This window comes from Carcharhinus amblyrhynchos, chromosome 15, assembly GCF_965287045.1.
Source record: "Carcharhinus amblyrhynchos chromosome 15, sCarAmb.v2.hapA, whole genome shotgun sequence".
Lineage (NCBI taxonomy): Eukaryota > Metazoa > Chordata > Chondrichthyes > Carcharhiniformes > Carcharhinidae > Carcharhinus > Carcharhinus amblyrhynchos.
This window is the reverse complement of record NC_137338.1, coordinates 29478423-29766780: the sequence shown is the minus strand read 5'-3', so window position 1 is coordinate 29766780 and position 288358 is coordinate 29478423. Positions and strand designations below refer to the sequence as shown.

Here is a 288358-nt window from a genome sequence, read left to right as displayed (position 1 = left end):
TCTCCAACGCCTCCACATCCTTCTTGTAATGCGGGGACCAGAACTGCACACAGTACTCCAAGTGCAGCCGCACTAGAGTAGTGTACAGTTGCAACATTACACTGCGACTCCTAAATTCAATCCCCCTACCAATAAACGCCAAGACACCGTACGCCTTCTTGACAACCTTATCTACTTGATTCCCAACTTTCAGGGATCTATGTACACACACACCTAGATCCCTCTGTTCATCCACACTATTCAAAGTCCTCCCGTTAGCCCTATACTCGACACATCTGTTGCTCCTACCAAAGTGAATTACCTCACACTTCTCCGCATTAAATTCCATCCGCCACCTCTCGGCCCAGCTCTGCAACCTATCTAAGTCTCCCTGCAGACTATGACACCCTTCCTCACAATCTACCACACCTCCAACTTTGGTGTCATCAGCAAATTTACTAATCCACCCAACTATACCCTCATCCAGATCATTAATAAAAATTACAAACAACAGTGGCCCCAAAACAGATCCCTGAGGCACACCACTCGTAACTGCACTCCATGATGAATATTTACCATCCACCACCACCCTCTGTCTCCTATCTGATAGCCAATTCCTGATCCAACTTCCTAGATTACCCACAATCCCATACATCTGCATTTTCTGCAGAAGCCTACCATGGTGAACCTTATCGAACGCCTTACTAAAATCCATGTATACCACGTCAACTGCCTTACCCCCATCCACCTCTTTGGTCACCTTCTCAAAAAACTCAATAAGGTTAGTAAGGCACGACCTACCCGCTACAAAACCATGCTGACTATTTCTAATCAATTCATTACACTCCAAATAACTATAAATCCTATCCCTAATAATTTTTTCTAAAACCTTGCCCACAACAGAAGTAAGACTCACCGGTCTATAATTCCCGGCAAAGCCTCTGTTCCCCTTCTTAAACAATGGGACAACATTCGCTATCCTCCAATCCTCCGGGACTACACCAGAGACCAATGACGACCTGAAGATCTGAGCCAGAGGCTCTGCAATCACCTCTCTAGCCTCCCAGAGAATCCTAGGGTAGATCCCATCCGGACCAGGGGACTTATCTATTTTCAGCCCCTCAAGAATTTCCAGCACATCCTCTTTATCAACCGTAATACTGTCTATTTTACACCCCTGCAACCCAATGTCCTCCTCAGCTATATTCATGTCAGGTGACTTGTGGCAGCCATCTTAATTTTCTTTGTTCAGCAGAAAAAGACAAGTTTTAAAAATAAATAGTATAAAGATGTAGTTTTTAAACATGTAGATGGCCCAGTGATATTATTAATCCAGAAATTTAGCTAATGTTCAAGGGACCTGAGGTTGAATCCCACCATGGCAGCTAGTGGAATTTCAATTTGATTTCAAAAATCTGGAATTAAGAATCAACTAATGACCATTGTTGGAAAAACCCACCTGGTTCACTAATGTCTTTTAGGGAAGGAAATCTGCCATCCTTACCTGGTCTGGCCTGCATGTAACTCCAGAGCCTCAACATTCTGGTTGACTCTCAGCTGCCCACTGAACAAGGGCAACTAGGGACGGGCAATAAAAGCTGGCGAGCCAGCAATGCCCATGTCCCACAAATGCATTAAAAAAATTGTAGAGGTGGGTCTTTCTCCGTGTCATAGGAATCCAAATTGCTTTTAGTTTTACCACCACATGATATCTGAATTAATTTACTAACTGGACTGAACACAATTCCTCCCATAATTTGAAATCTCAATCAGATCACTTCTAAGTTTTTAGAAATAATAGCTCGAACTTGGTGCCACCTGTGTATCCAAGTGCCTTAAGGTTAGACCTCGTTACAGTTGCCTTATTCTGGACTTCCATGTGGACATAACAAGATATCTTATATACCCAAAGTCTTTTTGTTTAATATTTGATTACAACTGCAGAAGAACTTGATAACCTATTTATCCAACTGTGTGACCTCTTTAACTTTCTTAATCCATTATTATTACTGAGTATTCTCAGTCAGCCATCAAAGTATGAATATGCCTGAATTAGCCCTATCATAAATGTTTGATACTGCATTTTGGTGTGTTGTTGCAGCCCTTTAAGGGACATTTCCCTGCCAAATTGTGCATCCACTCAGACTTCCGTGGGCTTGTCCCAGCAGTTGGAGTTTTGGGCCTGTGGCATTTAAGACATTTTTTCTTGCTCTGTAATGCGTATAGTTGTTCTGTCAATAAATCTTTATTAGTTCACTGACCAGAGTTCAAGCAGAGATGAGCTGGCAAGGTGAACATAAGAACATAAGAACATAAGAGATAGGAGTAGGAGTAGGCCATCTAGCCCTTTGAGCCTGCCCCGCCATTCAATAAGATCATGGCTGATCTGTCGTGGCTCAGTTCCACATTCCCGCCCTCTCCCCATAACCCTTAATCCCCTCGCTTATCAAAAACCCATCAACCCGCGTCTTAAAAATATTTAGCGAGGCAGCCTCCACCACCTCAACGGGCAGAGAATTCCAGAGATTCACCACCCTTTGAGTGAAGAAGTTCCTCCTCAACTCCGTTCTAAACCACCCCCCCTTTATCTTGAGGCTGTGCCCCCTAGTCCTACTGTCCTTTCTGAGCGGGAAGAGTCTCTCCACCTCTAACCTATCCATCCCATTCATCATCTTATACGTCTCAATGAGATCTCCCCTCATTCTTCTAAACTCTAATGAGTACAAGCCTAGTTTATTCAGCCTCTCCTCATAGCTCAACCCCCTCAACTCCGGTATCAGCCTAGTGAACCTCCTCTGCACTCCCTCCAAGGCCAAAATATCCTTGCGTAAGTACAGCGACCAAAACTGCACACAGTACTCCAGCTGCGGCCTCACCAATGCCCAATACAGCTGCAGCAAGACCTCCCTACTTTTATATTCAATCCCCCTTGCTATGAAGGCCAGCATCCCATTCGCCTTCCTGACCACCTGCTGCACCTGCAGGCTGGGTTTTTGCGACTCATGCACAAGGACCCCGAGGTCCCTCTGCACCGTCGCCTGCTGCAGTTTTTCGCCACGTAAGTAATAGTCCTTCCTACCATTATTTCTACCAAAGTGGACCACCTCGCACTTGCCAACATTAAATTCCATTTGCCAGTTCCTGGCCCATTCGCCAGATCCTTCTGCAGACTCTCCACACCCTCCGCGCAATTTGCCGTTCCACCAATCTTGGTGCCATCAGCAAATTTCGACACCATACACTCGGTTCCCTCCTCCAGATCATCTATATAAATGGTAAATAGCTGAGGCCCCAGCACCGACTCCTGGGGCACTCCACTAGTCACCAACCGCCAATCCGAATAGCACCCATTAACCCCCACTCTCTGCCTCCTATTTGACAACCAATCTCCTATCCACGCTAACACCTACCTTCATGCCCCCTTACCTTCTGCAATAATCTCTTGTGAGGTACCTTGTCAAACGCCTTCTGAAAATCAAGAAAGACCACATCCACTGGCTCTCCTCTATCCACCACCCTAGACACATCCTCATAGAACTCCAATAAATTCGTCAGACACGACTTCCCCTTAACGAAACCGTGCTGCGTCTGCTCCATCAAGCAATTCCCCTCAAGATGCCTCGCTATTTCCTCCTTGATGACGGATTCTAACATTTTACCTACAACAGACGTTAAACTAACCGGCCTATAATTCCCTGCCTTTTGCCTGGCACCCTTCTTAAACAACGGCGTAACATTAGCCGCTTTCCAATCTTCCGGCACTTCCCCGGAATCCAGCGACGTTTGGAAAATAACCACCAAGGCATCCACTATCACCTCCGCCATTTCTTTCAGAACCCTCGGATGCATTCCATCCGGCCCTGGGGACTTGTCCACAATCAGTCCCTCCAGTCTGTCGAGCACCGCCTGTCTAGTAACAATAATGTCATTGAGACCCACCAGTCCTACCACCTTTCCATCGCTAACACCCGGCAAATTATTCAAGTCTTCCTCCGTGAAGACCGAAACAAAAAAGTTATTCAAGACCTCAGCCATTTCCCCATCCCCTACCACTAAGTCCCCCCTCTCATCCTCTAAGGGTCCAACGTTCACCCTAGCCAGCCTCTTCCTTTTTATATATTTATAAAAACTCTTGCTATCCTTTTTTATATTAAGCGCTAGCCCAGCTTCATAGTTTCTCCTACCCTTCTTTATCAACTTCTTTGTCAATCTTTGTTGACATTTAAACCTCTCCCAATCCTCTTCTCGCCCACAACTCTTAGCTACTCTAAACGCCTCCACTTTTAATTTAACACTTTCCTTCACCTCCTTCGTTATCCACGGCTTATTACCTCTCCTCCTACGGTCCTTTTTAACCATCGGAATAAATTTCTGCTGAGCACCAAGAAAGATCTCCTTAAAGATCCTCCACTGCTCCTCAGCAGACCTACCTTCCAACGCGCTCCCCCAGTCAACATTCGCCAATTCTTCTCTCATCCTACCGTACTCCCCTCTGTTCAAACAAAGGACGCGTGTCCGGGAACCCACTTTCTCCTCCTCCATCTGCACCAGAAACTCCACCATACAATGATCACTCTCCCCAAGAGGATCCTTCACCGCAAGGTCCCTAATTCTACCCGCCTCATTACATAACACCAGATCCAAGATAGCTCACTCCCTCGTTGGCTCCAACACACACTGTTCAAGGAAACTATCCCGGCAGCATTCCAAGAACTCCTCCTCGAGCCCACCGCGTCCAACATGGGTCGACCAATCAATATGTAGATTGAAATCTCCGGATACAAAACTGGCTTGGTCAAAGAAGACAGAGAGTAGCAATGGAAGGATACGTTTCTGAATGTACAGTGATGCAGCAGGACATAGGCAAAGAGAAGGGGAAAAGGAACGTAGTAGTGATTGGAGATAGTGGGGTGAAGAGTATTGACACTGTCCTTTGTCACAATGACAAAGTGCACAGAAGGGTGTGTTGTCTGCCTGGTGCTCGGGTACAGGATGTCGCAGCTGGGCTGCAGAGGAACCTGGAGTGGGAGGGTGAGAACCCGGTCGTTGTAGTACATGTGGGTGCCGGCGACGTAGGCAAAGTGCGGACTGAGGATCTGGGGAGGGAGTATGAAAAGCTGGGAATGGAATTAAAAAGTAGAACCGACAAGGTGGTCGTCTCTGGGCTACTGCCTGAACTGAGTGCAGACGGGCGTAGGATTGACAGGATAAAGGAAGTGAATGGGTGGCTCAGGGATTGGTGTGGGAGGAATGGGTTCGAATTTATGGGGCATTGGCACCAGTATTGGGGTAGGTGGGACTTGTTCGGGCGGGATGGGGTTGGTCTGAATCGTGCTGGGACCAGAGTGTTGGCGAATCGAGTAAAGAGGACTGTAGACAGGGCTTTAAACTAATTAGGGGGGGGGAGGGTGCGAGGGTAGGTGACGCTACGAGGTCTAAAGTTAAGGATAGGGTACAGGTAAGGGAAGAGGACGAGGGTGTCCCAATTGGTGGCGTTACGGCAAATAGGGTCCAGGTGAAGGCTGGGATGAAAGCGCTTTATCTGAATGCACGAAGCATTCGGAATAAAGTGGATGAGCTGGTGGCGCAGATCGACACAAATGGATACGATCTGGTGGCCATTACAGAGACGTGGCTGCAAGGTGACAGGGACTGGGAGATGAATGTACAGGGCTATCAAGTGTTTAGGAAGGATAGGCAGGAGGAAAGAGGGGGTGGCGTAGCTCTGCTGATTAAGGATAGCATCAGGGTGGTAGCAAGGGATGATATCGGAGCCAAAGAGCAGAACGTGGAATCGTTGTGGGTGGAGATTAGGAACAGCAAAGGGAGGAAGACGCTGGTGGGTGTCTCTATAGGCCCCCGAATAATGATCTGGAGGTGGGGCGGGCTGTTAACACGCAAATAAGTGCGGCGTGCAGGAATGGGACGGCAGTAGTTATGGGAGATTTCAATCTGCATATTGATTGGTCGACCCATGTTGGATGAGGTGGGCTCGAGGAGGAGTTCTTGGAATGCTGCCGGGATAATTTCCTTGAACAGTGTGTGTTGGAGCCGACGAGGGAGCGAGCTATCTTGGATCTGGTGCTATGTAATGAGGCGGGTAGAATTAGGGACCTTGCGGTGAAGGATCCTCTTGGAGAGAGTGATCATTGTATGGTGGAGTTTCTGGTGCAGATGGAGGAGGAGAAAGTGGGTTCCCGGACACGCGTCCTTTGTTTGAATAGAGGGGAGTATGGTAGGATGAGAGAAGAATTGGCAAATGTGGACTGGGGGAGTGCGTTGGAAGGTAGGTCTGCTGAGGAGCAGTGGAGGATCTTTAAGGAGATCTTTCTTGGTGCTCAGCAGAAATTTATTCCGATGGTTAAAAAGGACAGTAGGAAGAGAGGTAATAAGCCGTGGATAACGAAGGAGGTGAAGGAAAGTGTTAAATTAAAAGCGGAGGAATTTAGAGTAGCTAAGAGTAGTGGGCGAGAAGAGGATTGGGAAAGGTTTAAATGTCAACAAAGATTGACAAAGAAGTTGATAAAGGAGGGTAGGAGAAGCTATGAGGCTGGGCTAGCACTTAATATAAAAAAGGATAGCAAGAGTTTTTATAAATATATAAAAAGGAAGAGGTTGGCTAGGGTGAACGTTGGTCCTTTAGAGGATGAGAAAGGGGACCTAGTGGTAGGGGATGGGGATATGGCTAAGGTCTTGAATAACTTTTTTGTTTCTGTCTTCACGGAGGAGGACGTGAATAATTTGCCGGGTGTTAGCGATGGAAAGGTGGTAGGAATGGAGGGTCTTAATGACATTACTGTTACTAGAGAGGTGGTGCTCGACAGACTGGAGGGGCTGATTGTGGACAAGTCCCCAGGACCGGATGGAATGCATCCGAGGGTTCTGAAAGAAATGGCGGAGGTGATAGTGGATGCCTTGGTGGTTATTTTCCAGACGTCGCTGGATTCCGAGGAAGTGCCGGAAGATTGGAAAACGGCTAATGTTACGCCGTTGTTTAAGAAGGGTGCCAGGCAAAAGGCGGGGAATTATAGGCCGGTTAGTTTAACGTCTGTGGTAGGTAAAATGTTAGAATCCGTCATTAAGGAGGAAATTGCGAGGCATCTTGAAGGGAATTGCTTGATAGGGCGGACGCAACACGGTTTCATTAAAGGGAAGTCGTGTCTGACAAATTTACTGGAGTTCTATGAGGATGTGTCTAGGGCAGTGGATAGAGGAGAGCCGGTGGATGTGGTCTTTCTGGATTTTCAGAAGGCGTTTGACAAGGTACCTCACAAGAGGTTATTGCAGAAGGTCAGGGGACATGGAGTTGGGGGTAGGGTGTTAGCGTGGATAGAGGATTGGTTGTCAAATAGGAGGCAGAGAGTGGGGGTCAATGGGTGCTATTCGGATTGGCGGTTGGTGACTAGTGGGGTGCCCCAGGGGTCGGTGCTGGGGCCTCAGCTATTTACCATTTATATAGATGATCTGGAGGAGGGAACCGAGTGCAGGGTGTCGAAATTTGCTGATGACACCAAGATTGGGGGAAAGGCAAATTGTGCGGAGGGTGTGGAGAGTCTGCAGAAGGATCTAGATAGGCTGGGCGAATGGGCCAGGAAATGGCAAATGGAATTTAATGTTGGCAAGTGTGAGGTGGTCCACTTTGGTAGGAAGAATGGTAGGAAGGACTATTACTTACGTGGCGAAAAACTGCAGCAGGCGACGGTGCAGAGGGACCTCGGGGTCCTTGTGCATGAGTCGCAAAAACCCAGCTTGCAGGTGCAGCAGGTGGTCAGGAAGGCAAATGGGATGCTGGCCTTCATAGCGAGGGGGATTGAATATAAAAGTAGGGAGGTCTTGCTGCAGCTGTATAGGGCATTGGTGCAGCTGTATAGGGCATTGGTGAGGCCGCAGCTGGAGTACTGTGTGCAGTTTTGGGCGCCGCACCTGCGCAAGGATATTTTGGCCCTGGAGGGAGTGCAGAGGAGGTTTACTAGGCTGATACCGGAGTTGAGGGGATTGAGCTATGAGGAGAGGCTGAATAAACTGGGCTTGTACTCGTTAGAGTTTAGAAGAATGAGGGGAGATCTCATTGAGACGTATAAGATGATGAATGGGATGGATAGGATAGAGGTGGAGAGACTCTTCCCGCTCAAAAAAGACAGTAGGACTAGGGGGCACAGCCTCAAGATAAAGGGGAGGCGGTTTAGAACGGAGTTGAGGAGGAACTTCTTCACTCAAAGGGTGGTGAATCTCTGGAATTCTCTGCCCGTTGAAGTGGTGGAGGCTGCCTCGCTAAATATTTTTAAGAAGCGGGTTGATGGGTTCTTGATAAGAGAGGGGATTAAGGGTTATGGGGAGAGGGCGGGAAAGTGGAACTGAGCCACAACAGATCAGCCATGATCTTATTGAATGGCGGGGCAGGCGCGAAGGGCCAGATGGCCTACTCCTGCTCCTATTTCTTATGTTCTTATGTTCTTATGAATGGAGGGCTGTGACAAGTGGTGTTCCTCAGGGATCAGTGCTGGGACCTTCACTGTAATTATATAAATGATTTGGATGAAAATGTAACTGGATTGATTAATAAGTTTGCGGACGACAAAAAGGTTAATGGATTTGCGGATAGCAATGAGGACCATCAGAGGATATAAATCAGTTGGAGACTTGGACAGAGAAATGGCAGATAGAGTTTAATCCGGACAAATGTGAGGTAATGCATTTTGGAAGGTCTAATACAGATAGGAAATATACAGTAAATGGCAGAACCCTTAACAATACTGATAGGCAAAGGGATCTGGGTGTACAGATACACAGGTCACTGAAAGTGGCAATGCGGATCGAGAAGGTAGTCAACAAGGCGTATGGTACGCTCGCCTTCATCGGCTGGGATATTGAGTTTAAAAATTGGCAAGTCACGTTGCCGCTTTATAAAATGTTAGTGAGGCCACACTTGGAATGTGGTGTTCAATTCTGGTCACCACACTACAAGAAGGATGTGGAGGCTTTGGAGAGGGTACAGAAAAGATTTACCAGGATGTTGCCTGGTATGGAGGGCATTAACTATGCTGAGAGGTTGGAGAAACTTGGTTTGTTCTCACTGGAGTGACGGAGGTTGAGGGGAGACCTGATAGAAGTCTACAATATTATGAGGGGCATGGACAGAGTGGATAGTAAGAAGCTTTTTCCCAGGGTGGAAGAGTCAATTACTACGGGGCATAGGTTTAAGGTGTGAGGGGCAAGTTTTAAAAGAGATGTACGAGGCAGATTTTTTACACAGAGAGTGGTGGAACTTGTTGCCGGGGGAAGTAGTGGAAGCAGATATGGTAGTGACCTTTATGGGACCTCTTGACAAGTTCATGAATGAGATGGAAATAGAGGCATATGGTTCCCAGAAGTGTAGGAGGTTGGACAGTTAAGTTGGACAGCATGGTTGGTGCAGGCTTGGAGGACTGAAGGGCCTGTTCCTGTTCTGAAATTTTCTTTGTTCTTACCTCGCTACACTACATTCATGATGTGAGTAAATTGGAAGACATCTGTGGCCAGCTGCAATTCAAGAACACAGTGGCACAATGAGTAGCACTGCTGCCTCACAGCACTAGGGACCCAGGTTCGATTCCTGGATTGGGTCACCGTTTATGTGGAATTTGCAGGTTCTCTCCGCGTCTGTGTGGGTTTCCTCCGGGTGCTCCGGTTTCCTCCCACACTCCAAAGATGTATGGATTAGGTGGATTGGCCATGCTAAAATTGCCCTTTAGTGTCAGGAGAACTAACTAGGGTAAATACATGGGGTTATGGGGATAGAGCCTGGGTGGGATTGTGGTCGATCCATTCTCAATGGGCCAAATGGCCTTCTTCTACACTGTAGGATTCTATGAACTGTGATCTAAGAACTGTCTTCTGCTAGATTTAGGTCACAACAGAAAAACATGAAATAAGCATGCCTTTGATTGGAAAACCCAAAACATTTAATCCTATCATAAAGCACTGGGTCAATAAATTGAGCACCTTAAATTATTCTTTGGAGCCAATGGAATAGAGGTGGGGGGAGGGGGGCGGAGTTGGGGAGGAGGGGAGAAAGAGCAGACTATCAGATCATCAGTATGCAGACCCCAAATGTAAAACTTGATCTGGAGTTTAACTTCTCTGGAGGCCCAATACTAAACTTTTAGAGCAGTTGGTGGTGTTACCAAAAGAGCATTTTCATCCCAAACTGTCTGTGGTCATACAACCATATAAATTTAACTCAACTAGCAGAAACCTGGGACAATCTATCACAGAGTTTATGGCCAGATTGAGACAACTGGCTGAACAGGGCAATTTTGGAATCATGCTCCAAGATACGCTCAGAGACAGACTAGTCTGTGGGGTGAACAATTTGACTTTACAGAAAAAGCTGCTGGCTGAAACGGATGTTACATTGGTCAAAGACATGGAGACTGCACAGGTTACAGAGGGTGCTCGGCAGGGTACTTTGGAACTACAGGGCATGCAGCATTATGCGGTGAAAAGGCAGGGGGAAGGAATCTTTGTGACTTTTGTGCCAAAGGTGAGGGTGCAGAGGACTGTGCAAGCAGGACCAGTGAATAAGAAAGGGGACAAAGGAACAGAAGATGAGGTTAGTCGACAGGAGAATGGAAGAGTGTTACGGGTGTAGGGGAGATCACAATCAAGAAGTGTGCAGATTTGTGGTGTGTTTTGAATGCAATCAGAATTACCACATCTGCATTCATCGCAGAAAGAGGAAGAACTAATGGAAAGGTGAACAAAAAGAAAACAACTCAATCTGAAGTGCGTACTATAAAGAGCAACTTGCAAAGCGACTGTGAAAACAGGCCCATGGCATTACAGCTTATGTGTGTGTAAACCAGTCCCACCATAGTAAACTGTCAAATTGAATTAAATAAATCCACTAATTTCTTTTGGGCAGTAAGTTAAAAAATGGTTAAGATTATTCTACCAACCCAATCTACTACCCCATCTTATCTGATTTAAATGTAATGTTGTACCATTAACACTTAATCTCTTCTGAAGTTACCTGCAAGCCAACCTGTTGAAAAACATTCCCCATTACAGCATCATGGAGTATCGCTTCTCAGCCTTTTGGCTAAGATCAAGGGTAGTATCAACATGCTGTGTTTGGTTGAAATCATTAGGTTACATTTTAGCTTTATTTGAAGAAATTTTTAAAAGCGACATCTCGGCCTTTTGGCTAAGATGCAAATGAGATCAAGTCTTGGAGGAGGAGCTGTGCCTACTCCAATCAGCTTGGATCATGTAGATCAAGCCCAAGATAGGATGTGAGAGCCCTGTCTTGTCAGCTTGGATCGGGAATATCTCAACTTGTTGAGAGTCTGAATTGGGCTTGATTTGATTGAATTGGAATAAAAACAAAAAAAACTTCTAAGGGGAGGACAATAAGCGCAATATTGCTTGCACCTAATAACAGTGACAATAAAACTCAGTTTATTATGAAAGCTGTTCAATGCTTCCTCTGATTACTGTATCAATATCTCCATTGAAGTGATCCTGCATCTAACTAATTAATAAGCATGTTACAGATGTCCTATTAAGTATCACATGCAAGGGAAAAACTACAATAGAATGTGAAATAAGAATTGAAAATGTGTTTTTCCCTTTGTTTCATGTGCTGACAGACTTTCTGAGCAGGATTTTCCAGCCATGCTCACCCCAAGACCGGAAAATCCCGCCCAAGGTCAATGGACCTTTCCATGGTCTGCCCCTCACCCGCTCTAATTCCCATGGTGGATGGAACAGGAAAATTCGCCCCTCTGTGTTTTTTCAGTATTTTCTACTAAAACATCAGGATTGAAGAGTTCTATTGCCTAATATCCACATTTTTAAACAAAATGCATGTTGTTTTTAATACAAAATTTCATCTGTGACATGCATAATCACTCTTGATACTAAATGTCAGAATGTTGGGAGCCTGAGCCAATAAAAAGCAGAGTTGACAGATGGTGACATCAGTCAGGGTGTAATGCTAATTTGACTCCAGTGTTGCCGTTTTCAACCTCAATGCTCCAGCTAATGCCCTGCCAGTCTTGTGCACAATTCCTGTTTCAACAACGGGAATTATCTGTGCTTAATTAATTGTGGTTTATTGTACGCAGGTTGTGGGATTAAATGGAGCTTCCCTTGAGTATGTATAAAGAGATACCTATTGAAACTGAGATGTGGTTGATTTAGGAGATGTTTGCTTCTAATGTTTAATTCTGTAAATAAATGTAAGACTGTAAATAAATGTAAGACCATTTGAGTCAGAAATTAATTCAGAATATTTGTTGTATTATGAAAGAGAGGATTATGGACAACATAAAAGCTTTGGAAAGATAATCGATCAACAGTATTTATTGCCCACCCTTAATTTTCCTTCAGAAGTGGTTGTGACCCGATTTCTTAAACTGCTACAGTCCACATAGTGTAGGTACACCCACAGTGCTGTTAGGTAGGGAATTCAAGGACTTTGACCCAGCGATAGTAAGGGAATAGTGATATAGTCCCAAGTCAGGGTGATGTGGTATGTGACTTGGAGAGGAACTTTCAGGTGGTGGTGCTTCTGTACTTCTGCTGCTCTTTTCCTTCTAGGTGGTGGAGGTCACAAGTTTGGAAGATGCTGTCAAAGAAGCATTGGTAAATTCCTATGCTGCATCTTGTAGATGGCACACACTGCTGCCACTGTGCATTGATGTTGCAGGAAGCGACTGTTGAAAGTGGTGTGTTGGGTGCCAATCAAGCAGCCTGCATTGTTCTGGATAGTGTTTAGCTACATGAGTGATATGGGAGCTGCTGCATCCAGGAATGTGGAAAGTATTCCATCATATTACTGACTTGTGCCTTGTAGATGATAGACAGGCTTTGTTACTCTGCAAATTTCCCAGGCCCTGCTTTTGTAATCATGGTATTTTTATGGCTGGTCCAGTTTAGTTCCTGGTCAATGGTAACATTTCAGATGTTAATTATGGGGGATTCCACTCTGGTAATGCCATTGAATATCAAGGGCCGATGGTTGGATTCTGTTATTGGAGTTGATCATTGCCAGGCACTTGGGTGGCATGAATGTAACTATACCCTTTCTGCGTACGAAGCTTTGTCGATATCCATTCATTAGTCTGTGCTATGTCTTGTTTATGACAAACTGACTAACAGGAGCAAAAAAACCTCCAACTACCTTCAATGACTGAGGTAATTAGATAGTTGGAGAGAGTTTGGGCTTTATTCTGAGGTTAACCAGGTACCAGTGGCAACCAGCTTTGTCACCTAATTAGATTTGTAATGTTCTAGCAGATGGGATTGAATTTCATGGCACAGATCTTTAAGATTGAGGTGTTTTTGTTCTTAATTTTATCTAAAATATATGGGTTTAAAATTTTAATAATATTAATGGAGTCTTAATTTTTTTTGCTTCAGTTTGTTTTTGCTTTGTTTACCATCTTTTATTTGTGTAAAACAGTTCCACACTCATGCCTTATCCTGATATTTATTGTTATCAACTGGAAACACACATTTTCAAAACAACTTCAGACACTTGGTAGTAAATGAATACTTTATTATAACTGCAAAGAAAAAGGCAAATACACGATACAGATCCCTGTGAACCTGGTAGAGCCACCATGGTGACAAGCAAATTAGAGGAACTATGAAATGGAACAAAGAGACAACAAAGGAGTTGAGCAGTTGTCCAAAGAGAAGAGAGTTGGCATCTGATCAAAAAAATCAAAGTAAGGACAATATTAATGAGCCTGATGGTGGATCAAATACAGAACAATGCTTATCATAACAAATGACCTTTTGGATGTTTATGAAGGGAGTGAATAGAATTTCTTCTTTTGAAAAGTTTTCCTTTTACAATAGTAGATGCATATTACTGTTAAAATATAAATGTGGTTGCACTAAATAACACTTCTAATGTTGTGAAAAATACTCATCTTTTTATTAGTAAATAAAGCTTTTATAACTAAATTAATCACTTCTGAAGTCCAGCGACGGTCAGAAAATGTAGCTGTAATTCTGCATCAATAAAGTTTCAAAACAGTTCTGATTAAACAATGTTTTTTGCAGTCGTGATGAATTGTTTAAAGGAAAGATATAGGCCAGAATTCTCAACTCTCCTTCAAATAGTCCCAAAGAATCACTAACCTCATTCTTTACAGGCAGGCATGATCATCAGAAAGGTGGTACACATACCATCTTTTGATATTTTCTCAATGTGATCTCCTTCTGAATCCCAAAATTTCATGCTCAAGTAGTGGGTCATAGATAGAAACTAGAAGCAGGAGTAGGCCATTCAGCTCTTTTAGCCTGCTCTGCCATTCATTATGATCATGGCTGATCATCAAATTCAATATCCTGATGCCCCCAATCTCCAAACTTGAATCTCCAACCTTCTCACTCAAAAGAGTAGAGCAACCAACAGATTGTAACCAGGTGTTACACAGGTACATTTGGAATACTGCATCCAGTTCTGGTCACCACACTATCAGAAGGATGTGAAGGCTTTGGTGAGAGTGCAGAAAAGGTGTACCAGGATGTTGCCTGGTATGGAGGGTCTTAGCTATGAGGTGAGATTGAGTAAACTATGGTTGTTCTCCCTGGAAAGACAGAGGTTGAGGGGGTGACCCGATAGAACTTTATAAAATTATGAAAGGCATAGATAGGGTTGTTGTAAAAATCAGTCTGTTTTAATCCTTATACGATGGACAAATAACTTTGAGTAGGCGTCTTATTAGTACAAACAATACTTATTTAAACCCACACAATCAATAATCACCCACCCGACCATCAATAGGTTATCTTACAGAAAATGCTAGAATTCAAGTACAATACAAGACCTTGACTTAACTTTGTGTGACTGACAAATACCCAAACAGATACTGGCCTTTATCTGTGTGCTGGTCGTGGTAGTTGTCTGTGTAGTTTGGTCCTTTGGTCTGGTCTGGTATTCTAGCTGTAGTCTTTCTTTCTTCCTTCTCGGGTGTGGTGGCTCTCCTCTTGCTGGCGATGTTCACCATTGTTGTAGCTTGATCGTGGGGTTAGAGAGAGAGATTCCTGGTTGTGCAGCATCCTTTATACCCCGTTTGGTTTCACGCCCTTTTTTTGGCCATTGCCAATCAATCGATTAGGACTTGATCACCCTGATCGATAAGAGCCCAATCAGGTGCTACCACGCTGATCTCTGGGTGTGTCCCCAGCAGCCATGCCTGTATGTGTTGTAGGCACATAGGTCACATACCTTCCTCCTAAATAAGGATTCACGGTGCCTTTACATCTGGCACACAACCCAGTGTGACCAGAAAGTCTCTTTCATCCTGGAGATGGCCCATATCCTGTGTATTCACTCATCAGCGTTGCAGCCTGTTTGTTTGTCTTTAAACTGCAGCCTGTCAGTTTAGTTTCTTGCCCAGTTGTCCCAGAGTGCTTTACAAAACGCCATTTTAGATGGCCTGTTTGGCTAAAGGGTGAACAGTTGGAAGCTTTTTCCCAGGTCGGAAATGACAAACACAAGGGATCACAAGTTCAAGGTAAGTTGGGGGGGTGGGGGGAGGTGTAGGCAAGGTTCAATACAGATATGCGGGGGATGTATTTTACACAAAGGGTGGTGGGGGCCTGGAATGCACTACCAAGCAAGGTGGTTGAGGCAGACACGCTAGGATCATTTAAGACTTAGCTAGATAGCCACAGACTGGGAATAGAGGGATACAAATGGATGGTCTAGTTAGGAACACAATTGGTGCAGCCTTAGAGGGTCAAAGGGCCTATTCCTGTGTTGTATTGTTCTTTGTTGTTTGTTCTGATAATATCAGTGATTACACTCATGAATGTTTAACGTCAATGGCGGGGGGTGGGGGGGGTGGAATCCATTTTCTTTATAATTCAGTTTATTTCTTCTCTTTAATTTCAGTAAGTTTATTTAGTCTTCCTGTTGAATGGTAAAAGAAACTGCAATTTCAAGGGTTTAAGCATCGAGGATCTATATCTTACGACTGTGACAAGTTACAACAAAAATCTGGAAAGGAATATTGATAAGGTGCTGTTTGGCTCCAGGCAACACTTAAGGCTATGATGGTTAAATAATCCAATTGTCTCGACAGAATTGTGACTAAAAAAAGGACCATTATTTTTTCTGTGAACAAGGTAGCACTGCAGCCTCCATTAACTATGAAACAGTAACACAAAATGAACATAATTTTTTCTTATTATCATGAAGAGTAATCTTCTGAAAAATTGAAAATTTGGCCATGAGTAGGTGGGTGCCTTATTACCTCAGTTCCGCTTTTACAACAAAGATATAACAGAAACTGTTCAAACTGGTAGTTTCACACACTATGTAGAAATAACCTGAGGATGAATCAGTTAATAACTTCTGAGGTGAACCTAAATGCCATAACATCTTCATTCTAGAAGTATGAGATACAGCTAATCTATATCTCCCTTCAAGCTTTGAAGGAAGAGAATAAATGAAGTAAAAAGATCAAAAGTCATTGTTTCGTTGCTTGGTCCATTTGTCAACTTTTACTGACAAAAATGAACACAAACAGTTTGAACATGGGTGGGAGGTGAAAGAATGCCAGTTTTAATGGGGATGAGCTTGACCAGTTGAGGGATCAAAGTGCATTAGGTTCAAGTGAGGAAAAAGATTGAAAAAAGTTCCCATATAAACTGGGAGGTTTCAAACAAGAATTCTGGGATGAATTTCTGGGTGTGGAAGTCTATTTCGATGTATGAATGGACACACCAAAATTTTGTGAAGAAAATTTGATATATTTCTGGCCTTTTTGTGAGTCAAGAATGCCTACAATGCAAAACACACACTTGTCCCTGCTGAGCTTGGGTTCTCCATTTTAAATGAGGTAATGAAAATCAGATTTCCTCCCACGCACCATGTTTGTGTGGTGGTGCAGGGTTTTGGAAGTTACATGCTAGGTTTCAGAGTTTGAGCCCAATAAATACTAGTTGACCCTTGCGTTAACCAACATTGTGTAATTGGTCACATGCATCACAGTACTTTTGCAGTGAACAATGTTTCAAATGCCTGTTAGCCTCTGTGGTCATCTTTTAAGTGTGTGATTTAAATGAGATGAGAGCTCTCAGTGTTAAAAAAATTGTTTTTGACACTGATTGTCTGTCATTCTACTTTGAAACTGAAATAATCACCTTCTTATTTTTCCACCTCAGAGAGTGCTGTATTGTTTGGACAGCTGTGGTCATTATGAACACTTCGCAGAGTTTCAAGTGCCAATGGATTTCAGCAAGTGTTAAATTTATCCCAAAATGAACAACAATTTTAAAAGTAATAACAGGTTATGCTTTTGATGTGGTTTTTGGTTTTTACATGAGCTAATTGGATTACAGGTATTACAGGATTTATTTCACATAGCAGAATGCATTTTTTCTTAGAATCATAGATAGCGGGTAGAATTTTGAGCTGGCAAGGTCTTGTTTCCCAATTTTCCCACCCCTCACCAGTGATGTAATGGCAGGAACCTTATTTCAATACATTTTAATTAAAGGGCTTCCCAGCCACATGATTCCCCTCTCACTGAATATTCTTAGCTCGTCAACATGACATCATGGTGGCAAGGTTTGCAACAGCTACATAAGAACAAGAATCATTTGAGGGAAACATACTGGGGACGCCAACATAAGTATGGTCTCTAGGGAGAGGGATCCACCTTGGCAGTGCCCTGACAATGCCAACCCAGCAGTTCCAGTTTGGAAGTGCCAGGATTTGGAAATGCTGGGGTAGGCTCTTTGGGAATCACCATGGGGTATAGTTGTGTGGTGGTGGGAGATAGATGTGCCTCCCTTATATTTGTGTAGTGGGGATTCACCCCAGTGCTTGAGTCCACTGTGTCCATGGGGGGAGTTTATTTGCAGGGCACATCAAGGTGGCTTTTAAAGTTTGCACCTTGATTTCTGTGGAGTTAGCCTTTGGTTCTATCAGGCCCTGCCCACAGATTTTCTGCACACCGAGTGCCAGAGAATCTGGAGTGAAAACACAGCTTTGCATCTAGAGAAATACACACCAGATATATGTCTGACACTCCAACAAATTTTGGTAAAATTTCACCCGCTGTATTTGATGAAGGCTTTTATTAGATGGTGTGATATTTATTTTTTCCCAAGGAATGTAAAATATTTTCCACTGATATTGCAAGGAATGTGAGCACTGCACACGCAATTGATACTGGGGTTGTGATTGTTGAAGGAATCTTGGTGAGTTGCTATGGTTCATCTTGCAGATGATACATACCCCTGCCATCTGGTGTTGGAGGTGGAGGGAGTGGTGGTGTAAGGTTGGGGATGGAGTCCTGATCTAACAGGCTGCATTGTCTTGGATGGTATTGATCTTCTTGAATTTTGTTGGAGCTGCAGTCTTCCAGGCAATGAAAAGTATTCTAACACACTCCAAACTTGTGCCATGCAGATAGTGACAAGGCTTTGGAGAGTCAGGAGGTGAGTTATCACCACAGAATTCCCAACCCCTGACCCGGTCTTGTAGCCATATTATTTATATGGCTGGTTTAGCTGAGTTTTTGGTTAATGGTATCTCCCAGGATATTGTAGTGGTGATTCCATGATGGTAATGCTAATAAATTTCAATGGGAGGTGATTAGAATCATTAGAGTAACGAGAGTTAAGTAATTAGGAGAGCTTCAGGTTTTTAGGTGTCCACATCACCAACAACCTGTCCTGGTCCCCCCCCCATGCTGACGCTATAGTTAAGAAAGCCCACCAACACCTCTACTTTCTCAGAAGACTAAGGAAATTTAGCATGTCACCAATTTTTACAGGTGCGCCATAGAAAGCATTCTTTCTGATTGTTTCACAGCTTGGTATGGCTCCTGCTCTGCCCAAAACCACAAGAAACTACAAAAGGTCATGAATGTAGCCCAATCTATCACACAAACCAGCCCCCCATCCATTGACTCTGTCTCCCGCTGCCTCAATAAAGTAGCCAACATAATTTTAGATTCCACACACCCTGGACATTCACACTTCCACTTTCTTCCTTCGGAAAAAAGATACAAAAGTCTGAGGTCACGTACCAACTGACTCAAGAACAGCTTCTTCCCTGCTGCCATAAGACTTATGAATGGAACTACCTTGCATTAAGTTGCTCTTTTCCTACAGCCTAGCTATGACTGTAACATTACATTTTGTACTCTCTCCTTTCCTTCTCTATGAATGGTATGCTTTGTCTGTATAGCGCGCAAGAAACAATACTTTTCACTGTATTCAAATACAAGTGACAATAATAAATCAAATCAAATAGATTCTTTCTTGTGTCATTGCCTGGCACTTGAGTAAATCAAATATTACTTGCCAGCGATCATCCCAAGCATGAGTGTTGCCCAGGTCTTGTTGCATACAACCATGGGCTGTTTCAGCATCAGAGGAATTGCAAATGGTACTGAACACTGTACAATCATCAGCAAACATCCGAACTTCTGACTTACGTTGGAGGTTAGGTCATTGATGAAGCAGCTGAAGACGGTTAACCTGAAGAACTCCTACAGTGATGATGCAAAACTGAGATGATTGGCCTCTAACAGCAACAACCAATTTCATTTGTGTTTTGTGTTCCAACCAGTGGAGTTTCCCATGATTTCCATTGACTTAATTTTTTTCAGGGTCCTTGGTCCTATAATTGACCAAATGCTGCCCTGATCTCAAGGTAGTTACTTTCATCTCGCCTCTAGCATTCACCTCATTTGTCCAGACAAAAGCTATAATGAGAAAAGTGCCCTAGCAGAACCCAAACACAACTTCATGATCAGGTTGTTGCAGAATAACTGTCACTTTATAGCATTACCAGTGACACTTTCCATCACTTTACTGATGAATGAGAGTAGACGATGAGGCGATATTGGCCTGATTGGTTTTGTCCTGCTTTTTGTGGACAGGACAAACTGGGCAATTCCCCATGTTGTTGTGTAGATGCTAGTGTTGTAGCTGTACTGGAACAGCTTGGCAAAAGGCACAACTTGTTTGCCACTACAGCCAGACATTGCCAGGGTCCAAAGCCTTTGCTGTCACTCAGAGCCTAGAGCCATTTCTGGTATCGTATGGATTGATAAATTGGCTGAAGATTGGCATCTATGATGACGGCCAGCTCAGGGGAAGCCACTCAGCACTTCTGGCTGAAGATGGTTTCACATGTTTCAATCTTGTCCTTTGTAATGATGTGCTGTCCTATAATTGAGGATGAAGATCCTGCCAGAGGTCCATCTAAACTTATAACCATTGCTAAAGCTGAATTGGGAACTTCCATGGTTTTTGTAACTCAGTACTAAAGCATGAAATGCATTTAACCACTTAGCAATCAAATGTAAAATGACTTTTATCCCGAGGCTATCTTAAATTGATGGGAAGAGCAGCTACTGCCAATACCTGGTGTAGCACATTCTCATTTTGGTCTTATCCACCCAAGTCAGGATGGGGTGAAAAGACTCAGCCCATACTTGTTCCTATATGCAGCCACTTACCTTTAAGAAGTCTCACAACATCAAGTTAAAATCCAACAGGTTTATTTGGAATCACAAGCTTTCAGAGCGCTGCTCCTTCATCAGGAGGATCCATCTGATGAAGGAGCAGCATTCCAAAAGCTTGTGATTCAAGTAAACCTATAGGACTTCAATCTGCTGTGGTGAGACTTCTCACTGTACCCACCCCAGTCCAACGCTGGCATCTCTGCCTTTAAGAGTACACATTGCATTGACCTGCTGGCTGGATATCATGCATCCTGAAGAAGAATAGCAGCTAGAAATTGGTTAGACTTAATTTATAATTGCAAGGGTTGAATTTTGTGACCTATGTAAGCGCATTGAGATTGAGGTGGGCAATATATTAATTTTACGTAGCCACCTCATCTGAACGAAAGTAGCATTGGCTCATGTCAGTGCAATATTGTGATCAATTCTGGGGGAGATATGACCAGAAGAGGCTGGACAGGTTCCACGTAGGCAGTGTTGAGACCAATTTCTTTGTGGGGCAATTTGCTATCTGTACTGGGGAGGATTTAAACTAACTTTGATGGGGTGTGGCAACCAGGAGATAATGCTAGAGATGATTACCAAGGTGTGCAGAATATTAGGAGAGAAAGCTAGCAAAAGATTAGAAAATTGGAAGGCATTAGATGGATTCAGTACAAGAAGGAAAGTAATAAAGTCTATTTCACTCATGCATAAAACAAGGCACAGAAGGCTTTTAAAAAATCTTTCATGGGATGTGAACATTACAGGCAAGTCCAGAATTTGTTGCTCATCCCTAATTGTCACAGGTTTCTTTACATTCAATTGCCCTTACTGTATCCCCCATTATCAACATCCTGGAGAATTACCATTGACCAGAAACTGAACTGGACAAGTCATTTAAAAATACTGTGGCTACCAGAGCAGGTCAAAGGCGAGGAATTGTGTGGTGAGTAATTCACTTCCCAATCCCCAAAGCCTGGTACACCATCTACAAGGCACAAATCAGGAGTGTAATCTCAACACCACCCAGGACAAAGCAGCCCCTCCACAACATTGAATTTCTTCACCACTGACCACACGAATTTCAGCAGTTCAAAAATCAGATACATGGAAATATGGGAAGCTGTAACTTTTCCTCCAAACCACAAGCCATCTTTACTTTGAACTATATTGCCATTTCCTCACTGTCAATTAATCAAAACCATTGGAACTCCCATCCCCCCTTCCGATTCACACGATGGCTGTACCTACATAGAATGGAACAACACATGGAATGCAGTAGTTCAAGAAGTTAGCTTACCACCCCTTCCTCAAGGAAAAGTAGGGATGGACAATAAATGCAGGCCTAGCCAGTGATGCCCATATCTCATGAACAAGTATTTTCCAAAATTTGCTAAGCAGATAAATATTTTACCTACAATTTTACGAGTTTTAGCTGCCATTCTCTTGGGAGAGATTTTATACAATATTAAGTATATTCCTCTGTTCATTACTTTAGCTATCACTTCAAAAAATTCAATCAGCTTTATTAGGCATCACCTACCTTTTATACATCCAGGCTGGGTCTCCCTGGTTACCTGAAAATTTTCAAGGTTTCAGTTACCTTTAATTATAGTCTCCATCAATTTTCTGACAACAGATATTAGGCTATCACCTGATCCATATTTCCTTGACTTTCCTCATCCATCTTGCTTAGATAGTGAAGTTATATTATTTTGCAATTGGAAGAATGGTTCCTCAATTGAAAGAATATTGGCAGATTATAAGACTATAGGTAAAGCTTTTGCAACGGTCTCACCTATTTCTTTTAAAAGCCTGGGCCTGGAGATTAGCTTCTCTTTGATGTTCCCCCCCCCTCCCCCATTCATTAGTAGTTTCCTTGGAATATCTGGCACACTGAGCTCTTACTCAAATGTAAATACCAATCCAAATGTGCATCATTTCCTTTTTTTTAAAGGGGTGTAGGCCCTTCTTTTTCAGTTTTGAGAAAAAAGGTGTTGCAAGAGAATAAGATGTTCTTTATCTACAAAAAAGCAGGAGTGGATAAATTAGCTAAAGACTGGTAAGACACCAAGAGATCATAGCATGCTTTAGTGAGAGAGGAAAAGGAGGAGGTCAGCTCACATCAGTAAAAGTGATACTTAGGAAGAGGAAAGCTGAGGAAAAATGAGGGGAAAACAATGTTAGATAAGGTAAGTCAATGAAATAGAAAATAACCAAATCCAGTGTTTGTAAACAGAAGTCTGATCAGTGCATAGTGTAAAATCGTAATGATATAAGAGGGGAAGAGGGGAGGGGGTGCAACAGCATGGATTGTCCTAATCAGCCCAAGACTGAGTGCTGTTCAGAAAGAGGAGTTTATATCTGTCAATGTGATGTTATGAATCCTGGGAAGGCAGTGTGCGGTTTTGGTTTGGATCAAGAATCACCCATGTGTGGTATGACTGCCTGGAAGTGTGGAAAAGACCAGTTTATATCCATATATCTCCAGATGGCAATTTTCAGGTCTTACCATGAATACCTGTGAAATGTGTTAAAAGATCCATCCAGATCACCCAAGTAGAGAGTCATCTCTTGTTGCTTGAGCTTAAGGAAAATTTTCAATGCAAGAAGAGGCACTCAAAGTGGTTGAACAATTCAGACTAAGTCTGAAATCCATAATAGACTGGATGACCACTTAACAACAGCATCCAGCCAGAATGAAATAGCATTACAAACAAAGAGGCAATAAGATAAGATAAAGATCTATAATATCAAGCATCACCCATATCAATGTTGATGATCCTAAACTTATCATGCTCTGTTATGCTTGGTCCACAAGTTGAACAAAAGAGCCAAGAGCTTAGAGGTAGCTTAATTAATCAATGCAAAGTAGTAAGTAATTAGTGAAGGGTTAATAAATATGTTTCACCTTCAAGGTCAAAGTGTTAAGAAAACCATATTTTAGAATTATGCATTTGACTTGTAGAGAAATTAAACCAAATATTTAAGTTCTGTAGCTTTAATATATATAACTTCAAGTACCGTTGTTTAGACTCTGAATCAACCTTTGTAATCTTAGCTTTAACAGTTGCTTGTAACTGCCTGAAATTACACCAGTCTAGTTAAAACCACTACAAACTGGTAAGATGTCTGGATGCATGAGTTGTGGGCATCCTTGGCGAGGCCAGCAGTTGTTGCTTGTCCTTTAATTGCCCTTGAGCTGAATGGCTGGCTAGGCCATTTTGGAAGGCAGTTAAGAGTCAATCACACTGTCAATGAGTCTGGAGTCATATGTAGGTGAAACTAGGTAAGGTTGGAATTTGACGCAGACAAGTGTGAGTATTGCACTTTGGAAGGACAAACCAAAGTAGAACGTACAAGCTAAACGGTAGGACTCTGAAGAGTGCAGTTGAACAGAGGGATCTAGGAATACAGGTACAGAATTCCCTAAAAGTGAAGTCACAGGTGGATAGGGTCGTAAAGAGTGCTTTTGGTACATTGGCCTTTATAAATCAGAGTACCGAGTATAAAGGTTGGAGTGTTATGGTAAGGTTATATAAGGCATTGGTGAGGCCGAATTTAGAGTATTGTGTACAGTTTTGGCCACCTAGTTACAAGAAGGATGTAAATAAGGTTGAAAGAGTGCAGAGAAGGTTCACAAGGATGTTGCCGGGACTTGAGAAGCTGAGTTAAAGAGAGAGATTGAATAGATTAGGATTTTATTCCCTGGAGCGTAGAAGAATGAGGGAAGATTTGATAGAGATGTATAAAATTTTGATGGATATAGATAGAGTGACTGCAAGCAGGCTTTTTCCACTGAGGCTAGGGGAGAAAAAAAACAGAGGGCATGGGTTAAGGGTGAAAGGAGAAAAGTTTAAAGGGAATATTAGGGGGGCTTCTTCATGCAGAGAGGGGTGGGAGTGTGGAATGAGCTGCCGGATAAAGTGGTAAGTGCAGGGTCACTTTTAACATTTAAGAAAACCTTGGATGTGTTCACGGATGAGAGGGATGTGGAGGGATATAGTTCAAGTGCAGGTCAGTGGGACTAGGCAAAAAATGGTTTGGCACAGGCAAGAAGGACCAAAAGGCCTGTTTCTGAGCTGTAATTTTCTACGGTTCTATGGTTGGCAAATTTTCTTCCCAACAGGGCCTTAGCAAATCAGATAGGTTTTTTTATGGCAATTAATTATAGTTTTTTTTGTGACTGGCTTTCAAGTCCAGATGTATTAATTGAATTTCAATTTCACCAGCTGCCACCCAACAAGTAATTAGGAAAGTAAATATAATTTTAACATTTAGTGAGAGGAGAATTGAATACAGAAGATTATATTTCAGTTGTGCAGGACACTAGTGAGACAACATTTAGAGGATTGTGTGTAATATTGGTTAGCATATTTAAGTAGGTATGTAAGTGCACTGAAAGCAGTTCAGAAAAGGTTTACTGACCAATATTTGGAAAGGATGGTGTAATAGGTTAAGTAAGATTTTTAAACCATTAGACATTAAGGCACTGATAGAGCAATCAGCATTGAGTTAAATGACTTTTAAAGTAAGCTTATGAGCTAACAAGAAAGCAGTTTACACAGTTGAGATGCAGTAAGAGATTTAAATAAGTGATTATTATTGTGAAACACATATGCTGATATTTTGAATGTATTAATGTATTTTTTTAAAGTATATTGTTTACTTCAGCCAAGAGCAATTTGCTACGAAGTATTATGATAAAGAGCGTTGGGGCAAAGCCATATTCTAAGAGAACGTTATGGCCTTGAGAATATGCAAGATTTTCAGTAAGGTTTCAGAAGGAGAGAACATTTAGAACACTTAATCATATTTCATGAATAAGATTTATTCACTGTCCAGATAAGATGGGTGCATGCCCAGACGTGGAGTCATGTGTCAGTCTGGTTTGGCAGTGACTTTTAGGGGAACTCATGAGAACATTCATTTGAACTTTGATCTAGCATCTAAGGTTACTAGGCACCACAGGAAATGGGGTCAGCCAAGACAGAAGTTAGCTTAAGGATTCTATGGACTAATAAAATGCCATTATGCCAGAGGATAAGATACGATTGCTAAGAACATAAGAACATAAGAAATAGGAGCAGGAGTAGGCCATCTAGCCCCTCGAGCCTGCCCCGCCATTCAATAAGATCATGGCTGATCTGTCGTGTCTCAGTTCCACATTCCCGCCCTCTCCCCATAACCCTTAATCTCCTTGCCTATCAAAAACCTATCAATCCGCGTCTTAACTATATTTAGCGAGGCAGCCTCCACCGCTTCAACGGGCAGAGAATTCCAGAGATTCACCACCCTTTGAATGAAGAAGTTCCTCCTCAACTTCGTTCTAAACCGCCCCCCCTTTATCTTGAGGCTGTGCCCTCTAGTCCTACTGTCCTTTCTGAGCAGGAAGAGCCTCTCCACCTCTATCCTATCCATCCCATTCATCATCTTATATGTCTCAATGAGATCTCCCCTCATTCTTCTAAACTCTAATGAGTACAAGCCTAGTTTATTCAGCCCCTCCTCATAGTTCAACCCCCTCAACTCCGGTATCAGCCTAGTAAACCTCCTCTGCACTCCCTCCAAGGCCAAAATATCCTTGCGTAAGTGCGACCAAAACTGCACACAGTACTCCAGCTGTGGCCTCAACAGTGCCCTATACAGCTGCAGCAAGACCTCCCTACTTTTATATTCAATCCCCCTCGCTATGAAGGCCAGCATCCCATTCGCCTTCCTGACCACCTGCTGCACCTGCAGGCTGGGTTTTTGCGACTCATGCACAAGGACCCCGAGGTCCCTCTGCACCGTCGCCTGCTGCAGTTTTTCGCCACGTAAGTAATAGTCCTTCCTACCATTATTCCTACCAAAGTGGACAACCTCACATTTGCCAACATTAAATTCCATTTGCCAGTTCCTAGCCCATTCGCCCAGCCTATCTAGATCCTTCTGCAGACTCTCCACACCCTCTGCACAATTTGCCGTTCCACCAATCTTGGTGTCATCAGCAAATTTCGACACCATACACTCGGTTCCCTCCTCCAGATCATCTATATAAATGGTAAATAGCTGAGGCCCCAGCACCAACCTCTGGGGCACTCCACTAGTCACCAACCGCCAATCCAAATAGCACCCATTGACCCCCACTCTCTGCCTCCTATTTGACAGCCAAACCTCTATCCACGCTAACACCCTACCCCCAAATCCATGCCCCCTGACCTTCTGTAATAACCTCTTGTGAGGCACCTTATCAAACGCCTTCTGAAAATCAAGAAACAAGGTATAAGACAGGTATATGACAGGTATTATTGTTGATTTATGTATGCTGAAGATGATTGATTTAAAGCTAATGAAAGGCAAGAGTGATTGATAAGAAAAATCTGTAATTAATCTATTTTGAATTGTATACATCAGATTTCCATTGGAGAATTCCAGCTGCTCTATCTCAGGGCTGCCCTGATCCTTTGATGATCTCTCCTAGCGGCCACTAGTCTAAATAAAAGTTATGTCTTTAAACTGAGACACTGGCTTCATGAGTCTTGTATTGTCTGAAGTTTAGGCAGTACCTGTCACGTTGGAAACCCCACCAACAGATGAGTTGTCTTATGAAGAAACATTGGACAGACTAGATTTGTATCCATTGGAGTTTAGAAGGCAAGGTCCTGATGTCTCAGGATCTTGTACTTGCTTTAAACGTACAAGATCCTGAGACATCTAGACAGGGTAGATGTGGAGAGGATGTTTCCTGCTGTGGGAGAATCTAAAATTAGGGAGTCACTGTTTAAGAATAAAGGATCATCCATTTAAAACAGAGATGAGGCATTTTTTTTCTCTCAGAGGGTTGTGAGTCTCTGAAATCCTCTTCCTCAATTTGAATACTTTTAAAGCAAAAGTGGATAGATTCTTAGAAAGCAAGGTGATAGGTTATTACATAGAAACATAGAAAATAGGAGCAGATTTGAAGTACTATCAGGAGCAGGCTCAAGGGATTGAATTGCCTACTTCTGCTCTTTGTTCATGTTTCTAAGGTGTGATTTGAATTCATGTCCCCAGAGTATTAGCTTAGGCTTCTGAATTACTTGTCCAGTGACATTACCAGTTCTTCACTGTCTCCAGTTAACTGGTCAATTGGCCCAATTGTTCAAAGAATGTCAACACCATGATCTTTGTAGAGGAGAGAAAACAGATCGAAAAGAAGGGGCTATTTATATTCTACTCAAGATTAAAAAGCTTTAACAGGGTACAGACATTCAAAGAGTACAATAGTCTAAAAAATCAAATGGGATGTCTACAAGACAAATCCAGTCCAGGTTTTTGCGTGCTCTGTTGTCCATAGCTGAAACAGGGAAGTATAACCTGTTAAGCTGTGTTAATTACTACCTAGTTTACTAATTAAGCCATATTTTATGCTGAATAGATCTTTCCACTTGGCTACAATTTGACTGTCTTGCTGTTGACTTGTTTGAGAGATAAGCATCTGAGATCTTGGACTTCATAAATAGAGATATTGAGCACAACAGCAGGGAAATAAAACTGTACTTTGATAACGTTCTGGTTAGAAGGCCACAACTGGAGTATTGCATTCAATTCTGACCACTGTACTTCAGGAGAGATGTGAAAGTCTTTGAGAAGAAAATTTAGAATGGTTTCAGCATTCAAGGATTTTGGCTACAAAATTAGGTTGTAAAAGCTGGAATGATTCTCCTTAGAGTACAGAGATTAAGGAGAGTTTTGATGGAGGTGTACATAAGTTTAGATAAGGTAAAAAAGAAAACCTATTCCCATTAGCTGATGGTAAAAGGAATAGGGTACGCAGATTAAAGATTTTGAGCAAGCGGTGCTGAACATAAGAACATAAGAACATAAGAAATAGGAGCAGGAGTAGGCCATCTAGCCCTTCGAGCCTGCCCCGCCATTCAATAAGATCATGGCTGATCTGTTGTGGCTCAGTTCCACTTTCCCGCCCTCTCCCCATAACCCTTAATCCCCTCGCTTATCAAGAACCCATCAACCCGCTTCTTAAAAATATTTAGCGAGGCAGCCTCCACCACTTCAACGGGCAGAGAATTCCAGAGATTCACCACCCTTTGAGTGAAGAAGTTCCTCCTCAACTCCGTTCTAAACCGCCTCCCCTTTATCTTGAGGCTGTGCCCCCTAGTCCTACTGTCTTTTTTGATTGGATAAAGAATATTTTTATGCAGCAAGTGGTAATGATCTGGAACTCGCTGCCTAGGAAGATAGTTCTTGGCTGTCCTTCAGCTGAGAGTCATGAGTTTCTGCCATAGGTCTTCATGTGACAGAATAGGCTGACTGTCAACCCATGGACCTTTGGGCACATGGGATAGGATGCCATAGAAGTAGTGGGATCTGGAATGCACAAATTGTTTCCCTTTCTTTCCTTCTCTGCCGCTGCTCTGCCTCATCATCATAATGTTGTGATTCAAAGCATGATGCAGTTTAATGGACAAGTTGTTGCAAATTTTAACGACTGGTAGTAAGCTCCTTCCAATTATTTATGTCAATGCGGCTGTGCCTTTTTTTTAAAAACCACAGACTTTTGTACTTTGCAAGTTAGGGAAAGCCAAAGCAAAATGCCGTCAATTCCATCGTCTGGTTTTTTAAGTATTTTTATACAAGTGTATATTAATTGATATATATCTGACAGAGTCACCACCGGCCAGGCAACTCTGACATTTTCCAGAACAACCCAAGGAATTGGGTTGTTCTGGAAAACAACCCAATACAATAGCTAAAGTGTAACTATTAACTTTAATAGTTAAAGTGCCTGCCGCCCCATGAGACACTTGAGTACTCTTCAAAAGGTTATATATTTGGAAAAAATCCCCTTTTGTGAAGTAGCACTTTCCTGGGTATTTTCTAGGTGACACTGCTAGCCAAAAAATGTTCTGAAAAATGTGTTCCCCTTCAGATAGAGCTTCAGAATGTCTTAGAAGCGTTTTCTTTATCCTCCTCTGGAACTTTAACCATTGAGAGTTGAGAAAGCAGGAGCTACAAACTACAACAGCGTGTTTGACAAAAAAAGACCACTTCATGTCAATATAAGTCCTATTGTACAGAGCAGTTGTCATCATCAAACTCTTGCACTGCAGTGCGACACATAAGAGCACTACAGAAATTCCATTTGCAATGCCTCTGCTGCCTTCTCTGGATTCAGTGGGAGAACTGTTGAACAAATACAAGTCTCCTTCTTGAAGCCAGTTTCACAGGCATTTGGGCAAAACTGCAAAGTCAACTTTGAACACAGGTAATGGACGGTCAGTCCATGAATGATCTCAAAAGAAATTGGATGGGCATTTGAGATAAATAAACTTGAAGAGCTACAGAGGATAGAGAAGGGAGGGCACAAATTGGATTGCTCAATAAACAGCTGATTAGGACTTGATGGACCATATGACTTCCTTCTGTATTGTTATGGCTCAATTACTCATTTAGTCCATCATCTCAGTGCTAATTCAATGGGTTGTATAGACTTTCACAGGCTTAGATAGACTTACCCCTCCTCATTCACAGATGTTCAAAATCTGTTGAAGGCTACACATGCTTGGGCAATTTAAAGTTGTTTTTAAATGTTTATTTGTTAGTCACAAGTAGGCTCACATTAACACTGCAATGAAGTTACTGTGAAAATCTCCTATGCATTATTGTCAACATAAACAACTTGAGAGAGTGCGCAGCTGGGATAGATGAACTTATCTACTGCTGACAAGTTCTGGTCATGGACTGAACCCTTGGGCTCGAGATTGGGGTTTCCTTTTGCAGCTGGTGTATTACTTCAGATATTTTGCTGCAGATCATAATGATGGATCTTAAGGTTGAAGTTGTTGCATGAATTGAAGAACAGGTCCATGCTGCACTGTATGTTCACCTTTGAACTGACAGTGCACAGTACTCAGCAAACAGAAAATCCAACACTCAACACTTTGAGGGGAGTTTTCCCATCCCGCCCACCATGGGAATTGTAGCAGGTGGGTGGGTGGGGGGGGGGCGTTGGAAAGTGGGAGGGGGTAGAGGTGGGCATGATAAGGTCTGTTGACCTCGGGCAGGATTAGTTTTGAGGGGAGTGCGGCCGTAAAATCCCTTCCTATCTCTTTGGAGACCTTGATTTTTGCCAAGTTTGAGCAGCTTCCTCTCCAGCGTGATATCTGATTTTGATGCCAGGATCATCACCTTGGAAGGCACTGGAGAGCATGGTGGAGAAATACGGGCTGAATAGAGTTGGCGTTAGCGAGCAGTCCTATCTAAGTCCATTCATGACTGGGAATGGATCAGAGCACTCACCATCATCCAGGACACATGCAAGCACGCTGACCTGGAACTATTGAAACATTGTGATGGATTTTGTAGAGCAGTTAAATCTCTCTGTTCCAAAGGCCCTCACAGCTGACTGTGTCAAGAGCCTTGGATTAGATCAGCAAACATCACCCAAATGGATTGCATGACACTCACTGACACTCTTCCATTTTTTGTTGCAGGACAAAGTGGTCAGGCAGCAGGAACTGATCAGAGGGAGATAGACATGAAATCCCCATGGAAGAGATGGCATTAGCCATTATCAAGAAAATCATTTGGTGGGAAACTGTCAAAATTGATGGTTCACATCTAATCTGCTTCTCACATGCCACATCCACCTCAACAATTTACAAACTGCAGATGATACACACATGAGTCTTTTGCTTTCCCACTTCCCTGCACCATAACCTTGGCTTTCAGCCATCTTCCCTTTCTGATACCCGAGAGGTACAATCTCTCATGGCATTGGAGGAACAACAAGAAGAGACTGACTTGATTTCACATTTGCAATCACCAATTCAGTAATTGACACTGCACAAATCTTACAGGATAGATTGGAGATACGTTGAAGTGGTGGAGGCTACCTTGCTGAATATATTTAAGTCACGGGTAGATAGGTTTCTGATAGACAAGGGAATTAAGGGTTATGGGGAGAAAGCGGGAAATTGGAACTGATCCACTTCAGATCAGCCATGATCTTATTGAATGGCAGGGCAGGCTCAAAGGGCTAGATGGCCTACACCTGCTCCTATTTCTTATGTTCTTACATGTTAAGTGAGTTACTGGGCATCAGTGGACTACAGCCAGGGTAAGGGCAGGGTACCTCTCCAGAGGGAATAAATGAGAACTTTGACCTGATAGCCTAGAGAAGAATGCTTGTAAATGTGCAGAACAAAATTCTTGGTGCATTAGGAAGCCAGAAAAAAGGTCAATGGTCATTTGTCACAGAGAAGTGAGAAGTTAAGGGGAGGCAGTGGCATATTGGTATTGTCACTGGACTTGTAATCTAGAGACCCAGGGTAATGCTCTGGGGACCCATGTTCAAATCCCACCATGGCAGATGAAATTTGAATTCAATAAAAAAAATCTGGAATTAAAAGTGTAATAATGACCATGAAATGAATATCATAAAAAAATCGGATTCACTATGTCCTTTAGGGAAGGAAATCCCATAGAATCCCTACAGTGCAGAAGGAGGCCATTTGGCCTGTCGAGTCTACATTGACTCTCTGAAAGAGCATCTCTTCCAGGCTCAGCTCTCCTGTTCTATCCCTGTAACTCCATAATTTATGTTGGTGAATCAACCTAACTTACACATCTTTGGACAATAAGGGACAATTTAACATGGCTAATCCGCCTACCCTGCACATCTTTGGATGGTGGGAGGAAACTCACACAGACATGAAGAAAACATGCGAACATCTCAAAGACAGGTCACCCAGGGCTGGTATCGAACCTGGGTCCATGGCATATTCTCTATCAAATTCCTAACCAGGGCTCCAAGGAGCAAAACGTGGAATTGTTGTGGGTGGAGATAAGGAATAATAAGGGGAGAAAGTTATTGGTGGGTGTGGTCTATAGGCCCCCAAATAATAACTTTGAGGTGGGGCAGGCTATAAACAAGCAAATAATTGATGCGTGCAAAAATGGAACGGCAATAATCATGGGGGATTTTAACCTGCATATTGATTGGTTGACTCAAGTTGGACTTGAGGAAGAGTTCTTAGAATGCTGTCGGGATAGTTTCCTTGAACAGTATGTTACAGAACCTACGAGACAGTGAGTTATCTTAGATCTGGTACTGTGTAATAAGGCAGGTAGAATTAGGGATCTTCTTGTGAGGGATCCTCTTGGGACGAGTGATCACAATATGGTTGAATTTCTGATACAGATGGAGGGTGAGAAAGTAGGGTCCCAAACCAGTGTCCTCTGCTTGAACAGAGGGGAGTATGATAAGATGAGGACGGAATTGGCTAATGTAGACTGGGGGCACAGACTGGTTGGTAGGACAGCTGAGGAACAGTGAAGGATTTTTAAGGAGATCTTTCTCAGCACTCAGCAAAAATATATTCCGGTGATAAAGAAGGACTGTAAGAAAAGAGATAACCAGCCGTGGATATCAAAGGAAATAAAGAAGAGTATTAAATTAAAAACCGATGCATACAGAGCAGCTAAAAATAGTGGGGAATTAGAAGATTGGGAAAGATTTAAAAAACAACAAAGAATGACTGAGAAAGCGATAAAGAAAGGAAAGATAGAGTATGAAACTCAACTAGCTCTAAATATAAAAAAGATAGTAAAAGTTTTTACAAATATATAAAGAAGAAGAAAGTGGCTAGAATGAATGTTGGACCCTTGGAGGACAAGAGGGGGTATTTAATGGTGGGAAACGAGGAAATGGCTGAGACTTTAAATAAGTTTTTTGTGTCGGTCTTCACGGTGGAGGACACAAATAACTTACTGAATATTAAAGATAGAGGGTTGGTAGGAGATGAGGTCCTTAATACAATTACTGTTACTAAAGATGTAGTGCATGGTAGACTAATGGGACTGAAGGTAGATGAGTCCCCAAAACCAGATGGAATGCATCCCAGGGTACTGAAAGAAATGGCAGAAGTAATAGCAGATGTTAGTAGTTATTTGTCAAAATTTGCTGGACTCTGGGAAGTGCCGGCAGATTGGAAAACAGCTACTGTTACGCCGTTGTTTAAAAAAGGTAGCAGACAAAAGGCGGGTAACTACAGGCCGGTTAGCTCAACGTCCGTAGTTGAGAAAATGCTAGAATCCATCATTAAAGAAGAAATAGCAGGACACCTAGAAAAGAATGGTTCGATCAAGCAGACACAGCACGGATTCATGAAAGGGAAGTCGTATTTGACGAATTTACTGGATTTTTATGAAGATGTGACCAGTGCAGTAGACAGAGGGGAACCGGTGGATGTGGTGTTTTTAGATTTCCGGAAGGCGTTCGATAAGCTGCTGCACAAAAGGTTGCTGCAGAAGGTTAGGGTACACGGAGTTGGGGGTAAAGTGTTAGCGTGGATTGAGGATTGGCTATCTAACAGGAAGCAGAGAGTTGGAATCAATGGGTGCTTTTCTGGCTGGCAGTTGATGACTAGTGGCGTGCTGCAGGGATCAGTGCTGGGGCCTCAACTGTTTACCATTTACATAGACGATCTGGAGGAGGGGGCTGAGTGTAGGGTAACAAAATTTGCTGATGACACGAAGATGGGTGGAAAAGCAAATTGCGTTGGAGGGTGTGGAAAGTCTGCAGAGAGATCTGGATAGGCTGAGTGAGTGGGCAAGAACCTGGCAGATGGAGTATAATGTTAGCAAATGTGAGGTTATCCACTTTGGTAGAAATAATAGTAGGAGGGATTATTTAAATGCTGAAAAGTTGCAGCATGCTACTGTGCAGAGGGACCTGGGGGTCCTTGGGCACGAATTGCAAAAACTCAGTCTGCAGGTGCAGCAGGTGATCAAGAAGGCGAATGGAATTTTGGCCTTTATCGTGAGGGGGATAGAATATAAAAGCAGGGAGGTCTTGCTGCAACTGTACGAGGCATTGATGAGGCTGCAACTGGAGCACTATGTGCAGTTTTGGTCCCCTTATTTGCGAAAGGATATATTGGCCTTGGAGGGAGTGCAGAGAAGGTTCACCAGGTTGATACCGGAGATGAGGAGGTTAGCTTATGAAGAGAGATTGAGAAGGTTGGACCTGTACTCGTTAGAGTTTAGAAGGCTGAGGGGAGATCTCATAGAGACTTACAAGATAATGAAGGGGCTAGATAGGGTAGAGGTAGAGAGATTCTTTCTACTTAGAAAGGAAACCAGAACTAGAGGGCACAGCCTCAAAATAAAGGGGGGGGGGGTGCAGTTTAGAACAGAGTTGAGGAGAAACTTCTTCTCTCAGAGGGTGTAAATCTCTGGAATTCTCTGCCCATGTGTTGGAGACTACCTCGTTGAATATGTTTAAGTCACAGGTAGATAGATTTCTGATCGATAAGGGAATTAAGGGTTATGGGGAGCAGGCGGATAAGTGGAACTGATCCACTTCAGATCAGCCATGATCTTATTGAATGGTGGGACGGGCTCGAAGGGCTTGATGGCCTACTCTTGTTCCTATTTCTTATCTTCATGGCTCATACTATCTAATGTGGAAATGGTAATCAACTCCATTTACATACTTGTGAACCAAGTATGTAAATAGAGTTGATCATTTGGCCTAAGTTGAACTTCCCTGGCATCTGAGTGCTGCAGTGGAAACTCAAACTGCTATTATATGAGGTTAACTCACTGTCATACAAGCTTTGCCTAGAACCACCAGAGCTGTGGATTACAGTGAGCAAAGAGGCTTACAGGCTCCCTAAACAATCCAGCAATCTGTCCTTCAACAGATGGCTAGGATTATTGAAGCGTCATGCAGAAGGAGTGGCATTGGCTCCATGGAGTCTGAACCTGCTTGTCCTCTCTCAGGAAGACAGTCATCACCCTCCTGTCACTGCCATATCTGTCAGTGCCTTTGCTGTTGCCTATCAACTATCAGGAAAGTCTGCTGCCACTCATAGCTACTTGAGGATGTTCTCCACAGTTCCCTGCAATCCCCTCTAATTAAAATCTATAGTCTTCCACCAAATCATGCTGCAGCCAATGAGTTGGTAATGTGTAGAAGTGCTAGGCACTAAGGCACTAAGGGAATTGCAAAGATTTGTTGAATTTTGTGTGCAACATGACATGATTTCATTCATAAATTTAGTTTGTAGTGTTTATGTTGACTTTTATTTTTGCATTGTCGCCAAGCTGTGGTGGTCAGTAACAGAGGGAAGAGAATGGGGAATTTGGGTAGCAGTTATTGATATCACACTCCGATGAAGTTTTCAGGGACAGACTGGCAGAAAGAGCAGTCTAGTTCCTTCTGAAGTTTCTTCTCTTTTCCGTCCCTCTTATGCTCCTGCTCCTCAGCTTGTTGCCATATAACAAGGACATCATGTCCATATGATGATGAGATTGTGTAGTATGTTTACCTACACAAATTTTGATATCCACTCTGCTGATTATGACAGGGCTCCTCCAGGGCAGTCCAGGCAGCGGAAGTATCATTTCAGCATACCAATCGTCTGCTCTATCCTGTTTCAAGTAGCAACAAAACTTCCAGGGTATGCTTGCTGTGCATGTGTGCATGGGTTGTACACTAGAGACATTAGCCATATCACCAGCAGATAGCCCAATAATTACCCTTTGGTTTGCTCAAATGGTTCAAATGTAGAAGGCAGAGTGGACTGCTTCAAAATCAAGCATTGTGATGGCTGCCAGTATACTGGGCCTCTGGTCTCATACCTGCTGGATGTTGAGGGAATGGAAGGTCATTTGGTTCCACAATAGACAGAGCTGACATACAGCACTCACAAAGTGATCTGCATACAGTCACTGGCACCTCATATCATGAAGAGACTTAAAATTCTAGTGAAGTTGTCACATGTTCCATTTGCTTTTATAAGACAGAATGAGCTCTCTGAATAGCGAGCCCAGTGACTTCTGTTACATAACAATAGATGGTAAACTAAAAGATCTTGCAAATACTTCCAGCTCCAGCATGGAAAGAATCTAACGTATAAAAGTTCATTACCACCTTCACAGCCGCTTCTTTGCCCTAGCCTGAAGTTTAGTTTTGATTGCAGCAAACAATGTATTTCAGTGAGGACATTCTTACTTAGGATCAGATGTTTCACACAGTGTTCCTTGTTGAGGTTCGGATTGTTCTCTGAATGTGCCTGAGGAATATGACCACTAGCTGAAAGCCTTTCTCCCTCTCCTTCCCCTCCCTCTTTCAGAAGCTTGTCTTGATCTGTGTAGCTTCTGTTCATTCTCCCAGTCATGTTCTTGTCCAAGGTCAACTTGTTTGTGCAGAAGCCTTGAAGTCAGCAAAAGCTCCTTCTGTGTCTGCCACACCACTCCCTATAAATTTCTGCAAATCAAAACTATAGAAAGCACCAAATACTTTTAGAACTATAACAACATCCAGAAGAAATCAACCAGCAACTATCTTGTAAGTACTTGAAGATCCTTATAATATTCGTGGAGGGATGGTCCTTCTTGTTGCCAAATGATTGTTCAGCTGCACTAGGTTAAGAGAGGGTATTGAGTGGAGAGTTGATTGCCAAATTTTCACCATTGGCATCAAATCATTGTTGCATGCTGATTAACATCATGATCTGCCTGTCTGGATCCCTCCAGTGCATATCCAATGTGTGCATCCCTCACCAATATGACCTCTGGTACATTTTCCCTCTCAGTTGTACATGTGCTCTGTGAACACCATTTTGGAGTACCCACTTGATGGGGCAATAAAAAAACGTTCACCTTTTAAAACATATTCATAAGTAATTTTAAAGTGGAAGTAACTAATTTTCAGCCCTGACACTGAATTGGACACAGGACATATCGTCACCTTAATATACCTTTAAATAGGAAATGTGTGATTCACTTTCCTCTGCTTTGTTTCTGGACATAACAGCATTTCCCAGGGGAAGTGTTGTGGAAACAATCGCATCATGTTTCTGTCTCTATTGTGTCATGTTGAGCTATTATCATGTCTCCCCTATCAGACACATCTGTGACTATGCTTATAGTTGCCCAGGAAAAGCATAAATATGTCCATCTATTTTTCAACTGAGAAAGACAATCCACCATTGCTCTTCTCATAACCCTGATGAAAGTATTGCCACCCATCCTGAGACTCTGCGCTTGGACTATGCAATACGGTTCACTCCTATTAACATATAGTTTTTCCTTGTCAAGGGTAGGCATTTTTATTTTTCACATTTCTTCGCGTAGTTTTTTTTCCTTTGGTGAATTGTGGGGAAGTGTTGGAAGGATTAGCAGGCTTGTTGAACCACACATTGAACCCTGCTTTCATTGTCTACAAATCCTAAATTGGAACTTGAAGCCAGAGCTTTTAGTTCAGACACTCCCTAACGACTGAGACTTGCGCCCCCTACAGATAGACATGGGTTACTTCAACACAATTTACATCATTAATACATATTTTGCTTCATTTAAATATCTGTCTGGAGTGCATGAATCTCTACTTTTTCTCAACTCACCTGTCTCTTCAGGCTGTCCACTGAGATACACAAATGCTAATACAATGACATTATGTACTATTTTTCAACCCTTTGTGGTTCATTTTGATTTTAGTACATGCTGAACTTTTAGATAAGGACAGGACACTCTGTGCTACGGTAATATCCCAGATAGGTGCAGATTGTACTGTGAGTAAAGACACCTCGCTCATTCCTGTCTGACAATTATTAAAATTCTTCCCTCCCATTACTTGTTTTCATACGCTGAATTTATCATTTGAGAAATGGCAAAAAATTGCTTGGATTTGTGTTCTCAGTCCTTTGCAGCACTAAGTGAATTGATTTGGTAATGTAGATATGCCAATCTCAAGACAAGATCAAGCTAGCTGGGGCTCATCTTTTGAATAGCCTGCTCATATGCTGTGTCTCAGCTGACTTGTGAAAAATGGCCAGAACTAATTAGCAAAAGGCTACTGGTGCAGAGAAATTAAACTTTAACAAGACTCAATGCTTCTTAAAGAAGAGCAGTGAGAACAGGTAGATAAAAAAAAACAGAGCAAATGTATTTTTGTGAAACTTGGGCTGTCAGCTCATTAGCAAGTATCATAACAGCAGATGACAACATAGTTGACAACAGAAGAAAAAAACACAAATGATAGGGAAATAAACCTTTAACCATACTTATTAATGAGAATCTAACCTCATACCTCTGTTTGGCCTTCCCCTTGGCAGCAAGTGTAGCCTGTCTATCTGTTCCTGTGCTCATTCATGCTGATCCTTCTACAAGTTTATAGCTTTCATTATATCTCAGTAGGCCAATCATTATGCAACACACAGTAAAAGCTTGTCACATTCATATCTTCCCAAGGCCTCAAATGCGAGGCATCAAATGATGGTCATTTCAACATCAGGAAATTCATCAATATAATGGCACTAGATTCACGTGTCATCATGTTCAGTGAGAAAGTACATCAGTCACTTTTCTGACGCATATACCTGATTCTGCAACATTAGACAGAACTGAGCCACAATATAAATAAAAGAGGCAGTGATCTTGCCAACCGCTATATTGCAAGTTTTCTGAACATGTCTTTGCAGTAGATGGCAAAGTTCTCTGTCTTTTGATTTAAAACGAGCTGACTTAATTGTCCTTGGATATCAACAGGTAGCTGTGCCAAGAAGTGATGATTTGTCTGGAGCTAGCTGATCTTCTTCTAAAGCGTACTTTCACATTTACCAACTCTACCATAAAACAGAAGTGCTTTGAAAGTGGCCCATAAGTTCCATGCAAATGAGGTAGCCCTTCATAATGGATGTGCAACACAGCAAGGTTTGAATGAACATTGCAGCAAAAGATGCTGTTAAATTAGTCAGAGGGAGACCAGTGGAGAGCATAAAACAGCAACAGCAGCAGAAGAGCAAGATAAAGAGATGATAGAGGTGTTTATGGTTTCTGTTATTGATACTTTAAATGTCTGGTTGATTGACACTTTTATAGGGTTGTTGCAGTAACATTTTTGAAGATGGTTATAAATGGCTTTTTTAAAGCCTTTCCACACATGCCATTGTTAATACAGGGTTCAATGGTTCTGTACAGTGTACATTGGGTGAATGAGCATGAGAGTGCTTGAGTTGGCATGAACAGTGTGAGAAGCCATTGTGGAGTGGGTGGAGGACATAGGGTGGAAATTAAGGGCATAGGACTGCATTGGGAGTGGATGCAGCATGAATTGGCATAGGCAAGACATTTTGAAGTTATCTTTCAAAAGGTTCTCACATCCAGACTTTGGTTCATAACTTCATTTGAGGGGCCATGAACTACAAGTTCTTGTGAAGCTGGCCCAGTTGCTAGAATCCATTATCAAGGATTTCATAACTCAGCATTTGAAAATCAGACAAAGTCAGCATGGATTTATGAAAAGGAAATCATGCTTGACAAATTGACTGGATTTCTTTGAGGATGTAACTAGGAGAGTTGACCAGGGAATGTCAGTGGATTGGTTTATTAAGACTTTCAGAAGGCCTTTTCTGCTGTAAGAGATTATCTTCTGGGATAAGTTCAACACCCACTTTATTTCAATGGTCCATGGTCTAGTTGTTAAGTGGTATACAGGGGGAACAACATTACCTTGATAACATGTTAATCTCTGGTATCAATGAACAGGGAAACTAATGTAACTTGGAAGCCACATTGAAATGCCTTCAGGAGCTTGCTTTACACATCAGGGAAGATAAGTGCGATTTCTTTGAAACATTAATACAATATATAGGCCATGTGATTGATCACAAGATTTTTTACAAGGCACCTAAGAAGATGGAAGTTATTATGGCGGCTCCTTGACCAATGAATATAACACAGTTAAAGATAATTCCTAGGGTTAATTAAGTGCTATAGAAAAGTTGTTTAGAATACTCAAACCATCATGCATAATTTGTTGTTCACTAAACAAGCAATGAACACTAGAGTATGAAAAGCTTATAAGTCAAAGAAGCACTGAAGAAGTCAGAAGTATTGGTATGTTTCAACCTGAGGTTACCACTACAATTTGCCAGTGATGCATCGCCATATGGAGTTGAAGCGGTGGTGTCACACATGCAATCTTCAGGGAAGAAGGACAAAAACCTTTATGTCGTGTATGTTAACAAGCACGGAATCAAATTATGCTCAGCCAGAGAAGGAGGCACTGAGCATTATCTTTGGAATGTGGAAATTTCACCAATACTTTAGCGTTGTCACCTCACTTGTTGACAAACCACCATCTTTGACAGCTTTTTTTGGACTACATAAAGGTATTTCCTCACTTGCAGTGAGCAGACTGCAATGATGGTCTATCAGACTATCATCGTATTTCAGCAAGATCAAGTATTGTCAGTCAGATAGACAATGCATTGTCACGTTAGCCTTTGTCTGCTGATTAATTACCACCTAGTAGTGTTTCCAATATTTTCTATTTTTTCACAGATAGATAATGTCCCAGTAACTGCAGCTCAATCCAACAACAGACAGAAGGGTCGTGAATTCTTGATGAGACCTTATTTTTAAATGACCGCTTTAAAAACCCATTTCAATGCTGTGGAACTAGGTGGCTGAACATTATGCGTATTTTTTGAGTTGCTAAGTTGATTGCTATAAATTGGAAAAAAGCTTCTTAATGTGGTTAATATTTGGTAGCAAATATATATTTGGCACGTGATGAGAAAGGTATAGGAAATGGTGTTAAAAGGGAGGATAACAGGAATGCATCCCAAATTAAAATCCAATACCAAGCTGACAATACAGGATGGATGCCTGCTGTAATGAGGGCAATAATTCCTTCAAACCTGTAGCAAAGAGTATTGGACCAATTATATAAAGGACACTCAGGTATAGTTCAAATAAAAGAACTTTCGAGGAGCTACTTCTGGTGTCCTGGACTTGATGCCCAGATCAAGGAGAAACCAGGACTGTGCCAATCATGTGTATGGGTAATGAACACACCAGCGTCGTCTGCCTTACCATGGGAGAGGCCTAAAATGCCTTGGTATTGTCTACATATAGACCTTGCCACTCCATACCAAGGGCATATGTTCATGGTTGTTATGGCTGTACACCCAAGTGACCATGATTAAGTCAAAAACAGTGGAACAAACCATCAAAAAGTTTGATGAGATATTTGCCAGACTTGGGAAACTGGTAAAAATTGTAATTGATAATGGACCACAAACATTATCTTCAAAAACAGTGATATCCAACACATAAAATCAACACCACACCATCCTTCGACGAACTGTTTCACTGTAAAGTTCATCCAGACTTTGAAGCATGTATTGAAAGCCTCCAAGGATCATTTTATCGCCGTCTAAATAGTTTCTTGTTTGTCGCAGCACCACACATGCAACTACACAGTGGCACAGTAGTTAGCATTGCTGCCTTGCAGCGCCAGAGACCCAGGTTTGATTGCCAGCGTGGGTCACTGTCTGTGGGGGGTTTGCAAATTCTCCCTGCCTCTGTGTGGATTTCCTCCCACAGTTCAAAGATGTGCAGGGTAGGTGTATTGGCCATGTTAAATTCTCCCTCAGTTTACCGAACAGGTATCACAATGTGGTGACTAGGGAATTTTCACAGTAACTTCATTACAGTGTGAATGTAAGCCTATTTGTAACTAATAAATAAACTTTAACTTTACTCAGAGTTGCTCAGATTTATTACTACTGAGGAGGAAACTGAGAACTACCTTTAATAGGAGAAGACCTACATAATCGAATATCATCAGCAGTCACAAATCTTGAGAAGGTAATTCCAAAAGACACTTATTTTGACAAGGAGAGCAAGGTTTGGGGTGCAGCTACTCCACCAGTGAGAAGTGGGTTCCTGCAATGCCTATCTCCTATACAGTAAGACTGAAGATGGGTTGGTGTGGGAACAACACACGGATCAGTTGATAGCTACATGCATTAACATGCCAGCCTCACATGTCAGAAATATTTCAGGATGAACCACCATCCATACTACCAGATACTTTGGGTCAATCAGCAAAAACTGAGATTGCCAAAGAATCTTTTGCTGCTCCTAGTTTTTCTTTTGCAACAGGGACGATTATGGCTTCCAGGGTGGAGACATCCTCAGAAGATTTGAGAGTACCTCTAAGGTCAAGAACAGCTGAACACCTGAGGTATGCTGGCAACCAGTGCAGAATAGACCTCAAATCATCTTTCCAATTAACTATATTATTACTGTGTAATGACTTGTTGCCTGCCCTTGTACATATGTTTTCATGACTATGTAAAAGTATATTGGTTATTTATTATGGGACCTTAGAAGGGGGAGGGATGTTATTTATTTGGGTAGATGCTGTGTTGCCACTTTAAGAGTCTAGCACCATGTATAGCTTGTGATGCTATCAGCTGCTTTGTGGGCTTGTAGTCAGTCTAGCCCAGGCTTTAGTACAGTGAACAATTTCTCAATAAACCTGTCTTGTTGACTGCAACCAACCCATGTCCTGTAACCCCACTTTCTTTTATCCTCACAAGTGCAACATACACATTATCCATAGTATAAGCCCACTCATACTAATTTCTTCCTTCATAATCTTGACTGACTTATTACATTGAACTCTTCTCATCAACAGCCAATGATGCAGTGCCTCTCGTACTCCAGTAAGAAGTCTCACGCTAAAGTCCAACAGGTTTATTTGGTAGTAAACACCACTAGCTTTCAGAGTGCTGCTCCTTTGTCAGGTGAGTGGGAAGTTCTGATCACAAACAGGGCATATAAAGGCACAACACTCAGTTTACAGAATACTGATTAGAATGTGAGTCTTTACAGCTAATCAAGTCTTAAAGGTGCAGACAGTGTGAATGGAGATAGTATTAAGCATAGGTTAAAGAGATATATATTGTCTCCAGACAGGACAGTAAGTGAGATGTTACAAGCCCAGTCAAGTCATGGGGGTTACAAATAGTGTGACATGAACTCAAGATCCCAGTTGAGGCCGCCCTCGTGTGTGCGCGGAACTTGGCTATCAGTCTCTGCTCAGCAACTTTATACTGTGTGGTGTGAAGGCCGCCTTGGAGAACGTTTACCTTAAGATCAGAGGCCGAATGCCTGTGACCACTGAAGTGTTCACCAACAGGAAGAGAACAGGCCAGATACTGTACAGCCATTGCTGGATTGGATAAGCTGCCTATTGCCATTCTATTTCCATTGTATGTACACTAGCCTGTTCAGAACTGCTATTCTGTTAGAAAGCACAAGGGTCTGAATTTTGGTTAGGAACTAGCTCAGTGACACCCTGAAGAGGCCAATGTAAATCATTGAAAGCTGTGTCTTTATCTTCACGAAAGGAAAAAGGATGCTTTTTATAGCACTCTGATAGAGCAGGTATCCGTACTATTTATTGTCCAGAAACTGTATAGTTGATCTCCTAAAGCATGAAAAATGCAAAGTCAAGACTAAGGCAAATAGGTTCCTCAAAACTGATCCACAAACAATCACAATTTTCACTGTATTTGCAACAAAACTATGATGACAGAGCAAAAAGAGTTCCTAGGAAATTCCTATTCTAAGTTCAGATGAAATGAGATTAGAGAATGGGAAGTGATTAAGTATGCAGATTTAAACAGAGAGCAACTTGCATTTATATAGTGATTTTGGACACTAGGAACCCCCAAGTGCATTACAACCAATGTGAAACGCCTTGGTAGCTATGTGCTGTTGCAGTGCTTGCAACACAGCAGACAATACACACATAGCAAACTCTCACAAACAGCAATGTTATAATGACCATATTCTGTTTTTGTGATGCTGAGGGATAACTCTTTTTGAAAAATAGTGGAATAGAACCTTCTACATCTACCCAAGTAGGCAGATGGGGCCTTAGTTTAATGTCTCATCGACAAGATGGCATCTACAACAATGAAGTACTCAGTGAATACTGCACTTGAGTATCAGCCTTCTTTTTTTCTGCTCAAGTCCCAGCACGGGACTTCAACCAGAAACCTTGTGACTCAGAGCCACAGCTGACCATCAATAAAATGATTTCAATACAAACTGTGTCAGTGCCTTTTCCTACATCTGCATGAATCCATCTCTCTCTATTTGTCTCTGTTTCATGATGTAAGAATTTTATAGTGCAAGCAATCAGCATTCTGTCAACAAAAAAGATGACACAAATTAAACTCTTTTGTTGAAATCATTAAGACACTTTGCCTCTCTCTTGTTTTGTCTCTCACCCACCATCCACTATTTTTCATTCTTCATCTGAATCCATGCTCTCGTTATCTCTACTTAATACACTTTCTGAATTTGTATTACAGAATATCTATGAGTGATGTGCATCAGTAAATAGTTTTTCCTCCTCTCAAATATAAATACATCCACACACAAAACCACTTTTTGAAAAATAAATTTGGTCTCAATAAAGGGTTCCTAAATGTCCTGTTTTGAAGAGAAAGTGCGAGCAAGTAAAAACGTACATCAGTGCACCTAAATAAATGTTATTGATACATTCTTTAAGTACGCTGCACACGTTCATACTACACAATCCAAATTCAGCACAGTCATAGCTACTGAAAAAAACAGTATAGCCCACTTAATGTAGCAAAATACTAGAAAATGCTTCACAGAAGCAATTATCAAACATAATTTGGCACCAAGCCACAAAGTAATTATCAGAACACATGACCAAAAGATGGACATATTAGAGGAAGAGAGTTAGAGGATACAAAATAGAAAGCTAGCTGTGAGTGTACTGAGACAGTGGAGTTTAGAAGTAACAAGTTTGAGGGGTTCAGCAGCAGATGGAGTGAGATGGGTAGAGAGGGGTTATGTTGCAGATGTGTAAGCAGGGAATCTTGGTGATTGAGATTGAGGTCAGAAGGTCACACCGGACATCCTGGTTAGTCTCCTTCAGCCACAGGTAGTGGCCATGGAGAGAGATGGAGACATTGCCCAGGGAACAGGGTTGATAATTTTCCAATATCTAACTGAAAGAAATTTCTGTTCATTCAATATTGGATGTCAAATAAGGAGTACGTCAAGTGTTAGTCCAGATTTTTGGGAAAGACAGAAACTTCCACACAAAAATGTTACTGAATATATTAAAAAACACCAAGGATAACTTAAAAGTAAGTATTGTCAACTATGCAATGTATTACTTTGTTTAAACCACTAGTTTGAATACTGTGGTTGGAATTCTCCCATCTGGGAACTAAGTTCTGTGGCTGGGACAGGAACGTGGAATTTTTCCTGCTATGGAGGCAGAAGGGAAAGCACACCAAATCTTCAAGCCCCTATCTCATTAATTATGCAGATGGACGTTTAATGTAGTACTCCGCAGAGGGGAAGATGGTGTGTAGTCTGCCATTGTATCCAGGTACCTTATTGAAAAGGTGCCCAAGATCGCTGACCCATTATAGAAGGTGGACCACTGAAAATGAAGATGGATCTCCAAGAACATTGAGGCTAGTTGGTGGACCTCCTCTGTATCTGGAAGATAGATACTCCTCCCCAACCACTGCTGTAATGTTCCGGAATCCAAGGTTTCCAAGATGCTCCATCCTGAACTTTGAAGGCAGCCTCATGCATTGTTCAGGCAAGTCCCAAATTCTGCACGCCATATTGTTCCGAATATCTTTCACATCAGCGTGTTTTTCAGCTGGCACCGTGGAGAATTGGGCATGGTCAGATTTTCATCCGCCTCCATTAGTGAGATTCAACGCTCCAGTGGGTTTCCTCATTTGTCATGGCAGGCACCAACCAAAGATCCTGTTGCAAATTCACACTGGCATACAACTGATTCTTGAGCCTCCTACCGAATTCTCCTCCTTGCCTGCCGTTGAACCTATCACCAGAGGCTTGAGTCAATTGTGCCCTATATCTTTCAGTTACTGAGAAAAAACTGTTGACAAAAATTTCAGCAAGGATTGCAAGTGATGTTTGGAAACCCAGTGGCCAATGCAATAACAATTAAGTATTTTCTTGAATATTACTGAGACACATAGCCAAAGCCTTTCATCCTGCACTCATCAGGACCACTACCAGAATGGCAAATTTCAAATGAACACAACTTATACTGCAGGAGGATGCAGAATGGTTGGCAAGGAGATGGTGATTGGTTGAGGTGTTGGCTTGGAGAAAGCATAGGGAACTATACACTCACCATGCTTCCGGGTAATTCAAATAGAGACACAAGGTTTGAATACATTTCTTTTGTTTGCTGAGAACAGATCCCTCTATCACTTCTAGCAAGTGTAAATAAACCGCTTTACGAGTTTGACTGATTATCTTAGATTGGTTGTTAGTGTAACTATTATCACACTCGATTATTCACCCAGTACAGTATTTCACCACGTTCCTAATTTATAGATAATCAAAGGGCTTTGGGATTTAAGTGGTTTCTTTCCCAAGCTTAGGAAACATTACTGGAAAGAAAGAAAGTGGACAGGCAATGGTAGGCATTTAAGGAATTATAGGTTAGCTCTACTTGATGCAAGAGTGGAAAGGCAACTGTGGCCAAACCATGACTTACAAGCAAAATTAGAGATAGTATTAAATTCAAGGAAGAAACATACAAATTAACAAACAATACACCTGAAGATTGGGAACAGATGAAAATTCAGTGAAGGCAGACCAAGAGATTGATTAAGAAAGAGAAAGTCAAGTATGAAAGTAAGATGGGGGGTGGGGGTGGGAGGGCATAAAAACTGACTGTAAAAGTTGCTATAGGTACGTAAAGAGAAAACAATTCACAACAAACATAGGCCCCTTACAGTTAGAAATAGGGAAATTCGTAACTGGGAACAAAAAATGGCTACGGAAATAAATTTGTACTTTGTTTCAGTCTTGTTTTCACAAACAAAGACATGAATAATGTATCAGAAGTTCTGAGAAACACAAGCTTTAATGAGGAGCTGAATGAAATTAGTATTAATGATGGTTTTAGGTAAATTAATGGGATTGAAGGTGGATACATCTCTAGGGCTTGATCATCTAGAGTATTAAAGGAAGTGGACTAGAAATATTAGATCCATTTGCGAAAGTTTTTTGGACTCTGGAATGGTTCTTACAGATTGGAGGATAGCTAACGAAAGCCCACTATTCAAAAAGGGAGGTCGATAGAAAAGAGAACTATAGACCAGCGAGTCTAACGTCAGCAGGAAGAAAGTTGCTAGAGTCCAGTATCAAGGATTTCATAGCACAGTGTTTGAAAAGTAGTAGTGTAATCAGCGAAAGTCAGCATGGATTTACAAAAGGGAAATCATGCTTGACAAACCAACTGGAATTCTTTGAGGATGTAACTAGCAGAATTGACCAGGGAGAACTGATGGATATGATTTATTTAGACTTTCAGAAGGTTTTCGATAAGGTCTCACATAGCTTTAGTGTTATCCAGAATGATGACTCTATAGAATTCACTATCACAGAAAGTAGTTGAGGCCAAAACATTGTGTGATTTCAAGAGGAATTAGATATAGTTCTTGGGGCTAGAGGGATATTGGGGGGGGGTGGGGGGGTGAAATCTGGATATTGAAATTGATGATCAAAAATGGTACAGCAGGCTTGAAGGGCCAGCTGGCCTACTCCTGCTTCTATTTTCTACGTAAGTGGTGCTTTGTTTGCTGTAGCATTCCCAACATCAGCAATAATATTTATTGTACATCACTCAAGCCTGAATGATTTTGTGATCAAACTGGGACAACCTTAGCTTAGAAGCAGTTTTAGTTACCACCAGGTTTAGTAGGTGTACATAAATGGTTGTGTATTCTACCAAATTCAATATACAATACTTGCATCTTTTATAAAAAATGTTAGAGAACTACAAAATGCATTAAGGATAATGTTAACAATTATCCTACTCTGGACTATCAGACAAATTGAAGTTAATGATTGAGCAACCAGTTCGATGTCTCACCCAATTATAGAAAAGACAATTGAGTGAGGTGTAAAATGGAATCATATTATCTAGGACAAATTCTCCCCAACCTATTTGTTATTTTGACTGTAAAAGGAATCCACATTCCTTGTGTGGAGCTGAAAATGGTTCAGGGAATCAGTTATCTTTTGTTACAACAGGTAAATTTGTGTCACTGATCCTGCTTCAGATTCTGTAATCACAAATGTCAGGCATTGGTCATCCCCACTGAGAATTTTACCACCTTTCTTTGATATTTAAAAGATACCATTGCTGTATCCCCCACCATCACAATTGCAGATTTCACCATTGACCAGCCATATACTTTGTATCTAAAAGAGTAGCTATGGAAAATGAAACATTACACAAATCCCCAAAGCTTTCCCTTCATCTACAAGTCAGGAACGCAATGGAACAACTTCCATTTGCCTAAATGAGTGAATCTCCAAGTTCGAACATTCAGGAAAAAGCAGCCTGCTTGACTATCATTGCTCCCACAGAATGGCTATCGTGTGTGCCATCTATAAGATACAATGAAGTAACTTTCCAAAGCTTTGTTGACAACAGCTTGCATCCTGCAACCTCTACCAGGAGAAGGCACCATCACACACCACCCTCACATGGAAATATATTGCTCTTCTTTCATCATCGCTCATCAAAATCCTTGAACTCCCTATCACCTTGTAAACCACTGCAGTTCATAACCACCTTGTCAAGGACAATTAGGGATGAGCAATAAAATCTGGCCTTGCCACCAACAACCATATGTCAGCAATAAACTTGGGGTATATGTGAAGTGCTGTATCTTACATTCATATAAAGTCCATTACATAAGTTCTATAATTAACTGTGAACATAATTTGAGCCAGTTAAAAGTATGATTCCTAGAAACATGAAAAGCAGGAGTTGACCTTTCAAAGACTGCTCTGCCATTCATTTTGATTATGCCTGATTATCAAATTCAATATCCCGATTCCCACCTCCCCCCCGCCCCAACACACCTCCCTATACCCCTTTAGTCCCAAGAGCTATGTCTGATTTCTTCTCGAAATCAGACATTTTGGCCTCAACTCCATTCTGTGGTAGTGAACGCCACACGTTCACCGCCCTCTGGGTGAAGACAATTCTCCTCCACTGAGTTCTAAAAAGTTTACCCCCTACCAAGAATACCCAATAAAAACCTAGGGATTTGAAAGAATATTGTTGATTGGCAGATTCCAGAGGACTGTCACCAGTGGGAAATTGGAAGGGTGAACATTTAACAACATGAGATGGGGACAAAGCTTTGCAGGTTTTAACAGCAATGGTTTGTAGATTAACAGAAAGCCACAAATGTATTTTTTCTGCTGGCTCCAAGAAAAGTATCATTTTGCTCAAGCATACAAGTATTTCTTGCATCAATAAGGGTCTTTATTTTTTTTTTCCCCCATTATAAATGGCAGGCACCTGCTTCAAACACTACTTTAAGCTTTTTTTTGCAACTCAAGTTGGAGGTAACAGGGTTTCTAACACACAATTGATTCTTCATGTAAATTATAAACAAGCAATGCAACCAGATTTCTTCAGTAGCACCTCCAGACATCAATAGTTGCAAGGAATGCCATCTCAGTCACTCACCATTCTGAGTTGGGCAGACTGCCACTGCTTCATCACCAGTCAGAATCCTAGAACTCACCATGTAGTATAGACTACAATGGTTCAAGGTGACTAACCTTGCTTCACAAGGGCAAATGTTGGCAGCATTGCTTATTTATTCATTCGTGGAACATGTTGATCAGTACAGATTTTTTTTTATTGAATTCAATTTCCACCTTCTGCTGTGGCAGGATTCAAACCTGGGTCCCTAGAACATTAGTTTCTGGATTAATCATCTGCCAATAACACCACTAGGCCATCACCTCCCCATGTCTCAAAGACATTAAAGCTGGGCTTTTCAGCTTGGTTTGTGAAAGATGACTCCGTAGCTAAATCTGCAATTTGTGACAGTTAGGCTTAAGATTACTGTCACGGCAGGAGGGAGAAGAGGAAGAGTGGTTGGTTAGTTCAGTTGGCTGGAAACTGGTTTCTCATGCAGTGTGTCGCCAACAGCACGGGTTCAATTCCCATACCAGCTGAGATTATGCATGAAGGCCCCACCTTCTCAAACTTGACCCTCACCTGATGTGTGGTGCTCCTCAGGTTAAATCACTACTCAGCCTATGGTTACCTGGCACTATGGCAATTTTACTGTCACACTTGAGTTTTAGCTCCCTACAGTTGCAAAGGTTTTTTTGTTACTGGCCTTAAAATTTAGATAAGGCTCTGATAGAAAGCTTATGGTAACAGAAAACCGCTCTATAAATAATTGCATCTTACAACATCATTTTTTGTATAGCACCATTCCCATACATTTAAGGAGCAATCCTGCATCACATCAGTTTCATATCAAGCATATTGATTTATGCAACAAAAGTAAAGAAAGCAAAGATGTAGCAATGACCTAAAGAATTACAGTAAGTAGCATCTCCATCTTTTGTAATCTATATGCTATTTTGTTGATAGACTGGAATTAGAAAATGAAAGCTTATTAGGAACCAAAATTAATATGGTCTTCCAAACTTTAGATTCCAGCTGATGACCATGATATGGTTGATCTACCACAGGTAACCGATACTCCAAACAATTGTTCAGAATTCCTGCATTGGAATAACACTGGAAATTAGTCGTTAAATCTAAGTCAGAATTGGCCCTTCCTCAAAGTTTGAAGCCAATTGTCAAGTCTTCACATTTTTGAATTAGTCTGCAGACAATTACTAATTCATTTTAAACTCCTGCATTCCTCCCCACATGTTAACCAATGACTTCTACATGAAAGTCAGAAAGATTTGCATTCATCCTGCACTTTCCACAACCAGACATTCCAAATGTTTATAGCCAATGAAGTTTAAAGCATAGTCACTTTACAGTCTAATATAGGAATGTATTCAAGTTGCTCTACCAATTACTGCTTTCCATTAAGTTCACGCTGAATTGAAACACATGAGGACTGTCCATTTAATTGCCCAGTATCTTAAAAGAGCAAAATTGTAGTCTCACACTCATATACAAAATGATCTTGGACACATAAAAAGGAACAGGTTATTCAGCCCTCCAAGTTTATGCCAATTTCCTCCCTACTCATGTACCCATCCAGATGCCTCTTAAACATTTCAAGTGTGCCTGCTTCCACCACCTCCTCTGGCAGCACATTCCAGGCACCGATTACTCTTTGCGTGAAAAGCTTCCCCCGCACAACTCCCTTAAACTTTCCCCCTCTCACTTTGAGCCTGCGCCCCCTTTAATTGATACTTACACCCTTGGAAAAGCCTCTACCCACCCTGGCAATGTCTCTCCTCAGCCTCCATCTTTCCACTGAAAACAATCCTAGTTTATTCAACTTCTCCTCATAGCCAATACCCTCAAGACCAAACAACATCCTGGTGAACCTTCTTTGCACTCTCTCCAACACTTCTACATCCCTCTGATTGCGCGATAATCAGAACAGCATGCAATACTCAAATGCGGCCTTATCAAGGTTTTATATGGCTGCAACATGATTTCCCAACTTTTGTACTTAATGCTCCTGCAAATGAAGACAAGCGTGCCATATGCTTTCTTAATTACCTGGATTGCCATTCTTAGGGAACTGTGGACCTGCTCAGCTAGATCCGTGTTAATATTCTTAAGGGTTCCGCTATTTACAATTCACACCTAAATTTGATCCTCCAAAATGCATCACCTCACATTTGTCTGGATTAAATTCCATCTGCCATTTCTGTCCCAAGTCTCCAATTTATCCACATTCTATTGTATTCTCTGACAGTGCCCTGGCATTATCAGCAATTCCACCAATCTTCATATCATCCATGCATGCTTTAGCTTCCACTCATTACTTAGGTAATTTAATTCCAAACAGAACACCATGCCAGGATAATCTCAATTCAATGAGGATTATAAAAGATGCAAACGTTAATTGCATGTTCATATTCATTTAGATTTGTGGATCCAAGTGCTGCATAATTTTAAAAGGCCATATTGTAAGAATTACCACTAAAAATACCAAAACACATCAATTACTTACACATCTAATGTGTCAGCATCAAATCAAATCACAAAATCTTTAAGATTATACAAGATTTGTATGAAGATATAAACAGATCTTGGAATTTGCACGCAACATTTTTTCCAACTTCTGGCGACAATGAATGAATTTCTTTTTGTATCAGACACTCTTTGAGCGAATAAAGTTTTGACCAAGTATACTTGAGATCCAACCTTATACCTATCCTCACTGCACTGGTGATATTCTTTACTTTGTTCCACACCAGCACTCCTGTATGTACATGCCCACATTCACTTATCGCAAACTTCCATCAGATGTTTAACTATATTAAGCTACTTATTCCCTTAGACTTTGCACCCTCCATTAACCCAGTTTATCCCAAACTGTTGTCTGTATCTGAACTTGCCAAGTCCCATTCAACCACCACCCTTGCTTTCTGACATGTAATTCAAAATTTTCATCATGTTCAAATCTCTTCAGGGCTAAGCCCACTCCCAGGCTCTCCAACATTCGCCATTTCTACAACCCTCAATACTATTCCTCCAATGCTGGTTTCTTGTACATTCTATTACTTTCACCCTACTAGTGTCTGTCAAGCTGCCAGCTATGAGGGCCTCAAGCTATGCAGTTCCTTGCCCAAATCTCTCCACCCTCCTTAAAGTCTCTCTTTAAAACCTACCTCTTTGACCTCACCTAATAAATCCTGATGTGGCTCGGTGTCAAATATTCTGATGACCCTTTCTGCGAAATGCCTTGAAACCTTTCAGCATTTAACAGTACTCTATCAAATGCAGGTTATTGTAAATAGCTGTTTTTGCTTATCTTAAAATCAATGATCCACATCCAAATCAAAATTAAAAAAAAATCAGCCTATTTCTATAATCTAAAAAGCCACGAAGTCCACAATTAAGCCACGTATTTTATTGATTTTTTTAAATCCACCATTACAGAGATACAGCTATGAACAGTCTGTACAATCCTACACAGAACCTGTACTGAAATAGAAACTGAATGCCTCCAATACACGTAGTTAAATGTTAATACCATAATTCTACAAGTTCCAGTGACTTTTCAGCATGTTTTTGAAAACAATGTCAGTAACTATGGGACAGAAACGTTGACCGAATATGTATAACACTCCTGTTATGCAGCCATGGTGGTCAATCTTTGTAGGCAACTTCACCTATTCGCACTGCTGACAAGTCACACTATAAACCCCCAAAACTATCTTACCAAGCCCATTCACAGCAGTTTTACAGAAAAGAGAAATCCAAGAAACACTATCACAGATATAGCCAAGACAACATTGCCACAGATAAGAGGGAAATCAATGACTAAAGCAGGTTTTATTAGGCAAAGTTATCTATTAAAATTTCAAACAGTGGGCACGCAAGTTACCTGACATTTAGATTGTTTAACATACAAATGAGTCTAAAATAGTTTTAAAAAAGCCAAAATTGAAGATTTTTCCTTTAAATGTCCACGACAGTCATGTTAACTGTCTCCACCCGCTCCCATGGAATGTTACATTATATCTGGATTAAAAAGTGACCTTCAAACTCACTAATATATCTCAATAGTGTGTTTGTGGATTTCATGGTAAAATCCCTGTAACATCCAAGTACACAATTGTTTTATCTTTAATATAAAAAAATTAACATTTACAGACATGAACACCTTTAGATGTAAAATGGGTGGCGGGGGAAGGAAAGAACAGGTGTAGTTGTGCTGGGATTCCCTCCTATTTCAAAATGTGTTGCCTATTATTGAACTACTAAAACCTTGCATTTACAAAATAGTTGATAAAAATATTCCTCTGAATTGTACAAGAGGTACATCGACCAAAGATAAGGGACAAGACAGATGTTATTCTGCCTTGGCTTCGTTCTCTCCAGCAGCAGGTGCCTGTAAAATATGAATTTGCATTAATATCCAAAGTAAATAAAAATTCATATGATAATTTTGATTAATCTATTTACCTCATTGTTTTTCCGTTCACCATTTTCTGCAGGTACAGAATCATCAGTGGCTTCTTGATTAGCCTGTGGGGGATTTGCTTTTGCTGCTCTGGCCTTGGTTTTCTTCTGCAGAAGAAAAGCAGTTCTAGAGCATGTTTCAGAAAAAAGGCTTCAGAATTTAGAAAAATAACCAAAACTCACTTGAGCAGCCGGTTTCTTTTTTGGGTTTTCAATGGTTTGTTTCATACGTCTCTGAGAAGGGAGAAGATAACAGGTCAGCCACATTAAAAAAAAAACTTGAATAGAAAGTTAATTTGGTTTTACACCTTACCTTCCTCAACTGCATGTAACTTGATGGTAGAGGCTGTAAGAGAACAAAAAAAGTAAGTTAATAAAATAGAAATACATATCCCGGAAAAGTTGACATCTTGCACTTGTCTTTTTTTGTCTCTCTCACATACACATCAATATAAACATCACCACAACCAAGCTCAGCATTTTAAAAACTAAGAGGAGATGGAGAAGGCAAACGAATGTAAGAATCTTAATGATTTTGAACATTTACTTTCCTAATAACAAGGTATTAATGCAACTCACATACACAAGAAAAGCAGTATAACCACTTATCTGTAAAAAAAAACCAGCAAGTAATTTACATTTTCAATAGTGGTGTAGTACTATATAGAAGGGGCAATTACACATCACTTAAGCCAAAAGCAAAATTTCTAACTAGGTATATGATGTTTGTGAAGAGCTAAGGTGGTAGCTCTTTTAGTAATTCTAACGAGATATTTATATTGTGACGGTAATGAGATCTTAATGTTTCAAAACACAGCAAGCCTGTGTTTTGAAACAACTGCAAGCTGAGAAGGCACATCTATACTACCAAACATCTGGACTAAGACTTTGCCAGCAATATAATAAAAAAGGCATCTTACTTTGTCTATTACTGTATCAGAGGCCTGTTAAATAAAAGATAGGACAGTTAAAAAATAAATAATTTAACAGCTCAACAAACAACGTCACGGAGGGAAAAGAAGAGAAAGCCTTCAGGACAAGGATGGTACTGCTGAAATGTTTGCAAACAGTGCAGAGCCTGTAAGATGTAGGCAACAGGGGAGGGAGGGGGAGGATGCAGAGTGCAGTAAAGGACGTAATGCAAATCCTTCCCGCCTATTTGCAACCTGCTGGACGAACTTCAGAACTCCGTGTTGCATTCTCACCCCTCCAAATGGTTATAGAGAACATTCCAGATTCTGAATGGAGCTGCCAGTTTGCAGAGCGGAGCAGCGACAGACGAAAAGAATCAACATGGCTCTTTCCCACCAACCCCCCCCCACCTTTGTTTGCGGGAAAAGCCCGCCTTAAAAAAAGGTATGGGAGAAAGAAAACATTTCCAACATTTTTTGTGGGGCAGAAATTAACCCACTATTTGAATAATTTACTGAAAAATGATTACCCTTCCAAAGAATTCATGGAAGCCCAATTTTTCCAGCCTGTTTGTACCGAGGGATTGCTCCAGATTTTTTTAAAAACAATTCGTTTTACTTCGCCACAGCAGGATATTTTATACGTGTGTGTATGTATATATATAGACACACGCATATATAATGCGCTATTAAATCCCTTACCCCCAAAACAATGCAGAATTCTGAACACGCACAAGTCAAACATGCAATTTTTTTCTAAAATCCAAAATATAAACGAAGTTAAAACTACTCACCGCCTTCTTAGGCATGTTTGGAGAGTTTTTAAAAAATATATATTTATAACGAAAAATTAAAATTTGGGGAGGGGGGGAAAAATTAAAGCTAAAACGCGAACAGATTTCACTCCTGCAACATCAAGTTGTGCAAGCAGACAGCCAACCCCCCGAATCTGATACAACTACCTTGTTACAATACAACTATAGAACGTTAATACATCCAAACCAACTAGTTCCAACCAGATTCGCTCCTCCACTCAATGTCACCCAACCTGCTGGTACCTCCCGCGTCCCCATTGGCTGCCCTGCCTCATTAACATGCATTCAAACAACGACCAGCGATCCGATTGGTGCTGACACACTGTCAATCAGCCCACTTTCCGCCCCCTGCTTCCCTCCCCCATGTTTGGTTGAGGCGGGCGTGCAGAGAGGAGCTGTGCTGATTGGAGCTATCCTCTGTGTCTCATACTGGGAGGGAGGGAGCTGCTATTTTCAACAAAGGCACCGTGAAAACCTATCCGTCTCCTTTTTTTAAAAAAAATCTCCCATCAAGTGCATAACATTGCGTCCCACCTCCCCTCTACTCTATTTAATGCCGTCCTTGCTTCAAACTGACCCATTGACAAGCTGAAGTCCTTTTAAATTTTCATAGGGGAGGGGGAGACACTGAAAGGAATGCCTGGAGTTTAACTCCACTCTTGTGTGTTTTTTGGGGTGGAGTTAAATGACAGCAACATGGCGGAGAGCTATGCGTGGTTATTAGTGCTTGGCTCAGTTTTGCTATGCAGTCTGTTCAAGATGCTGCTGCCGACCCTGTCCTCGCTTGTAAGTATCCATTTGCAAGCCTGCATCAACAATAACGGTCAGAGTACTGCTCTAATTGCAATGTGTGATCGTTTCAAATTATAATGTCAACCCTTCCCCCTCTCCTTTTTGTGCAAATATTGCAGTGAAGAAAGATATTTAATTAGAAGCGGAAAACATACCCGAGTTTTGAAAATAACCTTTAATTTTAATTGCTTTCAGTTCCGGGCAAAATTAAAATGCACTCCAAGCAAAAGCCCTTACCAGCGATGAGTTCCTTTTGAATAACATTTGTTGATTTATATTGTACATAAACATGAAGCCGAAGTTATTTACAAAGAGTAAGATTTGTGGAGAAAGGTGTGTTGTAAACTCAAATGAATGGATCTTGTGACCGAGTAAGTCTAAAACGGGAATTACCTAGGATTGATGAGTTACTGCCAATCGCTTGAGAAATGTATACATTTAGGAAAGGCCATGTTTAATTTTTGGTAAGAAACTTTGATTGTATAACTCACTTTTATTGTGAATGTATCCTGTGGCTTTATTTTGTAACTTTAGGGAAGTCGAATAAAGCTGATCATAAAGACTGTAGAACAAAATTCATTATTTACATTAAATCCAGATGGTAAATGCCAAATATATCAAATACTGAGCCACTGCAAGAAAGTAAGACGTTGTCCACTGTAATGCCATAATTAAAATGTTTTGATAGTTTTGTTTTAATCAGTTATGTGGATTTAGAATGTTGATTAAATGAATGTGTGCAACATTGTCAGTTGAAAGCAGAGATTGCATCTGGGGTAAACTTAAGAAATATATTTCTTCAAACATCCAAAGTAAGAGGAATCTGGTAACTTTATGCCTATTTAAAATTGATATTACTGGAAAGTGCAAGTTGCTAAATTGAAGAGCAACTTGGCCAGATCTGTTTTGTTTTAAAGTGAAATAACAATTTTACTCAATTTGTAATTGACTTCAACTATTTTCACAATCAACATTATTCAAGTGGGTGGACAATCCAATAATTTTTTCCCACCCGGCCCACAAGAAAGTGTCGAAATGAAACAAGAGCTTGAAACTATAACTTGTCATAGTATTTTAGTAGATGAATAGGCAGTGTATGTAGGAATTGACAATAGTCTGACAGTAATCAGCATACAAAAGAGGGAAAATTGAGTAACATTTTTGGATGAATTTTTCATAATTTAAAATGAAACAGATCTTGAAGAAATAGTGTATCAAACATTGTATGTGGTTAAATTTATTTTCCACTGAGCATGTTGACACCTATAGTAATATTGTTTGTTCCTACGTGTAGCGCATGCCATTACTTGAATTTAATTGAGAAATGGTGTATGACGCAGCATAACAAAATTGCAGTCTACAAGTACCTGAAGATACAGAACACAAGATTTCTCATAATTTGGGAAAAGGATCATAATTTTCAGTCATCTGATGAATGTATCAACTTCATTCAGAAAACTTTGAGTCATCTTTGGCGACATTTCGAAATTAATAGTTGTGTGGCAGAAATATGCTTTCATCTAGGATGTTTTTTGAGAAAATAGATTGTACAAGAAAATACTTATTATTTTAACTGCAAAATGCGTGGATTCTGGGGCGGGAAGCAAATTTGTGATGGCGCAGTGGTTAGCATTGTTGCCTCACTGCCAGAAAACCAAGTTCAATTCCCGGCTTGGATGGCTGTGTGGCATTTGAACGTTCCCCCATTGTCTGCGTGGGCTTCCTCCGGGTGCTTTGGTTTTCTTCCGCAGTCTGAAAGATGTGTTGGTTAAGTGCATTGGCATGCTAAAGTCTCCCTCGGTGTACCCAAACAGGCACTGGAGTGTGGCGATTAGGGGATTTTCACAGCAGCCTCTTGGAAGGGTTAATGTAAGCCTACTTATGACACCAATAACTAAAAAAACTAGCAACGTTCAGTCCGCTCTGTTGGCATGTAGGAAGAGATAGGACAAGTACCACCATACATCTAGTGACATTGATGGGGAGCCATAACTTGCTGCCATATGTTGTAACATGTTGGAGTCTCCAGTGGCTTCAGTTGTGGACTCCACTAAGTATTTCTTTGAGGTGAACATTTTTTCAGATTTGTTTTCAGATTGCAGGGAGATAGTTGAAAAGTAGTGCTACTAATTTTTTTGTGAAAAATGTAAAATTGTTAAAGGAACTCATTCTCAAAGAAGATACTTCAAAGCAGTCTGTATGCAATAGGTTTTCTTCTTCAACCATTGCATCGAGGTGGTGGGGTTACTTGTGAGTCAGCTGTATCCCCTCTATCCCATGTACTGCCTTTACTGCAGCCATGAGACATGGCTTGATAGGGTAACAGGAATGTTGGTCAACTGGAGTGTTTTTTTAATAGAAGTGTAACAGTCTTTTGATTCTGTTGCAATATTGCTATACTGATGAAATATGCTATTGGAAGCCTATGGTTCTGGAATTAATTTGATATCTGGTAGTTATTTTCATAATGTGAAATGGGAAAATTTGGTTTGATGGTTTTAACTGGTTGGAGCAAACATTGACAAGTTCATCAGGTGGCTAAAATAACAGTTGTGCCAAAGCAACTGTAGGCGCTACTTAGGTAATGGGAGATGGCCAGTATTAAACTAAGCTGAGTGATTATCAGACCTCTTTCTGCATTTTATCAGAACTGATCAATGAGCACTTGGTCCTGTGTACTCAAAGTGCTCGCTGGGTTATATTTAAAACTGCATTTAGTTTGCCTGCACAGAGCAATAAATTAAAAGACAGCTGTTAGTCTAAACTCTGTGTTTGAATCTGCAATGAGAAAAGGCCATTGAAGCCATATGTGCCAGCCCCATACTTTGGCTGATTTCACGCTTGTCAAGCAACCTGTTGGTCTTCAGCTGTCTCCTGAGAGGCAAAAGCTAGAGATGTGTAGTTAATTCAAGAGTCATTTTTTAAAAAATTCCTGTTTCCAAGTCTCAACATCACACTGGTTTCCAAAATTACTTGCTTTTCTATATGTTGTCACTAGAAATCTGCCCGTTGTCTTTCTGAAAGACTATCCTGTTTATTATCTTCTCTGCTGAAATGGAATTATGGGGGGGGAAGATTGCTAGTGTTTTTGAATTTGATTTATTATTGTCACTGTGTATTAGTATAGAGTGAAAAATATTGTTTCTTGCACAGTATACAAAGCAGACTGTTCATAGAGAAAGAAACAAGAGTGCCGAATGTAGTGTTACAGTTATAGCTATGGTGTAGGAAAAGATCAAGTTAATGCAAGGTAGGTCCATTCAAAAGTCTGATGGCAGCAGGGAAGAAACTGTTCTTGTGTCAGTTGGTATGTGACCTCAGATCTTTGTATTTTTTCCCGACGGAAGAAGGTGGAAGAAAGAATGTCCGTGGTGAGTGGGGTCCTTAATTATGCCGGCTGCTTTGCCGAGGCAGTGGGAAGTGTAGACTGAGTCAATGGATGAGAGGCTGGTTTGCAAATGGATTGGTCTACATTCACAACCTTTTATAGTTTCTTGTGGTCTTGGGCAGAGCAGGAGCCATGCCAAGCTATGATAAACATGATGTGGAGATGCCGGAGTTGGACTAGGGTAAACACAGTGAGAAAGTCCAACAGGTCTATTTGGTAGTAAGCGCCATTAGCTTTTGAAGTGCTGCTCCTTCGTCAGGTGAGTGGGGAGAAAGACTCACATTCAAATCAGTATTCTGTAAACTGTGTGTGCCTCTATGTGCCCTGTTTGTGATCAGAACTCCCCACTCACCTGACAAAGGAGCAGTGCTCTGAAAGCTAATGGCATTTACTACCAAATAAATCTGTTGGACTTTAATCTGGTGTTGTAAGACTTCTTACTGTGAAGCTATGATAAAACCAGAAAGAATACTTTCGATGGTAGTTAAGATGTCAAGTTAGTTACCATGCTATTGATTCATAGAATGGTACTGCACGTAGCCATGAGTCAACATTGGCTCTTCCCACTCACCATCTCTTTCCCCACATATACCTAGAATATTTTTCTTCTTCCAAGTATTTATTTAATTCCCTCTTTGAAAGCTAGCTTTAAATCTATTTCCACTACTCTATCAAGCACTGCATTAAAAATCCTAATCAATCATTGCGTTAATAAAAAGTTTCTCATGTTGCCTTTTACTAATTGTCTTAAATTTGTCCGCTCTTGTCAGAAGAAAATTTATCTTAAAAAGAGTTCTGAAGGAGTCGGAGGTTTGCAGCATGGAAGCAAACCCTACGGCCCAACTTGTCTGCGCCGCCCAGTTTTATTATTAAGCTAGTCCCAATTGCCCGTACTTGGCCCATATCACTCTACATCAATCTTACCCCATGTAAATGTCTAAATGCTTTTTAAAATGAATGTAGGCCCCTTACAGTCAAATGGGAGAATTCATAAAGGGGAATAAAGAAATGGCTGAGGAATTAACCTTGTAATTTGCTTCAGTCTTTACAAAGAAAGATATGAATAATGTGCCAGAAGTGCTAAGCGAAACATGTTTTAGTGAGGAGCTGAAGGAAATCAGCATCAGCAAAGACGTGGTTTTGGGGACATTGATGGGATTGAAGGTGGATAAATCTCCAGGTCCTGATAATCTTCATTCCAGAGTACTTAAGGAAGTTGCCCTGGAAATAGTAGATTTATTGGTGCTTATTTTCCAAAATTCTTTGGACTCTGGAGTAATTCCTACAGATTGGAGGGTAGCTAATGTAAGCCCACTATTCAAAAATGGAGCCAGAGAGAAAATGTAACTATAAACCAGTGGGCCTACTGGGGAAGTTGCTAGAGTATTATCAAGGATTTCATAACTCGGTATTTGGAAGGCGATGCTTTAATCAGACAGTCAGCATAGATTTACAAAAGGAAAATCATGCTCGACGAATCTATTGGAATTTTTTTGGGGATGTAACTAGTAGAATTGTCCAAGCAAAATCAGTGGATGTGATTTATTTAAATTTTCAGAAGGCTTTCAACAAGGTCTCACATAACAATGTAAAGCATGTGGGATTACAGGGAGCGTCTTGAAATGGATAGAAAGCTGGTTAGCAAATAAGAAGCAAAGAGTTGGCATTAATGGGTCTTTTTCTGACTGGCAGTCAGTGACTAGTTGGGTTCTGCAGGAATCTGTGCTAGGACCCCAACTGTTCATATTATACATTAATGATTTGGAAGCAAAGTGCAGAGGAGGTTTACTAGGCTGATACCGGAGTTGAGGGGATTGAGCTATGAGGAGAGGCTGAATAAACTAGGCTTGTACTCGTTAGAGTTTAGAAGAATGAGGGGAGATCTCATTGAGACGTATAAGATGATGAATGGGATGGATAGGATAGAGGTGGAGAGACTCTTCCCGCTCAAAAAAGACAGTAGGACTAGGGGGCACAGCCTCAAGATAAAGGGGAGGCGGTTTAGAACGGAGTTGAGGAGGAACTTCTTCACTCAAAGGGTGGTGAATCTCTGGAATTCTCTGCCCGTTGAAGTGGTGGAGGCTGCCTCGCTAAATATTTTTAAGAAGCGGGTTGATGGGTTCTTGATAAGAGAGGGGATTAAGGGTTATGGGGAGAGGGCGGGAAAGTGGAACTGAGCCACAACAGATCAGCCATGATCTTATTGAATGGCGGGGCAGGCTCGAAGGGCTAGATGGCCTACTCCTGCTCCTATTTCTTATGTTCTTATGTTCTTATGTTCTTATTATCTCCAAATTTGCATATAAGACAAAGTTGGGTGGGAGGGTGAGCTGTGAGGAGGATGTAGAGATGCTTTGGCGTGATTTGGACAGGCCGTGTGTGTGGGCATATGCATGGCAGATAGGTATAATGTGGATAAATGTGAGATTATCCACTTTGGTAGCAATAATAGGAAGATAGATTTTTACTTGAATGCGTGTAAATTGAGAGAAGTGGATACTCAACGAGACCTTGGAGTCCTTGTGTATTAGTCGCTGAAAGTAAACGCGCGGGTACAGTAGGCAGTAAAAAAGGCAAATGGTGTGTTGGCCTTCATAGCGAGAAGATTTGAGGATATGTTTCGGGCATTGGTGAGGCCGCACCTTGAGTATTATGTGCAATTTTGGTGCTCTTACCTGAGGAAGGATATCCTTGCTATAGAGGGAGTGCAGTGAAGGTTTGCCAGGCTGATACCTGGGGTGGTACGTCCGTCATATGAGGTTAGGATTATATTCACTGGAGTTTAGAAGAGTGAGAGGGAATCTCTTAGCAACTTATAAAATTCTAACAGATTTAGACAGGTAGATTCAGAAAGAATGTTCCCAGTGGTGGGGGAGTTCGGAACTAGAGATCATAGTTTGAGGATATGGGGTAAATCTTCTAGAACTGAGGTGAGGAGAAGTTTCTTCACCCAGAGGGTGGTGAATGTATGGAATTCACTACCACAGAATATAGTTGGGACCAAAATTTGGTCTGATTTCAAGAAGAAATTAGGTATAGCTTTTGGGGCTAAAGCGATCAAGGGATATGGAGGGAAGGGAGGATCAGGATATTGAATTTGATGATCAGCCATGATCAAGATGAATGACAGAACAGGTTCAAAGAACTGAATGGCCTACTCCTGCTTTTATTTTCTGAGTAAAAGCCAGAATTGTACGTGCCTCTACTACTACCTCTGGCAGCTCCAGACACTCACCACCCTTTGTGGAAAAAATTGCCCCTCTGGATCCTTTTGCATCTCTCGCCTTAAACCTATGTCCTCTAGTTTTAGACTCTCCTAATTTTGGGAAAAGATGTTGACTACCTAGCTAATCTTTCCCTTTTTTATTTTATAGACTTCTCTACGATCACTCCTAAGCCTCTTATGCTCCAGAAGAAAAAAAGTCCCAGTCTATCCAGCCTCTCAACTCAAACCATCAAGTTCCTAAATCATCCTAGTAAATCGTTTCTGCACTCTTTCTAGTTTAATAATATCCTTTCTATAACAGAGTGACCAGAACTGTATACAGCATTCAAGTGTGGCCGTACCAATGTCATGTACAACTTCCAGCACGTTTGGTATTTTATTTCAGATTTCAGCATTTGCAGTATTTGCTTTAATTGCCATCTTAAGACTGAGCAGTCCAATTGATAGCCCCATTCATTGGTTTAAACAACCGCTAATTCCAATGGCAGCAGCTTATTTGCCTTCTATCTTGCACCCTCCATTAGCCTCAATTTACTCAAACTGTAAATAGTCTTGAGATCCATTGGAATTTATTTCCGCAATCTATCCAAATTCCTTTGCAGTGGTGTTCCCTCTTCCGACAAACAATCATTAATGAAACTTAGACCGCAGCACTCACTGTACTAGAACAACCTTTATGTAGTGACTTTATGTAGAAAATGTCCCATGGTTCTTTACATAAGTATAATCAGCCAAAATTCACTAAACATTAAAGGGAATTAGACCTTTGGCCAGAGAGCTTCAAGGTCGAGGTTTAGAAAAGGATTTTCAGAGTTGGGCACCTAGTTGGCTGAGGGTACATCCTTTAAATTGTGTGGCCATGGAAATTCAAGATGTACAGTGCATCAGAGCTTTTGGAGGGTCGTGGGACCGGTGCAGGTTACAAAGATGGAAATGATGAACCAATGAAGGGATTTAAACACAGTGATAATTTTAAGGCTTAGTGTTGGCGAACCCAGATTCAATGGGGCGAATTTTATCACCCCAACCTGTCACAGGAATCGGAGTTGATGATGGGCGGACCATGGAAAGGTCCGTTGACTTTGGGTGGAATTTTTTGGTTTTGGGGTAAGTGAGGCTGGAAACTCCTGCCCAATATATGTATCAGTGAGGCAATTGGTGACTAGATTTGGTGTGGGTTATGATGAAGGCAGCAGAGTTTTGGATGAATTGGCCATTAGAGGATGAGAGTACAGCCAGGACAGCATTGGCATGGTCATGCCTGGAGGTAACCAAGGCATGGGTGAGGACTTTTGCAGTAACTGAGGTAGAGAGAAGTTGTTAAGGAGGTGGTAGCAAACAATCTTTAAACTGTCTGTCAGGTTGTATCCTCCATTCAGTCACATCAGGTTGTAAATGGTCTCTGATTCCACCTGAATCAGTGATCTGGGAAACGGATCAGACTCAGTGGTTTGAATACAGATGTGATGGAAGCCAAAAGCTTTGCTTGCCTGCTGTTTAACTAGAGGAAATTGTGTCTCGTCTGGAGCTTAAAATATCACTTATAATGCCTCAGCCAACTAGTTTCATAAGATTCATGTTACCATTTCAATCCCTATACTTCATGTACTTTCTGTACTTCATGACATTTTATCAAAAGTCTCTGGAAAATCCAAATAATTTGGAGTTTGGTGAGTGAGAGAGTTTGGTGAAGAGGGAAGGAGGTGTTCATTTTATTTCCTACCTTTTCTCAACCTCCAATAGCTGGTTCTTACTATGCTACTTTGCTGTTGGTAAATTTATTCTATTTTAAAAACTGTTGATGACAATTAAAGTTACTTTATGTCAGGTCAGTTTGGTTAAGTGGAATGAACATTCTGCGCTATGTGGGAAGTCATGAATGCAGCATGTGTCCTCAATGAATACATCTATAGGAACTGTGGTCAATTGCAGAAGGTTGAACTCTGGATGTCAGAGCTTGGATTCACTATTGTGAAAATGCAAGACACAGAAGTATGTAGATAGCATGTTTAGGGAGGTGATCAGCTACAAGTTAGGAGCATGCAAAAGAGGGAATGGGTGACCACAAGATGCTCTGACATCTAGGCAGGTAGTGCACGAGTCCCCTAAGTCTTGTCTTGTTTGTTAATTGGCTTTTCATTCTGGAAACTGGTAAGGGTGAAGTGCAGTCAGTGCCAAGTCTGTGGCACCATTCATGGCTCAACAGCACAGGAGGAGGAGGGAATAAGAGTAGGAGATCAATTGTGATTGGGAATTCCGTAATCCGGGGATCACAGAGGAATTTCTATGGCAATAAGCCTGATTCTTGGATGTAACGTCGTTGCCTCCCTGGTGTCAGAGTCGAGTTTGCTACAGAGGAAGGGGGGGAAATAGCCAGAAGTTGTAGTCCACATTGGTACCAATGCTATCGGTAGGAAGAGAGATGAGCTCCTGAAAGCGGGGTTTTTTGGGAGTGATGAAGGAAATTTAAAGGCAGGACCTTGAGCAGTGATCCCAGGACCCAGTGCCACATGCAAGTGAGCATAGGAAGAGGAAGTTGAGCTATTGAACACATGTCTGGAGAATTGGTGTAGGAAGGAGGGCTTCAGATTTCTAGGCATTGGAACTGATTCTAGGGCAAATGTGACCTATTCAAGCTGGACAGCTTGCACCTTAACAAGACCAGGGCTAATATCCTTGCAGGAAAATTTGCTAGTGCTGTTGGGGAGGGTTTAAACTAGTTTGTCAGGAAGCTGGGAACCTGTGGGGTAACTCAGATTTTAGTAAGTTAATAGATGGAGTTGGAGGAAGGGAGAAAGTAATGAAGTCTAAATCAAGATTATACTGTGTGCATGTCAATCCATAGAATATAATAAGATTGAGTTACAGGCAGAGATTGCCATGTGGAATTATCATGTGATAAGAGACCGTCTCAAGTAAGGACAGAACTGGGTTTTGAATATTCCTTGATATAAGGTATTCAGAAAAGATCGGAAAGCAAAAAAGGAAGAGGGGTGTTGGTATTGATTTAAGAGCATTGCAGATCTGGAGAAGGATGATGCCCCAGAAGGTTTAAGGACAGAATCCATTTGGCTAGAGTAAGGATGGTTCCTCAGGGGAGTGCAGCCAAAGCCAAGTTTGTGGCACAATGGGTGACTCAGCTGCACAGAGGGAAGGAGAGAAGTGGAAGATCAGTAGTGATTGGGGATTCCATAGACAGGATCAGACAGGGTGCAATCACATTGCTCAGTGTAGCATATAGACTACCAACTAGTGGGAAGAATGTGGAGGAACAAATATGTAGGGAAATTACAGCAAGTTGCAAACATTAGATTAGTTATAGGAGACTTCAGTTACACAAATGTAGACTGGGATAGAGGTAGTGTGAAGGGCAGAGACAGACAAGAATTCCAAGATAATGTTCAGGAGAATTTCCTACAGTAGTAGGGAAATTCCTGTTTAACTTGCTGGAATTTTTTGAAGAGGTAAGAGTTGCTACTGAAGTGATTTGTATATGTGGACTTCCAAAACACAGTAAATACAGTTCCACACTACAAACTTAAGGAAATTTATTCCTCATGGAATAAAAAGGACAGTGGGAACATGGATACGGAATTGGCTGAGTAATAAGAAACAGAATAATGGTAATGGATATTTTTGGGGCTGGAGGAAAGTTTGTTGCAGAGTTCTCCAGGGGTTGGTATTGGGACCCTGTTCCTGATGTTTATTAGTGATCTAGACCTTAGTGTGCAGGGGACAATTTAAAAACTTGGAAGCATTGTACTCTGTGAGGACAGTGTAGAACTTCAAAAGGACTTGAAAGTTGGTAGAATGGACAGATGGGTGGCAGGTGAATTTCAGTATTGAGGAGTGCGAAGTGAGTTGTTTCGGCAGGAAGAACATGGAGAGACAACATAAAATAAGGGTTACTATTCTAAAGGGTAGACAGGAGCAGAGGGATGTGGGTGTACATGTGTATAAGTCAGTAAAGTTGGCAGAGCAAGTGAAGAGAGCAGTTAAGAAAGCATACAGTATCCTAGGTTTTATTAATAGTGGCTTTGTGTACAAGAGCAAGGAGATTATGCTTATTTTGAGAGCTGGTGCAGACACAATGGACTGAATGGCCTCCTCCTGTACTAACAATTATGCGATAATTACTACTTATTCATATCTCCACCCAAAACGCTAATCATGTCTTCAAAGACACTTGACCACAATTTATCGTATATACCCTCTATTTTGCAAAACTATATATGATATTTCTAGTGATGTCTTTGTTCTGAATGCTTGCATGGCTTCTCATTTTTCTGGAATTGGTGGGTGCTACATAGAATCACCTGCCTTATCAGTCTTGATTGGCATTTGACTTTGGTATTGATTTAACTTGAACTGTTTGTCTGTGTGTTCTTGTTTGGTACTATCATCCCAGTGGGAGATGTTTCTGGATCATGTGTACAAAACTGTATTATTTGGTGCGGCTTTACTTTGTGATGGTTTTCTAGCTTTAAATTGGGTAATGTCACTTGTAAAATATGGGATGCTGTTGGTATAGCTGCTAGATCAGAGCACATTGTAATCAGTACCAATTTGTTTTAAAGAGCTACATAGCTGTGAAAGCCATCTAACTCAGGTTTTAGTATTGGTCAGTGAAACAGTCTGCCCAGAACTCATCAACCTGAAGCATTAAGCATTAACCATTTTCTTCTCCACAGATGCTGCCTGACCGCTGAAATATTTTGCCATTTTTCACATTTATTTCAGGGTTCCTTTCGTACTTTGTGGAATAATAACTTTTTCTTGCTTAAGAAATAGTCTCAGAACTTCTCTTTCCGGCCTCAAATGCATAATGTTTAAGCAGCCAGATGGCCTGAGGTCTCTGAGTAGTGCTTTGGATTTTTTTTTACGGCTATCTGAGAGGCAGTCACATGTTTAATGTCTCGCCTGAAAGACCACACCTTCAAGAGTACAGCAATTCTTCAGTGCTGCACTGAAGTCTCAAAGGACTAGGTGCAGCCTCAACCTCAGAAGACACTGCATTGCAGTATGAAGAAAATGTTATTCTAGTGTATGAGACATTGAGGTGAGATGTTAAATCCATCCCAGCAGTTCAGATGGACATTATAAGTTCCCATGGAACTATTTGATAAGGTGAGAATTTTTCTGGCCTGTGATGTTTCTTCTGGATGTCATCTCCTGTCAGCAGAATGCTGTTTACAAACTGGCCGTCCTGTTTTCTCTCAATTGTCACTGCACTTGTCTGAAGGTCTAGGGCATGTTCTTAAGATGCAACATGAGGTCCTGTTATTTTTATTCTAGTCATTAACTTTCTGCTTTATGTCCCATGATTTCTTTCGATATTAAGAGAAAACTATAAACTAGGTCCGCCATTATTCTGGAAAGTGGATAAACTATGAATAAGTGAGGAACATTGATTAGCGAATCCTAAATTATCTGACATATTCCTGTGCCTACTGTCAGCCTCGTGAAAGAGATCTGCTAAGTTTGTGGCAAATTCAGACTTGACCGCAAGTTATTGGCAGTAAACACAGAGCCCAGTCATTCTGACTTTGCTGTATGCTCTTCGGGCTTTGTGTTTACATCCATACCTTTCAGAATGTAGATGGTAGCTCAAGTCCTGGAGGCTGATGGTTTCCATTCTGACAAGTGGAATTCAATCCAGAAAATTTGTGAGATAATGTATTTGAGAAGGGCAAACAAAGAAAGGGAATACTCAATAAATGGAAAGATGCTGAGAGAGGACTGCATGTGCACAGGTCCTAGTGGCAGGAAAGGTGGATAAGGTGGTCAGGAAAGTACATGGCATGCTTTCCTTTACTGGGCAAGATATTGAACACAAAAGCAGGGATGTAACGATGGGACTGCATAAAACACTGGTTAGGCCACACCTAGAGTTTTGTGTACAGTTTTGATTCGACATTGCAGAAAGGGACGTAAGTGCTCTGGAGAGACTGCAGAAGAGATTTATAAGAATGTTGCCAGAACTTGGGAATTGAAGCTATGAGGAGAGATTGGATAGGCTGGGGTTGTTTCTCTTGGAACAGAGGAGGCCAAGGGGTGACCAAATTGTAGCGTGCAAAATTATGAGTCTAGAAAGAAAATCTTGCTTTTCCTAGCAGGATCAATTACCGGGGGCATAGCTTTAATCTGATTGGTAGAAGGAAGGTACCTGAATCTGCATCTCAAGTGCTGTAACCTACAAGGCTACGGATCATGTGCTGGAAAATGGGATTAAATTGAGCGGCTAGTTTTTTTTGTTTTTTTGGCCAATGCAGACACAGTGGGCTGAATGGCCTTTTGCTGAACGATAATTTTTTTGTAGTTCTAAGTGTTGGGGGGGGTTATGTATTTGCATTCAACTGATGACGTTGCCGTATTTGCTTGCATCACTCTCTCCCACACTATCCTGGTTTATGCAAAGCAAGGTCTAACAGCTCAAAGCCAAAAGATGTATTATGTACTTTGGTCAGTGCAAAGTTGGGGAAAACCAAGATCTGACCATGTGAGCAAGGATACCAATACATTCTGGCCTTCCCCAAGTTGTGAGTATGGATGTTCCTCGAGTTTTAATCAACCTCGTAAAAGCCAGACCTTACATTAGCTGAGGGAAAAAAGTGATTTTGATAGTTCGGGGGGAAAAAATTGTGTGTGCAGATTGCTCATTTCTAGCACAACAAATTATCTTCAACTAATTTTGCTATTTCCAATCTGAATCTAATTTGGGAAATGTTCTTCAGATTTTTTCAAGGAAAGGATCAACCCCAGCCCACTCAAGTGTTTGTTAAACAATATTATTCTTACACATTTCCAGGCCTGAGTGTGGGCAGAAAAAGTACAAAAAGGAAAGTATGAAATAGTTTGAGGCATTAGCAAATTGATTAAAAACAAATGCCTTATTTATGTAACGTTCTTCATAACCTCAGGATGTCTAGGGTTAATGAAGTAAGTGCTTTACAGCCAAGCAAGTACATTTTTGAAGCGTGGTAGCTTTTGCAATGTAGAAAACAAGGCAGTCCTTTTGTGCACAGCAAGTTCCCATTGAAAGCAATGGTTTTAGTGCTGCTGATCTGAGGATGAGTGTTTGCTAGGAGATTCGAGCAAGCTCCCATTCTTGGTGCTGAAAGAAAGCAGGCAGGGTTTGGTTTCATTTCTCAGCCAAAAGACAGCACCTGCAACATTCCCTCAGTACCGCACTAGAGTTGCACATCGTAACAGGTCTCATGACCAAACTGCAGCTTATACTTAAATTCCTTTCTCATTCCTGTACGTGTAGTTTACATTATAGGATGAGTATTCAAACAACGGAAGTGGTCAAGTGAAGATTCAGTAATGGTCTAGCTTTAATTTTTATGTCTTGCTGCCTAGAGAGGAAATAGACTATATAGAAAGAAGCTATCAAATCCCTTAATCGTCTTACAATAGGTCACCCCTAAATTTTCCATATACAAAAGGATACAAGCCTAGCCCATGCAACCAGTTCTCCTTACTTAACTTTAGTAGCCCTGATATTCTGATGAATTTGAAAAAGGTCGTGCAATTTGCTATGTCTATGGGACTGGCTGCAAAGGAAGTTCAGCAATTGAGTTTGTGTGTTCAAATATGTAGAAAGGTGGCTGAATCCATACCCAAGAGCCTCAAAATTCAAACATGTGACCTGTGCGTAAAGCCAGGGTATCCAGGAGCTGAATGTTCGTGTAAAGTCATGGTAACAAAGAAAATTACAGCACAGGACCAGGCCCTTTGGCCCTTCAAGCCTGCACCGACCGTGCTGCCTTTCGGAACGAAAACCCTCTGCCCTTCATGGGATCTTATTCCTGTATTCCCGTCCTGTTCACGTATTTGTCAAGACATCCTTTAAAAGTTACTATTGTATCTGCTTCCTCTCCCTTCCCCAACAGCGAGTTCTAGGCATTCATTACCCTCTGGATTAAAAAAAGTGCCTTGTACATCTCCTTTAAATCTTGCCCTTCGCACCTTAAACCTATGCCCGTAATAATTGATTGTTCCAACCTGGAAAAAAGCTTGTGACTATCCACTCTGTCTATGCCCCTCATAATTTTGTGGACTTCTATCAGCTTGCCCCTCGACTTCTCTCATTCCAGTGAGAACAACCCAATTTTCTGCAACCTCTCATCATAACTAATGCCCTCCACACAGGCAAAATCCTGGTAAATCTTTTCTGTACCCTCTCCAAAGCCTCCACATCCTTCTGGTAGTGTAGCAACCAGAATTGAACACTAGATTCCAAGTGCACCCTAAGTGTCAAAGCTGTGGGGAGAAAAGGCACACTGCCTGCTGGAAGAAAAATCAAACTTGAAGTAAAAATAAGAAAGAAAAACAAACCAAGACAGCATTTAAACAGAACAAAAGAAGAAAAGTTCATGCACCACAAAAGAGTCAAGAAAATCGTAGCGACTCAGTCTGAAGAGGAATTATTGCTGAATGTTTTAGCCATTATGGTGCTACACACTGATGTTGGGTGACTCCACTGCTGGATGGACAACCAGTAAGGATGGAAGTTGACACTGGGGCAGCAATCTCTCTGGTGCCACAGAATGGTTACAAGGAGAAACCTAAACACATTCCCTTGAAACTATCAAGGATAGTGCTGGAGATGTGCACAGGTGAAGTGGTTCCACTGAAGAGCTGCATCAAAGTAGTTGTGGGCAAACAAAAGATTTGTCTCTACATGTAGCAAAGGGCAACTATCCAGCATTGAGGGGTTGTATATGGCTGGAGAAGATTTAACTAGACTGAGCCAAAGTCAACATGATGACCAATGGAGAATCAGGCCTCAAAGTTTGAAGAAATCTGCTGAAACCTCTGAAAACTAAAAAAAATTGTACAACAGTAACAACAATTAGAATGGCGGGAAAAGAAAGCATAGAATTTTCCACCAAGAGCAAGGAGTTTAGACTAGGAATTGCTCCACGGAAGACAAACAAGTTCTGCCACAATCCTTGCACAGACTGGACTTGTCCCTTATACTGTCCAGATCAAATGACATCATATGATGGAGACATGAGGACCAATTGTCGGCTTGGAGATCATCCACTGGAACCAGAACCTGCTGACAATCCAGATTCAATTGTACAAAGTCTTGACCTAAACCTTCCTACAACCCTAATACCAATAGGCATTAAGGTAAGCAGCACCTCATCTACTGATGATTTACAACCTCTAGTTTCTATGTCAACACTGGTCAGATCAATCACTGACCATGGTGGAAAGCCAGAGATTATCACCAGCATAAAGAAGACGACACCAGACTAGTTACACTGTTGTTAGTAATGGCCATCAGCTGGTAGTCATGTGGCATGAATTTGTGAGAATGTTTCTTCCCTTTTATGTTATTTATTAATGTAGTGGAAAGCTGCATCCCCTGTATAGATGGCCAGAAGCAGCCCTATTCGTATCCTCCTGATTTTGAGTACATACCTATTATCCTTGTTCTCAGACTTCTCTTCAAGCCAGTTGGTTGCCTTCTAGTCCATGTCTGTTCAGTTTTTAAGTCTCTTGCGTGGAACCATGTTGAATGCCTTCTGGAAGTCTGTATAAGTAATGTTCCTTATCAACCACATTAGTTATGTCCTTTTAAAAATTCAATTAATTTGTTAGACATGGGGCCTTTACAAATTCAAGCTGGGTTTCTAAGCTCATATTTTTCCAAATACTCAATCACTCACTGTGTCTCAAATAAAAAATTCTAATGACTTCTCAGAACTGACAGGTTAATAGTTCTATATTTTTGTTTATCTCTCTCAAACAATGTGGTGTGATATTGGTAACTTTCTAATGCATGAGATAATTCTTAAATCAAGAGACATTTGCAAGATCAACAGTTTGCTCACCTTTTAATGCCCTGGGGTGGAAACCATTGGGTTCTGCATGGAAATTTGCTCATCTTTCATTAAGTTCTCCATCACAATTTAAGAAAAATAATAAATTGCATGAGTTCTTTTTGTATCGCTGTTGCCTTATCCTCATCCTTTGCTGTGAAGACTGACATAGCTAACATAGATATGAGTTGGATATTTACCTGTTACTTTCCAATGAGATAACCAAGCACCAGCAGTCTGTCTGAGTGTGTTGCCATATAGCAATGTAGAAAATAGAAGGAGACTTATAAATCCATCATGTCTATGCCAGCCAGAAAAGAACTCTACAGCCTAATCCCATTTTCCAACACTTGGTCAGCAGCCATGTTAAATTATCACATTTCAAGTGCACATCCAGGTGAATTTTAAATGTGGTGAGTTTCAGACTCCCAGCACCACCCTCTGGGAGGGAAAAAAATCTCAACTCTCCTCTTATTTTTCTGCAAGTTACTTAAAATTTTAGCCTTCTAATTATTGGGTTCACTACTAAGGATAATAGATTCTTTCCCTGCAGACCCCTTGTAATTTTATCCACCTCAATTAAATTTTCTCTTGGCGTACTCTTGTTCCAAAGAGAACAATCCCAGCAGAGCCAATCTTTCTTTACAAAAAAATTTGCCGTTCCAGGCAACATTACTGTAATCTGTGTATTCTGTATAGAATGATCATATCCCTGCAACATGGCAAACAGAATTGTTTACAGTACTCTAGCTGTGGCCTAGTTGGTGTTTTATACAGTTTGAGCATAACTTCAGTTCCAAGCTCCTCTGGGCTTTCAGAAGCCTAAAAAGCTTTTCTTTTCTGTCTTATCCTGTTTATTCTTTCACGTTTGGGGAAGGGGAGGTGTCTAGATTTGCAAGTCTCACTTTTTCTTTGTGGGAACATATTTGTTCTGAACCTTCTTTCTCCTTTGAAAGTTTCTCCCTACTTTGACACAGATTTGCCTCTGGGCAGCTATTTCCAGTCATTTTCGCCAATTCTCATTTCAGTAAGATTGTTCTTTCCCCAGTTTAAACGTTTTACTATTGTTTTTTTTCATAACAATGCTAAATCTAATTGATTTCTGATCATTACCAATAAAATGCTCTCCTACTGATACCCCTCCCATCCGCCCAACTTAATTTCCTAAAATCAAGTCCAAAATTGTCCCTCTGGGCTTGCTATTTACTGGCTGAAAAGGTTTGTCCCAGTGCACTTTAAGAATTCTGTGCTCTCAATACCTCTTACACTGAGTTAATTTTAGGCTAATGTCCTTTTCTGTACACTTCTGCAATTTGCCTTCATATTTTCTCTATTTGCTCTGAGTGTGGGGGCCTAATTGTTTACTCCCAAGAGAGTGACAATAAGATCTTTTCTCTTTTTCTCTTTGCACTCTTGCACCAGAATATCTAGCGCATTTATAATAATTTTGGGAATGTCAATTGCTGACTATTTAAAATCAGAGCAGTAGTATTCTGATTTTGTATTGTACTATATATCTCTCTCCAAAAGAGCAGATGTGCTGTGGTGTTCTTGCTCCGTATGTTTTGTATGCCCAGAAATACATAGGTTAGTCAAATTAAGACCAAGGCACCGCCTAAAAGTGCTAACCATCTGCATAAATCCTTTACGTTTACCAGCTGTCATTATCTCAGAAAAACTGTCTGTGCATAAACACACAAAGGGATCTATTCATAATACTTGCTGTTGAAACCCTAAATACTGCTGAATACATGTCATTGCTGGCCAGTTAGTATATTACATGTATATAATCTACCTAAATGGAGGCTAATTAAGGTCATGATGGTTCTGCCACTGTGGATGAAGGTGCAGAAGTCTATCATCAGACATTCAACTTGTTGAACTCCTCATGCTTATTACAGGAGGACTGTGATAATGAAATAACTCCCATCCCTCTTTAATACCAAATTTTAGGGTTTGAGAGTTGAAGTGTGAAATTGTGCATTTAATTTTACATTGTGTTAGTTTGCCAGTCCTCAAGATTTTCTTGGACTTGAGTTACTTCCATGGAATCAGCGTAGAATTATGAATTCCCAATTGAGTTTAACTAGTAAATTTAATTCTATACAAAGTTTCTCAATCTGAATTATCATAATACATGTAAAAAATCAACTGAGATATAATTCAGTCTTTTCAGCCCAATATGATTTTTTTTATTTATTATTATCACAAGTTGGCTTACATTAACACTACAATGAAGTTACTGTGAAATTCCCCTAGATGTGAACTCCTACTTGACTTTGAAGAGAGCTTCTAAGTCCCTATCCTTTCTGTCACCAAGACTACCTATATCCATCTCTGTAATTATCCATCTCCACCCTTACCTCAGGTCATCTGTTGCTAAAGTTCTCACCACATGCCCTCCATAATCTTGATCTCATTGAAGACACTGCTTGCATGAACCCTAACTCGCATCAACCCTATGCTAGTTGGCTCCCAGTCCAGTCTCGATTTTAATATTATCCATGGCTTCAGCCCATGTGATATCTCTGTAACCAAGATTTTGATCGACTGTCTTAATAACTTTTTCTGTAGTTCAGTGTCAAACTTATTTGACAACAGTACTGTGAAGCACCTTGGAATTTTCTGCTGTGGTAGAAGTGTTATATAAATGCAATTTTTTGTTTGGATCTCTTTAATATTATAGTCAGTTGTTAATTAGTGTTTTCCTTTTCATCCATTTTACTAGTGTGAGCTGCATCTGCACATGCTTTGAGTTAGTCGTATGGTACATTTTGACGGCAACTTTCTATAAACTATTGGCTCCTGGGAATGAAATGAAAGAACATTTTCCCAAATCATTATTGACCTGAAACCATGAGTTGCTGAATCCATTCATTTCATTGATTCAATCAAGATTAAGCTGACAGTGTTACAGCCTAAAACAGTGTAGTGGTTGAAGAAATGCAAATTGAGGAGGTGCAATTTTAGTTGCGGAGGAAACAACGCTACTAATGTCAGGTGATAACATCGCAAGTTCCTTTAAAGTTTGTCCTTTTGAATAAGATTGTGCACTGAGCTAAATTACTGTTGACCTTTCCAGAACGAGTGAGTCTGCATCTTCTCCTGATGCAGGATGGTGTAAATCTGGTCCACATATAAAATTAATCTTGGATGAGTAAATTGGATTGGCGATGATTTAACTTTTAAATCCAGCTCTAAACAACAAGGTCTTTTCCCATTTGTTGTTGGAACCCAATCCTAAGATTTGTTTTAGACTGACCCTTCGGAAAACTATATAATGACCTTGTAGACAGGGATGCCTTTGGTAAAGTCAGCTTGAAGCTTAAAATATCAAAATAACCCATTTGTACTTTTGTTTTTTATATACAGAAGTGATTTATTTTGTGATTTCAAGATTAGAATTAAAATGAGAGTTTTGTTTTTAAATTTTGTCCTGTTGGTTTTTCTTAATTCCTTTTATCAAATGACAGCTCCCTCACTTCTCAACACTGTTCTTAAACTGTCCACTAGGAATTGCTCACGAAGGACCCACCTATTGTTGCTTGCCATCTTATTGATAACTGTGCCACTCGTGAGCCAAGCACTGGGAAGTATACGGGAATGCTGTGGACGTTTTTGCCCTATGACGTTTGTCTTCCCAACAAAGAGTTTATGAGGAACTATAAATGTGACCCTACATCCTATGTCTATGAATTCAGGCATTTAACTTCCATTAATTTAATTAGAGTAAGAATTTTTTTGCCCCTTTTGAGGTTTAGTCCTGAAGCTGTGATTCATTTTTGAATATGATTCAGAGGACATTGGCAGCTCCTCAGAGGTCTGTTCGATTTGTAATGTGAACAAGGCAGTATTTCCCTTCTGTAGTTGCTTAAAGATGTTGCAAGATCTCCTTCTGATCTACTATCATCCATGTGGGGATATTGCTCCTTTATGAGGTTGGGTAGAGAATTCCAGGCTCCTGATCTGGTGAATAACAGGCCAAGATGTGAGGTGGCATTTTATAACCTCACACGTCCCCAAACTGTAAAGTCCTGCCTGGAGTCTTCAGATGTTTCCATGGTCCGCCCCTTGCTTGCTCCAATTCCCATGGCAGGCAGGGTGATAAAATTCTGGTTGTGGTGTTTTACTTGGAGGTGATGATTCTGCACTTACTATTCTTGGTGTTCGAGACTAGAGATACTATCAAACTGACTTTGGTGAGTTGCACCCTGTAGGTTATTGCAGCCAAAGTATACAAGTCATAGAGGGATGGATAGCCAGTGGAAGGGGCACAGTTGAACAATCTGCCCTTTCCTGGATGGCATCAAACTTTTGAAGTGTTGTGATTACATTCATCCTGGTAAGTATTCCACCTCAGTCCTGATTTGAGCCTTATAGACGGAAAGGCTTTAACAGTCAGCAAGTGAGTCACTTATCAGAGTACCCAGCTTGTGTCCTGTTCTTGCAGCTGCATAGTTGATGTGGCTAGTCCAGTCAGTCAGTGAGGAGCGGTTAAGGATCTGGGTCTACATTTGATGGAGTTTAGCAGAATGAGGAGGGATCTAATTGAAACTTATAGATTACTGAGGTCTAGATAAGAGTGGACGTGGATAGGATGTTTCCACTAGTGGGAGAGACTAGAATCAGAGGGCACAACCTCAGAGTGAAGGGACATTCCTTTAAAACTGAGATGAGGAGGAATTTCCAGAGGGTGTTGAATCTGTGGAACTCATTGCACAGAGGGCTGTGGAGGCCAAGTCATTGATCATCTTAGTTTCTTGATCAATAGAGGGATCAAGGTTATGGGGAGAAGGCAGGAGGATGGGGATGAGAATCATATCAGCCATGACGATTGAGTGGCAGAACAGACTCAATTGGCCGAATGGTCTAATTTTTTTTTTATATTTTATGGTCAAGGGGGAGCAGGGTGGGTGGTTGGGTTCTCTTTTTGAGAAGGTCATTACTCATCATTTATGCAGTGTAACTATTATCTTGTGCTTATCATCCCAGCTCTGGATATCCATTTCCTGTTGTAAACTATCTTGAGCATCATTCTCTGAGGTGTTGAGAATGTAGTTGATCACTAGTATTGTCAGCAAATGGTTCCACTCTTGATCTTGTGGTAGAGGGAAATTTGCCAATGAAACAGAAAATGATTAAGCTTAGGAGGCTTCCTTGAGGGTCTCCCACAATAGTTGTTCTCTGGCAATCGCATTTACCTTCCTTTTGTGATAGGATTGATTCTGATCGTCAGAGCACTTTTCCCCCAATTGACCCCAGTTTAATTTTGGAAAGCCTACATAATGAATGCTTCCTTAATGCTGAAGGCAGCTTTTCGCCTGCCTTTCTACCCTTGTGCCTGTGTCTACATCAGAGCTGAGGAGCTTTGTTGGAGTTTTAATGAGTATTTTTGAGCAGCTATTGTTTGGTAGTATTCATGACTCCTATCACTTTATTGCTGATTGGAGCAGGCTGAGAGGACAGAAATTGACTGGGATAAATTTATATCTGGATAAGACTGCTTGGCAATTTTCCGCTCGTCTGTCTGGTTCATGACAGTGTCCATACTGGAACAGTTCAGCGTGGGGCGTAATTAACTCTGATGCACCAGTCTTCAACACTACCAGCAGGATATTGTCAGTGTCTGCCACTTTGTGAACTAAACCAAATTCTCCTGAAGGTAGACAGATGGTGGGGAGATCAGGCTGAGTAGGATCATCCACTCAGCACTTTTGGCTGAAGATACTTGTGAATATTTTAACCCTGCTCAAGAGGCAACTCCTTTAAATAAATATAAATAGCGAGTATTGGCAAAAGGTGAGCTTTCAACCAAATGTCCGTGCCATCTGTAAGCGCCTTTTTCTGCCTCATTAACATCATTTGTCTTTGCCCACCTCAACTGTTTTGCTGCTAAAATCCTCGAAGAATTCCTACAGTGCAGAAGGAGGCCATTTGGCTCATCGAGTTCACACCAACTCTCCACAGAGCACCTTACCCAGGCCCTATCCCCATAACTCAATGTATTTACCCTGCTAATCCCCTGATCTACGCATCTTGGGACACTAGAGGACAATTTTTCATGGCTAATCCATGCTTTTTTTACTCATAGATTTGATCCACTCATGGCTGGTTTCTTATGTTTTACTGTCTGTAACCTTGAGGCCATTTTAAGCTTTGCCACCCATGTTCTTTCTCACACCAGTCCTGTAAATCTATCACCAGCTGCCAAGGCCCTAATCTCTGGAATTCTTTCCCCAAATCTCTCAGCATCACTTTCTTCCTTCAAGACACTGCTTAAACTCTGCCTTTTTTGACCAAGTGTTTGGTTATGTGCCTGGAGTGGCACAGTGGTCAGCATTGCTACCTCACAGCGCCAGGGAACTGGGTTTGATTCCTGGCTTGGGTCACTGTGTGGAATTTGCACATTCTCCCCATTTCTGTGTGGGTTTCCTCCCATAGTCCAAAAGACATGCTGGCTGCCATGCTACATTCTCCTCCCTGTACCCAAACAGGTGCCAGAGTGTGGCAACTCGGGGATTTTCACAGTAACTTCATTGCAGGGTTCATGTAAGGCTACTTGTGAGTAATAAATCAACTTCAAGCATTTTTTCCCCAATATCTTACATGGCTCTGTTTTTGTGTTTTGTTCTATCATGCCTCAAATGTCTTATGGATGTTTTATTATATTGAAGAGGCTAAATAAAATTATTATTTGACTTGAAGTATTATTATAGTGAAGTCTGATCCTATTTCATTTAACCGTGGTTTGGGTATGGGAGGTTTCAAGTTGTTAAAATATATAGATGGACTTTTCACGGTTCTGATCACCACAATATAGGAAGGATGTGAGTGCTCCCAGAGTGGGTACAGAGGAAATGTGCAAGGATGTTGCCAGAAGTGGAAAAGTTTGACTATGAGGAAGGATTGGATAAATTAGTGCTATTTTCTTTGAAACAGAGGAGACCAAGGGGTGATTAAAGTGAGAGGTCTACACAGAGTGGATAGGAGGGAGCTATTTCCCTTGGCATGCAGGTAATTAACTGATGGGAATAGATTTAAAGTAACTAGTAGAAAGATTAGAGGAGAACTGTGTTTTTTTTTGTCCCTCCAGAAGGTAGTGTTGGGCCTGGAACTCCTTGCCTGAAAGGGTGGTAGAGGCTGAAATCCTAATCTCATTTAAAATAAAACATTTTGGTGTTCGCTTATCATAACCTACAGTGGTGCAGGCCATGCAGCCAAAAGCGCTTTTTCAGGCCAAACAGCCGTCAGTACTGCAAGTTTCTATAATTCTAGGATTCAAATAATTAGGCCAGAATTTCCCAGTCACACCAGTTGGCAGTGGAGGGCCAGAAAATTTAAAAAACAGCCATTGACTTTGGCTGAGAATTTCCAGTAATGCCATTGCTGGGATTGGAAAATCCTGACCGTTGGTACAGGTTGGTTAAATCCAGGGGAGCAGAAGCACTGAAGCTGTGGTCTTCTTGGTAAGCTTCATCTTGTTTTCCAATATGTTCCCATGGTATCAAACCAAAATGCTGAAAACATTGGTAGGTCTGGCATTTTCTGTTTTTATTTCAGATTCCAGCATCCGCAGTTGTTGTTTGATACTTCCATGGTGTTTGGTCTATGGTGTTTTGTCCTGATATCCTATGTACAATATATATTACACATGATCTCCATTGCACATTATCCTGTTTAATGGAACTTGAAATGCATCACTTGCTGTCCTCATTAGAATATGGCCATTCAAATATAAATAATCCCCATATTATTTCAGGTCTGAATTAGTAGCAATTTACTTATCAACAACCAGTCAACAGATCGGTTTATGCTTGGGTCCCAACAAGTGGAACTAGACAAGAGAGGAGCAACTCTCCTCGGGATTTTACTGTCATCTTACTTTACATGTTGATGGGACTTGTGCAAAGAACACTTAATCAAATGCACAGAGATTATGAGTGGCACATTACTATGCTTTGAAAATGATGCTGCCTAATGGGTGCTTGTTTTTTTTCCCAGATCGCCAAACTTCTGCAGAAGGATGGAGAAACTGAGCTCCAAATGAGAATTGAAATTGGAAATATGAAGCAGGAGTTAGCAATGATCAGCATGATGGATGAATTTGCTCGGTACGCACGGCTGGAGCGCAAGATCAACAAAATGACCGATAAACTGAAAACTCACGGTACATACAAGCTTGTTTCTGTTTTAGTAAGACTGCAGCAGGCAAAAGCAAAAAACTGACAATCACTCAGTTGCTTTTCCTTTTGAGTTATGGGGAATCAGAAAGATGTGCTCTCTTTTGCCTCCCCTTGCCCTCTCCCCTGTTTTTTTGACATCATTAACTCCCTCAGAGATGCAGCTCTTTGATGCTCTATTAAAATGCTCATTTATTCATCTGGGAACCATAAAGTTTGATACCAGATGACTGTGAAAGATATCTTATGGAATCTAATCCATTTTCTAATCCACTGTACACACTTGCCAACTTCCAAGAAGTCCCTATATATAATGATCAGGAACATTTCCAACAGTACCCATTTCTCCCAATTGCCCCCAATCCAGCTTCAATTAATTGTATAACCTATCCTGTTGCCCTTGCTGAGCTCAATTAACTCAGGTAGGTCACATCCCTGTTTTTGCCTTGCAATTTTGCTATCTAGCTATTCATTTTTTTTTACCTTTACAAAAACAAAATGAGTTATTCTGAACAAAAGCAAATCTGAAATAAGAATAGAAAATGTTTGCAATTCTCAACAGGTCTATCAATATCAGTGTAGAGAAAAATGGAGTTTGGGGTTTTTATCAAAAGTCCATTATACTTACCACTGTGACCCATTCCAAAAGGCAGCATAATATCCTGCCTAAAAAGCTTGAGGAACAGCACCTCTCCAATTGTTTCCAGTTCTGTAGTAAGTGAAGAGTACCGTTCTCCAACAAGATTTAATAATCTGTGTCAGGGAGGAGAAAAAACCAGGTTGGTTATTTGTTGCCGATCACCATAGCCAGTGACGACTTATACCTGAACGTTTAATGAAACCAGACCTATGCTTGATTGATATTTACAGACATTTCAGTGACCAATTTCTTTCCCCTTTTGCTCTCGTGTTTTCTTGTCTTTGCTACTCTCATTGAGTATCTTGTGTTGTTGTTTGAGTTTTTCTAATTAACAAAAATTCAGAAACTCATCGCAGCATTGAATCTTGCAGCACCAAAGGATGCATTTGTCCCAAATATACTTTTTAAGAGCTATCTAATTAATTCCACCCTTTTACCATAACACTGCAATTTTTTCCTTTTCTTGTATTCATCCAATTCCGTTCAGAAAGTTACTATTGAGTCTGCTCCCACCAGCCTTTCAAGCAGTGCATCTCATTCAAAAGTAATCCCAACTATGAGGGAGTAGCTGATTCTGATTAAGCAGCTGAGGCAATAAAATTAAATGCAACAAAGGAGAATGCCTTTTTCCATGAACAGGAACTCAATGACCTTCATTTTTTTTTCTTTGTTCTTGTAAAATGATGGCTTCTGGTTTGCACTAATTAGAACCTCGCTAGCATGAAATAAAATTAGATTATCTTCTGTCAATTGCCTGATGAGCTATACTGAGTAGAATGCCTTCTTTTTACAGTTAAAACAAGGACAGCACAGTTGGCGAAGATCAAGTGGGTGGTGAATATTGTATTTTATATTGTTCAGGTAAGTGCATTTCTCAAAAAAAAATACACGTGGAATTTTGGATATTTTTAACGTCACATCACTATCAGTTGGATCTTGTTGTATAGAAAATAGTTGCCCCAAGTTGCTGCACTTCAAAGTAATTATTGGAGATATTTTTGGAAATATCTAAATTTGAGCTTGTGAAATTTTCCTCACTTGAGGAATGCTATTTGAGAGATTAATCTTTATTTGTTATCATGTCATCATTGAGCTCTCCTAAATGCAGGGTTCTATGTATATCCTTATCTTAGCAATGTACTTGAATCCCAAATGTTACTAAAAGCCTAGCTGTACCAATATGATACTTGCTTCTTACATTAGCCATCCGCACTTTCTTTGAGAATGTCAGGATGTACAGCTTTGGTTTGCAATCTGGAATCTAGACTTCAGTCATGCAGACTGCCCAATCTCATTGTACAAAGGATATATACTTCTGGGGAAGAGAGAGTATCTTCACGTCATTCAAATTCAGACTATAGCCCAGCAAAAACAGGCTGAGTTAATATTACAAGATATTGAAATAGAAGGATTGAATCAATCTTTGGTTTATTCACAGAAGCCAAAGAAGGAAATTGGTGCAATCCTCAGGGCAAGACAATTGGGAAATGGGAGGAATTTCCTAGTTGTACTCAGAAGCTGAAATGAGAATTAAGGCAAAATTAGAGTTGGAAGGTAATGCAACAGTTGTAATATCTTCTAACTCAGTAAATGAAGGAATCCAGATTATGCCCTTTTGCAGATGGGAAGTTGGAAGACAAACATATTGATGTGTTGAAAGCCTTACACATTGCATACATTTTTGGCAAGGACCCCATTAATACCCCCACCCCCTTTAAATTCAGTAGCACCATCATTGTCACAAAGCAACATAATCTGATTAGAATCACAGGCGACACAGCATTATTTCATGGCTGATTGGCTACAGGTAAAGCTATACGATAGTTTGGTGAGAGAGGTCTTTGATTCTGACTATTGAAAAATGCTTGAGTTTGAGGAGGAAGCATGCAAATGACATTATTCTTTGCTGAAATTCCCATTGTGTAAATCATGGAATCATACTCGTGTGTCTGCACTGACACGTGAGAAACACCTGACCTCCCGCCTAATCCCATTTATCAGCCCTTGGCCCTTGTTATGTCACAGAGAACCATAGTGATGCTTCAATCCTGAGACAGGAAGGTGAAAAACATGGTAGTTAGCCGCCAGGCTTATCCTAAGTTTCTAGGAAACTTCAAATTAATCTCACAGGAAACCTGAGCGAAAAATGACCTGAGTGTTTTCCCAGACTTCCAACAAGCAGACAAGCTGCAAACAACCCTGGATCCAAGCAGCATCGTTACGCTATAATAAAATCAAGCAATGAATAGAGCGGATTCTAGAGTGCAGGAATTATGGGTCCTGTAGCAACCATTATTCAAACAATTGTATTCTTTTGTTTCAGGCAGTTTTAATGATTTCCTTGATACTGAAGTATTATTCAGAGCCTGTTGCTGTGCTCCCACGAAAATGGATGGCACCTTTGGAGCGGATGGTAGCTTTCCCAACTGGAGTAGAAGGTGCAGTATGATTAAGAAGAGTTTCATTTAAATTGTTCATTTTTTTAAAAAAAACTTGTGTCTTTTATTTATTTTCTTTTTCTTTCCCATGACTAACTTGTCCATTCACACAGCAGCCCTTGGCATCTCACCGAAATGACTTTTCCAAATATCAGTGCAAATTATTGAAGATTAGCAACTTGGTAGGGACAACTGAGCTTGTCATTATTCTACTTGTTGTGCGCTCATTATCTGGTAAATAAGAGCTCTCTGGCTCTCTGGTTTGAAGACTTGTAATCATTGGGATAAGCTTTATAGATATGAAACACCTGATTGACAAAATCCATTGTAGCAAGGTCAGTAGAAATTCAGCAACAACAGTCAAATTCTGGTGATGACCAACAGAGATGTGGGGTGAATGTGAAATTTGTAGGAACATTGGAGCAGGAGTACACCAGTCAGCCCCTTTAGCCAGCTCTGCCATTTAACTAAATCATGACTGATCTTCTACCTCATTGCCATCTTTCCACAGTGTACCTGTATCCTTTGGTGTCATTGGTATCTGGAAATCTGTCGATCTCTGCTCTGAGCAGACTCAATGACTGAGTATCCATTGCCTTCTGGGATAGAGAATTCTAAAGATTCACCATTGTCTGACTAAAGAAATTCCTACTCATCTCAGTCTTAAAGGGCCTGCCTCTTATTCTGAGGTTCTGTTCCCTGATTCTGGATCCCCTAATTAGAGGAATCATCTTTCCTGCACCTACCCTGTAAAGCCCTGTAAGAATTTTATATGCTTCAATGAGATTACTTTGCATTCTTCTTATCATTGGCAAATACAGGTCCAATCTTCATGATCTTTCTTCCTAGGACAACCCCACTAATCCCGGGATTAATCTGGTGAACCTACGTTGCGCACTCTGTATAGCCAGTATATCCATTCATAAGTAAGGAGACCAGAATTGTCCACACTACTCCAAGTGCTGTCTCACCAACTGACTACACAATTGCAGTAGTACTCCTGTACTCAGATCACCTTGCAATAAATACCATTTTCCTTCCTACTTGCTTGTTAGCTTTCATCTGACTTATAACCAAGAACACTTTGAACATCAACATTTTCTAATTTCTTCCTGCTTATGAAATACTCTGTATTTGCTTTTCCTACCAACATAGATAACTTCAAATTTTCCACATTATATTTCATCTGCCATGCTCTTACCCATTAAACTAGTGTGCCCAACTCTCCTTGAAAACTCTGCATCCTCCTCACAATGGTCACATCTTCAAATTGTTGATATAGATTGTGGGACACCAGCATTGATCCTTGCAGTATCCCACAAGGCCCAGCTTTGCAACCCGAGAATGATCTGTTTATCCTAACTCTGTTATCTGTGCATTAGCAGAGAAGCAGTGATGTAATGGTATTGTCACTGGACTAGCAATCTAGAAACCCAGGATAATGCTTAAGGATTTCAAAATTAAGCCATTGCCAATTGTCGTTAAGGCCCATCTGAGTGTTTAATGGCCTTTAGAAGGGACCTGTGCTATTTAGTCTACACGTAAATTGAAGTTCCCCATGATTTCTGTACATGCAAGCACCTCTAATTTCCGGATTTAACCAATGCCCTAGATTTCTACTGTTATTTAGTGGCCTACAAACAACTCCTACCAAAGTTTCCTGCCCCTTGCTGTTTTTTAGCTTCACCCAAACTGATTCTACATCTTGGTCTCTGGTCTAAGATTCCCTCTCCATAATGTACCATCATTTATTAAAGGTGAGATCCTACTGCCTTTTACTTTTTGCCCATCCTTCCTAAATGCTGAATACCCTTTAAATTTCAGTTCCCAACCCTGGCTGCACACCTCCATTATGACAATTAAATCACACCTATTTTCATTGATTTGTGCTGTCCATTCATTTATCTTGTTGCAAATGCTGTGCGCATTCTAGCGGACTGCCTTTAGTTTTCTTATTTTTACAATTTGTAGCCTCATCTGCTTGTGCACTCTTATGTTTATCTCTGTTGTTCTTTCCTGACACACTGAGAACCATTTCCCTCATTCCTATCCTGTTTTCTTATCTACTCCCCTCTCTTTAGTCTTATCATATCTCCCCTCATCCCACTTCTTGAATTTAAATTTCTCTCCACTGCCCTGGTTATAGACTCGTCGGAACACTGACCCCAGCACAGAGTTGAAGACCATCCAAACAGTGCAACTCCCACTTTCCTCAACACTACCAGTGCACCAGGAATCACAATATGTTTCTCCCACACCAATTTCAACTGTCTAATCTTATTTTCCATGTGCCAATCTCCTTGTCACTCAGGTAATATTCCAGAAATTATTACCTTTGAGGTTCAGATTTTTACTTTAGTCCCTAGCTGCTCATACTGTCTAAGCAGATCCTCCTCCTTTAGTCCTACCTATGTTGTTGGTACTAATGTGGGCCATGACCACTAGATCCTTCCCTTCCTGATGCAAGTTCCTCTCTAGCCCACAGTCAGTGCCCTTTAACCTTGGCACTGGGAAGGCAACACAGCCATCTGCACTCACTGCTGACTGCAGAGAACAGCATTTATTGCCTTGATTATACTGTCTTCTATCACGACCACATTCTGTTTTGCTCTCCCCTTTTGAATGGTATCCTCCACCATGGCCAGTTAACTCATCCACCTTCTTCTCATTCACACAGGTAGCAAGCCCCTTTTGCTTGTTGGCAAAGTCAAGGATTGTGCCTTCCAATTACTACATGTTGGTTCTCCTTAACCTGCCTGATTCAGTCACATGTTCCTGTACCTGACTACAAATTCTGCATAACCTGAGGGGACTGATAGCCTTCTGGAACAAAGTGTCCAGGCAACTTTCCCCCTTCCTTTAATTGAGCAAAATTCCAGAATATGTAACTTTCCCATCTATCCTTGTTTCTCCATTATTTAACTCTGTCCTGTCGCTTTATGCCTTCCATGTTTCCAGCATCAAAGAAACTATTCTATGAGTATTTGATCCTTTGTGTACGCACAAGAACCTTCAGAGTCATCTGAGTAAATATATAATCAACTCATGTTGGAGCAGTTGATTGATTAGCTGCATGTTGCTGAGAATCAATATGTCATCTATTTCTTTACTGAGGTAGAAGGGAAAGATGACCAAGGAGATTTGAGTTTTCCCAGCTAACTTTGTGTTGTATGGATGCTTTCCCACTGGTTTTCAGATTGTAGCACAGATCCTGCTTCACGTTTCAGTGATCACAAATGTAAACTGACGCAGTCTTCGTTATAAATGCAAAGGACTCTATATTAAGATGCACATCTAACTTGCTTGTTTTTCTTTACAGGTGGAGTTGGAATTACCTGCTGGCTCCTGGTCTGCAATAAAGTTGTGGCTGTAGCATTACAACCATTTGGTTGAAATGTGACCCTGGGAATTCCATTAACCTGTATTTGATTTATTACTTTGAATTGGGGATTCAGTTTTTTTTTTAATGGTTTTCTTTGTGATTTCTAAATTGCTTGCAAAGCCATTTTGTAAAGAAATTGTTTTTAAACTGCACCAAATTAAATGGAGATGGTGAAGAGGAGCCCAGTTATTAAATATTGTGAAGTATGTATTTTTGGAGACCAGTGGTAATAGAATTGGAAGATTTTAGTTGTTCTGAAATTAGAAGAAGGTCTTTGAGGATAGTTGTGAATGACAATCTCTGAACTTTTTTTTTGTGTGCCTAAAAGAGCACGAGTCATAAGTTGCGATGCCAAACTACGTTTAGTAGTGGTCTGTTTGAGCCAGTTCAAGAGAGTTGCATTATATTCATTTGATCATTGGTTCACGTCTCGTAGCAATTTTTTTCAAATGGTGACTCTGCATTGCAGTTTTAAATATAAAACACAATGCCCAGTGTTGGCAGGAGATTAAGTAATTCAAATAAGGACTTGAACAGAACTTGAATGATATATTAAGCACGCATCATTAGCAAAGCTTGAATCTTGTCATTAGCTATCTTGGTTGTTAAAAACAATGAGGTCATTAAAAACTTGTCGCAGGAGTGGAGAAGTTTGGTGTGTTTCGCATCCTGAAAGTTGTCAAGTGCTCTAGGTGAAAATGTGAGGGGATATTGGGTGAGAATCTGATGAAGCAGAAGGGAGTTAGGAATAGATTTCATGATAAAAATAGCTCACTGAAAATCACTATCTTAGTATAAGCATGAAAGCAGCTCATTAGGTGTTCATGTCGCTAATGTTCCTGGAATCCTATCTCGAGGCAAAATGTTATGTCTGACAGAGGAAAGTGGATAATTGAAGGGAAATATCTAAACTACAGGAAGCCTAGCAGCAAGCGGCTGCACATAGCAAATCCTACACAAATGTCACTTGACTAGATGTTTTTGAAAACCTAAAACAATGGGGTGTGGCACAGTGGTCAGCACTGCTGCCTCACAGCGCCAGGGACTCGGGTTCAATTCCAGCCTTGGGTGACTGTCCATGTGGAGTTTGCATGTTCTTCCCGTGTCTGCATGGGTTTCCTCCAGGTGCTCCGGTTTCCTCCCACTGTCCAAAGACATTCAGGTTAGGCTGGCTACACTAAAATTGCCCTTTACTGTCTTAAGATTCGGGGGGATTAGTAGGGTAAATATGTGAATTATGGAATAGATTCTGGGTGGAATACTCCATCAGAGAGTCAGTGCAGACCTGATGGGCTGAATTAACTGTTTCTGCACTGTAGGGTTTCTGTGAATAACAGAGAAACTGATAAGTGAGGGATCTTCCAGCAAGAGTTTTCACTTTAGGGACAATGTAGGTAACCTTGCAAGAAAATTATTGATTCAACTGAGTTAATTTTGGGTTCCTTTGTTTAAGAAAAATCTTTGCTCCAATTGGTAGTTGCCGATGGGCAGATGTGTTATTTTTCAGAAATTTGAGAGTGGGGGTTTGCTATCTACTCCAGACAGATTAGTGGCAACCGTAGAGAGTTGCAAAGCTGTAGTTCAGTACGGGGGTGGGGGGGTGAAATTTGCTGTCCCAGTCTGAGTGAATTTGGAGACTTCTTGCTCCTTAATACTGTTGTAATTTTGTTGCTAAGTGCTGTGTGGTCAGAGGCTCAGGAATGACTTTTTGCTTTCATTACTCCCTTCAGTTGAACTGGATCCCAGGTCTCTATTTGCAGTTCCCCAGAATAACTTATACCGAGATCATGCACTAATTACAAATAGCATAGAGAAAAGTGATTACACCTATGCACGGAAGAGCTAAGTGCCATAGATGGAACTAGTACTGCTGTGGCAGTCTCTAGATGATGAAATGGTCATTTTGTGTAGCCTTAATTGCAGTTGTTCGCAAGATGCCTGTAGGGTATGAGATTTAAGAAATCTGGAGTTCACACAATGATATTTTCTATTGGGTGTGACTTGTCTTTTGACACAAGTACATCCCCTGGTTTCATAGTCATATGCCATAGGAGGAGATCATGTGGCCCATTAAGTGCATGCTGCTCTTCCTAGAGCACTGTAATTAGCCCCATTCCCCAGCTCTATCCCTGTAGCCTGCAAGTTTATTTGTCTCACGTAACTGTCCAATTTTCTTTTGAATTAACCATCTCTGCTTCTACCGCCCTCTTGGCAGCAAGTTCCAGGCCATTACCACTGTTTTTTTTTAAAATTAGTTCTGCATATTTTCCCTGAATCTCTTGCCCAATACCATAAATCCATATCTGGTACTATCAGCTAATGGGAATAGATTTTATTATTCTAAATATCAAGCTTTTTTTTTTGTTCTTGAAGCTACTACTAACCTGAGAATAAACAAGGTCTAAAGGATATGTTGATGTAAATGTTTGTTAGTTTTTAACATTCTTCTAGCATGTAAGAAGCAATCCCTGAATTGATTTCTAATTGCCTTCATTTTTCTAACATGAAAATATCTTGCCTGTTCTGAATAATAGTGTTTATTTCAATGTTTGGAGTTGAACACAGTGCCCATTAATATATTTTTTTTCTGTCTGCACCAGTATTTGTTAACATTGCAGTTCTTTGGGAAAAAAAGAGACTGTTTATATATTGTTGCTCAGCTGGCACGTGCCATTATTTTGTATTTTCTTGCCAGAGCCATTTTCTCCCCTCTTGAAGTCAACTTCACAATGAGCTACATTTCGCATAGGCAGTGGGTTGCCTTAGGTATCTTACCCAGTTGCCCATTCCCTATCTATGATCTTCACAGTACAGCGGCTACAAGAGAATGTCCTTTAGTGTATGTTTAGTGTTTTGTTCTATAGAAGTGATGAAGTGTAGGACTTCTCTTTCAGTGGTACAGCGCATTGAAGCTGCAGTATGTAATGCCTCAGATAGGGACACCAGTTTAATCCCCCTCCCAATTTACTGCAGTCTTGATCTTGCTACGGTTCACAGGGCAAAATTGAAAGCAAAGATACTTTTCCATACCTTCCCCAGCAACACTTGTTATGTGCAAGTCAGTGAGTAGTAAGGTCAGAAGAACATCATTAATGTAAAACAAATTAAGTTTTATAACTTAACAGCATGGTAGCACAGTGGTAGCACTGCTGCTTCAGTGTCAGGGACCCGGATTCGATTCCCAGCTTGGGTCACTGTGTGTAGTTTACATGTTCTCCCCTGTACTTTGGTTTCCTCCCACATTCTGAAAGATGTGCTGGTTAGGTGCATTGACCTGAGCAGGTGCCGGACTGTGGCGACTAGAGGAATTTCACATTAACTTCATTGCAGTGTTAATGTAAGCCTTACTTGTGACTAAAACAAAATAAATTTAGTTGGGAGACAAAATGGTTATATGAAGATGACTGCACCATACACTTAGCAGAGGTCATGAAAGTAAATCTATCTCAGCCTTTTGCATTAATAGTTGTATTGTACCTAATTAGTTGTAATACCTGTCAATAAACATTGGTTGCTGCTTAATTATGTTGGGGTTTTTGAATTTTTTTATTATGTCTACAGTGAGCATACAGCAGTGACATTGGTTTTCTTATTGATCTATAACTCAAAGGAGAAAATTAAAACAACTTCTATGTCCCACCTGGCACCACATTAGTTTTAAAAATCTCACACTTTTGTTCAGCAAGTATCTTCTCAGATGGAATTCTGTAACAATGGCCTTTGCAAATAAGGAGTTTTCATTGAATTAGTATGCTGTGAAAACTAAACATGAAGATTGATGCTTGAATTGTGGAAGTAGCCACTCTATTCCCATTGATCATATTGTCCCCCTGTGTAATGCAGTTCCTATTGTACATGGGTGAATTCTGTGCAAGATATTCTGTACCACTCACCATGTACCACTCAAGATGTTTCTTGCACTTATCAATCTATAGTTGTGCTTCGAATATAGTATTCCTTTGCAGTTATCTCGCTGCAATTTCAATTTGAGATGAGGTGGCCTTGAACTGTCATGATGCCCAGGCATATCAAATTCAGCAAGAGATGAAAGCAACAGCAGTGGAGATGCGGGTTGACTGTTTCTATGATCTCAGTGGACTAGTATCCAACAGATCGAGCCTCATTTCTTTCAGGTGGGTTAAAGGCTTCATGTTGGGAAACTGAACAGCTGCTTTGTCTCCTTTCTGTTCTAGATTACCTTTTCCTTGACACGAGCAATTGGCAAATCTTTTCACAAGCTGTCATTGCTCTGATTGTTCATTCTGCCTACCAAAACATAGTGGCAAGGATGTGAAGTAAACAATGGATGCTGATGAAGTTGTTATTTGACACTTTGTTTTTGATCATTTAGAGCGACCATTATATTGTGTGTAATTACTGAATACAGACTGTTGTGATTGATGGAAGCTGAAGTTTTGGACCATAAGACCTAGGAGCAGAAGTAGGCCATTTGGCACATCAAGTCTGCCCTGCCATTCAATGAGATCATGACTGATCTGATCTGATGATCCTCAACTCCACTTTTCCTGTTTTATCCCCAGAACCTTTGATTTCCTTACTGATTAAAAATCTATTTCAGCACTGAACATTCTTAACGACCCAGCCTCTATAGCCCTCAGCAGTAAAGATTTCCACAGACTCACTAGCTTCTGAGAGAAATAATTCCTCCTCATCTTTGCCTTGAGTGGGTGACCCCTTATTCTGAGATTATACCGTCTGATCTTAGGTTCTCGTTTAAGGGGAAAACAACCTTTCAGCATCTACCCTGTCAAGCCCCCCTGAGAATTGTATACATTTTTATAAGGTCGCCTCTGAGTACAAGCTCAACCTTGTAAGAGAGGGGAGCTTGTGAACCTTTTCTGGACTGCTTGCAATACCAGTATATCTTTTAAAAAATGGAACCAAAACTTTGCCATATTTCAGGTGTGATGTAACTAGTATAGTTTTAACATATTGAATTAAGAAGATGTCTTTATTTTTAAACTACGTTCCTTCTGAAATAAAGGCCAACATTCCATTTGCCTTCCCTATTACCGGCTGAAATTACATACTCAGTTATTGCGATATGTGCATGAGGACCCCCTCCCCCATAGTCCGTTTGTGCTGCAGCTTTCTGCAGTCTTTCTCCATTTAAATAACATTCAACTCCTTTATTCTTCTGTAGTTATCACAATGGTCAGCACTGCTGCTTCACAGAGCCAAGGTCTCTGGTCCAATTCTGGCCGTGGGTGACTGACTGTGTGAAGTTGCACGTTCTCCATGTCTGTGTGCGTTTCCTTTGTTTTTTCCCATAGTCCAAAGATGTGTAGGTTAGATGGAATAGCCATGATAAATGCGTGGGATTACAGGGATAGGATGGGAGGGTGCACCCAAGTAGGATGCTCTTTTGGAGTGTTAGTGCAAATTCAATGGGCTGAATGGCCTCCTGCACTGTTGGATTTTATGGTTTGACCAAAGTGCATAATTTAATTTTTTTTGCATGACATTTCATCTGCCAAGATTTTACCCACTCAAACTGCGTATGTCCCTCTGTGGACTCTGTTACCCCCATCTGTTTTTTTATCATCCACATACTTTGCATGAGTACATTCATTTCCCTCAGCAGTGTGGTAAACTTTCTCTACACTTCCTCTTGAGCAAGGACATCCTTCCTCAGATTAGGAGACCAAAACTGTGCACACTATTCCAGATGTGGCTTCACTCTCTGCATCAAGTTGTCCCTGCTCCTGTATTCAAATTCTCTTGCCATGAAGGCCAAAGAAAAAGATGTTTACCCACATGATATGAGATCTCAGGCAATTGACAATCAATATGTATATCCAAATTATGATTGCAGTTGTGTCCTCCATTTTTTTATTCAGGTCAACTCGACCAACAGTAATGAAAAAAGTCTCAGAAGTTTTGAATGAAACATGTTTCCTGGTCCTCAGCTATAACCAAGTTGGTGAGTTTATTTTACATTAGCTGTCAGCAGCAATGAGAACATGCATCCGAATCCTGTGGTACAAAAGCCAATAAAGATTTTGATCATATTAATGTCAGCATGCTGTGAAAAAGCACTGCTAATTCATTACAGAATTCTCCATTTCTATTACTTTCCATGTTCAATTTATAATTTTAGCTTTAGTGAAACACAGTTTTGAGTTTCTTGTGCTCACCCCCTCCCCTTGCAAAATTTGACAAGCATTCCTGCCTTAAGTGCAGAAATATACAAAACAATATTACAAAACAAGTAGAATCATAGAATCACTACAGTACAGAAAGAGGCCATTCGGCCCATCGAGTCTGCACTGAAAACAATCCCTCCCTCACCCTATCCATGTAACCCCACATATTTACCCCGCTAATCCCTCCAACCCGGGACACTAAGGGTCAGTTCAGCATAGCAAATTCATCTAACCTGCACATCGTTGGACTATGGGAGGAAACCCACGCAGACACGGGGAGAACATGCAAACTCTACATAGACAGTGACCAAAGCCAGGTCGAACTCAGGTCCCTGAAGCTGTGAGGTAGCAGTGCTACCGTAGCCAAAGATGGGTATTGTTCTCTCCTTCTCTGCCAATTTCTCCTCACATTCTACCTGCCCCCTCGATCTGTTTAGTTTGTATGTTTATTATGATTACTACATTTACACATTTGCCAGGTCTGAAACAATAACTTCATACATTGGTACATGGTCCTGCACGTATGCTGCAATGGTTGTTCTCTTCCCCCACCCCCTGCCATCCCCTTTGGAAATTTGCTGTACTGAGAAGATACCAGCTCTTGGTTTGCTTTAAGTACAAGAACATGCGTAACTAGTTGAGTGGGATGTTCATAGCAAAAAGAGGGGAAGGCTACCATTAGAGAACACAGACTACAATTATGTTGAATGACTATGCCTCTACACTAGTACAATAGGGCATTGTATTGTTTGTGTTTAAATTCCAATGTTGCAATTCCTTGGCATTTTTGTTGCTTCCCACCATTCTCCAGTGTCCTGCTTAAATGCTCTTTTAGTTCTATTAAATTAAAAAACAGCACTAAGTTTCTCTCCCAACAAAAATTCTACTCCCATTTTTGCTTGTGTTCCTTGCTGTACAGAAGCACCTGCTGGGATTTATAATGAAGAAAAATTGGGAATTAAACACGGGGGAATGGTCATGGACTATCGTACACAAAACAAGATTTCCAGATAGATACATAAGTGGAAGGGCCATATGACCGTTGAAGCTGGAGCTCTGGTTTTTGAGGAATAAGGTGCGAGATAATCCTTCCCTTTAAGTCTCAACTGCCCCTCCTCCCTCCATCCTTGTAAAAACTTGTGTTTGAGACAATGCTGAAAAGGTTAGGGTTAGAAGAAGAATTTGATATAAATCATGGAGCAACAAAGCCACAGACGGAAGTGACTGAAATTCTAAGTAGTTGTCACTTGTTTCCAGAATCTAGAATGACGTGACATGTTGCATGCAAATGATGCTCTAAACTAGTGAAGTAGCTCAAAACAATTGAACTGTCTGTCTTTTGTTCTTTTATTCCTGCTCCACTATTCCAGCATAGCTTTGTTGTTTCCTTTAATATATTGGAGCTATTTGCTCATGCACAACAGTAACTTGCACAGGACGATTTGCATCACTCGTTGATTTTAAAATAGTCTTTATTTCTCCTCCTAGGTCAGGTGGCATGCGAGGTTGACAAAGCACGTGCTTGTCTGTTTCTGTAGCTAGTTCTTCCTGGGAGAGGTTGCTAGTCTATGACCAAAGACTGTAGTTTGAGAGGTGCCATTCCTCATCAAAACTGGCTGACCAGGAGACTCTCCTACTCTTAACCCCTGCCAGAAGCACGGTGGAAGTGTTTATTTTACAGGTTCATACTCAACTGTTTGACCATGTGATGAATGCACCTTCTGTGGCCATCCATTCCTGGAATGCAATTTGAACACAAAGCTTCTAGTTCTATTGGGGACCCCACCCACTGTGCCACAAGACCAGCTTAAACTGCTGCCCTAATTTAGAGGGGAAAATAACTTAAAACTCATCACTTCCCTACCTACACACCTACTTAATGTTCCAGGCTTCTGCTCTTGAGTATCACTGTCCACAGCTTCCTCTCTTGGACCCTTTCTGTAAAAAGCGAAAACAATATGTCCTCCCTCACTTACCAAATTTCCAGATTTAAGCATTTGGTCCTGGCTGCACCTACGTGAAACTTGTTTTGTATGTGTGCTAAACTCCCTGTATTTATACCGACCCAGACTCTAGTGTGATGAGTCAGCCATTGTTAGCAAATGAACCAGCGTCTTAACTAGTTGCCTAATTAATCACCCTGCAGTGCCTCTAGGCAGGGACCTTATAGATCACTAACACTGAAAGAGCAATTTAGTTATTTACATACCTCAGCACTGTGGCTACACAAGTAGAATGGAAGCTGAATATTGCTCTTGGGTCAGGATTTGGAGTTTGTGAACAGTTGTAGGGCCCAGAAGCCCGATGAATTGTTGGGAGTCTGATTGTCATAGTAAGCTGAATGGATGGTAGTAATTTAATCCTCCAAATACTAGTAAGGGAAAGCCTTTGACTATTTTCTGATAGTTGCTTTACATGCCTATCCCCGATCAATTATCTGGCAAAAGAGAGGCCCTTCCATATGGAGAACTGGACTGTTGCAATATGATTTCAGCTAAGTGAGGGAGTAGCAACATCCCATATCTTCATGCAGAATTTAAAGTGCATTCTAAAAACATCCCTTGCTGATGGGAATTGAAGCTGATGAATTGGTCAGAGGCTTCTGCTGAATGGAGAGGAATGGGCAGCCCTGACTGTGGCCAAGGCTCCCACAAATCTCATGGAGTCTACCCACTAGATTAGCATAACATTGGTGGAATTGCAGAGCCAAGTCCCAATATGGTACCATGAAGAGTGCTTTGAGTTGGCTCCCAGGGTATCTACATACAGGGAGAACATCACATGGGAACATGATCAATTCATATGGTATCAAAACTGGGTGATAATCTTCAATGTTTTTGGCTGGAATTGTTCCAAGATTCAGTCCCTGACCATTAAATCCCTAGCCCCAAATTACCCCCCCTACACAGTCTCTCGCACTCTGTCTCTCATGCTTGCTCTCTCACTTTCACATTCACGTTAGCAGTGTGAAGGAATCCTCAATATTCAAGTAAGTGAATACAGCTGTGACAATACTACAGAAGCTCAGCAACACCCAGGAAGGATCATTCTCCTTAGACTGAACTCTGTGTTTACTGTTTCTGGACTGTAGTTGCAGGATAGACCATCTTCAGAATGTACTATAACAATTTGCCACCCTTACTTCCAAAGCACTTCCCATGCCCTTAACTCCTGCCATCAAGATTCTACCACAATGGACAATAGAAGCAAAATTGTAGAAATGTCACCAACAAAGCTTGCACGTCTTCAACAGAGTAAAACATTAAGAAGAAGGGTCAGAGATAAATCTTTGGGGGACTTGTGGAAAGCATTAAAAGCTTAAAGGTGCAGATGTGTTCAGATGGGTAGGAATGGAAAGGTGCAAAAGTAGCCTGAAAGATCAGCAATATAAATGCTGCAGTTAACTTACTGATAAAACACCGTGATCACAATCTGACAGGATATCATTCTTAGTCACAGCCATTTTAGTGCTTTGAATCTGTGATCACTTAACAGATTTGGATAGGAAGAGTTAAGTCTACACTCTGGAGGCGTTTTAGGACCTTAGAAAGGAAAGGCTGGACTCATACCCTGAGAAGACATCTAGATTGCGGTTGTGCTTCTAAGCGAAAGAGTTGATGGTAGTTTTGAAGAGGAGGGGAAACCATGGCAATAGAATTTGCAGGATGGCTAGGAAGAGGTGTTGCATAGTCAGAAGCTGCACAGGCAGGCGATTGAGAGTTGAGTCTCATTAACTAGATCAGCATTTAGATGGTGGAGAAAAGGGAGAGCAAGAAATAGGGGAATGAAAAAGACAAAGTTGTTCTTTATATTCAGAATGGGACCGGGAGAGGTTAGGAAGGGGAGGTTGAATTGTTTGAGGCAACTATACCAATGATCAAAAGTAGGGATGTCATTCTACAAACTGTGCAGAGCATTAGTGAGAGCACTATGGAGGGGCGGATTTGCATGGGAGACAGTTCAGAGTAGACTCATTGAGCTGGTTCCTGAGAAGATGAAGTTGACTTACGAGAAGTGGTTGAACAGATTAGGCCTCAAACAGTTGGAGCTTAGATGAATGAGAGGTGCTCTTATTGAAAAATGTAAGATTCTTAGGGAGCTTGACAGGATAGATGCCAAGTAGATGTTTCCTCTCGCAGGGGATTCTAGAACTAGGAGGAACATTTTTAAAAAGGGCGGGGGGGGTAGGTGGGAGGTAGCAAAGGGTGAGAGAGATGAGACGAGGACGAATTCCTTCTCAGAGGCTAGTTTGTTTTTGGAATTCTCTTCCCCAGAGCAGAGTGGAGACTGGGTCATTGAATATATTGGTTGTAAGGTATTGGACGTTGTTCAGGAGGTCTTGTTAAGGTAGTCTTAGATAGTTTTAATAGGAAGTATTTACTAGATATTATATACATTGATGCAGTAAAGTTCCAAGTTAGCTTGCTTCTGCACTTCACTGAATCCAAGGTGTGAGTCATGTGTTCTCTTACATCACAATGTGGGGGCAATACAGTACTGAATCCGATATTAACACTTTCATGTTGCAGATCCTACAACATTCCCACAGAGTCTTTATCCAATATGTGTGTAAGTTATCCCAGTTTACCACATGTATTCACATCATTGCCTCAGTGCCGAGTAGGTGACCCATCTTGGCATCCTGCAGAAGCCCCTAACATCGTGGATGTCAATCTTCAGTTAATTAAATTCACTCTACATGATATCAAGCAATGGCTGGAGGCTGTGGATACTTCAAAGGCTATGGGCCCTGACAATATTTGGACAATCATATTGAAGACTTGTGCTCCAGAACACACTGTGCCCCTAGCCAAGCTGCTTCAGTACCTCTACAACTCTGGCATCTATAAAGCAGTAAGAAAAATTGCCCTGGTATGCCCTTTATACAAACAACTGGACAAATCAACCTGGCCAATTATTCTCAGCAATAATTCTCGATCATCAGTAAAGTGATGGAAGGGGTCACTGACAGTGCTATTAAGTGGCACCTGGTCAGTAATAACCTGCTCGCACTCAGTTTGGGTTCTGCCAGGGTCATTCAACTCCTGGCCTTATCACAGCCTTGGCTTAGACATGGACAAAAGATCTTAACTCCAGAGATGAAGTGAGAATGACTGCCCTTGACATGAAGGCCACAGTTGACTGAGTTTGGTGTCAATGAGCCCTTTCAAAATTGGGAAAGGGAATTGGGGGAACTCTGTGCTGGTAGGAGACATAACTGGCACAAAGGAAGATGATTATTGTTGTTGTTTGAGGTCAGTCATCTCAGCTCCAGGACATCACTGCAGGAGTTCCTCGGGATAGTATCTGAGGCCCTACTATCTGCAACTGCCTCATCAATGACCTTCCCTCGATTATAAGGTTCGCTGATGACTGCATAAAGTTCAGCATCATTCATGATTTCTCAGTTACTGAAGTAGCCCATGTCCAAATGCAACAAGATCTGGCCAATATCCAGCCTTGGGCTGACAAGTGGGATGTAACGTTCTTGCCACACAAGTGTCAGGCAATGATCTCCAACAAGAGAAAATCTACCAATTTCCCTTTGACCTTCAATAGCATTACCATTGCTTAATACCTTACTGTCAACATCCTCAGGATACCACTGACAAAAAACTGAACTGGACCAGCCATATAAACACTGTGACTACAAGAATCTTGCAGCGAGTAATTCACCTTCTGACTGCCCAAAACCTGTCCACTTTCCACAAGGCACAAGTCAGGATTGATGAAATACTCTCCGGTTTATTTATTCATTTGTGGGACATGGGTGTCGCTGGCTGGCCAGCATTTATTGCCCATCTCTAATTGCCCTTGGAGGGCAGTTGAGAGTCAACCACATTGCTGTGGCTCTGGAGTCACAGGTAGGCCAGGTAATGGTGGCAGATTTCCTTCCCTGAAGGACCTTAGTGAACCAGATGGACTTTTCTGACAATCAACAATGATTTCACCAGTAAATTCTTAATTCCAGATATTTTTTATTGAATTCAAATTCCAACACCTGCTGTGGTGGGATTCAAACCTGGGTCCTCAGAACATTAACTGAATTTCTGGATTAATAATTGAGCGATAATACCAATAGGCCATCGCCTTTCCTCAAGTCTGGATGAGCACATCTCTTTCTCAGGAGGAATTGTGGCTGCAACATTGCCTCATGGCAGAACTTATTTTATGAGGACTCACTGCTCTGAATGTTTTTACTCTGCAGTGGAGTATGTGATGCAGTACTTTGCTGCCTGCATTATGTTAAGTGCTTGCCAGTAAACCATAAGCAAACAGGGGAAGTTTTAAATGATCTTTATTTATATTGTTAAATATTAAAAATAAGGTATAGAGTTAAGTGGGTTTAATGTAGTGTTTTTGCACAAGGGTGCAACTCTAGTTAAACAAAGGTGTTTGCATGTCTGGGGGTTTTGGATTCAATTCAAACTGTGTTTCTATTGTGCTGAGAGTGTTTACAAAGGGAAAAATAAATAAGAGCTTGGGGAAAGAATGTGATGTTGCTTAGCTACCAGGTGTCACTTTAGGCAGGAGACCTTTTGAACTTTTTTAGTGTTTAACTGGATCCAGAGAGTTGGCATAGGAAACTAGAGAGAGAATAGTTCTCAGCTCTGCTGGAAAAAGGAAATGATGTGGGTATGCCGGCGTTGGACTGGCGTAAACACAGTAAAAAGTCTGACAACACCAGGTGTTGTCAGACTTTTTACTGGGAAAAAGGAAAGCCATATAATGGAATAATGTGCATGAAAACAAGCTCCAGATGAACCAAAGGACAGCTGGTTCTAGAAATCAGGGAATGGAAAAGAAGCTACAGGAATATTGAAGTAAAAAGAAACAAAGAGGAACTGCCATTGGAACAGCTCATTGCTCATTGAAGTTAAAGTCAGACCAGGCAATAGAAAAGCTGATGAGGTTACCTATAGAAAAGCCAAATACCTGAAGTAATCATAAGCTTGGTGTCCTGACCTACAGCCTGTGAAAACAGTATTCTGTTGGGGACTACATAGTTGAGTTTAGGAACAATGAAAGGAGAGTTGGGAAACCTGGAGTTAGAGCTTTGCTAAAACAGTTGAGAAGAAAGCCTTGTTTGAAAGAATAGTTGGAAAGCCTGGGGTGGATCCTTGATGAAAACAGCTGAGAGAAAGCATTGATTTGGAAGATGATTTTAAAGTGTGTCTTTTTGAGAGTGGAATTCAGAAACACTTGTGATAATCATCTGGAACTTTCAGGAAAGCTTCATGGAAGATTGATTGGATGGTATCAGCCATTTGGTTTCAGAGTGGGGTGCTATTTGACCACAGTTAGCTGGTTGGGTTACAGGGCCTGTGTTTACCGAGAACATTATGGCATAAGATACCCTGTGTTATCCTGAAAAGCTGTGAATATTTGTAAAGATAATTGGGAGTGAAGGATTATTGTATCATAGTCAAACTTTTTGTTTTTAATAGCTTTTTTATTATTAGAAGCTAATTGATAGCCTTCTGACTCTGTTCCTCCATGTTTCTTTAAAAAAGTAAAAATTATGGCCTTTTGAGCCAGGGTTCCATTCTGGAATCTTCCTGCCCAGTTATAATGGCTGGAATTCTTTGGTCTCACATGCCCCGCCATCACTGCCAGCGGGAACAGAAGATTTGACGCTGAGCCAAATCTCCATTCAAAGCAGCGGGACAGGATAATCCCAGTGGTGGATTGAGGTCGAAGAATTCTGGCCAGTATCAACTGAGACTAACCAAACGTTTGACTGTATAATTAGCACAAGTTATCAGCACTTTATATTAATGCAAAAGGTCAGGATTTCTCATTAAGGCCAATTGAAAGCAAATAGCCAAATGAAATCTCTTAGAATGGGATGAGATATTTAATCAGACACTTGACTTGATGGGAAGCAAATCTTTAGAAGTAGATTTAACTGCTTGATAACATTTAAAAGTCACTTTTAAACTGATTAACACTAACACTAGCAACAAACTGACCTTTTTGTAAGTTTCTTTATTGATCTTGAATCATTTAACTGACTTTGAATGCCAAAGGGTGCTGCAGAGCTAATCGTTTCACTCAGGTTTGCTAACTACATCAAGGTACTCATCTTAAACTATTATCAGTAGCATAATAGCACTGGTAATTTAAATGGGTCTCTGAGTTGGCCGGTGATATAAAACAAAGTTACATAAATGCAGATAAGTTGTAACACATTTGTTTACTGCTTGGAAAAAATACAAATATCTGAATGTAGATATCAAAAACAACTCTCACTCTTTCCCCGTGCATTCATGTGAAAGATCAGCAGTTTGGCAATTGTTTCCATCAAACGTTGCTTCTGGAGAGAAGGGAGTTTCAACAACCCTAAATGCGACAAAACTTAACAGAAGTTTGTATTTCTATTTATTTATTTAGTTATTTATTTATTTAAAGATTGTAAAACCAGTTTTTCACTTTCATCAGTAGATGATTCTAAAACTCTCACAGGCAGCAAGTCAGGGTCCAGGACATTCAATCTACTTTTGTTAGTAACCTGAATTCGACTTGTCTGCTTATTTCTCTGTAACTGTTTTAGATTGTCCACAGCCTTAACTTCATCATCTTTGGCAGCTCTATTTTCTAAAGTGCTGCCTGATCGAAATAACTTCTCCATGAGGCTGCTTTTTGTATCGTTTCTTGATGTTGACTGAAGGCAATTTTCAGATTTTTCACTGGACCCATCACCAACTTGGTGCCTCAGTTCACTTGGCCGATTGCACAGCTTTGCAAAAGAGGGCTCGTAACCACTGAACGAAGAATTTAAGTCCAGAAAATCCTTACTTTCTTGCCTGTCTTGTCTTTTTTTGCTGCCAGTATGGGTCGCGTAAGATATTTTGCAAACGGGGAGCCCTTGGTGGAGGTTTTCAGTTTGTTCTGTGAACCTGTAGCGCCTTCTGAGTCTAGGAGGGGTTTTACTGGGGCTGTCGATCATTGCAAATGTTTCACCTGGCTCCTTGATATCCACTTGTGAATCACTTGCATCTTTGTTCTCCTCTGTTGCTTTTTGCTGCTCTCTTTCCTTGGTGCCCTGCTCCTCTTCTCCTGGCTCTTTCCCTTCGAAGGTCTCCCTCAAAAGTTGAGCAGCTCTTTCCTTCTCCTGTTTTTCTCTCTTTTCCCTTTCCAGGTTTTCTATGATGTCATTCTCCACCATTTCCTTCCATCTCTTCTCTGCCTGTTCATATTCTAAAGGAGGGAAAAAGAAACACTTTCATGCAGATTTTATGAATGAATTCCCTTCAGCTAATCTTCCTGCTGCACTTGGCAATAGAATGGATAATGTTAAATATCTAACAACAAGTCACCTGTGATTATCTGGGATTTTTCAGGCCTAAAGATGGTTGATTTTTATTTTTTGTCATACATAGGAACAGTGTAAGCCAATTCGCCCCTCAACCACTGCCATTTAGTTCGATTTTAGCATATTTGTACATCAGCTTCATTTACATATCTCTGCACCAGATCCCTTTTGCTAATTAAAATCTGCAATCACAGGACTGAAAATTTTGGAGGATGTTGCGGTGCTGGAGACGGGGGAAGAGTATTCTAGCTAGCCACCACATTGATTTGCAGCAGATGTACTTTTTGGTTTCATCCTTAAATGGCCCACATACAATTTTCAGATTATTTTCCTCTATTTTGGATTTCCCCGCCAGAGGAAATAGAATCCCTTCACTACCCGATTTGAATCCCTTTATACTTTTAAGAACCAGAATTAGATCACCCCGCAACCTCTTAAACTCGAGGGGAAAAAAATCAAGTTCATGCAACCTGTTTTCATAGCTTCGCCCTTTGAGCCCTGTTATCTTTCTGGTAAATCCTTGCTGTATGTGGCCAGAGGCCAACATATCGGTTCTAAAGTGCAGAGCCCAAACCAAAGTTTTGTATTCTGGGACTGACAGTTGGAAGCGGTGGTGGTGGGGTGGGGTCGGGCTGGCCATCAGGAGGCTGGCAATGGTGGGGGGGCAGTCTGCATGTATCGATTTCCTACTGGGAGATTGTGCATGTGCAGTGGCCCACACAGTGCGCTAATGCTGGCCTCTCTCGCAGAATTAGGTCTCCCGCAACCCACTACTGGCATGAACCCCTGGTGGACTCTGAGAAGCACAAACTGCTGGAAATTCAACCAACTCAGTTTGCCCAAAAATCTCCCAATTTCCTGCCCGTTAACGTTTAACCTGTATCCCTCTGCAATATGATGGAGTGAATTGCATAGACGTGTTCCTCCAAGTATATTTACTGATACCCATCAATACTATGTTGGTCTTCATTCTACTGGATTTCCACCGTTTTAAAAAACGGCTGCTATAGTTTTTCAGCAGTGAAGGAAGCCATTGATCCTATGCTAGTCCCTGAAAGCACACTTCATTTAAATGCTCCCCCTCCACCAACCTTTGGAGGTGGTTTTACTTCAATCAAAATGTTTGTTTCAAGATGATCCCACCTTTAAAATTAGACAACAGAAGTTAAGGTGGAAAAAGATAGGAGATTAGAAGTAGAAGAAAATAGTGGTAATAATAATGAGATTAGAAAGGGTTAATGGTGGTAAATTAAACAAGGGAGGGTGAGAAAGCCTGATGGACAAGTCAAACAGGTTTGCATCATATTATTCCCTGTTGCCATTTACAGAATGCTGCTAATTGAGATACAGAAATGGAGTGCATGTTTGTATATGTGGTCATGGGAATAATAAGGGATTGACCAAAACATACAGGATTAAGTGACTAACAAAATTGAACTTCTCCTACGTATGTGCATTTGTACAAAAATACATTTTCTGAAGTAAATCAAGGATGCTGAAGATTATGAAAGATAAGCAAAGGCACCATCTTGCATTTCTATGGCACCTTAATGCAGTTAAATGTCCCCCATGCATTTGACAAGATATTGGACAAAATTTCACACCAAGCTACACGAGGAGATACCAAAGCAAAATATTGCGGGAAATCTATAAACTGAAAATGCTGGAAGTAAACAACAGGTCTAGCACCATTTGTGGAAAAAAGCAACATAGTTAATGGGTTGGATTTTGCGGCATGCTTTATGGCCCCAATGTCTGAAACTAAATTGGGGATCCCACTCCTCCACTAACCAGTTGCAAGACCAGAATCTTCTGAGAGGCAGTCCCTTAATTGACCACCTCTGCATTTGCCATCTGGGAGAGGTGGGTACCATTGAGGTAGGTTGAGATAAGAACGCCTCATCATGGATGCATCCTAGAAGACGTGGATTTAAAATCAAAAATATGAGGGGTAAAGTCATAAGATCCTTGGGAGTGCAGAGGAAACCTTTACTGTGCACTGTCCCATCCCTTTTTGGATCTCCATTGAGGAGATTGCATCTCCTCTCAGGGGCGAGGGATTGTTGAGACTCTTGACAGTGGCTTAATGCTGCTCATAAAATTGCCCTAATTGTGGCCTTGAGCATCTTAATTGCGCACCCACCTTCCAGGGGAGACCAGCCTACTCCCATCCCAGATCCTACTTCCATCTCACACCAGGAAATCTCTTATTGGCAAGCATGTGTCAAGAAGCCATCCTGGCATAGTATGCCCATTTTCCTGGCTCCCCAACCACATCCAAGCACACCTCTTGGGACCCTAAAAAATCAGCTCCATTCTGTTAGGCTGATGAGATACGAGGTGATATAGGATAAGTGACCAAAAGCTTGGCCTAAGAGGTAGGTTTTATTGAGTGTCTCAAAGGAGGAAAGAATGATACGGTGACAAAGGATTTTAGGATGGGAATTCCAGTGTCTAGGACCTAAGCAACTAAAGGCATGGCTGCCATAGCTGGACAAAAAAAAGTGGGGCATTCACAAGAGGCCACACTTAGGGAAATGCAAAGATCTCAGAAAATTAAGGAGCTGAAGGAGGCTCTGGAGGTCCTTGAGGGATTTAAGCATAAGGACAAGAATTCCAAATCTGGGGCATTGCTGGACTGGGAAAAGGTCAGCCAGCTCAAGGGTGATGAGTAAATAGGAGCTGGTTTGAGTCGGTATATGTGCAGTGCTGCTTTGTATGAGTTGAATTTTATGGAGGGTGAAAGATGGGAGCAGGCCAAGAGAGCACTGGAATAATCAAGTCTCATGGTAACAAAAACATGGTCAAGCATTTCAGCTGCAGTTGAGGCAGGGGCAGATTTGGTTGATGCTACACAAGTGGATAGTCGGTCTTGGTGATGGAGCAGGTTTGAAGTCAGAAGCTCATCTCAGAGTCATATATCACCGATGAAGTCATATATCACTTCTGAAAAATGTGAGATACTGGCAAGTTTCTTTATGTCCCAATCCACAATATCAAGCAGGATTTTTGTTCTACATGCATAACCTTCAGCTTATTATCTTGGCCAGTCAGGAATATGACAGTAATGGCAGCAAGCAGTTTGAAAAGTTTACTATCAACTTTAGTGTTGTATGTGAAAGGTGATGGTCCAAGGTTTGACTCAGTTCAGGATACACAGAAGATCAAAATCACAGTGTGGTTCAGCTTCAGTTATCAGAATTGGGGATAGTAATAACTTGAGGGAGGAACATGTAAACCTAACTTTTATTGAGAACATATATTGTGATGCTTACTGCCATCTTTCCCCCTATACCACTGTAACAGTTAGTTGACAGGAAGGAGAGACATCCAAATCAATTACTACATATCCTTCCCCTTATGTTCCTTATACGTTTACTGCAACAGCATGTCTGAAAACTAACAAAACATTTGTAATGTCTCTTGTCCTTAATTTCTCTTGTGAACAAAGAATGGAACATTTTCTCTGAGGAACAACTCAGCTCCCCTGGGGGGAGGTTCCAGAACAGGAATAATGGGTGCTGGAGCAGCAGAAAAAGATGCCTCATGAGAACCAGGTGGTTCTGTATTCAACAGCTCGTTGGGTGTGTTGGGAATAACAGCATAGGATGACCATATTCTTCAGAGCTGACAGCAAAACATCAATCTCAAGGTTAGGCTGCATTCACTGGGAGGTTTCTCTTGCTCAAATGTGATCCACATGTCTGTATGTCACTTTATTCTCAACTAAGACTGGAAATGACGACCGTTTCTGAAATGATGGATCCTGGAGTCCAACATGATCCACTTCCACAGGGGGTCATTCCTGGAGTCCAACATGATCCACTTCCTCAGGGGGTCATCTGCTTTTAATGTATGAACTCCACCGTCTGGTCGTGGTTCAGTTTCTGAGCATTTTGCTTCTGTCTCACTTTCCCCTCCAAATTGGGAAATTCAGACATGTGCAAGCGGCTCCGTGATCATGTACTAATCAGGAGGAATCAGGAAAGATGAGCCTCCACTCAACAACTTCTTCATTTGTTTTAACCATTCATGGGACAAGGGCATCGTTGCTGGTCAGTGTTTATTGCCCATCCCTAGTCCCCCTTGAGAAGGCGGTGGTGAGCTGCCTTCTTGAATCGTTGCAGTCCATGTTCTGTGAGTTGACCCAAAATGCCGTTAGGGAGAGAATTCATGGATTTTGATCGAACGACTGCGAAGGAATGGCGATATATTTCCAAGTCAGGATGTTGAGTGGCTTGACGAGAAACTTGCAGGTGGCAGGTTCCCAATCATCTGCTGCCCTTGTCGTTCGAGATGGAAGTGGTCATGGGTTTGGAAGGTGCTGCCTAAGGATCTTTGGTGAATAGCTACAAATCTTCTTGTAGATAGTACACACTGCTGTGACTGAGCGTCGGTGGTTGAGGGACTGGATGTTTGTGGATGTGGTGCCAATCAAATGGGCTGCTTTGTCCTGGATAGTGTAAAGGTTCTTGAGTGTTGTTGGAGCTGCGCCCATCCAGGCAAGTGGGGAGTATTTCATCACATTCCTTCATACCAGCTTTAAAGAGCTCCCTCAGCGAGATTGTTTGATGAAAGATGCCAAGGAGCAGTCTTTTTTGTGCCAGATTCTGTTCCGGTCCGTGAAAATCTGAAACTCTGCACCAGTGAAAGCTGTCCCATTGTCAGAGACAGTAATTTCAGGCAACCCATGTATCCTAAAGGAGTTACACAGCTTCTCAAGAGTTGCTGCTTGTTAAGGCCCAGGCTGGTCAAGCATCAGACTGTCGGCAACTCAAAGATCTGTCCAATTATTGCTCTTGGCCTCCCTGTGGCTATTAATGTGTCTGTGCTGCTTGGGCATGGTGATGTGGTGGGGGGTGGGGGGTGCTTTCTGAGCAGTTAGGGTGGAATAGTGGGAGGAATAGCTGAGTATCTCAGGATGAAAATATCATAATGGAATCCAGCATATTATACACAATAGTTATTGCTAGAGTGCTTTTCTTGTCGACTTATATTCTGGCTTCCTGATAGCTAGAAGCTGATAGTCAATGATGTCATCCCTGTACACGAGGGAAACTGGCCCCTGCTGCAATAGCCAGTGTGCTCTCATGCTGATTTTCCATCTGTTTTACTGATTGGCTCTGTTGATCTCCTTACCGGAAGTTGCAGCTGATATGGGAGTCTGGAAGCAGATTCAGCTGAAAAGGCTGAGGCTACACAGATCTACAGTAAACATGCCTGGAGAAGCTCAATCTCTTGACATCTCCAGGAAAGGATATCCAGGCCTACAGATCCTGTGGGCTGGGTAAGGCCTGGGGCAATCCCTTGGACCTGCACTAACAGCTGCTGTTCATCCCGCGTGTTAAGGCTGATGAAGTTTGCTGCTGCAGCTGCCCTCCTTCCGACTGTTCATCCATCCAGAATAAAGGAGCAAAATTATCTGAATATGCTGAGGCACTGTGAGTTAGACAAACAAATCATATCTGAAAACCACAGAGATCCTTCAAATTCAAGTCACTGCAGAGGTGACAGTCCCAATGAATTCTGCTCCAGTCCTGTCAGTGTTAAGATAGCGTCTGAGTCACAATAATGTAATGGAGCCCAAATTATATAATTAAATTGTCCAGGCTGATTCTCAGCAGTGTTTTCAACAAAATTCCACAGCAAACTCCATGAGGGCAGGTGATCTTGGTCGAAGGGATAAGTTTGGTCGAAGGGATAAATTTTTAGGATTAACATAAAGGAGAGAAAGGAGTGGGAAGTTCAGCAAAGGAATTCCATAGTCAGCCAAAATTAACTGAAGGGAAGGGAATTGTATAGAAGTTCCCTGGGCTGTATGATCCACATTGAATGCATACAGTGAATATTATATGTATCACATTTGTATTGAAGTATCTCAGTGCAATTTGATCTATGTAGGCAATTTAAATACCTTTGCACCATTTGTAATGAGCATTTTGAAATGCTTGTAATTTTTCTTTGACTGTATTGAAGCACCTCAGAATGCAACATACTATACACAGAGAACCTGAGTATTAATGCACTTCCTGTGATGCCCAATTTGGAATGTTTGTAATGTTCTTGCAGATATCTTAAAATAAAGTATATTTTTGCAAAAGCACATTCCAGAGCTTTGGGATTAGGCAGCTGAAGGCATGACCAGTAATGGTGGAGGGAGGAAGTCAGGGGTGTGCAAAAGGACAGAATTTGGGAAACAGATATTGCCAAGGATGGAGGAGAGTACAGAGAAAGGGAACAGCAAGGCACAGTAGCACGGTTGTTAACACTGCTGCTTCACAGCGCCAGGGACCCGGGTTCAATTCCTGGCTTGGGTCACTGTCTGTGTGGAGTTTGCATGTTCTCCCTATCTCATGGGTTTCCTCTGGGTGTTTTGGTTTCCTCCCACATTCTGAAAGATGGGTGCATCTTTTGGGTGATTGGGTGCATGAACTTGAACAGGCACCTGATTGTGGCGACCAGAAGATTTTCACAGTAACTTCATTGCATTGTTAACGTAAGCTTTACTTGTGACTAATAAATAAATAAACTTTTAAATACAAGGATGGGAATGTTAAAACTGAGACACTGCCAGTGTAGGGCAGTGTGTTCGGGAGTGATGGGCAATAGAACTTGGTGCAAGTTACAATATAGGCACTAGACTTTTGGATGAGTTCACGTTTATGCCGGGGGGCATTGGAATAGTCGGGTTAATAAGTAGCAGTGATACAGGTAAGGGTTTCAGCAGCAGATATGCTGAGGCAGGAGCAATGACAAGCAATGTTACAGGTATGGAAAGAATAATCTGCAGTTAGTGAGCCTTTGCTTGCAAATGTGCCAACTATCAGCATTTTGAGAATACAATTAACTTTTCAATCCAGATTGCCAAATATCTTTTGACATAGTTATGTCATACACCTTCTAATTACATACATTGATTAATGTGCAAATGTTTGGAAGAATTCCAGTAATCTATGCCTGACTTCATAACTAAACAGTTCCCTTTAGCGATAAGCAAGCATGTGCATGCTGAGTGCCAGATAACTTATGATGTAGCTACGCTTTTTCTAAATGAACATTTTATAAATTCAGAAGCTCCATCTATGATGATATAATGAGGGCTCAAATCTGGGTTACCCTATGGAAATCCACAACATGCTCTAAAATTTAAATTGATCAAAAATCGCCTTTGGGTTAAATAGTTTAAAAAAAAATGGCAGTGGTGTAAACTTTTATCGAGGTATCAAGACAAGAGGTGATTTCACATTTCCTTCAAATGTAGCAACAAATTGAGAGCTAGATTTTGGATCAGAAAAATTAAGCCCTACCTTTCTTGTCAAGTGAGCTGAAACGAAATCAATGGCACAGGTTCAAGGTGAGGGGGAAAGTTTAAGGGAGATGTACGAGGGAAGTTTTTCACACACAAAGTGGTGGGTGCCTGGAATGCACTGCCAGAGGAAGTGGTGGAAGCAGGCACATTAGCAATATTTAAGAGGCATCTGGATGGGTACGTGAATAGGGAGGGAATAGAGGGCTATGGACCGAGTAAGGGCAGGTTTTCAGTTTAGTTACAGCATCATGAACAGCACAGGCTTTGAGGGCCAAAGGGCCTGTTCCTGTGCTGTACTTTTCTTTGTTCCTTGTTCTCGGCACTTTCTTGAAGAGTAGGGAAGTGTCCTGGCCAACATCTATCTCAAAAGGCAGAATACTACCGATGCTAAAAATCTGAAATAAAAACAGTAAATGCTGGAAGTACACAGAAGGTCAAGCAGCATCTGTTTCTCTCTCCACATGTGCTGCCTGACCTGCTGAGATTTTCCTGCAGTTTCTGTCATGATCACATTGCTGTTTGTGGCAGCTTGCTGTGTGCAAAATGGTTGGTGTGATTCCTATATTGCATTAGGGACTATGCTTCAAAAGTGTGACATGAACAGTAAAGAGCTTTGGAATGCTTGAGGTTGTGAAAGATGCTTTATGACTGCAAGCCTTTGAATATTGAGCTCTTGCTACACAGTAGTGTGTAGAAAAGGGCAGGTCTTTACTTTGGTGTTCTTGGCCTCTCAAGTAGAGAAAGTTATCCATGTAGAGAAAAAAACAACTTGCCTGAAATACTCATTTGGACATAAAGAAACATGTCTGTTAAGGCCTTAGGTATATTAATAACCCCAATCACACTTCCAAATTAATGGGTGAAGTTGACAGAAATAGCATTTAAATTTGGAACAGGAATTTGCATTTATACCAGAATTACCAGTTCGAACTTGAATATAAAAGTCGATTGCTGGGATCAAATTACTCACAACAGAAAATGAAAGGGTGATATTGTGTTATGTGCTTTTGTATGTATTACTAATTTAAAAAGAACAGCTGTTCTATTATACTGTCTGGTAAATCATACGATATAATCAATATGAAGTAATATCTGTTCCCAATGCTTCATTGCAGGAGCATCCTTTTAAAAAATATGAATGAATTATTTTGTTATGTTTATTACTACCTCCTCTGCCTAATGCCTATTTGACTTTTTACGTGAAGGTATTAAAATTATCTGCCTGCATCAGTCTACTCAACAAAAGTGGCTCTTGTGGTTGTCTAGCAAGCCTGTTCTCAAGCACAGACTAAAACTTACATTTTTACAAATGATTTGATAAACAGTGGCTCTTCTTGATGTAGGATCTTCTAACATTAACTAAGTATACAAAGCCAGTGTACCTGCGTTACTTGCAGAGTAATGTTGAATCATTGAGTACAGCACAGAAAGAGGCCATTCGGTCCATTCTAGCTTTGTGCAAGAACTCAACCAGCACCACACCCCCTCCTTCCCCACCCTCCCCGACACTTTTTCCCCATTGCACTGCAAATTATTTTTCTTCCTATAGCTATCCAATAAAGTGGTGGGTGCCCCAAAGTCCACCACTATGAGTGTGCACATGATGTGAAGTGAATGCAAGTGTGTTTTGCTGTTCCTGGGGTGTATTCATTATGTCATCTATTCTTATGAATTGCTTTCAAAACTTTGGTTTTCTAATGCTGTCAATTTCTCTCTTGATGCTGCTAACTCATTTTTTGGTTAGGTTTTTTCCCAGGTGTTGGAATTCCTCCAGTGTTTCAGTAAAAGTTCCATGCCACTGAAGTGAATCCTGGTTATTAAATCTTGAACAGCATTACAGGTGAATGAATGATTCCTCTTTTTACCTAACATTCACAAGAGCCTGCCAGTAGAGATTTACAATTTACATAGAAGATTTCGAGTTGGGGACCAAATACAGTGTATCAAAATTCGCAGAAGATGAATGGCAGAGCAAAGTGTGCAGAGGACGCTAAAAAGCAGCAAAGGGATATAGGTAGTCTAATTGAGTGGGCAATGGTCTGGCAGATGGAGTACAATGTTGGTAAATGTGAGGTCATCCATTTTAGTAGGAATAACAGCAAAATGGATATTATTTAAATGATAAAAAATTGCAGCGTGCTGCTGCGCAAAGGGACCTGGGTCTCCTTGTGCAAGAATCACAAGGAGTTGGTTTGCAGGTGCAGCTGGTAATTAAGTAGACATATGGAATTTTACTCTTCATTGCTAGAGGGATGGAGGTTAAAAACAGCGAGGTTATTTTCCAGCTATATAAGGTACTGGTGAGGCCACACCAGGAGTACTGTGTACAGTTTTGGTCTCCTTACTTACAAAAAGATATACTGGCACTGGAGGCTGTGCAGAGGAGATTCACTAGGTTGATTCCGGAGTTGAGAGGGTTGGGTTATGACTGAGTAGAGTGGGGCCATACTCATTGGAATTCAGAAGAATGAGGGGAGATCTTATAGAAACATATAAGATTATGAAGGGAATAGGTAAGATAGAAGCAGGGAAGTTGTTTCCACTGGCGGGTGAAACTAGAACTAGGGGCATAGCCTGAAAATAAGGGGGAGCAGATTTAGGACTGAGTTGAGGAGGAACTTCTTCACACAAAGGGTTGTGCATCTGTGGAATTCCCTGCCCAGTGAAGCACTGGAGGCTACCTCATTGAATGTTTTTAAGGCAAGAATAAACTCAGCATTCTCCAGTCAATTGCAGACAAACAAATAAATTTTTGAACAGTAAAGGAATTAAGGATTATGGCGAGCGGGTGGGCAAGTAGAGCTGAGTCCACAAAAAGATCAGCCATGATCTTATTGAATGGCGGAGCAAGTTGAGGGGTCAGATGGCCTATTCCTGCTCCTAGATCTTATGTTCTTATTCTGGCAAGTTTAATGAAGTTTGCCTTTTTATCATGGAAGCAAAGTCAAGTCAAGTGCTTGCAGGTGTGCTAAGGGGCAGGGGTGGAGAACTTGTGCCTCTGTGATAATCGGGGGCAGGAGAAAGAGAGGGTTTTTTTCAGACAACAATTGGGGCCAGGGGTGAAGGGGAGACCGTATGCAAGGGACAGAGTAAGGGGGTCAGTAATTTTGGGGGTGCTCTGATGTCCACGGGGGGGATGCGGTGGGAGGGTGGGGAGGCTGTATCTGGCCTCTGGGAGGGTTCTGCCAGGAGACCTGCTTTATTTTTCGCTGCTTCTGCGCATGCGCAGTTTGTGGCTCTGATTTGAGCGGCAGGCTATCTGGCAAGTTAAGCCCCACCCACTGCCTCTTGTGGCCAGAAACAGACTATTTCAGAGACACAGTGCATAAAATTGGGTGTGAAAACTCGCCCACAAAAATGATATGGAACTCTTCAATTTTCAGATTAGCTGGACACTTAGAATCTCGTCAAATTCCGTCCATTAGCTTTGATGTTTCTGTTTTGGTTTGCCCGCATACTCTGGTAACGTACAAAGATTAATATATGTTGAACAAGAGGGCATGTTAGACAGTATTGTTTGTCTGCAATTGACTGGAGAATGCTGAGTTTAGCTGGGTCTTTGTACAAGAGAGGTTTTCCCACTTGTTAATCCTGGTGCAAATCCAACCAATGAGGATTGCCAGATAATCCATGTTAGCCAAGAAGAAGGCTTTCTGTCAAATTGTAATCATAAGCTGTTTTCAGTCTGACAATCTTCACCCCTGCAGCATTCTCAGAGCTGACACTCAGAACAGCAAGCATGCTCCAATGAACACTCATTGTGTTAACTTATTTCAGGCAGAATAATTTTCTAGCCCTTGGTGCTGTTCTGTGATCTTCACCCATGGAAGCATTAAAGTGAACTAACTATTCTCTTTGATTTCTTACCGTATGGATAAAAATTTGTTCTGACATCATTTCATTGTGTCTTGCCAAATAATCTGCATCACTGGCAATGGCTCCTGGAGTGTAGCTTAATTTGTAATCAAAACATTCCCACAAGAGCATTTAGGATGCCCTTTTCTTCTTATTAGGGGTGAATGTCACACTGAGAGAATAGGCATTTGCTCATTTTAAAGATTGAAGTTCAAAAGATCAGATATAACACAGGTTTGATGCACCCAGGGGAAACCCACGTGGATATGGGGACAACATACAAAACTCCACACAGACAGTGACTCAAGCCAGGAATGTGCAGACTCTGCACAGACAGTGACCCAAGCTGGGAACGTGCAGACTCCATACAGACAGCAACCCAAGCCGGGAATCGAACCGGGGTCCCTGACACTGAGGCAGAGATGCTAACCATTGTGCCACTGTGTGGAAGATCCCATAGTTCCTGGGTGGGCAGAATTGTTGCATTGATGGAGTTGAGAAAGAAAGAAACAATTAAACTGAAGTAAGCACCATCAATCCAGACACAATAAGGCACTGTTTCTTTAGTGGATGAAGATGAGCAGAGTACTGACCTGGCTTCTCTGTCACACATCACCTAAAAGACAAAAAGATAATCCAGCCACTCATGCATCAGCTTTTTTTCTGTGAGCTGATTGACATTTGCCTATGGTTACGCAGCAAAATGTAGTTGGTCTGTTTTAGACTGCATTAGGATTCCAGAACTGATTAGGTTCCAAACAAATGAACGTTCTTTCATCTTTCCTTCCTCTGCCCAACAACAGGACATTACCTTACTACATTACCATGACATTTCCATTCCATTCTCATTTCTCTGTTCAAAGTAAGACTGCCAATTAGTGGAAGATTAGTGATTTGATTTGTGGATATGAGGCCACATTCTTACTGTCCAAGTTACAGCTGGTGAGAAGATGAAATGGTCACTCCACCAGCCTGAGGCAGGGTTGAACCCAGATACCAATGATGAAGCACTGTTATCCCGAGCCACTACATTATCCAATCCTTGTCCTTCTAGCAATAAACTGAGTAATAAAAATGGTAGCAGCTGAATGTGTGTAATGTTGTGAAGAATAATAATTGGCGTCCATGGTACCATTCTTCTACTCTTTTGATAGGACGATCTGAACTTTTCTGATATTACCATCCAGTAACCAGACACAAAATGTGTTCTTTTTTGTAAAGCTGATGTTCTTCACTTATGTCTGATCGATGATGTGCAGCCACTGACTATTGAGGTTTTGGATGAACTTCCACCATTGGTAAACCACAGAACACAAAAGTTGATAACTCATCTGACGTACGTTTTGGTCTATTCATATTATGTCATTAGTGAAGACTAAATGTGATTAACGGTTACACCAATACAAGATCTTGCCCGTTCAAAAGGTGTAACTTAATAATCTTCATGACATTTCTACTTCCCAGAGAGAGTTCTCCTCTTCCTGTTTCTTCTGATATATACTGTACCTGGCCAACTGGTCAGATACTGGATCCTTCCCCAGAATTAGCAAGGGAACACTAATGTTACTCTCTTCCCATTTTCCCCACTCTGATCTCTCCTATTTTCCAGTGACACAAAGTAAGATCTTAAATGGCGACCTCTAAACAAAGCAGTCTCTGTGATGCAGCACTCAGAGCTCAAATCTTAAAGACACGTTAAATGTAGTTGTCTCTCGTGCCATCTCATATAAACTGATAACTTAGTCTAGGTGAGTTACTATAACATAAACCAAATGCTCACCTTTTCTTAATCTCTCCACCTCAGATTCCATTTCACCATCTTCCTTCCTGAGCTGTCTTTTTGATGCTTTGTGGTCTTCATCATCAGTTTCATTTGGGGTTTCCTTCTATTACATTGTAAAATAGTGATTTAATTAAAAAAACTTGCGTATCTCTGAAGATTGTGGTCTCCAGGGCAGTGTGATAGCAGCATTGTGGCACCACTTTCATCGTGGGATTACTTTCAGCTGTCCTGAACTTCAACCATATGATGAGTGTCACACAGCTGCTACCACTCTCCTCTGGAGTCCCACTTCAATTGAAGATAAGAAAGAAAAGAAAAATCGCCGCACTGAGGCATTTTATTCAATGTTCGCCTATACAAACACTGCAATGATAATGAAAAATATACTAAGGTATGGGTTTTGTCTGATGTGCAGACGAGAAAGTTCCCCAGTTTTATCACTGGTTTATACTAAGTTATCAGGCCCCAACTGGCAGGAGTTGTGGGGGATATTATAGTTTGCTGCAATGTCGTTGGAGTGAGGGACTGCAATATTTAACAGAATTCCCAGTTCCTGTTTTCTATCTGAAACTGTACTCTGGAAATTACCTGGGGGTAGTGAAGAAAGGATTAGGATTGACTGAAATGTCAAATCATCAGCACAGAAAATGGCACGCTTTATAATATCAGAATGTTTCCTATCAGCAGAATTAATGTGAGGAAATGCTTTGCTGCTTGGTAATGTCAGAGTTGGCCAGCCCTTTCATTTTTCAATGTTATCTCTTCCTTCAAAGTTTGTTAGTCCCGGGTTCAGTGAGTGTTTGCTGATCCTTCCCTTCAGGCACACACTGGCTCTTCCTCTCTTCAATCTCATGCTGATAATCTTTGTTTCAAAGTTTAAAATTTATTTAGGCTTACATTCACACTGGAATGAAGTTACTATGAAAATTTCCTAGTCGCCACACTCCGGTACCTGTTCAGGTACACTGAGGGAGAATTTAGCATGGCCAATGCACCTAACCAATACGTCTTTCGGACTGTGGGATGAAACCAGAGCAAACCCACGCAGACATGGGGAGAACGTGCAAACTCCACACAGACAGTGACCCAATCTGGGAACTGAACCTGGGTCCCTGGCACTGAGACATCAGTGCTAACCACTTTGCCACCCCTTACTGACCTTGTGTCCTCACTGATCTCAAATTTGTATTCTTGCTATCTGTGTTGCTCTCATTCCCCCTCTGCTTCCCATGTGTGTTGCTCTTCTCCTGTATAAGCTCCAGTTCAAATTCTTGCATCCTCAACTTAAACTCTCGATCCTTTGGCTGAGATTTTCTCCCTCTATCAATCTACCTCTTTCTCTAGTTCTGTCTATTTTTCTCACTATTTTTTATCTTCTGCCAGTAAATGCATGATTCCCGCCTTTTGTTTTTGACCTGATCAATATTTTTGGGGTTTTGCTATATCTACTTTGTCAACATTCAGATCTCCTTGTTGTGAGCTGGCCTGGATATCTGTTTCTTTTGTGTCTGAACATGTTCAATCTCATTGAAGGCAGACTAAGCAAACACTTGGTTAGATGAGGTCAGATTCAAATTGTTAAGCTGCTTTACTTCACAGTAATGTGAACATACAGAACAGCTGTTATGTAGGACAGGACTCACTTAATTTAAACCGTGCAGTTTACCTTTGAGTAATGGTACAAAAAGAACATACAGTATGCCCCCACATCAGTGTGTCATTTAACATAAGTTAAACAAATTCCTTACTTAAAGGTACAGTCTCATGCTGAGTTTATATCGTTCTTTGATATCTCAACCACAAGCCTAAACAGTGAGTGTCAGTAGATTATTCAACGTGTCGGGGTTAGCGGGCTTATTCCAGCCACATCTGGTACCCATGTGTGTGTGTGTGTGCGCATATGCATATGCATGCACCTGCGGGAATGAAGAGATGACAGTAAGGAGAATAAGGAAAGTGATAGGCAGAGAAACCAAGGGCCAGAGTCAGATAAAGACCAAGTAAAAAGTAGTAGGAAAGGGAAAAAAAATGGTAAAAGTGCTCACCTTAAAGTTTTGTACGTGAAAGCTCGAGGCACTTGAAACAAAATGGATAAATTAATTGCACAAATAGATGTAAAAGGGTATGATAAAGTTGGTATTATGGTCACGTGGCTCCATGGTGACCAAGAATGGGATCTAAGCATTGAGGGTTATTCAGTATTTAGGAAGGACAGACAGAAAGGAAAAGGTGGTGGAGTTGCAATGTTAATGCAGATTAAAGTCGCCCATAATCAGAGATGATGTGGAATCTGTATGGGTCAAGTTAAGAAACAACAAAGGACATAAAACATTGGTATACAGACCATCAAACAGTAGTGCTAATGTTGGGGGAAACATTAGACAGGAAATCAGTGATACATATGTCAAAGAGACATCTCTGATTATGGGCGACTTTAATCTGCATTTAGATTTGGAGAGTCAAATTAATCACAGTATGACAGAGGAGGAATTTCGAGAGTGCATATGGGATGGTTTTCTGGAGCAATATGTTGAGGAACCAACAAGTGAACAGGTCATCTTGGACTTGGTGTTGTGCAATGAGAAAAGATTAGTTGGCAGTCTAGTTGTGAGAGAACCCTTGGGGATGACTGACCATAATATGGTAGAATTCTTTGTCAAGTTAGATAATGACGTCGTTGATTCTGAGACCAAGGTCCTAGATCTCAGTAAAGGTAACTATGATGGTATGGGGCATGAATTGGCCATGATGGCCTGGGAAAGACAGTGGCAGGCAATGGCAGGCATTTTAAAGAACAAATAGTGAACTCCAGAAGTTTTTATTCCTATTTGATGCAAGAGTGGTAAGGGAATTTTGGACAAACTATGGCTGTCAAGAGAAATTAGAGATAGTTTCAGATTCAAAGAAGAATCATACAAATTGGCAAGAGAAAGCAATAAGCCTGAGGATTGGATCAGTTTAAAATTCAGCAAAGGAGGACCAAGGGATTGATTAAGAAAGGAAAAGAAGAATATGAAAGTAAGCTAGCGGGAAAGTTAAAAGTTGACTGTAAAAGTTTCTACAGAAATGTAAAGGGAAAAAGATTGACAAAAATGAATGTAAGCCCCTTACAATCAGAAATGGAAGAATGCATAATGAGGAATAAAGAAATGGCCAAGGAATTAAATTTGCACTTTATTCATGTCTTCCTTTGTGAAGACTGAAGCAATGTACCAGAAGTGCTGAGAGAAGTATGCTTTAGTGAGGAGCTGAATAAAACCAGCACTAGTAGAGGAACGGTTTTGGGGAAATTGATGGGATTGAAGGTAGATAAATCTCCAGATCCTGATAATCATCATCCCAGAGTATTTAAGGGAGTGGACATGGAAATGGTAAATCCATTGGTGGTTATTTTCCAAAATTCTTTGGACTCTGGACTGGTGCCTACAGATTGGAGGTAGCTAATGTAAGCCTGCTATTTAAAAAGGGAGGTAGAGAGAAAACTGGGACCTATAGACAAGTGAGTCTAATGTTGATACTGGGGAAGTTGCTAGAGTTCATTATCATGGATTTCATAACTTAGCATTTGGAAGACAATGGTGTAATCAGGCAACGTCAGAACATAAGAACATAAGAAATAGGAGCAGGAGTAGGCCATCTAGCCCTTCGAGCCTGCCCCGCCATTCAGTAAGATCATGGCTGATCTGTCGTGGCTCAGTTCCACTTTCCCGCCCTCTCCCCATAACCCTTAATCCCCTCTCTTATCAAAAACCCATCAACCCGCGTCTTAAAAATATTTAGCGAGGCAGCCTCCACCACTTCAACGGGCAGAGAATTCCAGAGATTCACCACCCTTTGAGTGAAGAAGTTCCTCCTCAACTCCGTTCTAAACCGCCCCCCTTTTATCTTGAGGCTGTGCCCCCTAGTCCTACTGTCTTTTTTGAGCGGGAAGAGTCTTTCCACCTCTATCCTATCCATCCCATTCATCATCTTATACGTCTCAATGAGATCTCCCCTCATTCTTCTAAACTCTAACGAGTACAAGCCCAGTTTATTCAGCCTCTCCTCATAGCTCAACCCCCTCAACTCCGGTATCAGCCTAGTAAACCTCCTCTGCACTCCCTCCAAGGCCAAAATATCTTTGCGCAGGTGCGGCGCCCAAAACTGCACACAGTACTCCAGCTGCAGCCTCACCAATGCCCTATACAGCTGCAGCAAGACCTCCCTACTTTTATATTCAATCCCCCTCACTATGAAGGCCAGCATCCCATTCGCCTTCCTAACCACCTGCAAGCTGGGTTTTTGCGACTCATGCACAAGGACCCCGAGGTCCCTCTGCACCGTTGCCTGCTGCAGTTTTTCGCCCCGTAAGTAATAGTCCTTCCTACCATTCCTACCAGCATGGACTTATATAAAAAAAAATCATGCCTGATGAATCTATTGGAATTCTTTGAAGTTGTAATTAGTAGAGTTAACTGGGGAGAACCAGTAGATGTGATTTATTTAGACTTTCAGAAGGCTTTTGACAAGATCTCAAATAACAAACTATTTTGTAAATTTAAAGCACGTGGGATTGCAGGTAGTGTCTCGAGATGGATAGAAAGCTGGTTAGCAGATAAAAAGCAAAATGTTGGCATAAATGGATCATTTTCTGATTGGCAGTCAGAGACTAGTAGGCTTCCACAAAATTCATCCATTTTGTTTTGAACGCTCCGAGCTTTCAGGTGCAAAACCTTGAGGTGGGCACTTTCAACATTTCTTTTCCCTTTCCTACTATTTTTTACTGGGTCTTGATCTGACTCTGGCCCTTGATTTCTCTACCTAATTCCTTATTCTCCTTACTGCTAGGATCTCAACTGTTCACATTACATATTAATGATTTGGAAGAGAGAAATAAATGTATTATGTCCAAATTTTCAGATGATACAAAGTTGGGTGGGAGGGTGAGCTCTAAAGATTTAAGGTGCATCAGTGTGATTTGGACAGGCTGAGCGTGTGGGCATTTGCATGGTAGATGCAGTATAATGTGAATAAATGTGAGGTTATCCACTTTGGTAACAATAATAGGAAGATAGATTATTACTTGAATGGGTGTAAATGAGATAGTGAATACTCAACGAGACTTTGGAATCCTCGTGCATCAGTCGCTGAAAGTAAGTGCGCATGGTACGCTGGCCTTCATAGTGAGAGGATTTGAGTATAGGGATAGGGATGTTTTGCTGCAATTGTATATGGCATTGGTGAGGCCACACCTGGAGTACTGTGTGCAGTTTTGGTGTCCTTATCTGTGGAAGGATGCCCTTGTGATAGTGGGAGTACAGCAAAGATTTAAGAGGCTGATTCCTGAAATGGCAGGTCTGTCATATGAGGAGAGACTAAGTTGGCTAGGATTATATTTACTGGAGTTCAGAAGAGTGAGAGGGGATCTCATAGAAATTTATAAAATTCTAACAGGGTAGATTCAGAAAGGACGTTCCCAATGGTGAGGAAGTCCAGAACTAGGGGTCATAGTTTGAGGATAAGGGGTAAACCTTTTAAAACTGAGGTGAGGAGAAATTTCTTCACCCAGAGGGTGGTGAATATGTGTAACCATAGAATGTAGTTGAGGTCAAAATGTTGTCTGATTTCAAAAAGAAATTAAAGATAGTTCTAGGGGCTAAAGGGATCAAGGGATGTGGGGGAAGAGCGGCTCCAGACATTGAATTCAATGATCAGCCATGATCAAAATGGATAGTGGAGCAGGCTTGAAGGGCTGAATGGCCTACTCCTGCTTTTAGCTTCTGTGACAGTCAGCAACATTAACTCAACTTGATTTCATTCCCCCTCCCTCATTAACCCAATTGTGGGGTGTAACCTGACTAAAATCAGCCAACTCAGCACAAACCAGGGTCTTTCCAATTGGGTACAACTCAATTGCAACTGAAGGTGTATCAATGGAACAATCACTGAGATAGAATTGTCCATATCTACTTGAAATGGGAAATGATCCTATAGAATTATAGTGTAGCGATTATGGAAATACATTTTGAATCAGTCAATAGACAAGGCGCAGGGCATCTGATTTCAGAGGTGTGCTTGGAACAGAAAATCAATGAAAGGTTACCTCACAATGAACAGTCTTCTTTTCTAAATTTGGAAGAACGTTATGAGGAGAAAAGGAGCTGATGGGAGAAAAACGTTCTTCTGTCTGTATTGCTTTGGCTACATTTTCAACTGTATAACAAAAGAGAACAATAAATACAACCGCAGAAATCCTTCTGAACCTGCACAAAGGCTAGATGAAAATGAAATTTATGGCATTAACTTTTATTCTACCGCATCACATTTAAATTGCTGTTCAATTTTGTTTGAAGTGCTGCTGAACTTGTTGGAAGATTGGAATGCCAAATATATTTATTTCATTTTATAGAGTACAAGTGTGCATTGAGAGGAACGAATATCACAGCCACAAAATAAAATAGAATACAAATAAAGGCAAATAAATGGCAATAATAGTTGACATATATTCATATAGGTAAGTGGAGCAATTTGGAACCATTGAATTTGATCCCGAGTGCTGATGACTTACCCTTGTTAACCCAGGAACACAAGTTAAAGATTAAGAAGGGGTATATTATTTACTAGTAAATCAAAAAGAACTTTTTCCCAACTGCTAAAAGAACTGTGGGCTCGTTATCAGGGAGGGCATACAGTGGAGAAAGAAGATGGGTTTAGGAGGTAGTAACAACACCTATCAAGGTGATTGAGGACCATGTTAGGTACGTGAAGTTTACTTGATGAAAATAAAAAGACTCTGCATCATAGAAACATAGAAACAAGAAGCAGGAGTAGGCCATTCGACCCTTCGAGCCTGCTCCGCCATTCATCTTGATCATGGCTAATCATTGACTTCAGTATTCTGATTCCTATCCTTCCTCCCATATCCCTTGATCTGTTTAGTCCCCTAGAGCTACATCTAATTCTTCTTGAAATCAGACAACATTTTGGCTGCAACTACATTTGATGGTAGTGAATTGCACACATTCACCACCACCGAATGTAATTGAGGCTAAAAATTTGTCAAATGATTTTTCCCCATTTCTAAAATTTCCAATGGACTCAATACATGAAATCCATGTTTTTGGGCACTATCTAGGTGCTGATGTTGAAAACATTTATGCTGATGTAATAAAGTGATGCAATTCTGCAAATGGGGATTAAATCACATTGGGCCCTTTAGGAAATAAAGTGTTACGAGGGGGGTTTATTGACTTGAAGCTGAATCCTCTTCCTAGTTGTATGTTATTTCACAAGGTGGGGAAGACCATTTGACATCCATTGTTTTTATTTGTATCCATAGACTTTGCTTCCACTATTTCACTTGAGAGCTTATTCCAAGTATTGATGTCTCCCTATGTGGAGAAAAATTTCTTGAACAACATCCTAAAATAACATTTAACTGGTTTGTTAAATTTCAGCATTTACATTTTAATTGCAAGCTTCTAGATTTGCCTTTCTAATAGCATTTACTATCCCAACCAAGAGTATCAGCAGATTGGATTCACATCCTATTGCAGAAACCTAGGCTGACACTTCTTTAGAGTAGCGAGTAAATGCAGAAGAGGCACTGTCTTTCAGATAAAGTCATAGAAATAATGATATCGGCTATACCAGCCTGGCTGATTATCAACCTGTTAATCGTTCCAATATTCCTATGGTAGGCAGTAAGAGTGAGAGAGCCTCCTGGTCAGCTAGAACCTGCAGAAGGCAATGGCAAACCATTGAAGTACCATGTCAAGTTTAACCATGGATTAACACCTGGAAGTCCATGGTCACCAATGCCTTCTCAGAGCAGGGTACCTGTGGAGAGATGACTTTCTTAAGTTTTAAGTATTTTAATTTTTTAATGTTTCCTTTCTGTCCCTTTTTCTCCCTTAATTCATTCTCTTTCTGTATCTAATTCCATTCTAATTCACCCCAAGTCCATTACTTTTATTCACTCTGTGTCTTTCGCTCTCCTTTAATCACATTGTTAGGCCATTGGGACAAACCTTAATGTCTTTCTCGGAGCCAACTCCATAAGCATTCAGTTAAAACACCTGCAAAATCCACCACGATGGACTGGGTACTGTGTCAAGATGGCCAACACAGCTTCCCACCTACCAGCTCTTGTTTTCTCAACTTTCAAATGGCAGGTATTCCAAGAAAGATCAAAGAAAATGCTACAAAAATATTCTGAAGCTTTCCTTGAAGTGTATGAAGAATAACATTAATGACTAGGATAAGCTTGCTACCAGTCGCTTAACGTGGTGAAAACTTGCTCATCAAGTTACATCATGCTTTTAGTCCAATAACTCTCATGAAGAGGTAAAGCAGTTGCAGGAAAGGAAACAAATCCTACGCTCAGGATTCCAATATGTTGTAGGATTTCCTGCCTTAAAGAATCACATGTCAATAATTGGCCTGTTCAGTCACATAAAACCCAAGGAATAACTAATGACCCTGAGTAGACATCATCCTCGAATTGAGGGACAACTAATAATGAGATCTTAGGACCCAATGCTCATGAGGTCGCAGTTGCCCTGATGGCCTCGTAGTGCTTATACAAATTTCCAACAACTTGCTGTGCAAAAATATGATTTTTCCCATTTAAAAAATCCAATTCACGGCTTTCACCGCATGATGTGCTACTTCCGCAATTTCCAACTCACTTTCTGCAAGCATGCTGCATCAAAATCTGTGTTGGTACTGAAGTAACAGCAATTTTACCTCTCACTTATCACCCTCAAATCCAGGGTGTTCCTGTGATGTTTGTCCGACAGTTAGTTACGCACCGTTCAGAACTTCCTCCAGCCAGTTACTGACAAGTCTGAAGCCTTACTGTTCAGTTCTTGCCAGATACTTTGCACAATTGCAATGAGTTCCACCCTTTTTATCAATGAATTCAACAATGTGCAATCCCATTTGACTTTCAGCTGAGTTTCCAACTCTAGGAGATTAATATTAGGCCCTTGAGTCAGGCTTGTTTCTGGCGTGGACTAGATCAATGCCTTCCTATCCACCCCCAATCTGTTCCCTATAGTGCAATGGGTGCACAAGTCAGCTGCATACTTGCCCATCCCTTTGCCCAATTAAAGGGCCAATTAAAAGCTTAATTCCACTTATTTTGCCGTAAGGTGGTTAGCAGTGAAAGGCGGATGAGAGTGGGCAGACTCACAGCTGACTCAATATGTAATATTGAGCAATACATCCCTCTCATAAAAGTCATCCCCAAATCCAGGGCATTTCCTATCATCAATTCTTGCACCCATCAGGACACTATAAGAATATCACTGTCAGGAGAAACAACAACTTTATTCTATAAGAGGAGGTGCTGACTTTTTTGGCAAGTCGACTCTGGTAGAGGAATTGCCATGGAGAATGCACCAGTTGATGGTGACTGTTAGTTAACTGCCAAACATTGTTTTAAATTTAAATCAGGCAGCTTGACCCTGTTTATTCAAGACATTTCCCTGTGGAATGAACCAGCGAATGGGTATCACTTATTTTGTTTAGCTGAAACAGGCACAGTGTCAATCCATGTTGTTTTTGTCTGCAAAGAACAAGACCTTGTGCATGCAAGTGTGCCACACTCCAAGTCTGATTGACAGTCTTAAATTGTTCATCAGCGTAACACTGAACACAATGAAGATGATTTAGCAAATGTTTCCCAATCGCAGAATCACATCTAATGTTGGGCACTGTGTTTTGCCATTTGAGTGCAGTGCTGGTTGGATACAGTCTGTACATTGTCCTTTGTGAACAATGGAAGTGACATGCTGCTTTGGGATGTACAGCCTACATAGTTACTGGCACTAAAATACATATATCCAGCACATCAGTGCAAAAGGTAAGACCAAAGCATTCGCAACAATCTTTAGCCAAAGTGCTGGGTAGATGATCCATCTCGGCCTCCTCTTGAGGTTCACATCATCACAGGCTTCTAGTCCACATGATATCAAGAAATGGCTGGCGGCACTGGATAATGCAAAGATAATGGGCCTGAGCAATATTCCAGCAATCACACTGAAGACTTGCACTCCAAAACTTGCCACGCCCCTCAGTAAGCTGTTCCAATACAGTTACAACACTGACACAAGTAATATAGCTGTACATAAGAAACAGGACAAATCCAATCCGGCCAATTACCATCCCATCAGTCTACTCTCGATCTTCAGATGGAAGGAGTCACCAACTGCACTATCATCTGACATTTACTCAGAAATAACCTGCTTACAAACATTCAGTTTGGGTTCTGTCAAGTTCAGTTAGGTCCTGACCTCATTACAGCCTTGGCTCAAATATGGATAAAAGAGCTGAATGCCACAGGTGAGGTGACAGTGACTGTCCTTGACATCAAGGCAGCATTTGACTGAGTATGGCATCAAGAAGCCCTAGCAAAACTGGAGTCAATAGGAATCAGGGGAAAACTTTCCATTTGTTGGAGTTGTTGTTGGAGGCATGAATTACCATGATGGACTGGGAAACATTACTGAAAGGAAAGACAGTGGAAAGGCAGTGGCAGGCATTTAAAGAATGAATAGGTGAAGTCCAGAAGTTGTTTATTCCAATTTGGTGCAAGAGAGTTAAGAAAATTGTGGCCAAACCACGGCTTACAAGGGAAATTAGAAATTGTATCAGATTCAAAGAAGAAGCATACAAATTGGCAAGAGAAAGCAATTTGCCTGAGCGTTGGGTGCAGATTAAAATTCAGCAAAGGAGGACCATGGGATTGATTAAGAAGGGACAGGTAGCGTGTGAAAGCAAGCCAGGGGAACATAAAAACTGCCCATAGAAGTTTCTATAGATATGTAAAGAAAAAAAGATTGACAAAAACAAGTGTCGGCCCCTTACAGTCAGAAATGGGAGGATTCATATCGGAAATAAAAAAAATGGCTGAGGAATTAAATTTGTACTTTGCTTCAGTCTTCATAAAGGAAGCATTAATAATGTAGCAAAAGTGCAGAGAGAAACATGTTTTAGTGAGGAGCTGAAAGAAATCAGCATTAACAGAGAAATGGTTTTGGGGAAATTGAAGGGATTAAAGGTTAATAAATCCCCAGTCTTGATAATCCTCATCTCAGAGTATTTAAGGGAGTGGCCCTGGAAATAGTAGATCCATTGATGGTTATTTGCCAAAATTCTTTGGACTGTGGAATAGTTCCTACAGATTGGACGGTAGCTAATGCAAGCCTGCTATTCAAGAATGGAGATAGAGAGAAAACAGGGATCTATAGACCAGTGAGCCTAACGTCGGTATTGGGGAAGTTGCTAAAGTCCATTATCAAGGATTTCTCAGATTCAATAACTCAGCATTTGGGAAGTAGAGATGTAATTAGACAAAGTCAGCATGGACTTACAAAAGGGAAATCATGCTTTACGACTCTATTTGATTTGATTTATTGTTGTCACATGTATTAACACCAATGAAAAGTATTGTTTCTTGCATGCTATACAGGCAAAACATAGCATTCATAGAGAAGAAAATGAGAGAGTGCAGAATGTAGTGCTACAGTCATAGCTAGGGTATAAAGAAAGATCAATTTAATGCAAGTCCATTCAAAAGTCTGACAGCAGCAGGGAAGAAACTGTTCTTGAGTTGATTGGTACGTTACCTCAGACTTTTGTATTTTTGTCCCGAAGGAAGAAGGTGAAAGAGAAAATGTCCGGCGTGTATGGGGTCCTTAATTACGCTGACTGCTTTACCGCGGCAGCGGGAAGTGTAGACAGCCAATGGATGGGAGGCTGGTTTGTGTGATGGATTGGGCTCTATTCACGACCTTCTGTAGTTCCTTGCGGTGTTGGGCAGAGTAGGAGCCGTACCAAGCTATGATACAACCAGAAAGAATGCTTTCTATGGTGCATCTGTAAAAGTTGATGAGTGTCGTAACTGACATGCCAAATTTCCTTAGTCTTCTGACAAAATAGAGGCTTTGGTGGGCTTTCTTAACTATAGTGTCGGCATGGTGGGGGGAAGCCAGGACAGGTTGTTGGTGATCTGGACATCAAAAAATATGAAGCTCTCGACCCTTTCTACTTCGTCCCCATTGATATAGATAGGAGCATGTTCTCTTTTATGCTTGCTGAAGTCGATGAAAATCTCCTTCGTTTTGTTGACATTGAGGGAGAGATTATTGTCGCCGCACCAGTTCACCAGATTCTCCATCTCATTCCTGTACTCTGTCTCATCATTGTTTGAATCCAACCCACTACGGTGGTGTCGTCAGCAAACTTGAAAATCGAATTGGAGGGAATTTGGCCACAAAGTCATAGGTGTAAAATGAGTATAGTAGGGGGCTGAGAACACAGCCTTGTGGGGCACCAGTGTTGAGGATGATCGTGGAGGAGGTGTTGTTGCCTATCCTTACTGATTGTGGTCTGTGAGTTAGGAAGTTCAGGATCCAGTCACAGAGGGAGGTGCCAAGGCCCAGGCCATGGAGTTTGGAGATGAGTTTGTGGGAATAATAGTTTTGAAGGCTGAGCTATTGTCAATAAATAGGAATCTGATATAGGTGTCCTTGTTATCTAGGTGTTCCAGGGTTGAGTGCAGGGCCAGGGAGATGGCATCTGCTGTGGACCTGTTGTGGCAGTAGGCAAACTGTAGTGAATCCAGGTAATCAGAGAGGCTGGAATTGATTCATACCATGAGTAGCCTTTTGAAACACTTCATAACGATGGATGTCAGAGCCACCGGCTGATAGTCATTAAGGCACACTGCTTAGTTTTTATTATGTACCAGGATGATGGATATCTTCTTGAAGCAGATGGGAACCTCAGATTGTTGTAAAGAGACGTTGAAGATGTCTGTGAATACCCCCATCAGCTGATCTATGCAGGAACTGAGTGCTCACCTGGATACCCCATTCGGGCCAGTTGCTTTCCGTGCATTGACCTTCGAGAAGGCTGAACTGTCATCTGCAGTGGTGACCCCAGATACAGGTTCATCCAGGGCTTCAAGGCTGGAGGGCATGATCTTGCTGACCTCCTGTTCAAAACAGAAGTAGAATGCATTGAGCTCATCAGGGAGGAGTGTGTTGGAGCTGGTGATTTTACACGCCTTCAACTTGTAGCCTGTTATGACTTGCAGACCTTGCCATAGCCGATGGGGGTCAGTGTGGCTAGCCTGAAACTCTAGCTTGGTCAGGTACTGTTTTTGGCAACTCTGATGAATCTTTTTAGATCATATCTGGCTTTTTTGTGCAGGTCAGTGTCGCCTGACTTGAACGCCTCAGACCTGGACTTCAGCAAGCAGTGGATATTCCTATTCATCCATGGTTTCCGTCTGGGGAACACACGGATTTACTTTTTTAGACTCTACTGGATTTCTCTGAGGATGTAACTAGTAGAGATGACCAAGGAGAACCAGTGGATGTGGTTTATTTAGACTTTCAGAAAGCTTTCAACAAGATCTCACATAGCAGACTACTATGTAAATTTAAAGCACATGGGATAGCAGATAGTGTCTTGAGGTGGATAGAAGCTAGTTAGCAGGTAAAAAGCAAAGAATTGGCATAAAAGAATCATTTTCTGATTGACAGTCAGATACTATCTGCCGGGATCTGTGCTAGGACCCCCAACTGTTCACATTATATATTAATGATTTGGAAGAGGGAACTGAATGTATTATCTCCAAATTTGCAGATGACACAAAGTTCAGTGGGATGGTGAGCTGTGAGGCGGATGCAGAGATGCTTCAGTGTGATTTGGACAGGCTAAGTCCGTGGGCATATGCATGACAGATGCAGTATAATGGGGATAAATGTGAGGTTATCCACTTTGGTAGCAATAATAGGAAGATAGATAATTACTTGAATGGATATAAATTGAGAGAGGTGGATACTTAACGAGACCTTGGTGTCCTCATTCATCAGTCACAGGTATAGCAGGCACTAAAGAAGGCAAATGGTATGTTGGCCTTTATAGCGAGTGGATTTGAGTATGGGGATAGGGATGCTTTGTTGCAATTGTATGGGGCGTTGGTGAGGCCACCTCTGGCGTATTGTCTGCAGTTTTGGTATCCTTATCTGAGGACAGATGTCCTTGCTACAGAGGGAGTAGACCACAGATTTACCAGGCTGATTTCTGGATGGCAGATCTGTCATATGAAGAGAGATTAAGTTGCTTAGGATTATATTCACTGGAGTTTAGAAGAGTGAGAGAGAATCTCATAGAAAGTTAGAAATGGGGCAGCACGGTGGCACAGTGGTTGGCACAGTGGTTAGCACTGCTGCCTTTCACTGCCAGGGACCCGGGTTCAATTCCCAGCTTGGATCACTGCCTGTGTGCAGTTTGCACATTCTCCCCGTGTCTGCGTGGTTTTCCTCCAGGTGCTCCAGTTTCCTCCCACAGTCCAAAAAGATGTGTGTGTTAGATCGGCCATGCTAAATTGGCCCTTAGTGTCAGGGGACTAGCTAGGGTAAATGCATGGGGTTATGGAGATAGGGCCTGGGTGGGATTGTGGTCAGTGTAGACACAATGGGCTGAATGGCCTCCATCTGTACTGTAGGTATTCTGTAACATTCTAACAGGTTTTCATAGAATATAATCCTTATAGTGCAGAAGGAGGCTATTCAGCCCATCAAGTCTGCACTGAAAACAATTCCACCCAGGCCCTCCTCCCCCTTGCCTCATATATTTACCCACTAATCCCTCTAACTAACGTATCCTGGGGGTCACTAAGGGGTAATTTAGCTTGGCCAATCAACCTAACCTGTACATCTTTGGACTGTGGGTAGAAACCAGAGCACCCAGAGGAAACCCACTCAAACACGGGGAGAATGTGCAAACTCCACACAGACAGTTTGACAGGATAGATTCATAAGAACATAATAAGAACATAAGAAATAGGAGCAGGAGTAGGCCATCTAGCCCTTCAAGCCTGCCCCGCCATTCAATAAGATCATGGCTGATCTGTCGTGTCTCAGTTCCACATTCCCGCCCTCTCCCCATAACCCTTAATCCCCTTGCCTATCAAAAACCCATCAACCCGCGTCTTAAATATATTTAGCAAGGCAGCCTCCACCACTTCAACGGGCAGAGAATTCCAGAGATTCACCACCCTTTGAGTGAAGAAGTTCCTCCTCAACTTCGTTCTAAACTGCCCCCCCTTTATCTTGAGGCTGTCTAGTCCTACTGTCCTTTCTGAGCGGGAAGAGCCTCTCCACCTCTATCCCATCCGTCCCATTCATCATCTTATATGTCTCAATGAGATCTCCCCTCATTCCGCTAAACTCTAACGAGTACAAGCCTAGTTTATTCAGCCTCTCCTCATAGTTCAACCCCCTCAAGTCCGGTATCAACCTAGTAAACCTCCTCTGCACTCCCTCCAAGGCCAAAATATCCTTGTGTAAGTGCGGCGACCAAAACTGCACACAGTACTCCAGCTGCGCCCTCACCAGTGCCCTATACAGCTGCAGCAAGACCTCCCTACTTTTATATCCAATCCCCCTCGCTATGAAGGCCAGCATCCCATTTGCCTTCCTGACCACCTGCTGCACCTGCAGGGTGGGGTTTTGCAACTCATGCACAAGGACCCCGAGGTCCCTCTGCACCGTCGCATGCTGCAGTTTCTCGCCATGTAAGTAATAGTCCTTCCTACCATTATTCCTACCAAAGTGGACAACTTCACACTTGCCAACATTAAATTCCATTTGCCATTTCCTGGCCCATTCGCCCAGCCTATCTAGATCCTTCTGCAGACTCTCCACACCCTCCGCACAATTTGCTGTTCCACCAATCTTGGTGTCATCAGCAAATTTCAACACCATACACTCGGTTCCCTCCTCCAGATCATCTATATAAATGGTAAATAGCTGAGGCCCTAGCACCGACACCTGGGGCACTCCACTAGTCACCAACTGCCAATCCGAATAGCACCCATTGACCCCCACACTCTGCCTCCTATTTGACAGCCAATCCTCTATCCACGCTAACACCCTACCCCCAACTCCATGCCCCCTGACCTTCTGTAATAACCTCTTGTGCGGCACCTTATCAAACGTCTTCTGAAAATCAAGAAACACCACATCCACCGGCTCTCCTCTATCCACCGCCCTAGACACATCCTCATAGAACTCCAATAAATTCGTCAGACACGACTTCCCCTTAACAAAACCGTGCTGCGTCTGCTCTATCAAACAATTCTCCTCAAGATGCCTCGCTATTTTCTCCTTGATCACGGATTCTAACATTTTACCTACAACAGACGTTAAACTAACTGGCCTATAATTCCCTGCCTTTTGCCTGCCACCCTTCTTAAACAACGGCGTACATTAGCCGCTTTCCAATCTTCCGGCACTTCCCCGGAATCCAGCGAGGTTTGGAAAATAATCACCAAGGCATCCACTATCACCTCCACCATTTCTTTCAGAACCCTTGGATGCATTCCATCCGGTCCTGGGGACTTGTCCACAATCAGTCCCTCCAGTCTTTCGAGCACTGCCTCTCTAGTAACAACAATGTCATTCAGATCCTCCACTCCTACCATCTTTCCATCACTAACACCCAGCAAAGTATTCACGTCCTCCTCCGTGAAGACCGAAACAAAAAAGTTATTCAAGGCCTCAGCCATTTCCCCATCCCCTACCACTAAGACCCCCTCTCATCCTCTAAGGGTCCAACGTTCACCCTAGTCAGCCTCTTCCTTTTTATATATTTATAAAAACTCTTACTATCCTTTTTTATATTAAGTGCTAGCCCAGCTTCATAGTTTAACCTACCCTTCTTCATCAACTTCTTTGTCATTCTTTGTTGATATTTAAACCTCTCCCAATCCTCTTCTCACCCACTACTCTTAGCTACTCTAAACACATCCGCTTTTAATTTAACACTTTCCTTTACCTCCTTCGTTATCCACGGCTGATTATCTCTCCTCCTACGATCCTGGTGGGGAAGCCCAGAACTAAGGATCATAGTTTGCAGATAGAACTGAAGTGAAGAGAAAATTCTTCACCCAAAGGGTGGTGTATTTGTGGAATTCACTACCACAGAAAGTAGTTGAGGCAAAAATGTTGTGTGATTTCAAGAAGAAGTTAGATATAGCTCTTAGACGTAAAGGAATTGAGGGATATGTACGGAAGACAGGATCAGGACATTGAATTTGATGATCAGCCATGATCAAGATGAATAATGGAGCAGACACGAAGGGCAAATGGCCTACTTCTGCTTATAGTTTCTTTGTTTCTATATTTCTATACCTGTCACATAGGAAGATGGTTGTTCTTGTTGGAAGTTAATCATCTCAGCTCCAGGATATCAATGCAGGAATTCCTCAGGGCAGTGTCCTAGGCCCAAACATCTTCAGCTGCTTCAAAAATGATCTTTATTCCATTAGGTCAGAAGTGAGGATGTTTGCTGGTGATAGCACTATGTTCAGTCCATTTGTGACTTCTCAGATACTGAACCAGTTGCTGTCCAAATGCAGCAAGATCTGGACAATACTCAAGTTTGGGCTGACAAGTGGCAAATAACATTCATGCCACACAAGTGCCAGGCAATTACCATCTCCAGCAAGAGAGGTTCGAGCCATCGCCCCTCGATATTCAATGGCATAACCATTACTGTCAACATCTTAGGGTTACCATTGACCAGAAACTGAATTGGACTAGCCATATAAATGCTGTGGCTACCACAGCAGGCCAAAGGTTAGAAATCCTGCAGCGAGTAACTCATCTCCTAATTCCCCAAAGCTCTCCACCATCCATGAGGCACAAGTCAGCAGTGTAATAAAATATACTCCACTTGTCTGTATGAGTGCAGTTCCAACAACACTCAAGAAGCTTGACACCATCCAGGACAAAGCAGCCCACTCTTTTGCAAATCTTTCCACAAGCATTCCCTCCCTCCATCGCTGACGAACAATGGCAACTGTGTGCACCATCTCCAAGATGCACTGCAGGAACTCATCAAAGTTCCTTAAGCAACACCTTCCAAACCCATGTCCACTACCATTTAGAAGGATAAGAGCAGCAGATTCCCTCCCTCCATCACCTGGAGTTACCCCCTCCTAGTCACTCACCATCCTGACTTGGAAATATATTAGTGTTCAACTACTGTTGCTGGCTCAATCTCCTGGAATTCCTTCCCTAACAGCACTATGAATATACCTACACCTTAGGAACTGTTGCAGTTCAAGAAGGCAGCACATCACCCCCTTCTGAAAGGCAACGATGGATAGGCAATAACTACTGGCCTAGCCAGCGACACCCACATACTATAATTTTTTAAAAATCGTTTGTGGGATAGGTAGAACATCTTTTTGGCTTAATGGCAGCATCTTATTAGTGGCGACTACCACTCATGTTGCTCCTACGTGGTAGCAGTGTGAAACAGCTAGCTTCACCTGTTCTCAGATTTTTCAGATACCCTTCTGAGGATAATCTAAAATAGATTAGAAACTTCTTAGGGCCAAAAGTGACTTCTTAGGCCCATTCATGCATTTGTGCAATATGCAGCAGGAAGCAATCCAATCAAGGTAACCATTATCCCACAGGATGCCTTTGATGCTACCCTATTTCACCATGGATACCAAGACCTGCCACAATTGCGTGAATCACCATTGATTGAGTTTATAAACTCGGCAATTCACACAGTTGAGTTGAGATCTACTGTGCCCAAGTAGATGGTGTTGCTGAAGGCTCCCCACAAAGCCCAGACCACACAAACTTATTTTCTGGATTCCATCAGAAACATGTCTTCGATGGAATGCCACCTAACCTCCTACCCTGTGCATTTTCTGTCGTGTGGATGTTATGTTTGCTATATTTAAATCAGCAGCAGCATGTAATAATTTCCTTACTTGCTCTAAGACTCCATCCAGTGTTCAAATCCACCTTCAAAATGGAGCAGTTAAATGAGCCCTCTTTCCTTGACGTAGCTGTTGAAAAATCTACAGGTGGGCTCTCTACCTTGGTCTACCGCAAGCCTACCTTCACTGGCCAATACAGGCGATGGGACTTTTACAGCTCCACATGCTAGGATTGGCCTTATCAGCAATCTTGTAAACGCGGCCATTTGCTCACCTTGCAAGCTCGATGCTGAAATAGGTCACATCAAAGACATCCTATCACACAGATAAATAATATTTCAGTGCCAGATTGAAGTTAGGTATGTAGGCCAGACATTCCAAGGACTGGCGTGGATTATCTTAAACAACGTGTCCTTTCTGCTGTTTGCAAAGGCCTAATTACAGACTGTGCCGAACCAGCCCGTACTTGTAAAATATAAAACGCAGCATCCAACATTTGATATGATTCCACAGTTGGACAATATTTTTAAAATAATCCTCAGTGTGCTAAGAATTATGCTGCGACCAATTGTTAGTCAGGACAGCAGTGTGGTACTCTTGCGTGTACTGGACTACGGATATTAATATACAGGGCCCTGTTCTTTACAGACAGGAAGAATATGTACACACATTGTGTCTGTTTCAGCTAAACAAACTGAATGAATGCCATTCGCTGGTTCATTCCACAAGGTAATACATTGATCAATCAGAGTCAAGCTGCCTTGTTTAAATTTCAAACAATGTTTGTCAGTTAACTATCAGTCACCATCAACTGATGCATTCTCTGTGTCAATTCCTCTACCAATCAGTGTTCACCTGCCAACCACTGAGCACCCTCTTCCCATACAGTGTAAAGTTTCCCCTGAAATTGACGTTCTTGCGATTGTCCTGATGATTGCAAGATGAAAAGGATTGAAATGGTTGGAATTTTACCATCCCGCCTGCCATGGAATTGGAGCGGGTAAGGTGCGGATCATGGAAAGGTCCATTGACCTCAGGTGGGATTTTACGGTTTCAGGACGAATGAGGCAGTAAAATCCCGCCCACTGTCTTTTCTCATCAACATGCATTACAGATCATCTGATTCCACCTCCAAAACACCATACCATGCACCTCCATCATTATCCCATTGCCTCTCAAACATTTACGCATATTCTTGTGATCTTTAGACTCAATGTTCAATGGGCGATCTAGCTATCTAACTCACCCACAACATCAGCCTTGGCACCATTCTCAAACGCTGCTGATCATACTCGCCTAGTCCTCCAGCCTTTTCCTTTTCCTTTACATACTGATGTTAAAAACCAGATCCATTGTTTACAAACCTCTCTGTAATGACATATCCTCCCTGCTAGTTCTGTGTATCTCACGGCATTCAGCCTCCTGAGTCTGAACCTTCCTTCACACCATCATCAATGTTAAAGCCTTGAGTAATCATTAAAATTCTCCTCCCCATCATCTCTTATTCAACTCCTCTCCTCACCTTTTAAACACACCCAAAGGCCTTTCTCTTCAATAGTAACTTCAGTCACCTCCCCATGCCTCTCAATTCTTGCTTGGTGTCCATTTTTGCCTTCCGCTAAATCCTAGAATCCTACAGAGCAGAAGGAGACCATTTGGCCATCAAATCTGCACCGACCATAATCCTACCCAGGTCCTATCCTATCACTGTTACCCAATGCATTTACCCTAGCTGGTCCCCCTGACACTAAGGAGCAATTTAGCATGGCTAATCCACCTAATCTGCGCATCTTTGGACTGTGGGAGAAAACCAGAGTACCTGGAGGAAACTCACGCAAACACGGGGAGAACGTGCAAACTCCACACAGGCAGTGACTCAAGTCAGGAACTGAACCTGGGTCCCTGGTATTGTGAGGCAGCAGTGCTAACCATTGTGCCATCGTGCCACCCATAATGCCTCCTTTTAGTTTGTGAGCTTTCTACAAATGCATTTATCCAGTTAATTCCAATAACAAGTATAGCGATGTTACGAGTTATACCAGCCAGGGTTTGCTGCAGGTGGCTGCACTTTTAACCAATAATTTTAATCGGCCTGTTGCGATCAGTTTGGATTCTTAGCTGGGCCATTACAGCAGAACATCGTCACAGAGGAACAGGGTTTCACTTGGGGGGAGAACGTTGATTCTGTATTATTTCAATCAGGAGACAACAAGTTCCATCAATTATTTAGGTGGAACAACTTGACTTGAGGAGAATAGAGACAAACACACTTTACACACACTTCACAATTATGCATATGTATAGGTCAAGGTATTCATTTCAGAATATTTAATAATCAATCACATTGCAATGTGCTCATGGGCACCTAAGATGGAGGAACTGGTGGGACTGGGACCATTTACATTCTTAGAATTAAATGAAAACATTTTTCCCTGCCTAGCTGCCTATGTGCATTAGTGGCACAATGGCACCCCCTTCTGCACAGTTTGTAGCATCACAGTTAAATAATGCAACAGTTCTCAATGATTCTTCGCCACTTTATAGTGACGCATGAGGAGAGATTAAGCAGTTTAGGCTTATAGTCATTGGAGTTTAGGAGGATGAGAGGAGATCTGATCGAGATATATAAAACTTTAAAAGAGGTTGATAGATTAAATGTAGATTAAACTTCTCCCCTTGAGGGGCAATCTCAAACAAGAGGTCACAGGTATAGTTTGCGAGGCAGTCGATTTGAAATTGAAATAAGCAGGAACTACTTCTCGCAGAGGGTGGTGAATTTGTGGAACCCATTGTCCTATAGCAGAGTCTGAATCGTTGGATAGTTTCAAGAAGGAGGTAGATATATTTCTGATAAAAAAGGGATAAGGGGATGTGGGGAACAGGTGGGGAGGTGGATTTAAAACCAGGGAGGGATCAGCCATAATCTGATTGAATAGCGGAGCAGGCTCGAAGGGCTGAATTTGCCCACTTCTGCTCCTAATTCAGGAACAATTCAAAGCACTTCAGAAACAATGAGCTATTTTGAAGTGCAGTGGCTTGTTAGGTAGGCAGCCAATTTGAACACAGCAAGAAGATTGCACCAGACTTTTCAAATGGGGCATTACTCAGTGTCAGAGGAGTATAGCAATCAGGATAGTGTGGAGCTAAAATGACATCTAGTGACTGAAGCCTGCAAGTTCAATGTCACTAGGGCCCGTTTAAAGGGGGAATTCTTATTATAGAATCTCTACAGAAGGAGGCCATTTGGCCCATCGAACCTGCACCGACAACAACCGCACCCAGATCCCATTCCCATAACCCCACATCTTTACGCTGCTAGTCCCCCTGATACTAAGGGGCAATTTAGCATAGCCAATCAATCGAACCCACACAACTTTGGACTGTGAGAGGAAATCAGAGCACCCAGAGAAAACTCACACAAACACGGGGAGAACATGCAAACTCCACACAGTCAGTGACCCAAGGCTGGAATTGAACCCGTGTCCAAAGCGCTGTGAGGCAGCAGTGCTAACTAATAAAAACTGGTTACATAAACATTTTCCATGTTCAATACTAAAATAAAGAACATAAACAAAAAGACAAGACAATCTGTTAGAATTAGACTATTAAGGGATCTCTAACTGGAACCACCAGAAGAAACAGACAGAACGTTCTTGATTTAATGTCCCATTAGGAGAGAGACATCTCAAATAGTTTGCAATTCCCTCATTGAAGCATTTGCCAAGACTATGTGATCAGGTTTTTCAGGGAGGCAGGAAGGTTCAGAGGAGCAAGGGGTGATGCCTAAAAGTTTGAAATTTGAAGACTGCAGACCACCTGCTGATAATAGTGGAAGAACCTCATTAACATTTTATTTTTCATTTCCTGTTTGGCATACAAGCAGATTGAAAGGGACAGTGCAAACAATTGGGAGAGTTCAGGGTTGCTGATTACAGCTCGGTGATGCTGGTTCTGGTGGCAAGGGTGGTGGATAGTATCCCAGGTACTGAAGAGAGGCCATGATTGGTAAAGGGAAATTTCACAAACCTCAAATATTTACTCTGTTTCTCTCTCCCGCCTGTTATATATTAATGATTCTGACTAGGGAAATAAATGTATTATCTTCAAATTGACAGATGATACAGAACTGGGCGGGAGGGTGAGCTGTGAGGAGGATGCAGAGATGCTTCTGTGTGATTTGAATAGGCTGAGTGAATGGGCATATGCATGGCAAGTGTAGTACAATGCAATGATGTTATCCAATTCAGTAGCAAAATTAGGCAGATAGATTACTATTTGAATAGGATGTAAGTTGAGGGAGGTAGATACTCAGCGAGACCTTGGAGTCCTCGTGCATCAGTCGCTGAAAGTAAGTAGGCAGTAAAGAAGGCAAATGGTATGTTGGTCTTTATAGCGAGAAGATTTGAATATAGGTTTAAGGATGTTTTACTGCAACTGTATAGGGCATGGTGTGGCCACACCTGGAATATTGGGCAGGATTTTAAGACCTCCCTCGGGTGAGGTTCGTAAAATCCCACCCAAGGCCAAAGGAGAATTCTGCCCCACCCAATTCTGGGGCAGGCGAGGCGGTAAAATTCTGGCTATTTTGTGCAGTTAACGGAGTACAGTGAAGGTTTGACAGGCTGATTCCTGAGTGGCAGGTCTGTCATATGAGGAGAGACTTAAGTCGGCTAGGATTATATTCACTGGAGATTAGAAGAGTGAGAGGGGATCTTTTAGAAACTTATAAAATTCTAACAGAGTTAGGCAGGGTAGATTCAGAAAGAATGTTCCCAATGGTGGGGGAGTTCAGAACTAGGGATCATCGTTTGAGGATAAAGGGTAAACCTTTTAGAACTGAGGTGAGGGGAAATCTCTCTACCTAGAGAGTGGAGAATCTGTGGAATTCACTCCAACAGAAGGTAGTTGAGGCTAAAATGTTGTGTGATTTCAAGAAGAAATCAGATATAGCTTTTGGGGCTAAAGGGATCAAAAGATATGGGGGGAAGCCATGATCAAAATGAATGGCAGAGCAGGCTCAAAGGGCCAAATGACCCACTCCTCCTTCTATTTTCTATGTTTCTATGTTTATATTGAGGGCCTAGAGCAGTACTTGAACTCACTGTCTTCTAACAAAGAACCATACCAATTTTGGTGCTGCAATATATAGAACAGTAATTCTGAAACACAACAGAGATTGGAATCTAAAGTGATTGACAGAATATTATGGAATAACATTGTTTTAAATTGTGTGAATACAACTGGATGAATCTACCCTTATGTCTTGGCGATGACATATTGCTCTTTGGATGGTTCGGCAGCATCCGATTGGCATAGATATTTTTAATTCCAAGCTGACGTTCTTTTTCCTAGGAAAAATTAAGAACTATTGTCAGAAACATGCACAGTGCAATCACTCATATGAAAAGCCATCTAACTGGAAGCTTCACATGCTGTATTGCAGAGAATGAGTTTTAATAAGGTTTATAGGGTCTCTAGCAGGATGCTTATGTCTCCGATTTTCTGACTTTAGCTGAGGTTTCATGAGAGGCAGTGGGCATAAGTGACACAGGGTCTGCTTGTTCACAAGGGAGCTGGGAATTTTGAGAACAAGCCAATTTATCCTGTCTTAGTTTACCTGAAGGAAGAGCTGCAACTCCACACAAGTCAAGACCTAAGAACAGGCTGTCATTCTGCACCTCCAGGCCAAAAGTGCAGTCTGACAAGTTGGTGGAAAAGAAACATTAAAAGTTCCGCAAAAAAACATATTATTGTTTGAATGAAGAATGTGACAGCAAAATGTGAGCATTTGTTATTGTAGTTTGGTTCAGAAACCTAAAAGATAATCTACCTTGATTGACTTTTGCACTTGGATCTTTTCCAGTCTCAAAAGCATGTTGAAGTGGGGCCAACCAAAGAATGGTCTCCATATCTCCATTACTTTCAAAATTCCCAACATCAGGGACCAGTCACCTCTTTCACAGTCAGAACAGCCTCTGGGAATTGGGGTGACGGGAAGTCACACTTGTAATTCAGTTCCCCACGCCTGAGACTGCATGGCTCCAAGCTAGATGATAAAGATTTTAGTCAGTTAACTCCCTCCCACACATGCTACATTAGTCCAAGGCCTGTGGGAACACATTCAAATGCTTGGTATAGGCAGCATGTATTGTATTTGTTGAATTTGCAGAGCTGTCAAAAGCTATTAGCATCTATACTAGTTGGGTATTCTTTGTGACATGTGAGGTTGGAAGCAAGTTTTACATGACAGTCCCTGGTGATAATTTAACTAATAATGTTCAGTCCAGAGCAATGCAAAACCTATAAGAACAGTCTGCTGTGGATTTCTCCAACATATATAAATGTATTAAGGGTTTGTTTTTCTCCTCACATCTCATATTAACAAGAAGGACAAAGAAAATAATTTAATTCTTTACTTGGCTAAAAGGAAGACACAATGAAAAGATGGAGAATTAAGAATATTCTCTCTACAAAAAGGTCGCCCTATTCACTGTGTTAAGATGCTAAGATACATGGACTAGGGAAATCCCAGATTCAGCCCTTGGTCTGTCCTGCGTTGGCTAATCTTAGACAGGGTCACATTGGAAATTCAGTAGTGGCATCAGAGTCCCATAAAGGATAAAAACTGGCCAGAACTTTTACTGTTGATTATAATATCTCATACTGATACTTGCAAACATTTGGACTTTGAGCCGTAGGACAGCAATACAGGCTAATACCTTGACCAAGTCTCGCACATGGGGCTGGACTTTACTGGGTGCCTCAGTGCCTGTCCCACCTAGCTAAAAGGTCAGAAGGGTGATCTGCCCACTCCACAGAATGACAACTGTTATGCTATCATTATCTGCCCAGTTGCCAATTAAGAGAGGTCAAGCAGGACTTCCGCCCCTCAGGAACAGGAACCCACCCCCACCCCGAGAGATTGCAGCTACTCAGAGGCCGGTAGCTCTCCTGTACCAGCAGCGCCACCAGGAACAGTGACAACTGACAGGCGGCAGATGGCACAGTGGTTAGCTTTGCTGCTTCACAGTGCCAGGGACCCAGGTTCGATTCCTGGCTTGGGTGACTGTGTGCATGGACTCTGCGTGTTCTCCCCATGTCTGCATGTGTTTCCTCCAGGTACTCTGGTTTCCTCCCACAGTCCAAAGATGTGCTGGTTAGGTGCATTGGCTAAATTCTTCCTCAGTGTACCTGAACATGCGCTGGAGTGTGGCGACTAGGGAATTTTCATAGTAACTTCATTGCAGTGTGAATGTAAGCCTAAATAAATTTTAAACTTTAAAACAAGGATTACTAGCATGATATTGAAGGGAAGAAGAGCCAGTGTGTGTCTAAAGGGAAGGATTAGCAAACATTCACTGAACCAGGGACTGAGACTATTTCCTCGGTAGGATGTAGCTGTTACTAGGGGGCATAATTACAAGGTTCATGGTGGGAAATATAGGAGGGATGTCTGAGATAGGTTCTTTATTCAGAGAGTGGTTGGGGTGTGGAATGCACTGCCTGCTGTGATAGTGGAGTCGGACACTTTAGGAACTTTCAAGCGGTTATTGGATAGGCACATGGAACACACCAGAATGATAGGGAGTGGGATAGCTTGATCTTGGGATTGGACATAGCTCGGCACAACATCGAGGGCCGAAGGGCCTGTACTGTGCTGTACTATTCTATGTTCTAAGTTCTATGAGTCAGGGATATCCCTGGGTGCCAAGCTGGCAAGCCTTGTTGAACAGAGTGAAAGGGGCAAAAGGGGAGGGAGGAACGGCCAAGGGGGAAGAAAAACTTTGGGGGGAACTGGAGGGAGGGAAACTCGGGGTGGGAGGGAGATTAAATTGTGGTTGTAGCAGAAACTATTATGGGAACTAATTGCCCATTTAAGACCTGAATTGGTGTTGGCTGCCTGCTGGATTTCATGCACCCTTCCCCACCTCACCCTTCAAACCTGTCAGTGGGGGAGAGTAGAATCTGATTCATGAAGCATTAACCATGAAGGCAGGATGCCAGTAATCTTTTTTTCCCCTTGGAACTGTTCCCCAGTCTGACACGAGAATAGTAGATGGAAAATTATTTTTGAAAACCCGTAATCACACATCACCTGCACTGAGAGGTGAAGGCAGAATGACCTGTTTAGTTAAGGGGGTTGGGTTTATAAAATCACACTCCTGCAAGTTTCTTGCTATGATTTTCCACTCATTAGTTTTAATGGGTGGAAAATTGTAGGGAGCACACCTGAGATTTCCTGATATGTGCCCTAGTGGATGAATCTTATTGTCATGAGCATGTATTCTTAAAATACGACATCTGTGTGCCTTTAAGGGTAACTTACAATTGTTGGCTCAGACTTACTGCCTTTGGGCACTGTAGGGGTTGGGGTACATTATTAACCCCTTTAATCACATTTTAGTTTGATGTGATAAGTATCCTTTGTACTTTGCCTTTTGCTTCGGGTAGTTCCCTTCTTTTTGGGAGCTGTCCCTTTTAATTTGTCCATCAGTTAACTTGATTTAACTTAATTATTTAGTCGAAAAGATTGTCTTACTGCCTGTGTCAAATGAGATAAGGTAACAGGGACAAGCCAACACAGGCTTCGTTCTCCTGTATCAACTTGGAAAACTCTCATTCCTTGGCTTAGCTGCTTTACGAAACATAATTCAGAGAGACCGAGGAGAAAATTTCTCTGAAGGAGAATGGTGAAGAGTCCCGAACAGCAGAAAGATTACAATATGCACGCACAGTCATATCATTACAGCCTGGCAGTTTAGTCTGAGAACCTGAGTTAATTATTATTCAAAGCACGTCAATGCCCAGAATTGCTTCTGAGTTACTCCCACTCCAACCTTGCGACCACACCAGCAATGTGGTGGAAATCTGGTTTACCCATAGGCCCTGGTGCAGTTACAGCAGTGGAGTGGGACCAAGCAGAAATTCTGGAACACTTCATTTTCCTTTCTGGGATGGTCACAATGGCTGCACACAGATCTGTGCCAATAATATCCTTTTGCAGGATCCCTGACCTTGTTTGCACCAGAGTGGGGAGAGTAGAGTGCAGATGCTTCATTCCAAGGGCTTATGTGCAACCTGGTCTATACACCTCAACACAAAGCCAGAGGTTTGGAGCTCTCCTTGGACAATCTGCCACTGCCATCTGTCCAATGGAATTTATTTGCTTGCACAGTCGGCCAATGGTCCAGGCAAACCATGGCTGTCAAACAGTCTGGAGGTCAGCGCATCAAGGATTAAATGCTAAGCAGTAATCAGTGACACTCACACACACAAGTGGTGCTTGAGTGAGCATAATTGCATCAATAGGTGATTCCAGGCAGGTCAATTGCATTAGGGTGAACAATCCAAGCAACAACAGGGTGATTATTACTGACATGTCCTTCCATTAGCCTTGCTCTTGTCAATCATCCATAACCACAGATTTGAGTAGATCTGTCTGTCCATGTTGACTGCCCACCCACCACACTACTCAAGGCCTTCCTTCCTTCTGTGAAGCCTTTCTTTGAAGCCTGTGGCCCACCAACAGAAGAGCATCTCAAGAACAATGCTTCTCACACTTGACAGTCTTCCCCTCCATGGTGTCCCCTAAGCCTTTCCCTGATACCCTGGAATCTGCTCTCTGGCACTCTTCCAGTGCTACCCTAGTTTCCTCTGACTATGGCTCCCCAATAACCTGGAGCCTTCCCCAATGCCCTTCCAATGTTATCGCGGTTTCCCCCAGATACCCTGGAGTGTTCCCTCTGGCATCCTTCCACTGTTACCTCAGCCTCCCTCGAGTCAAATGCTGCTTACCTCTCAGTCAAAGGCTGCTCAACCTCAAATCAAACCTCAATAGCTCTGGGTGAAGCCTGGTCACCCACCACCACCCTCCTTCCCCCCCAGTCAAACTGCAGTAACTCCTCTCCTTCCTGAATACGGAGAGCCGCTCTGCTGCCCCCACCTCTAACCTCCCCTCAGATGGGTCCTCGCCTTTTGAAACCAGCCATGATTCATGCTGTTCTGACATCACACTGCCATGGGATGGATTTAGGTGAACTTCTTGATCTGGGGGAGTGGGGTTGGTGGAACAACCTGGTATATGGGCTTGATAATGAGACGCTAATGTATTCAAATAAGGTTCCCAACGTTGATTGTCAGGGATTGTGACCGAACACTGGCGAGCGGATGATCGTGTCAAGCCTTCAGGGTGACATAAAATGCAACTTTGGCCTTTTTGCAATATTTGTTGCCAAACCCGCCCAGACGCTAATGGGAGCAGAGAATCCCGTCCATGACATTGTTTGGTTAATGATGATTTACAGGGGGCTTTGATGGGGATAGGAAGCAATTAACCAAACAACACGAGAAAAGGGAAGATAGCGGGTAACTTGATCTTAAATGACTTCAGGTTAAAATAACAGTTCAAGTTTTTCTATTGAACAAAATTCAGCCAGACTCAAACAAAGTCACATGGCCGACAGATTATACTGTGACAGCAACAAGTCCATGTTTACAAATGGAAAAGAACCAGCGATCACCTTCAATAGTAAATGCACTGCATAGTGCGATACTTTTCCCCACAGATCAGAAGGGCAAGATTGTATCTCTGATTAATGCTGAACTGGTTAAAACAGTCTTGGAATACTAAAATTAGCTTCACTTTCTTTCAGATGGGGAAAACTGTGATCCAGTGACCCAGCTATAAGATACATAACGTGGATGGATGTCAGTTGAGAATTGGGTTCAGAACAACCTGTAATATTTCCAAACATGCTGGTCACACTGTAGCGAGTGCAAAAAATTCAAAATAAAAGTACTTCTTATTGGTGTTAACAACATCAGAGTAAATCTAGTGGCATTTTATTGTAAAAATAATTCACTCTTTTTTTGGAAAACGGTGATATGGAGTTGGCCCTTCCACCCCGACAACAAAACTACTATTTTTCAACTAGTTCTGTGAGACAGATGGAGCCATTCGCTCTGGCTCAATGCTGAACTGAGACAGATGGCAGAGCTTTATCACAACATCCTCTGTAGATCTGACCCTGGAAAAACACTGAGCCAGCAGAGAGGTGTGCTACTTAGGTGCCCAAGAGAGACCCACCTTCAAAAATGCTTCGTCTGCAATTAAAAGAGATAATACTTTCTCTTAAAGGCAGGATAAGACTCAAACCGTAAACAACATGGCTTGTGGGATTTCAACGTTATTGGAAATAATGTAATTATAGTTCAGGAAGGAAGTAGATTTCCACGTGTGTTGCTGCTGAAAAGTTGCTCTGAGACATTTCTTGCCAACGTGTTCAGTTCACATTAATTATATTTTCAAGGATGCATTACTAAAGCCACATCTGCTTCACAATACTTAAAAAAGAGAAAAAAACTCAGATAGAGTTTCTCCTCCTGTATCATTTTCTAGTGACCCCCAACTGGGCATTGGATAAGGAGAGGCTTTAGGGTTGACTATGATGCCCAACATGGAAATAACCCTCCCAATTCTATTTAGGTACACTTACGAAAAATGGTCAATTGAGCAAGGTACTGAAGGGTTGCTGGAAATTTCCTGAGTCAGTCAAGTGGGTAGGGGAGGGATGGCAGGAGTTGGAGATGAGGTAGGGTGCTTGGCAGTCAAAAGTTGGTTTCTCTTTAGAAATACAAAATATACTGATCGATAATTTTGCTTCCCACTGTACCAATAACGGACCTTTTTTGTAAACTTAATTTGTCTGGGGTTGATATCTTCATTTACCCAAATTTTACCCAGATTTAACTTAATGCTTCACTTTTTCATTGCTGAAGTTTTAAACAAACCAATGATGTTACAATGGGTCAGTTAAAGCAATACCGTCAGCATTTGGTTCAGAGTGCGTTGCTCCAATTCTAGCTTCTTTATCAGCTCAAGGGCCTCCCGTGTCTTTCTGTGTTCTGCAGCCAGCTGATGATTGAAACTTTTACCTTTTAATTCCAGACTTTTCTCCAGGTCCTAGAGACACAGTGAACAAAATAAGCACCCGCAGGAAAATCATGGGATAATTGCCATTGAAGACAATACTTCTGTGTTCATACATCCCTTCCTTTCCTGAAGATGCAGACTCATCAAGTGGAATGATTCCTCAGGCACCAGCAACCCTTCAACACCATGGCCAATTGGACTATCCATGAGCACAGTGTAAAATGTTGGTTATTCTATCATGGGGGCATCTCAATTAGAGTCTCAAAACCAAGCCACATCCATCTTTACCCAATGCCCATTTATCCGTTTTTCAGTAGCTACTGGTGCATAGCAAGCAGGAGCTGGAAATCTTCCCAAGACTAGGTGATCAAATCAGTTTCAGTGCCTTTATTGATGTCTCATCTCTGATCAGCCAACTCAGCACCAGCCAGATGTTGAACCTAGATCTTTCTAATGGCACAATATCCAGTTCTGGTGCTACCCAGGCACAAAGTAATGACTGTGGAAGTGCTTAGCATCGCACGACTGATAAAAAAATGCAGTGTCGCCATTGAGGATGTGTAAGATAACTAAGTTTCTTGGTACCAATGTTTCAATATTACTTGAAAACTCTATTAGAAAAAAGGACGTTATGTAAACCTCAACAACAATGCAAATAAAAAGCCCATGCACGTGGGAGTGTTCAGGACAACACCTGGTGGTGACTCAACATATAGCACTCTTTTGAAGTGAACTCCTAACAAAAAAGTCAAAAACACATCAGATATATTTTAGTTGTGTGGGAAAGGAGCAGTAAGGCAGGGCGGTGGACTTATATATATTCAACTCACTGAAACTGAATCATGATTAAAAATATGAGGGCTCCCAACTAAAGTGTAAGTTTAAGTTTTTTTTGTGTCACAAGTAGGCTTAAAATAACACTGCGATGAAGTTACTGTGAAAATCGCCAAGTTGCCACACTCTGGCGCCTGCTCGGATACACAGAGGGAGAATTTAGTATGGCCAATGCACCTAACCAGCACGTCTTTCAGACTGAGGGAGGAAACCAATGCCCCCGGAGGAAACATATGCTAACATGGGGAGAATGTGCAGACTCCGTACAGTCACCTGCGCCGAGACTCAAACTCAGGTCCCTGGTGCTGGGAGGGTAGCAGTGCTGACCACTGTGCCACCATGTCACCTCTGTTCCTAATTACTTTTTTGCATGCCTGGATAAACGTAGCTCCAAGAATATTTAAGAAACTTGATGCAATCCAGCACAAAACAGCCCCCTTGATTGACATGCCGATCCACCACATTAAACATTCACTCACTCCACCTCCACCACTGATGCATCACGGCTACATTGTGTAACATCTACAAGATGCACTGCAGCAACTTGCCAAGGCTCCTGTAACAGCACCTTCCAAACCTGTGACCTCAACCACCTAGAAAGACATGGGCAGCAGGCACATGTAGGTGTACCTACACCATGTGGTCTGTAGTGGTTGAAGAAGGCAGCTCACCACCACTTCTTCAAGGAGAATTAGGGATGGGCAATAAATGGTGGCCTTGTCAGTGATGCTCACATCCCATGAAGGATTGAAGTCCAGTAGTTATGGGGAGGTTTGCCCTTGCTAAAATAATTCCTTGGGAGTGTTAGACAAAGGGAATTTATCAAATAAGAACATAAAATAGTGGAGTAAAAAAGATTAAGCACTTTTCCACTTTTTCATTTCAGGGATCAAATCCAATCCAAACTGATGAGATGAATTTATCTAGGAGACTATGCAAACCCTGAACAAAATGCACTTGATAAATTGCAAACCTGTTGAAAGTCCACAATAAATAATCTGGTGCCTAACTGATAAGCAGAGGGGTATATCTTATTGAGTTTGACACAAATTTTAATAAGGGAATCCTATTTTGCATTCATATCTACGTTATTATTATAATGAATGAATAATGGAAAGTATATACACCAAAGAGACCATTTGATTGCTAGTCTGGAAAAGGAAAAAAAACCACTGGAGCACAACTGAATTGTTTTTACAAGTTTGGGGTGGGAGTGTGTGGGAGTGGTAGACAGGAGCAGCTTTATCCTGCATGTAATGTATACTAATGTAATGGCCTGGGAGAGTCTGGTACAATTATGAAAAACAAATAGCATTACAAAATATTCCAAACTATATAATACTATAATTGGTGACCTTAATAAACACTAAAACTTACTCTGCTTTAGTTGTTCTTTAAAATGCTGATGGAGAAAATCAGGCCAGAAACTCCAAGGTGTTTTGTGACGTTAGCCTAGACCCTAGGTTTTACATTTGATTTTGGCATGCGTGAGCATAAAGTGCTTCACTACAGGTATGATTCAAGTGATCCCCAGGAAGCTTTTATTAAACAAACTTTATTTACGAACACAGTTAAAATACAACAAAAAGAATTAGCATAATTTTTACTAATTACAAGACTTAAACATGACACAGTATAACTCCTAACAGCTAGCTATCTCTTGTTCCAAAGTAAAACAACATCCCACAGACACACCCCCTTCAGATCTAGTTAGTACAAAATGAGTATGCTGGATTTTCAGCTTTGTAACACCCATACATAAAATCAGTTGTTTTCAGAGAAGGACATATCTCTTAAACAGCCAAACTTCAGAGAGGTAAATATCCAGTCTCTGGCAGATTCCAATATCACAACACTTAAAAAAACAAAACTTGCAACTCCAGAGAGAGTAAAAACCACTGTTGCCGCTCTCAGCTTCAAGCTGCTCCTGAAAACGAAACTAAAACCTGGAATGCTCTGTGAGAAACAGCTGTCTCGTTGCATATCTGACCTGTTAATTATCCAAAAATCAAGATCTACTCAGCAATCCCCAAAGACCACTAAAACCACAGATCACTGGATTAGTTCAGGTTAAAATCAACATGATATCAATTACACAGCCTCAGTAAGAATAAAGGACACCTGCTAGAGACAACACAGTGCTGACAAAACATCCTGAAAAAGAAAGGCACATTACCATCACACTGGTTACTTAATTATTGTAATGGAAGGATGATTTTCTGTTTCTTTGGCACACACAGCAATATAAGTGTTGATGTATCTACAATACATCACAGCCTGAATTGCGTACAAATACATTGGGTGGAATTTTATCTGTCCTAAATTGCTTGTAAGTCTCACAACACCAGGTTAAAGTCCAACAGGTTTATTTGGTAGCAAAAGCCACTAGCTTTTGGAGCGCTGCTCCTTTGTCAGGTGAGTGGAGTTCTTTTCACAAACAGGGCATATAAAGACACAAACTCAATTTCCAAAATAATGGTTGTAATGCAAGTCTTTACAGGTAATCAAGTTTTAAAGGTACAGACAATGTGAGTGGAGAGAGCGTTAAGCACAGGTTAAAGAGATGTGTATTGTCTCCAGTCACGACAGTTAGTGAGATTTTGCAAGCCCAGGCAAGTTAGTGGCTTTTGCTACCAAATAAACCTGTTGGACTTTAACCTGGTGTTGTGAGACTTCTTACTGTGTTTATCCCAGTCCAACGCCAGCATCTCCACAACCTAAACTGCTTGTAGCAGGGTTGTGGGTCAGGCACCCATTTGCAATTGAAGGAATCTGCCACTGCTCTTTAATTCTGCCACATCTTTAGTATCCAATTTCTTAGTTTATTGACAATCACAAAGCACGGGCATGACGATAACTCTTCTCCTGCTCTTCATTCTCCTCGAATGCCAATCTATCTGCACTTTCATCTTCATACAGCTCCACCCCTCTTCTGCAGTCTGATGTTATGAAGGGTACAGAAGATCCCAATTATTCTAGAGATTGTAGATGGGGCAATTGAAAGGTACCTCTAGATCTGCCAAAGCACCAGAAAGACATATTTAGCAATCCCATGACTTGTTCTACTAATGCCCTTCTGATTATGTAATTCGTATCATATTTCTCCTCTAGTTCACTGGTAGGATTCCTACAGGAGTTATCAGTCAAGACTTCAGAGGGTAGCCAGGTCTCCAAGAAACTAGCTGCTGACGCTCTGTGGAGAAATAAAAACCAGTAGGAGATGTGCAAATTGGGTGGATTTGCCATGCTAAATTGTCCGCTAGGGCGAGATTTCCCAGCCCAAGACCAGAAAATCCCACCCGAGGTAACAGATCTTTGCATGGTCTGACCTCCGCTGCTACAATTCTTGTGATGGGTGGGACGGGAAAGTTCCGCCCCGAGTGTCTCAAGATGTGTATGTTAGGGGATTAGTGGGGTAAATATTAACGGTTACAGGGATAGGCCCTGGGTAAAATGCTCTTTTGAAGAGTCAGTGCAGACTTGAAGAGCCAAATGGTCTCCTTCTGCATTGTAGGAATTCTATGATTCGATGTGACTGCTGCAAAATGATTTAATTTGATTTGACTTATTATTGTTACATGTATGAGTATACAGTGAAAAGTATTTTTTGCTCTATACAGACAAGGCATACCATTCATTCAGAAGGAAAGAAGAGAATGCAGAATGTAGTGTTACAGTCATAGCTACGATGTAGAAAAAAATCAACATAGTACGAGGTAAGTCCATTCAAACTTCTGACAGCAGCAGGGAAGAAGCTATTCTTAAGTCGGTTGGTACGTGACCTCAAACTTTTGTGTCTTTCCAGACAGAAGAAGGTGGAAGAGAGAATGTCTGGGGTGCATGGGGTCCTTGATAATGCTGGCTGCTTTTCCGAGGCAATGGGAGGTATAGACAAAGTCAATGGTTGGGAGGCTGGTTTGAGTGATGGATTGGGCTTCACTCACGAATTTTTATAGTTTCTTGCGATCTTGGGCAGAGCAGGAGCCATACCAAGCTGTGATGCAACCAGAAAAAATGCTTTCTATGGTGTATCTATAAAGGTTGGTGAGAGTCATTGCTGACATCTCAAATTTCCTTAGGCTTCTGAGAAAGTAGAGGCGTTGGTGGGCTTTCTTAACTATAGTGTCGGCATGGGGGGACCAGGACAGGTTATTGGTGATCTCAATATGTAAGGACATAGAACATAGAAAAACTACAGCATAAACAAGTTGCGCCAATCATATCGCTACCTATTAGGCTTACGTATAACCCTCAATCCTGAGGGACCGTCAGTCCCTTGTACTCATCCAGAAGTCTCTTAAAAGACCCTATCGAATTTAAATTTAAAGAATTTGAAGCACTTGATAATTTCATGATGTAGATAGAGGCGTGTTCTCCACTATGCTTCCTGAAGTTGATGACTATCTCCTCCTTCGTTTTGTTGACATTGAGGGAGAGATTATTGTTGTCACACCAGTTCATCAGATTCTCTATCTCATTCCTTTATTCTGTCTCATCATTGTTTAAGACCCGACCTACTATGGTGGTGTTATCAGCAAACTTGAAGGTGTTGTCACATGTGCGCAGTTAATGACTCCCTGTACCGGTGAACATCCAGCCACTACAGCGGAACTGACAACCTTTTGTGTTTGACTGCCTCAACTCGTCATACTTGGGAAACAAGGCATCAGTGGAATAGGAGATGCAGTTTGGACAGCAGACTGTGACTGTTGCTGATATCACCAATTAATCATAGAATCCCCACACTGCAGAAAGAGGCCATTCAGCCCATCATGTCTGCACCAATAACAATCCCATCTAGGCCCCATCTCCATAATCATAAGAACATAAGAAATAGGAGCAGGAGTAGGCCATCCAGCCCTTCGAGCCTGCCCCGCCATTCAATAAGATCATGGCTGATCTGTCGCTGCTCAGTTCCACTTTCCCGCCCTCTCCCCATAACCCTTAATCCCCTCTCCTATCAAAAACCCATCAACCCGCGTCTTAAAAATATTTAGCGAGGCAGCCTCCACCACTTCAACGGGCAGAGAATTCCAGAGATTCACCACCCTTTGAGTGAAGAAGTTCCTCCTCAACTCCGTTCTAAACCGCCCCCCTTTTATCTTGAGGCTGTGCCCCCTAGTCCTATTGTCTTTTTTGAGCGGGAAGAGTCTCTCCACCTCTATCCTATCCATCCCATTCATCATCTTATACGTCTCAATGAGATCTCCTCTCATTCTTCTAAACTCTAACGAGTACAAGCCCAGTTTATTCAGCCTCTCCTCATAGCTCAACCCCCTCAACTCCGGTATCAGCCTAGTAAACCTCCTCTGCACTCCCTCCAAGGCCAAGATATCTTTGCGCAGGTGCGGCGCCCAAAACTGCACACAGTACTCCAGCTGTGGCCTCACCAATGCCCTATACAGCTGCAGCAAGACCTCCCTACTTTTATATTCAATCCCCCTCGCTATGAAGGCCAGCATCCCATTCGCCTTCCTGACCACCTGCTGCACCTGCAAGCTGGGTTTTTGCGACTCATGCACAAGGACCCCGAGGTCCCTCTGCACCGTCGCCTGCTGCAGTTTTTCGCCTCGTAAGTAATAGTCCTTCCTACCATTTTTCCTACCAAAGTGGACCACCTCACACTTGCCAACATTAAATTCCATTTGCCATTTCCTGGCCCATTCGCCCAGCCTATCTAGATCCTTCTGAAGACTCTCCACACCCTCCGCACAATTTGCCGTTCCCCCAATCTTGGTGTCATCAGCAAATTTCGACACTCTACACTCGGTTCCCTCCTCCAGATCATCTATAAAAATGGTAAAAAGCTGAGGCCCCAGCACCGACCCCTGGGGCACTCCACTAGTCACCATCCGCCAATCCGAATAGCACCCGTTGACCCCCACTCTCTGCCTCCTATTTGACAACCAATCCTCTATCCACGCTAACACCCTACCCCCAACTCCATGTCCCTCGACCTTCTGCAATAACCTCTTGTGAGGCACTTTGTCAAACGCTTTCTGAAAATCTAGAAAGACCACATCCACCGGCTCTCCTCTATCCACCGCCCTAGACACATCCTCATAGAACTCCAGTAAATTTGTCAGACACGACTTCCCTTTAATGAAACCGTGCTGCGTCTGCTCTATCAAGCAATTCCCTTCAAGATGCCTCGCAATTTCCTCTTTAATGACAGATTCTAACATTTTACCTACCACAGATGTTAAACTAACCGGCCTATAATTCCCCGCCTTTTGCCTGGCACCCTTCTTAAACAACGGCGTAACATTAGCCGTTTTCCAATCATCCGGCACTTCCCCGGAATCCAGCGACGTTTGGAAAATAACCACCAAGGCATCCACTATCACCTCCGCCATTTCTTTCAGAACCCTCGGATGCATTCCATCCGGTCCTGGGGACTTGTCCACAATCAGCCCCTCCAGTCTGTCGAGCACCGCCTTTCTAGTAACAGTAATGTCATTAAGACCCTCCAGTCCTACCACCTTTCTATCGCTAACACCCGGTAAATTATTCACGTCCTCCTCTGTGAAGACAGAAACAAAAAAGTTATTCAATACCTTAGCCATATCCCCATCCCCTACCACTAGGTCCCCTTTCTCATTCTCTAAAGGACCAACATTCACCCTAGCCAGCCTCTTCCTTTTTATATATTTATAAAAACTCTTGCTATCCTTTTTTATATTAAGCGCTAGCCCAGCTTCATAGTTTCTCCTACCCTTCCTTATCAACTTCTTTGTCAATCTTTGTTGACATTTAAACCTCTCCCAATCCTCTTCTCGCCCACTACTCTTAGCTACTCTAAATTCCTCCGCTTTTAGTTTAACACTTTCCTTCACCTCCTTTGTTATCCACGGCTTATTACCTCTCCTCCTACTATCCTTTTTGACCATCGGAATAAATTTCCGTTGAGCACCAAGAAAGATCTCCTTAAAGATCCTCCACTGCTCCTTAACAGACCCTCCCTCCAACGCGCTCTCCCAGTCCACATTCGCCAATTCTTCTCTCATCCTACCGTACTTCCCTCTATTCAAACAAAGGACGCGTGTCCGGGAACCCACTTTCTCCTCCTCCATCTGCACCAGAAACTCCACCATACAATGATCACTCTCCCCAAGAGGATCCTTCACCACAAGGTCCCTAATTCTACCCGCTTCATTACATAGCACCAGATCCAAGATAGCTCGCTCCCTCGTCGGCTCCAACACACACTGTTCGAGGAAACTATCCCGGCAGCATTCCAAGAACTCTTCCTCGAGCCCCCCACGTCCAACATGGGTCGACCAATCAATATGCAGATTGAAATCCCCCATAACTACGGCCGTCCCATTCCTGCACGCCGCACTTATTTGCGCGTTAACAGCCCGCCCCATCTCCAGATCATTATTCGGGGGCCTATAGACGACACCCACCAGCGTCTTCCTCCCTTTGCTGTTCCTAATCTCCACCCACAACGATTCCACCCTCTGCTCCTTGGCTCCAATATCATCCCTTGCTACTACCGTGATGCTATCCTTAATCAGCAGAGCTACGCCCCCCCCTTTTCCCTCCTGTCTATCCTTCCTAAACACTTGATAGCCCTGTACATTCAGCTCCCAGTTCCTGTCACCCTGCAGCCACGTCTCTGTAATGGCCACCAGATCGTATCCATTTGTGTCGATCTGCGCCATCAGCTCATCCACTTTATTCCGAATGCTTCGTGCATTCAGATAAAGTGCTTTCATCCCAGCCTTCACCTGGACCCTATTTGCCGCAACGCCACCAACTATACTCACGCCCCCTACTCCCTCTATTATTGGGACATCCTCGGCCTCTTCCCTTACATGTACACTCTCCTTAACTTTAGACCTCGTAAGGTCACCTACCCTCACACCCTCCCCCCCCATAATTAGTTTAAAGCCCTGTCTACAGTCCTCTTTACTCGATTCGCCAGCACTCTGGTCCCAGCACGGTTCAGACCAACCCTATCCCTCCCGAACAGGTCCCACCTACCCCAATACTGGTGCCAATGCCCCATAAATTCAAACCCATTCCTCCCACACCAATCCCTGAGCCACCCATTCACTTCCTTAATCCTGTCAACCCTACGCCCATCTGCACACGGTTCAGGCAGTAGCCCAGAGATAACCACCTTGTCGGTTCTACTTTTTAATTCCATTCCAAGCTTTTCATACTCCCTCCCCAGATCCTCAGTCTGCATTTTGCTTACGTCGCCGGCACCCACATGTACCACAACGACCGGATTCTCACCCTCCCACTCCAGGTTCCTCTGCAGCCCAGCTGCGACATCCCATACCCGAGCACCAGGCAGACAACACACCCTTCTGTGCACTTTGTCATTGTGACAAAGGACAGTGTCAATACCCTTCACCCCACTATCCCCAATAACTACTACGTTCCTTTTCGTTTTCTCTTTGCCTATGTCCTGCTGCAGCACTGTACCGTGTGCAGCTTGCTCACCAACCTCACCTGCCTCGTTATCGTCCAACTTGGAAGCAAGAACCTCAAACCTGTTAATCCCACGAATTCACCTTGTTAAAATGGTAAAACTGAATTTTCTTCAGAATTCTTTGTCAATCTTAGTTTCTGCCTCTACTTGCAACTCTGATTACATCATCTTAAGTCCCATAAATTTATTATCCTGTAAATGGGTAGATGAAGTGCCTTTCACAATGAGATTGAAAAGAAAACAGGCAGGTAGTTTACATCATAATCTGAGATTTAGAATTTTCCTTTCCAAAAAAGTGAATTGCTTTTTTTAAATTCTCAAAACACTTGATGTCTGATGATTTTACATATGAGTAGAGCTCTGCTTTAGGAGATCAATAATATAACATTCATTTCATCTAAAGGTTTTTTCAACACATCACTCTGATCCCACTGGAGCCTACAAATTCAATCACAAATAAAGATCAATCTTTTTCTTACCTAGAAATACTTCTGCTGCCTGAATCTTACAATAAAAATGCTGAAAGACTGAACCCAATATTTTGCCAGATCACAGTATATTCAAGCTGTGATTCTGCTTTTGATACTTGTTGATTGTCAAGCAAAGGTTTATGTGAAATGTAAGTTGTAGGATCTTTGAGTTTTGACGGAAACTTGTTCCACAGGAACATACTTTCTGGTGAACTTGACTTTGTTGTCCAAAATACAATTTGACACAACCTATAACATTAATTCTTCTATTCATTTTTTAAACAGTAAAATGGAGATCATCTCAAGCTCTGCTGTCTGGATCATAACTTACTACAAGTCTCTTTCAACTTTCAACTGGGTCCCAGTTAAGTAATACCCTGCTTTTAAAATTCTCATCCCTGTTTTTAAATCCCTCTATGGCCTCATCCCTCCCTATCTCTGGAATCTCCTCCAGCCCCACAATCCTTTGGGATAACTGTGCTCCTTCAATTCCCTTCAGCATCCTTCACCATCCTAAATTCTTGTGTGATAACATTTCAGCGAAACACCTTGGGGTGTTTTACCACATTATATGTGCTATATAAGTGCAACTTATTGTTATTCAGAGAAATGGAAGGCCAGAACACTGGCAGTCAAGGCATGGAAAATGGGGAAGATACAATCAAGGGCCTTCTTGAGCAGAGATGAGAAAAACTCACTGCAGAGAGAAAGGAAAAGTTCAGAGTTGTGTGCAGTAAGTGGAGACATCCAAGCAAATACAATGCGGGGGAGGGTGGAGTTATTGCAGTGAGAAGAGGATGTCATCTAATAGATATCTCTAGGGATTACCCCATTCTTTGAGAGGAAATGCTTCCAGAAATGAGAGATAGGAATAAGCTATCTGAAGGTAAGGGATGGGTACAAATGAAAAACAATAGAGCGATTTTCATCTCAATACTGCTCCACTTCCACTTAAATACTGACTTCCCTACAATCACCAAGCACCAAGGGCAAGTAAAGGATTAGAATCATTTCTTATAGTTGTATGTAGCTAGACTCTCAGCTGGTTCTTTGACATGCTGATGGCTCACCTTTCTGGTATGCAAGAATCCATGTGCTATCAAAAGGTCCCATTTACAATGAACTAGATAGTGTAAGTGGCTTAGATATATTCCTTCTGTTCTTAGGAAATGGATTTCCAGGGCAGATTGGTAGGTTGAAGGCTCATGTCTGATGGTTTCAAGACTAGAATGTGGAATGAGCTTGCAAAAATATTCCAGATGGGTTCAGGCTCTTCAAGCAGACCTACTATTGACCTTGATATGAAAGAAGAATTGTACATTTTATTCCTGAAGCTGTTAATATGGAAAATGGAAAGCACTTATACTGGTACTTCGTAAGTTAGGTTAAGCAACCTTATGAGTCCGTGGCTGCAGTGTACTACCTGGGAATGATACTGCAACCAAAATAAAAAGTTATTCTTTTCTCGTTAATAATCATTCAGATTTGCATAGTTTTGCTCTCTCTTATTTAAAATTAAAACACAAGCAAGTTGATTGGTGGAATGCTATTTGTGAACACGAACTTAACTGAGAAAAGGGGCAGGCCACAGTGACACCTAGTGGTGGGATTGACATCACCATGTATTTACATTCACAAATCTTTCCAAACTCATAATCCAGGAGCAGTTTGAGGATGTTTATATTTGTTTTTTTCAGCAGAAATCCAAATCCCTCACATACTCTCAGTTACTGGTATCTGGCATGCACAATTATTCCAAAATTAACAACATCATGTAAGCAAATGAAGATAAGCAATTTTCTTCAGGTTTCCCTCATTAGTTCCTCATGACACCATTCTTCATGTGATAACGTATCTAACAAAGAGACCATGTCACTTATACCTGAATGTTACAGCTGAGCAGTCTCACCCTTTGGCCATGTATGTCGAAAACTGCTGTGCTCTGAGTTTCCAGCAGATGAGAAACTCTAGGTGCCATGTTTCCATATGATCAAGCCATATTTTCTGTATGATCAAGCCACGTTTCTGTATGATCAAGCCATGTTTTCTGTATGATCAAGCCATGTTTTCTGTATGATCAAGCCATGTTTTCTGTATGATCAAGTCATGTTTCTATATGATCAACCTGCCCTTCAGAAGATGCATTAAACTGAGGCCTGTCCCTGTCCAGGTATATTTGTAAGATCCCATGGCATTATTCAAAGAAAAGCAGGGGTTTTCTCCAAATGTCCTGTCCCAAACATTTATCCCTCCACAAACACCACTGAAAACATTTATTTTATTGAAGCTTGTAGGATCGTGCTATGAGTAAATTGGCTATGTTTGCCTGATCATTGTACTTTGGAAGAGCTGAATGTAAAAAGCACGACTTAAATATAAAGCCTTTCTTTCTTAAGCTTAGGCAGCCTCTCCTACAGTGGAACAGGCAAGCCCAATCCTGCTTTCATCTGCCATGTGTGCAATCATCCTTTGTAGCTACTGAATAAAAAGATCAATAAAGGGGAACCGTAGGCATAACTTTTACGAGCATAGGAGGAAGGCATTCATCTCATTGTGTCTGCTCTGGAATGAGCAGCACTTTTCCCTCTCAACCCCAGGGAACTGAAAGCACAGGAAATGATTTGGATAAAAGCAAATGCTTTCAGATGCCAGAATCTGAAACAAAGACAGAAAATGCTGGGAAATCTAGGCAGATATACAGCATCTGTGGGGAGCGAACAGAGCTAATATTTTGAATTTGGATAACCCATTTTTTCAGAGCTCAGGCCAAGACTCAAAACGCTAGCTCTGTTCTCTGTCCATGAATGCTGTCAGGCCTGACATGTTTCAGAGTTACATTGAAGAAGTGCCAGTGGCACAATCCATGCTCCAGCCACCCTGGATCAGTTGATGATGGTGGATAACTAGTAAGTTGCTAATTGACATTGCCATCATAGCTGAAACCAGATATTGCCTCAGTACTTCATGGAAAATGTCAATAATCAGGTCTTTTCCTAAGGTGGATCTGGTATGGTAGGTCAGTGGACCCACAGCTGTACACACTGTATATATTTGCATAAGTTCATCCCAATGCCATTGATAACCACAGACAGGATTTCAGGCAAGACACGGAGAAAGCAAGTTAGCCACATTTCCTGGGGATGTAAATCCATGATGTGGAGATGCCGGCGTTGGACTGGGGTAAACACAATAAGAAGTCTGACAACACCAGGTTTAAGTCCAACCGATTTATTTGATAGTAAACTCACAAGCTTTCGAGGTTTGCCTCTTTGTCAGGTGAATGGACAGTACTGGCCTCAGACAGAGCAAATAACAGCAGAGACAGTAATCTGTAAACTGTCTGTGCTGTTATATGCTCTGTCTGAGGCCAGTACTCTCCATTCACTTGACGAAGAACAACCTCGAAAGCTTGTGAGTTCACTGTCAAATAAATCGGTTGGACTTAAACCTGGTGTTGTCAGACTTCTTACGATGTAAATCCAGGAAGCGACTGTATTCTCCCCCATGAATGGCGGATTGTGTTTCCCACCAGAGGATTTCGGAAGCTAAATTTTAATACGCTTGCACCTCAATATCGTGGCCACACTCTGAAATCACCTCCCCCAACCACCACCACCACCACCGCACCACTCCCACCCTCCACCCCCCCAACATCCCCACAACCCCCCCGTGCCCCCGAGTCAAGTTTTAATCCCAACTCAGTATGATTTCAGACTGGTGCGATTTGCAACTGCTCTTAAAAAGCGTGCATCTGAACTTTGAGGAAATTTGGAGGTGAGTGCGTACAATTTAGTGTGGTGCTCTGGAGTGCCCTGATGCAAGGAAGTGGCACTGCAGAATTGGGTGGTCATGGGCAAATCACCACAACAGTTGCTTCGTGGCTGGCTTGTGGTGTTGGACACACACAACACTGCTGGAGAGGAGGAAAGGGAACCTTGGGTGACCTGCAACAGTGCAGGAAAGAAGGGGGCATGGGGCAAGAGCAGCAATGTCAAAGAGAAGGGAACCTTGGGGCAGAGCAGCAGTGTGTGGGTCTGCGTGTGTGTGTGGGGGGGGAGTAGGGGGTTGTCATGACTGGAGATTGCATCAAACACATTGCGGGGGCGGTCTGTCACTGCTCATCTACTGGTGGGAATCTTACAAGAGTTCATCAAACTGAGAAAACCAGTGTGAAACTATTCAGCTCCACTGGTTTTCTCTCCATGTCTTGACACTTTGAAAGCAAAATAAAGAGTGGGCGGAGTTTGCTCTGTCAGTCTGGTGGAACAGGGACTTTTAGATCGGAGCACCATTTTTAAAGGACACCTTGATCACAAATAAGAAATAACTCCCTGGTGTGTGTGTGTGTGTGTGTCTTTAAGACAGTACATCAGAAGTGAGTCACCTAACTTGAGACTCCAATGGAAACTGAAGAGTGAGTGATCACACCAGAAGGCAGAGTCCTCTCTAAAGTAGAATCATCCAGCATCCATGAAGTAAACATGTAAAGGTTGCAGCTCTGCTCAAAGGCAACTTCATGCTGCAACATCCTCATGTATCTAAGTTTCTCTTTATCAATAAATATCTCCTTGTTCCGAACAAATCTCCTGTCAACGTCATAACAGCCACAACATAGCACTCCCCCACTCCCCACATTACGATCACAAATAGTAATTATTCTCCTCCATTGCAGAGGTACCTGGGGCTTCCTCACCCTACCAATCATCCCCGGCAACTCCATCCCCCCCAGTCATCCCCACAACCCCCCTCCTCTCACCACGACAAACAGACAAGTCTCCGCACATGCCCCTGGCATAGGTTAGCACTGCCGGGTTAGCACCAGCCTGTCACCAACAAGGGGCAGGGAAATCAGAGAACACAATCTTGCTGGTGAGATTTGCACCCCCCCCCCCCGCCCCCCCCAGGATGTCACGTGAAGAGAGTGCAGGCTCAAGATCCCGCTGTCGATTTACCAACTAATCTATGTGACCAGTCCATATCGGCCAATTCCTTCCCTATACCTTTGTTATTCCCCTTCTTTAACATTGATATTTCAGTCCCAATTTCCTCACACTCAAACTGAATGCTAAATGCTAACATACTGTGATCACTACTTCCAAGGGGAGCCTTAACCTTAAGATCATTTATTTAAATTATCTCATTACACATTACCACAATCACAACAGCCTGATCCCTAACTGGCGCCATTACATATTACTTAAAAAAAACATCCTGAATGCACTCTCTGAATTCATTCTCTTTGCTGCCATTTTTAATTTGATGAGCCCAAACTACATAAAAATTAAAGTCACCCATGATTAATGCAGTGCACTTTTTATGTGCATTTGCTATTTCTTGATTTAAACTCTTTCATACAATGTGGCTACTTTTCAGGGGCCTGTACAATACTCCCACCATTCTCTTCCTTCATTTGATACTTGCCATTTCCACAAGCAATTCCACATCTTCTGAGCCTAGGTTGTCCCTCAGAACTGTACTAATTCCCTCTGTTATTAGCAAAGATACCCCACCACCATTTTCTTCTTGCCTGTCCTTCCTAAAAGTCAAATAGCCCTGAATGTTGATTTTCCAGCTTCAATCTCTTTGCAACCACGTCTCAATTACAGCTATCAGTTCGTACACATTTAACTTTATTTGTGCCCTCAGTTTATTTATCTTGTTTCTTTATGCTATGTGCATTAAGATATAGAAGTCTTTTGTTTTTCTACCACTTTTCCTTACACTAAGCTCATCTTGCAGAACAATAGAGCCATTGTTTGCTTTTTGCTTTTTATCCCCATGTCTTCCTCTTTTGCTTTCACTGTCTCTACCTTTGTTTCCATCTCCTCTAATTCATCACTCAGGCATCCATCATCCCCCTCCCACAGTAGTTTAAAGCTTCCCCAACAGCACTAGCAAACACCCCAACAAGGATATTGGACTGGTGCGCTTGGGGTGTAAGCCTTCCAGTTTGTACAGGTCCCAACTTCACCAGAATCTGTCCCAATGCCTCAGGAATCTGAAACTCATTGTCCCACACCATCACTTTAGCCATGCATTTACCTCACCTATCCTTCTACTTCTGCTGTTATTAGCATATGGCACGAGGGGCAGACAGCGCTAAAGTGGTAATGTCATGAGGCTAGCAATCCAGAGGCCCGGGCTAAGGCTCTGGGGATATAGGTTCAAATCCCACAATGGCAGCTGGTGTAATTTAAATTCAATTAATAAAAAAATTTGGAATTAAAAGCTAGCCTCAGTAATGGTGACCATGAAACCATAATCAATTGTTATAAAAACACATCTGGTTCACTCACTAATGTCTCTTTTGGGAAAGAAATCTGCCATCCTTACCTGGTGTGGCCTACATGCAACTGCCCTCTGAAATGGCCTAGCAAGCCACTCAGTTCAATGAAAATTCTGGAAAGGAAACAAATGCTGGTCTTGCCACTGACACGCACATCCCAAGAAAGAAATGAAAAAAGACGTCCTAGAAATACTACTTTAGAGGTCCTACTTTTTAATTTATCACCTAACTCCCTGTATTCAGTTTTCAGGAACTCATCTATGTCACTGGTACCTATATACATCATGACTGCAGGCTCTTTGCTCTCCCCCTCCAAAATGTTCCACAACTGCTCTGTGGCATCCTGGACACTCGCAGCAGGAAACAAAAAAAAACATAAGAAATAGGAGCAGGAGTAGGCCATCTAGCCCTTCGAGCCTGTCCCGCCATTCAATAAGATCATGGCTGATCTGTCGTGGCTCAGTTCCACATTCCCGCCCTCTCCCCATAACCCTTAATCCGCTCGCTTATCAAAAACCCATCAACCCGCTTCTTAAAAATATTTAGCGAGGCAGCCTCCACCACTTCAACGGGCAGAGAATTCCAGAGATTCACCACCCTTTGAGTGAAGAAGTTCCTCCTCAACTCCGTTCTAAACCACCCCCCCTTTATCTTGAGGCTGTGCCCTCTAGTCCTACTGTCCTTTCTGAGCGGGAAGAGTCTCTCCACCTCTAACCTATCCATCCCATTCATCATCTTATACGTCTCAATGAGATCTCCCCTCATTCTTCTAAGCTCTAACAAGTACAAGCCTAATTTATTCAGCCTCTCCTCATAGCTCAACCCCCTCAACTCCGGTATCAGCCTAGTAAACCTCCTCTGCACTTCCTCCAAGGCCAAAATATCCTTGCGTAAGTACGGCGACCAAAACTGCACACAGTACTCCAGCTGCAGCCTCACCAGTGCCCTATACAGCTGCAGCAAGACCTCCCTACTTTTATATTCAATCCCCCTCGCTATGAAGGCCAGCATCCCCTTCGCCTTCCTGACCACCTGCTGCACCTGCAGGCTGGGTTTTTGCAACTCATGCACAAGGACCCCGAGGTCCCTCTGCACCGTCGCCTGCTGCAGGGAAACATCATGCTATCCTGGAATCACTTTATGTGGTCACAGAAACACCTATCTGTTCCCCTTACAATTAAATCCCCTTTCGCTATAGCCCTATCCCTCCTTTTCCTCTCAATCTGTGCAGATGAATTACCTGTGTTATCATGGACATGGCTTTCACTGTACTACCTTGAGAAATCATCACCCCTAACAGTGTCCAAAGCAACATATCTGTTTGAGAGGCGGATGCCACCCACCCTCCGAGGGCTCCTGCATACCTGCATTACCTGCCTACCTCTACTCTGGCTGGCCATCACCCAGGTATCATCATTATTTATATGGTCTTCGTTTCACATTATTGACTGATCATCAACCCTTCACTATTATTTTTGGGCTGTATAAAGGCATTCCTTCATTAGCTGCTGGCCGATTGCAAAGATGATCACTGATCCTATCTGCACACTCCTAAGATATAAAGTATCATCAGTCAGAATGCCATGCAAATGCTGATGCATTATCACACTTACCTTTACCTAATGAATAGATTTCACCAACTAGTTTTGCTAATATTCCATATTTTTCACTAAGTAGATCATTTGCTTGTGACAGCTTCTCAAGTTCAGAGACACACCAGGAATGATCTCATGATGGGGAAGGAGATGGATATGGTATTGAAAGGAATGATAACTGGGATGCATCATCCACATCCTGATTTGAAACCATCTCACGTGTCAAGAAAGCTTGAGGTGACTATCCAAGATAAGTGTCTATTGTGTGACATCCTAGTGATTAATCCTCCTAGTCTGGTTGGAAGACTTCTTGAATAACTACATGGAGCATCCTGGTATAGTCTGGTATAGCCCGATGCTTGGTGGGCAGTGCCAAGATGCCCTCTGGGCATTGGCACTTTATCCCTTGGGCAGTGCCAGGGGCCCCAGGCTGGCACCTCCCTCCCAGCACCCAATCTTTTGGGGGGCCTTGAATGTCCCCTTTCATTCCTGTAAGTGGGAAGCTATACTAAACCCCATTGGAGTGAACCACGCCTGGTGGTTGGGGGGAGACGCTAACGGGTCCGAAAAGTTCAGTTCCGAACCTACTAATGATATTTAAAAATTCAGATTTGCCTAATTTCTTCAGCTTTGCTCTGATTTCTGGTGCGGAGCTGATGGTTCTACACCAGAAATCCGGCAGCCGGAGAACCCCAGAAACCATGGTGCCAGCGGGAAGCCACAAAATGGCCTCCACTTCAGTCTCCCAGCCCAAATGAGAGATTCCAACCCCACAACTATTCTTTCTGTGTAAAACTCACAACACCTAACATATTTAAGACAGCAGGATGTTGAAATATTCAGGTTTAGAGATAATAAATGCATTAGTTAGCCTTTCAATAGAAAAGGCTAACTAATAGAAAGGGCCAATGCTAGGATGCAAATTCGGTTTATGCTTGCTTACAATTAATTAGGTAGGCACTTAGAGTGTCTGGAGAAATTAAGGTGGAACAATAGTATGGGCACAAAAATTACTGGCACCGATGTTTCAAGTCCCAACCCAATTTCAGCCCCTATAATACTTGACAACCAGCTCGGCATGTGATGTATAATGGACAGAGTAAGGCAGGGGGGATAATTTAGGCAGCACTGAAGGTGTTTCTGATTTATTCTCCTCCTTTATATATAGTGGTGTATTTTCTAACCTCTCAGTTTTGTTATGGTCCTAATTTCCATTAATAACTCCACAGTAAACCTGAAATAGGATGAACTCAAAAGGTTAGTTTATTGGTGCATTCTTAAAATGCAGGAAGAGTTGCATTGTTGCCCCCTTTGTACGTGTACAGTGAGAAATGAAATGTTTATAATGCAAGAGGCTACAGAGAAATTGAATATTATTTCACATAGGCTCCACGATGCAGAATCAGGTCCGGTGAGATATTCTTTATGCAAGTCAGTGGGCTGAAAACTGATGCTGTATAACTCCCTTTTCTGGTGGTGTTGACTTCACAAGAAGAGATAGGCACAAAGAATGAATCAGTCTTGTAGGCGATGGTATAGAAGTTCCAGTAGATGGGACCAGGGGTTCAACTGGATAGAATTCCTGGTCTGTGAGGCTGCTTGGATGATAAATAGCAGACTGAGACTTTGCAGCTTCACATGGCAATACTACTGTTTCAACAAACATGAGGTCCATGTGACATGGTTCCCACCTCTCCACATTGTTTTTGCAAGGGGTGCATATCCCTCATCTGGGTCCCTCGGATGGTTAAATGTCTCAACCGTTTAGAATTGAAAGGAAAGTTATGGAGCCCTTTTACAAATGAATGGGCTTCAGTTGGCCAAATGGGTTATGAAACACAGATGGCCTTTGTATAGTTCTCTTTGAATTTAGACTGTGCAATTCACAGGGAATAATTAGTGGTTCTTCAGAGATAATAGATGAGTTTCTCTGATGCTGTCAGGTAACATCTTTTGTTCAAGGATTTTGGGCAAACAGAGATTGAACCATTTTAGCCTTGCGTCTAATTTTAAGTTGTTAAGAGATAGCAATGAGCGTATGTCTACATACTAAAAAATGTATATGGTAAGATCTTAGAGCCTCATAGATAGAATATATTCTTCTGTTCTGGCTAAATATCCAGAATTCTCATATTTATTTAGTTGTTTTGTCATATCATTGAAAGTGAGGGTTTACTATCTCTTCCAGACACATTTCTAAATGTCCCTGTGCTAAGTGAATCCCATTCATTGCATACTTATGATCAGTATTTATTCAAATCTATATTAAGTCTTAAATTTCAGTTGTCCCTCTGCCCAGGTGAATAACCAAATTATTTTGGAAACCGTTTGTCATCCCCTATCCCTGCTATGTCCTAATTAAGTGTCCATAATTAAAATTTGGTTTCACGTAGCTTCTTCAATATAGTTTCTCCAACTAAAGAAAATCTAACCATCTTGCTTTGCCATTTAATGGCACTGCCATTGCTGAATCCCCGGCATCAATATCCTGAGATTCACCATTAACTATAGCAGCAACAGAAACACTGTGGTTACAGGAGCTGGTCAGATACTGGGATTTCAGCAGTGACTAACTCACCTCCTGTCTCCCCAATTTTCTTCCACCATCCACTACAAGTTAGGAATGTGATGGAATACTCTCCACTTGCCTGGATGAACGCAAGTCCAACAACACTCATGAAGCTTGATTCAGAATATAGCAGCCCACTTGTTTGGCACCCCTTCCACAAACATTCATTCCTCCACCAACAACACACAATAAGTCCGTTGACAACATACACTGCAACAACTCACCAAAGTTCCTTCACAGCACCTTCCATATTTGTGACCACCTAGAAAAACAAGTGCAGTAGGATATTGGGAACACCACCACCTGCAAGCTCTCTCCCAATGCACTCACCATCCTGATTTGGAAATATACTGTTATTCCTTCACTGTCGCTGGATCAAATTCCTGGAATTTCCTTGCTAACAGCAATGCGGGTGTACCTACATCACAAGGATTGCAGTGATTCAAAAAGTGGCTTACCATCACCTTTAAGAATGAGCAATGAACATTGGTTTTGCCAGTACCCCATGAATGAATAAAAATACATAGAAAAATATATCGCAAGGCACTTCAGGGAGATTGGAGTGAATAAACATAAATGCTGATCGAAAGGAAGTAATAAGAAGATAACTGAAAGTTTCATTAAAGTAGAGAGTTTGGATGGGGTGGACATGGAGGGCGGGGGCGTGGATTGAGGTGGTGGAGAGGTGTTGGCTTAAAGGAAGGGAAAGAGGTGAAGAGCTGGTCGGGTACGGTGAGGGAATTTCACAGGCCCAGTGCCTAGCTAGCTGAAGGTTAAGACATCACTTATGGGATGAAGGGATACACAAGTATCTTAGCGATTTCAGAGGAGGTGATACAGAAGGTTAGTGTCATGAAGAGATTTAATAGAAACAGGGGCATTTTAAATTTGAGGATTGGTAGCCAATAGATGGTCAGTCAAGTGATTGGAATGCAGAATTAGTGTGGGATCAGTGGAGTAGTGTAGCTGGAGCACACCCGAGCAATTTCAATTTCAATTTCATGCAGACTTGAAAACTCAGTGTGACCCACCGAACCTGGATGTTCAAGTGACTGATATTTGAAAAATGCTACAAAGCTGCTCAGATCAAATCACAGGTTGGTTCCTCTCTGAATTTGCTACTGAAAGGTTAACTCATAGCTCCTGGGAGTCTATAGGCACTTTCTGGAGCAGGGCTGGGCATCTGTGATGAAATGAATCAGTGTTCAACTGTTTGGCAACAGGTGGGAAGTGGTTAAGCACTGCTGCCTCACAGTGCCAGAGACCTGGGTTCCGTTCCCAGCTTGGGTCACTGTCTGAGGAGTCAGCACGTTCTCCCCATGTCTGCATGGGTTTCCTCCAGGTGCTCCGGTTTCCTCCCACAGTCTAAAGATGAGCGGGTTAGGTGCAATGGCCATGCTAAATTCTCCCTCAGTGTACCGAACAGGCTTTTAAATATTGATGAATTACCACTGCTTAAATTCAAAGACACAAGTTCACCTAGCTATTTTGAGCGTTGTATAGCATTATAATTTAGTCGGGATTGGGGGCCTGTGACTTCTAATCCATTTTAAACCAAATCCACTTCAACTAACATAGCTTTAAACCCACTGAGATAAGATCCAGGCAACAGGGTTTTGGATGAATTGATGTTTACGGAGATTGGGGGAAATTCTAAATTGGTGGTTTCAGGGAATGGAGGAGGGTTTCAGCAGTAATGGGTTGAAGTAGGCTAGAGGTGGGAATTATTAGAGTGGGAATATTATGAGGAGGATGTGCATTTGGTAGTTCAGCTCGCAGTCCAATAGAATGCTAAGGTCAGCCATGTTGGCTGCCAATGGCATTTCAGCCAGTGTAGACGTGTACTGACAACACAATGAAGTAGGAGATGTCATTCGAGACCACTTCAGGCAAGGTACATTTTGTCACCCTATTTCTTTCTGTCAATCAATTATTATTGCCAGCTCACCTGGATCTTTTGCTGATCAAGCTCAAGTTTCTTTGTGAGATTTGTTAGTTGCCAAGTCAGCTCGTCCCGTTCTCCCAAGTTTTTCTTGTCACAGAGCACCTTCAGCTTCTGTAGGGAGTTCTTAGTCTTCCACAGCTCCGATTCTGCCTCTTTCAGTTGCTTTGAAACATTCCGATCTTGCTCCTTTGACTTGCGCAGCATTTCTTTCAACATTTGCACCTCGCCCTCGTGCCTGACTAGCAGCTGAGGTAAGTTATTCTGCTCATTCTCAAACTTGACCAAGGCCTTCATGTGTCGGTACTGAAGCTGTCTGAGCAGTCTGTTTTCCAGCCTGGCATCTTCCAGTTCCCGCTGAAGATCGCACACCTCATTCTTCAGCTCTTTGGTTTTGTGCAATCTGGCTGACAATATGTGGCGAGTCACTGGGTCAAAATCTTGTCCAGCAGGTTTCATTTTGGTATAGTTTTGTGATTTATTCTTCACTGCAGATTGGTTCAAATGTTGCAGCATTTTAAGTTTTGGTTTTGCTTGTGCTAGGAAGGGAAAGAAAAAGCGAAACATGACCCTATCATTATTTTGGCTACATTGAATGATACAAATCATAAAGCTACATCTATATTCAAAGATATTTGTCACTGGATCCATCTCCATACAGCTATCAGTATGGCTTCAGCCTGTTTAACCATTAACCTGCTCCTTATGGATCTGTACCTTCTAATTTTCCAGTGAAAAAGATGTGAGGGCAAAGTACTCTGCAGCTGTAATATCGAAAGTAAAGTCAAGTTGGGTATCTGAGAAAGGATAAAATTGTTCTAGTTTTTTGTTTCATCTCCCATATTTTTTGTTGCCGTTTACACGTGTTGCCATGGGAACCGTTGCTCTGGACTAGTCTGAAGCTCAGTCCTGAATTCCCCGAGCCAGGAAAAGCTGCCATCAGCTGCTATCTGCCAACTCAACCTTGTCCAAAATATCTGTTCCCATTTAAGTGAAGGAAGCAGCTTCAGGGCACGGACAAGCTGTTCCCATTAATCTCAGAAGTAATGCCATATGTGAGCAGACACTCAGAAATGCACTACTCCAGGGAAATAAATAACCAAAATAAGTATATCTCCTTTCAGGTCACAGCTGTATACTTTCCAGAAGGGATCATTAATGCTGGAGAGCAGTCACTATGTTGTTTTATTTTGTTCTGTCCCTATCCTAGGCTTGCTGAGATTAATTGTAAAGTCACATATGTGGTTACCACACGATGATAAGAAATAACACAATTAACAGAAGGAAAGCCATCTATATATCCATCGAAGGCTTAACTGAAGGTAGCTTTCCTGATGCTTGTGTAGAGGCCAGGAGGGGCTGAGGTGGGGTACAGTGTGGAATGGAGGTATTTCCAATCACTTTAGGCAGGGAGGGGCTCTGATCTTGTGGGGTGAGGAACAGGTTAGCATGGTGGGGATTGTAAGGGCAGCACAGTGGCACAGTGGTTAGCATTGCTGACCCATAGCGCCAGGGATCCAGATTCGATTCCTGGCTTGGGTTACTGTCTGTGTGGAGTTTACACATTCTCCCTGTGTCTGTGTGGGTTTCCTCCGGGTGCTCCCAGAGTCCAAAGATGTGCGGGTTTGGTGGATTGGCCATGTTAAATTGACCCTAGCATCAGGGGACTAGCAGGGGTAAGTGCATGGGTTTATGGAGATAGGGCATGAGGGGATTGTGATCGGTGCAGACATGATGTGCCTAATGGCCGCCTTTCACACTGTAGGATTCTATGTGGGTAGGGATGGTGCTCTTTGGGAAAGAACTTAATTCTTCAATGCAGCAGTTCTTTCCTACTTTCAGCTGGGAAATCTAGCCATTGAGCCTTAAAGCTCAAATCTGAAGCGCACAGTAAGGTATTTAGAAGGGAAGCCTACATCCTGGGAGCAAATTGGTCACCATTCCCCCCTCCAGTTTCAGCTAGTGGTGGGAATGGGCAGGTTCCAGACAGATTGGTTTGCGTTCAGATTTCTGATCTTTCACACTCTACATTCCGCCCTACACAAAGCAATCTGTTTTAAGGGGATGGGGGGAGAGGTTGATGGTGGTTAAAATCACCCTTTTTAAGTCTAGTTAATCCATTGTTTCTGAACGTTGATGTAATCTATATCAAACTTGCTACTGATTGACTCAAATATCATGTTCATCAAACAACAGCAATTCATAACTAAGCAATAGAGATCTTAACAAATGCAAAGTAGCAGCTTAAAAAGAAAGCAGTTAGGCTTGAATTAACCTCAGACTGGATTTAATAAGAATTTGTATTTAACTGACCTTGGATCATGCCTATTCATGACAGTTTGACTGAGGGACAAACTAGATAATCACACCATTACCTCAGCAGCAAAACAATATGTTGTGTGTTACGTAATAATATCTCCATTGTCTTTATAATAACTGATTCTGTGACTTACCAGAAGCAACCTCACGGGAAAACCAGCGGCGTATAAGATAATAGTCATCCATATTATTTTTGAGTGGACTACAGCAGATTAAACTCTAGGAGCGTTGAAGTGATTACATCACAATTTTCATTTTTCAATGGTGATGTAATTGAGTATAAACTGCTTGGCCAATGTCTAGTGTGAAATATGCCACTACGAAACCAAATAGAAAAATTCTCCCACCAGTTCCACAGTCTGGCATTAATATTACGTAATTAAGGTGTAGGAGTGACTAACAGGTAATTGATGGTTCCTTGAGGTTATGAGCTTTTCTTTTGATGTTTGTAACATTTTATCATTCATCTCTGACATTAATTAACTCATCGCATACAATTTTGGGCAGCACGGTGGCATAGTGGTCAGCACTGCTGCCTCACAGCGCCAAGGACCCGGTTTGATTCCCGGCTTGGATCACTGTGAGTGTGGAGATTGCACATTCTCCCTGTGTCTGCATGGGTTTCTTCCAGTTTCCTCCCCGAGTCTGAAAGACATGCTGGTTAGGAGCATTGACCTGAACAGGTGCCGGACTGTGGCAACTAGGGGAATTTCACAGTAACTTCATTGCAGTGTTAATGTAAGCCTTACTTGTGACTAATAAATAAATGCTGACTTTGACTTTTTTGGAACTTTTTTTCCGAACCTTTTCCTTTTCTGTGTCTCATATTCTATACTGTTTCACTGCAACCAGAATCTCTCCAGTACCACAGAGGACCATTCTTTTTAACTTTGCTTCCTTTTCCAAAGACCCTTGTATCTGCTGCGCTAAGATCTGTAGGCTTCAAAGGCCATCCATATATCTCAATCAACTGATCAGCTTTTCTGTATGGGTCTCAACATTCCATTTGACAATGTTGCACATTACACAAGGACCTGTTCTGATTTGATAGTTATATTTAACCACTTTCCAGAAGGGGTCACTAATGATCAAGAGCACAAATTTGTTTGTTTCATCCAGCCCTAGCCTAAAGCTGCTGAGATTAATTGAAATACCATAACTGGAGTTAACAGTTTACAAGAAGAACTAAAATAATTAGCAGAAGGAAAATTAGCTATAGATATATACAATGCTTATCTGATAAATTAAAGTGTTAAAGTAAGTCAATTTCAGTCCTGTCTTTGCCAGGGAAGTTCCAGTTGTTGCTTAATGACAAGCAATGAACTGGGAAACATTTGGGGATGTTCTCAGTTGAAGGTTTACGAGATAGACTAATACCCGGAAAGGGCAGATTTGTCTTATGAAGAAAGTTTGGAAAGGCCAAACTTGTACCCACTGTAGTTTAAAAGAAAAAGAGGTGATCTGATTTAAACATATAGGCTGGAATTTTACTGTCCCAGGAATCAGAGCGGGTGAGGACGGATCATGGAAAGGCCCATTGACCTTGGGTGGGACTTCATGGCTTTGGGATGAGCAAGGCTGTAAAATCCATCCATAAGATCCTGAGGGGTCTTGACAGGGTGCATGTGGAGAGGAAGTCTCTCCTTGTGGAAGAATCTAGAACTGTGCAGGGGTAGGGGAGGTTCACAGTTTAAAAGTTTGGGGATGCCTGTAGAGAGATAAGGTTTTTTTTTGTCTCGGGGATCATGAGTCTTTGGAACCTCCTTCCTCAAAAAGCAGTGGAAGCAGAGTCTTTGCATTTTTCTCAGCTGAGATAGATAGATTCTTAAGGACAAAGTTATTGAGGGAGGCAGGAGGTTACAGTCAAACCAGCCATGGTGGGTCAGGGTGAAGGGGCCTGATCCCCCTCGTGTTCCTAATTCCTACATGCCCTAATGTCTGTACAGCAGAATTAGACAAAACTGATTTCCACCATTTCTTAGACAAAGAAAATAGAACAAAGTACTTTGGCTACATCGTATGCTGTGACCAAATGTAGGCGTGTTGTAGAAGACATACAAAGATTATAGTATTTTTCTGGCCTCTGAATAGCTTGAATTAAAGAGATTAGAGGTTATTCTTAGGATTTACATATTAAATCAACAAATTGTCTGCTTCAATGTATTGGAACACATTAATCAAAGTTAGCAAGCCAATTGAAAGATTGAAATAAGAAACAGATGTTACATTTTGTATTTCATAATAAAATATTAAAGTTGCTGAAACTTGATGCTCTGATTTAACATGTATATGGACTGTGAGCATGAAAATATGAACATGCAGAACAGGAGCAGAGTGGCTCATTTGGCCCCTTGAGCCAACTTCAATAAGAACATGTTCTGATCCGTTTATATTACAAATTCCACATTCCCATCTGCTCCCAAATAACCTTTGTCTTGCCAAACAAGAATATATCTACTTCCATTTTAAAAATATTTAATGACCCTGCTTCTACCACCTTCTGAGATGGGGGTGGTGTGTGGGGGGGATTTACCAGAAGGATTCTAAGTTCAGGATGAGAGTGAAAATGGGAGGGTTTCCGATCTGTTTTTTGGGTGAGTTCAATCTGCGATCTTAGCCACTTAGAATATAGAAAATCAGCAGAAACATTTTCTTGTCAATGGGGGAATGGGTGAGGCATAAATTACCTGAATGCTGGCAGAGAACAGGAGAGGGAGCCATTGCGCATGGGCAAGTCTCTAGCCATGATGTGGGTATGCCAGCGTTGGACTGGCGTAAACACAGTAAAAAGTCTGACAACACCAGGTTTTAGTCCAACCGATTTATTTGATAATAGACTCACAATCTTTCGGGGTTAGTCCCTTCGTCAGGTGAATGGAGAGTTCTGGCCTCAGACAGAGCATATAAAGCACAGACAGACTGTGCTTTATATGCTCTGTCTGAGGCCAGGACTCTCCATTCACCTGACGAAGGGACTAACCCCGAAAGCTTGTGAGTCTATTATCAAATAAATCGGTTGGACTAAAACCTGGTGTTGTCAGACTTTTTACCAAGTCTCTAGCAGCAGAGGCTTGTCACTCAATCTCTGCTGCTCTCAGCCAGTCTCCCTGCCAAAACAAAGCACGCTTCCAGCTACTGCAGGAGACTGTGGCTTATCGCGACACCTCCACCTGGACCTATCCATCCCCACAACCCCCCTATCTGCCTGAACCAACTACCCCTCCCCCATGGTCAGCCACGCTCCCCCACCAGCCTGGCCCCACCCCCCCCAGGAGGCCCTATCCCCTTGCCACTGCCCACCAGGTGCCAGGCTGGTACTGACTAGGGGCATTCCCCGTAGCCTCCACCCTCCTGGCAATGCATAAATGGTCTCCAGTTCTACCAGCGAGGCCCTCATAACTTGTTCCCCTTGCTGGGAATCAGCTGTGATTCTGGTGGTGAGAACCTCTCCTGGCAGGGCCACAGCAGCAAGTCAGCCTGGATGATAACGTCCCAGGCTCATTAATTCAATGTAAAATAAGATTCATATGTTGTTTAATTAAATTATTCAGCCTTGCACCAGAAATGGGCATGAGGCTGACCTCACTGATATCCAGTGCCGATAAGATTGTGAGAGGCAAGAAATCGGGCATGAACCTGATTTCCCAGCTCTCGCGATATTACTAGCTCGCCCCATCCATCAGCCAGCGTGGTGCAATGGTAAGATCGTGCCCCAGGAGTTTCAACATCGTACTATTGTCTGAGAGAAAAAAATTCCCTTCATCTTGGCCCTAAAAGAGCAACCACTAAATTTAGAACAGTGTCCCCTCATGTTGGACTCACCCACATGAAAAAACACCCTTTCCATGTCCACCTTGTCAATACTGATCAGGATCAGATATACTTTGAACAAATTCAGAATTATATACTTCCATGAACAATCTCCCCCAGCTCCTCCCCATCTTCTTCCTGGAAATCTTGGGATATTGAAGCCTAGTACAGTGTTCCCACCACTTGCCAATTTTGGTCAACTACAGTATCAACTGAGTAGCTCAGAGCAGATCCAGGATATTTGACCAACTTTGTTTGTAAGGAAGGTGTACAAATTGTTTTTCTTACTAATTTCATGCAGAATGGTACTAGCAGATATAACTTTTTAAATGTGCACAGGTTGAGTTCATTGAAACTACTCATTCCCAACTGCCTTACGTGGACCTTTTACACGCACAGTCTGCAATATAATGAATGATACAGATGGGACCAGCTTATAAGTTGCTGGAATAGTCAAGCCCCTGTTGATATTTTTCTGCCTACCTCTATTTGGCCTACATTTATTTATTAATTAGTCACAAGTAAACTTACATCACAATGAAGTTACTGTAAAAATCCCCTAGTCGCCACACTCTGGTGTCTGTTCGGGTGCACTGAGGGAGAATTTAGCATGGCCAATGCATCTAACCAGCACATCTTTCAGACTGTGAGAGGAAACCAGAGCACCCAGAGGAAACCCTCGCAGACACGGGGAGACAGTGACCCAAGCTGGGAATTGAATCCAGATCCCTGGCGCTGTGAAGCATGCCACCCATACTTTGGCAGCTCTTCCAGCTGATCTAAGCCAAAGTCAGGAATTCATATTTGAGAAATCGCCAGTGTTCCTACTCCAATTTGTGAAAGTGCCAGATTGGTGTGTCTCCTGTCACCAACATGCTTTCCGAATAATTCCTTGAACCATCATTTCTAACTTGAGTAATCTTATAGCATTGATGTTAATGAGTGGGGAAAAGTAGCTTACCTATTTTCTGATTGCTTTGGTTATTGTTTTTCTTAATACTTTCCTTCTTTATTGGTTGGTATTTGCTTTTGATGCTGTCTTCTTTGAGTGACTCTGCAATACTGCTGTGATCTTCGAAATCCTCAGAGTACTCTGTGCTTACGCTCCTTCTTTGACTCTTGTTGCTTTTGCTGCTGTTCTTTGTCTTCTTACTGGAAATGCTGCTGTTCGAAGTTGAATCTGCCCCGTGTCTTCTTGGGGATTGATCTGAGGAGCTGTCTTGCAAACTGTTTTCACTGGCCATGATCAGGAATGTAACTTCTTTGCATCTTTATAAATCCACGGGTGTTCACATTGGACTAGTGATTGCTGTGAATCCTTCTGTAATTAGTGTTTTTTTCTGAAAGCTATAGTATCATGCACAGCTTCTGTTGAGATAAAAAGATAAGCTGGAAATGTTGGACAAGTAGAAAATCCTAGAGAAATACAGCATCTCAATCAGAATATATCCGTATATAATTTTGACATATTCTAGATATATTCTTGTTGAGCAGAATCTGAAAGAGAAAACAAATCAGACTACTTTCCTCTAGAAGTTTCTTCATTTTCTGCTGCATTGTTTAGCACTTACAATTTTTATTTGTTTACTCATTATGTTTTTTCATTCATTTTCCATCATTCAACTCATCATGCTTATGTCAGTTCTTTAATCCCAAATGCATTAATTTTGTTAACAAGCCTATTATATAGTTACTTATTTCCTAACTTTCCTTCTCCTTCCTGAGCCCCACACAGGACTTGGTTAGAACCACAAATAGACAAAGATGAACAGATAGTCGTAACTCAAGCTCTAATAATGCTGTTATATGATCAGCTTATAAAATGTATGAGTATGACCTGGGTTGACTATCTGACTCACCTTTCTTGTGGCGAAAATTCACTTCCTTCCCACAATAATACAGCTAAGACAGGACCAAGATTTTGGGGAGCCATTGGTACTAGCCCCTTCCCATCATTTTATACTATAGAATATTATTGTTCCACGGCACTGAGTCATTATACCACTCTGGCATTTCCTTTTTTTATTGATTTACTTTTAATTCTTTTTTTTAATATCCAATTCAATCCAATCAAAGTTCAATTCAAAGTGTCAGCAAGTGAGACATTCTAGATCCATGCTGACAAGACAGGCATTCCACTTCCTGTCCTGGGTTTGATCTGCATGATCCAAGCTGATTGGAGTCGGCATTACATCTTCTCCAAGGCTTGATCTCACTTGCATCTTAGCCAAAAGGCCTAGATGCTGCTTTTAAAAAATTGCTTCAAATAAAGCCTCAGTGTAACCTCATTACTTAACCAAGTGCCAGATACCAAAACTACACTTGATCTTAGCCAAAAGACTGAGATTATTCTTTCCCTCTCATTGTGTTTCCTAAATTCAATGATCTTGTTCACAAACCTCTGTCAATTTCATTAGAAGGGGCAAAGTTCTGAAAGAAATGGCGGAGGTGATAGTGGATGCCTTGGTGGTTATTTTCCAGACGTCGCTGGATTCCGGGGAAGTGCCGGAAGATTGGAAAACGGCTGATGTTACGCCGTTGTTTAAGAAGGGTGCCAGGCAAAAGGCAGGGAATTATAGGCCGGTTAGTTTAACGTCTGTTGTAGGTAAAATGTTAGAATCCGTCATCAAGGAGGAAATAGCGAGGCATCTTGAGAGGAATTGCTTGATAGAGCAGACGCAGCACGGTTTCGTTAAAGGGAAGTCGTGTCTGACAAATTTACTGGAGTTCTATGAGGATGTGTCTAGGGCGGTGGATAGAGGAGAGCTGGTGGATGTGGTCTTTCAGGATTTTCAGAAGGCGTTTGACAAGGTACCTCACAAGAGGTTATTGCAGAAGGTCAGGGAACAGGGAGTTGGGGGTAGGGTGTTAGCGTGGATAGAGGATTGGTTGTCAAATAGGAGGCAGAGAGTGGGGGTCAATGGGTGCTATTCGGATTGGCGGATGGTGACTAGTGGAGTGCCTCAGGGGTCGGTGCTGGGGCCTCAGCTATTTAGCATTTATATAGATGATCTGGAGGAGGGAACCGAGTGTAGGGTGTCGAAATTTGCTGATGACACCAAGATTGGAGGAAAGGCAAATTGTGCGGAGGGTGTGGAGAGTCTACAGAAGGATCTAGATAGGCTGGGCGAATGGGCCAGGAAATGGCAAATGGAATTTAATGTTGGCAAGTGCGAGGTGGTCCACCTTGGTAGGAATAATGGTAGGAAGGATTATCACTTATGTGGCAAAAAACTGCAGCAGGCGACGGTGCAGAGGGACCTTGGGGTCCTTGTGCATGAGTCGCAAAAACCCAGCTTGCAGGTGCAGCAGGTGGTCAGGAAGGCTAATGGGATGCTGGCCTTCATAGCGAGGGGGATTGAATATAAAAGTAGGGAGGTCTTGCTGCGGCTGTACAGGGCATTGGTGAGGCCGCAGCTGGAGTACTGTGTGCAGTTTTGGGCGCCGTACTTACGCAAGGATATTTTGGCCTTGGAGGGAGTGCAGAGGAGGTTTACTAGGCTGATGCCGGAGTTGAGGGGGTTGAGCTATGAGGAGAGGCTGAATAAACTAGGCTTGTACTCATCAGAGTTTAGAAGAATGAGGGGAGATCTCATTGATAAGTATAAGATGATGAATGGGATGGGTAGGATAGAGGTGGAGAGACTCTTCCCGCTCAGAAAGGATAATAGGACTAGGGGGCACAGCCTCAAGATAGAGGGGGGGCGGTTTAGAACGGAGTTGAGGAGGAACTTCTTCACTCAAAGGGTGGTGAATCTCTGGAATTCTCTGCCCGTTGAAGTGGTGGAGGCTACCTCGCTAAATATTTTTAAGACGCAGGTTGATGGGTTTTTGATAAGAGAGGGGATTAAGGGTTATGGGGAGAGGGCGGGAATGTGGAACTGAGCCACGACAGATCAGCCATGATCTTATTGAATGGTGGGGCAGGCTCGAAGGGCTAGATGGCCTACTCCTGCTCCTATTTCTTATGTTCTTATGTTCAAAGAAGGGATTATTACTCTCTGATTTTATGGTCTGTATAGCATTACTGAAGGACTTTCCTCTCCTGATGTAACAGAAATTCATCATATAATCATGAGTGCATGGTTATGATCCAGTTATTTACTCAAATAATGAAGTGACAAGGTTCAGAGTTTAAAACAAAAGAATGTAATTCTACACAGTTAAGTGATTGGGGAGAATATCTTTGATGGGCTGTGATAGGGGAACATAAGAAGTGGGAGCAAGGTATTGCAAAACATGATAGCTAAACAGCAAAACTGGAAAATGACAAACTACAACTGAAAAAAGAAGCAAACAGAGAGAAGTAGAAATTGGTTATGGCCCGTTTTTGGGTTTCTGTAAGCAATGGGGTATAGATAGCTTCCATGCACCAAGCTGAAAGCCTGAGGCTTGCTACAACTTGAGCCATCAGACTCACTTCAATATCTGGGTGAGCTGCTGGTAACCTGTTGTGCCTCCATTTTCCCTGTTCAAGAGAGTGAATCTTGTTTTGCTTGGCTCATCATCAGCAACTCATAGGTATTGGGAAAAGAAGGAGACAGTGAAAGAGGAACAGCTAAGTGCCCTTAGGAGTGCAAGACTGCTTCTCCAAACTCACTATCAAACTTAAAAAAGACTACACTGATATTTTTGGTGGCTGCTTCTTAATTCTACTGCATTGAATGAATCAGGCTACTGGCCACTTAACCATGGTCCTAGATCAGGTGTTAGGCCCTTTATTCACGCATGGGGCCAGGTGTATTTTTCACACGCTGGGAGCATTGCTCTGTGTTCACAGTCTCACTAGAAAAAAACCATTTCACCAAACAACTCTGAAAATATCACTAAACATTTTTTTAAAAATTATGCGTGCGACATGGGCATTGCTGGCTGGCCAGCATTTATTGCCCATCCCTAGTTGCCCTTGAGAAGGTGATGGTGAGTTGTCTTCTTGAAATGCTACAGACCACATGCTATGGGTTGGCCCACAATGTTGTTAGGGAGGGAATTCCAGGATTTTGACCCAGCGACAGTGAAGGAACAGTGATATATTTCCAAGTCAGGATGATGGGTGACTTGGAGGGGAGCTTGCAAGTGGTGGTGTTCCCCCGTGTCTGCTGCCCTTGTCCTTCTAAATGGAAGTGGTTATGGGATGGAATGTGCTGTCTGAGGATCTTTGGTAAACCTGCCAATATAAACCTCACCTGACAGATAGCTACAGCTCCTAGAGCAATAAAATATTAAATTTCAGTTTCAAATGTTTCCTTACAGTTTATTTGGAAGACACTTTTGAAGTAAAATGATAAAATTGACCTTATCTAGAGTAATGAGTCTCCCTGATCTTTCTTATCCATGCCTTTTTAAAATTATGTTCTATAGATTCAACCAAGGCTTAATTTAAAATGAATTTCCTGATCAAATGTGATAGGATTTATTATAACATGGCCCCACAGTTTACAATTAATATGAGACTCTTTGTGTAGCTTAGTAAGTAAATGGTATTCTATTTAGTTAAAATGGCAGAGACTTGTTGAATGATCTGTGCTGAGTCCGTTGATCTGAGGCCGAACAGCAATTGGACCTGAATATCCTGAGGCTCGGAAGAGGCAATATTAAGTCAGGCTCCCACAACTCATTATTATCAGGCAACCCCTGATATAAGGAGAACATCTGCAGAATTAGATCTGATATAATTGCCTGTTCTTGATAATCAAATGTATTGCCCAACACTCCCTATCTCAGTTCATAGATATGAAGTGGCTCCTAAGGTACAGCCTTTGTGTAAATATGTACAGGCACTTGCTCACCTTCAGGAACAAACACTGGAAGAAGAAATAATGACTATTAATGTGGAACATATTGTAACCCTGCATAGAACTGTTGAATGATAAACGCAAGAAGGCCATTTGGCCCATTGTACTTGTGCCAGTTACTTGAAAGAGTTATTCAATTAGTTCTATGCCCCTCTCAATCTGATGTTGAATTCCCTTTTGAAAGTTACTACTGAATCTATGTCACCACCCTTTCAAGGGGTGCATTCCCGATCATAAAAATTCACAGCATAAATAAAAAAAGAAAGAAAACAAGTGCAGCAAGAAAGCTGAGTGCAAACTTGGAGTAAATAGGAGAGTTCTTTGAAGGTTAGAGGAAGCAGGTGTGTGTATCCCTTACATTTTTCTAATATTCTCATTCTTTAGGACTGGTTCTTATGCTACTAAAAGGAAAGGAGCTAGCTGTTTGGTGAGAATCTGGTAAGTGGGTAAGTTTTACTCTATCCCTAAGGCTAAAGACAATATACAACTTGGTGGTAAAGTTAACGAAATATATATAAAGCGTCACAAATAAGCAAATCATTTAATGCAGTGATTGTTTAAAACATGTTAAGATGGCGAGGCAGGTGATCGGTCAAGGCTGCAATATGAGGGTAGTCATGGTTAACATTGTGATCGGGGCAAACACGGCTTCAGTAAGTGTTTGGAGACCGAGGAACTTTGCTCAGAGTCATTGAGCTGGAGACTGAGCTGTAGACTCTGCAACACATCAGGGAGGGAGCACACACTGGATGCTTTGTACCAAGAGGCAATCACACCTCATAAAATAGGGTCTCTGATTTCGCCAGTGTGAAGAAGATGAGAAGTCACATGACACCAGGTTATAGTCCAACAGGTTTATTTGAAATCACAAGCTTTTGGAGCGCCACTGCTTCGTCAGGTGAAATCACACTGGCACAGAGCAGGCAGCACAGCTATCTGGCATCTCCCTCCTTGCTACTCAGATTAGTATCAATCCCCCTCACTGCTGCAGAAATGTGACTGCAAGTGAGGCAGGTAAGGGGATCCAGAGGGTGGGAATGCAGAAGTATCAGCCTCTGCAATTTTCCTACAGGTTTGAAATACTCTCAACTTGCTTGGATGAAAGTGGGATGCAGGATGGATGAAGTGACTGGCCTTGATACCATGGTACAGGAAGATATTCAAGTGGGAAGAGCACATAAGAACGTAGTGGTAATAGGGGCAGCGTAGTGAGGGGGATTGATACTAATCTGAGTAGCAAGGAGGGAGATGCCAGATAGCTGTGTTGCCTGCTCTGTGCCAGTGTGATTTCACCTGATGAAGCAGTGGCACTCCAAAAGCTTGTGATTTCAAATAAACCTGTTGGACTATAACCTGGTGTCATGTGACTTCTCATCGCCTTCACAATAGAGGACACAGATAACATCCCAGAAATAGCTGTCAATCAGGAAATGGGAGGTGGAAACTCAGGGAAATTATGATGATCATCAAAAAGGTAATGAGCAAATTGTCGGGTCTCTGGGCTGACAAATCCCTGACTCTGAATGGACTTCATACCAAGATCTTGAAAGAAATGACTAATGAAATAGTTGATGCATTGATTTTAACTTCCCAAAGTCCCTAGATTCAGGGAAGCTTCCATTTGATTGGAAGGTAGTAAATATAACTCCGTAATTCAAAAAGGGAGGGAGACAGAAAGCAGGAAACAAAAGGCCAGTTAGCTTAACATTAGAGGGAAACTGTTAGCAGCCATTATTAAAGATGTTATGGCAGGGCACTTGGAAAAATTCAAGGCAATCAGAAAGAGTCAACATGGTTTTGTGAAAGGAAAATCATGTTTAATCAATTTAATGGAGTTCTTAGAAGGAGTCACATGTGCTTTGGATAAAGGAGAACCGGTGGATGTACTGTACTTAGATTTCCAGAGGCATTTGAGAAGGTGCCACATCAGAGGTTATCGTGTGAAATAAAAGCTCATGGTGACAGGGGTATAATGTTGGCATTGATTTAAGATTGGCTAGCTAATCGGAGAGTAGGCATAAGTAGGTATTTTTCTGGTTGGCAGGATGTGGTAAGTAGTATGCCATAGGCTTCAATGCTAGTGTGTCAATTTTTTAGAATTTATATAAATGACTTGGATGAAGGTATGGATGCTAAATTTGCTGAGAGCACAAAGAAAGACAGGAAACTAAATTGTGAAAAGGACATAAGGAGGATACAAAGGAACATAGATAGGTTAGATGGGTCAAAAATTTGGCAAATGGTGTATAATGAGGTCAAATGTGAAATTGTCAGTTTTGGCAGGAAAAATAAAAAATAATCTTATATAAATGGTAAGAGATTGCAGAGCTCTGAGGTGCAGAGGGATCTGGGTGTACTAGTGCATGACTCACAAAAGCTAGTGTTCAGGTACAGCAAGTGATTAGGTATGCTAATGGAATGTTATCATTTATTGTGAGGGGAATTGATTATTCTTCAGTTGTAGAGGAAATTGGTGAGAGTATTGTGTATAGTATTGGTCTACTTATTTAAGGAAAGATGTAAATGTGATATCAATTTAGAGAAGATTTAGTAGCCTAATATCAGGAATCAGTAGGTTGTCTTATGAGGAAAGGTTGGACAGGTTAGGTTTGTGTCCACTACAGATCTAAGATTGGCAGGGTGGATGTAGAGAGAATGTTTCCTCTTGTGAGAGAATCTAGAACTAGGGGTCATAGTTCAAGAATAAGGGGTCACTCATTTAGGGTGGAAATGAGGATTTTTTTTCTCTCAGCGAATCATGGATCTCTGGAACTCTCTTTCTCAAAGGCAAGTGGAAGTAAAATCTTTAACTTTTTAAGGCAGAGCTAGATGGATTATTGATTGACAAGGGGTTGAGGTTATAATCAAATCAGCCATGTTCTGATTGAATGGCAGAACAAACTCGAGGGGCCGAGTGGCCTACTCCTACTCCTAACTCGTCTGTTGGTATCTCCTCTCTTCTTGCCACAAATTTTCTGGTGTCCTCTGGTCATAGAGCCTCCCAGCTGTAGAAACTTCCACATATCCAACATGAAATCGAGAACATTTTGTTAAATTGTATGATAAACTATTAAGGACAGAATTACCCATTTAAGAGATATTCTTTTGAAAAGTGAAATGACTAATATGAAATCAATGTTAAATATAGTACAAGTCACTTTATTCTGAGGGGGAGAGGACTGGGGGGGGGGGAGGTGGGTGGAGGCGGGGGAGGCCGTGGGTACAACCTCCTGCTCGTTTCTGTTTGTTTTCGTTTGAATGTTGATGTCATCAGGAAAAATACCAGTTACTGGAATAGACATCAGTGGACCTACAACCGACCCAGCCTCATCACTATCAATATATCTTCCATTCCTTTACATTGTGGGTGTCAGTAAAACTTCTCCCTATCGGTTTCTGAATTATGTCATCAGCACTCACCATTCAAACAAAAATAAAAGAGACACCCATCTACATTCTTTCTGAGGTTTGAGGTTAATTTTAAACGGAAGGTTTTCTGAATATAAGCTTTCCCTCCTCTTTGAAGTGACCATGGGGAGAGGGGTGGGGTGTCACAATAAGATTTGCAACAAATAGCTTTCGAAAAATGCCCCTTACTAAGAATCTAAACAGGAACAACCTCGGGACAATGCAGCTGAATGTACCACAGAGACAGCGAGAGAGGCTGATGGAATCCATCTCGCATCTTTCAATAGATAGAAGCTAGTCATTAATGTAACTTACCCGTTTATTATAAGGCACTGCTGAAGGAACCACGAAATGTCCAAAGGACACGTACCTGCAGCGAGGCGAACTCAAAGGATGAATTCCTTTGAAATGCCACAACCTGCGCAACAATAGTTGGCGGAAATCGAATGGATACAGTATCAAATATTTAGAGCCATCACCCTGGAAACGAGCGAAGCAGCGCTCAGTGCACATACTCTGTGTAGACTCCAGGGAATTGTAGTTAATTTCTTCTTTTTACATTCCCTCCCCACACACACACATATCCGAGGGACCAAAAGGAATCTTCCTGCAAGCCTGTACATGTAGCACCGGGATCAGCCTTTGCTGTTCAAAGTAAGTTATTGATAAACATCGGTTACATTTAAGAATCCTGCAATGGTTGCAGCACAGGAGGAGCGGCTCTGGGTCCAATACACAATAGCAACAACCATCTGTATTTACATAGCGACTTTAACGTTGGAAAGCGTCCGAAGGCACTTCACTGGAATTTGGCGCCTCTGCACATTAGGAAATGTTAGGGTAGGTGACCAAAAAATTTGGCGAACACCATAGGAAGCATCGAGGCGTGTCTTAATGGTTTAAAGTTAAAGTTTATTTATTAGTGTCACAAGTAACACTGCAATGAAATTACAATGAAATTTCCCTAGTCATCACAGTCCGGCACCTGTTTGGGTTAATGCACCTAACCAACACATCTTTCAGAATGAGGGAGGAAACCAGAGCACCCGGAGAAAACCCACGCAGACATGGGGAGAACGTGCAAACTCCACATAGACAGTGACCCAAGCTGGGAATCGAACCCGAGTCCTGGCGCTGTGAAGCAGCAGTGCTAAACACTTTACTACTGAAGGCAAGGAACTTCAGAACTTAAGGCTCAGGCAACAGAAGGCAGAGCTACCAATCATGCAGCAGAGGATATTGGGGTTGATCAGAAATGGGAGAAGGCAGAAATCTCTGAGGGTTATCCACCCATTGTGGTCGACAGGATTCTCAACGCATCTGACCCATCCTCCAGGCCACTATCCTCGCCCCCTCCCTCCTCCCCAGAGCTAGGAGAGGGTCCCCCTTGTCCTCATTTTTCATCCAACCAGCCTTTGCATCCTCCGCCATTTACACCAACTCCATCAAATTACTACCATTCAGTACATCTTCCCCTTACTCCCCCCATCAACATTCCATTGGGACTGTTCTCTCTAGGACCCTTAGTCCACTCGTCCGTCACACCCAACACCTCACCCTCTGCCCACCTTCCCATGCAATTGTAGGAAGTGCAACACCTGCTCCTTTACCTATTCCCTGCTCACCATCTCAGGTCCTAAACACCCCTTTCAGGTGAAGCAGCATTTCACTTGCAGCTCCTTCAATCTGGTTTTTTGCATTCGCTGCTCCTAATGGGGTCTATTCTACATCAGGGGAGACCAAACGTAGACTGGGTGACCGCTTTGCTGAACACCTTCAGTCAGTCTGCAAGCAGGACCCAGACCTTCCTGTCGTTTGCCACTTCAACACATCACCCTGTTCTCCTGTCCACATGTCCCTCTTGGCCTTTTGCAACGCTCTAGTGAACCCCAACACAAACTTGGAGGAACAGCACCTCACCTTCCGATTGGTACTTTACTGCCTTCTGGACTGAACATTGAGTTCATCACCGTCAGAGCATGATCTCCCTCCTCCACCTTCACCCCATTTCCATTTATTTAATTTCATTCTATTTCTTCTCTTCATCTCATTCACCCATTTTTATCATCCTTCTTTCTCACTTTCATTTTGCCACTTCTCCATTTACGCTCTGCTTCCCTCCTGCCCGCAAACCGCATCCCCCCCCCCACTCCTCCTCCCCCCATCGCACCACACCCGATCCCTACAGGCCAACTGTCTTAATCATCTGTACCTCTGTTCCGCTATTCACACATTCTGATCTCTTAATGGACACTTCTAACACCCCTCTCAGCCTCATTTACATTCCCCTTGTCCCTTTACAGCACCTTGCCCCCACCCTCATGGTATAAATCTTTTCTGATTTTCTTTGCCTTTAGCTCTGATGAAGGGTCATTCAGACACAAAACGTTGGCTCTATTCTCTCTCCACAGATGCTGTCAGACCTGCTGAGATTTTCCAGCATTTTCTGTTTCTGTTTCAGATTCCAGCATCCACAATATTTTGCTATAATCTCTGAGGGTCATTTGGCTGAAGAAGGTTTGAGATATATTGGTGGGGGGGAAAGACATGATAATTTGAGCTGTTTTTGGATCAGTAACAGCACCATAAGTCAGCATATATGCAGATATGCAAAAATCTGTCTCAGCAGTTTGAGAGGACTCTTGAAGATTTAGCTGTGATCCTGCTTTTCGCTATTCCAAGCGGCAGCTTAGTTACTTATGGCCCAACTCATCATTGGAATATGGCTGTTTACTGCCAATTCTCACCCATAACAGCCAGATTTAGGCTGACAAATCTTAAACAATTATATTGCATAAGTACCACGTAGTGACCATCTATAAATCAAAACTTAATCACATTCCTCAATGTCTCTGAATTCTGCAGCATCACTTTTAAAAATGGCATATAAGTGTCGCTGGCTCAGCCTGCATTTGTTGCCTATTTTAATTGTCCTTGAGAAGGTGGTGATATGCCAATTTCTTTAGCTGCTGCTGTGCTTGCAGTGCAGGTACACTCATAGGGTGGGATTTTACAGCCTCGCCCATCTTGAAACTGGAAAAGCCCGCCTGAGCTCAGCGGACCTTTCCATGGTCCACCCCTCACCTGCTCAAATTCCTGTGGCAGGCAGAATGGTAAAATTCCAGCCATTGGAAGGGAGTTTCAGGATTTTAATCCTGTGACAGTGAAGGAACAGAAATACTGTTCCAGAGTAGGATGGTGCACGGCTTGGAGGGGAACCTTCAGGTAGTGGTGTTCCTCTGCATCTGGTGTTCCTGTCATTGTAGGTGGTAGAGCTAGTGGGTTTGGGCAGTGCTTACCCTCAAGTTGATTTATTCAACAGAGGCTTGGTGAATTTCTGTAGGGCTTTTGGTAGATTGTACACGCTGCTGTCACTGTTTGCCAGTGGTGGAGGGAGTGAATGTTTAAGGTGTTGAGTGGGGTGCTGATAAAGCAGGCTGCTTTGTCTTGGATGGTGTTAAGCTTCTTGCGTATTGTTAGAGTTGCACTCATCGAGGTGCTCACCATTAACCAGAATTTTAACTGTACTAGCTATATGAACAATGTGGCTACAACAGGAGGACAGATACTCTGCGATGAATTACTTAGCTCCTAACTGCCTAAGTGCCTTTCCATGATCTATAAGGCTCAACTCAAGATCATGACTGAATCATAAAATAGAATCATAGAATCTACAGTGCAGAAGGAGGCCATTTGGCCGATCGAGCCTACACCAATAACAATCTCACCCTGGTCCAATGCGCGCCATTTACCTGGATTGATGCCATCACTCAACACTCACTAAGTTCGACACCACTCAAGACAAAGCAGTCTACTTGATTGACAACTCTGCCTCTTAGATCAATATCCAAACCCTCTAGCACTGACTTATTTGGTGTAATTTTACTGGCAGGTCCGCTCAAAGTTGGTTTGATCCCGCCCAAGGCCAACGGAGATTGGGGTGGGTGTGCCGGTAAAATTCCGGTCATCAATTCTGTGATATATGATTTCAACGGGATGACGGGCAACAGGTTAACAAACTTACAACAGCATTCCTCCGACCCACAGACTGTACCAATGAGAAGGACGTGGACAGCAATGTCATGGGAACAACTTCCCTTCCAAGACTTCGACATTCCATTATTGTCATTAGGTCGCTTTCCCAGAATTCCTTGCCCAGTCATGGTGGAAAAATATGAATAGAAGAAATGCAGTGGTTCAAGCAGCAAGTCCACCCTGATCTTCTCTGGGAAACTAGGGATGGAAAGTAAATGTAGCCTTTCCAGTATCACTCACAAAACAAGAACAAAGAGAAATATGTCCAGTCCAGGTTAAATGTCTCTAATAATGTTTTTTAAGGCCCTGTCTATATGAATTCCAACTGAGATGCACACATTTTATCCCAGATTGAGTCAGCAAAATTTTCAGGTAGCATAGCACTGCATTTGAGTGTTCTCTCATTCTTGTCAACTGCCTGCTTTCAGAGCAGGCATACGCTCTTCTGACTCATATTTGAGCAACTTGCATTGTGGAGTCAAAGCTCATTGATCTGAAGCAATTTGGACTTGTGGTATAATGTATTCTAGTATCCACCATGGCTTGGTTCAAGGCCCACTCCAGGGCTTGAGCACAGCAGGCTGATACTGCAGTGCAGTACTGAGGGGGCGATATTGTACTTTTGGAGATGTTGCGTTTCAGATGGAAAGTTAAACCAAACTCAGATGGATATAATAGATCCTGTGGTACTATTTCAAAGAACAGCAGGGGAATTATCCCCAGGGTCCTGGCCAATATTTATTTATCAAGCAACAGCACAAAAGCTGTTAATCAGGTGGCTATCACGTTGCTGCTTGTGGGAGATTGCCGAACTTGAACTGGCTGCCACATTTCCTCTACTAAAATAGTGACTACACCTCAAAAATATTTCATTGGTTGTAGAGTGCTTTGAGACATTCATATAATACAAGTCTTTCTATCTGTATCCCTGCACAAATGTTTCAATAGATGAGTATACAGTCTAAAACTGATCTCTTGAAAGTCACAATGACATCCTATGTGACTGTGACCATGGTGAACTATCCTTCCTCATATTTGTCAACATGTTCTCATTCTTTGACATTGTTGAGTCTGTTGTCCAGTTGGATGGGACATTCCTTACCTGGTTCCATTCCTATTTATCCAATTATAAACAGTGAATCCCTTCAGTGCTTTCCTGCTCCAGCATTGTTACCTTTCAATGCCAAAGGATAAATCCTTGGCCCTGCCTATGTCTCCTCCAAAAAGTATTCTACAAAGACATCATCTGAAAACACATCAGGTTTGACATGAGGAGTGCCTCTGCCAACAATTCCACTGCCTCTGAAACTTCACACAGCTTGTCTGATGCCCAGCTGAGCAGAAATTTCCTTCAATTAAGACCATAAGAAATAGGAACATGTGTAGGCCATTTGGCCCCTTGAGCCTGCTCTGCAATTCCATAGAATCATGGCTGATCTGACATTCTTCATGTCCGCTTTCCTGCCCTTTCCTCTTGATTCCATTATGAATCAAAAATCTATTCAACCTTAAATATACACAAAGACTCTCACAGCTCTCTGTGGCAAGGAGTTCCAAAGATTCAGAACCTTCTGAAATAAGAAATTCCTCCTCATCTCTGTTTTAAATTGGCGCCTCTTTATTCTGAGACTATGTCCTCTGGTCCTAGACTCTCTCATGGGGGGAAACATCCTCTTAGCATTTATCCTGTCAAACCCCTTAAGAATCCTGTATGTTTCATGAGATCACCTCTCAATCTTCTAAATTCCAATGAGTGGAGTGCCAACCATATCTTGTCACCTCCAGTCATGACTATTGCAATGCTTTCCTAGATGGCCTCCCACCTTAAACTTCAATATATCGAAAGCACTGCGATCTGTCTTCTAACTTACATCATGTCCAGTTCACCCATCACTCTTATATTTCAGAGGCACCCAATATGGCAAACATTTAGAACCATAGAAACCCTACAGTGCAGAAGGAGGCTATCTGGCCATCAAGTCTGCACTGACTCTCTGAAAGAACCCAGCTCCCCCTCCACCCTGTCCCTGCAACCCTACACATTTACCATGGTCAATTTACCTAACCTACACATCTTTGGACATTAAAGGGCAATGTAGCATGGCCAATCCACCTAACCTGTACATCCTCAGACTGTGAGAGGAAACCAGAGCACCTGGAGGAAACCCATGCAGATACGGGCAGAATGTGTAAATTCCACACAGTCACCCAAGGCCGGAATTGAAACTGGGTCCCTGGCACTGTGAGGCAGCAGTGCTAATCACTGTGCCACATAAAAATCTCATCCATGTATTTAAAAATATCCCTCCATGACAAACACTTCTTTAACTGTAACCTCCTCCAGCTCCACAACCTGATGAGGTGTTGTCCCTCCTCCAATTCTGGCTTCTTGCATAACCCTGATATCCAGCATTATTCCATTAATGGCTGTGCCTTTAGCTGCCGAGCCCTTAATCTGTGCAATACTCTCTTCAAAAACCTCTTCTTCCCTCCCTCTCCTCCTGCAGTATGTTCATTTAAAACCTATTTAATTAACCAAGCTTTTGGTCAACTGTCACAATATTTCTTTGATGTGGCTTGATTCAGGTCTTATAGAATAGCACCATAGATTCTGTTTTGTCTGGAACGTTTTGGACAGTTTTACCACTCCAAAGGCACTACATAAATGTAAGTTATTATTGTACATGCTCACATGCTTTCTTCAGTTTTAGTTAACTTGATATTTTGTTTTGTTTGTCTACAGTGCTCTTTGAAAACTTGAAGTGGTTGTCCATATATTCTGCACATTTTACATTTTAAAAATATTGTTGAACAATGACGGCACATTACTAAGGTATATGTGACACTTGTCTTTATCAATCAAGATGTGGGTATGCCGGCGTTGGACTGGCGTAAACACAGTAAAAAGTCTGACAACACCAGGTTTTAGTTGGACTAAAACCTGGTGTTGTCAGACTTTTTACTTTATCAATCAAGGCATAGATTACGAAATCAGGGAAGTCATTTTGGAGTTGCATAGAATTTTGGTAAGGCCACAGCTAGAGTACAGTGTGCAGTTCTGGTCACCACATTATATATAGGAAGGATGCGATTGCACTGGAGGGGGTGCAGAGGAGATTCACCAGGATGTTGCCTGGAATGGAACATTTAGTTATGAAGAGAGGCTGGGTAGGCTTGGGTTGTTTTGGTTGGTTAAAGTCCAGCCAATTTATTTGATAGTAATCTCACAAGCTTTTGGGGTTTGCCCCTTCATCGGGTGACAAATTTCACCTGACGAAGGGGCAAACCCAGAAAGCTTGTGAGTTTATTATCAAATAAATTGGTTGGACTTTAACCTGGTGTTGTGAAACTTCTTATTGTGTTTACCCCAGTCCAACGCCAGCATTTCCACATCTTGTTTTGGTTGGAACAGAGAAGACTGAGGGGTGACTTGATCGAGATGTACAAGATTGTGAGGGGCATGACAGTGGATAAGGAGTTAAAGAGTCAGTCACAAGAAGATATAGGTTTAAGGTAAGGTGCAGGAGGTTTGGGGGGATGTGAGGAAAAGCATTTTTACCCAGAGAGTGGTGACAGTCTGGAATGCATTGCCTCACATCCTTTAAAAAGTACATGGATGAGCACTTGGCTACAGGCCAGGTGCTGGTAAATGGGATTCGATGGGAGATCAGGTGTTTCTAAAGATGGTGCACTCGATGGGCTGAAGGACCTTTTCTGTACTGTATGATTCTATGTGGCCTTTTCGCTTTCCACGTCAGTTTATATCCGACTCACACCTCGGCCAATTTCCTGGTCAACTAGTTGCCTACTGTGAAATTACTTTTTTTCATTCTTTGTTTGTAGTCTGGGTATTTAACACTGGTGGGTTTTTTTATATATATATTGACTTGAGGGAGGCACAGCACTGCTGCCTCATGGTGTCAAGGACCCGAGTTCCATTCCCAACTTGAGTCACAGTACATGTGGAGTTTGCACATTCTCCTCATGTCTGTGTGGGTTTCCACCCATAGTCCGAAAGATGTTCTGGTTAGGTGCATTGGCCACGCTAAATTCTCCCTCGGTGTACCCGAACAGGTGCCGCAGTGTGGCAACTAGGGGATTTTCACAGTAACTTCATTGCAGTGTTAATGTAAGCCTACTTGTGACAGTAATGAATAGAACTTTTTTTCAAAAAATCTGCCCGTTCCTACCGAAGCCCCGTATACGAGGTGGAAAGAGAATTGTGGCTGCTAACTTTCCTATGGATCAGGTAAATGCATCGTTGAGTACCGTTGTGGTTTAGTTTGTTTTTGTTAAGGAAGCAGGGACGAAAGGCGGGCATTTAAAATGATTAAAGTCAATGTTTAACTTCTCCAAAACTTGTGCTCACTGCACCTCTGCAGTTGCTGTCCGACAATCTCATTGGCTTGTCCCGTTCACTTGCCATATAGGGAGGGTGCAGCGCTATGTCCCCCCCCTGCCCCCTGCTGGGGGGGGGGTAGGTAATGATTGACGGACCGACTGGCCACTTACCAAGCCTTTGACCGTTGGTACCTCCCCGCCCTAGCATCTCCCGGCCAATCAAGGCGCTCCGGGGGGGCGGGAGCTGGCTGCATTGCGCTGGAGCTGCCTTTCCCCCGGTGCATGGGTGGGAACCTTAGCAGGTTGGAGTCGGTGTTGATATCTTTGCCTTGTCGCCTTGTTGGCTTCTCTTTCTTTTGGGGGGAATCGTCGCTGAGAGAAATCATGGTTATCAAGGTCTTTATTGCAAGCCAGTCCGGTTCCACCGCGGTAAGTCAGCCTTATTTTAAGTTACCTCCTCCTCCTTCTCCTCCTCCATTCAGCGTTTCTTTTTATATCCAAAGCACAGCTGATAACACATACCAGATCCAGAGTAGCAATCAGTCAAACACAGATACTTCCCCACACAGATACTGCACACAGAATTTTCCAGAACTTCAACTTATATCTTTACTTTTTTTTTCCAGTAAAAAAAAATCAAATGATTGTACATTGGATTAGTAATTGTTGTGGTTTAGAAAGCATTTGGCCAAAATGTTGTGTGATTTCTAAAAGAAATTAGATAAAGCTCTTGGGACTAAAGGGGGAAGGAGGGATCAGGATATTGAATTCAATTATCAGTCATAATCAAAATGGATGGTTGAGTAGGCTCGAAGGGCTGAATGGCCTCATGCTTCCTGTTTCACTCATTTTAGCTGTCTGTTGTGGCAGTGCCAGAACTGCATTTTAGTATCGTACAGATTACAAGTTTTGGGTTTCCACCATGGTTAAGACAATGCACTGTACTGAGCTGTACAGAATTGAAAGGTATCGAGTTCAGTCACTGATCACTAATTTTGGTTGACCGCAGCAAAATTGAGTGTTAGTATTTAGAAAAGGTCTTCAGTACTCCAGACCTGGGGAAGAGAAACTCCTTTATTTAGTGTTCCTGGTGTAGATTGCTACCTAGTGGTCCATATTGGCAGCAAAACTGTATAAATGTGGCCCTAGCTGCATGCTACTCTAGTCTCTGCAGAGTTAATTGATCTCAAACTGGTGGGGGAAGTGGAGGGGGAAGTGATAACCCTGACTCAGACAGGGAAACACCAGCCAGGGTTTCTGCACCTGACCATAATCTGGTAACTTGTTCTGAAAATGTGCATGTGTTTCTAAAAGCTAAATGAGGATTGGCACTGCTGCTGTTTTGGTAAATTGGTCTGGCAATTTTCATTTGTTGCATAAATCAAGAATGGCAAAATCCTGCGTAGTGACCATCAGTAAAGCTGATCAGAGTCAATGGTTTCTGAAAAGCAGGGGAAAGACTAAGAGGAGGCACAAACAGTCTGAATTTTAAGTTAAATTTCAGTATTTTTAAAATATTTTTATTAAGCTTTAATAATTAATGGAGTAAAGAGCAGAATCCTTAAGTACAGAACAAAAGACAATTCTCCTTTTGATTATGCTTCTTGGATTCATCTATAAGAAAAACGGTGCTCCTAAATTGTATGGATTTGTACTTTTTAACAATGAAATTGTCAGAAATGACACCTAGCCTTAAACATCCATCATAATCTGGTTACTTCATTTTGTTTTCTAGTGCTGTGTTGATGGGACAATGCAATCCAGTTTTCGTATTTGATGGACATTTTGTTCACTCCTTGCATGTCCTCCCTGTAAACAATGACAATTTCAATCCATCTGAGCTAGGAGGGGAAATATCAGCTTGAGTTTGCACTATTGATCACAATTTAAACAATCGCTGTAAAAGTGCCCATAGGTGGGGTTGCATATATATAATTTGTCCATTAACACATCACCTCCAATCCTCCATGGTATTCCCAGGGCAGCATGGTGGCACAGTGGTTAGCACTGCTGCCTCACAGCGCCAGGGACTGGGTTTGATTCCTGGCTTGGGTCATTGCCTGAGTGCGTTTGCCCCTTGTCAGCGTGGGTTTCCTATGGGTGCCCTGGTTTCCCCCCACAGTCCAAAAGACATGCTGGTTAGGTGCGTTGGCTGTGTTAAATTCTGTGCACCCAAACAGGTGCCAGTGTGTGGAAACCAGGGGATTTTCACAGTAACTTCATTGCTGTGTTAATGTAAGCTTACTTGTGACACCAATAACTACACTTAAAACATGAGAGACAGAACTTAAGAATGTTACTATATTTGTTACGTTGACCAACGCTAAGAAAAAATTCTCAACCTGTACAACTCATCACACTAGGAAGCACTTTTTACCACAATTTTTTTTCACTTGCATCTGTCCTAGAATTATGCATCTGCACACACAATGTCTTTTATGCTCCTTTAGTCAAATACAAGGAAGTGTGGCACCACAAGCAGTTTAATCCTCAAAAAATAACTTGTAATTTATACAGTGCATTAAAACATTCCAAGGCACTTCATGGGATAGATCTCGAGCAAAATTTGACACTGCCATAAAAAGAGATATTGGGGCAAGGACTTGTTTTAAAGAGGTTGTAGCAGATAGTGAGAGAAAGAGAGTTGCAAATCTTAAGATCTAATCCGTTAAATGCATGGCCCCCAGTGGTAGTGAAAATAGATATAAGAAACCAGAATTGGAGGAATGCTGAAATCTTGGAGGATTGTACGGCTGGAACAGGTTAGAGATTGAGAGTGGGGAGGCCATGCAGGTATGAAATTGAGGCTGCAAATTTTTTAATTATTCCTGGACTTTTGCACTAGGGGTAAACTATGAATTTGTAGAAAGTAAAGTAAAGACATATTTATTTATTTTGTACCTTTCATAATCATAGGACATCCCAAAGTGCTTTACAAACAATCTAAGTACTTTTTAAAGTGTAGTTGCTGTTGTAACAATGAAATGTGGCAACCAATTAGCACACTGCAAATTCCATCAAACTATAACATAATAATGACCAGCTAGTCAGATTTTGTGATGTTGATTGAGGAATAAAATTATACCCATGCCTGAAGTTTGTTTTACTAGTTGATTTTACAACTGACAGTCATTTAAACTTTAATCCTTGTGTTTAAATCTATTTTGGGAAGGAAGCAGGAAGGGTAAAATGCTCTGATATTTTGCATCCCCATTTTCAAACATAATAAAATCTCGATGACGTTTGTATGCAAATGACAAGATCTAGTTTATGCTTTCAACTTATGTTTTTTATGTAATTTATGTACTACATTTGTTAATGGGGTTTTGTTAATTGCAACAGTATAGTAATCTTTTTCCCCTCAAAGGAAATCTACTGTAATCATTGCCGGTCTTGCTGCAAGTCTGTTTGAAAATGGGCCCAATGGCCTGACTTTTTATCTATTTTGTGACGTTCCATTGCTAAGGCATGACTACTGCAGGGCATTGGTCTGCTTACACATTTAAAAGTACATCCTCTGGCTTTCCTATTTTGATTTGATTTTTCACTCTTGAGACCCATTCTTTCTTGGATAAAGATAGCCTGAATAAAAATATTCACAGGTAGTTATGGCTCAGAGGGATGGTTCACAGCCATCTGTTTAAAGATGACAAGTCTCCTTCAGTAATTGCAGAGCTTTTTAATGGTGCCAATATTACAAACATGGAGCTTGGAGGAGGAAGAGAAATGCAACTAAACAGTCTTTTTTTCCTTTGGTTGTTGGTTTGTAGTTTTCAGTGTAACTTGTTGTGGTGTCTTGTTATGGTACTCAGAGGCACCAGGCAAAAGCTCAGTTGTTTCAAAATTTAGTTATGATGAGATTTTGAAATATTTCTGTCAATGGGTTTGGTGTTCAATGCATCACATGTTCTATGTAGCATGGTCATATAGATTAGAAAGTCTTAGGCTTGATTCATTGCTAAATTAGCTGATTTCAGGGGCAGGATGCTAAAATTGATCTTGGTACTCTGAGCCAAGAGCAGAAAAATGATCTGCCAGGGTCTCTGCACCTGATTCCTCTGCTGCAAAGTGCTCACGTTTAAGTTCAGTGAAAACAGGATCGGGTTTAGCTTTGTAAGTCTGCCATATGGATAACGTTGCTGTTATCAGTTTTACTGTTACAACAGTTAATGAGAGGTGGAAGTGAATTGGAACGTGTGGGTTATTGACTATGGAATAGGTGGGTTATTGACTAAGAAACTTGGAACCAGTGAGCCAGAGTCAGAGAATGCATAAAATAAAAACAGTGTTGGAAAAAGTCAACAGCTCTGGCAAGATCTCTGGAGGATGAAAGAACTAACGTTAGTGAAGCCATGTTAACATCTAAAGAAGATTCCTAATGGACTCACGTTATTAATCCTTTCTCTTTCCCACAGAAGCCGCCTAACCTGCTTGAGTATTTTTTCCAACACTTTCTATTTATATTTCAAATTTCCAGCACCTATGATATTTCACCTTTAGGTCAAAGAATGCAGTAGATCGCTTGAAGAAAAGGTTCAGGGCTGTGGTGAGATTTTTAAATAAGGGTTCTGAGCGTGAAATTTTTCGGGAGTGGGGAAGTAGTAAAGCTTAGCATGGATCCTGGCAGTGGGAGTGCATGATCTGAGCCTGGGTTTCACAGTTTTGGATCAATTGCATTTTGTAAAGAAAAGATAAAATGAGGCCAATTTTAAAAAAAATCAATCTTTCAGGGATGAAGGCACAGATTGGGGTTTTTTGGTAGAAGGAGGATTGGGTTGGTGAGTTAGCTGGCATTATAGAAATATAAAACTCATGCAAATACCCATTAACAGCAAAGTAGGCTATCTGGCCGCTTGAGCCTGCTTTACCATTCAGTAATAGCGTGGGATGACCTGATTGTAACCTCAGCTCCATAGTCTTACCTACTCCCGATTACCTTTCACTCCTTTGCTTACCACAGATCTATTTAGCTCTGCCTCAAAAATGTTTCTAGTGTCTGCTTCCACAACCTTTTGAGGAAGAGAGCTCCAAATTCTCACTATTGTAAGAGGGGAAAAAAACCCATCTGTCTTAAATGGGCAACCTCTTATTTATAAACTGGGATCCCTAGTTCTAAGTTCTCCCACAAAAGGAAACATCCTCTCCATATCCACCTCATGCTCTCCTTTATGCTTCAGTAAAGGCCCGTGCTACTTTTCTAAACTCCATCAGATATAAGCCTAGCCTGTCCAATGTTTCCTCATGAGCCCATTTTAGTTATTAGTTTAGTAAACCTCTGAACTGTTTCCAATGCATTTACATCCTTTAAAAAAGGTCTGTACACAGTACTTCAGATATGATATTCACCAATGCCCTGTATAACTGAACTGTAACCCCTCTTTCATATTTCATTCCTCTCGCAATAAATTATAACTTTCTATTAGCTTTCCTAATTAATTATTGAAACAGTACTTACACTGTTGAGTACCAGTCCTAAGTTTCTGCAGTGAATTTAACTGGCAAATTATGTACAAATGTAGCAGTTCCTGAAACTTGGGTGAGGTTAAGGACAAGCAGCTGTTTTTGACAGGCTTGTGGTGAAGTGCTGCCAATCATCCAGCAACATGTGGCTATTCGCAGTTCAAGATGCATCTCCAAGTTACTGAATGATTTACACATTATTAATGTGCAAGTTAAACTCATCCTTACTTTGACAGCAAATTCTGGCCCATTGTCTTGTAATGCCAAGGTTCTATTCTTCAGGTAGACATTAAAAAGCTGTCAAGAGCAAAAGATAGCCTAAAGTAATGTGATCAAATGGGCAGCGTTCATTCATCTGTGCCTTCATCGATTAAAAAATATCCTACTAATCGGCCTCCCAACCAACCTTTACAAACTTCAATTAATCCAAACTCTGAGTTCAGATGTGCACTCTTATTACTGCTGTCCTGGCAATCTTGGCCCTTTCTGTTCAAGTTATTAATGTCTTAGCATAGTTTGATTTACATGTCTCTTGTCACAAGCACTTGAGCCTGACTCAGTTGTATAATATTAGAAAGTTATTAGTTTCCAAATAAAGAGAGTGCATTGCTGTTCGCAACACTGCATTTATTCCCAGAGCAGGCTTTAAGACATGCCTAAAGAATCAGCAATTTGGCAAAGTAGCCGGGCGCTCTGCCACTCATGGATATTTTCCCTGTGTCTATTAGTTAAGATAGAGGAAAGCTCACTCTCAGCCCAAAGAGGTCATTTGCTATTTAATAGCAACACATTACAGTATCAGTTCTGTCTGCATTTTTCATTCATGTCTGTAGAGAATCAAATGTACAATTTTAAAACAAATGTCACCAATGAAGATGAACCAGTTACTGGCCATGCATTGCAGCTTTTTGATAAATTTTCCAATAAACAGTAGAAGTAATACTAATGTATGTATAGCCTGTATAGAATCAATAAAGAAAGAAAAATGGAATAAATGGCCATTTCTCAGTTCCCAACTATTGATTGGTAGCACTCTTGTTTTTGAGTTGGAAAAAGTGCAATCAAGCACTAGAACTTCAGCATGCAATCTACTTTAACATGAGTGGCAATTTTAGAAGCAGCATCCTTTGGTTTAATTTTAGTGAAATTCTGGTGCTTTTAGATTTGATGACGATGAAACTGACACGGATGATTCAACACAATATCACCAAAGAAATGCACCAATCATTTATCTCCATGAATAAAATTGCAGCTACCTTTGCCGACATAGTGATTACTGAGTTTCTGAAAATTCATCATGCGTGAACTATTTTGAGATACTTTTAAGAAATGTGAAAAGGTGCTATATAAATGTAAGTCTTTCTTATTCAAGTAGCAATGTTCTTGTGAATATTGAGGATGCATTTCATTTTCATGCAAAGTTTGAGCTTTAATTTGGCTTTATTATTATTGGTCAGGGAGATGGTGATATTGTCACTCGAGTGGTAATCCAGATGACCCAGGTTTGATTCTCACCATGGCAGATGGTGAAATTTGAGTTCCAACAAAATCTGAAATTAGAAGTTGATTGTAATTAACACTTTTTTTTGTGAAAACCTATCTGGTTCCCTAATGCCCTTTAGGGATTTGCCATCCTTACCTGTTCTGGTTCCAGATTGGCCAAACAATAAGAGAGGGCATGGGAAATGAATGTCAGCACCCACATCTCATGAATGTTTTTTTAAAAAAGGCCATTCTTGCACTTCCATACAGAGCGAAATAAATGGTGCAACACCATCGAGTCCAGCGTGTCTTGAGAACAGTGAAAACCAAAAGTCAAACGGAAAGCAAGGGATTGAAGTAGTGAAATCATTCTTCACAAATGGGCACAAAAATATGGCAAAATAAATATGCTGGGGCATTGAATGCAAGAGTTACATTGCTTTAGTTAACATGGTGGAGTTGGTAATATTGAGAGTGTGTCTGTTGGTATTATACGTGTGACCAATTTGTTGGAAGAACAGAAATGTATTTCTTGAATCTTTCTTGGCAGTTGGTGCAATCACAGTTTAATTACCTGGAACCATTCCATTTTCATATTTTAAACTTAATTGGTTTGGCTTTTAGCTTTGTTTATACTGACTTAATAGTGGGACAGTATAGCTTGACGTTAATTCCCAAGTCTGATTTTTGTAAGTGTTGAAATACTAGAAGGTTTATATTCCTGATCCTAATTCACTTACACACAGACTCAATAACTAAGGACAAGTTCTCTTCATATGTTTATCTATTCTGAGATAAATGGTGTCATCAGTACTTTTTGCTTCTTCAGAAATATTAAATATGTTAATATATTTGACTGATTTATGAAAGGAATAGAGATTATCAGTGAAAGTTGAGGGGAAAAGTATCAGTGAAAACATTCCTTACAAATAGAGGATCAGCCCCTTTGCGGATCTATAGCAGCACTCAAAACAGTCACCAATGGCCGACATAAATTATGCATTTCTCTTCTCCATTCCACATTTATTGTTCTCACAGTGCTTTAATTTGGACAGAAGAACTTCTTAGTGTTTTACTTGTTACCAATCCAATAAGGTTAATGTTTTAGTTCTTGCAAATTGTTTTAAGAGCAATTTAAACAGGAGTTTTCTTTTTAATTATAATGCAGATATATTTACCACACTATGTATTATGCTGAAAAGAATAGAATGACTTTTCCAGCACTCAAAGGGACAAAGCAGACTAACTATATTCTAACATGAAGTTTCTGCACAAAATCTGCCTTTGCCTCTTGCACAATCTTTCTGTATTTTCATTTCCTACAATAATCCAACTAAGCTGAAGGCATACAGAAACAATTGCTCATTTTTCCCTTGACATTGTGCTCTTTGGTCTGAACATCGATTGCTACAACCTCAGATGTTCTCTGTCCTCTATCTCCTTGGAAACATGTAATTGGATGCATGGGATGAAGTTCATCTTCAACTGGGAGGAAATGAAGAAAGATGACTTTTGTGTAGACTTTTTGTCACAGCAATTAAAAGAAAATGTATTTATTCATACAAGGGATGTGGGCGTCACTGGCTAGACCAGCATTTATTGCCAATCCCTAATTGCTTTGAGCATGTGGTGGGTGGTGAGCTGACTTCTTAAACCACTGCAGTCCAATTATGTCCTTTAAACCCAAAGTACATTTCAGCTCTCTTCCAATTGTGAATAACTTATTTGGCTTGGAGAGTGATTTAGAATTTGGAATCTGATTACACACGGAGTGTTTGAGGCAAAGAATAGAGAGATCATTGAAGGGAACACTAGATGAGGGAGAAAGGAATAGAAGGACCCGCAACTAGGGTTACATGAAGTAAGGTGGAAGGAGGCTTGTGTGGAGCATACATATTGGCACAAACCTATTGTCATAAATGACATGTTTTTGTGTATGTAAATTCTGTTCAGATGTCTTAGTCAAGTACTCCAGCTTTATTTTGTGGGCTCCAACATGCCATAATAATCAAACTGATGAAGTAACTGATGAAGAATTCAAGCATTTTCCAGGATGTGAGGTACAGTATTGCTCTGCATACTGTGCTTCACTGGGGCAGCACGATGGCACAGTGGTTAGCACTGCTGTCCCAATGCGCCAGAAACCTGGATTTGATTCCCAGCTTGGGTGACTCTGTGTGTTACATGTTCTCCCTGTGTCTTTGTGGGTTTCCTCCCAGTTCTCCACTTTCTTCCCACAGTCCAAAGATGTGTGGCTTTGACTGGCTATGCTAAATTGTCCCTTATTATCGGGGGTTAGCAGGGTAAATAAGTAGGGTTATTGGATAAGGTCTGAGATTGTGATCAGTGTAAACTCAATGGCCATGGCATCTTCTTGCACTGTTGGGTTTCTGTGATTCTCTTATTTCTGGGGCAAAGTGTAAAGGCAGATACAGTACAGCTTTACCATGCCTGTAATGGTATTGATACTGGTGAGAGAAATCAGAACCTAGCTGCACTCTGATTCTACCTCAATCTATTGATATAAGCTGAATTGCCATGAAGGAGCTCCCTGCCTGTTAGGGGAAGTTCAAGCTGTCGCAGGTACTAGTTTTATCACCCTCTGTGCCCCCAACTCCCCTTCCTACTCCAGTTTAATGCCATTTCTTCTTTTTTTGTTTGGCTAAACTACAGACCGTTGGACACGGGGTGAACGAACATGGGCCTCACTGTCTAGTATGGAAACACAGATTGTAAATCCTTGTGCCGCTCTTGCACCCCTGGAGGAACAGGCGTTCACTGAATCATTGATCCACATACTTTGCTTGAAGAGGGAAAATGTAGAGAGCAAGCAGGAGGCTCGGATTGGAGTAGGAAGCTTTTGGAAAAAGACACTAACATAATGATTCTGTGTTGTAACATGCATTGGTTCTGCTAGAAAACTTCATCCTGCAATAACAGTCATGAAAAACCTTCCAATGTTGCTTTATAAATATATTTTGTTGAGCTTCTCCCTCCATTCTGTTAGCTCTGTTGCAATTCTGGCACCTGATTTCCAAATGATGACATCACCCCAATGTTTACTTATTTCCAGGGACAGCATGCAAATATGAACACACTCTAGGGAGCATTGTAACCTTAACTACCAAAAGTGAGAATGCCAGCCATCAAAATGTAAACAATGCTAACAGGGCAGAAAGATCTCCTAACTGCTTGGAGTTTGTACATAACAAGAACAGCAAATACAGAAATCTGACAGTGTTTATGAATCCACATGCTGATTCCTAAATCCCAAAGAACCAAGCTCCAAAATGCCAGTTGGTTTCAGTTTCATTCTAATCTGAAATCAGAAGACTGTGGATTTAACATGAACTCCATCACTGAAAGATAGACATGCATTTGTAAACCATCTTTAATGAGCTCAATGTCCCGACGAATTTTACAGCGAATCAAATAGTTGGAGTGTAGTTTATACTGTAATGCAGGAAACCCAGCCAACAATTTTCACAATTTATTGGTTTCACTAGGGACAGTTATCTTTCCACTGTGCCTCCTGATAGATCCTTTCAGGATTGTTATGGCAGTCAGATTTGTCAGTATATTGCCAGCCATATTATGGCCTGCTCCCAAACACTCTTTCCGTTATATCGATGACTATCAGTGCCATTTCATGCTTGCGTTTGGCTCTGGAAAAATTTCTACCCCTCTCACCTCCACATTGTCCATCTCTGACACTTCCCTTCCTTGACCTCTATGTCTCCATTTCTGGTTATCGTCTTGCCACCGATCTTCATTACAAGCTCACCGATTTCCACAGATACCTTGACTACAGTTTCTCACACCCTACTTCCCATTCTCCCAGTTCCTCCGCCACCGTCTGTTCTGATGATGCCACCTTTGACGTGTTTGCTTATGTCTCCTTGTTCCTTACTCAGTCTGCAACCCACTTACTCAGTCTGCAGGCATGACCCCAACCTTCCTGTTGCTTGCCATTTCAATTCAGCTTCCTGTGAAGCCTAACAGAAACAGGAGGAGCAGCAACTCATCTTCATGAGTCCAATCCTTTTACTTGTGTGTGTTAGGGAGGGCACACTTGCATTTGTTTGTCACTTAGGGGCCAAGGAGCAAATTTCTGAAAGATAAGGTTTGGCACCATGTTAACCATGGTTTTCAAAATAAGGTTGAGATAGGAAGAATCAAAAACAACTTGCTAATTAAAAATAAAGCATGCCAAAGCAATAAATAGTTTATAAAGAGTAATTAATCAAGATCACCATTAGCGAGAGAGGAGGACAAAATCTGTTTGGCTCACTCCCAGTCTTCCAGCTCACTCACTCACCCATTCTCTGAGTGGATGTGATTTTGTGTTGGTGTGTGGGAATGAGAGTGAATGGGAACCTTCATGAGTGAGTGAGCCAGACACACACACACTCTGTGGTCACTCACTCAGTTTCTCCCACACCTATATTTTCACATGTTTTTGTAAGCTCTTTCATTCGCACTGGTGCTCACTTGCACATCTGCCCACAGCCCCCAGGCAGTGAGTCCCTTCACATTCATGCACTGCCACATCCAGCCTCTCATGGCCTGGTAGCAGCTTCCTATCCTGCCCAGCCAGCTCAGCAGCCAGTGCTTCTCTCTTACTCCACAACCACCCCCCCCATCCTCCCCAAGGTTGTTGCTCTTCCAATTGCAGATAGCTTCTTCCCTACAATTGGTGCTGTTAAGCTCATGAGTGTGCCTATCTGCAGCAGATGCGGGGAGAAGAACAGCCTATAATTGGAGGAGGAGTTTCATTCAAAATCCTCCACTCCTCCTCTAACCAACATTTGGAAATTGCTGACAAGAGCCGTTGGGCCACGTGCTCTATTCTATTCTCCCTCAGATGCTTGTTTGATCTCCCTTTTTAAATGCATCCAAAATATTCACTTCAATGACTCCATGGTAGCAAGGTAGAAACATCCATTGTGTTTTAGCTTTGACGATGCTCTGTGAATTTCAGTTTGCCAGATATTGCCAGTCTGTTTTAGACCTTTTGTCATACTTCAAACATGGAGTTTTGAAGTTGTGCCCCAGAGGGGTGGCACAGTGGTTAGCACTGCTGCCTCATAGCGCCAGGGACCTGAGTTTGATTCCCAGCTTGGGTCACTGTCTGTGCAGAGTCTTCATGTTCTACCCGGACGCTCCAATTTCCTGGTTGGATGCATTGACCATGCTAAGTTCTCCCTCCATGTATCAGAACAGGCACCAGTGTGGCGATTAGTGGATTTTCACAGAAACTTTGTTGCATTAATGTAAGCCTACTTGTGACACCAATCAGTAAACTTAGATGAAGAGTATAGTGGTTTATAGACGTGATATATAGTTTTATGGCTCTTAAATTGGAATGCCAATAAATGTTTTGCAGTGTCCAGTACTTCCTGTGTTACAGGAAAAATTTATGGCAGATGGACATGCAAGTACAATATCAGTTTGTTCTTTGCAAATTTGTGTCTCTTTCTGGCCCTGCTATACCCACTTCCTGAAAATGTGGCTTCCTGTCAGTTTTAATTGCCTTGTTTTTATTGTATATTGAACTATATAAGGTAAAAGTTCTTTCAGTCTACATAGCCACGTGATCCTCAACAATGCTGTTCCCTCTGCCTTTGGTGCTTAATGACCTGTTTTACTAACAGGTCTCTTGCTGCAAGTCATCTGAAGGATTAGAATGATGTCTCTAACTAGCAGTGGAAACTTGCCATTTATAATTTGTAAAATATGTTGGTGCTAGAAGTTCAGGAAATACCTTTTCTATCACTAAAACCACCATTTTGCCTATTTTGTTAGATAAATTACCAGTCGCGCTCTGTGGGAAACCAACAACTTGTATGTTAATGAATTCTCTGCTCTTCTTTCAATAATACCATTTCCACATGAACACGGTAGGCAAGATCTTTGTCATCTGAAAAATGCCACCTTTGACAATGCAGCACTTCGTCAGTGCAGTGTGGAAATGTCTACTTAGGTTATGTACTCAGACTTAATGTGGGGTTTGAAGTCACAATCTTCTGACTTGGGGGTGAAAAACAACTACTGAGTTGAACTGATAGCTCCACGATATTTCAATGGAGAGTACTTTTGAATTAAGTGTAACTGGTTGTCCTGTCTCATTAATTTAAAAAAAGCACTGATCCCAAAGTTTTAATTGTTGAAACATTAGTGACCATTTATTACTATGTAGCATTGATAGTTATATTCCTTGTCAAAAAAATCAGTTACCAGTTTTGATGACTCTTTTTATACGTGTTAGTTCGTTGCGTTAACATTTTAAAACTTGAACATAGGCTTAAAGATTGACATAAACAAATACCTCAACTGATTTAGTTTGAAGAGCTTGTGTGCCTTTTTGAGTCCAGAGCAGTTATGGGCAGTCCTGCACATCATTATCCCTCACACCAAGCTGCCTTTATCTTGTGATGAGAACTGTGATTTTTAAAGAGTTAGCCTTGTACACCTGCCTGGCTGTGTTTACTTGATGGAGCTTGGTAAAACCCAAGGGGAAGTTCACCTTTCACTGCAGTGGTTTTGAGATCTGCCCTGTGGAAGTTGATGTCATTGGAATGGTTTTTGTGTAGTAGTAGTTAGTATCTGTAGCCTTTGTATGACAAGGGGAGCTAGTCTGTTTACAGTCCAGACCAATTTAGAGTGAAAAATCATTAATTATCCATTATATTTTATTTCATTATATGAAACCTCCAAATTTGTGTGGGTCTTTGTTACAGTGTATTCACCAACTATAGATCAGTGATAGTCTTGACAGTGCAAAAGGGGGACACAATGTAAATGTTTTAAAGCTTGTGAAAAACTTCAGTAATTCTTTGCTGATGTAATATGTTTAAGTATTCTATTTGAAGTTGAGGCTGATGAGTTAGAATGCCGTATCTCCTCGTACAGTAGCTCATGTTTCACTACGGGGGTGGGGAGGAGATATGGTGTCAGCGATGGTTCATAACAGATTCTTCTACTATGGGTGTGTTGCATTTTGATAAGGAGAGGAGCTGACTTGCATTCCTGTGTCACAGATACAGCTGGTAAGTTGCTGAATGGCACAGCAAATTAAAGTCGGATCCCATTTGTAGATTCTTTTTTCACAACTGTGATCGTGATTTAACTGAATTTTCCTGGAACTTACTTATGGGGAAAATATATGAATAGTGAAAAGTTTGACTGAGTTATGAATGTAAGCAATCTAGTATTACCATGTGCGGCTGGCTTCGTTCCAAGGGCATGTAATTAATTTTTTGCATGACCTTTTGAATCCAGTAAATCCATATTACCAGTATAATAAAGTGCCAAGTTAATTGGTCCAACACTGCTGGTTTAGTGCAGGCTCAGTGATTGAATTTGCAGGATTTATGCATAATGTAAATGGAAGAGGATGAAATATACAAGTTAAATCTTTGACTGTTTTGAGAATGTGTCAAGGTGGGGTGAGTTATCTTGCTGCCACTGTTTGTCAGTGGTGAAGGTGGTGGATGGGGTGCCGATCAAGCGGGCTGTTTTGTCCTTATGCCTTTGTGATATCAGCAAATTTAGCAACCCTATGTTGAGTCCCTTTACACAAGTAGATTGTAAATATTTGAGATTGCAACACTGATCCCTAAGGCACTCATTACATCTTGTTAACCTGAAAAGTGACCCATTCATCTCTATATATGTTCTCTGCTTCCTGTTCTTCTATCCATACCAATACTATACCACCTACATATGAGTTCTTATTTTGTGTATTGATCTTTTGATGTGGCATCTTATCAAATGCCATTTGGAAATCCAAGTAGACTGCATTTACAAGTTCCCCTTTATCCCATGTTGCTTGCTACTACTTCAAAGGACTTGCAAACATGATTTACCTTTCACAGTCATATTGACTTTGCCTGAATACATTAAGATTGATTAGATATCTTACTGTAACCTCCTTAATACATCATAGCAATTTCTCTGTGACATATGTTAGGATAACTAGTTTGTTGTTTCCTGCTCCAAGTCCCCCTTTTCTTGAGTACAGGAGTCACATTTGCTGCTTTGCAATATGGTTTCCAGAACTTTGGGAATTTTCGATAATTACTGCCAATGCATCTACTATCTTCATTACTATTTTTAAGATTTGAGGATGAAGTCTGTCAAGTTCTGGGGTCTTGCTGGACTTTAGGTTTTTTCAGGACCCTTTCCCTTGTGATTTGAAATGTCTTAAGCTCCTCTCACTCTTTCACCATTTCATTTACAAGTATTTCTGGGGTACTATTTTTGTTTTCTACAATACTTCCATTATTTCCCAGAGTCACACTCTCTAGAAGACCAAAACGCAATTATTTCTCTTTTTGTTTGTAAATACTTGTAGAATCTCTTGCCATCTGCTCTTGTTTCTTGTTTAATTTCTCTCTTTATAAGAGAAAGCTGTGTATATTTTTAATCATTCTTTGCTGGTTTTTAAATTCTGTCCAATCTTCTGACTTACCACTAATATTTGCAGAAGAGTGTACTTTTTCTTTCAATTTGGCACACTCTTTAACACCCCTAGTTAGCCATAGATTATTCATCCTTAGAGTTATCTTCTCACTGGAATATAATTTTACTGAGTTACTGCTGATGTAACCCTTAACCTAATTTTCCCAGTTCGCTTCAGCCAGCTCTTTCTTCATACCCACTAGTCTTGGGCCCATTCTTCTCTCCCTCAGGCTGAATGTGAAATTCATTTGTGATCACTGCTATCTTGGGTCCCCTTTAAAATGATGTCATTAATTAATCCTGTCTCATTGCATAGGACCAATACCCATTGTGACAAAGAACAGTTTTGAACAAAAAGGGTGGCATCATGCTGGAGTTGCTGGAAGTGACGAAACCATGAAACACGCCTTCCCCGAACACTCCTTTCAGGTGAAGCAACATTTCACTTATACCTCCTTCAATTGGGTCTGTTGTATTCACTGCTCCCAAAGTGGTGGCTTCTGCATTAGGGAGACTAACTGCAGACTTGGTGACCGCTTTGTGGGACAACTTCACTCGGCCTGCAAGCATGATCCCAACCTTTCAGTCGCCTTTGATTTCAACATCACATCTTATTGTCATGCCCACCTGTCTGTCCTTGGCCTGCTGTAATGTACAGTGAAGCCCAACATCAACTGGAGGAGCAACACCCCATTTTATGATTAGGCACATTACAGCTTTTGAGTCTCAATATTCAGTTCAAGAATGTTCTCCTCCATCTCAACCTTTTTTTTATATAAAAATCCAAAACATTTTTGTCTCATAGACCTTTATAGCTCAGAATGAGGCCATTTAACCCATTTTGCCTATGCTGGTCAATAAAGATCTGACTACACTAATTCCATTTTCCAATGCTTGACCCATATCGCTGGAGGCAACATTAAGGAATATCTAAATACTTCTTAAGTGTTAGGAGCATTTCTGACTCAACCACCCTTTCAAACAGTGAGTTCCAGTATCCCACAATCATCTGGGTGGAAAGGTTTCTCCTCTGGCCTTCTACCTCTTACCTTAAATCTATGTCCCTCAGTTACTGACCCCTCCAGTAATGGAAAATGTATGTCTCTCATAATCTTATACACCTCTATCGGGACCCTCAGCTATTGCTGATCCAAGGAAAACAGTACTCAGCTGTGGCCTAACTAGTGTCTTGTACAGTTCAAGCATGACCTCTCTGCTATTGCATTGTCCCAGTGGAAAAACGTCCACCTCTTCCCACTGGGTCATTTGTCACTTGCTTTTAGGTTTTGCTTTCATTGAGCACTGACCTTCTGTTCTCCTATTAACACATTCTGCTAACTTGTGTTTGTACAGAAATCAGCACCTTCTATAACTCTTCACACTGCCATTAATCCTCTGTCTTGTGCCCCACACATTAATGTTGCCATCACTCTATCCCTGACCTCAGCTGCTCCACCCCCTCTTATACAGTATACAATTTATCCCTTTTCTTTAGTGCTGAAGAAGTCATATGGACTTGAAACATAAACTGTTACCCTCCACAAATACTGCCAGACCTGCTGAGGTTTTCCAGCATATTCTGATCTTACATCTTGATCTTTAGAGCTAAGGTCATCTCTCACTATTGTACTGTCATCTTTAATTAAAAGAGTTACTGTTATCTGTGGTTTTACAGACGCTTCAATTCAGTGGACTCTGTAGTCTCTTGAGGCTTGATTCTGCAACTATATTACTTGTTAACTACTTACTTCTAGTGAGTATTATGGGCAAATTTATTGTGGTGCAATTACCAGAGAGGGTTCTTAACAAAGAATTGTTTTACAGTGCCTTTCACATCTGTCAGTAACCTCTCCCAGGTGAATCGTGAGTAATAAATTAATTATACATGTGCTGAACATTGTCTGGGCAAATACAGCAAGTCATTTTGCACACAGCAAGATTGTACAACAGCATTGAGACCAATGACTAGATCACTTTTTCTGGTGGTGGTGTTGATTAAGAGAAAAATATCAACTAGACCATGGTTAGAGCTTGGTGCTTCTCTTTGGATAGTGCGTGGGAGCTTTTAGTCATCTCATGTCAAACAAAGGAGAAAACTAGTCTACAGTATCTTCAAATATTGACAGCAGTTTCTGTGCAGTATCAGTTTATACCTTGCATCCACAACTTCCAGGTGAGAATACAATCAACTGAACCATGCCAACACTAGAGAATTATAGACTTAAATCATCATTTTTAGCTCCAACATAAATATTAACCAACATTGCTGACTGCATTTTATTCTCCATTAAAAAATGCAAATTGTGCAAAGCTCTGGTTGAATATTATTCTCCGTTGTAAAAAAAAATGATAATTGCACAAAGAACATCTCAAACCAATGGTGAAAATCCTAATCTTTGCGAACAGAAATTTTGCATATTTTAGTCAATCTAAACAAGTGGTACTAATTATAAATCTCAGAACCCGATCCCCAAAACATTCGTAAAACTTAATTCAATCCTTATTGTCTAAACTGAATTTGATTTGTTATTTGCTGTTAAACTATGACCTTGTGATTACACAAAGTAAGCCCACTCATAGAGTGGGGCATGGATAAGGTGAACAGTTGGAAGCTTTTTCCCAGGGCATAAATGTCAGTTATAAAGGGCACAAGTTGAAGGTTAAGGGGGAAGATTCCATAGAGATGTGCAGGCAAAGTTTTTTTACACAGAGGGTGATGGGGGCCTGGAATGCACTGCCAAGTGAGTTGGTTGAGGCAGACATATTAGTGACATTCAAGACTTATCTGGATAGATACATGAACAGGTGGGGAATAAAAGGATACAGGCGGTTGGTCTACATAGGACAAATTGATCAGTGCAGGCTTGGTGGGCCGAAGGGCCTGTTCCTGTGGCTGCACTGTTCTTTGTTCGAATTTCACAACACTATTTATTTAAAGCTTTTTGAGAAGGTATGTTAATAACTGTTGTATTAAAACTTACAGTTTACAGTTTCCAAAAAGGATGAAGTCATTAAAGATTTCCTGTTTGCGCCCCTTTGGTCCCTTTCCTAAACTATATAATGGAGGCTAAAATTATTGTTGGTCAGAGATTGCTGACTTGTTCATTGCTTATCTGAGCTTCATCACATTTTCTCTTCCGTGGTTCTTCCTTTTGGAGAAGGTTTTATCCCTTGTGTCAAGACCATTTCTGCTCATATAAGCAATTTTGGAATTCTTATACTTATAGCAGTTTTTATAGACTTGATGGGCGTGATCTTGTGGGCCATTCATGCCATACTTATGCTGTAGCAAGATTGGAGAGTTTGGTGGCCAGCCAAATTCCCACTCACTGCAGCAGGCTGGGAAGATCCGCCAGTGTGAATGGTGATAAGATTCAGGCCCATATATCTGATCTGTATTCTATTTCATTATGTTCTTCATTCTGTAAATTCCTCCTCTCCAAGATTTTTAAAAATTCAGTTGCCATCCTCTCTTTATTACTCAGGTTGCTACCATGCGAAATTTCTGGTAGTGTTTTCATTGATCTTCAGTGTATCCATTCATTCCAAAAATTGGAAATCAGTTAGAATCCTCACCACCTGATCAAGATACCGTGAGCCGTTTATCCCAGTTCAGATTTTGTGAACGGGTGTAATGCTGTTTTGATTAGAATCATTTTGAAGTTCAATAATTGGAGTAGAAATTATTCTGAAATTGGATATTTAAGGTTAGCTGCAGAGGTGTGGGGATCTACGTAAAATATTGCAGATAATAGGCATTCAAGAAACAAATGCCATTGGTGCTAATGCAATCTGTTGGCAGAAGGTATGGAAATTTAATTTTAATGTGATTTACATATATAGAAATATTATGCACATAAGGAGGTTACTCACTCCATCATGCTTAAGACAGCTGCAAATGAGCTATCCAGCTAATCCCACTTTCCAGCTCTTGGTCCAAATTTAACCCTAGCACCCTGAGTACCAAGGAAACACAACACCCAAGGCAGTGAGGACACCTATGGGGAAAAACTAAGCCCCCTCACAGCACTGCTCCTGGGTCCAGAGGAGCAGAAGTGCTCCCCCTCAACTCACCATGCCACCTCAAAGTTTATTGTTCTCTCTGAATTTGATCAGACACCTTAACAGTTGTTTGATCTCAGAGTGCTCCCCAGTTGGCTGGAAGTCAACCTGTTAATTAGGTGTGACTTCCAGGTGGCGGTGATGTCCCAAAATAAATCTGCTGTGCAAAATCAAAACTCCACAGCATGTTTAAAAAAAAAACCCTGGAAAACTGCATGACCATTGCCCATGTCTTTACTCCTCCCCCACATCTTCATCCCTACCCCCAGTAGTACTCATCAAACCTCCTCATCAATATTGGGGCCTTGCTGTAAAATTAGATATCTGACAAATTGTTATTCAGATTACATTAAATTACAGACTGTTATTAAGTTGAGCAAGTGATTTTGGGTAATTTGAAATATATATCTACTATTCTGTAGCTGATGTCTCATTCACCATCATTATGTACAGTGTAGTTAAATTCTTAAATGGGCTATTGGAAGTGTCCACTGTGCTGAAAGCATGCACATGAGATGTAAATATATTGTGTGTTTTTTTTTGTGTGTGTTTTAGGAGAATAAGTTCAGCGTGTTTTCTACAGGTAGTCAGTATGTTTGGAAGAAATGGGCTCATGCCAGGGAAGTAGGACGTTTGCTCATTTCAGCCTTGCAAGTGGTTATGTTGAGTAGAATTAATGGAGTTTGGTTTACTTAATTCCCCCGGGGTTTCACGTTAAAGTGATCGACAGACTCATGTGATGTTGTGGTTAAAGTCCTGGATCTGTAGAAAAAGAAACAGGCTTTTGCGGAAAGGAATGGGAGTTTGGCCGTTTTAATTTAAGTTAGGAGAATTTTGCAGGCTTCTGAAAGCTCTATATCTCTCTGAAAAATCCAGAATTATCTACACTTGATATAGCAAGCATATTTGTGATCACTAACTATATTTGAAGGGGGCTTTAAGCCTGTAAGAAGAATGTCATTTATTTGATAATTTAGAGATTAGAATTGTTTCTTTTGATGTTTAAAGATTATTCAACTGTTAAGAGTTAAAGTGCTTCATTTTGTTAGAGTTATACTTAAACTGTTATGAACAAAGCTTGTTTTGATTTTTAAAAATCCCTAAATTGTAAGTTGAATTGCTCCTGGAGTAAAGCATCCTTTCCTCTCATTTATGCCAAAATGGAAAAATTGTTAGGATCTAGTCCGGCTTCGTAATATAACTTGGGGTTCTGGTTCGGAACCCTAACACCACCCAGTAATAAACCGATCGTTTATGTGATAAGTACTTATGGAGATTACTAAGTAAAATGATAATAGGGCTGTGTCACCTGTTCCTCCTCTGCTTTTATATTTGACTTATTTCCACATGCAGAACTCAACTGTGATCTTGTTCACAGATCAAGAAGAAACAACAAGATGTTCTGGGCTTCTTAGAAGCCAACAAAATTGAGTTTAAAGAAATGGACATAGCAGCCAATGAAGACAACAGAAAGTGGATGCGGGAAAATGTTCCTGGAGAAAAGCGCCCACAAAATGGCATTCCTCTCCCTCCACAAATCTTCAATGATGAACTGTATTGTGGGGTAAGTTTTTTTTTACTTTTGCTGCAAATCTTAATTTATACTATTCCACCCTGATCCTTTATAAGTGCAACAAGATTCTCCAGCCTTCCAGCCATATGTTTCTGTGTTGGAAGGTGTAATGCTATCCTCTGACAGTGGGATTCTCTGGTGCTGCCGCTGTCAATATGATTTGCCATTAAAGACACCCCATGCTGCTGGGAAACCAGCAGGTAGGTGTGTACTGCCAGCGGGACCAGAGAATCTAGCTGCGTGAACAGCTGGAGAATTCCGTCCATGATTGCATTGCTGCTAGTAATTATCCCTGGGCCAGAGGAAGCAGTACTTTTTCCCTAGTCATAAATGATGAAGTGTGAGCCTATTATGTTGCGTAACATATCTCTCTGATTCTTTCTAACTCCAAATGAGAATGGTATGGCTGATTCTTGTTATAATTGTAGTAATGTTATGACTTTATCATTACTGCATGCCATCTCAGCATTTTTGTGATACTATACTGCTACTGTATTTTGCTGGATAACTTCATCCAGTTAGTATAAGACTACCATTAAACCGTTGGCGTTGAAACCTGCTTGGTTACCAGAAATGAAAGCTATGTCTCTGACATCATGCAACTTTTACTAAAAAGCACCTTGAGTAATGGAACCATGTCATTTCGAGCATACTTCCTGCCTCCAACAGCAAACATAATGTTAAAATTTACTCCAGGAGATCACCTCTCAAAACTCTAAATCTAGATCTACTTTGCAAAGATATACAAATTTTGGGTTATTTGCTGTTATTAGGAAATGTTCTTAACACTTATTTTAAATATGGATTCATCAGATTAGATGTTCATATTTTTTCTTCAGAGCAACAAAAGATTAAGATCTTAAAAAATGAACAACATTGTGATATTCTGGTTTCCCAATTGTAACTTCACCTCAGACTCTTGCATCATATTTTATTGTAGTCTTTTACTGACATTTCCAATGTTATCTTAAAAACCTTCTTGTTAATGCAATGCAAATACATTCTGGATTTTTAAGTCGCTAATCTTCTTGACACTGTAGGACTTCGAGGCTTTTTTCAATGCCAAGGAAGATAATGGAGTTTATGCATTTCTTGGTCTGGCACCACCTCCTGGTTCAAAGGTATGCCCTTCGTTTCACCTGTGTACAATTTGGGACTTACAAATCAAGGTTCTATTGTCCATCTGATAACACCATAAATTTGCTTTATCTAAAGATGAGTATATAACTTCTTAGTGAAAAATATTTTTTACTGAAATATTTAAACTACCTTTCCTTTCCTTTCCTTAATATTCTTGGGAGAATATTAGGTTAGTTCATCTTGCAGCCCTGAGGCTTGAAGTTAAAACAGAACAGACTGATGAGACAAAATTTTAGTCTTTGCCAGCTCCAAGCGTGCTACTGTGAATTTTTAGTTTGAGTATTCCTCTAAGTTCTTAGTGTGTTCAAGTCTGGAACATCTTTAGTTTGCATCTCTGGGCATTATCTGGTGGTCTCACTTCAGGCACAGGGCTGGCATCTTTTGCTTGCTCTCTAGATGTGAAAAATGCTAGAAAGTCTACACTTATTAATGGTTAGTTGGTGGTGTTGGGCCTTTTACTAGAATTAATGTGTGATGCACAGTTACTCCCCCAATTGTGTTAAGTAGGAATTTCTAAGATCTTGATGTAACTAAAGGTGCAATTGATGTACAGGTTAGGTTGGTGTGGTTACCTGGAAGGGAGCCTGGATGTGATGGTGTTCCCAGAGCTCATATTCTTATGGTAAAAGTGGGCTTTATAAATTGCTGCGTTGTCTCATCTTAAGTTGCAGCTGCAGTATGCTGATGGTAGAGGGAGAGGTGGATATTGAATATGATGGTAGGTTCACCAATCAAATTAGCTTTTCTACCCTGCGTTGTGCTAAATGCTGAGAGTGTTATTGAATCATCATCCAGTCGGCTGAATGGTGAGCATTCCATCACAGTTGTGACTTAGGCCTTGTAAACTGTGGTTAAACCTTGCAGGGTCAGGAAGCAAAGTAGCCAATTTCTGCCTTGTCCTTGTAGCTATTGTTAATGTGACTGGTCCAATTCACTTCTAGTTATTGGTGCCCTCAAGTTATTGATGGTGTTTACTCAGCAATGTTGATACCATTAATAGTCAAATGGGTGTGACCATTTTTGGTGATCATTGTCTGGCACTTACTGTGGAGCAAGAGAGGTCAAGTGGAGACATGTTAAGGGTGTGGTGATATGAGGGTTGAGGTGGGAAGCTATGCAATTGGACAACACATGGGTGGCACGGTAGCACAGTGGTTAGCACTGCTGCTTCACAGCTCCAGGACCCAGGTCCAATTCCTGGCTCGGGTCACTGTCTGTGTGGAGTTTGCACACTCTCTTTGTGTCTGTGTGGGTTTCCTCCAGGTGCTTTGGTTTCTTCCCACAGTCCAAAGATGTGCGGTTTAGGTCAATTGGTCATGCTAAAAATTGCCATTAGTGTCCTGAGATGCGTAGGTTGGAGGGATTAGTAGGTTAATATGTAAGCAAATGGGGTAGGGCCTATGTGGGATTGTAGTCGGTACAGACTCAATGGGTCAAGTGGCCTCTCTGCACTGTGGGATTTCTATGATTCTAAACAATTTAGAATGTAACTTTTGAGAGAAAACATTGCTTTAATATATACTTAAAAGTGGTAATACTGTAGTTTGATTAATACAGCTGAAAATTATATTTAAAATAGTGTTTTTTAAGGGAGTGTCTGATCCATCCATAAGTAAATGAATCTTTTAAAAGAAGAATGATTTGCTAATTATATTGTTGTACAGAAGTCAGGTTCTTAGTATATTGAAAAGAAATTCAAAAGCTTTGATGCTCTTCTGCCCAAAAGAACTACTTAGTTTGAAGACACCTTCTAAAACATGCAAGTCGATGTAATTAGCAAAAGCTGGCAAGGGTGATTAATTTGATCTGGGGCATGGCTAGTTTTGTGGGCTGGATTGGCTTCCAGAGTGATTTTTTTTAAAACTAGTGCAAAAAAGCTCCAGATGAAGTTTACATTTGAGATTTAGTGATCCTTCTGTGCTGATTTGACCCATTTTAAGCAAATAGTGCTAAAATAAAACCTCAAGGAAACTCCCAATCCAAAGACTTTAAATCAATTTTTTTTTAAAGAATTATGCTTTCTTTAACTTGTAAAGGATTTTTGTGCTTTCCTACCTTTGGGGCAACCTACTCCCTGGCCATAAACAAGTGAAAAGTTAATCTGTTGTATGGTTAGAGCAAGGCAAAAAAGGGGGCAAATATTATTTTAATTTATAAAATGAAATAAATTTTATTTATAAAATTGAGAGTAGACACAACAGAATGATGTCCAGATTTTTGCGATAAAATTGTCATTCCCTTTACACATGACACCAGAAACTGGAAATCTAGCATACTGTACCATTCTGGTTTTTTTTCTCTCAAAAATGAAGACCAAATTTTTATTTTTGCCTCTCTAATTTGCAGAGGGAAAAGACTTTGCTTCCCCTTATCCTTTGTCCCATGCATTTTTTGTGCTCATCATCGTGAGATGAGAGGGCCAGGAGAAGGAACACTATTTTAGTTTTATGAATGTGGTGTCAGTAACAACTACTTCCAGTTGGGTACAGGATGGTTGGATGCAAAAATAAGCTTTCCCGATCTCTGCCTCAAGGCCAGTCTCAGGAAAAAGGCCATCATCTCGGCACCAGTATGATTCTTTTCTGTTTGGGACACCAGTCATTCTTGTGACCTGCCTGAGTGAGATTGCCAGCAAAGTGCCACTTTATACCCTGTGACAACCATCAGAAACATCAGTTGAAATTATCCAATACCTTTCACACGATAGTGGGCGTAAGGTCATTTTCATCCCTTAGTCTGAATTGCATGTGAGCCTAGATTCAAGAACTGAGAATAATACTATCTTCACAAGGCCTAATTTCCCTAAATATGCTATTTTAATCAATTTCTTTAATATAATAACTAGAAAGAATGTTAGGAATTAACTCGGGTCAAAACGTTGGATTGCATGTTGCAAGCTCAGTACGTTGCTGTTAATATGAAAATACATTCTCATAAGTATTGTTACATGTAAGATAGGTAAATGATTTCTATAATGTCATGTCAATTTGTTTTTCTTTGTTTTCATGTTTGACTTGAACATTCTTATTTCAGATCCAGTGTATTGGAGGAATTGGGATATACAGTGCTAATGTAGATAATTTATATGTGGGTTTCCCACTGATATGCTTAATATTTATTGGTTTAATCTAAAACTTGAGGGGCAACTTCAGAAAAGTTGGTTTCCAAACCTCTTGAAAACTTGATTCTTAATGGATAATGGTCAACAATCAAACTTACTGAGCATCGGTTTTGTCATTTTTATTACACTGAATCTGAGGTGGAAAAATTTACTGAAATCTTCTGCTCTTGCGTGCTAATGAAATAGTTTATATATAATTCAGAGTTTCCTTTGTTTATTTTGCTCTGCTACAGGAAGCACATCAGGCTGCAATCATCCAAAACGGCGAAGTTCCAGAAAGTGATAAAGGAGACTTAGTAATTAAGCATAGAATTTATTTCGCTTTTATGTTTTCTGTCTTGCTCCACTTCCTCATTTGAACTAACACTTATCCAGCCGTCAGTGTGTTTCTTTGGTGCTTTTGAAGCATGCAATGCTGATCGTTTTCTGGTTGGAACCCTGTTTAGCAGCTGCATAATTGCTTCTTGGTTGGCACGTATTAATGGGACAGAGTCTGAATCTGCTTAGGGTATGTTTTACAACTAGCAACTGTGTGGGACAATAGGAGGATTAAAATGGTGGCTTTGTTTGAACTGTAAACTTGTCCAACTGAAGCAATGTTTGTAGCCCGAGAGTCTCCAGTTTTCACAAGTTTCCGTTTTCTCTCGATATTTATAGTCCTGTTGTTATCAGTATTGCAGAGGTGATCTGTTACACTCAAGATTGGCCTGTTTAGATACAGGGTGAGGCCAGAGGACTGTAGAATTCCACACGCTCTTTCAAACAAAGGCTATAACGTTTGAAGAAGAGCCCCGCAACCACCAGCGAGTCAGTTTAACCTCTTGTGATGGGAAAGCCTCTAGAAACAATAATCCAACACAAAATTAACAGTTGCTTTGCCAAGTACGCATTAATTAATGAAGCCAACCTGAATTTGTTGAGAGTAAATTATGTCCAACTAATTTGCTTTTTTGATGAGGCAATAAAAAGAGTTGATGAAGACAATGTGGTTGATGTAGGAACATAGAAGCAGGCTTAGGCCATTCAGTCCTTCAAGCCTGTTCCACCATTCAATAAAATTGTGAATGATCTGGTCTCAATTCCACTTTACAGTCTGCCCCCATAAACCTTGACTGTCTTGTGCATCAGAAATCTAACTGTGCCTTAAATAAATTCAGAGAACAAGCCTCCACTGTCTCCTGGGGAAGATAATTCCACATCTCTTTATCTCAGTCTTAAAATGGAGATATCTTTTTCTTAAACTTTAAACTATGTTTCCAACCAACCCTCCCAAAGAGAAACCTCCTGTCTGTATCCACCCAATCAAGTCCCCTCAGGACCTTACAAGTTTCCATAAGACCATCTCTCATTCTTCTAAACGCCAATGGATATAGGCCCAATCCACCCAACCATTCCTTGTAAGTCCTTCAGACCAGGAAAGAATCAATTGATCCTTTCTATGAGCTTCTGTTTAAGGAATGGTGTCAAAAACTGTAGACAGTATTCCAGATGTGACCTCATCAAACCTCTGTACAGCTGCAGTAAAAATTCCATACTTTTACATTCCATCCCACTTGCATCCATTTGCCGTCTTAATCAATTGCTAGATGTGCAAGTTAACTTTTTCTCACTCTTACCAGAACACCCAGATCTCTCTCCCACTAAGTTCTGCAATTTTTGACATCTGGGCAGCATTTGATTAAGTGTGGTGGAGTCATACTAGCATACAAAGGAAGGTGGTTATGGTTGTTGGAGGTCAATCATTTCATTCCCAGATATCTTGGGGTAATGTTCTGGGCCCAGCATCTTCAGCTGCTTCATCAGTAACATTCCTTCCATCATAAGATCAGAAGCTGAGATGTTTATTGTTCAATATTGAACACTGATTACTTGGATGCTGAAGCAATTTGTGTCCTATGCAGCAAGACATGGACAACGTTCAGTCTTGGGCTGACAGTTGGCAAGTAGTATTCATGCCACACAAGTGCCAAGTAGTGGCCATCTCCAATAAGTGAGAGTCCAGCCAACATCCTCAGTCATTCAGTAACACTAAGTCACTGAATCCCCCACTATCGACATCCTGGGAATTTTGACCAGAAACTGAACTGGGCTATATTGACCATTCAGTTGATACAAGAGCAGTTGAGAGGCTGGTAATTTTGCAAAGAGTAACTCATCTGCAAATATATCGTTTCTTAGGTAGGGAAGCCAAAACTGCGACAATACTCCAGGTGTAGTCTCACCAAGGCCCAACGTGACTGCAGTAAGACATCTCTACTTCTGAACTCTCATCCTCTTGCAATGAAGACCATCATATCATTTGCCTGCCTAATTGCTTGCTGCACCTCCTCTCCACTTTCATTGACTGGTGTGCAAGTCATCCAGGTCCCTTTGCACATCCACTTTTCCCAATATATTACATTTAAATAATACTCATCCTTCCTGTTTTTCACACCAGAATGTATAACTTCACATTTAGTCATGTTGTACTGCATCTGCCATGATCTCTGCCACCTAGAAGTGCAAGGACAGTATGTGCATGGGAACAAAACTACCTGCAAGTTCCCCTCCAAGCTACACACCATCCTGATTTGGAACTATATCACTGTTTTTCGCTGTCAACTGGGTCAATATCCTTCTACAACAGTGATAAATTTAGAAGAGAGAGTCTGATGGAATTGCGGGCACATAGCAGATGAAATTTAATGAAGTTCTTCTTTCTGGTGGGAAGAACAAAGAGGAACAACATAAATAAAAATGTGCAATTCTAAAAAGAATGCAGGAACACAGGGAGGTACATGTGCACGAATTATTGAAGGTGGCAAGGCAGGTTGAGAAAGTGGCTAATAAAGCATGCAGGATCCTAGACTTTGTAAATGGGGGCATAGCATGCAAGAACGTGGGGGTCTGTATAAAACATTACTCAGGTTGAGGCTGAAGCATTTGCCCAGTTCTGGGCACCAAGTTTTAGGAAACGCAAGAGATTCATGAGATGGCTTCAGGGATGAGAATTCAGTTACTTGAATAGGTTTGAGTAGCTGGTGCTGTTCTCCTTAGAGAAGAGAAGATTAAGAGGGGTGCTTAAAATAAGAGTGAGGACGACAGTAACTGACTAGATGGACTGATGAATTGGACAGGTAAATGGTAATTAAATTTAATGCCAGGAAGTGATGGAAGAATGAGGGTTGGCAATAAAGATAAACTACTAATTTAAAAGGGGTGTTGGAACAGAGAGATGATAGAAGGACAGGTTGATAAAGTCACTAAAAAGGAAAAGGTATGTGAGATCTTTAATTAAGAGTTGATCACTATTGATCTTTGGTATTAGAAAAAGTGAAATGGTTGGAAGAGAAAGTTATGCTGATCCTTCAACTGGTTTCATCTCGAACTCTGACCACTTCATTTTCAGAAAGATATAAAGAGGGTGCAGTTGAAGTGTAACCTACAACCTGGGATGTGGGACTTCAGTTAAATGGAGGGACTAGAGAAGCTGGAATTGTTTTTTGGAGCAGAGGATAATTTATTGGGGTGTTCAGATTTGTGAAGGAGAAATTGTTTTCACTCGTGTATGTCACCAGAGGACACTGATTTAAAATAATGGGCAAAAAAAAGAGGAAACTTTATCATACACAATGGGCAATAAATGCTGGCCAGCCAGTGATGTCCATGTTTCATAATTGAATTTAATAAAGTTCTGATCTGGAACACACTACCCAAAAGCATATTGCAAGCAATTTCAGTAGTAACTTTCAGAAGGGGACTTGATTGAACAGGAGAAACTTACAGGTCTGTGGGGAAAGATTAGGGTAATGTTACTAATTGTCTTGTTCTTTCCAAAGGATTTCTTTAGCACAATATGCTGAATGCTTCAGAGGTACAAGATTCTATTTCTGGAATTTTCCAGCCATTCCCTCCAGTGGGGTCTTCCGGTCTGGCCGATGGTGAACCCCTGCTGAGGCATTGAGGGGGATGGTTTTATACAACAGGAAATCCCGTTGATAGCAGCAACTCTGCTGGTCAGTGGGATGCCTCCACTGCCACGAAACACACCCCGGGGCGCTGAAAGTCCTGTCCTACAATTGCCTCAATAGTTTTTCCTTTAACATTAAACACAGATGATTTGATGCAGATGTTTAAAATTAAGCAGGAATACTGTAGACGGATTGGATCCCTTCCACTGATTGGGGTATTTAACATAGGAATGCATTATCAGAGATAAAATATTAAATGTGGAAGGATTCAGGAGATACAACGTGAAAAATCTTTTAACACTGGAATCTGAGGCTGTGGATACACTCCAAGAAACAATGTCAACTTTTAATATGGATGATTGAAGGAAAGGGAAGTAAAGGAATTTGGAAACAGCAGGCACATTGGATTAAGACTATTGCTTATACTAAGGATAAATACCAACACAGGGAAGTTCAGGGATCAGCTTGTTCCAGGTGCAATTTTTAGTAAGGAAAGGCTGGGAAATTAAGGAGGCCTGTGTATTTGGGAAAGAAACTGAATTTAGTTGAATCATAATTCCATATTTCTTTTATAGTATGATCAGTGATAACCTGTAAAAACCTAATCTTAATTACTCTAATCACAGGCATTTGTAAAAACTGGAATACAGAAAAACCAGGTTGCAATGTGCATTTTTTTTATGTCTCTAATTATTTTTAGCTTGGTTAACAGACAAGAATGTTGCCTCTGTCTCAATTATTTGTCTGCGACATCTTCGCATGATGCAACTGTTTTCCCTCATCTCAATTTTTCACTTTGGTAGGGCAGTGAGAAGCATTTACATATAGCTGCGGAAGATCAGCCTGAAGAAGCTATTGAAATGTTGCATAATCATTTTGAACAGTCAACAGATATAAATGTAATTATGTATCCGCTTGCATTGCTTTTTGTGTGTGTGTGTGGTGTATGGTTTGTGAGTGCTTTTTTTACTCTCTAATTCTGTTTTGTTTAACTCTGATCTATAATTGTGTGTGTGGGTGGAAGTCATCAAGTCCTAGTTCAAAGAAAATTGAAAATAATTCATTTGATTTTTTTTGATGTAAGGAGGTTCAAGCCACAATGGATGTCTCATAGACAAACAATACATTTTAACACCTTTATTCAATAATTTGTCGCAATGAGAGAGTGCTCTTTGAGAGCAAGAATAAATGAAGTGAAGGATTGTGGAAAATTTAGTTCCACATTAACACAGTTCAATGTTAAAGTATTATACTGGATAGTTAGATTCTCATCTCAACATTTTGTGGTCTGCAAAATAATTGTACAGTGTGGTATTTTGTATAATAGCTTGAATTGCTTCAGGTATTTTATAACTTAAATTCTTTGTAACTGGCATCTTTTGATAGAACTTCATTTGCAGACCTCTAATGCAGACCATAACATTTATTTTAAAAAGTGTATTTTCTGCTGTTGAATTATACTGTTTCTATCACTTTTTTAATGCCATTTGAAAGTGAAATATATGTATACGATCATACATATACAGTAACTTCAAGGCTGTAATTTCAGTTTGGGAGTTCAGTTTTTTTAACTCGAGTCATATTTAATTCCCTTAATAAAATGACTATGTGATAACCATTCCTGAATATCAATTCTATTAGCTTGCAGTGTTTTTGTCAAACTCCTTCATAACTTTGAGAAACAAAAATGAAATGTACTGGAGCACTTGAGTGACCCAGGATGCATCTGTTGAAAGAAGACAAGTTGATGTCACCCACTTACATCATAGCACCTGTAGACCATTTAGTCCCCATAGCCTATTTTGCCATTCAGTGAGCTTATGGCTGATGTGCACATGCTTCGTACCTTTGTGGTTGACAGAAATCTATTGACCTCAGATTTAAATGTAACAATTGCTCCAGCATTGGTTATCTTTTTAGTGGGAAAGAAGTAATGGCATGAGAAAAGAAAGTAATAGGATGAGATTTTGTTTACTCCTTACATCAAAGGAAGAGATGACATGCTTTCATGTTAATATCACTTCTGCCATTTAACTGTCACACATTTTCCCACTCAACTGCTTCAGATTTTCTTTTGTGTGTACATCAGTTTTCTTTCATTTCTGTTTTATTCCTTTTTGAATGGTGTTTGTTGGTAATGGTTTCCAAATCTGATTAAACGTCAGCATGTCTACTTACTCTTCAGATCTTGCTGAGTGTTTATAGTATTCCCAGTTTTGTTTCAACCTCCTGACTTTTACAATTCTCTTTTTTTTTGCCCAAGCTTCTAGAATTTGGTAATTTTATTTTTCTTGTGGACTTTGCTTTCCTTTTGAATATTGATGTTGGTGTGTGCAGGAAAACATTGGTGAGAATGAAGCTGAGAAACATGAAGAATCTGTTCATCAAACAGTTGAACCAGAGGAGGCTGTAAGAGAATTTCACACACCTGTAAACGGTCCTATTTTTTCCATTTGAGTGGCTTAACCATTTCATTCTCAATGTTAATCTTCACTTCAAATAATTTCAATTAACAAGGCAAACTAATAATCCACAGGTCACTTAACCGTCTAATAATCAACTTAATTACAACAGGTCAGTTGATTAAATTTGGCATTTTATATAGAGTTGGGAAGGAAGCTTGAACATTGATTTTTAATTTTAAAGTTGGTGTAGGATTTGCAAGGTGGCTTTGAGAAGATGGTGTTATAGAAATTGTCCTTTCTGTAATCAGGAATGTAAACATCCTGAAAATAGTATTTTGGGTAAATTGTACTTCTGGTACGTGATGTTTTTGATGTTATGTTGCACCTGGTGTTGCGAACATGGTTTATTGATAAATGTATTGGACTTGCCAAAGTTGTTTTTGACTTCTCCGATCTGCAGTTGGTGTCACTCAATCTCCATTGTTCAAAATGCGTAGATAATTTTGGAGCATGCTTGGAATTATATTGTTGAGTTGATTGTTATAGCATGGCAGCTTTACTTTCCTGCTCCTTAAATCAAATGAAGAGGTAATAAGAACCCAAACATAGCATTCGGAAATATCATTGGTTATGGTGGTCTGTTCCTCCTTGTTTTGCTTCTATCAACACCCCAAGAAAAGACCAGCATCATTGCATGCCAACGAAAGGAAGATCTCTCTCCAATAAAATCACTGAGTGCGAATATTTAACCAGATGAATATGTTAATCTGTTTTAAAGTTAGACTTCTAGAATCAAGACAATCATAGTATGTGGTGTAGAGAAGTGCCACAATAGTGGTAGTTTGTCAGTTTCCATTATACAATACAGTGCCTCAAACCTGGTAGTCCAAAAGCTGGAGTTGTCTGAAAACCAGATGTTGTTAGAATGTGTCCTTTCATTGGTGCGGTGCGATGCCTGACAAGCTAGCCTCTTCACCACTTGAAGTGCCAGTCTATTCCCATGCTCCAAGCAGCCCCTTATCTTACCCAACCCAACTTGACCTGAACCAAACCATGCATAACCTGAAATTCCACGATACCTGGATCCCAAGGTTTTGAGACACTGTACCAGTATCAAAGACTTGCTGTGTCTGCCATATTGCATTGTTTACAGAGAACTCGTATTAACTCTTACCTTTTCGGATCATGTGGAATGAATACTTTACCATTTTGGGCACATGAATAATGCATTACATTAACTAACATGTTTATTTTGTAGTGTTCATCTAATTTCTACCCTCTACTCAAACACATCTGCTTCTACACTTCTAACATATTTTGAAACTTCTTGTTATTGTAATAAAATACGCATGTTTTCTATTTTAATTTTTTTGTACTTTCCAATTTTTTTCATTAAAGAGATTAGCTTTGAAGGTGAATGTGGGGTGGGGGAGTGGGGGTTGCTGTGTAGCTTGTACTGCAGCATTTAGAGAATCATACATGCAGAAGGGGCCCTTTAGCCCATCAAGTCTGCACCAACACATGAGAAACATCTGACCTCTCAACTAATCCCATTTACCAGCATTTGGCCCATAGCCTTGAATGTTATGACATGTCAGGTACTTTGTAGAAGATGTGAGACAACTGATCTTTACCCAGATAACACATTTCAGACTGTCACCCCCTCTGGGTAAAAAGGTTTTTATTCGCATTCCCCCTCAACCTCTTGCTCCTCACCTTGAACCTATGTCCCCTCATGATTGATCCTTCAACTCAGGGGAGCAGCTGCTCCTTATGCACTCTGTCAATGTCCGTCATAATCTTGTACACCTCAATCAACATAAGAACATAAGAAATAGGAGCAGGAGTAGGCCATCTAGCCCTTCGAGCCTGCACCACCATTCAATAAGATCATGGCTGATCTGAAGTGGATCAGTTCCACTTTCCCGCTTTCTTCCCATAACCATTAATTCCCTTGTCTATCAAAAACCTATCTACCCGTGATTTAAATATATTTAGTGAGGTAGCCTCCACCACTTTAACGGGCAGAGAATTCCAGAGGTTCACCACCCTTTGAGTGAAGAAGTTCCTCCTTAACTCCTCCTCAATCAAGTTGCCCCTCAGTCTTCTCTGCTCCATCGAAAACAGCCCAAGCCTATCCAACCTCTTCGTAGCTTAAATAGTCCATCACAAGCAGCATTCTGGTGAATCACCTCTGCATCCCTCCAGTCCCCTGTCACATCCTTCCTATAATGTGGTGACCAGACTGAACACAGTTCTCTAGCTGTGGCCTCATCAAAGTTCTATACAATTCCAACATGACTTTTCTACTTTATCAGTCAAGGCATAGGTTACATATGACTCTTTCACCACCTTATTAACATGAGATCTTTGGATAAACACGCCAAGATCCCTTTGTTCCACAGAACTTCCTGATACTTCGTCATTCATTGAATACTTCCTTGTCAAATTACTCCTTCCAAATGCATCACCTCTTTTCAGACTTAAATTCCATCAGCCAATTATCTGCTCGCTTGACCATCCTATCTGTATATTCTTGTAACACCTCACTGTTAACCACCCAGCCATTTTTTGTGCCATCCACAAACTTACTAATCCAGCCCCCACATAGTCATCAATGTTGTTTATATAAATGATGAATAATAGGGGACCCAGCATAGATCCCTGTAGCACACCACTGACACTAGTTTCCAGTCATTTCTGTCATCACACTCCGTCTCCTACAACTGAGTTAATTTTGAATCCGCTTTATCAAGTTATCCTGTATCCTGTTTATATTTGCCTTCTTTGTAAGTCTCCCATATGGGACCTCGTCAAAGGCTTTGTTGAAATCCAAATCAACTGTATCAACTGCACTACTCTCACCTAAACACCTGGTCACTTCCTCAAAAAATTAAATCGAATTTGTTGGGCATGATCTTCCTCTGACGAAGCCATGCTGACTATCTCCGATCAAGCCTTCGCTGTCCAAGTGCTCTCCTTCACAATTTTCTCCAATAGCTTCCTTCTCACTGACGTAAGACTCACTGGTCTGTAGTTCCTTGGCTTATCTCTACAACCTTTCTTAAATTTGTCAAACAACAGCTTGCATTTATGTAAAAACATTTTCAGATGCTTTATGGAGAGAAAAGTAAAGATTATAGACATAAGGAGAGATGACCATGTTGATTGTTGAAAAGGTGGACTTTAATTAAGCTCTTAAAGGTGGAGAGAGGAGAAGTGTTGGTGGAGTGGGGAGGAGCAGAGGGAAAATGTTGGAGTGAGTTCCACAAAGGTGAGTTCAAGACGTCAACCAGTTCCCCACAGGAAATACCTGCCTTGTAGATGGGAGTGGGTTATAAGAACATAAGAAATAGGAGCAGGAGTAGGCCATCCAGCCCTTCGAGCCTGTCCCGCCATTCAATAAGATCATGGCTGATCTATTGTGGCTCAGTTCCACATTCCCGCCCTCTCCCCATAACCCTTAATCCCCTCGCTTATTAAAAACCCATCAACCCGCGTCTTAAAAATATTTAGCGAGGCAGCCTCCACCACTTCAATGGGCAGAGAATTCCAGAGATTCACCACCCTTTCAGTGAAGAAGTTCCTCCTCAACTCCGTTCTAAACCACCCACCCTTTATCTTGAGGCTGTGCCCCCTAGTCCTACTGTCCTTTATGAGCGGGAAGAGTCTCTCCACCTCTCTCCTATCCATCCTATTCATCATCTTATATGTCTCAATGAGATCTCCCCTCATTCTTCTAAACTCTAACGAGTACAAGCCTAGTTTATTCAGCCTCTCCTCATAGCTCAACCCCCTCAACTCTGGTATCAGCCTAGTAAACCTCCTTTGCACTCCCTCCAACCACTAACTACTTTAAACATGTTCTTTGTTCATAGATACTCTAAGATCAAATGTCAGGGGGAATGGGCTCTTTCTGTTCAATATAATAATCATATCTGCCTCAAGTGAGGCTGTAGTATTGGTTTAATTACCTGAATACAGAAGTTTGCCAGCCTCCAACTCTTCTTCTGTCTCATCTGTTTATTTTCATAACTTTGCCAGGCAAAGGAAGAGGAGCAGCCAGAATCAGAGGTTGGACCTATAGTATTTTTTTCTAAGGATTTACTGGAATAATTTATAAACGTGTACGATGGTGTAATACATTTGACAAGAGGAAAATGTATTGGGAGTGTTTCTCCCTTCTGATGTTTGGGTCAAGTTGGGAGATTTTTTTTAAAAAAGTCTTTTATTATTCTTCTCTTCTCCCAACCACATTCCTGTGGACTCTGCTCCAACACCAACACATGCATCTGGCCTTGTTGACCTAGTCTAAGGAAATAATGTTGACAGAGGAAAAATAATAATTAGATAAATGGAGTAGATGCTGAGTCATAATCGGAGAGTTATTGCAGGTGATGGTTATTTGAGGCTGTGTAATTTTACACTTAACCTGCAATGCTTTTCTTGATTTTTGTCTCTTGTGCTTTTATTTATAATTTGCTAGGAAAAAGAAGAAGCGGAGCCAGTAACAGAGGTTCGATCAATAGTTTCCATAGGCATCTCAAAACTTTTAGTTCAAAAATTAATTACCATATAATCTTGTGTAACAATTCTAGTTTTCCTGCATGTTCTGGCATTTCAGATACAAACTGCTTGAAGGTGTTCTCATTAGATTTAGACAGATTACGTATCTTTTTGTCCCTTTCTCATTATAACTAACCAATATATTTCACACTTCTGTTTGTAATTGTCCAGCTCTTTTTTTTCCTTTTTATAATGTCCTTTCCTTGTTTAGGATGAAGAAGAGCAGCCTGTAACTGAGGTAGATAATCTGTTCCAATGATTCATTGGTCTTTGTCATCTCATGCTCATTAATCACCCTCTTTTATAGCATTTCCATCTCATTGTCATATTTTGCATTGATCAATTGTTGACCTTATGAACTGGAATAGACTGTTACCAGAAAACATCTAGGCTGTCGAGAAATTTGGTGTATTTATAGGATTGTACCATGTTCTAATTACAAGTGTCTTAAACATAAGGAAAATTATGATTACTTATTTAAGGAAAAGAATATTTGTAATCAGCTGCCTGACAATCATATTGTTCCATGGATTCATTTTCAAGTACACGTTTAAAAACACTATTTGTACAGACTGTTAACGAATACACCGCTGCCTCAGTGCTAGGGGCCCAGGTTTGTTTCCTGGCTTGGGTCACTGTTTGTGTAGAGTCTGCACATTCTCCCCGTGTCTGTGTGGGTTTCCTCCAGGTGCTCCAGTTTCCTCCCATAATCCAAAAAACATGCTGGTTAGGTGCAATGGCCATACTAAATTCTCCCTCGGTGTACTCGAACAAGCACCAGTGTGTGGCGACTAGGGGAATTTCACAGTAACTTCATTGCAGTGTTAATGTAAGCTTGCCTACTTGTAACCCTCATGAATAAAAAAAAAAACTTGAGCATTAATGATGGGTTATACCTACCATAATGACTACGCTTCATGGTGTTGTCTGTTGCTAAAGTTTAAAAAAAGTAGGCGAGAAATTGAGAAATTGGAAAGTATGTAGCAGGTGTTAACCTTGATTTTTAGATTGCATCAGGAATAGACTACCACAATGTGTCTTCAACACTTAAGGATACATGGAGGACTAATAGAATATTTTATTTTTGGCTGAGGAGGAAGGATGTTTATTTCCGTCTTGAAGAGTTATTGAACATATCAACAATGAGTTAAGTAACAAGTCATTAATTACAAAGGAAAATCCTTTGAAAATGTCCATCATCAACTCCTTTTATCTCAGCTGAAGCCCAGCAAGTTCCTAAAATGGAGTGAGAATGGAATGAGAAATAAAATTTAAGATCCTTTGATTCTACAACCATACTTGTTACTCCATGCAAACTAGCAATGATTGAGGTTTGATTTCAGCTGCTCTCAGGCAGTTGGCAGTTATGGTTTTGGGCTAGCCAGTAAGGCCCATGAAAGTCTGCATCAACAAAGAGCATGTTCAGATTCTACTCCAGTGCCTGTCTTAGTTGAATAATATCAACCTCCATTAGCAAGAGACATGCATGAATAATCACCACAGAAGAAAAGATTCTAGTCAGTTTGGAACCATACCCAAGCAAACAGTTTGCATCATGAGAGGGGAAGAATTGGCTGAAGAAAATATATTTTAAAATATTAAACTCAAAAGTATGAGTATCTTACTTTCCTATTGCACTAAAGAAAGCTGCACCCCCGTAAGTGTTCCTTACCACTAAACTTGGATAGAAATGATTGGTTTTACAATTCTGGGATAGCTAGGGATTTCGTGCTGTTGATTATTGCATAATGTTTTCCACATTTTCAGCTTACAAATTTAATGAGCTGATGGCATGACTGAATGCTAAATATCCCTCTGCATAATGCTCTTGAAAATGAAAACATGAGCAATTGCCAATAATTCAGTCAGTGAAAAAATAAATTTAAACAATTGAACATTGCAAACACACACCCATGCTCAGTCCTCCTCCCTGTTTGCAACATGGAAACATTGAACATGCTTTTGGGGGGAGAAAAACAGACGGAAGGATGTGTTTAAGGTATCAGTCTCTTCCTTATGAGAATATTTGCAACTTCCGTATTCTAACCACATTATTTCATTTTGCTACAATTAACCACATTCATTTTTTCCTTTTGCTACAGTTCCATCCATTATTATTCTTCACCTGTTGAATTCTTCTTTGGTTCTGTTGTGAGATATTTTCTTTTTTCCTTTTCATTAAGTTATATCCCTCCTTTTTTTGTCTCCTTCCACACCCACTCTTTTTTTTAATATGTTTAGGAAGAGGATGAAGAAGAACCTGTGACTGAGGAGGTACTAATATAAGAGCTGTTAATATATGAGGAGTCTCTTTCTCATTATGCTTAAGAGTGGCTATAAATATATCTAAATAACCTAATTTGACGACCTGATTTTTCACTAAAATATTTTCCACGTAAATTGAATAATTATTAGTTGATGACAAGTGGAAATTTCATTAACTTTGAAAATAGTTTGATAACTTGGAGTTACCTTAAATTCAGAAAGATTCACAAATTCTTTTTGTTTTAAAAAACTCATTTTAAAATCTTTGCAGGAAAGAGTGTGTAGATTTTTTAATTGGAAGATCATTAGTTATAAAAATGTTGGAAACTTTGCCTAAACATGCAAGTGACAAATAATACGCATGGATTGTGTTGGTAACCAAGCTCTCCTGTGTTGCTGTTTTATGTTCCACTAATTTCCTACAATCTGTATGCTTGTGCTCATTCTTCCTTTTCTTTTTCTTTATTTTCTATTGATTAGGATGAAGTGGATGAATCTTAAAAAAATGATTTTGCTTTTATATGATTTAATCTACCAGGGTTTAAGGTAATGAGAGAGAATGTCCAGTTGGCCACCTAATTCCAATATTCAAACTAAGCATGCAGAATTGATGACTTGGCTGTTGACACTGAGACATTACTAGCCTCAGTGGGTAGTATGTCACTTTTGACTATAACATGATTAGCGCTCTGACTTGTTTTATGTGTTGTTATTGACTAATCTTCCCGTGCATCCCTCCATTTGAAGAGTTCGGTTTGATTCTGAAGGTTGTACTGTAGATGAGCTATTTACATTAAGTTGCATCCTATCATCAGAGCAAGTCTGCTGGAATGGAGTGCTTGGAACTGACAGACAGCTGTTTGGCTTTCAGTCTATTTCTGTTTATTTAATATCACTTTGTATTTTAAGAATCCCTAAGAATGTAAAGCTTTAAATTGGGTCTTGCTCAGAGTGTTACCCTTGTATTGCTTATTATGCCTGCACTCAGCTGGCTGAAGTTTGTACATTAGCTTAAAAAAAAATGTATTTGTAAAATGTTCTTTTCTAAGTTTATTTTCCAAGGTTTCAGGTGAATGGCTGTAGGTTTTTGACACAATAATGAAACTTTGTTTTTTAGTCACTTTATCTGCTTTGTTAATTTTGTCTTGAGAAACTATCACTATTGACTTGTAACTTAAGTCCTTTGCCTTTTAGTTACATATCATTCAATATCACTTTTTATTACCATAAGCCAAAACTCTTGTTATGTTTTACCATGAAAAATGGCAGTATTTAAACTCTGTCACCACAAGGAAGTTAAAATTGATGATATAAAACATTCTCAAGTTTTCCTTGTTTGAGATGCAACTTCTCAAGAATTTTATTTTTTACTTCCAACTTTGAAGGCACTGCCTTTGTCTAATACCAGGGAGGAACTTTGTATTTGGATTGGAACATCTGGTCAGAGGATGTTGCCTCCTTTCTATCTTTTCCACTACACCTTAACACAAGCAGTTTGTCAGTTAGGCTGGATACTTAAATGTGAACTCTTAAAAATGTCCACAATTATTGCTTGTTATATAAAACAACAAAAATAATTTTTATACCTTGAACTGTTCTCTGTTAAAATAAATGTTGAATTCCAGTTCGCTGTGAGAATATATTTCAAATGTTATTGATGGACTTACAAGTTGGCCTCGTGGAGAGTTGCATTGATTTCTGTGATTCAGTAGTGGTACTTATTTAATTCCCTCTTTTTCTGTTTTTTAAAGGAAGCAGAAGCCCTTGCAGAACAAAAGCAAGTGTAAGAACTTGATCCAGGAACATTGCACCGCCCATGGTAACCTCAGTAAAAACATTGGCACTGCCCAAGAAGTTCTTCAATTTAAAACAAACATGGATTTCAACAGAGGAGTAGCCTCCGAACATCACTCCTTTTATTGCAAATATTGAGCCGTAGTCAACCTTTTCCTTCTGTTTGTAGATGATTAGCTGCTGTTATGCTTGGAGCCAGTGAGCTTTGTAGAAGCAGAATTAGGTTTTTGGAAGCTGATCTAAGCACTCCCAACAACATGGCATTGTTAACACCTGAGACTTTCCTCCTTGGAGCAGCCAGTAAAAGCCTTAGATCAAAGCTTGCCTTCACAATAAGAACTGCCAACTTTTTCCAAAGTTTTGCCTCATCTTCTCAATTATGCCAAGTTGCCTCTGTTTCTGATTAACTTTTGCCAATGTTCACTGAAAATCAGTTGCTGTGAATATTGGAGAGAGTAACTACTGATAAATGATGCAATGAAGTTTTTTTAAAAAAAGAAATCTCCTTGTTGCATCCTTTTTCCTCCTCCAGTGGTGTATTTTAGTTTAATAGCACATTTCAGTTTCACAAGATTTAAAAAGGAAAAAAAACTTTGGTTAAACTCCATCATTCAATGGAAAGTTTTCATCTCTTCTCACTCTCTTAGGTGTTCAAGTATCAATCCCCAGATCTGGAAAGTGTTTATTGTGGGTCAAGATTATTAGATGCAGTTTCTGTCTTGAAGCAGACAGCTGGGCTGTTCTCTGTTCTATGATGTTTTGTGTGTTGTACCCTAATGAATCACATGCAGCAGTTATGAATGACAGTCCACTTATTTGAGAAAATGTCTCCTTTCTGGATATGAAATATCTTGCCCAATATTCTTACAAAAGTTTCTTTTTTTTTCAGTTTATATTATACGAAAGTTAGAGGATAAATTTGAACCACCACGTGGTTGTCTGTGCATTGTACTTGTTTGCCTCTTGTCACGTTTTGAAGGCGGCAGTGCCATGATGGATAGAGCTTAAACCTGATTTTAACTTTCGTTCCTGGACAATAAACCCTACAAGGTGGATCAGCCACTGGCTGTGTCACTTGCCTACTTGTCCATTGAAATTGGGGGGTGAGTGGCATAATACATAGTGGATATGCAAGACTGTGTTTACTGCCCAGCGGTGAAAGTTAGAATTGTTCCTTGATTTGTCACTTCACATACCTTTTTGTATCAGTTTAGCCTCCAACAATAAGGAGCCTAAACAGCAACAATACAAATGAGGACCTAACACTGTTCAATTTAAAGTGCAACACCTCATATTACTTGGATTTTCTATGAATATGGGACAAATAAAGCTTCATCTCCATTTTCAAATTACTGACCTGTGGGGCTTTCTAACATTGGGAGTGCATTCTCCATTTAAAAAGAAATCAAATTAACAGCGAGAGACCTGGTGCTATGGCTGCATTCTTTAAATACCATAACTGAAAGAATTTGTTTTTTTTCAAGGAACTTACATTTTTAACCCTTATCAAATTTGCCTACCACTTGCTGTGCATAGAAAGTAGACCATGTTACATTACTTTCCAGAATGGAATGTGACTGAAAGATGCAGCATTGCAATTGTGCTCCTTGTGAGAGGTGTCGGGCTGGAGGACCTGCTAACTTGAAGTGATGGAACAACTCTCATACAGCTAATGATTCTTAGTTTCTTCTGGAACAGTCAATAAATACCCTTTTTACTGCCCCCGTGTAAAACCTGTTTCTTCTGTGCCACCACCAGAAAAAAAGTGATCATTCAAAGCTTTAATTCCCTTGCACCCAACAATTATATTTATGTTCAATGCATCAATGTGTCTTTATGTGGTTTTTAAAAATTACTTGCATCACAAAAAAAAACAAATGTCAGCATTTTCCAATAATAATTCACTGGGGTCATTTTGGACTGTACGCTCATGCAAAGAAATCCTGGCCTACAGAAATATATTTTCGGATGACCTCTGGTAGATTCAGGTAATATTTTAATTGCATTGCTATGTAAATTATGGCAAATATTTAACATTTTGATTTAAATTTCAGTTCGTCTCTCCATATACTATTTCTCACCGCTATCCCTGTTCCAATTTCATGGGTGGTCCATTTAAAGCAACCTGAGTGTCAATTTATAATTTTGTACAATGTATGAAATTTGGCTTTCACTGCTGGTAAAACACAGATTTTCTGTAATCTAAAATTAACACTAAGTTTTTACAAATGATCTCCTCTCTCAAGACTGATTTAAATTCTAGTAGCTATTCTTACTATAAGTGTTGTTTGAATATTTTACGTAGAGGTTACCACAGCTGTGTCCCTTCTGGTCTTCAGCCAATATCAGACGTCTCTGGATAGCAGTTGGAAGCAAGAATACTGGCAGACCTTTCCATTCCTTGACCTAAGGCGATGAGGCCAATCACAGCAACCCACTGCTGCTGTCATAGAGGCTGTCTACATCAGCATATCGTGGGAATGAAAACTGTTAACTTCTCAGTAATGCATAATGAAGTATCTCCATCCAAATTTAACAGCTTTGAAAATACATACAAATTAAATCTTGTATTTTTCACATATGAAGGTAAATAATATCATTAGAGGACAGTTAACTAATCTATGGTAGAGCAGGAATGTGAATCTGTTTTTAGGTGTTTCTGTGATGAGTGCTTAAGCAGTAGTGATTATTTTAGTTTCTGCCTTCCCTGGTACAGATGTAATCTCTGGCCTGGTCAAAACCACCAGACTGAGAAAATATTACAAGAATTTGGCAAAGTGTCAGTTCTGGTGAGACAGCTGGTGTGGAACTCTTCAGCTTCACTGGCTTGTCTCTCTCCAGATCTTGTCCCTTTAACTGCAAAAAAAAATAGTGGACATGGTTTGCAATGTCACTGTGGCAGGGCAGAAACTCTGAGCTAGGAACCTGGCATTGCTATCTACCCCCATCCTTCCCTCAACCATTTTTCTGCAATGGCAACAATATCACACTTCCATGTGTCAATCCATGCCCTTAACTCATCGATCTTATCAATTACCCTCCAGCATTAAAGACCATCTAGACTTTGGCACTATCTTTAGCAGGAGTAACAATGTCTCTGAGAGGAACAGTGCACCAATAATACATTAAGAAGAAAAGGAAGCTCAATTAGCAAGATCATTGAGAAATTAAAATAGTTACCAGGGTCAAATTAATGGAAAGACGATAACTTTTCTCTTTATGTATAAATAGTATAGCAGTTCCAGAAGAGAGACAGATGTGTAAGTAAACTCAAAGGTTGCTGTCTGAGTTGTGCCACTCAGTTGTTAGCTTTGCAAGGCCTGCTTTCACTAAATAGTTTGGGAGTTTCTGTATTTTTATGGTAGTTATTAACTATACTCATGATTGAGTTAAATTTTGTACACCTACTTCAAATTACAGTTCCTTCCCAGTCCTTGCATTGTTGATTTCAGTCCCCTAATTGGATTCTTAATGAGATGCCTGATTGCTTTCCATATTCATTCAAGTTCCAGAGCCCCATTTCCCTCTGTGCAAATACATGTCTAACTAATGGCAGACACTGGTAAATGCCCTGCTATAGCACTAATATTTTTGTGTATAGAATCATAGAACCCTGCAGTGCAGAAAGAGGCCCTTCGGCCCATCGAGTCTGCACCGAACACAATCCCACCCAGGCCCTACCCCCTTATCCTTACATATTATACCCATTAATCCCTCTAACCTATGTATACTTAGTAGAGCTTTAAGAATTAAATCTGCAAGTTAGATCAAAGAAAATATCACCTGTGATTTTCAAGCAGACTTGTGAATACCATAAAAATTAGAAAAATATATTTGTTTCTTAAAACTGATTAGAAATGCTGTTCCAAAATATTATACTACAGAACTGGTTCTAGTTTGTACAATGTCTGCATGCAATCATAAATAACTGCATGATTCACCAAAATTTAATTAATTAAGACTATCAAGTTGCAATGCAATTTTAGTGGCTTGAATCCACTATACGAGGGTAAATTGTGTTGGGTTGGCCGGTACTCTCTGTCCATGAGATTGCCAGTGGGGCCTCAAGATCCTTCAAAACCTAGAAATCAGAAATCTCACCAGCAAGACTAAGCTTCCCTTTCTTAATGTATTATTGGCGTACTGTTCCTCTTGGAGACATTGCCATTTTTACTGAAGATGGTGTCACGACTCAGCAGGTAATCTTAAGCCAAATCCAACTGCTATTCTATTAGTGGAATGCACAAAATCCCTTGCATGTATGGCTGTTGAAACCCTCATTCAAAAAGGGAGGGAGGCAGAACATAGGAAATTACAGACCAGTTTTTTTCAAATGTTGGGAATCTATTGTGAAGGAAGTAATAACAGGACATTTGGAAAATCCAAATGCAATCCATCAGGGTCAGCATGGTTTTATGAAGGGTAAATTTGCTTTTTACATCTTTGAAGAGGTCTGGCAAATTAGTCAAAGTGGATAATGGGGATTCTGTAGATGTAGAAAATCTGGACTTTCAAAAGGCATTTTATGAGGTGTCACAGAAAAGGTTAATAGACAAGGTAAGATCTCATGGGGTTAGGGGTAATATATTTTGGATAGAGAACTGGCTAGCTAATACAAAGCAGAGAGTCAGAGCAAATAGGTCATCTTACTGGCAAGATGTAAGCAATCGTGTGCCACAGGGTTCTGTCCTTGGGGCCCCAACTATTTACAATCTATATTAATGGCTTGTATGCTGGGAAAGAGTGTACTGTATTCGGATTTTCAGATGACACTAAAATAGGTGGAATAGAAAGTTGCAATCAAGAAAATTTACAAATGTAAAGGGATAGTTTTGAAAAAGCCTAAATTTGGCAGATACAGTTTAATATGGTGTGAGAGCATCCAATTTGGTTGGAAAAATAGAAAGGCAACTTATCTAAATGGAGGGACACTTGAGTGCTGCAGTGTAGAGGGATCTGGGTATCCTTGTGCACGAACCACAGAAAATTAGTTTGCAGGTATAACAGGTAATAAGGAAGTCAAATGGAATTTTGGCATTTAATGCTTGCTAAAGGGATAGAATATAAAAGTAAGGAAGTATTGCTGCAACTATACAAGGCATTAGAGAGACTGCACCTGGAATATCACATACTGTCCCCTTTTGAGGCCGTTCAGAGGAGGTTCACTAGATTGATTCCAGAGATGAGGGGTTTGTCTTACGAAGAAAGATCGAGCAATTTAGGCCTATGCTGTCTAGAATTTAGAAGAATAAGAAGCGGTCTAATTGAGGTAAAAGGGGATTGATAGGGTGGATGCAAAGAGGATGTTTCCTCTTGTGTAATCTACACTGAGAGGTCATAGCTTTAGATGAGGAGAAACGACTTTACTCAAAGGGTCGGGAATCTGGAATTCACTACCCCAGAGTCCTATGGATGTTGGGACATTTGAGTAAATTTAAGAAACAGATTTTTAATAGGTTGAAGGATTATGGAGGACACGCAGAATATGGAATTGAGGCAACGATGAGATCAGCCATGATCGTATTGAATGGTGGTGCAGGCTCAAGGGGCTGAATTGCCTACTCTTATATTCTCCTTGTAATATTCTCAAACTTGTTTGGTAGGGCACCTCTAGTTCTCAAAGCTCTGTTCTCCCACTCTGGCTTTTGTTTTGCACCCCTGTTTTCTACACTCATAGAAACATAAAAGATAGGAGCAGAGGAGGCCTTTTGAGCATGCTGCGCCATTTATCACAATCATGGCTAATTGTCCAACTCAATAGCCTAATCCTGCTTTCTTCCCATAATCTTTGATCCAATTCACCCCAAATGGTATATCTAGCTGCCTTCTGAATACATTCAATGTTTTGGCATCAACTTGCCAAAACCTGTGGTAATGAATTCCACAGGCTTACCATTCTTTGGGTGATCATGCCTTCAGTTATCTATGTAAATCTCTTTGCCCCATCTCTGTTTAATAACTTACTTAAAACCTACCAAATCAATCGAGCATTTAGGCAACTGCAATAACTGCTGTTTTAGTTTGATGCTAATGTTTGTCTGGTTATAGTTTGTGAAGCACTTTTGTGTTACATTTATAAAGTAGTGACTTTAGAGTGCTTTTCTCCAAACTAAAGGACAGGATCTTTTGGGTTATGGACTTCTTTTGTGACTTACCTTCATGTAATTCACTGTGTTCTTCACCTTCGCTGCCTGCTCTGCAATATCAAGCCTCTGATATTAGCAGCACCATGGAAAAAGAACAAAAGGATCTCTTTTGCTGCCACCAGAAGTTTATTACCTCTCTTAAAAAAATTGAGGAAGTTTTAGTTTTACTAATTGGGTATCAGTTACATCAAAAGACCAACTTTTCTGATTTAAATTATATTGTCATATCATAACTCAAAATATGTAGCAGATAAATCAGCACAAAGGTACTACACTGCATTCACTGAATCAGCTTTCTGCAGCATAAGTTTGATTGAAGTCTGTTGAAATATCACAACCATGTTGCACTTTCTGTATCAATTTTAAGAAGTGATCGATCTTTTCATTCTCCACAGCATCGTAAAACTGCAAGTAACCCTGCAAAAGTGGTTTAAAAGCTTGTGAATTAAATAACTCACTTTAGTTTTTATAAACTATAATGTTTCCAAAATTAAACAAATTCATTGCTTGTCAATTGGGTGATTTGTTGGATGGGGTGAGATGAATGTTGGGAGAGAGAAAGATTCTGGCTACCAGAATCTTTAGTTTGCCAAGAATCAAGAGTTTTATAATGGACACAGGGACAGGTGAAGATTTCCATAGCTGATAGTGTCATTATCTCATGTGACCCAAGGTACAATCCTATTTGTTTCTGCCCTACAATACATCCACTCCAATTGGTGCACCCATCAGCATCTTGACATGGAGGGAGTATGTGTGAAAATTCCAAACAAACCAGTCGAGGGCAAACTCTCAGCTGGTAGAATGCTCAAATGCAGGATTAGGACATAGGGCAGAATTTTACCAGAAAATGGCAAAGTGTCAAGTTCTGACTGTGGGAAGAAACATGCCAGCTTCTACTCCAGATCTTCTGACTCTGTCAATAAAAAGCAGGTGGGCAGGTCTTGCAACGGCCCCCATCCATCCTTACTGGCAATTTTACCCCCTTCCCCCACCCATCATCCATCCTCGCCGACAAACCCCTCTCCCCAGCAGTATTGTGTCCCTAGGTCCCTGACCGCCCGGAGATTACACCGACCTCCATGCCTCTGGCCTTGTTATCTCGACTGCTGAAAAGCAATAATGATTCCTGCTGGTGTGACATAACACCGGAGGGAGGAAACATTTTACTCCTGAAAACCATTTAGGAATATTTAAATCCGTACAAATTAATGGTAATCAAGTTCACGCCCTTGCTGGGTATGGTCCTGATTACGTCGCTGGCAGGGGACGGGAAAGATCTCATATGGCGCAAATTCCATTATGGCCCTCTTGAGGGAGGTAGTGCCCTGTGGCGAATGGGCCCAGAAATTCATGGCAATGGTATTTATCTGTTGGTGTAATTTTAAAACATATCAATGCACATGCTTCATAATATGAAAGGTAAATAAAACTCAGCTTTGATCTGGGTCCATCCCACAATTTATAGTGTATAGCAGTCAACTGTATTCTCATTGCCTTTCATCGAGAACTGGTCAATATTCCCAAAAACTGAGGCTGATTTATCATTGCGCATTGGTACCATAGCCATTTGTTATATACCTGAGTAATAGATGTCTGCAGGGCATTCAAGAACTCTCAATATTAGTGCTAAGCTTAATCTTACCTCAGTTGACATCAAAACCTGCACACCTTTAGATAGAAGTCACTTAGGGACTGAGTCATGTGATTATTTTTTCCCCTCAAAGGCTGCATCAATTGTGAAGATCGGCTAACAACAGACCAGTAATTGAACTTATTGCAAAAATGTTTCTTGTGCTTCCATTATTATTTAGTTAATGTTGTTAGTTTTGCCCTAAGTGAGTTTTAATTTTTGGTCTCCAGACCATCATGCTTGTGTCCTTATGTAATTCGCTACTATCCTCACCAATCGCTATATTTCAGAGTTGTAATGACTAACATTGGGTTGACTGACCTGCAGTAACTGCTTATCCCTCCTGTTGTTTGATAGTATGCATGACGCAGTAGTTAGCACTGTTGCCTCACAGCACCAAGGATCTGGGTTCAATTCCTGGCTTGGGTCACTTTACAGAGTCTGCATGAGTTTCCTCTGGGTACTCCAGTTTCCTCCCACAGTCCAAAAGACGTGCTATTTGGGTGCATTGGCCATGCTAAATTCTCCCTCGGTGTACCCGAACAGGTGCTGGGTTGTGGCATCTAGGGGATTTTCACAGTAACTTCATTGCGGTGCTAATGTAAGCCTTCTGATATAAATAAATAGGAGTGCAACATTTGCCATCCTCCATCTTCTGGCATCATTCCTAAATCTAAGGAAGATTAGCACATTGCAGCCAGATCATCAATGGTTTCAACACCTATTTTTTCCAAAAGCTTAGAAATGTTCTATCTGGGTCTGTTGACCGCTTAACCTTTGCTGCCAATCTTTTCAGATTTTATCCTATCATTTCTGATAGGTGGCAATTTGACTGGAGAATTTTAAGCTAAGATTTTATTCATTAAATGTATGTATTTAATAAACGCTATGTTTTATTTCACTGGTCATAATGCCAAATTAAAGATCTCTTACCCCACAATAACTGTCATCATTGAATATTTGTGGTGGAAGAGCAGTGGGGTCACCTGCTTTGCTTCTCATTTCTTCCAGAAGTGTTTCACTGACTGAGATATCTATCCGCTTGTACTTAATTTTTTTTATGTCCAGCACCCTTTCCACTTCTGACTGTTGCGACCTGACCTAGGAGCACAAAGAATCTACTGAGAATTAGTAAACCAATTTTGACACTTGTCATGATTCATATATACAGATGTATCAAAGTGCTACAAAGTCAACAAAAAGGAATAAAATCAAATAGATCAGCATTGAATTAGGTACCATAAACAACTACAACACAGCCCTGTTGTCTTCACTGTTGCTGGGTCAAAATTCTAGAAATCCCTTCCCCTGACAAGAGTGTGGTTGTATCCTTTAATAGGGACTACAACAGTTTAAGAAGGCAGCTCATCACCACTTCCTCAAGGGCAATTAGGGATGGGCAATAAATGCCAGTCTTGCCAGTGACACCTACATCCCATAATCTTAAAAACAATTTCTCGCTAGTGTGTCATAGATCATAGAACCCTACAGTGCTGAAAGAGGCCCTTCGGCCCATCGAGTCTGCACTGAACACAATCCCACCCAGGCCCTACCCCCATATCCCTACATATTATACCCACTAGTCCCTCTAACTTCCACTACCCTGGACACTAAGGGGCAATTTCTTAGCATAGCCAATCAACCTAACCCACACATCTTTGGACTGTGGGAGGAAACCCATGCAGACACGAGGAGAATGTGCAAACTCCATCATCACTCCATCAATATAGTATTGAAATTCTCTCATGGACCATAAACCCTCAAATTCATTCATGGCAGATGGACTTGTATTAGAGAGCAATTTTTTTTTTGGTGAACTAATCCTGGTGATAGTCATGGAAGTTATATCTAAGTTATGCTGCAAATTTTCTGTCATCTTAATGTGTAATGTTGAATTCAAATTTGTAGGGGTTCAAACTGATGGGAGCACCAAACATGGGTTCTTCCTGTGAACTCAGCACATTATTGACAGCTGCAATTATCCACTGAACCTTTAGGGGAACATTTCTTTTCCCCTTTCCAATGAAAGCTGATTTAAAATGAGAATCACTTTGGTACTTTTAGCCTGTGTGTCGCATCACTGTCATGTGAGAGGCTGGCTATGTTCTTATGGCAGAGAATGTACCATTGTGATAATAACCTTTTTTTATTTCAGTTCAAAACTCACCATGATTCTGAAGTTGAATGTACAGTTCTAGTAAATTTGTAGCTGACACCAGAAAAATGCCAACTGCTTACTGGAAAGTATAACTAGTTCGTGGATGTATTTCCAAATAAGAAAGGAAACTGCTACCTCTATCCAATCTGGTCTTTTTACTGCAACTATTGCTCTCTTGACCTTGTTGGAGGACAGGTGGAAAATTGTTTTTTGCAATCTCCAACCAGAACATGTGATCTATGATAAATTGGGCCCAATCACCATTAAGGCTGTAAGAGTTCATCTTTCCCAGAAGTGGATAGGACTTACCATTCTAAGTGAGAATACAATTTTCACAGTAACTAAATTGCAGCGTTATTGTAAATCTACTTGTGACACTAATAAACTTTTTTACCATCTGTTTATGGGTATAAGGGCTAGTTTCTGGGAAGCAATAACCATCAAGTAATTTATCATTAAAAATAAATAAGTCAGCCCTTAGCAGGCATATAAGAGATTGCAACGATTACATTTTGTTTCTGATAACGTCTCTAAAGATTGTGTCATTGTTTCAAGGGTCGATGTGGAACAGAGCCTGCCAAGGAATCTATTCTGTAAGGCATTGGGAGTAGCTACAATATTATACCTTCTATTTATTGAAGATGAGAATATTGTTGAATCGGTGACTGAGAGAGCAGCTTACTTATAGAAAATACTAGGTAGGTGACAACTAACTGTGGCCAATTTTGGGGTCTATACTTTAGCAAAGATGTTTAGGTCTTAGAGCGCAGTGAAAATTTACTCAAATTGTATCAGGATTGAGAGGCTTGTTAGATGAAGAGACCAGAGAAATTCGAGTTCTCACAGTAGTGGAGATTATTCAATATCATTAAGGGTTTGGATACAGTAACTAAGGACAAGCGTTGGTAACCAGACAACTGATACTTAAGGTAAGTGGCGGAAGAACTCGAGGCAACAGCTGGGGGAAATCATTCAGCGACCTTGTTGAGGACCCCTAGAAAATTTGTTCTTTGCAACCTCCAACCTATGATAAATTGGGCCTAATTTGGCGAAAGAACTCGAGGGGAAAATCATGCAGTGAATTGGCACCTGGATTGCACTGTTTGTAAATAATAACCGTTGAAAGGGAAAGACTTGATAAACTACATGGAGAGGGAAGTTGAAAACATAGTTTCACTTTTTAAGGAGTCAGAATGACCCTTCGTCAGCGTTTCAGATTCCAGCATCCGCAGTATTTTGCTTTTAGTTTAGGCCAATCGTCTTACTCGGAGCATCCCGGCTGAAATTGATGAACCGCTTAGATCAGGAATCACAGCAGCCATTTCTAGATTTAATGTGTCAGTGCCACCGGTTTCACTTACCCAAGAATAGGTGAAGTTGCGCAAATTTTCAATAGTGGCGAGAGATCCAAGAGTCTTCGTTTAGTTTTAAGCTCAGAAAAGTTCTGGCTAGCTCCTTTCAAATGATTTTGTGCCGAAATACCTTACCAGTATATATACTATCTCTACGGTAATCGTGAATGGTCTCATGAGTGAAATTGGAAAATCTTAGTTTCATACAAACTTAAATAGGGTGCAAGTTACACTGAATAATTGATAACACGTGGTTAATTCTAGCAGAATTCATATCCGAGATATTTTAGAGTAAATTATATTAACGATGATAATACATGTTTCGGTCACCGCCCTTCGTCCTCACCTCTCTTGATGAGGACACACTGGAGATGTACAATTGGACTCCAGACATGGCTCGTCCAATCTGAATTTAAACGATTTGGCCGCTTTTTTGTTAACCCAAACCACTAGCAGCAGTTTCGGTTATGTCCGTTACGCAAATCGCGTAACTGCCAGAATTGCAAGTGATTCTATAGAAAAGAATGTGCTTTAAAAGGCGTAGGCAGTATTGCCCAAATCAAGATGAAGTTTTGGACACCGGCCACCGCTATCGCAGATTATTTGGAATTATTAATACATTTAATAGTAATCTTGAACCACGTGTTTTCCTTATCTAAAAAATCAATGAACAGGAACTGAATAAAGATGACAACCCTGAGAATTGGGTGTCATATGTGCGATCCTGCATAGGGTGGGTGGATGGTTCAAGGGCTGTAACCTGAACATCAAGTCTTTTTAACGAGAAACAAGAACCAAAAATGCTGGAAAATCTCAGCAGGTCTGACAACATCTGTGGCGAGGGGTGGCACAATGGTTAGCACTGTTGCCTCACGGTGCCAGGGATCTGGGTTCGATTCCCGTCTTGGGTCACCGTCTGTGTAGAAGTTTGATTTGAATTATTATTGTCACATGTATTAGTATTGTGGGGTCTTATCAGAGACTAAGTAATGCTGAAACTTAAGCTAATGCAAAGACTCACAAAGCAGTGTCCCCCGAGGTTAAAGGCATCTTTATGACCAAAGGTTGTGAATGTAGCCCAATCCACCACGCAAACCATCCATTGACTCTGTCTCTGTCTACATTTCCTGCTGCCTCGGCAAAGCAGCCAACATAATTAAGGACCCCTCGTACCCAGGACATTCTCTCTTCCACCTTCTTCCTTTGAGAAAAAGATTCAAAAGTCTGAGGTCGCCTACCAACTGACTTAAGGACAGCTTCTTCTCTGCTGCTGTCAGAGTTTTGAATGGATTTACCTTGCATTAAGTTGATCTTTCTCTACACCCTAGCTATGACTGTAACACTAAATTCTGCACTCTCCTGTTTCCTTCTCTATGAATGATATGCTTTGTCTGTTTAGTGCATAAGAAACAATACTTTTCACTGTATACTAATAATAAATCAAATCAAGTCAATGATCCATGGGAAAATGAGCATTGGGCAGTCCATTGCCTCACCAGGAGAATGCCTTGAGCATTCCAATATCACTCTTAAGTTACAATGCGTCAAACAGATTAATTATACATTTCTCAAGTTCTACTTTCCTGCCCATCCAGTAGTTATGAACCAGTCATTATTAGTACAAATCAATCAGTGTTAACAACTGTCACATACCTTAGCCAATTGCATTCTACCCTCTGACATCTGGAGATTTAATTGGTCCATAGAATCTAGATGCTTCTTCCCCATCGCTCAGCAACCCCAGGCACTTAAAGGTCAAAGTTACTGTTCCCACCAACTCTTATTTGCATCAGTGGCTGAACCAGACAGCTGACATTCACAGATCTGAGAAGAACTGTCTTATCAGGACAACTTGAACAGCCCTATTCATAAAGTGGCTTTGGGAACCATACTGTTTGTAATTTTTGCTGATAAAACTATGCACATTCTGCAGTTACGTTGTTCCAAAGAATGTAGTTTGTCTGCTAACTCCTCATCCCATGATGGCTCACAGCAGCCTGTCTTTGGCTAAAGTGTAAATTACTTTAAAAATACAACTAAAATACTTTTAAAAATCCAAAATACATGTTTAAATCAGAAATACTTGTTCAAATCTCACTTATTTAAATCTCTTACTGCGTTCATACTGTCTTCATGCAGACAGTTCCCGTTAGACTGAGAGTCTGATCTGAGGTCATTTAACTCGATGCTGGTATTTTATTACTGTCTTAAATCCTTGATTATTTGAAATTTCTCTAACCTACTATGAATTTCTCCAACATTATACAGTATATGGGCAGCACGGTAACACAGTGGTTAGCACTGCTGCCTCTCAGCGCCAGGGATCCAGGTTCAATTCTCGGCTTGGGTCACTGACTGTGTGGACTTTACACATTCGTACCGTGTCTACATGGGTTTCCTCCATGTGCTCTGGTTTTGTCCCACAGTCCGAAAGATGTGCTGGTTAGGTGCATTGACCCGAACAGGTGCCGGAGTTTGGCAACTAGGGGAATTTCACAGTAACTTCATTGCAGTGTTATTGTAAGCCATACTTGTGACTAATAAATAAACTTCAAACTTTACATAAGAACTAGGAACAGGGGTAGGCCCCTTGAACCTGCTCCGCCATTCAATAAGATCATGGCTGATCTTCTCACAGACTCCGTTCTACTCACTTGTCCGCTTGCCATAACCCTCGATTCCTTTACTGTTCAAAAATCTATCTATCCTTTCCTTAAAAATATTCAATGTGGTAGCCTCAACTGCTTCACTGGGCAGGGAATTCAACAGATTCACAACCCTTTGTGTGAAGAAGTTCCTCCTCAACTCAATTCTAAGTCTGCTCTCCCCTATTTTGAGGCCATGTTCACTAATTCTACTTTCACCTGCCAGTGAAAACAACCTCCCTGCTTCTATATTATCTATTCCCTTCATAATTTTATGTTTCTATAAGATTTCCCCTCATTCTTCTGAATTCCAATGAGTATAGTCCCGATGTACTAATTCTCTCTTTATAAGCCAACCCTCTCAATTCTGGCATCAACCTAGTGAATCTCCTCTGCACCCCCTCCAGTGCCAGTATATCTTTTCTTAAGTAAGGAGACCAAAACAGTACACAGTACTCCAGGTGTGGCCTCACCAGTACCTTACATAGCTGCAAAATAACCTCGCTGTTTTTAACCTCCATCCCGCCAGCAATGAAGGACAAAATTATATTTGCCTTCTTAATTATCTGCTGCACCTGCAAACCAACTTTTTGTGATTCATCCCCAAGGACACCCAGGTCCCTCTGCTTGACAGCATGTTCCAATTTTTTTACCATTTAAATAATAGTGTCATCAGCAAACTTGAAAATCGAGTTGGAGGAAAATTTGGCCACACAGTCATATGTGTACAGGAGTAAGGGGGATGAGGACACAGCCTTGTGGGGCACACGGGTGTTGAGAGTGATCGTGAAGGTGTTGTTGCCTATCCTTACTGATTACGGTCTGTGTGTTAGGGAGTTCAAGATCCAGTCGCAGGAGGAACCAAGCCCCAGGCCATGGAATTTGGAGGTGGGTTTTGTAGGAATAATGGTGTTGAAGGCTGAGCTGTAGTCAATCAACAGTGTTCCAAGGTTGAGTGCAGAGCCAGGGAGACAGTGTCTGCTGTGGACCTGTTGCGACGGTAGGCGAGATGTTGTGTATCCAAGCAATCAGTGCATCAAGAATTGATTTGTGCCATGAGTAACCTTTCAAAGCACTTCATGATGATGGATGTCAGAGCCACCAGATGAGTCATTAAGGCACGTTACTTTTTCTTTGGTACCAGGATGAATCTGCACGTTCTCACCATGTCTGCATGGGTTTCCTCCAGGTGCTCCAGTTTCCTCCTACAGTTTGGAAGACGTTCTGTTTAGGAGGATTGGCTGTGCTAAATTCTCCCTCAATGTACCCAAACATGCACCGGAATGTGAGGACTAGGGGATTTTCACAATAACTTCATTGCAATGTTAATGTAAGCCTACTTGTGACACTAATAAATAAACTTTGATGAAGAGTCATCTAGAGTCAACATTGGCTGTATTCTCTCCCCACACATGCTGCCAGACCTACTGAGATTTTCCAGCATTTTCTGTTTTTGTTTCAAATTCCAGTATCTGGAGTATTTTGCCTTTTTTTTAAGTAGAAGATTGTCCAAGCCCCTCTCTCCCTCACTATCACCTGTCTTGGTGAAATTCCAGCTTTGGAAACAAAAGGTTTTATTTTCCACTCCAGCATCGGCAATATTTTGCTTTTATTTAAGAAAAGTTTTGGCTTTAAGGGCTTCCAGTCAGTGGTTTGTATGCTTTGTTCTCGGCTGGTGTTCTTCTGACTCACTGAGGGAGAACACAGTAAGAAGTTCGCAACACCAGGTTAAAGTCCAACCAGTCTTTCTGTGTTTATCCCAGTCCAACGCAGGCATCTTCACATTATCACTGAGGGAGAGCCACATTGCTGGGATGTATCCTCTTTGGATGTGATATTAAACTAAATCCTACTAAGGTGGATTCAGAAGGCTTGAATACATTAGCCAAAGAACAGAGACTCTCTGAGTCCTGATCAGAATTGTCCCCTTCAACATCTGTAAATTCACTAATCATTCATCCATAATCTCTGCAAGGAGGAAGTACAAATGGCTCCTAACAAATGCCTGGCAGGGTTAATTTTCTGGGCGTGTTTAGAGAATGCAAATAAAGCCTTCAATCAATCGCCACTGCTTCTGGGGCTAGGTCAAGCCCAATACGGGGTGCAATGCCTTATCCTATTGATCTTCCCTGTGTTTCTCAGACAGGACTAAATTCCATCTTCTCCACCTGCATCTTCTAACGATCACCGTTTACTGCCAACACAACATGGCCGCCCCGGGCCCGTCTGCCCATGCGCCCTGCCCCGCTCCGTGCACGCGCACTTGCACATGCGCAGGAACGCCCTTAAGGCCAGTTGTGGTCTCATTTCTCCGTCTGTGTCCGTGGGGTTGTACACGCTGGTTTATTGCCAGTTGTTCGGAATTCGGAATATAGATCTAGAATATCTATTTTACTAATATTCGGAGACAGTGCCGTTGTATTTTGTCAGGAGTGATGGGAGCCGTTATTGAGCACCGATGCTTTAACTCGGGACTTTAACATTGTATCTCCCTTGTTGAGATGACGGCCATGCACACAACTAGGCATGCCCGGTGCTGGCAGCAAATTAAGTCTTTTTTTTGATTCAACAACCCCTGTGCTTTATTAAAAATACAGAACATGATTTCAATTGACATTCTTCCACGTTCAGCCCTCTTCACTTTCAGACTCAGATTCTTCTTCAGCATTCATTGCTTCTGTCCCTTGTGGCCCAGATCAAGCTCGAGATGGGGTGCAATGTGGTATCTTATCAACTTGGATCTTGTGTATCTTTCTTGTGGGGGCCATGAATTTTATTCAATTTGATGTTTGAATTTGGTTTTGTGAGCAAGCAAGGAATGGATTTGGGTTTGCCCAGTCCTTTGTCTCATAGGGATCACAAATTGGATTCAATTGAAATTTGAATTTGGTTTTGGAGGAAGAAGCAAGCACGGAATGGATTTGGGTCTGCTCACTCCACGCTGAGCATTGGCTTTGTAACTTTAAGAATGGAGTAAAAAAAAGAACAATCTCCATTAACAGCAAAGACACTTGAAAGAGCTTGTTATAGTCCCACTGCTCTTCTGGAGGCTGACTGGCTTTAGAATTACAAGAAAAATAGCAATGGCACGTGGAAGTTATATTTCTCCACAATCCCTTCCTGTTCCCTAGGCTTGGAATCTGATATTGCTGTTGGAAGATCCATGTTAACACAACGTGACACCATAATGGATAAAATGATATGAAGTTTTTAGTAATGACATCTGAATTTGCAGAGGTATGTCCTTTATGTCTGTTATACCTTATAGTGTTTGCAGATAGAGATCATCAGAAAGAAAGATACAGATGTGAAAAGAAATGCAGCCAGTTTAGTGCCATTGCCTAGAATATTTTAACCTTTCTTCCCATCAAGGGATCTAACTATTGCTAAATAACAACAAGATTTTCATTTCCACTATCCAAAAGTCCATTCCATCATTGTCTGTGAAGAACTTCCCATTTCAGTCCCAGATATGCTTCTTGCTAATTTGAAACTGTTATGTTGGCTGTCGTGATTTAATTTGAAATAGATCCCCCTTTCCCAAAATATTTATGTATAATTTGGGAGCGTCACCCTTATGAAACCTGCTCCTTTCTTAGCTGAAAAGTTATTGTTTTTCCAGTCATTCCTCAAGGGGGCATCTGGGATGTGCAATCAGTTTTTTGTCATTTTGCTGAATTGCATCCAGGGCTGGATGATTCTTTTGTGTCACCATGACTGCTCAGACCTTGCATTATGGTCTGACAGTACAATATTTTTATAACTTTCAGGAGATAGTTGGCTGGGATTACCCTCACCTCGTGAAAACTAATCACAGCTAGAGTATCACGTGTAATAACTTATCTTCTAGTCCCTGCACTGTTTCCTCAGGCATCCCTCAAAGATCTATCCTTGGCCTGCTCCTGTTTCTTATGCTGCCCATCAGCAACATCTTCCGAATACGATGCTATCGTTTCTCCTTGATCTTCTTAACCTCTCCACATTATCAATGTCAGATTCCCCTTGTATAGTGATAACACCTAGCTCTATCTCATTATCACCTTTCATGCCACCTTTGTTATCTGATCAATCTGTGAAACATCTAGTCATCGGATCATAGAATCTGTTCAGTACGAAAGGAGGCCATTTGGCCCATCAAGTCTGCACCGACCACAATCCTACCCTGGCTTATTCCCGTAACCCCACATATTTACCCTGCTAATCCCCCTGACACTAAGGTCAATGTAGCATGGCCAATTAACCTAACCCGCACGTCTTTGGACTGTGGGAGGAAACCAGAGCATCCAGAGGAAACCCATGCAGACATAGGGAGAATGTGCAATCTCCACACAGACAGTGACCTGAAGCTGGAATTGAACCCGTGTTCCTGGTGCTGTGAGGCAGCAGTACTAACGGCTGTGTCACTGCACTGCTCCACCTGGATGATCAGAAATTTCCACTAGCTAAGTATCAGGAAACTGAAGCCATTGTTTTACATCCTTGTCACAAACTCCATTCCCTAATCATCATTCCATCTCCTTTCCTGGTCCCTGTCCAAGGCTGAACCAAATCATTTGTAACTTGGGTGTCGTATTTGACCCTAAGATGAGCTTCTGACCACATGTCATTCCATCACTAAGATCACTTACTCTCCACAGTCTAATATTGCCAGTCTCTGCCCAGCCTTTGTTTATTAACTGCTGAAAGGTCTTTGCCTTTGTTACATCTAGTTTTATTTATTCCAGTGCCCATGTGGCTGATCTCCTGACCTGCATAAACTTAAATTCATTCAAAACTCTGCAAATATTTGATCTTGCATGAGGTCCTGGCCACCCCTCATTCCTGTGTTCGCTGATCTTTACAGGGTCCCAGTCTGTCAATTTTATAATTCTCATCTTTGGTTTGGATCCTACCATGATCTCATGCGTATGTATCCTCGCAATCTTCTCCAATCCAACGACTCTTGGTGATATCAGCTGCACTCCTCCATTTCTGGATTCTTGCAATTCAATTTTAATCCGGTCTTCAGCTGCCTCAGTTCAAGGAGCTGGAGTTCCTCCCCATATGCCCACAACTTTGTTTTTCTTACATAAGATTATCCTTGAAACCTACATCTTTAATTACAACAAAACTTACCGTTTTTGGTTACCTATCCTAATATCTCCTTACATGGCTTACATTTTGTTTGATAATGCTCCTCTGAACTGCATTGGGATGTTTTATTGGTGGTACTGTATGAATACAAGTTGTTATTACTCCTCCTGCCTTATTTAGTACAGTACATCATGCAAGCTGCACAGCTATTCAAATCAAGAAAGTCATTCATTCCGAAAGGACCATTCCCTCCATGACACCTTGGTCCACTCTTCTCTCATCCCCTCAACCTCTTTCCATGGTACCTGCCCATGCAATTGCAGTAGGTGTAACAACTACCCTTTACCTTTTCCCCCACTTCACTGTCCAAACACTCCTTCCAGGTGAGTACTTGTACTTTCAATTTAGTTTACTGTGTTTGCTGCTCCCAATACAGTCTCTACATTGGGGAAACCAAACACACCATTGCTCAGTCCCCATTTGACCTTGACCTTCTGGTCACTTGACATTTCAATTCACCATCTTGCTCTCATGCTCACATTTCAGTCCTTGGCCTACAACAATGTTCCAGTGAAGCCCAATGCAAACACCTCATCTTCAATTACACACTTTTTAGCCTTCTGAACTCACCACTTATTAACAATTTCAGACCATGAACTCTGTCTTCCATTTTGAATTTTCTTCTTTTCCCTCAAGCGCTAGTCTGTGTCTGAGTACCATATTTTTGCTTTCAGACTTCGTTGACCTTTATTCTGCTATGAACACGTACTCTGGACCAATGATTTGTATATCTAATACTACCATTACCACTCATTTTGCCTTGTGTTTCATCATGACATCTTTGTCATTTAATATCCCCCCACCTTCTAACCTATCTATGACATTCTCTTTCGATCCAGCCGCCCCGCTCCATTTATCAACAGCATAAATCCATCATATCTTTACATCTTTTCAGTTCTGAAGAAGAATCATGTTCGACTTGAAATGTTAACTCTGTTTCTCTCTCCACAGATGCTGCCAAACTGCTGAGCTTTGCCAGCATTTTCTGTTTTTATTTCTGATCTCCACCATCCACAGTATTTTGATTTGATTTTAGGAAGTCGTGGGTTGGGTTTGTCTTTGCTGTATTTGTTTATTTCAGGGAGGATAATAATAGTAGTACTTTGAATATATATATTTCATTGAGCTGTGATGACCCTCATGAATGAATAGTTTGTTAATGGTCATCATTCTACAGGCTCCTGAGTTGGTTAAGGTTCCAAATGTTTCCGATGCCCAAGCTCAGGGAGATGGGAGAGAGTTGTAAGCAGCGTGAAGTTGGTTCAGTGTATTGCCCTCTGGACTCTAAATCAGAAGTTTGTTATTTTAAGCCATACAGCAACTTCTATTTATATAGTGCCTTTTACACATTAAAAAGTTCCAAGATGCTAATGCATCATGACTTCAGCTCACAACTGAGTTAACACTTTGTTCAATACGTGAAGAGTGCTTCACTGACAGAAACTGTTCAAAACAGAACAGGCAACTGTTCAAGTGCTCTAGGTAACATTTCTCTCATAACCAATACCATCGAAAAAAACTTTATTGGTGTTTGTGGGATGTTGCCTGTGCAGAATAGAATGGTTTTTGTTTCTGCCAAAATACCAATGTTCCTACACTCCTAAGTAACAATGTGAAATATGTTATAATGAGAGTGTTAATAACCATTTAGAAAATTGAAGGAAAAATGCAGATGTCAGCAGTCTCATTAAGAAGTTTGGATAATACCATAAATCTCAAACCAGAGCTGTTTTTCTGGGGAAAAGAGCTGTCATGGAATAACTTTGGAATAAATTATAGTTTTCTTTTTATTGCCAAATATGATTGTATGATAGTTATACTATTGGATGAGTAACTCAGAGGGGCTGAATTCAATAAATTCGGCAGAAGTCTGGTACTAGGAATTACGATCATTGTTGCAAAAATCCAACTTGAGTCAAATCTGGCCTAGCCCACAGGAATCTTCAGCTCACACCACCTATTTGACTTTTTGGGTATTCTGAGGTGACTTAGCAAGCCTCTTAGTTGTACAAACTGAGCGCTGGTAGGAGGTCTGCCATCTTTTCAAGGCAAATAGTGATAGCTGATAAATACAGCTTTGGAGCATCAACCATATTCTGAGAATTTAAAAATCAAATTCTGGTTGATAAGAATATGCAGGTACATCTAGGCCTTTTGGTGAGATTGCAAGCAGACTAAGTATGCTATCTGTTGAATGGCAGAGACGAGGCAAATATTTATTGCTGGTCTGAGGTTCAAACTGCAACATCTATCTTGGATCAGCCATTTAGAAAGGAATTTCAATATCCTGAGTATTGTATCCAACTCAATCATATAACGTTTTTGTTATTATGTGGGGATAATAAGAGTTTCCACTGTATTACTTTAGTATTAAACCAATAGTTTGTTAAGGTTTGAGATAGCAGAATGCTTTGTACTTCCAGCCTCTCTAATCAATATAGCCAATAGATTAAAGAAAAGTATTCTGTCTAAAAATGCATCTGCATATGTTAAAACAAAAGTTATTCTGTTGGGTAATGCATATATAGTGCTGATATCAGATGTGTTGTGAATGATGATTGGAAGGAGATCAGGCTACTTCTCTCAACCTCCAATGTGTTGAAAGGGAGAAATTTGGATTACATTGCAGTAGAGCTTTGGTTTTCTGTTTAACCATGAGATCAGCTGATTTTGCAGTCCCACACACACTACTGCTGCTCAATGTCAGTGCATCCTTATTAAAACAAGAGTTGAGAGATCATTAGACCTCTGTTATCACTGATTGTTGCAACGACCAGTCAGTGACCCTCTGACATTCCATTGACCGGGAATGTCCACACAGGGCATACAAAGGTCAACTGCAATGATGAACTTTTGCTGACTTTAATTTTCCTGCTGGTCTCAGACCCTTGCTTATCAAAGATCAGTGCAAATGTGTCATCATGTTTTGTGCCTCTCTAATGGAGCACTGCGGGGGGATCAGATATGTTATTACGTTTTTGTGTACTTAGACAAGGGTGACCAGTGGACAAATCTTCACTGGCTGGGTTGAAAGTATTTAACACTTTCTGTTAACATAGCACAGACTCATTATTGATTACTTCTTCTGTAATGGACTAAACCTCCATTAAAACTTAAGTGCTGAGTGATTGCAGCAATACCTGATATTCACTTGCAACAGCTAGTGTAGAAGAACAGTCACAGCTATTTGTGATGGCTGTGGAAACTAAGAATGTTCATATTTAAGTTTTTAGCTGAGACAAAGATCACCTGTAAAATATTTAACCCACTAACTTAGTCTCCTTTCCTGTTGCCCCCTTGCTTGAATAAGAGTCTCTTCCTTCAATTCCGCTGACAACCTGCTTGACTGCTGGCCAACTGTCAGCATTGATTGTAATCAGATTACTCGAATTTGATGGGCATTGCCCTGAATTTGAACATATCTTCATGTGACATCTGCAAACTTTGCAGAAAGTGGAAACCCTGGCTGGTTTTGTTCCCACTGATTTTGGATTATTGAAGGCAATTATGGTGTCCCTCTGACTACATTGAGATCAATAATCGGCAAACACTGTACTTGGGATTGAACCAGGAACTATGCTATGGGGGAGCAAAATATAGATTTTAGGTGCATATTATTTTTCTTGGCCATTACCTCAAAAGGGAAGTGTTGTGGTGCAGTGGGTAGCATCCCTACCTGAGCCAGAAGCTCCAGGTTCAAATCTCACTTCAGGTCTTGATGACAACAGAAGGTGCATTCATAATTTTGCCAAACAGGTTGATTATCAACATGTAAATTCTTTCTGATACACCTATGATGGGTGGTGAGAGGAAGAGAGTTTTCTGGTCAGCTAGAACCGTGTGGTAGCTGTAGCGCAGCAACCCCCCTTTCTTAAAAGACTCCCCATGTAAAATCTTATGGTCTGTGCTCTGTGGCAAGCATCCTTAATTTGAGGGATTGCTAGATGACAGAATCACAAGTGGTCAAGCGCGCATGTTTAGATACAGAAACATTCATAATGTTCACTTGTGGCATAGAGTTGGTTTGCTGAGATAGTATGGAATAGTGAAGAGTGGTTTTATACTTGTTTGTCCCTGTAGTGCACCTTCTTTCTTAGCTGGGGCATCACAGAGATTTTCTAACAGTGAGACTGGCAATCGGCCTGGGCTGGGGGGAGAGGGGGTGCAATAGGCTGGGGAGACCAGCGATCGAGGGGGATATCTGGTGCAGGGTGGGGGGGTTTGCCTGACGGATTTCTTAGTCCTGTTGCACAGAACAGACAGATCTGAACATGCACAATAGCACCTTCTAGTGTGAACTGCTGTCTTTCCGGCAAAAATAGATTGTCCACTGTCTCTACTGGTGGGAATCAGATTGTGCATCATTTTTTGCACAAAGTAGTGTATGGTTTCATTGTGTCTTTGCTGAAAAAAAAGAGATCTGAAATTCTCCCGTTTCCAAGCTTGTTCTGCACTTCGAATTTTTTGGTAAGATCGTTTCCCCCCCTTCAGTCCCTCAGTCTTTTCCAGGATACATGAACTGTCTATATTTTCTCTCACAGCGGCCCATGTACAATATCTATAGTTTGTATCCACTTTGTCCAGTGTGTGTGTCCCAGCTGCCCCTGTATAATATCTGCAGTGTGTATTGTCTGACACTCCTGTGTGTGTTACGGTTGCCCCTATACAATACCTGCAGTATATATTGCTCCATACTATGCACTGTAAGAATTACAGCTGCCCCTGTACAATATCTGCAATGTGTATTGCTCCATACTATCCAATGTGTGTTACAATGTTGGGGGTTTATAATAGGCCACCCAACTGCCAGCAGGAAATTAAGAACAGATAAGTAGGCAGATTTTCGCACAGTGTAAAAGTAACAGGGTTGTTGTGGTGGGAGATTTTAATTTCCCCTATATTGACTGGGACTCGCTTAATGCTAGGGGCATGGATGGAGCAGAGTTTGTAAGGAACATCCAGGAGGGCTCTCTAAAACAGTATGTAGATAGTCCAACTAGGGAAGGGGCCATACTGGACCTGGTATTGGAGAATGAGCCCAGCCAGGTGGTCGATGTTTCAATAGGGGAGCAGTTCGGGAACAGTGACCACAATTCAGTAAGCTTTAAGATAATTATGGATAACGATGAGTGTAGTATTCAAGTGAAGGTGCTAAATTGGGGGAAGGCTAATTACTGTAATATTAGTCACGAACTGAAGAATGTAGATTGGAGGCAGATGTTTGAGGGCAAATCAACATCTGGCTTTCAAGTGTAAGTTGATAGGGATTCAAGACTGGCACATTTCTGTAAAGATGAAGGATGAGTATGGCAAGTTTAGGGAACCTTGGATAATGAGAGATATTGTGGGCCTAGTCAAAGAGGAAAAGGAAGCACTTGTCAAAGCTAGGAGGCTGGGAACACATGAAGCAAGTATGGAATACAAGAATAGTAGAAAGAAACTTGAGCAAGGAGTAAAAATGGGTAAAAGGGGTCATGAAAAAGCATTGGCCAGCAGGATTAAGGAAAATTCCAAGGCTTTTTATACATATATAAAGAGCAAGAGGGTAGGCCCACTCAAGGACAAGGGAGGGAATCTATGTGTGGAGCCAGAGGAAATGGGCAAAGTATTAAATGAGTGCTTTGTGTCAGTATTCACCAAAGAGAAGGACTTGGTGGATGATGAGCCTGGGAAAGGATGTGTAGATAGTTTGAATCATGTTGAGATCAAAAAGATTGAGAAACATTAAGGTAGACAAGTCCCCAGGGCCTGATAGGATATACCCCAGAATACTGAGAGAGGCAAGGAAGAAAATTGCTGGGGCCTTGAGAGAAATCTTTGTATCCTCACTGGCTACAGGTGAGGTCCCAGAGCATTGGAGAATAGCCATGTTGTTTCTTTGTTTAAGAAGGGTAGCAAGAATAATCCAGGTAATTACAAGCCGGTGAGCCTTATATCAGTGGTAGGGAAATTATAGGAGAGGATTCTTTCAGACAGGATTTACTCCCACTTGGAAATAAATGGACGTACTGGTGACAGGCAACATAGTTTTGTGAAGGGGAGGTCATGTCTCACAAACTTGATCGAGTTTTTTGAGGAAGTGACAAAGATAATTGATGAGGGTAGAGCAGTGGATGTTGTCTACATGGACTTCAGTAAAGCCTTTGACAAGATCCCTCATGGCAGACTGGCGCAGAAGGTGAAGTCGCGTGGGATCAGAGGTGAGCTGGCAAGGTGGATACAAAACTGGCTTAGTCAAAGAAGACAGAGGGTAGCAGTGGAAGAGTGCATTTCTGAACGAAGGGCTGTGACAAGTAGTGTTCCTCAGGGATCATTGGAGGGACCTTTGCTGTTTGTAATATATATAAATGATCTGGAGGAAAATGGATTGATTAGTAAGTTTGCGGATGACACAAAGGTTGGTGGATTTGCAGATAGCAATGAGGACCATCAGAGAATACAGCAGGATATAGATCAGTTGGAGACTTGGGCAGAGAGATGGTAGAAGGAGTTCAATCTGGACAAATGAGAGGTAATGCATTTTGGAAGTTCTAATACAGATAGGAAATATACAGTAACGGCAGAACCCTTAAGAGTATTGATAGGCAAAGGGATCTGGGTGTACAGGTACACAGGTCACTGAAAGTGGCAATGCAGGTAGAGAAGGTAGTCAAGAACACATATGGCATGCTGCCCTTCATCAGCCAGGGTATTGAGTTTAAAAATTGGCAAGTCATGTTGCAACTTTATAGAACCTTAGTTAGGCCGCACTTGAAATGTAGTGTTCAATTCTGGTCGCCACACTACCAGAAGGATGTGGAGGTTTTGTAGAGGGTACAGAAAAGATTTACCAGGATGTTGCCTGGTATGGAAGGCATTAGCTATGAGGAGAGGTTGGAGAAACTTGGTTTGTTCTCACTGGAGCGAGGGAGGTTGAGGGGAAACCTGATAGAAGGCTACAAGATTATGAGAGGCATGGACAGAGTGAATGGTCAGAAGCTTTTTCCCAGAGTGGAAGAGTCAATTACTAGGGGGCACAGGTTTAAGGTACAAGGGGCAAGGTTTAAAGGAGATGTACAAGGCAGATTTTTTACACAGAGAGTAGTGGGTGTCTGGAACTTGTTGCTGGGGGAGGTAGTGGAAGCGGACACGGTAGCGACTTTTAAGGGGTGTCTTGACGAGTACATGAATAGAATGGGAATAGAGGGAAATGGTCCCCGTAAGGGTAGGGGGTTTTAGTTAAGTCGGGCAGCATGATCGGTGCGGGCTTGGAGGACCGAAGGTTCCTGTGCTGTAATTTTCCTTGTTCTTTATTCTTGTTTGTAAAGCTGCCCCTATACAATATCTGCAATATGTATTACACCACACTATCCAGTGTGTGTGTTATAGCTGCCCCGGACAATATCTGCAATGTGTATTGTTCCATATTGTCCACTGTGTGTTACAGCTGCCCCTGTACAATATCTGCAGTGTGTATTACTCCCACACTGTCCAGTGTGTGTTAAAGCTGCCCCTGTACAATATCTGCAGTGTGTATTACTCCCACACTGTCCAGTGTGCGTGTTACAGCTGCCCCAGTACAATATCTGCGGTGTGCATTGCTCCACACAGTCCAGTGTGCGTTTTAAAGCTGCCCCTGTACAATATCTGCAGTGTGTATTACCCCACACTGTCCAGTGAGTGCTAAAGTTGCCCATGTACAATAACTGCATTGTGTATTGCTCCACACTGTTCAGTGTGTATTACAGCTGCTCCTGTACAATATCTGCAGTGTGTATTGTTCCACACTGTCCATTGTGTGTTACATCTGCCCCTGTACAATATCTGCAGTGTGTATTGCTCCACACTGTCCAGTGTGTGTTACAGCTGCCCCAGTACAATATCTGCAGCATGCATTGCTTCACACTGTCCAGTGTGTGTTATAGCTGCCCTTATACAATATCTGCAATGTGTATTGCTCCACTCTGTCCAGCGTGTGTGTTACAGCTGCCCCTGTACAATATGTGCAGTATGCATTGCTCCACATTGCCCAATGTGTGTGTTACAGCTGCCCCTGTACAATATCTGCAGTATGCATTGCTCCACACTGTCCAGTGTGTGTGTTACAGCTGTCCCTGTACAATATCTGCAGTGTGTATTTCTCCACACTGTCCAGTGTGTGTGTTATAGCTGCCCCTGTATAATATCTGCAGTATGCATTGCTTCACAGTGTCCAGGGTGTGTTACAGCTGCTCAGAGTCTCAGAGCAGTCTGGCGCATGCGTGCTGTGCCGGAAGCGCCGCCATTGTTGGTGCGGGGCTGGTTGATGTTTGAGTGCTTTTAGTTATCATTAAAACTGGCGATTGAGTCCGATTCCAAATTCGTACCTGATCCCTATCCACTGTTTATAGGTAGGAGAAAAAGTTGATGTAATGAGAACATCGATAACAGAGAGGGGGAGGAGGAAATGGCATAGGGAGGGAGAGGTGGAGTGATGGGTTTGGTGTCAGAATAAGGATGGGAGCGACAGTAACTGTTGTCAGCACTTTATTGGTTTATGGTTATCTGAAATTCAAATTGAAGGGATGGAGATCGCATCAAAGTGCAATCGGTATCGCAGATTTTGCTAAGTTAAGCTCTTAGGCAAAGATCAGAATAGGATGGTAGTAGGTGGGAATTCTCATGTTTACTTTGAAGATTCAATGAAACCTGGCTGAAAAATTACGTTTCAATCAGCCCAGCTGCGAGGTCCAGAAACTGAAGCAACTGATTTTAAAAACTCGTTTCCTATTGAGATCAGCTGTTTTGACAGCAAGGCTTGGCGTCAGTAATCAGCTTGGGTAGTATTTGAGATCAATGTGCTAACTGAACTGATGGGGATCTACAATCCTTTTGTATGCTGATTGAATTGACGTTGCAATCGTTTTGCATGGGGAAAAATCATCCCATTTGCGTTATCATTATCTTTACCTCATAGTCCGAGAGAAAAAGAATAGAACAGTTTAAAGAAAAACTGACCCGTTTTATACAGTTGAATGAAAAAGCAAAATCAACTTTGATCTCTGTGACTTTGGTTTGAATTGAATCCAGAATGATGGGTTAAATGAATCTGTCAGTCTCTATATGATCTTACAATAAATGTAATCCCAAAGTGGCCTCAAGGATATTTAATCAGTAAAATGAATCATATTGGCATGAAAGGGAGCGATCCTGTAAGGCTTGAGTTTGATGTTAGTCCTAGTAGAGGCTTATGGAATATGAGTATCAAATTGCAACAAGAGTTAAAAAGCTGGGATGGAATAGTAAGCGTAAACAATGCACCATAAAACTCTCAGCAAGCATTTTGAGGAGTGGTTTTGGAGAGGCTATTATTATGGTCTTATGGTTTTATACCTTTGTAAGGTAGCATAATTTTTTGTCTTTTACCTTTTTTACTGGTGGCAGTAAACTCTCTGTTTTATGGCTGTGATTGAACTTCAATATTACTGGATTGTTTTTACAGACATAAATATTATTTGTATGTATAATATTTTGTAAATGTGTCCAATGGAACCTAACTCCAGATTATACATTCATGCTTAAAGGGAAAATCTGACTCTCTTAATGCTATTTTGCTAAAAGTCACACTTCTCAGAAACACAACTGCAATGTTAACTGAGGATCCGATGTATAACATGTGAATTAATTTGCACTGTATCTGTTCAGCTGTATGATGTTACAGGATCTCACCAAATGGTATATTTGTATTCCCAGTGAAAGCTAACTCTCATTTCTTGGAAATGAGCCATGGTGGTGAGCTCCCCTTCGCCATTACCTGAAAGGGCCATTTATGGATTTGTCTTATTCCTCGCCTCAAAATTTGCATTCAGTAAGTAACATTAAGTACTAAATTAAAATGCATTAATTTCAGTGTTGCAAGTGTAATTTACTATGAATAGCAAAAGATAGTTACCATGTTTCAATTTGAACTGTTGTTGCTGCTCTCCCTTCAGCCCATATAAGTCCTGAAAGAGGGTCCTATTTAAATAAACTTAAGACTAAAACAAATCAATGGGAAGCCTGCACAAAAGCTGCAATTGGAGAATGTTTGGGAATTATTTTGTTCTACAAGAGTCTTTATCTGACAAGAATCGGTTGCAAAATACAAGTGGAGTTGATGACTGATACCCATGAGATCTGGAGTAGGGAAGAGAGGTTGTATCTTTTTTTCTCATCAATTTCTCTGTTAATTTTCCCTCATTTCCAAAGGCTTCTTGCTGAGAACAATCATTGCCCTTTGATTTATCTATTTCCATCTCCTCCCAAAAAAATTATTTATAACGATGGTAAGCTATTTGACCATAAGGAACTTAATGGCTGAGACGAATGCACTGACCCAATGTCATTAATTCTCCCAGGGATTAATAAATAGCAAGTCTGCTTGCCTTTTTTGTGTTGCTTGTAAGACTGAAGTTTATTACCCATCCTGATGCCCAGATAGGTGAAAATAGTAAGCCTTCCTAATGGCTTGTGAGGCCATTTTAGGAGGAAGTTAAAAGTCAACAATTTTGGTGTGGCACTGGAGTCGTATATAGGCCAGACCCAGTGAGGATGGTGGATTTCCTTAAGTAAAGGAATACAGTGAACTAGTTTTATAATTGCCACTTCTTTTTTACTGGTACCAACCTGCTGAAAAACACTTTAGTCTGGTAACAACCACTGTTTCATTTACTCCTTTCTAATAGAATAACGTAAATTCATTTGGTGGTGTTAAAGCAGATTTGCGTTATCACTGATTCTGGATTCAGACTGTATTTAGCATATATTTATAGTATCGATTTAAATCAAAATAATTTTCTATCATTATAGTGTCGTACATATTGAGGCAGTATGAGACATTAGCTATGAGGGGAGGTTGGAGAAACTTGATTTGTTCTCACTGGAATGACCGAAGTTGAGAGGCGACCCGATCTAGGTCTAAAAGATTATGAGGGACATGGACAGAGTGAATAGTCAGAAGTTTTTTCCTAGAGTGAAAGAGTCAATTACCAGGGGACTTAGATTTAAGGTGTGAGTGACCAAGTTTAAAGGAGATGTACAAGGCAAGTTTTTTACTCAGAGGATGATGCCAGCTGCCAGGGGAGGGAGTGGAGGCAGATACGATAGTGACTTTTAAGAGACATCTTGGCAAATACATGAATAGGATGGGAATAGAGGGATATGGTCCCTGGAAGGGTAGGGATATTATTTCAGTCGGGCTGCATGGTTGGTGTAGGCTTGGAGGGCCGAAAGGCCTATTCCTTTGCTGTAATTTTCTTTGTTCTTTGTACAATTGCAACTCAAGAGAAGAATAGACTCAAAGGGTTCTTCAAAATGCTTGCTCTTTTGACCACTCTAGGATCAGAGCAGCTTGAGCCTGAGGTTTGGCAAACTCCCAGAACTGAAACAGATCTGGAATGTATAATTTTGGCCTTGGCCAGCTTGAAGGGGTCAAGCTGGTGCTAATAGTGCTAATTAAAGTCATTGAAAATGATACTGAAACTATTTAAAAATGCACAATGAAATTTCTTTAAACTTTAAATACATTGGAGTTGATGATACAGGCTGTTACTATGTTATTTGTTCTCTTTTTGCAATGGCTTTTCTTTTATTTGTTCTTCCATTTAACAGTTCTGTATTTAGTATGGGCCTATGTTCCAGAACCTTGGCTACACTCGGTGGGGCTCACTTACTGGCCACAGAAGTAAGTATCGATGAAAATTATGTTAATATTAATTGGGGCTCCACATTAAAGCTCTTAACATTTATCTTATAGACATCTCTGTATTTGTGTATTTATTCATTGAGTACCTGAACCAGAAAGATCCCAGCTTCAACTAATATTATAAAAATGTTTTAATAAGGGTTTGTTTCTTTTAAATATTTTCAGCATTAATTGTTTAAAGCTATAGGAATATATTACATTAAATGAGAATGTCTTATCTGTTTAGCATAGCATTGAGCAGCAATTCAACACAAAATTAACAATAACAAATGTGGTTGTTCCCACTTCACATACTTGCTGTATACAATGAAAGGTAACACTTCAAAGGTAATTAACAGGCTAATGGTATGTGTTGGGAAATCCTGAGGATAAAATAGATGCTATATGGATGAAACTATTATCTTTACTTCTTGTTATGTACTGACATTTTTGCTCTCCTCAATGAAAAGAAGGAAAATGTACAAATAGTTTTGAAACGTCTCAGCTTCTGTCATTATTTTGCCTGAAATATGTTTCTCTGGAAATCTGCAACAAGAGTAAGTATGGAAATAAGAATAAGCCAGATATATATAGGTAATAAAATTAACCATTTTAATCTTAAAACCCACCTTCCTGGCAATCAGAATTGCACATTTCTTCTCAACAAAATATGCACTAATTTTCCTTTTAAAGTTGTAGCATCACAATATATATTCAGTTATGATTTAACACATTACTAACTTTTCTCATAGGTACTGGGCTGTGGCCTTGCCCATTTATGTCCTTGTCGTGATTGTGATTGCTTACATTTTACTCTGTGGAATTAACATGATGAGTACTGCTCCACTGGATTCTGTAGATACTGTTACAGGTGAGTCCTGAGTGTGTCATATGTAATAAGAAATAGCTATGCTAGTCAGCAGTATTGGAAGTTCTTGTGGAATTGTGAGATCATTAAATAACTTGTTAATTTATTTCTTCCATTTGGGAATGTTTCCTTTTATTTTAAATCCACCAGTCCTAATCACTTGTAAAATGTATAGATGAAAATTTATGCCGAATGTTTGATTTTCTAGCAAGAATTCAGATAGGGATAGAAAGTACTCTTCAGTTTGATGCATCCAGTTCTTGGCTCCAGTGATCTGAAGTTACCTAAGGAATACAATATGAGAATCAGAGTGTGATGTCTGTGCAGCAGTCCTCAGCTCTGGCCTTTCTGATAACCCCTCCTTAACTAATGTGACATTCCTACTTTTGGGTTGATTCATACAGAATTAGGGTAGTCTTGTGCTCTGACCTTAAGCCTATTGGAAGAAGTATTTCTTTTAAATCTATGTACTACATTAATTTAAACGTTGCATCTGCCATGTAACAAAATGTGACTTCATTGAATTGTAAAGCACAAAAAGAGGCCATTTAGTTGATTGTTGATCTTTGAAAGAGCTCTTTGCCTATGGAACTGTGGATTTATCTTAATCAAGTATACATTCAATGTTATTGAATTGAATTATTCTGAGGGGACTTGACAGGGTAAACACTTAAAGAATGTCTTCCCTGTGGGGGGGGGAACCTAGAATTAGGGGCTCAGTTTAAAAGCAATGAGTCTCCCATTTAAGATAGGGATGATGAGGCATTTCTTCTCATTGATCTTTGAAATTCTCTTCTGCAGAAAGCAATGGAGGATGGGTTATTGAATATATTCAAAGCTGAGTTAGACTAATTGTTGATCTACAAGAGAATCTAGAGTTATGGGGGTAGGCAGAAAAACTATCTGATCAGCCATGGTTTTACTGAAATAACAGAACAGGCCCAATGAGTCAAATGATCTACTCCTACTCCAACTTCCTATGTTTTTATGAACAGCCAATTCATTCAAAATTCCAACAGCTTGCTGTGCAAAAATATTTCTCCTTATCTCCTCACTGATCCTTTTGCAACTTATCTTAAATCTGTGATTGAATATCAACCCTTCTGCCAGTGGAAACAATTTCTCCTTATCCTCTCTATCAAAACACTTTATAATTTTGAACACCTGCATTAAATCTTCTCCCTGACCTTTTCTGGTTACAAACAACAACTACTTAATGCAACTGCTCCACAGGAACATTATGAAACAAATCATGGACTGAGCTACGCAAGGAAATATTAGGCTCAATGAGCAGCAACTTGGTCAGAAATGTAGATTTTATGGAGTAGGTTAGAGAGATGGAAAAGTATAGGGAGGTATTCCAGAGCTTAGGGTCTAAGCAGCAGAAGACACAGAGGCCAATGGCCAAGTGACTAGAACTGAGGATACTTCAGGTTAGAATTAAATCAGCTAGGGGAGAATATAGATATGGGGAGGGCTGAGACCATGGAGGGATTTAAAATCAAATGAGATAAAAGCGTTGTTTAATTGCAAGCCAAAGTAAGTCCATGGGCAGAGGGATGATAGGTAGAATTAATTTGGGCTAATTAAGATTCGGGCAGCAGACATAAGATGTGAAGGATCAGCCAAGAGTGTGTTGAAATAGTCAAATATAGAATAACAAAGAGTTTCAGTGGCAGAGGACCTGAGACAGGGTCAAAGTTGGCTTATTATAAATATGAAAATTAATGATTTCAGTGATGGCATGAATTGTGGCCAGAAGCCTGTCTCTGGGTCAGATATTTCATGGAGGTTGCAAACAGACTGGCTTAATCTCAGACTGTTGCCCTAGAGTGAGATGTAGTCAGTAGCTGGGGATGCAGTTTGCCAGTCCAACGCCGGCATACCCACATCATGATGCAATTTGTAGCAGGGGCTGAAAACAGTGGCTTCAGTGTTACCAGTATTTAATTGGATCCAATTTCTGCTCATCCAGCAGTGGATGTTGGATAAGCAGTCTGATAATTTAGCAACAGTGGGGGAGTCAAGAGAGTTAGTGGTGAGGTAGAGTTGTGTCTTAAGTGTGCAAACTAATGCTGTGCCTTCTGGATGAAGTTGCTGAGGAGCAGCGTGCAGGTAAGAAATAGCAGAGGGCCATGAATAGATCATTGGGATTCACTGGAGGTAATAATGCGGAGCAGAAAGAGAAGACATTGCAAATGATGAGCAGTTGTCACCAGCTGGATGACAGTGGAGGGGTTTGGAAGAGGATGGTGTTGTGAACTGTGTCAAACGCGACAAACAGATCGAGCAGGACAAGGAGTGAATGTTTTCTTTGGTCACAATAATATAGGATGTCATTTATGGCTTTAACATGAGCTGTTTTGGTACAATGGCAAGGACAGAAACCTGACTGGAGACATTCAAACATTCAAAAATATTCAGAAAGATGCTGGGAAGTTGGACATGGATCTAGGAGGAAACCAACAAAGTCCAGAACTTTGGTGAGAGGATGGGCCAGTAAAGAGATGGTAGTGTCAACATAAGAACATAAGAAGTAGGAGCAGGAGTAGACCATCTAGCCCTTCGAGCCTGCCCCGCCATTCAATAAGATCATGGCTGATCTGAAGTGGCTCAGTTCCATTTTCCCGCTTTCTCTCCATAACCCTTAATTCCCTTGCCTACCAAAAACCTATCTACCCGTGACTTAAATATATTTAGCGAGGTAGCCTCCACCACATCAACAGGCAGAGAATTCCAGAGATTCACCACCCTTTGAGTGAAGAAGTTCCTCCTCAACTCCATTCTAAACTGCCCCCCCCCTTATCTTGAGGCTGTGCCCTCTCATCCTGCTGTCCTTTCTGAGCAGGAAGAATCTCTCTACCTCTACCCTATCAGGGTTTGATTTTCTGAGGAAAAACTTGATGGTTGCACATTTAAAGCAGAGAGAAAGACATCATCTGAAGAGAGAGAAACATTAACAATATCAACTAACATGGGGTCTGAGGTGTGGGAGTGTTGTTGCTGGTCAGCAGTTTAGTGAGAATAGAGCTGAGGAATATAGGATTGAGGTACAGGAGGTGGGCTTTGTGGATAAGATGAGCTCAGAGATGGCATTAGGAGAGAAACCGGAAAGACATGTAAGTGAGAACAATACTAGCTTCTCTGATCTCTCTAGAAGTTGTGTGCCCAAAAACTGCATTCGCTTCTGTATTTGTATGCATACATATGGGAGAGGGTTAGTTTGGGTAGTGTGAAATTTTAGATGTCAGTGATTGATACATCTGTTACTTTATGTAGTAAGTTCATTATCTGTACAGTTCTTATCAGGAACAATTTGTTCTTTCTTTCAGACATCTATGCAAAAAGCCAACAGAGCAAACCATATGTTGAAGGAGCAATCCCAGGCCTTCAAGATGTTTCCATCAGTGAAGTGAATCGAATGTTCTTCCTTTCTTCATCCTATGAGTCAGCAGGTGACCAGCCGCTTGTATGGCGTTCATCTGCTGCGAGGAATATGGATTCTTTCAAGGAGAATTGTAGTGAAACTTCTGACCACTAATTAACTTGTAATTATAATGTTATATGTGTTATTCATGAATATTGTCAACAAAAACATTCTGATTCTACACTTGTTTATAACTCTGTGAATTAAATTATGTTTCAAAATTCTAGAAAATAATGTTTTTAATTCCATCAAAGACTCATTAAGTAAATGCACTGTATATGTATATGAAGCGGGGCCATACAAACTATGAAGATCCAAAGCTGAGTCCACAAATTGTGTTGAATTAAGTGGGAGTAAGGAAGGTACAACTGGCAACAACATCATTGAGGTAAGGTAGAAGAAAAAATGACCATGGTTTGCAAGTTTTGAAATGTAAATCTATCATCCTGTGACATGTAAGATGCCTGATGAGGGAATCACACCGCACATGTTTATGTGCAGAAAGCTTGAGTACATTTTGACACTGATGCCAAATATGTATAGGTATTTCTAGATCTTAATCAGCTAAATCTGTACTTATTTGTACTCTGTAATAGTTCGACACTTTTATTCACCTAGAATTTTCCTACCCATTGCTAGTTTATCTGGTGTCCATTGGGAAGGATTCTGACCTCTAGCAACTGGTTTATACCTCCCAGTTCTATTAGTGAGCTAGGTTAGTTGATCGGTTAACCAAATACTACTGACCTGCTCCTTTTAGGTAATTGATTTCCAGGTTTCCTACTTTGCTCTGAACTTCCATTGACAGACATGGAGATCGATTGATTTGAAAGAGAGCCTGCTCATGAGCTGAAGGTTAGACAAATGGTAAGTATGGTTTTGGACCATTGCAGGTACTTGGAGCCCCTCACTAGATACGTGGTGAACAGTAATTCACTGTAAAAAGTGAGTGCACAGTATGATCACACCACAGACTTATCATACCCAATCGAGCAGTGTTTCCAGCAATTGCAGACACAAAATGTGAGCAGTTATTTGTCTCTTTGCAACTCAATAATTAGAAACATCAAAATATGAATGTACAAGTATGTAATCTCACTTTTTTCCTCCAGATAATATTTTCTAGTAGCCGTCATCTTAAATCTGACTTTCTTCAGTGTGAGAAACACAGCTCACAGTTAAACAATTTAGTCAAGTCAAGTTCTGAAGGAGCAAGATTTTATTTGACGTTCTTGCAAGACCGGGTGTCTAGCGAAATAGGCACACCTCACATAGATTTACAGCACATTTTATACCTTTTTTACAAGCATTGTGATGGCTTTGCAATGTGATGTTCTCTCCTAATTGGTGGTCCCTGTCCCATCTATGTGTTGACATTCTCCTATTGGCTCGAGGTGCCCTAAGTTCCTATCCCATCTAACAATGTCTCCTGTTATCACAAGAGTGCATTAGCAAACTCATCCATCTTATCCAATACTGTTACATGTCCAGTTCAGATTGGCAGTAATCAATCCTTTGCCAACTTAATCACTGCTGTCCCAACCATCTCAGTGACCTTTTCCCCTTTTATGCTTAGTTGTAGAAACAACACATCTTGCAGACCATTTGCTTTTTATAACGTGGGCCTCTTACATTCCTGCAGGATGTGGTGTATGCTTCACTGCACATCACATCTCTGATGTTATCTCTACATTACAGGCAGTCTTTTTATTATCCCTAATTATTGCTGTGTTAGCAGCATCGATCCCTATGTCCTATGTTTGTGACTAAACTCACAGTTGTTTCCATAAAGTGGGTTATCAATATGCCTAACTATATCCAATCTATTTAACTTCAAGCTATTTCTCTATGCTCTACAAATATATGTGTTAACAACATCTTTACCTATTGCTCACAATTCCCCCCTTTTCTTTTTAATTTGTTGTTGACACATCCATCCATCCTCACATTTCAAATTCCTGGAGCATTTGTTCTGCTATTTTATTTACTTCATCATCCAGTTCATTTCCAATTTTCAATAAATTCATTCTCTCTCCATGATCTACCGTAGACATTTTCTTTGTTAGTGTTGTTTCAATAAGCCTTTGGACCAGTCCCCTCACACAGGGGATTATGCAACATCCCACGGTTATCAATATCCTTGCCATTATTATTAAGGAAGTTAGTACTGACACCACCATTCCTTTCCATTTTCCAAACCAGGATTCTAACCAGACAGTGAATACGTTGTTTACCCCAGAGTTTTCTGCTATTTCCTCTGCTAAGGTTGTTAGTCCTCGTAAGGCTCGGGTTATAGAGCCATCAGGAGCCGTATTATTTGGGATAAAGGTACAACACTTTCCCCCCAACATTACACATACACCTCCTTTTTCTGCTAACGTCATATCTAAGGCTATCCTATTTTCCCACGCCATTCTACTAGTGGCGTCTAGTTGTTCCGCCAACTCCTTGACAGCATCCCTGGTTTAGTTAATGAATCTCTGTTGGTTATAGTATATATAATTTATCCAATCTACGTTCTTATTTATTGTCACCCACCAAAACAAGGATTCAAACCCAGCTGTAATTTGATTTCGAGCTTTAAATTCATCTGGGACTCCCCAAGGCACTCCTATGGGATCTAGATATATCTTTTCATCAAAAGAAATTCCTATCACTGATCTCTTATTTTTCCTTATCTTTTTTGATTCTTCAAATGCCAGGGTAAATGGTATAGCCAATTGGACAATTGCACATGTACCTTTCCACTGGGGGGGGTAGAGTTGGCCTCAGTACCCTTCCTCCACAATACCACCATATATCTGCTCTGGGGATTTTCAATGATGAATAGTTCCCTCCCATTCCGTTCTCTGTAATGCTCCTGATCTCTGAGCATGATTCTAACTCCCCCATATTATGAGTTAACTCTGCCCCTTGTCGGTTCACACATGAAGTGTGATTCACAACAGCAGTGAGAAACTGAGGGGGAGTTTTTAAGTTCTTTGCTTCCACGGGAGGGAACATCAGGGATAGGGATGTGCAGTTCGGATTGCCCCATGCTTCCTTTTCTTGATACAGGGCTAACATGCACTCCATACCTCTTCTGTCGCGTTTCCATCCCAGAGGGAAGGGTACTATTTGGGCCACTGGCCTCCCAGATGCACAGGCATAGCAATTGCTTTTATTTAAGCTTTTTACAGTGTATTTGACCCATTCTACCCAGGCATTGGTCTCCTCATACCCAGTCTCTATTTCAAGGGTTTGTTTTAGGTTGTTTATTTCTACTACTTTTACTGCCCTTGGGTCGTTTTGGGGAACCTTATCATTCTGGTCGGGTGTTTTCAAATTTTTATTTACATAGATTCGGAAACAACATTTCAATTTACTATCTTTTCCTCCCTCCTTCACCCTAATTCCAAATACTGCCTGGTGCAATTGGTAGTCTCTGGTCCAGTTAACCGTAAGGAAGGGTCCACCAGCTATGGAGTACCAGGAGAGGTTCTTAGGATCTAGAACTGGACCGTTTACTTTTTTTTTTCCGGTCCATTTGGTCCCTTTTATTGTTTTATATATATATATATATATAGGATTGCATTTCTTATCTAAGCATTCTGACCTGGACTGCATATATTTCTGATGAAGGGATATTATGGAAGGAAGTCTACCCCAAGGATACTTTCCATCAGCATAAAATTGTAAGAATTCCACCGAATATTTTCGCTGGCTCATCAGATCTCCACATACTACCAAAAAACATAGGTCAGTCTCTACCACCTGTGTTGTAGGGAGATCCAGAATCGTAATTGAGCTTATAGTATTTTTCCTTTCCTTTTCTAATTTATCTAAATTATATCCCATACTTGTAAGTACTTTCTGAGACAAGAGGAAGGAAAGCATTATCCAGGTTACCCCTTCCATTCTATCCCTTTCTCGTTACCTTTTAGGAGAGAACTTATTCAAAACAGTTTCTTTCCCGCGCTCACGCCGCTACTAGAAATTGATTATTTAGAGTCTTTTAAATTTCAGCTTTAAAGGTTCTTCAGTTGGTTCGACCTTCCATGTGTCGGAATTATCTGGAGGTTTTACCAGTCCTTTTGATTCTAGTATGATGTGTCCACCCCTTTTCAGCAGTCCTGATTGCTGTCTCAGTTGTTAGGAGTGCTTGATATGGTTCCTCCCATTCCAGTTGCAGCTTAGTTTCTTTCCATGACTTTACCAGGACCCAATCTCCCGGTCGAATTGTATGTACCGTGAAGTCGAGGGCTGGAGTCTGCGACAATAATCCTTGTTTCCTAAGGGAAGATATCGAGGAGGACAGGCCCAGTATATATTTCTTTACAAATTGATCATTCATTTCAGGAACCGGTAACTCCCCGACTGCTCCCATATAAGACAGTCCAAATAGCATTTCATAGGGGGATAAACCCAAATCCTTTCGAGGAGGTGTACAAATATGCAAAAGTGCTATTGGTAAGCACTTAGTCCAAGGGAGTTTCGTTTCTATTATCAGCTTAGATCCTCTGTCCACTCTAAAACATTAGGTTCTTCTTCTAACAGTTTCAAATATAGTTGTTTAGTTTTCTGTGCGTACCCTAAATCCCTGTTGTCCCAGAAAATTCAATAAGCTATTTGTAGCTTCTATTACCTTTTAGACATTTTCTCCTCCTGTTACTAGTAGGTCATCTACATATTGTAGTAACGTGATTTCATCAGGCTTTTTAAATCTTTCTAACACCTGCTTTAAGACTTGACCGAAAAGATTTGGGGACTCTGTGAACCCCTGTGGGAGCACTGTCCACCTGAACTGTTGTTTCCGTCCTGTGATAGGATTTTCCCACTCAAAAGCAAATAAGTCTCGACTTTCTTCCACCAGTGGGCATATCCAAAATGCATCTTTTAGGTCTACTACACTGAACCATCCATGATCAGGAGGAATCTTGCTTAATAAAGTATAAGGATTAGGGACAACGGGGTGTCGTGTCTGCACTATCTGATTCAGGGCCCTTAGGTCTTGTACCAGGCGGTACGTTCCATCAGGCTTCTTTACAGGCAATATAGGGGTATTATAAGGGGACATGCAGGGTTCTAACAGTCCATCTCTAACCAATCCTTCAATTACTGGCTGTAATCCTTGTTTTCCTTGCAAAGGTATAGGGTATTGCTTAACACACACCGTCTGTCCTTCTTTTTTAAATTTATTTGCAGAGGAGGAACGTTTAATCCCCCTCGGTTTTCCTCCCCTGCCCAGACTATCGGGTCTATTTGCTGTTCCTGTTCGTCTGTTAATACTGCCAATGGTTACTGTTAATTGGTTCTTTTCTACTCCAATTGCCAAACCCAATTTAATTATTAAGTCTCTGCCTAATAAATTACTGCCAACTGCTGGTATGTATAAGAGTTGACCCTCTATCCGCTCAGTCTGATATTTAAGCATAATTGGTTCAAACATGGGGACTGTAAAACCTTCCCCTTTCACTCCTGATACCGTTAATTTTTTATCGATTAACTTTATTCCTCTCGGTATAAAATTCAGAGAGGATCTAGTGGCCCCCGTATCCACCAGAAACACCGCATCTTCTTGTTGGGGACCCACCTGCAGATTTATCAAGGGTTCCCGGTGGATTCCCGGGGGTAGGAACCCCTGACCTCCCTAATCTTCATCCATACTCATGAGAGGCACTACCCTCTCTTCTCTTTGTAATTCAGGGCACTGTCTTCTAAAATGTCCAACCATTCCACAGTGATAACACCCCTTTTGGGTTTTTTTGTGTTACCCCACCTTTTAGTGCCCCACCTTTTCTACTTCCGCGCACCTTCCGTTCAACATACTGATACCCTCGTGTCCTTTCCTCAGTTAGGGGATTTACCCTCTTTCTCACAATCTCATCTACGGTTGCTACCATTATCTTTGCCTTCTGTTTCTCTGTCTCATTATCTTTCTTCACAAATACCTTCTGTGCTTCTCTTAACAATTCATCAAGTGGCTTCTCACTCCACCCTTCTATTTTCTGAATTTTTTTTTATCCCCACTCCACTTCTTAGTGGAAGTGACTACTTGTTCAATTAGTCCAGCTAACTGATGTATTAACAATACTGCTATTTTCTTTGTTTGGTTTCTCTTTTCTAACTCTCTAATCTGTGATTCTGACGTTTCAATTCTCTCCTTGTCGTCAGCCCAATTTTTTTTACCCAAGACTGAGATGTGTTCAATTAATCCAGTTTAAACCTGTTTAATTAATTCAAACTAAGAGAATTCCAATTATCTTAGTTCCGTCCTTTTTTTTCCCAATCATTTCCATTGTTGATCTAGTGGGTGAAATGGATCCCACCCCTAGGTCGCTCTTATCACAGTCCGGTGATACCTATCAGGGGTGATCAGTCCCCTCCGTACCACCGCTTACACTCGTGGGCTTACACCCTTAAGCTCACACTATTAAGCCGGCTTTCCCTTCTACTCCGGCAATCTCTCAGACAGATTCTTTCTTACTCTCATCTGAACATCACATCCCAGGCATCCTTTTCTAGCCTTTACACTCACTTCAAACTTCTGAGCTTCGCATAGGGGGCTACCCCTCTTAACAACTGGTCTAAGGCTGGGTGTAAAGACAGACACCTCCTTATCTGCACGTGCTCAGCTCAGACCTCTCACACACTCACACTCTTTCATCACAGATGAGCACCTACTGTACTTTGACTCACTCCCTTAAATTCGGTAATCTATTCCGGAGCTCCGGTTGTGGCCATTCAACCGGACCCGTAAACAGATCCCAGGTTTCAGCACCAATTCTTGTAGGTAAAGATACCTCTGAATCCAATTGTGAGTCAAAGTACAGCAGTTTATTTAACAAAAGCCTGATTCAGAAAATCCAAAATAAGATTTATTTTTATCACCTTTAAATATCCTCACTAAATCAAGACCCTTGCACCTTCTTACAATTCTGGTACAATAAAACAAAACATCACTTGGAACACAGATGCACGAAGAAATACTGAAAGCATTCTAATGTGCAATCTACATGTTTAATTATTTCTACAGCTCTGCCTTTGTAACCAACACAGGCAAGTACAAAATCAAATCTACTGTTTGCCTAAATGGTTAACTCTCCTCACAACTTTAAGATGCAATGTAATGCCACCTTTCCCACTTGGCAGAATTCAAATCTCTGTCCGATCCCTACATAATTTAGTAAACTTAAAGCAATTCACTTTGATTGGCTATACCTATTACATCACCTGAGGGTCTCAATTACACAGTTACACTCTCTCTCTCTCTCTGTACCATACAGAGTCAGCCTGCTTGTCTCTTTTTTTAACCCTTTACTGGTGGGAGCTCACTGGCCTCTAATAAATTTGACCTGTTTGATTTGGGTGCCCCATGCCGTGACAAATCCCCTTCTCTCTCAAACAGTCATATAGTCATGCACAATTCCAAATACATAACTGCCATTAGCGTTCACCCCGCACCTCAGTAAAAGCCTATGTCAGGGTTCCCAGTTCCACTGACATACTTCTCTCTACTCTTTCTGCTTCCTCATCACATAACCTCCCCCGCAGCCCCGAAATTAACATTATCCAGCAACTTGCATAGTCAATTCCTTTCTGGGACACCGGCTGCTTCTTTCTCACATATTCATTAAGAATATGACAAACCCAATCCTCCTCCGATCCGTACTTTGGCCAGAAGACAGACGGACTCCGGATTGCTTCTTTCACCCAAACAAGACAACAATATCCTCTCATTGTCGTCTTGTTTTTATCCCTAGTACAGCTACTAGTGCTCAAACCTTCCAACATCCTTCCCAACGGACTTTCTGGAGGGATGTTACCTGGGGCCCCAATCCTGACACCTTTCCCGGGGGACTTCTTCCAACTACCCCCATTTTTCCATGGTTTACCGACCACGACCCGGTCGCCAAGGCAATACTTAAAAGTCACTTTTCTTACCTTGGTCCGTGCACAGCGTTGCCCGACCACACGACGGTGCCTATCGTATCCCACTTACTCGTTCAGAACAACTTTCCTAGGATTCTTAACAGTCAGTGGCAGAGAAGCTCACCGATGAGCACCTGGGACCGTTCAATTTGGAACGGGACGCGTCTTCCCAGTTGCCACCGGCAACCTCCCTACCAGGGATGTTAGGATCCCGGACGAGCCCCCAATTGTGAGAAACACAGCTCACAGTTAAACAATTTAGTCAAGTCAAGTTCTGAAGGAGCAAGATTTTATTTGACGTTCTTGCAAGACCGGGTGTCTAGCGAAATAGGCACACCTCACATAGATTTACAGCACATTTTATACCTTTTTTACAAGCATTGTGATGGCTTTGCAATGTGATGTTCTCTCCTAATTGGTGGTCCCTGTCCCATCTATGTGTTGACATTCTCCTATTGGCTCGAGGTGCCCTAAGTTCCTATCCCATCTAACAATGTCTCCTGTTATCACAAGAGTGCATTAGCAAACTCATCCATCTTATCCAATACTGTTACATGTCCAGTTCAGATTGGCAGTAATCAATCCTTTGCCAACTTAATCACTGCTGTCCCAACCATCTCAGTGACCTTTTCCCCTTTTATGCTTAGTTGTAGAAACAACACATCTTGCAGACCATTTGCTTTTTATAACGTGGGCCTCTTACATTCCTGCAGGATGTGGTGTATGCTTCACTGCACATCACATCTCTGATGTTATCTCTACATTACAGGCAGTCTTTTTATTATCCCTAATTATTGCTGTGTTAGCAGCATCGATCCCTATGTCCTATGTTTGTGACTAAACTCACAGTTGTTTCCATAAAGTGGGTTATCAATATGCCTAACTATATCCAATCTATTTAACTTCAAGCTATTTCTCTATGCTCTACAAATATATGTGTTAACAACATCTTTACCTATTGCTCACATTCAGTAGCTATGGGTAATAGATAATAGAGAAATCTCAATTTTGCATGGTGGAAAGATCAAAGACATGGCAGCACACATTATGCCAATCACCTTGATGTACCAGGCACCCAAATTCTGGCTGAGTACCAGCGTTATTTATTTAATACTTAACCTAAATTGTTGTGAGGGCTTTTGTAAAGTAACATGCTTGCGCTGAGATTGTCTTTCCCCTTCCCAAGATACTTTTATTAGGTAGGGGTAGGCTGAAATCCTCATTCCTATGTCCACTCCCCTTCTTGCCATAAGTTTATTTCGCAGCTTGATCCTGAACCTTGAACATGGGACCACTTGCATTGGATACTGAGAAGTTCAGTTAGGAAGGAAAACTGTTTGGACATATATAGGCTTTGATGTCTCTGGAGAAAGGTAAAAAAGATCAAAGTGTCCATTCTCCTAACTAGGATTATGCCCTGGTTGAAGTTGGATTTACCAGAATCCAGGCATTAATATGAGCCAGCAGTTGCAGTAAAAGGCCTATGTATTTTACAGTCAGTAACTTTAGTATTCCTTCTTGAGCCATGTAAATGCTACACTTGTGGAAATCCACCTTCATGCCACTGTCTAGCATGTTCAAGACAATGGGTAGTATACAATGGAAAAGAAGCACACAATAATTTCAGCTGGATGGACTGGAGGAGAACCTGCTTGGCTAAACAGTAAGATTACTTATTTTGTTTTGAGACGTAACTCCAGAATAGCAGGTGGTAACAACTGTTGTAGTTAACTGGGGGCGGGGTTTGGGGATGGAGTATAGCAGATGTAGCAGCAGTTCAGGTTATCTGGGGAAGGGCAGTGAAGGGAGATCAGTAGCTGTCATCTCAAGGCCTCCATCCACACAACAAGACTGATGCTGCTGGATCTCAGGGAATGAATGAATGCATGCCTGAGTGCCCTTTAAATTTGGTGACCAGACCTTTGAACCCGTGAGGTAAGTTCGGGGTTGTCGACTTCCTTCCCCTCCCTACTGCAATGTTGACTGGGCACTTGGTCCATGAATATCTAATTTGTGGGCTAATAAGTGATTGTATGTGGTCAGCTGTCCAATCTGCGAGCAGAAGTCCCATGCATTCCAGTTCCAACATCAGGACCCTCAACATTACAACTAGATTCCGGTCAATGTTAGAAGGTAAGACAAGGTGAATGGACAAAACTGTGGCAGATGGATTTCAATCTAAGCAAGTGTGAAATTATTCATTTTGGACCAAATAGACAGTACTTTCTAGATGTTATGAAGTTAGTACAATTCAGCATGTGCATTACCACTCTCACCAATTTTGACAGATGGACCATAGCATCTTTTCCAGATGTATCGCAGCTTGGTATGGCTCCTGCTCTGAACAAGACCGCAAGAAACTACAAAAGGTTGTGAATGTGGCCCAGTCCACGCAAACCAGCCTCCCATCCACTGACTTCGTCTACACTTGCCGCTGCCTCAGAAAAACAGCCAGCATAACAAGGATCCCACGCACCCCGGACGTGCTCTCTTCCACCTTCTTCAGTCAGGAAAAAGATACAAAAGTTTGAGATCATGTACCAACTGACTTGAGAACGGTTTCGTTCCTGCTGCCATCAGACTTCTAAACAGACTTACCTAATATTAAGTTGATCTTTTTCCCCTACTATGACTTTAACACTACATTTTGTACCCTTCTCCCCTATGTACTCCATGAACAATATGCTTTGTTTGGATAGCACACAAGAAACAATTTTCACTGTATACTAATACATGTGACAATTATAAATCAAATCAGATCCAAAAAGACTTGTGGGGGGGTGGGGGGGGGGGTCGGTGGTCAAGTGTATATATCTTTAAAATGTTGTATACAAATGCAGAAAATAGTCAAGAAGGCTAATGGAATGCTGGCCTTTATATCTAGAAGACTGGAACATAAGAATATAGAAGTTACGCTGCAGATATATGAAGTCTTGGTTAGACTCCACTTGGAGTACTGTGAGCAGATCTGGAAGGACATATTGGCCTTGGAGCAAGTGCAGAGTAGGTGTATAAGAATGATACGTAGACTTCAGGGGTTTAATTATGAGGAGGGATCATATAAATTACACCTGTTTTTTTCTAGAATTTAGAAGGTTAAGGAGTGATCTGATCAAAGTCGTCAAGATACAAACAGAAAAAGACAGGGTAGATAATGATAAACTATTTCCACTGGTTTAGAGATTCTAGAACTCGGGAGCGTAGTCTAAAAATTAGGGCCAGACCATTCAGGAAAGATGTTAGGAAGCATTTCTGCCCTCAAAGGCTGGTAGAGGTTTGGAACTCTGTTCCACAACTGTAGTTGATGCTAGATCCGTTGCTATCTTTAAATCTGAGATAATTTTTTGTTAAGCAAAGTTTTCCATGCCTTTGAGCCAAAGGCAGGTGTATAGATTTTGTCCACAGTCGAGTAAGCTAACAATGCACAGTTCAGGAATTGAATCAGGGGACATTTAGTCATATGCCTCAATGATGGTCAACCAAGGCAACAGAAAATTTCAATACATTTAAAAGCATTGCAGTTCAAGTGCAGACTAGGGCATATTAACCACATTTTAAAACTCAGTCATTTTATATATTAACTAACTACTGGAGTGGCACAGTGGTTAGCACTGCTGCCTCACAGTGCCAGGGACCTGGGTTTGATTTCCAGCTTGGGTCACTGTGCGGAATCTGCATGTTGTGCATGGGTTTCCTCTGGGTTCTCCAATTTTCTCCTGCAGTCCAAAAGCTGTGCCAATTAGGTACATTGGCCAAACTAAATTCTCGCTCAGTACACCCGACAGGCACTGGAGTGTGGCGACTAAGGGATTTTCACAGTAACTTCCTTGCAGTGTTAATGTAAACCTACTTGTGATCACGATAAAAAAACTTTACTGGCTGGAGAAATTTCCCCTTAAAAAGGAAAATATGGACTCTTTGTAAAATTAAACTTTTAGAACCATGTTCTGTAGGTTTGCTGCCTCACCATGAAATCTTAACTTCTCGTTTGACATCAACTTATTCCTTGGTGTCAATTTGCAACCATTATGGTCAAGAGTTCATGTTTGAGTTTCACTCATCTTGTAGGTCGCCATAAACCTCAAACGGAGAACTTAAGCCTCACAGATTTGTTATCAGCATTGTCGTAAGAGATGATAAGTAAGAGGCTGGGGAATGAAGTTAGTTTGTGTTACTGGGATTATATATGTAGAATGAGATTTTTTAAAAATGCCTGCTCAGCAGGCAAGAGATTATTTTATGGAAAAATTAGCAATTTGGGTTTCAAAGCAAAAAGAAAGCTCATTGGCATTTAACAAAAAATTATTGTGACTGCATATTCTTTGTCTTTCCTTCAAGGCCATAGTTTAGACGTGGCAGGTAATCTGATGTTACCTGAGGGTGTAGGAGAGGGTAATAGAGAACTGTAAATTCCACTTTAAGATTTTATCATTGTTGCTAAAGGCAGACTCTGTCATTTTGTTTAATTGTTCAAATGCTATGATGATGGGAAAAGCTAATAAGGTTAGCTAGGGAGAGACAAGCTGGAGCCATCTGTCCAGGTGAGATAATTTACTTGTTCAAACTACCTGCCTATCTGTCATAGTTGACCGACAGTTACATTTGATAGACATTCTCTTTGTGAAACTTCTTTTTAAATCTTTTTTCCTCTCCTGATTGTAAGAAGAGATATGATAAAAGTCTTTAAAATTGTGGATGAATTGAACTGGATAGATGTGGAAAAAATATTTTCACTTCAAAGAGAATCCAAAACTCGGGGCCATAAATACAAGATCATTTCTAACAGTCATTAGGGAAATTAGGAGAAATGTCTTTATTTGGCATGGTCAGAAGAATATGGATTCACCGCCACAGGGATCAGATTGGGCCAAAAAGTTTAGATGCTTCAAAAAGGAAACTTGATGATTACAAGAGGAAAAAAGGAACATAAAGTTCTGTTGAAAGATCAAAATGAGAAAGCTGGAACAGGAGGAGATGCGGCTGAAATCTAACTAACAGCACAAATTAGTTGGGTCGAATAGTTTGTTTCTGAGCCTATAGTCTATGTAAATCCATGAGTGGGTTCACATTAACTCAATCAAGTGTCAATTTTGACATTGGGAATTAATATATTCTCTGATATATGGGGCTGGTGGGGACTTAGGCCACACAAATTTGTTATAACTGAATCCACCTCTGTTCCCCCACTAATGATCATGGGTTGCTAGACAGTGACCAAGATTAGGAACCATGGTTGTGTGTTTTATTCAGGGTAACAAAGACCAATGTAGCCCCCCTGCCACTCACTGTCTTGCCTGACATCAGTACTACAGTTAATGTTTAATGGATTTAAATTTACAGTTTTCCATCCAGAAGGTTTCTAATCTCAACTCAGCTGATTGGAGAGAAAATAGAGGACCCTGTTAACGGGATCATTTTATACCATCTTCCAGCAGCCATTTAATGTTAACAGAGATCTGGAAACAAGTGCAATGAGCATTACAAAGCAGAGGGAAACAGGGGTACATATGATTTTATGATGGTAGAAAATTCAAATGTTAATTCAAAATATATATTTTTTTAAAGTTATGTTTTTATATAATGCACTTATTTAAGTTCATTACTTGACTTTTAAAGATCATGGGTTTGGGTCCTGAGATAGTTTGTCAGTTAAAACCTCAGTTGAACAAATTTTGAAACTTCAAAACCAGAAAGAAAGAAATAAATGATGTAGCGTTTGATGGAAGGCACAACACAGTAGATAGCAAACATTTTTGACCCAACAGTGTAGGATAGTTCATGCAAGTTCACTACTGTTTTCCAGGCTAGAATTCTCTGGCCATTTAATTGCTGCCATGGTGGACAGAGAATTTGGCACTTAGCCAAATCTTTCATGGTAGAGGAATGGGAGAATCCCACTGGCGTGAACAGCTGGAGAATCCTGCGCTCTCAATCTTATAAATTCTTATAAAACTTGCTTCCCTTGTTCTACATGTTGTTTCATGGTTGAGAGGATGGAAACTAACTTATCGCTGGGTTCCATGCTAATATTTCTAAGTGTCCTGATCACCAACAATCTGTCCTGGCCCCTCCACACCACGCTATAGTTAAGAAAGCCCACCAGTACCTCTACTTTCTCAGGAGGTTAAGGAAATTCAGTATGTCTGTTACGACTCTCACCAACTTTTACAGATGTGCCATAGAAAGCATCTTTTATGGATGTATCACAGCTTGGTATGGCTCCTGCTCTGTCCAAAACTGCAAGAAACTACAAAGGGTCATGACTGAAGCCCCCAGTACATCACACAAACCAGCCTCTCCTCTATTGACTCTGTATATACTTTCCGCTACGTTGGAAAAGCAGCCAGCATAATCACACACTCCGGACATTCTCTCTTCCGCCTTCTTCCATCATGAAAAAAGATACAAAAGTCTGAGGTCACATACCAATCAACTCAAGAACAGCTTCTTCCCTTCTGCCACCAGACTTTTGAATGGATGTACCTTATATTAAGTTGATCTTTCTGTACATTCCAGCTATGACTGTAACACTGCATTGTGCATCCTTTCCTTTCCTTCTTTGTATGGTATGCTTTGTTTGTATAATGCACAAGAAACTATACTTTTCACTGCATACTAATACATGTAACAATAATCAAATCAAGTAATGCTATTATAAAGCTGGCAATTAGGAGATTTGAAATATTAATTGCATTATATTGTGCCTCTGCTGGCATCCCATAGCATTAATCGAGTCTTTCAAAGTTGGTCACTGCTGAAATGTAGGGAACACAACAGACAATTTGAAGGCAACAATATCCCCAAAAAAGCAATAAAATAAATTATTAAATAATGTAATTTTATAATCCAAATACAAGGGATTTTGGAAATCTGAAATAAAAATAAAGGCAATGCAGGAAATACTTAGTAGGTCAGGCAGCATCTAGGGAGAGAGAGAAAATTAACTCATCAGATGATGGCTTTTTTTTCAGAACTGGAAAAAGATGCAGCAGGTATTGAATTTGATGCCATGATCATAATGAATGATGGAGCAGGCCTGAAAGGCTGATTGGCCGGCTCCTGCTTCTATTTTCTATGTAAATTGGAAAAGCAGAAACACCAACAGTTATGGATAAAGGAACACGAAAAAGGAATGAGGGTCTGATATGAATTTATTTAATTTGATACATGCACAAAATACTGTAGATGCTGGAAATCTGACATAAGAACAAGAAATGCTGAAAATATTCAGTATATTTGGCAGTATCTATGTGGAATGAAACTGTCACTTCAAGCGTGTGGCCATTCATCAGATTTGCCTCAAGTGCTGTCAGACCTGGTGTGTACTTCCAGCAGTTTCTGCTGCTATTATTGAACTGGTGACATTGAATCCGAAAAGTTGTAAAATGCTGGATTTGATGATGGGGTGTTGTTCGTTGAGCTGATGTGGAGCTTCATTGGAACAATGTAGGAATCCGAGGGTGAGAGGTCAGAGAGGGAGTGGGCAGTGAATTAGACCAACATGACTGGTAGCTCTGGATGTATTTGTGAACTGAATGGAGGTGTTCCCCAGAGCAGAATTTTTAGCAATGTTGGCTGAGGGATAAATGAGGGCCAGGATACCTGGTGAATTATGCTGTCTTACTTGAAAAATATCTTGGGATTTTTTTAATGTCCATCTGAGAAGATAATTAAACATTGCAGTTAACAAACAACATATCTGTCATCGCAGCATTCCCTCAGTAGCTGGACTGAGGAGTCAGGATGATGCACTCATGTATTTGGGGCTTGAACCAAGGACCTTGCAACTCAGACTTGAGAGTGTTAGTGCCAAGACAAGGCATTTGACAGCTATGAGATGTGTTGCTTTTTAAGCCTTAACATTTGTTACAGGCACAATACAATCAAAGGTCTCGTCAAAAGAATACTGGGAGCAGGGTGGGGTCTCTCACCAACTTTTGCAAATGAACCATAAAAAGCGTTCTTTCTTGTTGTATCACAACTTGGTATGACTCCTGCTCTGCCCAAGGCTGCAAGAAACTACAAAAGATTGTAAAAGTAGCCCAATACATCATTCAAGCCAGCCTCCCATTGATTGACTCTGTCTACACTTCCCGCTGCCTCAGCAAAACAGCAACAGTTAAGGACCCCAAGCACCTCAGGCATATCCTCTTCCACCTTCTTCCTCAGGGAAAAAAAATACAAAAGTCTGAGGTTACGTACCAACAACACAAGAACAGCTTCTTCTCTGCTGCTGAAAGATTTTTGAATGGACCTACGTTGCATTGAGTTGAGCTTTCTCAATACCCTAGCTATGACTGTAACACTACATTCTGCACTCTCTCCTTCTCTATGAATGGCATGCTTTGTATAGTGTGCAAGGAACAATACTTATCACTGTATACTAATACATGTGACAATAATAAATCAAGTCAAATTAGGTCAGGAAGCTGATGAAGAAAAAAAATGAGTTAATATTTCAGGCCTTCAGGTCTGACCTTTTCTCAGCACCAGGAGGCATTAGAAATGCAATAGGGTTCGAGGTTAGATTCACAGAACTTGCACTCAAAACTTATTGTATTTCTGACTTCTCCCAGTTCTGATGAAAAGTCACAGACCTGGAACATTGGGTGGGATTGTCTAGTCATCCCCATCGTTGGAATTGTCAAAGTTGGGATGGAAAATGTGATGGACCAGCAAAAGGTTTGTTGATTTCAGCTGGGAATTTCTGGTTCTATGACAGGTGAGGCCTGAAAATCCTGTCCATTAACTCTGTTTCTCACTCCACAGTTCTGCCTGACCTGCTGAGGTATTTCCAGCATCCACAGTAAGTTTCAAATTTAAGTTTATTTATTAGTGTCATAAATAGGCTTACATTAACACTACAATGAAGTTACTGTGAAAAACCCCAAGTTGTCACACTCCAGCTCCAGTACAGGTACGCTAAGGGAGAAGTTAGTATGGTCAATGCACCTAACTTGCATATCTTTAGTCAATATTGAGGCTGAGTGTCTTGGATTACAAAAAAATACAGACAGAATGGTCAAATGGGCAGATGGAATTTAATCCTCCAAGGTGCGAGATGATGCACTTTGGAAGGAGTAATTTGACAAGAAATTATTCAGTGACTGGTAGGACGTTAGGAAGTTGTGTGGAACAAAGGGACCTTGGTGTGTTTGTCCAGAGATCTCTGAAGGTGGAAGGGCATGATAGTGGGGTGGTGAAATTTAGAGGGAATCAGAGTACCCTGAGGAAACCATTGCAGACTTGTGGAGAGCAAACAAATTACACACAGTCTGTGACCCAAGACTGGAATTGAACCTGGGTCCCTGGCACTGTGAGGCAGCAGTGCTAGCCACTGTGCCGCCCTGTATTTTACTTCTACACAATCCTTCCATTAAAGTACCTTTCCTCTTGTTGGAAAATAAAATCCCATAGAGAATCCGTAGCCTGGTGAATATCTGACTGAAGATCCCTAACTAGCAATTTTATTCTGTAATGGGTCCATAAATCTGGCGACAAATTAAGAATTTTTGGAACCATGGTATCAATCAGCATTCCCATTACAAACTTACCATACTTCCTATCCTGAGTGGGCAAGAAGATTATGGATTTGTAGCTCTTGTCAAATAAACATTCAGTGATGTATTTGAATGAGTTTAGCCAGTTTTGTGGCAGACATTGAACTAACAGAACTTAATGGAAAATAATTGAAAGCAATGTCAAAATGCTGAATAATATTCAGTTGTACATTGTTTGTGAGATTGCTTTATAACTGTTTATTTATTAGTGTCACAAGTAGGCTTACATTAACACTGTAGTGAAGTTACTGTGAAAATCCCATAGTTGCCACACTCCGGCGCCTGTTCTGATATACTGAGGGAGAATTTAGCATGGCCAATGCACCTAACACGTACACCTTTGAGACTGTGGGAGGAAATCAGAGCAATTGAAGGAAACCCATGCAGACACGGGGAGAATGTGCAGACTCCACATAGACAGTGACCCACACCAGAATCGAACCCAGATCCATGGCACTGTGAGACAGCAGTGCTAACCACTGCATCACAATGCTGCTCTTTTAAGGTGCCAGTTTACAATTTTCTGAACTAGTTCATTGATATTAATACTGTTGTGGCTTGTAACTATTAGCTCTCCAACTAGGGTGTGTGAGATTGTGATCACTCAGTGCACAGAAGCAGCCACAACGTAAAGTGACAGCTTAGAGTCTGTGACCCCGAATCTTAGGGGTGCAAGTGAAATACGTGGTTGATCTATATCAATGTGGTTTTCACCATGGCTTTTCAATCAGTACAAAGCAGCAGAATTTCACCTAAGCCCAGGCCTATCATAGTTTACACAGAACACAGACAATTCAGTGGCTTTGAACTGTCATCACTGCTTTTAGATAAAGCAGTCAAACAAACAAGACTTCCATCATAGAGCAGGGTCCCCAGTATAATGATTTACTCAGGAGCTTAAGGTAAACGGAATCAGATCATATGTCCAAAGTTTTTAAGGATTGGTCTGGTGGGGGAGGGAGGCAATATAGACCTAAACTTGCCCTCAATCTCACCCCTTAGCCATCTTTGATCATAGGCTTGTTATCACCAATATAAGGTTGCACTGCAATCTTTTTTAGTGAACTGCCTAATGCCTGAAGCAGTGTTAGAATGCAAGGGGTATAAATATCTTGGCAGGGGTCTATTTTCAACAGTTCCTAGCATGGAACTCTTACAGAAGCATAAGGCGTTAATAAGAACCTACTGGCCTCACAGTTTCATACAGCAAACTTTTGTAGCCAGAACTTCAGTAGAATGGCAATCGCAGTTGGATTGCCACTCCACTCTTTTTCTCTTACTTTAGTTTGGAACTGCACATTTCTTGCCTGAACTTCTGTGCTGGGCATGATGCAAAATGTAGTGCAGTGGCTCTGGAGCCTGTTGGGGTAAGTGAACCCACACCCTCTTTTTTTAAAATCATACTTGCTGCTGTAAACCAGGTAAATTTAAAGGTCCCAAACATTTTGAGAAGCCAGGGAGGAGATAAATTTATGAGGTAATTGGGTGAAAGGGGTGATGGTCAGAGACTTCCAGATAAACAAGTTTTTATAGAATCCCTATAATGCAGAAGGATGCCACTCGGTCCATCAAGTCCTTACCAACCACAATTCTTTTGAGGAGGATTTATTATTGCAGGTTGCTTGGTCAAACTGGGGTCCTGTTGTTGGTCTTGCAGATAAAGTGTAAATCTGCAGACTGCTTGTTCCTGAGTCCACAACTGAATATGTATATTCAAAATGGTCACATGAGTCATGTGAACTCTTTCCTCCCTAGTTAGTTCATAAAGGGATGCTTATCTGGCATCTGGATCTGGATTTTGTTTAGTGGTTTATAATGTCCAGCCATTTGCCTCTTAAAGTGTCATTATCCATATTGATGACCCTGTTTTGGGTAACTTTAGTCTTGATAGACCCTTGGACTTCACTAGAAGGGTAAGCTTACAAGGGTGCAAATGACATTCATTTCCTTTCAATAGTTCCTTGACAGTCCCAGGTGTGAGATTCCATGAGTAACATGTCAGGCATGTCTTCAGTGCAAACCATTAAATACCTCAATGATCATACAATTCTAGACATCAGAACATAAGAACGTAAGAAATAGGAGCAGGAGTAGGCCATCTAGCCCCTCGAGCCTGCCCCGACATTCAATAAGATCATGGCTGATCTGTCATGGCTCAGTTCCACATTCCCGCCCTCTCCCCATAACCCTTAATCCCCTCTCTTATCAAAAACCTCCACCACTTCAACGGGCAGAAAATTCCAGAGATTCACCACCCTTTGAGTGAAGAAGTTCCTCTTCAACTCTGTCCTAAACCGCCCCCCCTTTATCTTGAGGCTGTGCCCCCTAGTCCTACTGTCCTTTCTGAGCGGGAAGAGTCTCTCCACCTCTATCCTATCCATCCCATTCATCATCTTATACGTCTCAATGAGATCTCCCCATATTCTTCTAAACTCTAACGAGTACAAGCCTAGTTTATTCAGCCTCTCCTCATAGCTCAACCCCCTCAACTCCGGTATCAGCCTAGTAAACCTCCTCTGCGCTCCCTCCAAGGCCAAAATATCCTTGCGTAAGTGCGGCGACCAAAACTGCACACAGTACTCTAGCTGCGGCCTCACCAGTGCCCTATACAGCTGCAGCAAGACCTCCCTACTTTTATATTCAATCCCCCTCGCTATGAAGGCCAGCATCCCATTAGCCTTCCTGACCACCTGCTGCACCTGCTGGCTGGGTTTTTGCGACTCATGCAC

At 41.3% G+C, this 288358-nt stretch overlaps 5 protein-coding genes, 1 long non-coding RNA gene and 1 other non-coding gene across 24 annotated transcripts; 4 read left to right on the top strand and 3 right to left on the bottom strand.

Annotated features, from left to right (window-relative positions):
• Positions 1 to 11039: 11039 nt before the first annotated feature.
• LOC145353565 (U2 spliceosomal RNA) lies at positions 11040 to 11231 on the top strand. Its single transcript, XR_013888736.1, has one exon. It is a non-coding gene; the product is annotated as a U2 spliceosomal RNA (small nuclear RNA).
• Positions 11232 to 53203: 41972 nt separating this feature from the next.
• On the bottom strand, positions 53204 to 56193 carry LOC145353199 (uncharacterized). The gene is made up of 6 exons (XR_013888668.1): positions 55979 to 56193; positions 55194 to 55217; positions 54587 to 54619; positions 54457 to 54507; positions 54277 to 54381; positions 53204 to 54202 (listed from the first exon to the last, which is right to left on the bottom strand). It is a non-coding gene; the product is annotated as an uncharacterized LOC145353199 (long non-coding RNA).
• A 215-nt stretch (positions 56194 to 56408) lies between these two features.
• get1 (guided entry of tail-anchored proteins factor 1) lies at positions 56409 to 91406 on the top strand. Of its 3 annotated transcripts, none has more exons than XM_080203708.1 (5): positions 56409 to 56785; positions 81243 to 81408; positions 82855 to 82922; positions 84385 to 84499; positions 87819 to 91406. In XM_080203708.1, the coding sequence occupies exons 1-5, from the start codon at positions 56696 to 56698 to the stop codon at positions 87890 to 87892; spliced, it is 513 nt and encodes a 170-aa protein (XP_080059834.1). In that variant the 5' UTR covers positions 56409 to 56695; the 3' UTR covers positions 87893 to 91406. The 3 variants fall into 3 exon arrangements, with proteins under 3 accessions (XP_080059834.1, XP_080059836.1, XP_080059835.1); XM_080203710.1 differs by lacking the exon at positions 56409 to 56785 and adding an exon at positions 56903 to 57162; XM_080203709.1 differs by lacking the exon at positions 56409 to 56785 and adding an exon at positions 58763 to 58858.
• A 6884-nt stretch (positions 91407 to 98290) lies between these two features.
• Positions 98291 to 176557, bottom strand: LOC145353195 (lebercilin-like protein). Of its 2 annotated transcripts, XM_080203690.1 has the most exons (7): positions 176218 to 176557; positions 169134 to 169666; positions 146878 to 147015; positions 140308 to 140401; positions 122394 to 122503; positions 116309 to 116414; positions 98291 to 103249 (listed from the first exon to the last, which is right to left on the bottom strand). In XM_080203690.1, exons 1-7 carry the CDS (start codon positions 176498 to 176500, stop codon positions 102447 to 102449), a joined length of 2067 nt encoding a protein of 688 aa, XP_080059816.1. In that variant the 5' UTR covers positions 176501 to 176557; the 3' UTR covers positions 98291 to 102446. The 2 variants fall into 2 exon arrangements, with proteins under 2 accessions (XP_080059816.1, XP_080059815.1); XM_080203689.1 differs by lacking the exons at positions 98291 to 103249; positions 116309 to 116414; positions 122394 to 122503; ... (1 more) ...; positions 146878 to 147015; positions 176218 to 176557 and adding an exon at positions 166009 to 166214 and having other exon boundaries at positions 169134 to 169648.
• A 16518-nt stretch (positions 176558 to 193075) lies between these two features.
• Positions 193076 to 234838, top strand: LOC145353196 (adapter SH3BGRL-like). Of its 15 annotated transcripts, none has more exons than XM_080203692.1 (12): positions 193076 to 193264; positions 213681 to 213866; positions 214916 to 214996; positions 218370 to 218432; positions 222890 to 222985; positions 224424 to 224495; positions 228536 to 228565; positions 228978 to 229007; positions 229269 to 229295; positions 231299 to 231331; positions 231803 to 231868; positions 233074 to 234838. In XM_080203692.1, the coding sequence occupies exons 1-11, from the start codon at positions 193118 to 193120 to the stop codon at positions 231821 to 231823; spliced, it is 786 nt and encodes a 261-aa protein (XP_080059818.1). In that variant the 5' UTR covers positions 193076 to 193117; the 3' UTR covers positions 231824 to 231868; positions 233074 to 234838. The 15 variants fall into 15 exon arrangements, with proteins under 15 accessions (XP_080059818.1, XP_080059817.1, XP_080059828.1 ...); XM_080203691.1 differs by having other exon boundaries at positions 224424 to 224516; XM_080203702.1 differs by lacking the exon at positions 222890 to 222985.
• An 812-nt stretch (positions 234839 to 235650) lies between these two features.
• LOC145353198 (SH3 domain-binding glutamic acid-rich-like protein 3) lies at positions 235651 to 249265 on the bottom strand. Its single transcript, XM_080203711.1, has 3 exons — positions 246059 to 249265; positions 241829 to 241996; positions 235651 to 239679 (listed from the first exon to the last, which is right to left on the bottom strand). Exons 1-3 carry the CDS (start codon positions 246131 to 246133, stop codon positions 239551 to 239553), a joined length of 372 nt encoding a protein of 123 aa, XP_080059837.1. The 5' UTR covers positions 246134 to 249265; the 3' UTR covers positions 235651 to 239550.
• Positions 249266 to 260436: 11171 nt separating this feature from the next.
• On the top strand, positions 260437 to 268382 carry pigp (phosphatidylinositol glycan anchor biosynthesis, class P). Its single transcript, XM_080203253.1, has 5 exons — positions 260437 to 260552; positions 261895 to 262009; positions 263791 to 263863; positions 264616 to 264734; positions 268064 to 268382. The coding sequence occupies exons 2-5, from the start codon at positions 261928 to 261930 to the stop codon at positions 268270 to 268272; spliced, it is 483 nt and encodes a 160-aa protein (XP_080059379.1). The 5' UTR covers positions 260437 to 260552; positions 261895 to 261927; the 3' UTR covers positions 268273 to 268382.
• The last annotated feature ends 19976 nt before the right edge of the window (positions 268383 to 288358 follow it).

Coding starts and splice junctions, on each gene's coding strand:
- get1 (XM_080203708.1), top strand. CDS start 56,696: ATGGCGGAGAGCTATGCGTGGTTATTAGTGCTTGGCTCAGTTTTGCTA. Junction 81,409..82,854: donor CGATAAACTGAAAACTCACG/GTACATACAAGC, acceptor TTCTTTTTACAG/TTAAAACAAGGACAGCACAG. Junction 82,923..84,384: donor TTGTATTTTATATTGTTCAG/GTAAGTGCATTT, acceptor CTTTTGTTTCAG/GCAGTTTTAATGATTTCCTT.
- LOC145353195 (XM_080203690.1), bottom strand. CDS start 176,500: ATGGCCAGTGAAAACAGTTTGCAAGACAGCTCCTCAGATCAATCCCCA. Junction 122,504..140,307: donor GTCATCGCCAAGACATAAGG/GTAGATTCATCC, acceptor TTTGTTATACAG/TTGAAAATGTAGCCAAAGCA. Junction 116,415..122,393: donor AGAAGACTGTTCATTGTGAG/GTAACCTTTCAT, acceptor ACAATGTAATAG/AAGGAAACCCCAAATGAAAC.
- LOC145353196 (XM_080203691.1), top strand. CDS start 193,118: ATGGGTGGGAACCTTAGCAGGTTGGAGTCGGTGTTGATATCTTTGCCT. Junction 229,008..229,268: donor AAGCGGAGCCAGTAACAGAG/GTTCGATCAATA, acceptor TTCCTTGTTTAG/GATGAAGAAGAGCAGCCTGT. Junction 231,332..231,802: donor AAGAACCTGTGACTGAGGAG/GTACTAATATAA, acceptor TCTATTGATTAG/GATGAAGTGGATGAATCTTA.
- LOC145353198 (XM_080203711.1), bottom strand. CDS start 246,133: ATGGGGAAGAAGCATCTAGATTCTATGGACCAATTAAATCTCCAGATG. Junction 241,997..246,058: donor GTAGAATGCAATTGGCTAAG/GTATGTGACAGT, acceptor TTGTGCTCCTAG/GTCAGGTCGCAACAGTCAGA. Junction 239,680..241,828: donor ATGATGACAGTTATTGTGGG/GTAAGAGATCTT, acceptor CCACTTTTGCAG/GGTTACTTGCAGTTTTACGA.
- pigp (XM_080203253.1), top strand. CDS start 261,928: ATGGTGGTGAGCTCCCCTTCGCCATTACCTGAAAGGGCCATTTATGGA. Junction 262,010..263,790: donor CGCCTCAAAATTTGCATTCA/GTAAGTAACATT, acceptor TCCATTTAACAG/TTCTGTATTTAGTATGGGCC. Junction 263,864..264,615: donor CTCACTTACTGGCCACAGAA/GTAAGTATCGAT, acceptor CTTTTCTCATAG/GTACTGGGCTGTGGCCTTGC.